This window comes from Saccopteryx leptura, chromosome 2 (assembly GCF_036850995.1).
Source record: "Saccopteryx leptura isolate mSacLep1 chromosome 2, mSacLep1_pri_phased_curated, whole genome shotgun sequence".
NCBI classification, from domain to species: Eukaryota; Metazoa; Chordata; class Mammalia; order Chiroptera; family Emballonuridae; genus Saccopteryx; species Saccopteryx leptura.
Genome location: NC_089504.1, coordinates 288,326,388 through 288,599,122, shown reverse-complemented (window position 1 = coordinate 288,599,122; position 272,735 = coordinate 288,326,388). Strand labels below are relative to the sequence as shown.

At 45.9% G+C, this 272,735-nt stretch overlaps 6 protein-coding genes and 2 pseudogenes across 16 annotated transcripts; 4 read left to right on the top strand and 4 right to left on the bottom strand.

The window, feature by feature from the left end:
• Positions 1–15,311: 15,311 nt before the first annotated feature.
• INTS3 (integrator complex subunit 3) lies at positions 15,312–66,887 on the top strand. Its single transcript, XM_066362442.1, has 30 exons — positions 15,312–16,035; positions 31,543–31,626; positions 32,393–32,476; positions 39,313–39,426; positions 39,593–39,677; positions 41,003–41,069; positions 43,670–43,814; positions 45,140–45,269; positions 46,578–46,675; positions 47,876–48,067; positions 48,980–49,067; positions 49,557–49,636; positions 50,187–50,278; positions 51,971–52,077; positions 52,811–52,930; positions 53,287–53,416; positions 53,830–53,884; positions 54,083–54,186; positions 55,566–55,610; positions 55,811–55,930; positions 59,997–60,150; positions 61,261–61,329; positions 63,488–63,563; positions 63,900–64,013; positions 64,398–64,446; positions 65,495–65,662; positions 65,973–66,073; positions 66,247–66,319; positions 66,500–66,656; positions 66,764–66,887. Exons 1-30 carry the CDS (start codon positions 15,886–15,888, stop codon positions 66,839–66,841), a joined length of 3,129 nt encoding a protein of 1,042 aa, XP_066218539.1. The 5' UTR covers positions 15,312–15,885; the 3' UTR covers positions 66,842–66,887.
• On the top strand, positions 49,999–50,099 carry LOC136396535 (U6 spliceosomal RNA; annotated as a pseudogene).
• Positions 66,888–68,483: 1,596 nt separating the features above from the next.
• SLC27A3 (solute carrier family 27 member 3) lies at positions 68,484–73,351 on the top strand. Of its 2 annotated transcripts, none has more exons than XM_066362440.1 (10): positions 68,484–69,555; positions 69,878–70,087; positions 70,423–70,575; positions 71,075–71,199; positions 71,467–71,661; positions 71,769–71,859; positions 71,986–72,184; positions 72,402–72,499; positions 72,602–72,732; positions 73,039–73,351. In XM_066362440.1, the coding sequence occupies exons 1-10, from the start codon at positions 68,598–68,600 to the stop codon at positions 73,213–73,215; spliced, it is 2,337 nt and encodes a 778-aa protein (XP_066218537.1). In that variant the 5' UTR covers positions 68,484–68,597; the 3' UTR covers positions 73,216–73,351. The 2 variants fall into 2 exon arrangements, with proteins under 2 accessions (XP_066218537.1, XP_066218536.1); XM_066362439.1 differs by having other exon boundaries at positions 68,920–69,555; positions 70,423–70,581.
• Positions 73,352–90,347: 16,996 nt separating this feature from the next.
• LOC136396160 (small nucleolar RNA SNORA40) lies at positions 90,348–90,454 on the top strand (annotated as a pseudogene).
• Positions 90,455–97,032: 6,578 nt separating this feature from the next.
• On the bottom strand, positions 97,033–229,788 carry GATAD2B (GATA zinc finger domain containing 2B). Of its 2 annotated transcripts, none has more exons than XM_066362437.1 (11): positions 229,668–229,788; positions 122,105–122,440; positions 110,844–110,973; positions 109,007–109,138; positions 108,037–108,168; positions 107,393–107,563; positions 105,784–106,099; positions 102,787–102,989; positions 101,760–101,870; positions 101,485–101,602; positions 97,033–100,818 (listed from the first exon to the last, which is right to left on the bottom strand). In XM_066362437.1, the coding sequence occupies exons 2-11, from the start codon at positions 122,437–122,439 to the stop codon at positions 100,685–100,687; spliced, it is 1,782 nt and encodes a 593-aa protein (XP_066218534.1). In that variant the 5' UTR covers position 122,440; positions 229,668–229,788; the 3' UTR covers positions 97,033–100,684. The 2 variants fall into 2 exon arrangements, with proteins under 2 accessions (XP_066218534.1, XP_066218535.1); XM_066362438.1 differs by having other exon boundaries at positions 105,784–106,096.
• Positions 229,789–236,311: 6,523 nt separating this feature from the next.
• Positions 236,312–252,350, bottom strand: DENND4B (DENN domain containing 4B). Of its 4 annotated transcripts, none has more exons than XM_066362435.1 (28): positions 252,311–252,350; positions 249,758–250,097; positions 248,881–249,133; positions 248,559–248,628; positions 248,195–248,364; positions 247,878–248,122; positions 246,742–246,808; positions 246,589–246,647; positions 246,271–246,415; positions 245,813–245,988; positions 245,562–245,662; positions 244,978–245,193; positions 244,312–244,457; positions 243,820–243,959; positions 243,603–243,729; positions 242,992–243,198; positions 242,524–242,652; positions 241,525–241,747; positions 240,704–240,871; positions 240,065–240,453; positions 239,776–239,898; positions 239,395–239,564; positions 239,171–239,312; positions 238,733–238,969; positions 237,744–237,861; positions 237,489–237,654; positions 237,338–237,402; positions 236,312–237,237 (listed from the first exon to the last, which is right to left on the bottom strand). In XM_066362435.1, exons 2-28 carry the CDS (start codon positions 250,072–250,074, stop codon positions 237,092–237,094), a joined length of 4,515 nt encoding a protein of 1,504 aa, XP_066218532.1. In that variant the 5' UTR covers positions 250,075–250,097; positions 252,311–252,350; the 3' UTR covers positions 236,312–237,091. The 4 variants fall into 4 exon arrangements, with proteins under 4 accessions (XP_066218532.1, XP_066218531.1, XP_066218533.1 ...); XM_066362434.1 differs by lacking the exon at positions 252,311–252,350 and adding an exon at positions 251,924–252,300; XM_066362436.1 differs by lacking the exon at positions 252,311–252,350 and adding an exon at positions 251,104–251,904.
• Positions 252,351–253,448: 1,098 nt separating this feature from the next.
• CRTC2 (CREB regulated transcription coactivator 2) lies at positions 253,449–267,683 on the bottom strand. 4 transcript variants are annotated; one of them, XM_066362425.1, is made up of 15 exons: positions 267,063–267,683; positions 262,572–262,673; positions 262,382–262,495; positions 260,396–260,460; positions 259,193–259,261; positions 258,922–259,025; positions 258,792–258,821; positions 258,559–258,623; positions 258,408–258,457; positions 258,037–258,281; positions 257,282–257,685; positions 254,872–255,141; positions 254,592–254,672; positions 254,202–254,388; positions 253,449–254,098 (listed from the first exon to the last, which is right to left on the bottom strand). In XM_066362425.1, exons 1-15 carry the CDS (start codon positions 267,213–267,215, stop codon positions 253,878–253,880), a joined length of 2,160 nt encoding a protein of 719 aa, XP_066218522.1. In that variant the 5' UTR covers positions 267,216–267,683; the 3' UTR covers positions 253,449–253,877. The 4 variants fall into 4 exon arrangements, with proteins under 4 accessions (XP_066218522.1, XP_066218525.1, XP_066218523.1 ...); XM_066362428.1 differs by lacking the exon at positions 267,063–267,683 and adding an exon at positions 266,877–266,993; XM_066362426.1 differs by lacking the exon at positions 254,592–254,672.
• A 909-nt stretch (positions 267,684–268,592) lies between these two features.
• Positions 268,593–271,870, bottom strand: SLC39A1 (solute carrier family 39 member 1). 3 transcript variants are annotated; one of them, XM_066362430.1, is made up of 4 exons: positions 271,739–271,870; positions 270,832–271,050; positions 270,527–270,657; positions 268,593–269,420 (listed from the first exon to the last, which is right to left on the bottom strand). In XM_066362430.1, exons 2-4 carry the CDS (start codon positions 271,016–271,018, stop codon positions 268,764–268,766), a joined length of 975 nt encoding a protein of 324 aa, XP_066218527.1. In that variant the 5' UTR covers positions 271,019–271,050; positions 271,739–271,870; the 3' UTR covers positions 268,593–268,763. The 3 variants fall into 3 exon arrangements, with proteins under 3 accessions (XP_066218527.1, XP_066218528.1, XP_066218529.1); XM_066362431.1 differs by lacking the exon at positions 271,739–271,870 and adding an exon at positions 271,426–271,668; XM_066362432.1 differs by lacking the exon at positions 271,739–271,870 and adding an exon at positions 271,429–271,668.
• Between the last annotated feature and the right edge of the window lie 865 nt (positions 271,871–272,735).

Below are 272,735 nucleotides of genomic sequence, written 5' to 3'. Positions count from 1 at the left end.
CATGCATTGGCTGCTGATATGTCCCATGAACAGGTCAGCCCCCTAGTTTCCCAGTAGGCCAGAACCAGGCTAGGACATCAAATAGATCTTAGTGTTCAGATTTGGAGCAATTTCAAACCCCTATCAAGTGAGAGGCAATGTGATGTTGATTAAGAAGAGACTTAACTCTGGAGGCAGCCTCCTGGATTCAAATAATCCACTTAATCTTAGGCAAATTCCTCGACTCTTCTAAACCTCAGTTTTTCTGCTCTGTAACACGGGAATGATGAGAAGACCTATTTTATAGGGTTGCTTTGAGGATTACATGAGTTAATCCTCTCTGTTACATGCGTAGAATACTGCCTGACCAGGTGGTGGCGCAGTGGATAGAGCGTCGGACTGGGATAGAGGTTGTGGCTTGAGCAAGGGGTTACTCAGTCTGCTGAAGGCCCACAGTCAAGGCACATATGAGAAAGCAATCAATGAACAACTAAGGTGTCGCAATGAAAAACTGATGATTGATACTTCTCATCTCTCTCTGTTCCTGTCTGTCTGTTCCTATCTATCCCTCTCTCTGACTCTCTCTCTGTCTCTGTAAAAGGAAATAAAAAATAAAGTAGAATGCTGACTGGCAAGTAATAAGAAATAGATAAGTGTTTGCTAGTGTTATTAAGAGTCCACATTTTGCAAACCACAGTGCTACATTTAAGGAGTTCCTGCTGTCCAGAGAAGAGCTGAAAGTGAAATGCAGTACATGATTAGAACCCTCAGTGAGAGATACTCATAAGATCTAAAAATTTTATAAGAAAATGTATAGATTGTGCAGTCCAGCTGCCAATCCAGGTTCAACATCTTTTTTATTTTTGTGACAAAGACAGACAGAGAGAGGGACAGACAGACAGGAAGGAGAGAGATGAGAAGCATCAATTCTTCGTTGTAGCTCCTTAGTCTTCTTAGTTGTTCATTGATTGCTTTCTCATATATGCTTTGACCTGGGGGCTGCAGCAGAGCCAGTGACCCATCACTCAAGCCAGCGACCTTGGGGTCATGTCTATGATCCCACGCTCAAGCTGGTGACCCCACACTGAAGCTGGTGAGCCTGCTCCCAAGCCAGATGAGCCTGTGCTCAAACCAGCAACCTCGGAGTTTTGAACCTGGGTCCTCCAAGTCCCAGTCCGATGCTCTATCCACTGCACCATTACCTGGTCAGGTTAAGTTCAACATCTTTTTAAAAGGTATCTCTGTGTGCTAGCCAGATGATCCATTGGTAGAGCATCGTCCAGAAGCACAGTGATTACCAGTTTGATCCCCGGTCAGGAACAAATCCATGTTTCTGTCTTTCTCTCTCCTTTTCATGATAAAATCAATAAATAATAATTATTAAAAATATATCTGTATTTTTCCATGTTTTATTAGAAAACCTTCAGGAAATTGAAACTCAGACTATTCTATTTTTGAACAGCTTTAACTAAAATATTCTGCCTTATGTAAGAAGATGGGAGCCCTGGCCAAATAGCTTGGTTGATTAGAGCGTCATACAGCTATACAAAGGTTGCGGATTCAATCCCTGGTCAGAGCAAATACAGGAACAGATTGATGTTTCTCTCTCAAATCAAGAAACAAACCTTTTCAAAGGTGGGGATAAGCTTGACCAGACAGTGGCGCAGTGAATAGAGCATCAGACTGGGATGCTGAGGACCCAGGTTCAAAACTCAAGGTTGCTGGCTTGAAACCCAAGGTCACTGGCTTGAGCTCAAAGTTGCTGGCTTGAGCAAGGGGTCACTCGCTCTGCTGTAGCCCCCTAGTCAAGGCACATACGAGACATCAATCACACTGGGAAATAATTTTTTTTAATTTTCTGTTGCATTAGAACTGTTTCTATATATTTCTGCATCGCTGATTCCAAATCTGAAATTTGTTTTTTGGTGCCTGCTCTAGTTTTTATGCAATGTTAATTTCTTTTTGTTACAGTTAATGGCACACATTGTTTTGGGTTTTGTTTTTTTGTTTGTTTGTTTGTTTTTGTATTTTTCTGAAGTTGGAAACAGGGAGGCAGTCAGACAGACTCCCGCATGCGCCCAACCGGGATCCACCCAGTACGCCCACCAGGGGGCGATGCTCTGCCCATCTGGGGCGTCGCTCTGTTGCAACCAGAGCCATTCTAGCGCCTGAGGCAGAGGCCACAGAGCCATCCCCAGCGCCGAGCCAACTTTGCTCCAATGGAGCCTTGGCTGCGAGAGGGGAAGAGAGAGACAGAGAGGAAGGAGAGGGGGAGGGGTGGAGAAGCAGATGGGCACTTCTTCTGTGTGCCCTGGCCAGGAATTGAACCTGGGACTCCTGCACACCAGGCCGACACTCTACCACTGAGCCAATCGGCCAGGGCCAGCATGCATTGGTTTTTAAATTGTAGTTAAAGGGCAATAGCTCTTGGATTGAAAATAACTACAAAGCAATTAATGTTTTACAAACATTACTTTTACATAATTGTAGTTGTTTTTAAATGTAAAAAAATTATTATCTGGCCTGACCTGTGGTGGCACGGTGGATGAGGCATTGACTTGGAATGCTGAGGTTGCTGGTTCAAAACCCTGGGCTTGCCCAGTCAAGGCACATACAACAAGCAATCGAAGAACAACTAAAGTGAAGCAACTATGACTTGATACTTCTTGTTCTCTCCCCTCCTCTCTCTGTATAATCAATAAATAAAATTTTAAAAAAATTATTATCTGATAAAAACAACCTCTTATTTTAAGATTGAATCATGGCTTCTTCAAGTAGGCGTAAATGTAATAATAGTCCTGACACCTTCTGTTATATATGTAGCTGTTACACACTTCAATGTCAAAGGCGCAATATTTCATCATTTGTGACACGTGCATATATTGCCTATTTTCAAGTTCCCCTTGGCAATCAAGACAAGAATTGGGCTCCTCATATTGTGTGTCATAATTTGAGGAAATGCTTCGTGACTGGACAAAAGGAAAACACAATGGAATGCCTTTTGATATTCCCATGGTTTGGCATGAACCTAAGGACCACAGCAGTGACTATTATTTCTGTCTGATCCATACAAAGGGCATTGGCAAGAAAAAATGGCATATGATCACATATCCTAATATTCCATCAGCAATATGACCTATCCCATACTCTGACGCACTCCCGGTTCCAGTTTTCAATGGTTTTATTTCTTCTAAGGATGAAGAAAGTGAACATGGTGATCAAGTGTATTTTGATAAGATGCATGAGAAAATGGTTGTAGAATCTGAAGGGTCTTCTTCTGATGCCAAGCAGTCATTAACCCCTCAACAGTTTAGCCAACCCAAATTGAATTACTTAGTAAGAATGACATAAAAATTGTCCTCAACTTTCTGAAGTATGAGGAGCATAACTGGATCATTTGTGTGGATCTTAAAATGGTAAATTTCCTGCTAGGACAACAGAGAGGTTTCATGAAGTATGCTTGCTTTCTGTTTGTGGGACAGCCTAGCTCGGGAGAAACACTGGACACAGAAGGAGTGGCCAAAACGTGAAGCTCTGGAAGTAGAGATGCAAAATATTGTGAATGAACCTGTAGTTAATCAAGACAAGATCATTTTCCCCCCACTTCACATCAAACTTGGCTTAATGAAACAGTTTGTTCAGGTTTTGAATAGAGAAAGTGAATGTTTTCAACATATTATTTCTCCTTTACCTGCCTTGTCTTTCGAGAAGATAAAAGTAGGTGTATTCAATGGACCTCAAATTCGAACCCTCATACATGACAAAGAATTTGCCAGGAAGATGAATAAGTAGGAGAAAGCAGCATGGCAGTCTTTTGTGGCAGTTACAAAGAACTTCCTTGGCAACAAAAAAGCAGAAAACTATGAACTTCTGGTTCAAAGGATGCTGTTGGCTTTCCACGACATTGGATATAACATGAGCGTTAAGATTCACTTCCTGAACAGTCAGTCACCTTGATAAGTTTTCCGAAAATCTTGGAGCTGTTAGTGATGAGCAGACTACTGCTGGAGCATCAAACAAGATTGTCTTCAACAAGTACACCAATGCAAGAGCTACAAACACAAATTTTTGCCTGAATAGAATTTAAATAAGTTTTGAGCAAATTTTATGATTAAAATAAGTGTTTTAATATGTTCTATTTCAAAATTGTAGACAAATTCTGATGCAATCATATCTTTTAGTGTATTAGTGTATTTACTGCATTATAGAAATTATTATATTTTCACAAAGATGATGCCCAAGAAGTTATTCTACTTCATTATGTTAAAGTAAATGTTGAAAAATTTATATAAGATGAAAACCTAAAATCTTGAATTGAAAAAAAACCTGTAGCTTCCAGAGAAAAACTAATGTCAGATTTGAGATCAGCACACTCGAATTAGGTAAGAACAAGTGTTTTTGTGGATGCAACAAAAAGTTTGTTCCCCAGTGTCATTGAACAACTAAGGAGCCACAACAAAGATTTGATGCTTCTCATCTCTCTCCCTTCTCTTCCTTCCTGTCTGTACCTCTCTCTGTCTCTGTCAAAAAAATGTGAAAGGCCTTGGCCAGTTGGCTCAGTGGTAGAGCGTCGGCCTGGCGTGCAGAAGTCCCGGGTCCGATTCCTGGCCAGGGCACATAGGAGAAGCGCTCATCTGCTTCTCCACCCCTCCCCCTCTCCTTCCTCTCTGTCTCTCTCTTCCCCTCCCGCAGCGAGGCTCCATTGGAGCAAAGATGGCCCTGGCGCTGGGGATGGCTCCTTGGCCTCTGCCCCAGGCGCTAGAGTGGCTCTGGTCGCAACGGAGCGACGCCTTGGAGGGGCAGAGCATCGCCCCCTGGTGGGCAGAGCGTCGCCCCCTGGTGGGCGTGCCGGGTGGATCCCGGTCGGGCGCATGCGGGAGTCTGTCTGACTGTCTCTCTCTGTTTCTAGCTTCAGAAAAATAAAAAAAAATTTTAAATGTGGAAATAAAAGAAGAAAGTGCCCTGGCTGGATAGCTTGGTTGGTTAGAGCATCATCCTGAAGCATGTAGATTGCTGGTTTGATCCCTGATCAGTGCACACACAGGAACAGCTCAATATTCCTCTCTCTTTCTCTTTCTCTTTCTCTTTCTCTCTCTCTCTCTCTCTCTCTCTCTCTCTCTCTCTCTCCACTTCCTCTCTCACTGAAATCAATAAATGAAAATTAAAAAAAAAGACAGGGATATTTCAATTATTAAAATTTCTTTGGAGGGAATAATTTTGTTTATGAACAAGGGGGCTTGCCCCTTTACCATCTGAGGAAGGTGCATCTTTGTTTTGCTGAGCTTGTATCTGAGTTATTTTTAAGATTCTATTTATTCATTTTGGAGAGGAAAGAGAGAGAGAGAGAGAGAGAGAGAGAGAGAAGATGAGGAGGAGCAGGAAGCATCAACTTCCATATGTGCCTTGACCAAGCAAGCCCAGGGCTTTGAACTAGTGACCTCAGTGTTCCAGGTCGACACTTTATTCACTGCATTACCACAGGTCAGGCGGAACTGAGTTTTTATAGAAACTGTGAAGCTCAGAATGAACTAAATCCACTTGTGTGATAGTTGGGAGAAGAAGCAAGGGAAGAAGTATTTAAGTAACTGAATTGGGGCTTTGGAGATCAGATATATCTTAATAGAGATTTAAAAACCTATGATGCCAAGGACTCAGTTTCGAAACCACAAGGTTACTGGTTTGAGCACAGGCTCTGTGTGTCTGAGCACACAGATGGCAGGGTCGCTGGCTTGAGTGTGGGATCATAGACATGACCCCATGATCACTGGCTTGAGCCCAATGGTCCCTGGCTTGAAGTCCTAGGTCACTGGCTTGACTCCAAGGTAGCTCGTTTGAGCAAGGGGTCAAAGGCTGGGCTGGAGCCCCCGGTCAAGTTACATATGAGAAAGCAATCAATGAGCAACTAAGGTGCCACAACTATCTGTCTCTCTCCTTCTCTCTCTCCCAAAAAAAAAAAGAAAAAATGACTGTTGTTTTGTAGAAATGACACACACTTATATATAGAAGAACAGAGAAGAAATTAAAGTCACCTAAAATGCTACCACTGAAATAGTTATTTAATTTTTTTATTTATTAATTTTAAGAGAGAGAAAGAAAAAAAGAGGAAGGAGAATCAGAAAGCATCAACTCATAGTAGTTGCTTCCTATATGTGCCTTGACTAGGCAAGCCCAGTTTCAAACTGACAACCTCAGCATTTCAAGTTGATACTTTATCCACAGCGCCACCACAAGTCAGGCTGAAATAGTTATTGTTAAAATTGGATGAACAGCCCTGGCCGGTTGGCTCAGTGGTAGAGTGTCGGCCTGGCGTGTAGGAGTCCCGGGTTCGATTCCCAGCCAGGGCACACAGGAGAAGCACCCATATGCGCAGCTGAGGCTCCACTGGAGCAAAGTTGGCCTGGGCACTGGGGATGGCTCTGTGGCCTCTGCCTCAGGCGCTAGAATGGCTCTGGTTGCAACAGAGCAACGCCCCAGATAGGCAGAGCATCGCCCCCTGGTGGGCATGCCAGGTGGATCCCAGTCGGGCGCATGCAGGAATCTAATTGTCTCCCCGTTTCCAACTTCAGAAAAAAAAAAAATTGGATGAACATCTTTCCAATGTGAATTATAAATTATTTGATGTTGGGTATTTAATATAAACTCCCTTTACATTTATTGAAAAGCCAATCGGGGTCCTGTCCAGTTGGCTCAGTGGTAGAGTGTTGGCCTGGCATGTGGATATCCCAGGTTCAGTTCCCAGTCAGGGCACACAGGAGAAGCACCCATCTACTTCTTTCCACATCCCCCTCTCACTTCTCTCTCTCTCTCTCTCTCTCTCTCTCTCACTATCTCTTCTCTTCCTTTTCTTCCTCCTCCTCCTGCAGCCATAGCTTGATTGGAGCAAGTTGGCCCCAGGTGCTGAGGATGACTCCATGGCCTCTGCTTCAGGTGCTAAGAAGAGTTTGATTGCTGAGCAACAGAGCAGCACCCCAGATGGGCAAAGCATCAACCCCTAGTGGACTTGCCCGGTGGATCCTGGTCAGGGCGCATGTGGGAGTCTGTCTCTGCCTCCCTTCCTCTCACTGAATTAAAAAAAAAAAAAAAAGCCAATCTGCCTTCTCAGTTCTCCCACTGGTCCTAGCACTGCCCTTCCTCTCTCTTTCAACAGCAGTGCCTGCTGCCTCCCCTCACACCCCCCATATTGGAGTCACAGCTAACATAACATCAGTAATTTCTTTAGAGATTCCTCCAAGATCTGACTCCAAACTCTTTACCATTCATTCTAGATGAGCTCCTATAGGTCCACCCTAGTGTGTCAATATCCCTTTGACAACCACCTGCTTCCCTGTCTGGAGCAGAATTTGTCCAGATGCAGTCTAATGAATGCAAAGAAAAGGTTACTGTCACCTCCCAGTGTCTGTCACACAATGGGCTATGATGGAACCCGTGGTCACACATACACAACTCCCCCTTGCACCCTCGCACTGCTTTTCTCACATTGCTGTTGTTAATTCAAGTCTTTCCACCCTGTTCTCTGTTAATTTTCTTTTTTCTTTTTTCTTTTTTTTTTTTTTTTACAGAGACAGAGTCAGAGAGAGGGATAGACAGGGACAGTCAGACAGGAACAGAGAGATGAGAAGCATCAATCATTAGTTTTTTGTTGCACGTTGAGACACCTCAGTTGTTCATTGATTGCTTTCTCATATGTGCCTTGACCGTGGGGCTACAGCAGACCAAGTAACCCCTTGCTCGAGCCAGCGACCTTGGTTCCAAGCTTGTGAGCTTTGCTCAACCCAGATAAGCCCGCGCTCAAGTTGGCGACCTCAGAGTCTTGAACCTGGGTCCTCTGCATCCCAGTCCGATGCTCTATCCACTAGACCACCGCCTGGTCAGGCTCTGTTAAATTTTAAAATAAAAAATACCTATTTTCCTATAGATTTCATACAGAAGATGAGGAAGAGGTTATCTCACACAAAGCACATCATTTCTGTCTAAAAATTCCATGAGACACATTTACTGTCTCCTCAAAATCCGTCTCCATCTCCAGCTGGCTCACAGCCAGGGCAGACCCAGGCTTTGTGAAGCCTGACGCTAATGCAACTTGGTGGGTCTTCTTTAAGAAAAAGAATACAAAATTGGGTGTAAAATAAATATTTAATTAGAATGTGAAAATAAATTACAACAAATTAAAAAAATTTTAAAACCTAACAAGTATCCAAACATATTAAAACCTAGGAAAATAATATTTTCTCACATTTTGTTGATCCAGTCAACCACCAATGAACACTTAGATCGCTTGCATATCTGGCTATTGTAACTAATGCTGCAGTGAGTATGGGGATGCAGATACCTTTTTTTTAGGAAAGTCATTTTGTTTTTTAATATTTCATGATTTTCCTTTTTTATTGATTTGAGAGAGATGGGAAGGTAGAGAGAGAGAGAGAAAAAAAAACATCGATTTGCTGTTCCACTTATTTATGCATTCATTGGTTGATTCTCGTATGTGACCTTCCTGACTGAGAATCAAACCTGCAACCTTGGCGCATTGGGACAACACTAATCGACAGAGCCATGCAAACAGAGCAGATATCTTTTCTTTTTCTCTTTCTTTTATTTCTTTTATATATATATATAGAGAGAGAGAGAGATACTATATGAATTTATATATTATATATTTATATATGTATAATATAAATTTATATATATAAATATATATTTTTCTTTTAGTACATAGGTTTCAGGTGAACATCTCTATAACATTTGATCTGTTGATTGCATTCTGTGCCCATCACAGATCTTTTCGAGTTAGTGTTTTCAGAAGTGGAATTAATGAATCATATGGTAGTCTATCTCTCTTTTAAAATGAACTAATTCGGACCTGGCCGGTTGGCTCAGTGGTAGAGCATCAGCCTGGCTGCGGAAGTCCTGGGTTCAATTCCCCGCCAGGGCACACAGGAGAGGTGCCCATCTGCTTCTCCACCCCTCCCCCTCTCCTTCCTCTCTGTCTCTCTCTTCCCCTCCCGCAGCGGAGGCTCCATTGGAGCAAAAGATGGCCTGGGCGCTGGGGATGGCTCCTTGGCCTCTGCCCCAGGCGCTAGAGTGGCTCTGGTCGCAACAGAGTGACACTCCTGATGGGCAGAGCATCGCCCCCTGGTGGGCGTGCTGGGTGGATCCCAGTCGAGCGCATGCGGGAGTCTGTCTGACTGCCTCCCCGTTTCCAGCTTCAGAAAATAAATAAATAAATAAATAAATAAATAAATAAATAAATAAATAAATAAAATGAACTAATTCACCTGACCAAGCTGTGGTGCAGTGGATAGAGCGTTGGACTGGGACCCAGAGGACCCAGGTTCAAAATCCCAGGGTCATCGGCTTGATCGTGGGCTCATTTGGTTTGAGCAAGGCTCACTGGTTTGAGCCTAAAGTCACTGGCTTGAGCAAGGGGTCACTCGACTTGCTATAGCTCCCCAGTCAAGACACATGAGAAAGCAATCAATGAACAACTAAGGTGCCGATGCTTCTCATCTCTCTCCTTTCCTGTCTGTCTCTCTGTCTCTGTCACACACACACACACACACACACACACTCCAAAATAAATAAATAAATAAATAAAACGAACTAATTCAATTATTTTTTTTCCCAAGTGAGTGGAGGGGAGATAGACAGACTCCCACATGTACCCAGACCTGGATCCACCCGCTACCTCCATCTGGGGCCATGCTAGCAAAAGAGTTATTTTTAGTACCTGAGGTGGAGGCTCCACAGGAGCCATCCTCAGTGCCTGGGCTGATGTGATGTGCTCGAACCAATCGAGCCATGGCTGCAGGAGGAGAAGAAAAAGAGAGAGGAGAGAGATAGAGAGGAAGGGGAAGGGTGGAGAAGCAGATGGTCACTTCTATGTGCCCTGACTGGGAATTGAACGCGGGACATCCACATGCCAGGACGACACTCTACCACTGAGACAACCAGCCAGAGCCTAATTCAATTTAAAATTTTTAAATTACCACTTACACAGTTAAATATATATATATATATATATATATATATGATATACAATGAAAAGTTTCTCTTGCATCTGCCCCATTATAATCTACAGCTCCATATATATAAGTAAGCACTTTTTTTTTTTTTTTTTTTGTATTTTTCTGAAGCTGGAAACGGGGAGAGAGAGTCAGGCAGACTCCCGCATGCGCCCGACCGGGATCCACCCGGCACGCCCACCAGGGGCGAAGCTCTGCCCACCAGGGGGCGATGCTCTGCCCCTCCGGGGCATCGCTCTGCCGCAACCAGAGCCACTCTAGCGCCTGGGGCAGAGGCCAAGGAGCCATCCCCAGCGCCTGGGCCATCTTTGCTCCAATGGAGCCTCGGCTGTGGGAGGGGAAGAGAGAGACAGAGAGGAAGGAGGGGGGGTGGAGAAGCAAATGGGCGCTTCTCCTATGTGCCCTGGCCAGGAATCGAACCCGGGTCCCCCGCACACCAGGCCGACGCTCTACCGCTGAGCCAACCAGCCAGGGCCTAAGTAAGCACTTTTTAAATCTTCTTTTTGGTTCTTCCTGGGTTTCTTTGTGTGACTATGACCCCATACAAATATATATTGTTTTCCCCTTTCTTATACAAAAGGTAGGATTTTGCTTAGCTCACTTAGTATCTTGAACACTTTCTATATAAATTTAGAAAGAGCTTCCTTTTCCTTCTTTTTTTCTTTTCTTTTTTGACAGAGACAGAGAGAAAGAGAGAGGGACAGATAGGGACAGACAGATAGGAAGGGAAAGAGATGAGAAGCATCAATTCTTCGTTGTGGCTCCTTAGTTGTTCATTGACTGCTTTCTCTTATGTGCCTTGTTGGGGGGGGGGGCTGCAGCAGAGCAAGTGACCCCTTGCTCAAGCCAGCGAACTTGGGCTCAAGCCAGCAACCTTGGGCTTCAAGCCAGCGACCATGAGGTCATGTCTATGATTCCATGCTCAAGCCAGGGACCCTGTGCTCAAGCTGGTGAGCCCACACGGAAGCCAGATGAGCCTGTGCTCAAGCTGGAGACCTCCAGGTTTCAAACGTGAGTCCTTCACGTCCCAGTCCCACGCTCTATCTACTGTGCCACCGCCTAATCAGGCAGCTTCCTTATTCTTTTTTGCAGCTGCATACTATTAATTTTGTGTATATAAACCATAATCTATTAACCTAGTTGGTGGACATTTACATGTTTCAATCTTGCTATTGTGCACAGCACTGTCCTGTTTAATCTTACATCTACATACACCTAATGAGTAATCTCATGCCTATTGTGTTCCATGCAGAGTACTGCAAGATAAACTCCTAGGAGTGGGATTGCCCAGTCAAGGGGTGGTATATGTATTTGCAGTTTTGTTTTTTAACATTTTATTTACTGCCTGGCCTGTGGTGGTGTAGTGCAGGCATGGCCAACAGTTTTTGCCCTGGGCCAGATTAGAAAAAAATACTTTTTTCAGTGGCCAGACAAAATATTAAAATTAAAAAATGTTAAATACAAAAATGATTCATTTAAGTAAACAAAATTTTATTATGTAATTTGTTTATGAATAAATGTGAGTGAAAAAATTTTAATACACATTATTTCAGTTTTTTTTAATTTTTGTTTTTATTTTATTAATTTTAGAAAGGAGAGAAAGAGAGAGAGATAGAGGAGAGAGAGAGACAGAGAGAGAGAAGGGGGAGGAACAGGAAGCATCAACTCCATATGTGCCTTGACCAGGCAAGCCCAGGGTTTCTTTTTTTTATTTATTCTTTTTTTTTTAGAGAGGAGAGGGAGAGACAGAGAGAGAGAAGGGGGGGAGGAGCTGGAAGCATCAACTCCCATATGTGCCTTGACCAGGCAAGCCCAGGGTTTTGAACCGGCGACCTCAGCATTTCCAGGTCAACGCTTTATCCACTGCGCCACCACAGGTCAGGCTACACAATATTATTTTAATAAAAATATATTTTAATAAAAATATAATTACATACTGTATAAATATCCAAACTATCACAATCAAAACAATATTTAATTAATAGAATGAGCTTGAAGGGGTTATATCGCAGATAAAACAATTATTTTGTTTTACAAACAGCCTGGACACGTTTTCAGTTATCAACTGCAGCTATTGTCTATGCCAGTGATTTTCAACCTTTTTTGAGCCGCAGCACATTTTTTACATTTACAAAATCCTGGGGCACACCATCTACCAAAATGACACAAAATGACACTCTAACACAGTGCATATTATACATATAGTTAATAATATAGTTTCTAAATGTATTTATACTCACTTAGTGTGAAACCTGGGCCTGTTTCTATGAACACAAATGGGATATCCTGGCAGGAATGGTAGAAAGACACACACGAAGCTCTTCCTCAACAGTTCTCAGTCTCTCTGTTTTCAGTTTTTATCACAGTCAAGCTTGAGAAGCTCAGCTCACATAGATATGTGGTTGAAAACGGGAGCAATGTCAAAACAGCTTTGTTGGCCAGAATGGGGAACTCCTTGGCAACAGATAACCAAAAACTGTCCAAAAGAAGATCAGCAAACTTTAGCTTTAAAGTTAGATAACATTGTGATGCATTGTATATCACCCTCTGCAGGGGCCTCTTTTAAAAAGAAAAAGGTCAAATATCTATATACACCATTAGGATAGACATAACCAGCTGAGGCTGAGGCTTCATCTAGTGGTGGCAACATTTACCTCCGGTCCTGACCAGGATTAGAAATCGGGACCATGGGAAGGAGTAGCAGCTTTAACTACTCGCCACAGCCACACAATGACAAGTGTGTGGCAGCCCGAGCTGGGTGTGAATGAGAGGTGGCCTACTATTGGTTCATCGCTAGTGGTCGGGATGAATCCTAGAAGGTGATTGGTCAGTGAGCATTCCTGTGCCTCCACTCTTCCTGTCGCTGATAGCTGGAGGGATTGTGAGGGGAATGTTTATGTTCGGATGGAGGCGGCTGGCGGCAGGCTGGATAAATAGCCTCCGCGGCCGTATTCGGCTAGCGGGCCATAGTTTGGGGACCCATGTTTAATTTCCCCATGGCATACCTGACCATGTCTCACGGCACACTAGCAGCACACTGGTTGAAAAACACTGGTCTATGCTACAATGCTACTTGATTCAGCACACTTGACCACAAAAATAATTAATTGTTTGACCTTGGGTGCACACTGGCAAACTCTGCCTAAAAGAATATGGATTTCACATCGCCGCTAAACATCAAACAGTTCATATCGAGCAGAGACAAGTACAAAAGTTGTAAATCTTTATAATGGAATATTTTTAAAAAATAAAGAAGTATCGCAAATCCATTTGACCAATTATTGGAAGTTAACCCTAGATTTAGTCACATGCAGAATTCTTTTCTGCATATCACTATCTTCTTAAATATCTTGATTTCCAATAATCAAAGATGCTTCCTCTTCTGAGTAGCTAAGATTTTAAAGTAGTGGAGAATATTAAAAATTTAATCGCGGGCCGCATAAACTCATTACGCAGGCCGGATCTGGCCCACGGGCCGTAATATTGGCCATGCCTGGTGTAGTGGATGAAGCATCGACCTGGAATACTGAGGTTGCCGGTTTGAAACCTGGGCTTGCCTGGTCAAGGCACATATGGGAGTTGATGCTTTCTGCTCCTACTCCTCCACTCTTTCTCTTTCTTTCTCTCTCTCACTCCTCTCTCTATAAAAATGAATAAATAAATAAATCTTTAAAAAAGCTGAGGTAAAACATACATACAGTAAAATGAACAGCTCAACAAATTTTAACACATGTATGCAGTCAGCCAAATAAATCATACAACCGTCACCCAAATAAAGATGTGATTGTTTCCAGAATCTCACAAGTCTCTTTAATCATGTCTCTTCTCAATCAATACCAACCCTCACCCTTAACAGCTAACCATTATTCTTACTTCTATTGAATAGATAACTTTTAGTGTTCTTGAACTTCATATACATGAAACAACACAATAAATTTAGTGTGTCTGGTTTCTTTATTTGTTTGCTTTTAAGACTATTTTTTAAAAAGACTTTATTGATTTTAAAAAGAAGAGAGAAGAAGAAAGAGGGGGAGGAGCAGAAAGCATCAACTCATAGTATTTGCGTTTTCGATATGCCTTGATTGGGCAAGCCCAGGATTTCAAGCCAGGGACCTCAGCATTCCAGGTTGAAGCTTTATATACTGCGCCACCACAGGTCAGGCTTTAAGACTATTTTTTTTAAAGATCATCTTAAAGCTCCCAGCAAAATTGAGTGAAAGCTTCCTTGATATATGCATAGCCTCCCTCATTATCAATATCCCTCATATTTTAAGAGGGAGAAGCATCAAAGCATAGTTCCTTTCACTTTAGTTGTGCACTGAATGCTTTTTGTTGACCAGAAATCAGACATAGGACTCAAGTAGAGCCAGTGACTCCTTGTACAAGCCAGCCACCTTGGGCTTTTCAACCCAGCAACCTTTGGGATCCTGTTGATCTCTCATTCAAGCCAGTGATTTGGCGCTCAAGCTGGTGACCTCTGTGTTTCCAACCAGCGACCTCAGCATTCCAGGTCAACACCCTATCCACTGTGCCACCACTGGTCAGGACAATATCTCTCACATTTGTTACAATTGATGAACCTACATTGACACATAATCTCCTAAACTTCGCATCACGGTTCATTCTTGGTGGTGTACATTCTATGGGTTTATATAACGTATAGTGACATATAGTCATCATTATAAAACCATATATTTTCACTGCCTTAAAAATCCTGTGCTCCATATAGTCATCCCCTCACCCTACTCCCTACCCGTCAACCAATAACTTTTTTTAATTTTAATTTTTATTGATTTTAGAGAGAAACGAAGGGAGAGACAGCGCGCGCCTTTGCTTGTGTGATGCACTCTCAGCTAGGGGAGCTGGCTCCATACGATCTGACAGCATTTACTCCGGGACTGTTTAGAGTTAAAGCCACGCTCCCTCGCCCTATACTGCCAATTCGCAGCTAAGCCTGGGGATTCTCAAAGACAACTATGTTGTTTTTAGTTCTTGTAGCCTCCAAACTGCAGACTGAGAAAGAAGGCGGAGACCGGCGCCGCGCATGCGCGCCAGCGCAGCCTCACTCGGGACCACCTTGACTCCTACCCCACTTCCGGAAGTCGTCCCGACCCGCCCTCCAAGAGCAAAGAAGGGATGCGATTGGGTATTTTATTGTCCATCAGACCGGTAACTCTTCTCAACACCATTGGCAGCCGGGAGAAAGGCCCGCCGGCTGTCGTCAGCCCACTCCTTCGAGACTCACACGGCGCCACCACGGAAGCCGCTATTGGCGGAGGCCGTCGGCACACTTCCGGCGGGGACCTCCACGATTCCTCCCCCCTTTCCCTCCCAGGCTCTCAGCCTTCCAGCCCCCGCCTTCCACCATGGCGGACTCTGTGTGGTGAAGGGAGAAGCTGGCCCTCGGTGCCTTCCTGTAGCGCTTATTGCCTCACCCTCATCCCCGGGGGCCGGACCCAAAGGAACCTCGCTCTCCAACCCTTGGGGCACCAGCCAGGAAGGTTTCCGACCCCCTACTTCGGGGCAGGACTCCTCTTCCGCCCACCTCCTGAGGCAGAAACTTAGGGTTTCCCCTATTTCTCTTAGGGTCAGAAGCCAGAAGGGGCTCACCTTCCACTTCTTCAGGGCCGGAGGCCTCTACCCCCCTACCCATAGGGACGCAGATCCTTATCTCAGCATACTTAGGAGCTATTCCTCAGCACTACCACTCGAGGCAGGACCTAGAGCGCGGTCGGCCTTCGCGGCCTTTCGGAGAGAAAGGAGGCGTGGGAGGACAAGGACCCTTTACCTCCCCAGCCCCACTAGTCCCTGGCAATCCCGAGTTCCTCATTTCTAGGATTTCCCACCCATCCACTCCCTGGCCCTTTCCCGTCTCCTGGCTGCAGCCATGGAGTTACAGAAGGGAAAGGGGGCGGCAGCAGCTGCAGCTTCGGGAGCAGCGGGAGGTGGAGGAGGAGCGGGAGCAGGAGCAGGAGCCCCAGGAGGGGGGAGGCTGCTACTCTCAACCAGTTTGGATGCCAAGGATGAGTTAGAGGAGGTAGGTGTGGGGGGTTGGGAAGGGAGTTAAGAAATTGGGTTGAGGAGGGATACAGTAGTGGATACTGGGTGGGGGTGGGGGAAGAGGCCTTCAGGTTTTTTCTAAGGCAACACAAACCGTGTTCCAGACTTCCTGCTCCCGAAGGAGGAAGTGTGGGCCAACTTCCGGAACAGGTTGTCATAGCAACAGAAGCCACGAGTATGAAAATGGGGGGGGGGGGAGGTTATTGATGAAGAAGAGATGCAGCATCCAGATCTACTGAATTCGTTTTTGACATTTCTTTCCACATACTGGCCACAGCTAGTCTTAATATTTACCGTTAAAGACTTTGGTCATATATTGAGTCGAAACATGTTTGTGTATGTAGGTGTTTTATTTATGAATTCTATAATTTATTTAAGCCAATTGCCAGGGCACAAGTTCTCAAGTGTTCCTTTAACTGGGCATTTAGAATGAGTGAAACTTAAAGAAAAGTGAGTAGTGTTTAGTTTGCCTCAACTACAACAGTGGGGTGAGGGGGTGAATGGAACTTAGGGGACTCCTTCTGAATCAGATGGCACACCCGAAGGAGAGAACACATGGATGCTGAGAAAGAGGGTGAAGTGAGACAGTGCAGTGGGCTTGAGTATTTTAGACTAGGGATAGTTGACCCTCCTCTACCTTCCCCCATTTGTTCCTCTTTCCCTGTCCCTGACAACCCAGAGTTGATCATGTATCTCTTTCCACTGCCATACACCAGGAGACATACTTAGGAATGTGAGACCCAGAACTGGGACACAATTGTTGATTGAACTGTGTAAGACTTGATACATTCAACTTGGTGGTTGGTTATTCAGGGACAGGATGAGTAACTTAGACTTGGGCTTTTCACTGGTCATTTCCCTGCTGTCACTGACCTTTATCAGAGATTAGAGGGAAGGCAGGCAGACATGTGGAATTCATAATTTAAACTTGAAAAATGTTCAGATACAGATGGTGGAACATATATGCAAAAATGGACTTTATGAATCAAGAGATGGATAACAACTTTGTGGATTTTCCCTCAGCAAATGTCCACTCACAGTCTGTCTTTCTGTCATGTTTCTCCCCCATAATTCTTTGCGCTTTTAGATAAATCAGTTTGTTTTCTGTTGTTTTTATCAGCTAAGGTAGATACCATTAGGAACATAAGCAATGCTCTGATAATAATGTGTTCCCAAACAAACGATAACTTTAGGGATGCCTGGCAGTTTGAATTACCCACTTTTTAAAAAATGGCCACTGTCATTGTCAAAGTATTTATTGAGCCCTTTTTTCTAGTACTGGAACTCTAGAATTATAGAAGGAAAATAGTTGACTGTCTTTGAACCCTTCACCAGTTTGAGTGGAGGGGAAAAGACCCCAAAGGTTTGATGAAAATCTATTTCCTACCCTGATCCTATAGTGGTCATCCTGCCTAATCTTGCTCTAATTTGTGCCACAGAGCAGTACAGCATCCTGTTCTGAGCAGTGATGTGTTTGCTAGTAAACAAAGTGGTATGACAGGAGGGGACTATAAAAGAGAGGAAGCATTTATTTTCTTGCTTTTTCAGAATGTTTGAGAATGAACTTTCAACTGTTTCCAAGGAGAAGGGGAAGGGAGAGTTTCTTTTCTGAAGTCCTTCATGATGTGGCTGTTTCCCAGCATGTCTTGGGCTCCCCCCTTTTGTTTTTTTACTCTTTGTCCTTTGTCCTTTGCATTTGAATTTTTCAGCAAGCCTTGCCACTCTGTTTTTAATCCCATTTGTGTGGTTCCCATTAGATCAGAGTATCTCTAAGGGTAAGACTTACTGGCTTCTTCCTCTGGGTCTCCCCACAGACCTGTGCACACAGAAGTTCTCTAAACCTGATGTTGACTGACTGATCTCTGCTTGTTCTGGTTTGGTTATTTTCTAATACAGGCCTACCTCTAACACAGAGTTAGCTTCCTGACTGTATATGTTTACTGTGTGCTGAGTCTTATAGGAAAGTAGGATGAGGGAGATCCAAGGTCTGCTTTCTAGAGCTTATCATTTAAAGACCATGTGAACACACCCATATGAAGGTTAACAAAATGGTTAGGTAGTGAAAAGACAGGTCATTATAGCTGGCATGATGAGAAAAGACCCTTCAGGGGGCCTGAAGTAGGAAGCACTGGTGAGGGCATCCCAGGCAGGGACTGTGACTTCTACTCAAGGGATCATTTGTTGTATCCTTTCTTCTCCTTGGCTCTTTTCCTCTCTTTGAAGAGGGAATTCTTGCCCATCCATCCCCATTCCTATTTGGGGACTAAGATAAAAATAGTGCCAGAGATTGGAGGCATTTAGAACATGTAGCTCCTGGTCTTTCCTCTGCTGAGAAGGACCTTATACACTTGGAAGTTAGGCTGAAAGCAGGAGCTGTGGCCCAAACAAGTCAACTTCCTCTTGCCTGATCAGGTGGTGGCGCAGTGGATAGAGCGTTGGACTGGGACGCAGAGGACTCAGGTTTGAAACCCTGAGATCGCCAGCTTGCACGTGGGCTCATCGGGCTTCAGTGCGGGCTTACCAGCTTGAGCGTGGGATCATAGACATGACCCCATGGTCGCTGCCTTGAACCCAAAGGTCACTGGCTTTAAGCCCAAGGTCACTGGCTTGAGCAAGGGGTCACTTGCTCTGCTGTAGCCCACCCCCCTGCCTCGGTCAAGGCACATAAGAACAACTAAGGAGCCTTAATGAAGAATTGATGCTTCTCATCTCTCTCCCTTGCTGTCTGTCTCTCCCTATATGTCTGTCTCTCTGTCTCTCTGTCTTTCTCATACACACACACACAATCTCAATCTTAAACTATGGACAGATCTCAGGATTGCCTTTGGTTAGAGGTATGTCCCTTCCAGGTTTTCTCTAAGGAATAATTCATGTCTTGACTGTAAGAAATCTAGGGAATGGGTTTTGAGTCATTTCTAATTTTTTCCCCTGAATCCTCATTTTACATACAATTGATTCTTGGTTGTGAAATGCTTGTTCAATAACTATTAATGTGGGTCCTTGGGATTTTACAGGTTGGATGATAACTTTATTTATTTTATTTTTTTAAGACAGTGGAATTTGTCCTTGAAGGAATTTAGTCCTTCAAGGCCGCTCACTGACTTCCACAAAGGGGTAGTATTTAATACACTCTTTTTACCAGACTGTATATTCACCTGGCTGAGGGAGGGGAAACAAAGAGGTTAGGGGAATCACTCTGACTGCAGTCTCCAGCTTCAGGTATATATGTACTAGCAAACTGGAAGGCCACCTTCTTCTGTACCCTCTGCCCCTACTACACCTACTGCTGCTGTCATGGAAACCAAGTTCAGATACTTTTAGTACTAGAAAAATTAATTCAGAAGCTCTTAGAGATGGTAAATATTTACTCAGCTCTCCAGGGTGCTGTTGTGGAGGGCTTGCTCTGAACAGAGCTGTTCTGCCAGCAGTTGTTGGCAACTGCATGTATGATTCCATCTTCACTAAGGGCCTCTGGAGACTGAGGGTACAAGGGGCACTGCTACTTGGTTATAGAGATTTGGCCTGTGGTAGCCTTCTTTGAGGCAGTGTGGTCCTTCTGTCACCCTGAGTGACTTGTTAATTAGTTCTCTCATCCCTGTTGGGAAAGGTAACTTGTGTAGTTTGGAAAGGAGCATTTTTTTATACTTCTGTTGCCTGGAAGGATTTGCCCTCACATTTCTTTCCTCATTGCTGTTATCCACACATCCAAATTCTGTACTGCCCCACTTCGTACATCCTAGTTGGACGTCCCTGTTCCAAGAGGCACCTTTTCTTCTTAACTGAGCAGTGACCCATATAATTGCCTCAGGCCTCTGAGTGGAGTTTAGAATATTGAGCCTAGAAAAACCTGATTCAGTCCAAGATCTCTGTTATATCACAGCCAAGACTCAGCCAGCCCATAGGGCTGTGTTTTCTGGCTTTGTATTAGGAAAGGTCCAGTCAGACTTCTTCCCCTTTCCCCTACCCTTTTCTCTCCTAGAAGGCAAAAGTTTACAGAGGTAACTAAGAGAGGAAGCTTTTCAGCCTGGCCAGGGACTTAACCCATGTCCTGTAGCAGCAGGGTTCAGTTGTCAGGCTTCTTGAAAGATAAGCCATTAGCCGTGGTGGCAGGGAGTAAAAGGCTCGTTCTGGTCCTCATAGATTTGGTTGTCCAGTTGCTGAGCTTCTTCACAAAGGGAATAGATTCTACTTCAGCTGAGGCTAGATGCTCTCACATTACGTTATCTCGTTTAATCTTTAGAGAAGCCTCATGATATAGAGAAAAACTAGAGTTTAGAGAAGCTAAGTAATTCACCCCAAATTAGCCCAAGGCTAGTAAGTCGTGTAGGGTTTCGCTTGTCAGTTTGCTCGAATAGCTTGCTGCTGTTTGATTCGCATCTCTCTTGCTTCAGCAGAGTTCTTCCTTTGAGGAGGAAGCACTATCTTAAATTCTAGGATGTTGTGCTGCTGCTTGTTCCCGGTCTCCCTCCATTCTGATGGTGCTTGTTAACGAGGCTGCATAAGCAGGTCCCCCCAGAGCTGCCAGCAAAAATAGTGTGGCCCTAGCCACTGGAGGCACGTATGCTGCTCTGTTGTTGATAACTACCTTGGGTAGAGAGGGATAAGATTTAAGAAGAGAAAACTTAACCTGAAGTTTTCCTTCCCTCCCCTTATATAGAAGTTAGACTAGGTAATGTTGGATCTCAGAACTTGTGGGTGAGGTGGGTGTGAGTAACAGCTCTCATGTGATCTCACAACTCCTTTTCACAAGTACGCAGGTGCTACTGTTTAAGACTGACCTAATTTGAGGAATAGCCCTGATGTTTGACAGTGAAGTTGTAATATCTTCAAACCCATGTGACTTTAGGTCTGTTTTAGGTTGAAGGTTTGTGTCTATGAGAGCTCCTTGCCTTAACACTTAATTCTACCCTGTGCCCCTGTACACTTAGGGATGATGTACAAAGAGGAAACATGATTGTCTGAGCCCTCTTTCCCATTGTCCTTTATTTGTCGGTTCCTCACAATACTGCAGTGCAACCTCTTCTCCACGAGATGTTTTGCAATGACCTCTAGGATCAAGGGGAGGTAAATTGCCTGCCTTTGTCCCTGTTTTCCTTGCATCATCATCACTGGGAATTGGAAAATGATTCTCCTTAAAAAGTTTTTGGGTTACCTGACCAGGCAGTGGCGCAGTAGATAGAGAGTTGGACTGGGACGCAGAGGACCCAGGTTCAAAAACCCCAAGGTCGCTGACAAGCCCAAGGTCGCTGGCTTGAGCAAGGGGTCACTCACTCTGCTAGAGCCTCCCCCACCCATCAAGGCACATACGAGAAAGCAATCAATGAACAACTAAGGTTTCACTATGAAGAATTGATGCTTCTTATCTCTCTCCCTTCCTGTCTGTCCCTATCTGTCCCTCTCTCTGTTTTTCTCACTTTCTCTTGTCACACATACACAAAAAAGTTTTTGGGTTAATCCTCAAGATAAAACACTCAGGAAGTAGTTTAGGTGGTGATAACGAAGAGGCCTACTGACCTAACACAGACATATTTTGTTAATATTTTCTCAATACTTAGTATTATATGCTTCTTTGGAAAGTGACTAAGCTCTCCTTAGAATGTGGAGACAGTGGCTTCTGAATGATGGTGTTTTTTTATTTTTTTTTAAGATTTTATTTATTAGAGAAAGGAGAGAGAGAAGTGGGGGGAGGAGTAAGAAATATCAACTCATAGTAGTTGCTTTTTTTTTTGTGATAAAGGGAGGTACAGACAGGAAGGGAGAGAGATGAGAAGCATCAATTCTTCATTGTGACACCTTAGTTGTTCATTGATTGCTTTCTCGTATGTGCCTTGACCGGGGTTAGGGGGGTGCTACAGCAGACCGAGTGACCCATTGCTCAAGCCAGAGAGCTTGGGTTCAAGCCAGTGATCTTGGGGTTTTGAACCTGGTTCTTCTGCGTCCCAATCCAACGCTCATCTACTGCGCCACTGCCTAGTCGGCCCAGGTTTATGTTTTATCCACTGTACCACCACCACCACCACCACCACCACCACCACCACAGGTCAGGCTCCTGAATGGGCTTTAATGCTGACATCCCCACCTTTGACTAGAAACACAGGTTTTAGTTTGGCCTTTTATTCTTCATTAGTCCTTCACTTTTTTTTTTTTTTTTTAAAGCAAGAGAGAGAGGAACGGGCAGACAGAAAGGGAGATGAAAAACATCAACTCATGGTTGCATCACTTTAGTTGTTCATTGATTGCTTTCCCATATGTACCTTGACTGGGGGGCTCCAGCTGAACCAGTGACCCCTTGCTCAAGCCAATGACCATGGGGTCATGTCTATGATCCTACACTCAAGCTGGTGAGCCCTTGCTCAAGCCAGATGAGCACGTGCTCAAGCTGGCGACCTCGGGGTTTCAAACCTGGGTCCTCAGTGTCCCAGGTCAATGCTCTATCTACTGTGCCACCACCTGGTCAGGCTTCACAACTCGTTTTTTTGTTTGTTTTTAACTTCTGGTGGGGGGACATTTCAAACATAAAAAAGTAGAGAGAATAGTATAATTTCCATATAGCCATCATTTTGTTTCAGTACGTATTAGCACATGGCAGTCTTCTTTTGTCTCTCCCAGTCTGTCTGGATTATTTTGGAGCAAATCCAAGATACATCATTTGATCTGTAGGTACTTCATATATATGCTGATGAGAGAAAGACTTTTTCTTTTTACATTATTTTTTTAAAATTTATTGATTGATTTTACAGGGCAGGGGGAAAGAAGTATTGCTTCACTTTAGTTGTTTGCTGCTTACCTGTCATTTGTCATATGTGCGTTGTCCCATCAAACCCAGGGTTTCAAACCGACTATCTTAGGGTCCCACATTGACACTCTGTCCTCTGCACCACCACAAGCCAGGCTCAATTCTTTTATTTTTTTAGGTTTTTTAAATTTATTAAAAAAATTTTTATTTCATTAATTTTAAGGGGGTGACATTGATAAATCAGGGTACATATGTTCAGAGAAAACATCTCCAGGTTATTTTGACATTTGATTATGCTGTATTCCTATCACTCAAACTCCAGTTGTCTTCCGTCACCTTCTAACTGGTTTTCTTTGTGCCCCTCCCCTCCCCCAACCACCTCCCTGTGCTCCCCCACACCCCGTAACCCCCACACTCTTGTCCATGTCTCTGAGTCTCATTTGTATGTCCCACCTATGTATGGAATCATACAGTTCTTAGTTTTTTCTGATTTACTTATTTCATTCAGTATGTTATCAAGGTCCATCCATGTTGTTGTAAATGATCCGATGTCGTCATTTCTTATGGCTGAGTAGTATTCCATAGTATATATGTACCAAAGCTTTTTTTTTTCTTTTTTTAAAGATTTTATTTATTAACTTTTTTAGAGAGAGGAGAGAAGGAGAAAGGGGGTGAGGAGTGGGAAGCATCAACTTGTAGTAGTTGCTTGTCATATGTTCCTTGACCGGGCAAACCTGGGGTTTTGAACCAGCAACCTCCGCGTTCCACATCAACGCTTTATCCACTGCACCACCACAGGCCAGGCTGTACCAAAGCTTTTTAATCCACTGGGCCACTGACGGACACTTGGGCTGTTTCCAGATCTTTGCTATTGTGAACAATGCTGCCATAAACATGGGGGTGCATTTCTCCTTTTCAAATAGTGCTATGGTGTTCTTGGGGTATATTCCTAAAAGTAGGATGGCTGGGTCAAAAGGCAGTTTAATTTTTAATTTTTGAGGAATCTCCGTACTGTTTTCCACAGTGGCTGCACCAGTCTGCATTCCCACCAGTAGTGCAGGAGGGTTCCCTTTTCTCCATACCCTCACCAGCACTTATTCTGTGTTTTGTTGATGAGCGCCATTCTGACTGGTGTGAGGTGATATCTCATTGTGGTTTTAATTTGCATTTCTCTAATGATTAGTGATGTTGAGCATTTTTTCATATGCCTATTGGTCATCTGTATGTCCTCTTTGGAGAAGTGTCTATTCATTTCTTTCGCCCATTTTTTGATTGCATTGTTTGTCTTCCTGGTATTGAGTTTTACAAGTTCTTTATAAATTTTGGTTATTAACCCCTTATCAGATGTATTGTCAGATATGTTCTCCCATTGTGTAGTTTGTCTTTTTATTCTGTTCTTATTGTCTTTAGCTGCGCAAAAGCTTTTTAGTTTGATGTAGTCCCATTTGTTTATCCTGTCTTTTATTTCACTTGCCCGTGGAGATAAATTGGCAAATATGTTGCTGCGAGAGATGTCGGAGAGCTTACTGCCTATCTTTTCTTCTAAGATGCTTATGGTTTTACGGCTTACATTTAAGTCTTTTATCCATTTTGAGTTTATTTTTGTGAATGGTGTAAGTTGGTGATCTAGTTTTATTTTTTTGCAGGTAGCTGTTCTATTTTCCCAACACCATTTGTTGAAGAGGCTGTCTTTACTCCATTGTATGCTCTTACCTCCTTTGTCAAATATCAGTTGTCCATAAAGGTGTGGGTTTATTTCTGGGTTCTCTGTTCTGTTCCATTGATCTATATGCCTGTTCTTATGCCAGTACCAGGCTGTTTTGAGTACAATGGCCCTGTAGTATAACTTGATATCCGGAAGTGTGATATACCTCCCACTTTATTCTTCCTTTTCAAGATTGCTGAGGCTATTAGTGTTCTTTTTTGGTTCCATATAAATTTTTGGAATATGTGTACTATCATATATCTTTGAAGTAAGTCATTGGTATTTTAATTGGTATTGCATTGAATTTATAAATTGCTTTGGGTAATATAGACATTTTAATGATGTTTATTCTTCCTAACATAGAGCACGGTACATGCTTCCACTTTTTTGTATCTTCCCTGATTTCTTTTATCAATGTTTTATAATTTTCCGAGTACAAGTCTTTAATCTCCCTGGTTAAATTTATTCCTAGGTACTTTATTTTATTTTATTATTTTTTTTGGTTGCAATGGTGAAGGGGATTGCTTCCTTAATTTCTCTTTCTGACAGTTCATTGTTAGTGTATAAAAATGCCTCCAATTTCTGAGTATTAATTTTATATCCTGCCACCTTGCTGAATTCATTTATCGGGTTCAGTAGTTTTTTGGCTGAGACTTTAGGGTTTTCTATATACAATATCATATCATCTGCAAATTATGATAGTTTTACTTCTTTTCCAATTTGGATGCCTTTTATTTCTTTTTCTTGTCTGATTGCTGTGGCTATAACTTCCAGAACTATGTTGAATAAGAGTGGTGAAAGCGGGCACCCCTGCCTTGTTCCTGATCTTAAGGGGATTGCTTTTAATTTGTGCCCATTGAGTATGATGTTGGCTGTGGGTTTGTCAAAAATGGCCTTTATCATGTTGAGGTATGTTCCCTGTATTCCCACTTTGCTGAGAGTTTTGATCATGAATGGGTGCTGGATTTTATCAAATGCTTTTTCTGCATCTATTGAAATTATCATATGGTTTTTCTCCTTCCTTTTGTTTATGTGATGAATCATATTGATTGATTTGCGAATATTGTACCAGCCTTGCCTCCCAAGAATAAATCCCACTTGATCATGGTCTATGATTTTTTTCATATACTGCTGGATCCGGTTTGCTAATATTTTGTTGAGGATTTTAGCATCTAAATTCATCAGGGATATTGGCCTATAATTTTCTTTCTTTGTGTTGTCTTGCCTGGTTTTGGAATCAGAATCATGCTCACCTCATAAAAGGAGCTTGAAAGTCTTCCTTCCTCTTGAATTTTTGAAATAGCTTGAGAAGGATAGGAGTTCTTCTTTGAATATTTGGTAGAATTCACTTGTGAAGCCATCAGGCTCAGGACTTTTCTTTTTTGATAACTGTTTCGATCTCATTTGTTGTAATCGGTCTGTTTAGGTTTTCAGATTCTTCCAGATTAATTTTTGGAAGATTATATGTTTCAAGGAATTTGTCCATTTCATCTAGGTTGTCTAGTTTTTTGGCATACAGTTCCTCATAGTATTTTCTTACAATATTTTGTATTTCTGTTGTGTCAGTTATTTCTTCACTCTCATTTCTAATTTTATTTATTTGAGTCCTCTCTCTTTTTTTCTTGGTGAGTCTGGTTAAAGGTTCATCAATCCTGTTTACCTTTTCAAAGAACCAGCTCCTGGTTTCATTGATCCTCTGTATTGTTTCTTTAGCCTCTATGTCATTTATTTCCTCTCTGATCTTTATTATTTCCTTCCTTCTACTACCTCTGGGCTTTACTTGCTGATCTTTTTCTAGTTCTTTTAGATGCAGGGTCAAGTTGTTTATTTTAGCTTTTTCTAGTTTCTTAAGGTATGCCTGTAATGCTATGAACTTCCCTCTCAGGACTGCTTTTGCTGTGTCCCATAAATTTTGAGTTGATGTATGCTCATTATCGTTCATTTCTAGGAATTTTTTTATTTCTTCTTTGATCTCATTGTTAATCCATTTGTTATTTAATAACATGCTATTTAGTTTCCAAGTGTTTGAGTATTTTTCAGTTTTTCTATTGTGGTCGATTTCTAGTTTCATGCCATTGTGATCAGAGAAAGTGCTCAATATGATTTCAACCTTCTTAAATTTGTTGAGACCACTTTTGTGCCCTAACATGTGGTCTATCCTAGAGAATGTACCATGAGCACTTGAAAAGAATGTATACTCTGCTGCTTTGGAGTGAAAGGTTCTGAAGATACCTATTAAATCGAGTTGATCTAGTGTGTCCTTTAAGTCTGCTGTTTCTTTGTTAATTTTCTTTCTTGAGGATCTATGTAGTGATGTTAGTGGGGTATTGAAATCCCCTACTATTATAGTATTGCTGTTGATCTGGCCCTTTAAATCCATCAAAGTCTGCTTTATATATTTAGGTGCTCCTATATTAGGTATGGAGATATTTATAATGGTTATATCTTTCTGTTGGAGTGCTCCCTTTATCATTATGTAGTGACCTTTTTTATCTCTTACTATATAGCCTTTGTTTTAAAGTCCATTTTGTCTGATATAAGTATTGCTACCCCAGCTTTTTTTTCATTTCCATTTGCGTGAAATATTTTTTTTTCCATCCTTTTATCTTCAGTCTATGTGCATCTTTTGTTTTAAGGTGTGTCTCTTGTAGACAGCATATGTATGGGTCCTGTTTTCTTATCCACGCAGCTACCCTATGTGTTTTGATCGGATCATTTAATCCATTTACATTTAAGGTTATTATTGATATGTAGTTGTTTATTGCCATTTTATTTTTTAAAGTGGTTTTCCTCTTTTGCTCTATTCTTTTTCCCCTTTGATCTGTTTACAACAGGCCCCTTAGCATTTCTTGCAGCATTGGTTTGGTTGTAGTGAATTCCTTGAGTGTTTTTTTTTTTTTTTTGTCTGAAAAGCTTTTTATTTCTCCTTCAATTTTAAACGATAGCCTTGCTGGATAAAGTAGTCTTGGTTGTAGGCTCTTGTTCTGCATTACTTTGAATACAGTGTGTCCGTAAAGTCATGATGCACTTTTGACAGGTCACAGGAAAGCAACAAAAGACGATAGAAATGTGAAATCTGCAGCAAATAAAAGGAAAACTCTCCCAGTTTCATACCTGTTCAGTGCAGTTCAATGTGGACTCTATCTGTTGCCCTAGACACATCCAAATGATAGTGAAGTTCTTGCCACACACAGGTAAGGACATCTGGTATAACAGAGTCAATAACATCTGTGATTCTCTGTTTTAAGTGATTAATGTTGTGGCGCTTCATTATAAACGCGCCGATATTCACGTTGCACTTTGGTCATGGATTTGAATTTATCGAGCCACAGAACACACTGAACTTTCCTCTGTACTGTTCACATCTCAACTGGCATGTCCGTGGGCTGCTCCGCTGTATAAACGGTGTTATGTCATCATCTGCGCATGCGCACATGCTGCCACATCATCCTATAGAAACTGGGAGGGTTTTCCTTTTATTTGGTGCAGATTTCACATTTCTATCATCTTGTGTTGCTTTTCTGTGACTGGTCAAAAGTGCACCATGACTTTACGGACACACTGTATTTTGTGCCATTCCCTTCTGGCCTCAAGTGTTTCTGTTGAGAAGTCGGAAGTCATCCTTATGGGGGCTCCTTTGTAGGTGATAGTCTTTTTTTCTCTAGCAGCTTTTTTTTTTTTTTTTTTTTGTATTTTTCTGAAGCTGGAAACGGGGAGAGACAGTCAGACAGACTCCCGCATGCGCCCGACCGGGATCCACCCGGCACGCCCACCAAGGGGCGATGCTCTGCCCACCAGGGGGTGATGCTCTGCCCCTCCGGGGCGTCGCTCTGTTGCGACCAGAGCCACTCTAGCGCCTGGGGCAGTGACCAAGGGGCCATCCCCAGCACCCGGGCCATCTTTGCTCCAATGGATCCTCAGCTGCGGGAGAGGAAGAGAGAGACAGAGAGGAAGGAGAGGGGGAGGGGTGGAGAAGCAGATGGGCGCTTCTGTGTGCCCTGGCCGGGAATCGAACCCGGGACTTCTGCATGCCAGGCCGACGCTCTACCACTGAGCCAACCAGCCAGGGCCTCTCTAGCAGCTTTTAATATTTTCTCTTTATCACTTAGCTTTGGTATTTTAATTATGATATATCTTGGTGTAGATTTCTTTGGGTTTCTCTTTAATGGAGTTCTCTGTGCTTCTTGAACTTGTGAGACGTTTTCCTGCCTTAATTTAGGGAAGTTTTCAGCTATGATATGTTTGAACAAAGTCTCTATCCCTTATTCTTTCTCTTCTTCTTCAGGAACCCCTATAATGCAGATGTTATTTCTCTTCATGTTGTCAGAGAGCTCTCTTAGAGTTTCCTCAGACTTTTTGAGTCTCTTTTCTTTTTTCTGCTCTGCTTCCATGCCTTCATTTATCTTGTCCTCTAACTCTCTGATTCAATTCTCAGCTTCATCCATCATGCTTTTAATTCCTTCCATTGTGTTCTTCATTTCTGATGTTGTATTTTTCATTTCTGACTGATTCTTTTTTATTATTTCAATGTCCATTTTTATATTTGCTATCTCATTATTTAGGTGTTTGTAATGACCATCTGTTGTTGTTCTAAGATCTTTGAGCATCCTAACAATCATTATTTTAAATTCTGCATCTGGTAATTTGGTTATATCTGACTCATTCAGGTCCTTTTCTGGGGATTTCTCTTGATTCATTTGTGTTGCATTTCTCTGCCTTTTCATTTTGTCTCTGTAAAAGAAGGTTTTGGCCACTGGAGTCCACTGGGTGTGGCCTCTGTGTTCCCTAGGTGTGGTCTGTCTGCAGGCCCGCCACCCCCTCTGCTGCTGCTGCCTAGGGTGTTTGGGTATGGGGGTTTCTGGTGCCAGCCCACTGGGGCTGTTGCTGTGGTTTCCACCTCTCCTTATGGGAAGGGCTGTAATCACGAGCTTGGGGGTACAAGCCTCAGTGGTCTCGGCCTTTGCCCCACCCCCATGGGTGGGGTTATGGTGCCCAGGCCCCAACCCCCAGCCCTGAGGGCAGGGGTGAATACTTTTGCTCAGCTGTGGGTCTCTGCCTGATTCCAGGCTTTGGCCCCGCCCCTGCGGGAGGAGCCCGCTTGCTGGACAGCTGCAAGCCTTGGCTCTCAAATTCTTTTTATAATTGGTTTGTTCATATCAGTAATAAGGCAAGGACCACACATTGCATTCTCTTGCTATGTCTTTTCAATATTTTAATAACTTTTTATTTTAAAATAATTTTAAGCTTAGAGAAAAATTATAATACATAGAACTCTCATATATTGTTCACCCAGATTCACCAATAATTACCATTTGCCACATTTGTTTTTTCATTATCTCTCTCTCTCTCTATATATATATATATATATATGTATATATATTAACCTTTTGAGAGTAAATTGCAGCCATGATGCCACTTTAGATTTAAATATTTTTGTGTATATTTCCTAAGAACAACTATCTTTTGTTATATAACCACTGTTTTACCAAGATTGGAACATTTAGTATTGATAAGTTACTCCTACCTAATTTATATTTTATATTTAGTTTTTACCAGTTGTCCCAATAATGTCCATTATAGCAGTCCAAGATCATACATAGTATTTTGGTGTACTGTCTTTTTAATTCCTTAGTCTGAAACAGGTAAGTACATATATATATATTTTTTTAATTTATTTATTTATTTATTTTTGTAAGTACCTATATTTCATGACCTTAAATGCTTTGGCCAGTTATTTTGTAGAATATCTTTCAATTTGGGTTATCTGACATTTCTTCATGATTAGACAGATTATTCAGTTTTGGCAGGAAAACCATAGCAGTGATGTCATAAACTTCTTAGTTTATCACATGTAGTGATAAACTAAGTAGTATCAGGTATCAGTTTGTCCTGATACCAAAGTTAATATGTCACTTGGTTAAGGTGGTACCCCTCAGGATTTCCTACAGTTACTATTTTCCCTTTATAATTGATAAGTATTTTCAACCTATATAATGTCCTCTTGTGAAAATTTTACCTTTGCTTTTAGCATCCATTGATAATATTTGCCTGGATTAATTATTACTGTTGTCATTCCTTCTGCATTTATGTATGCATTGGCATTCCACTCTACAGAAGAGTTTGTTGTTGTTTTTTTGAGACTGAGAGAGGCACAGATAGGGACAAACAAGAAGGGAGAGAGATGAGAAGCATCAGTTCTTCATTGTGGCACCTTAGTTCATTGATTGTAGAATAGCTTCTTATGGGTGTATCTATCAGCATGGACTCATGGATTCTTTTATTCAATGTATTATAATTTTAAATCTCTTTTAATATATGTGTTTCCCTCTCCCTGCTTTCTTTTCTTGCAGTTTACATGTTAAAGAAACCAGGTCATGTTCTGGCCTGGTTGCTCAGTTGATTAGAGCATCTTCCTAACATGCCATTATTGTGGTTTGATTTGGGTCAGGGCACATACAAGAGTCAAGCATTGAATCCATAAATAAGTGGAACAACAAATTAATGTCTCTCTCCCTCTGCCTCCTACACTCCTTCCTTCTTTCTCCCCTTCCTTCTCTTTCTCTCCCTCCCTCCTTTCATCCCCCCCCCAACCTTTCCTCTCTCTTCTCCCAAATCAATAAATTTAAAAAAAAATAAGGAAACCGGGTCACCTGTTATACTTTTCACATTCTGGATTTTGCCAACTATATCCCCATGGTGATGTTACTTGTAAACTGGTAGTTAATTAGCTCTAGAGACATGATGAGGTTGGAATTTTCTAAAACTATTTTGGGACCAGAAGTATTTCATAGGTTGTGGTATGAAACACTCTTTTATTTATTTTTTAAGACTTTATTCATTTTAGAAAGGAGAGAGAGAGAGAGAGAGAGAGAGAGAGAGAGAGAAGGGACGAGCAGGAAGGATCAACTCCCATATGTGCCTTGACCAGGCAAGCCCGGGGTTTCGAACCAGCAACCTCAGCATTCTAGGTCGACACTTTATCCACTGCGCCACCACAGGTCAGGCGGTGTGAAACACTCTTAATTTCTTCTCACTATTTACAGAGGTTGGAAAGATGTATGAGCATTGTGACATCGATGACTACTGGTGTCTCGGAGAGAGAGGCCAATGATGCCCTTAATGCCTATGTGAGTATAACGCTTTCCCCATATCCATTTTTGCTTCTTTGAAAGCTCTGAGACATGATCAGAAAGATGGGAAGACTTAAGTGTCTAGGAAGTAGGGAACTGAAGTCAATGCCTTGGCTCCCGGAAGCAGGCTTCTCAACACCTCTCTCTCATTGTGAGAGTTCATCTCTTAGAGCCTTAGGCATCTTTAAATACTAGCTCATAGTTCTATAGTAACTTTTTTCTTTGTAAATCATTCTTATATATGCGATCTTTTACATTTCCTAATCTGAGAGGTTGAAAGGTTTTTAAACAGTATGTATAAAGACTTAGAGTACTGGCACATAGTGAATGTTCCATAAGTATTACCTACTTACTATTATTTTATTGTTCTCACTACGTCTTTACCTTAAAAATGTCAGAGGTTCAGTGATTTGCCCGGTGTCTTGGCTTGGTAGTTGAGCTTGTTACTCCATGACTGACTCTTTGCAACTACTGCTCTGGTGAAGGAGGTGGAGAAGGATATTTATTTTCCATTTTAAACACTTTATTTTTTGCCCCTCATCTGCATCAAGCCTCGGAGAAAACAAATAGGGTCCATCCTTTCCCTCTATCTCTTCCCTAGAACAGATACCCCATCACTTTTAGGGAGAAGGAAATCATCAAATTTAAGGGTTGACGATTCTCATTTGCAGGTTACTTAGGAGTCCCAAGTTTTCTTGGAGAAATGGTGCTCAAGAACTTTCTTCCCGTGAATGACTAGTATTTTTCCTTTCTCATATCCCAGGTATGCAAAGGCCCCCCACAGCATGAGGAAATCTGCCTGGGTCTCTTCACCCTTGTCCTCACTGAACCTGCTCAAGCCCAGAAGGTAAGACACCCTGCTCTGAACCCACACACCCTTCTCAGATATGACCTGGGAGTATGGTGGAATATAATTATGGCTTCATTGACATAGTACTGGGCCCTCTAACCAGAGCTGGGCCACCTTGTTATCTGAATCTAGTTTTATACTTTAAGTAAATTTGTCACTCTGGCTAAAATCCTTTCTCCATCTCGATTCTGAAGCTAAAAGTCAAGATAATGCAGTTGTGAGAGTGAAAAATCACTTAAAGAGTTAGAAATTTTAGGTTTACTAGTCAAGGCTAAAAGAGTTGGGATGTAATCTAGATAATAGAAGAGAACAGCTGTACCCAAGAGAGTTCTTACTCTTGGTAAAAGCATGACCTGTAGTTTTCAGGTTCTGTCACTGGCAAGTGAATAGAAAGTAGGCTTAACATTGCAACAAGTAGGATTTAAATTAGCTTAATGTTAGATAATTGATGCACTAATAATGTAGTGAGTAAGAGAACACTGGAGTAACTGAAATTAGACTTCCGGAGGAATACTATACGAAAACTAATCTGGGGTTCCTTTTTTTTTCTTTTTAAGATTTTTTTAATTTATTGATTTTAGAGGGAGGAGAAAGAGAAGGGAATGGGGGCAGGGGATAAGAGCAGAAAGTATCAATTCACAGTAGATGCTTCTCATATGTGCCTGACCAGGCGAGCTGGGGGTTTTGAACTGTGATCTAAGTGCTCCAGGTGGAGGCTCTATCCACTGCGCCACCACAGGTCAGGCTGGGGTTCTTCACAAAGAGTTTCCTTTATGTGGACTGGTTTAGTGGGGTCCTTCATTGAGTTGAGGGACTGGGCAGGGTGATCTTTTTGGATTCTGTTCTTTCCAAAATAAAGTAGCAAAAATCTGTCTCTTGCGTCTTCACAATTCCCCTTTCCAGCAATTGTGTCCCTTGAGTCTAGACATGTTGGCTTAGAAGTGTGTGTCTGATATCTGGATTAACTGTATGTCACTAACACAGAAGGACTTGGCGTGGGGGAATTGAATATTCTCACTGGCCCTTCCCTGAGCAAGGGGAGTATGGAAAGAAACGAACATGCTCTGTGCCCAGCATTTTGTTAGGCTTTATCCAGGTAGGATCTCATTTAATCCTCCCCAGAAAGCCATGTGAGGTTGGTGGCTTTGTCCCTACTCCCCCAAATACTCGCAGTTTACCTATAAGATAGCTGGAGGCCAGAGACACTGTCGTTTGTTCAAGGAGAACCAAAGAAAAATATTCCTAGGGACAGAGACAGGATGCCCAGGTACCTGCAATAGCTTGCTTGAATGAACCTCAGGGGAATGGTTTATGGGCATGGCAACAGGGTGTATTTGTCCTCTTCTGATGCCAGCTGGAGGAGGGTCTATGGTGTGGGGCAGCAGATATTCACAAGTCCTTGGTTTCATGGACTGTATCTGGGCTGGGACCTTGTTAGTTAATAATTGGTATTTTATTTTATTTTATTTTTTTTATTTATTTATTTATTTATTTATTTATTTATTTATTTATTTATTTTACAGAGACAGAGAGAGAGTCAGAGAGAAGGATAGACAGGGACAGACAGACAGGAATGGAGAGATGAGAAGCATCGATCATTAGTTTTTCGTTGCGCATTACAACACCTTAATTGTTCATTGATTTTTTTTTTAATATTTTATTTATTGATTTTTAGAGAGAGAGGAGAGAGAGAAGGGGGAGGAGCAGGAAGCATCAACTCCCATATGTGCCTTGACCAGGCAAGCCCAGGGTTTCGAACCGGGAACCTCAGTGTTCCAGGTCGACGGCTTTATCCCATTGCGCCACCATAGGTCAGGCCAATTGTTCATTGATTGCTTTCTCATATGTGCTTTGACCGGGAGTATTCAGCATACCGAGTAACCCCTTGCTGAAGCCAGCGACCTTGGCTCAAGCTGGTGAGCTTTTGCTCAAACCAGATGAGCCCGTGCTCAAGCTGGCAACCTCAGGGTCTCAAACCTGGGTCTTCTGCATCCCAGTCTGACGCTCTATCCACTGCGCCACCGCCCGGTCAGGCTGACATTTTATTTTATTTATTTATTTATTTATTATTATTATTATTTTTGTATTTCTCTGAAGTTGGAAACGGGGAGACAGTCAGACAGACTCCCGCATGCGCCGGACCGGGATCCACGCGGCACGCCCACCAGGGGACGATGCTCTGCCCATCTTGGGGCGTAGCTCTGCCGCAATCAGAGCCATTCTAGTGCCTGAGGCAGAGGCCACAGAGCCATCCTCAGCGCCCGGGCAAACACCACTCCAATGGAGCCTTGGCTGCGGGAGGGGAAGAGAGAGACAGAGAGGAAGGAGAGGGGGCGGGGTGGAGAAGCAGATGGGCGCTTCTCCTGTGTGGCTGGGAATCAAACCCGAGACTCCTGCATGCCAGGCCGACGCTCTACCACTAAGCAAACCGGCCAGGGCCTGACATTTTATTTTAATTTTTTTATTATTATTATTCATTTTAGAGAGGAGAGGGAGAGAGAGAAAGAGAGAGAGAGAGAGAGAGAGAGGAGAGAGAGAGAGAAGGGGGGAGGAGCTGGAAGCATCAACTCCCATATGTGCCTTGACCAGGCAAGCCCAGGGTTTTGAACCAGCGACCTCAACATTTCCAGGTCGACACTTTATCCACTGCGCCACCACAGGTCAGGCTGACATTTTATTTTAATACTGAGTTTATCAAGATCCTTAAAGACAAATGAATGTCTCCAACTTGGTGATGTTAGACCAGCCCCTCTATTTTAAAGAAATTGTTGGCAAAGATGGGAGTGAAGGGGTTGGGGTTAAGGTTTAATTTTCTCTTGTGTGGGTTACATAAATACAATTAAAGTCTCATTTAGTCATCTTAATGCAAAGTCATCTTGCTTGCTGGTATTGTATTTGTTTCAGGTGGAATCTAAATCAGCGAGGGTTAATCAGTAAATCTCAGTCAAGGTGGCAGGATGTGTGGGGTATTTTAGTTCTTTGCCTGACCTGACAGTTACTCGGGGCTCTGCATTATGAATGCTTATTATATTGTGAATTTGGCCATCCAGATGCAGCAAAGGACTCGAGTACCTTGTCTTCTTTCTGCACTATGATTTCCCTGTGAGGCTGGCTTAGGCCCTTACCTTGGGTCTCATTGCTGGTTGACAGCTGCATCAGGATTATATTCACACACTAAAGATTTCTAAGTACATCTTCTGCCTGGGAGCCTCCTAGGCAGACAGGCCCCCAGGTCAGGTCTCTTTAGACAAAGAGGTGAAGATGGGGAAATAGGACAGTTTTAGGCAAGTGAGGAAATGTCACTGACTCACTTAGAGACCTTGAACCGGCTTAGATAATGGTGGAAGAAGAATTAGTGACATATCTCCCATTGTGCTTTGATCCTTCTCCCTAAAAGGGTGATTATATTGTGAAATACTTCTGTCCTGGAGAAATTTTAGCTGGGAGTTACTGATGAGGACTGATCCTAATGTTTTGTTTTAGGCTTCAGTTTAAAACAAGGGGAGTGTTTTCTAAGGGTTTATTTGGGGTTAATTCTGTCTCTGGAACAGAAGCCACAGGATGGATTGGAAAATCAGTTTTCCTGCATCCTCACAGGGGATAAAGGGTAGTAGAAACTAAGTCTTGTGCCTGACTGGTGGTGTCACAGTGGAAAAGCATTGACTTGGGACATTGAAGTTTCAAGTTTGAAAGCCTGAGGTCACTGGCTTGAGTGTGGGGTCGCTTGCTTGAGCATGGAATCATCGACATGAACCCGTGGTCACTGGCTTGAGTCCGAAGGTCACTGACTTGAGCCCAAGGTCGTTGGCTTGAGCAAGGGGTTACTGGCTTGGCTGGCCATCAGTCAAGGCATGTATGAGAAGCAATCATCGAACAACTAAATTGCTTCAACTACGAGTTGATGCTTCTAATCTCTCTCCTCCTGTCTGTCTCTCTCTTGTGCACGAAAAAAAAAGAAACCAAGTCTTGAACATAGCAGAAATTTGCTCTGGGAAGGTGAGGTGTTGAGCCTCTATCAGGTACCTAGGCTCAAAGAGTTAGGGCCAGCTCTCTCTAAGACTTCTTAATGGGTGAATTGAACAAGGTAACTCAGTTAAGGAGAAAACAGATCGAGTATTGATCAAGTATTGGTGGAGAGTGGAATATGCATGGGGTAGGTTTTGTTCCAATTGTACCCTCTTGACTTATATCTGCCCTCTTAGCAGCTCTTATGAATATGTGTGTGTGTGTATGTATATATATATATTTTTTAGTTTAGTTATTTCTTAGTTGATGTCTGAACTGAATAGCTGGGGGAAGGCCTGGCTGAAGGACTGTGATGAGAAGAGAGGCTAAGGTGGAGGTCTTAGCTTCTGTGCAGGCTCTAGCGGTCAGCAGATAAAGGGAAGGGTCTAACCGCAATGCCAAGGTATCTTCACCAAGGGGTTAAGGACCCAGGCCCTGGTAGTTCTTGGTCCAGATATAGTTCTTTAAGTAAGTGCCACCAGAAAGTTGGGGGCAATGAGGGCCACGGCTCCAATATCTACTCTCAATAGAGTCAGGATGGATATGCTACCACAGTGCCATCCTGTCACCTTTCCCTTCCATTCCTCTGAGATTCTTTTTTCTGGTCCCCACTGAGGTTTTTCCCCCATGTATATATCTTCCGAGCCAGTCAGCAAACTGGCATAGAAGTTGGTGAGAAAACTGGCAGCATCAGGAATAGGGTACTCCTGGTACCCAGCTGCGATGTGTCACTAGCAGTTGTGGTTGATAAAGTCCCAGATGGAGCATGGAAGTAGGCAGACAATATCTGCTTGCTTCCTCTGACCCTTTGTCTGCTGAGAGACTTGTCATCCATCTCTGTTTTGGGTCTATTCTGCATTTCTGGGATTTCTGCTTTTGTTTGAATAGATAGGACTCGTCTCTGTTTAGTAGCATTTCTCTCTGTCTTTGGTCTGACATAGATTTTTTTCTTTTGCCTCCCTCATCCTATCTGTGCATTCTGTGGCTCACACCTCTGGGGTAGGTTCCAAGTCTAAACTGCTAACATTTACTGACTGCACGTTGGTAGTAGTTCACTGGGTCCCTTATCTCTTTCTTGTTCCTTTCTTTGCCCTGCCCTCCTCCCAAATGGAGTCAGAGGATAATCAAATTCTCCTTTGGTTATGAAAAGTTTGTCACACATGGTGGGATTCCTTAAGTTGGTATTTTCAGCACTTAGGATGAGAAATATAGTAGTCTCAAAGCCACCACGAACCCTTTGCCATCCCCAGCAGCCTCCTCTTTTAGGTATTTCTAACAGCAGGATAGGGGTAATTAAGAGCATGGAATCTACTGCCCTGGCGGGTTGACTCAGTGGCCTGGTGTGTGGACATCCGGGTTCGATCCCTCATCAGGACACCCATGAGAAGTGACCATCTGCTTCTCTTTCCCTCACTCTCCCCCTTCTCTTTCTCTTCTCCTCCCGCTGCCAGAGGCTTGATTGGTTTGAGTGTCGGCTCCAGGCACTGAGGATAGCTTAGGTGATTCGAACATAGGCCTTAGACAGAGGTTGTTGGGTGGGTCCCCATCTGGGGCGTATGCGGAAAGTCTGTCTCTCTGTCTTCCCTCCTCTCACTTAAAAACAAAACAAAATAAAGAACACAGTATGGAATCAAGAAGTAGACAGTCTGTACTTGAATCCTGGTTCTTCCTTTTATTTCTTATGTGACATAGGTCAAGTTATTTTAATCTCACTAAGCCTGTTTTCTCATCGGTAAACACAAATAATAACAAATAGTACATATTTTAAAGGGTTGTTATGTAATTAAAATGCAATAATATATATAATACAAATGCATTATAATTTGTATTATAATTACTATTATGGTTGATGCCACCCTTCTGCTGGCCTTCCGAGGTCGTGAAATACTTTGCTACCTACCTACTTTTCCACTTGTGCTGAGACCCTGACAGCCCAGAACTCAGCAGGCTAAGGAGGTTGCTAATGAGGTCCCCTAAGGTATTCCTTAAGATCAGGTGAGAAAAGCTCTAGGGAGAAGGGAATCAGAGGAAATTGGAATGGCCTCCCTCACCTACCCCAGGGGCGAGTATGTACAAGGACCCCTCCTTTTTCAATACTTGGCAGAAGCAAAGGGCAGCCTAGAGAGAAGAAGAAAGACATTTAGTTAAGGTAGTTCAGTTTGGTTCTGCCTTTTTTTTTCGGGGACCCAGGTCCCTGGATCCTCTTCCTTTCATACTTCTAGCCCTTTGCTTCATCTGGTTGGGTCAATACAGGTTTAAAAACTGCTTTGTGATCCTTTCTGGCTTGTTCAACCAAACCCATTCTGCATTGACCTTTTACTGGCAGATGAAAAGCAGATGGCCTCCACCTGGTTTTGCTCAGCTTGTGGCATCAAACAGTGTGACATTTCCTAAGGAGGAACTTGGGACAGGGGCCTTTTCTTTTTTTAATTTATTCATTTTAGAGAGGGGGAAGAGCAGGAAGCATCAGCTCACATAAGTGCCTTGACCAGGCAAGCCCAGGGTTTTGATCCGATGACCTCAGTGTTCCAGGTTGACGCTTTATCCACTGCGCCACCACAAGTCAGGCCACAGGGGGCCTTTCTTAGCAGGCTTTTCTGCCTTATTAGAGAATAGCTCAGTCTGCCTCCCCACAACACACACACCCTATGTGATGAAGCAAGGGATAGGTTTGGGATGGAGGAGCCCAGTGGAAGAATAGCGTCTAGAGTCGGAAGTCTTTCATTGCCACTCTTTGTTGTTTAAGTTGAAGAGTCCAGGGCGCCACCCATGGGTGGGTCAGGAGCAGATCCTCAGTTTGCTGGCTGCTCACAAACCTCTCTTTTCAGTGTTACCGGGACTTGGCTCTGGTGAGTCGGGACGGCATGAATATTGTCCTGAATAAAATCAACCAGCTACTTATGGAGAAATACTTGAAGTTGCAGGACACCTGTCGTACTCAGGTAAGGCCAGAAGGAAAAGAGAAATCCAGCACAAAGAAAGAACAGAGGAGGAGTCAGGGGTAACATACTCCCGCCTTTGTACATCTAAATTTGAATGTTATTGGATTAGTCCATTTCTCAAATTCCTAGGCCCTTCTCTTCATCTCTTTTTTCCTTTCTCCTTTAGTTGGTGTGGTTGGTACGGGAACTAGTGAAGAGTGGGGTTCTGGGAGCTGATGGTGTTTGCATGACATTCATGAAGCAGATTGCCGGTGAGTTTGATGGCAAGAGCATAAAGAAGAAAGGAGTGGAGCCCAAAGACTAAATCCAGGCAATGAAGAATGATTAAGTGCCTAAGGGACTTGATTCCTAGGTCATTCAGACTTTCTTTCTGACATAAGCATCTTCTAGTCAAATATGCTGAAGAAATTGAAAAATCACAGGAAGCCTTTTGAAGCAATAAGCCTTGCCTCAGTTTCCTTCCTGCCAGACTCGGAGCCTGACACAGACTAGTTGGCCTGTTTTATTTAGTCGTCTCTGGGGTTTCGTGGTGTGTTGGATCTGCAAGGATCTGGAAGGAATGGGGAGAGAAAAGAGGACAAATAATTTGTTCTCATCACATTATGCTTTCAGAAACACAGACATCTTCCTTGGCTCCACCTCCATGTTCTGAGTACTTGCTCCCTAATAATATGATATCTGATTAGAGTCAGTTTGAGGGCTGAACTATGTCACAGACCAGACCCTGACATTTAGGTTTTATTATCTTCTTGGCATCAGTGACATTTGTCTAAGCCACTGAATATCTAAGAGGCCTGCCTGTGCTAACTTCTGCTCTCAAGATCACGTGTGTTTGTTTAAAAATGACCCTGCCTCCCTTCACCATTGCCCATTGGTTCTTTGCCTTTTCTTTTGGATTTTATATAATGCAGATGCTCCTGTTTTGATATGTATAAACCTTAATCTATGTGAACATTGAATTTTTAAAATAGGACCTGGGGTAAGACATAGCATTGTGCTGGCTATTTTTATCCACTCTCCTGGCATTTTCATTTCTGTTTGGCACTCCTGGTCCCTTTGTCTCATCCTTAGATTTTAGTCTGGCATTGCTACATGTTAATTGTGCCCCAAGAAGTTCTATAGCCAGCCCCAAAAACTGTGATACCTGGAAACAAGAAACCCTTGACCTGTCATGAGCCTGACACAGGATTTGGGACATCCAGATACTAGACTAAAGTTGTTACTAGCCACCTGTACCTCTCAAGCCCTATTTGAGATATCATCATTTCTTTCCAACCATGGGCTTTTCATGTCTCCTTTCCAGACATTTCCTTACAAGGGTCAAAGTATTCTCACTCTTAATTCTGAGTCTATGGAAAAATTGCAAGTCTAATTTCTAGAAGAATCCAGAACTTTCCCTTCCCTTCTCTCTGGAGACAAAGGGGGAAACTTTAAGAACAAAAGATAGTTTCCAACACTTAGAGAACATCAGTAATGGGATAACAGTTAGGGGTGCCCCAGCAGGATAGGTAAAGAAATGTGTATCTGAATAGCTGATTGGAACCATTCTGATTCTGTTTTCTCCTTTCTCAATCAGGTGGGGATGTAACTGCAAAAAATATCTGGTTGGCAGAAAGTGTTCTGGATATCCTAACAGAACAGAGGTAGAGTCTACCATGAAGGGTGTGGCGAGAGCCAGATATGGCCCTGGTTGTGAGTGTGGGAAAAGGGGGTGAAAGGATTATATGAAGACTATTGGGTGGCCCCAACCACCTTAGGTTAGAGAGACTAAGGTGGGGGAGGGAGAGGCAATTGTATTGGCGCAAAGGAATTAATGCCATGATATGGCATTAGGGATGTAGGAGTGGGAGAGAAGTTTTTTAGCTGAAATAATCTCAGAGCCCAGGAAAAACTAGTTTCATCTGATAAGGGTTTATTTTTGATCCAGACCTCCTTGGAATGTTTATCTTTGTGGGGAGGGAGGGGAGAATGAGCTCAGCAGAATGGGGCCAGCCAAGGACCCAAGGCTGGCAGGTACCCCCTTTTTCCCTTCCGAGACTTTCCATCCAACCCATTCTCCTTTTGTTGAAGTGTCACAGGAGAGGTGGGGGTGAGGAGGTGCACAACCTGCTAGAGTTTACATAGAGGGCTTGGAGGCTCCGGTGGGAGAGGGGGCGTAAGGGGGTATATTGGGTTTTTAACTGATTCTTTCCCCATCAAAGTAAAGGACCAAAATTTTATGAGGGGTGTTCCATACCAGAACTTGTTTGGAGGTGAGGCCTTCCTCTTAGTCCTGTGGCCTCAGTTTTCCTATTGCTTGATTTCAGAGTCTCTTTCTGAATGAGGACACCATAGTAGTCAAATAATTGAGAGGGCTAATAGAATCCATATTTCCTACATTTAGAATAATGGACCTCCGCCCTTATTCACACTTGAAAAAGAAGGCTGTGTTCTGTGCTCCATTCAGGCTTGAGAGCTATGCCAAGTCTGTTGTGCAGTGCCCCCTAGTGCCCTCGGCACACGTCCAGCTGCAGGCCTTTCCTCCGGTCTCTGTTGGTACTGTGGCACAGCTCATGAGATCCTAGCCACGTTTTTTACCAGGCCTCTGCTCCTCTTAGGTCTCTCTGCAGAGGGTCTGTGTCCTGGTCAGAGGGTCTCCCTTTCTTCTCTCCTTCTCTTCATTACCCCATCCCTTTTCTCATTTTGTTCCTGATGTCAGTTACCTCCTGTTCCCATACCTTAAAGCTAAATTTCCCTCCTTTGGGCAGTTAGAGCAGTGGTCCCTAACCTCTTTTTTGGGCCACGGACTGGTTTAATGTCAGAAAATATTTTCATGGACCGGCCTTTAGGGTGGGACAGATAAATGTATCACATGACCAAGACAAGCGTCAAGAGTGAGTCTTAGATGGATGTAACAGAGGGAATCTGGTCATTTTTAAAAAATAAAACATCGTTCAGACTTAAATATAAATAAAACGGAAATAATGTAAATTATTTATTCTTTCTCTGCGGACCGGTACCAAATGGCCCATGGACCGGTACCGGTCCACAGCCTGGGGGTTGGGGACCACTGAGTTAGAGTGCAGTCTGTACAAGTGTCAGATAACTGTCCTACCTCTTCTCTGTCCTCCAAAATACATCCTTTGGTGCAAGTCCCTAGAAGTCTGAAAGTGTCCTCCTTCACACCCTCGTTTTCCCTCCCTCCCTCCCTCCCTCCCTCCCTCCTTTCCAGTTGTTTCTAGGGCTGTGGAATTAAAAGGTAGCAGGCAGGGAGGGGGACCCTCCCCCGTGTCCTTGGCTGTTGCTTTCACTCTGTGCACGGGAAAAGGCCGGAGCCTCTTAATTAGGTAGCTTGGGAGCTTTTCCGGAATCAGGATGTTCCCTGGTTGGATTAATTAAACTCCCAGTCTTCCTCTGGTTCCCTCCTTCCAGCAGAGGTGCAAGAGCTGTTACAAACTACTTGCTTGGGGAAGACAGTTCCCCAATTTTGGCACTTCGAGACAGCGTTGGAGTTTTTAAAATTTCCCCACTGTGCCTTTCTACCCCTTCTAAAGCAGCAGGACACTCGATTCTTTCATTAGCCTGTTTTCCCCCGAGAAATTCTAAATTCCTGGGAAAATGGGTGTTGCCATCCAAAATCAAGTTCTTTTCAGGTTGTGATTTAGGGTAGGTGACTCATTGTTTGAGAGAGAAAAGGAGCCAGGGAGAGGTTTGTGGCATGGTGGGCCACTAATGGAGCATGATTGGAGGGCTCGAACAATGTGTTCTGAGGCCTCCAAGGTCCTCCAAGTATCTCGGTAATCCCCAGAGGTCCTCCGACTGCATTTGAAGAACTGCTGACTAAGGGATGCTTACAACTGTTTTCCCCCATATCTGAGCCATGCAGAAGCTATGGCCTATCTCCGTCTGTAGTGCCTCACACATCCTTGGCACATGAGAGGCACAAGTAAATGTTTGAATGAGTAAGTCAACAAACAAAATTATTTTATTGGAAGCTGAGTAGTTAATGTGGTAAAGAGAAACTGCCTTCCTCAGCCTTTATCTTTACTGGGCACTTAATAGAGTAGTAGGAATTGTCCCCACTTTTGCTAGCTGATAGTCCTAGATAAAGATAGCATGAGCAAGCAATCAAGGAACCAAAGAATCTATTACCAGTGTTAATCGTCAAACATTTCTAATAAGGTCCTGGAGCCAAGTATGGTGTGAATTGGGAAGGGTGGAGAGGTGTAGACAGTGCAGATGCCAGTGTCTTCCCTCCCTGCAGGGAGTGGGTGTTGAAGAGCAGCATCCTCATTGCCATGGCCGTTTATACATACCTCCGCCTCATTGTGGACCACCATGGGACTTCCCAGCTTCAGACCCTGCGGCAGAAGGAAGTGGACTTCTGCATCTCACTGCTTCGGGAACGGGTGAGGACAACACAACATGGAGGAGTGAAGCCCAGGACAGGACAGCTCTATGATTTTTATACAGTGAACCTGGGCCAGAGGTGTCATGTTGGAATGATGGGGGTGGTTTAAAGTCTGATATTTTTTTCATTTTTCTATGACAGATGACAGTAAAAGGGTAGGGGAATCAGTGTAGAATGACTCTAGTTCCAAGAAATGCTGCCTGTTACCCTCTGGCATCCTCAGGATTTTCCTGGTCAGTTCATGGACACTTGTACACCACCAACACAAGCTGTCCTTGTGTGCTCACCCTGTCGTCCCCCATACCTACCTACCTAGGTAATTGCCTGGTCAGGTGGGATTATGAATTGTCCACTATAAGATCTCCCAACAGTGACTGATTCTAGGGCTATATTCTCTAATGTATGGCAATTTAAATTAAAATTAGACAAAAATTTTAAATTCAGTTCCTCAGTTGAATTAGCCACATCTTTTTTTTTTTTTTTTACAGAGACAGAGAGTCAGAGAGAGGGATAGACAGGGACAGACAGACAGGAATGGAGAGATGAGAAGCATCAATCATTAGTTTTTCATTGCGCATTGCGACACCTTAGTTGCTCATTGATTGCTTTTTCATATGTGCCTTGACCGCGGGCCTTCAGCAGACTGAGTAACCCCTTGCTCGAGCCAGTGACCTTGGGCTCAAGCTGGTGAGCTTTTGCTCAAACCAGATGAGCCTGCGCTCAAGCTGGCAACCTTGGGGTCTCGAACCTGGGTCTTCCGCATCCCAGTCCAACGCTCTATCCACTGTGCCACTGCCTGGTCAGGCTGAATTAGCCACATCTTAAGTGCTCATTAGCTACATGAGGTTAATGGGTACCCTTTTGGACAGCACAGATACAGATTATTTGCAGTACCACAGAATGTTCTCTTGTTTTGGGGTAAGGTATCTGGAGCTGTTTGTCAATCTTGTCCTTTTATACTTGATCCTTAGCCAAAAGGCCATGAAGCAATACCAACCCTATCCTTTTAAAATCTTAGTCTCTCTTGTCCTGGATTGAAACAATTCTGGGAGGAGAGGGTAAGACATTAATGTAAAAGCCAGCAGGGCTTCAGCAGTTTTTGGTAACCACTCATCCCTGATACCAGTTCTCAACCTCTAGCACTCTTCCCTGCAGTAGCTGGGAGCCAATCCCTTGGTTCCAGAAGAAATCATATAATCTCTTCGACCCTCTTTCCTTCCCTCCCTAGAACATGTTACTCCTTTGTCCTCCCTGTAGCAGGTAAACAATCCATGTTTTTATTCTCTTTCCTGTCTATACCCCCACCCCTGCCCCGCCATCAAGTTCATGGAATGTTTGATGATCGGCCGGGACCTCGTAAGACTACTTCAGAATGTTGCCAGGATACCAGAATTTGAACTGCTTTGGAAAGATATTATCCATAACCCTCAGGCCTTGAGTCCTCAGTTCACAGGTAAGGGCTGGGGTATGTTGTCCTTGTGAGGTTGGGAGGTCAGTATATATACACTGCTTGAATCAAGAGGGCAGAGTTTAGTGGGTTGGACAGGTTTTGGCAGTCAGATATAAAGCCTGGGACCAGGAAGGCTCTGCCAAGTACAACTGTATGTTGGAATGGCAGGTCTACCGAACAAGCCGTGTGGTTTCCAGACAGCCCCTATTTGGCGAGCTCCAGCTGCCATTACTCCTAAGAAAAACTGAGACAGAGAACTGGGACACTTCTCCTCCCCCTCTCCTGGCAGATGTTTGGCTCAGGAGGTGAGCTGATGACCAGTTTCCAGCTTAACTGAGTCCAGCAGGGGAGTCAGAGGTCAGCTCGTGGGACTGAGTCAGCAGAGGGACTGGAATTAGTCCTGTAAGAGAAGGCTCCTGGGAGCATTCTTGCCTCTGAATTCCAAGGGCCCAGCTTGGTCAAAATCCTCTTTGGGGGAAGGAAAGAGGCCCTGTGTGCCTCCTCTCTCAAGGTCCTCTCCACGTCCCTTTCTCCTTCTTGGGTTTCTGCTTATGGTCTGAACAATAACGATACAGCTTTACTCCCCACCTCACCTCAGTATGAACGTGTGTGTGTGCCTGTGTGTGTGTACACACAACCACAACATGAAAGCCATAGGCTAGCTCCTGGAAAATCAAGAAAGAAGAGGGAAAGTCCTGGTTCTATGTTATATTTTATAGCTCTTACATTGAACATGTATTGAGTCGTTTTAAATGCCACTGTGTGTCAAGCACATGTATGTTAACTCTTTTAATCTTCAGGACATCCCTGTAAGATGGATATTTACTTTCCATATTTATAGATAAGGAAAATACAGTTCTGGGAAGAAGTAATCTTCCCAAAGGCACATAGCTGGTAAATGTCAGAGGCAGGATTTGGATCCAGGTCTGTCTGACTCCAGAGCTCATGCTTATGCTACAATATCACACTGATCATAGGACACAGTGATGGGACCGTCAGGAGCAGGAAGAGAGGCTAGGGTTTCCCGTAATTCCCCCTAACTTTCCCAACATTGCCAACTGGAATAATTGAGTAGGAAGCTCTGGATGGCCAGTAGAAGAGAATTCATGTATCTTGGTCGTGGGGATGGTAGTTCATTGGAGTAGAACATACAGATGCTGGTTAGAACCCCCACTTGTACCTATGCTTGACCTCTCTTGGTCTTATCTTAGAATTTTTCCATGAGCAAGACCACTGGCCATCAGTACTTGGCCCCAGTTCCCCATTCCTGATCCTCAAGCTTCTCTCTTTTCCCTTTTATGCTTGACTCAGGTATCCTGCAGCTTCTTCAGTCAAGGACATCCCGAAAATTCCTAGCATGTCGTCTAACCCCAGACATGGAGACTAAGCTCCTCTTCATGACCTCCCGGGTAAGCACCCCTATTTAATCAGGAGATGTTGCAGGCACTACAGGCTTCTTCCTTCAGCCTCTAGTCTGTCACCATTGATTACTCACTGGTGGTCAGGTGGGTGTCCTTGATCTACCTGGCATTGGGGGCAGGGTACTAAGAACTTAGATACAATGTTGAATAAGAGATAATTCCAGTTCTTTGAAGCTTCCAGTCTATCTAAAGCGCTTATTAAACTAATAGTTGTAAACAGAGAGTATACTTGACAAGTGTGAAATGTACTATAAAAGGGTAGAGTGAGGATGTTCATTCTGGAAAACCCACTGTTCCTCTGGGTGAACCATGAGCTCTCAGGGAGAGAGCTCTGGGTTTTGGTTTCCAAACATGGACTTACGGCAGAAATGCTTGAGGAACATGTTTCGTAAGCCATCCAGGAGAACTGTCTTGATCTGTGCTGTCCCATGTGGCAGACACTAGCCATGTGTTGCTATTTAAATAGTTAAAACTAAGTAACATTAAAAATTCAGTACCTCCATTGCAGTAGCTACATTTTAAGTGTTCAGTTGCAGCCAACATTGCACATAGTTCTGTTGGACAGTGTTGGTATAGATGTTTTTTGGTGTGTTTAACCCTTCTGCTCTGTGTTGGTTGAATTTTGGGGAATAGAAGAGGAAAACCAAATCTTTCTCCTTAATTAGTGTTGCTGTTTATAACCACATAGAGTCTGTTTGGGGGAAGGACTGAGGTTCCAGGTACCTTGGATAGTGATCCTGTTGGTCATTGTGTCAGAAAACTTTCAGTCAGTGCTAAATGGTGAGCAAGCTCAGCTCTTGTTCTCAAGGAACATTGTCTGCTGTTCATAAGTAGCTCAAACACTTAAAGGATTATGCTTCTGACTGGAGAATCAGTGACCAGCACAGGAATAAGGAGCCAAAAGTGGACTGCAGTTGCAGGTAATGTGACAGCAGGTCAGCGGTAAGAATAAATGCACCACTGGCACATGACTTTGAGCATTTTTTAAATTTTAAATCAAGGAATATTTAAATTAAGAAGTCTTCCCAAAGGAAGGGAGACTTGAGAGACAGTATTAGTTAATGAATAAATTGTGGGAAGAGATTGAGGTCTATTCTAGCTCATGCCTAGAGTTGAATAGTGTTCATTTTCCTCTGCTCAGAAACCCCACTGTCCTTTCCAAGTTTCTGCCAACATCCCCTCCCCCAGGTGCGGTTCGGTCAACAAAAGCGATACCAGGATTGGTTTCAGCGCCAGTACCTGTCAACCCCAGATAGTCAGTCTCTGCGCTGTGACCTCATTCGCTACATCTGTGGGGTTGTCCACCCTTCTAATGAAGTGCTGAGTTCAGATATCTTGCCCCGGTGGGCCATCATTGGTTGGCTGCTGACAACATGCACGGTGAGAGGCTGGACCATGGAGGCTCTGGGGTGGCGGAAGGTCCCTCTTCCCTCACGTCCACATATTCTCATGCTGCTTCTTGACTTTCTGAGCCCCATGACCCCTAGAGGCCTTCTTTTACGCTCTGAATATTTCAGCCTTTGCCCCCCCCCCCCTTCAAGTCTCTAGAAATTTATTTGCATTCGTTATTTCCCATCTGGACTTGAGGTTGAACAGGTTCATCTGTGCCTTTACTGCCAGCCCCCAAGCCTGGGTTTCAAGGCATCCCAGCTTCCAGAAACCACATATGGCTGTTTTTACTCTGATCCAGGGCTTCTGCGCCTCAGACCCTCACTTCCATGCCTTTTGTCATCAAAAGGAGACTTCTCCAAAAGTGGTGAACGCACAGTGGAGCCATCTCCTTCTCAGTGTTTTCCCCCCGTGCTGGGGTGGAAACTGTATGTTCCCTGGCATCTAGTTGCCCTCTGACCTCTTTTGACAAGGCTCCTGCTCCCCATCTGATAAGGTCCTTGGAATGTGCTGATTCAGATATAACAGCAGACTTATTCCTAGGGGGTCATGCCTGCAGGAATGTGCCTGGCAGGGCCAGCGAGGGTTTACATTAGTGCTGTGTCAGCTCAGGTGTGACCAGGGACTCCCAGGCCCAAGTGTCTCCCTTATGGGATCAGGGCATATTCTACTGGAGGTGTGAACCCCCAGGTGAGCCTCAGCCCTGGGTTGGTGAGACTACAGGGGACTCACACTTGTATATAGACTTGGGTGTCCCTCACCACTGTGAGGGCTCCACCCTGTCTCACTAGGAACTGAATTTCGTAGATGGAGCAGTAATTGTGGGCACTGGAATCTCTTGGGCTTCTGAAAGGAGGAGAGCTGGCTGATGAAACTAGCCCTCTTTTTTTCTCTCTCTTCTAGTCAAATGTCGCTGCCTCTAATGCCAAGCTGGCTTTGTTTTACGACTGGCTGTTCTTTAGCCCAGACAAGGATAGCATTATGAACATAGGTATGTGACCGAGACCAAGCAGCACCACTGTACCTCCCCACCCCCTGGTCTCAACAATAGCAGTCATAAATTGCAGGGCAGTGTGGAGTGGAGGCAGCTTATCTGGGAGCAGTTCCATTGTTTTTCCTCAGTGCTCCCTTGACCTAGAATGAAAGTTGTTTTGAGGAGGCCAAGCATACCCACCCTCTTTTTCCCTTAGCCTGATGCTTGGATTTCAGGGGAGTGGGGTGGGGTCTCTGCAGTAAAAAGGCTACACCACATCCTGTTTCTCCTCTCCTACTATTTCCCTCCTCCAAGATGAATACCAGAGACAGGGGAGATGAGGCCTACCAGCTGTTTTGGGGGTTGTCTGCTTTTGGATCTGGTCATGGGAACAGGGGGCAGGGATAGACACAGGTCTCTGGAGCCATTCATATATACTGATCACTCGGTTTATGGAGCTGGGAACAGACTCTGATATGGGGCTCCCTTTAATCCCCCGTTCTCCAGAGCCAGCCATCCTGGTCATGCATCACTCCATGAAGCCCCACCCAGCCATCACCGCCACACTTCTGGACTTCATGTGCCGTGTAAGTGCCATTGCCCTCTTTTCTCCTCAAGCCTGGCTGAGCAGAGTGAAGTATGTGTCCCCTCTAGGTCAGTGAATAGGACTTCCCAGTGCCCCTTAACTATGGGAACAGAAGTGGTCAGAGATCCCATTTCCCAAGTTAGTGAATGCTTCTCTTATTCCTGCCATCTCCAATTGGGTCTCCCCATGTTTCCATGAAGTTTCTCAACCTCAGGGATGATGTCTTAACATCAAATCTGTTCTCCTTGAAGAGCAGCCAGATAGAGTGACTTTCCCATTATAGCAGCCCGGAGCAGTCAGGAACATTTCAGTCCTTTCTGCAACAGTACTCAGTGTCCCCTGATCAAAACCAAAGCAGCTTATGATCTCTTCGGCAGTACGTACACTAACATTGGAACGATACAGAGATTAGCATGGCCCTGTGCAAGTATGACACGCAAATTCAGAAAGTGTTCTATATTTTTAAAAAAAAACAGCTTTCAGATCTAGTTCAGCAGGACACTGGATGGAAAGCCCTGTGCTCATTCTCCCCTCCCCTTCTTTCCTTCCAGATCATTCCCAACTTCTATCCACCACTGGAGGGTCATGTGCGACAGGGTGTCTTTTCCTCCCTCAATCACATTGTGGAGAAACGGGTCTTGGCGTAAGGACTTTGTGTCTGTGGGGAGAGGGAAGGGTTGTTTTCCCATTTTTCACTAGGTGATGCACATCCAGATACTGCCAACCCTCTGCTGACCCTTTACCTTGAGAAGTATAAAAAGTACTGTCTCACCCTGGCCTGATAGCTCAGTTGGTTAGAGTAACATCTCGATACACCAAGGGTTGTGGGTTTGTTCTCCAATCAGGGAGGGCACATACAAGAGTCAACCAATGAATGCAAAATAAGTGGGACAACAAATTGATGTTTCTCTTTTTCTTTCCCTCCCTCTCTCCCTCTCACCCTATCTTCCTCTCCCTTCCTCTCTCGAAAATCACTTAAAAAAAGAAAAGTACTGTTTCTACCTCAGACAGCTAGGCATACGTTCTCTTGACTCTTAGAGAAATGTCTCTCCTACCTTAGTATTTCAAAGGGCTTCAGATGCTTTCTCTGTCCCCCAGTGACCATTTCTAAGAATCTGAGTGTAGCCCAGTTACATTGGTTGAGCAGAGACCTGTCCCTTTACCTCCCCAGTTGAGTGAGAAGTGAGGAACTTTGGCCTGACCTGTGGTGGCAGAGTGGATGGAGTGTTGACCTGGAACACTGAGGTTGCCAGTTTGAAACCCTGGGCTTGCCTGGTTAAGGCACATACCACAAGCAGTCAAGCAATGAACAACTAAAATGAAGCTACTATGAGTTGACTCTTTTCGCTTCCCATCCCTTTCTCTCATCTCTTTGTAAAATCAATCAGTAAAAATCTTTAGCCTGACCAGGTGGTGGCGCAGTGAATAGAGCCTCTACCTGGGATACAGGATACCCACATTCGGAACCTCGAGGTCGCTGGCTTGAGCATGGGCTCACCAGCTTGAGTGCGGAGTCATGGGCTTGAGCGTGGGATCATAGACGTGACCCCATGGTCACTGGCTTGAGCCCAAAGATTGCTGGCTTGAAGTCCAAGGTCTCTGGCTTGAGCAAAGGGTCACTGGCTCAGCTGGAGCCCCCTGGTAAAGTCACGTATGAGAAAGCAATCAATAAAAAACAGCTTCAATGCCACTACCACGAGTTGATACTTCTCATCTTTCTCCCTGCCTGCCTGTCTGTCCCTGTTTGTCCGTCATCATCTACCCCGCTAAAAAGTAAAAAAATTTTATTATTTTTAAGACTATTGATTTTAAGAGTAAGAGAGAGAAAGAGAAAGAGAAGGGGGCGGGGGGGAGCAAGAAGGATCAACTACTACATGTGCCTTGACCGGGCAAGCCCAGGGTTTCAAACTGGCAACCTCAGCATTCCAGGTCAATGAAAAATCCTTTGTGTGTGTGTGTGTGTGGCAGAGACAGAGAGAGTCAGAGAGAGGGACAGATAGGGACAGACACAGGAAGAGAGAGAGATGAGAAGCATCAATTCTTCGTTGCGGCTCCTTAGTTGTTCATTGATTGATTTCTCATATGTGCCTTGACTGGGAGGCTACAGCAGACCGAGTGACCCCTTGCTCAAGCTTTGCTCAAACTAGATGAGCCCGCGCTCAAGCTGGCGACCTCGGGGTCTCGAACCTGGGTCTTCGGCATTCCAGTCCCACGCTCTATCCACTGCGCCACCACCTGGTCAGGCGGAAAATACTTTTTTAATTAAAAAAAATCTTTAAAAAAAAGGAAGAAGTAAGGAGCTCTGATGTTGAATTTCATTCATGTTCCCCAATAGGCATTTGGCTCCCCTGTTTGACAACCCTAAATTGGATAAGGAGCTGCGGGCAATGCTGAGGGAGAAGTTCCCTGAGTTCTGCAGTTCGCCCAGCCCACCTGTGGAAGGTATGGAACCCTCCCATTCCGTCACCTGCTTCAGAAGAGAGAGGGACATTCAGGGCTCCCAGGTTAGAGCCCCTGTTTAGGTGTCATCCGTATGCAGCTTGGACACTGTCCGTTTGTTTTCCCCTCCCCAGTTCTCGTCTTACTCGTTTTCATGTTGTCTTCCTAGGCTCTCCTCTATCTAATCTTACCTGACTTGGCGCTAATCTAATCTCTCTTGCTCTCTTCACTCCTATTTTTTCTCTTATTAACCTGTCTTTAGTAGGTAGAGACATTCAAGGAATGTGTTTACCTTACTTGAGCCTTGTCCATGTTCTTTCTTCCTTCGCTGGGGCCCTGGCCTTAGTGAAAGGTTGTCCTGTTTGGTCTCAAGCCTTGCTCCCAATTCCACACATACACATTTTTTGTTTGGGCGGAGGGGTTAAGCCCAGCAAAACTTCTCAGTTTGGTTTTAAATTAAAGAGTACTTGGGACTGTCCTTGGTCTTATCTACTCACTGATCCTGAGCTGAGTGAGCATAGAGGAGTCATGGCCTGTGCTGGTTTATTCCTGACAGAATCCCCTGCAGTCCTAGAGGGTTGGGAGGATGAAACCTTTATCCTTCCAGGGTTCATATTCCATTTAGGTCATGAACTCCTTATTCTTTCACTTGCCTTTCAGGCTCCTCTAAGCAGGGGGCATGTCCTCTTCTAGAGGACACGGTAGGTCATCAAACACTTTGTCTTTCTTTCCCAAGTCAAAATTGAGGAGCCAGTTTCCATGGAGATGGATAACCATATGTCAGACAAGGATGAGAGTTGCTATGACAATGCAGAGGCAGCCTTCAGTGATGATGAGGAAGATCTCAACAGCAAAGGTAAGGCTAGAAGCAAGGGTAGCTCAGAGTGTGTCAACTCTGAGGGACCTGTTGGCAGGAGTAGCCTCTCCGTGGTTTCTCAGTCATCTCTGCCTCTGTGAGTTAGCTTTGTTAACAGGGATACTGGCTAAGGCTGCAGGCTGCAGAGCCCTGCTCTTGGCACTGAAGCAAGAGGGAAAAAAGAAGTGGTCCCTGGCCTTGTCTGCACCTCAGAGCTAGGGCATGCGCACACTCAGGGAAGTGCTCAGGTGCCCACACAGGGCCGCGCGTGTGTGTGAAGAGGGACATTGTTCAGGGGGTCTGTCTGTTGCTGGTGTCTGGGCAAAGTGACTTCTTCCCCAAATCACTCCCTTCAGGAAAGAAGAGAGAGTTTCGCTTTCACCCTATCAAGGAGACTGTTGTGGAGGAGCCAGTTGATATCACCCCTTACCTTGACCAGTTGGATGAGTCCCTAAGGGACAAAGTGCTCCAGCTGCAGAAGGGCAGGTAGGGGCTTCCCTGTTCTCAGCCCCAGGCTCTCTGCCTCATGGTTGGGGTGGCAGGATGGAGGGGTTGGTGGGGACATGGTAGGTATATGGAGAGGTAGTTAAATCTGCATGAGAGATGCCTTCTACAGTTTATGTTGAGGGGTATGGACTGGCAGTGGGGCAGGCTCACTCCCTAGCCCCCGGGTTCTCACTCCATATGTTCTGGGCCTCTGACTTTCCAAGCAGGATTGTGGGGACTTCCCTTCTGTATAGGCCTCTGCCCAGAGCAGCAGATTCTACCCCCAGCCTCCCCACACGAGCTTGGATTCACATAGAGCTCTGTGTGTGGCGTGTGCTTGCTGCTCTGGGCATGTGTCCTGCCCTCTGCTATTATTTACATTCCTGAGACTTCCTCTCCCTTCTTCACTGCAGTGATACAGAGGCCCAGTGTGAGGTCATGCAGGAAATTGTGGACCAGGTTCTGGAGGTAAGGAGGAAATAGCACAGCCTGCCCCTGCCCCCAGTAGCTGACTTCTTCCTTCCCATCACCCAGTGTGTTCTCTCTGCTGGGGAGAGGGGCTGGTTTGTCTTGGATATGGAAGTTGATGAGCCCAGAGGTTCTGGGTAGTGGGGGCAGTAAGGATTAGGTCTGGTAGTGATACCCCTCCATTGTTTCACAACCCAGGAAGACTTTGACTCGGAGCAGCTGTCTGTCCTTGCATCCTGCCTACAGGAGCTCTTCAAAGCCCATTTCCGAGGGGAAGTGCTGCCCGAGGAGGTCACGGAGGAGTAAGGCTCATTATTCGGACCCACCCCCTAGGCCTTTGGGAGCCAGAAATTTGCTTTTACTTTTTTGTTTTTTTATTTTTTACAGATACAGAGAGAGAATCAGAGAGAGGGATAGATAGGGACAGATAGACAGAAACAGAAAGAGATGATAAGCATCAATCATCAGTTTTTCATTGCAACACCCTAGTTGTCCATTGATTACTTTCTCATATGTGCCTTGACCGCGGACCTTCAGCAGACCGAGTAACCCCTTGCTCGAGCCAGCGACCTTGGGTCCAAGCTGGTAAGCTTTTTGCTCAAACCAGATGAGCCCACGCTCAAACTGGCAACCTTGGGGTCTCGAACCTGGGTCCTTCCGCATCCTAGTCTGATGCTCTATCCACTGCGCCACCGCCTGGTCAGGCAGAAGTGTGCTTTTATTACCTGAGTCCATGAGGCACCTTGCTGAGGACTTGAGTAAAATAATTGTTCAACTGATTTTATTCTCAAATGTACTGGCTGATTCATTTAAATAAGGATTTATTTTGTCCTATTGAAAGTCGAGGGTACTGGGGCAGTGGACTAGTCCCTTAGCCTACGTGTCCTGCCCCTGCTGCACCCTGCAGCCCCAGCCTTTGCTGCTTCAGGTGGGACTGGAACCTTGCCTGGATTCCCTCTGAAGGGCAGAAATCTCACTTTCAATAACAATGACAACCCACGTGTGGTTCCACGTTAGAAACCTGTTGACCTGTGATGGCTCAGTGGAAAAGCGTTGACCTGGAACTCTGAAGTCGCTTGTTCAAAACCCTGGGCTTCCCTGGTCAAAGCACATATGGAAATTGATGCTTCCTGCTCCTCTCCCCTTCTCTCTTCTCTCTAAAATTAATAAAATCCTAAAAAGATGAATAAAATAAATCTTTAAAAAAAGAAAAAGAGATTCCCGGCCAGAGCACACAGGAGAAGCGCCCATCTGCTTCTCCACCCCTCCCCCCCTCCTTCCTCTCTGTCTCTCTCTTGCCCTCCTGCAGCCAAGGCTCCATTGGAGCAAAGTTGGCCTGGGCGCTGAGGATGGCTCCATGGCCTCTGCCTCAGGCGCTAGAATGGCTCTGGTTGCAACAGAGCATCTCCCCCTGGTGGGCATGCCAGGTGGATCCCAGTCGGGCACATGCGGGAGTCTGACTGCCTCCCTGTTTCCAACTTCAGAAAAATACAAAACAAAAAAAAAAAGAAGAAACCTGTTTTCTCTATGACCCAGCCCTGGAGCAGGAGAACATTTACATTCAGTTAGGAAAGGAGCAGGCCAGCCTCTTGCCTCAAGCTGGCCTTCCACAGTATCTGCCTGCAGTTCCCCCCCCCCCCTCCATTTATGTGGGCTCTTGTACATCACTTTCCTCTTACAGGTCTCTGGAGGAATCTGTGGGGAAGCCCCTGTACCTAATATTCAGGTAAGTGTCCAGTTGTAGGAGACACTGCTCTGCCATCCATCCTCCCTATAGCATACGTATGTCTCTGTCCTGGGGTAGTGGGACCACCTTCCCAGGAAGGAAGGGATATACAGTGAGCACAGAGTGCCTCCCCAGAAGCTCCACAGGAGAATCTGCCCCAGGTGAAGCTCAGCCGCCTTCCTCCCATCTCCTACCTCTAGGAACCTGTGCCAGATGCAGGAAGACAATAGCAGCTTCTCTCTGCTTCTGGACCTTCTCTCCGAGCTGTATCAGAAGCAGCCCAAGATTGGCTACCACCTGCTCTACTACCTGAGGGCCAGGTGGGTATGGTCCCCACATTTAAGAAGGGGTCTGAAACCCCTGACTGGTTTGCTCAGTGGTAGAGCATTGGCCTGGCATGTGGATGTCCCAGGTTTGATTACCAACCAGGGCACACGGGAGAAGCACCCACCTGCTTCTCCACTCCCTCCTCCTCCCCTTTTTCTCCTCTCTCTCTCTTCCCCTATCCCACAGCCATGGCTTGGTAGGTTTGAGCGCATTGGCCCAGGTGCTGAGAATGGCTCTGTGGAGCTGCTGCCTCAGGTGCTAAAAATAGCTCAGTTGATAGCATGGCCCCAGATGGGCAGAGCATTGGTCCCAGAGAGGGGTCACCAGAGGGATCTTTACTTGGAAAAAGAAGAAAAAAAGAAGGGGTCAAGAAGCATCCTGGAGAGCCTCTCTCCTACCATACATGGATTCCTCCATCCTTGTCTGTCATCACCAGGACCTTCTCTGCATCCTCTTTTACTTATTTCTTTATTTCTTTATTATTTATTTATTTTTATTTATTTATTTATTTTTATTATTTAGTGAAAGAGAAAGAGACAGAAAGGGATAGATACACAGGAATGAAGAGGGGTGAGAAGCATTAGCTTGTTGTGGCACTTTAGTTGTACATTGATTGCTTTCTCATATGTGCCTTGACTGGGGGGCTACAGCTGAGCCAGTGACCCCTTGCTCCAGCCAGCAACCTTGGGCTTAAGCCAGTGACCTTTGGGTTCAGTGAATCCAGAGACCCCCATGCTCAAGCTGGTGAGCCTGCACTCAAGTCGGATGAGCCTGCATTCAAGCCAGCGACCTCAGGGTTCAAACCTGGGTCCTCAGCGTCCCAGGACAATGATGCCCTAGTCCAGGGGTCCCCAAACTACGGCCTGCAGGCCGCATGCAGCCCCCTGAGGCCATTTATCTGGCCCCCACTGCACTTCTAGAAGGGGCACCTCTTTCATTGGTGGTCAGTGAGAGTACTGTATGTGGCTGCGCTGCAAAGCGCTGCGTTGCTCACATATAGTACTACTTCCGGAAGTACGTCATATCACTTGTTATGGCTATAGCAGTGACAAATATGGAACCAGACATTGACCATCTCAGGCAAAAGCAGGCCCATAGCTCCCATTGAAATACTGGTCAGTTTGTTGATTTAAATTTACTTGTTATTTAAATATTGTATTTGTTCCCATTTTGTTTTTTTACTTTAAAATAAGATATGTGCAGTGTGCATAGGGATTTGTTCATAGTTTTTTATAGTCCGGCCCTCCAACCGTCTGAGGGACAATGAACTGGCCTGCTATAATAAAAAGTTTGGGGACCCCTGCTCTAGTCTATACAACTGCCATGTCAACTCTTTTTTTTTTTTTTAAATATCAGCTTTAAAGTGTATAATTCAGTGGTTTTTAGTGTATTCACAGAGTTGAACAACTATTACTACTGTCTAACTCAGAACATTTCTATCACCCTATATAGAAACCTGTACCCTTTGGCAGTCACTTTCCCATCCTTTCTTTTGCCCAGCCCTGTCAACCACTGGTTTGCTTTCTGTCTATAGATTTGCATATGCTGAATAGTTCCTGGAAATGCAATCATACATTGTGTGATGATTTTGTACCTGGATATTTTTACTTAGCATACTGTTTCTGGGGTTTATCCACATCGCAGCATGTCTTAATATTTTGTTCCTTTTTATGGCTGAATAATACTCCACTGTGTGGATATACCATATTTTGTGTTATCCTTTCATTCATTGACGAACATTTCAGTTGTTTCTATTTCTTCATTGTGAATAGAGCTGTTGTGAACATTCATGTACAAATTTGTGGGTGGACATATGTTTTCAATATGTACCTAGGACTGGGATGGAATGGAATTGCTGAGTCAGATGGTAATTCATTTTTAAATTTGTGAGTAACTGCCAAACTATTTTCCAAAGTGACTGCAACCATTTTACATTTCCACCACCAATAAGTGAGAATTCTAGCTTCTCCACATGCTCCCCAACATTTCTTATTGTTTCACTTTTTGATCATGGCTGTCCTGCCGAGTGTAAAGTGGTATCTCCTTGTGGTTTTGATTTGCATTTCCTTGATGACTAATGATGTTGAGCATCTTTTCATGTGTTTATTGAGACATTTGTGTATTTTCTTTGGAGAAATGTCCAAATTGTTCTTCTTTTCCAGAGAGGCAGAGAGATAGATAAACTTCCACATGCCCCCTGACCAGGATCCACCTGGCAACCCCCTTCTGGGGCTGATGCTCTGCCCATCTAGGGTCACTCACAACCGAGCTATTTTTAACGCCTGAGGCTGAGGCTCCAGGGAGCCATCCTCAGCGTCCCAGGCCAGTGTGCTCGCTGGAATAAGTCAAGCCATGGTTCTGGGAGGGGAAGAGACAAGGAGAAACGGGGTGGGGACGGGTGGAGAAGCAGATAGTTGCCTCTCCTGTGTGCCCTGACCAGGGATCAAACCCAGGATATCCACACACCAGGCGGATGCTTTACCACTGAGCAAACCAACCAGGGCCTGTTTCTATTTTTTAATTGGGTTTTTTGTTCTTTTTATTGTTTTAAGAATTCTTTATATATTCTGGCCTGGCCTGTGGTGGCACAGCAGATAAAGCATTGACCCAGAATACTGAGGTCGCCAGTTCGAAACCCTGGGCTTGCCTGGTCAAGGCACATATGAAAAGCAGCTACTATGAGTTGATGCTTCCTGCTTCTCCTCTCTCTCCTTCTGTCTCTCCCTCTCTTTCCTCTCTCTAAAAATCAATAAATTTTTTAAAAAATAAGAAAAAAAAATCTTTATATATTCTGAATATAAGTTTCTTTTCAGATACATGGTTTGCATATATTTTTTCTCATTCTGTAGGTTATCTTTTCACTTTCTTTATGGAATTTTTTTTAGAGAGGGACAGACAGTAAGGGAGAGAGATAAGAAACATTAACTCATAGTTGTGGCACCATAGTTCATTGATTGCTTTCTCATATGTGCCTTGACCCTGGGGCTCCAACTGAGCCAATGACTGCTTGCTCCAGCCAGGGACCATGGGGTTCTGTTTATGATCCCGCCCTCAACCTAGTGAGTCCAAACTCAAGCTGGCGATCTCAAGGTTATATTTTTTGTTTTCTTATTTTTATTTTTCCAAACTTAGAAATAGGGAGGCAGTCAGACAGACTCCCCGCATGCGCCCGACTGATATCCACCCGGCACGCCCACCAGGGAGTGATGCTCCGGAGCCATTCTAGCGCCTGAGGCAGAGGCCACAGAGCCATCCTCAGCGCCCGGACCAACTTCGCTCCACTGGAGCCTTGGCTGCGGGAGGGGAAGAGAGAGACAGAGAGGAAAGAGAGAGGAAGGGTGGAGAAGCAGATGGGTGCTTCTCCTGTGTGCTCTGACTGGGAATCGAACCTGGAACTTCCACACGCCGGGCTGATGCTCTACCACTGAGCCAACCGGCCAGGGCCGATTTCAAGGTTTTGAACCTAGGTACCCAGTGCCTCAGGCTGATGCTCTATCCACTGCGCCACCGCCTGGTCAGGCTCTTTATGGAATCTTTTGAAACTAAAACTTTAAAATGTTTATGAAATCCAGTATAGTTTTTCTTTTGTCACTTGTGCTTTTGGTTTCATGAACTTATGCTTTACTAGTCTTCTAAGTATATAATTCTAGTTTTTACAATTAGGCCTGTAGTCCATTTTGAGTTAAGTTTTGTATGTGTTGTGAGTTAGGGGTCTCCATGTATTATTGTCCTCATCAGTCAGAGCCCAGAAAGCAGGACAGAAAGCTTTCTGTAGCCTGACGCGAGCCCTCTTTCTCCTGTTCTTGATTCTCACCACTCAGTAACTTACTAATTGTAGTTAAAGCTCTGTATAGACCCCTGGGAAAGGATAGGGAGGAAGAAGAGTGTCTCCTGGTTCCCATAAGTTATCAAGCCCTTAAGGAGGCAGGGGAGAGCCATGAAACACATCAGCCACTAGCATCTGGGGAGCAAAAGGATTCTAGCAGGAACCCACCTGAGGGGTGTGTGAGGCTGGGTGCTGGGGCCAGGCTGCTGGCTTAGGTCCAACTGGTCTTGCAGCAAAGCCGCCGCAGGGAAGATGAACCTGTACGAGTCGTTTGCTCAGGCCACCCAGCTCGGTGATCTGCACACCTGCTTAATGATGGACATGAAGGCCTGCCAGGAGGACGACGTGCGGCTGCTGTGCCACCTCACACCCTCCATCTACACAGAGGTCAGTGCCTGCACCCGTCCCTGGTGGACAGGGCGCTGTGTGTGCCGTTTCCCTGCACACGACTCTGACCCTCCTGCCCACCGCAAAAGTCCTCAGGTTTCTATCCTGTGCTTTGTTGTGTAAGTCGAGCCTATATACTTATCTCCGTGGCTTTGGCCCCATTCTGGACCCAGGACGGGTCCACCAAACAGAGCCCTACTCACAGATCTCAGCCCTCTTACCAGCTGATGGCTTACCCTCAGGTTTTTCCTAATAGTTCCCAAAGACCAGGGCCTCTGGTAGAGACTCAACTTTCATTTCCTCAGCTCACTCAGTCTTCTCTAGGAACTAGGACATAGGAGGGAGTTATCAGCTCTTCTTCCTCCAGTTTCTTCTCAGGAACTGGGAAATTAGGGCATGAGGTGTGGGAATGACAGGAGGAACTGTGAGCCCAGCCAAAACTGGCCAGAGGAGGGTACAGGTGCCTAGCAGATGGCACTTTCCCTCCCTGCTTCCTCCCTGGTACACTGGTTTCTGTGAAGGGGTCTTGCCTACCCTCAACTCCTGAACACACACACACTCTCCACCGGTGGGTGAAATTTCTGCCAGTCCACCAGAACTTTCGTGTTGGTCCATGAAAGAGTTAGTCACCCTGATGTTGTTATGAAGATTATCAGAGAAGTAAACTCTTTTGCAGACCTGCACATAATTTCTGGTGGAGCAGTACCAGCCCGTGGACGGGGCCAGTGGTTGGAAACCACTACTCTACACTTCTCTTCTTTGGCTGGGGGTCAAAATTGATTGGATTTCTCTGCTGTCAGAGATGCAGATACGCACTCTGTCACTACAGAATGAACCAATCCCTTCAGGCTCTAGCTTTGTCTCTACACAGCTCTCATTTCTCTCCTTACACACTCACACTCTGCCGTTGTGTGCTCACACAACACAGCCCAGTTCTCAGTGGTTAGGTTCCCAGCTGGATAGCTGTTGGGTATTTGGGGATTTCTATTAGGACCCTGTGTCTGGCTCACCAGCCACCCCCGAGCAGGTGGTGAGGCAGGGGATGGTTATGAGGCGGAAGCCAAGGGGTCCGCCCTGGACTCCTGCCCGAGTTTCCTTCTTTCTCTCCAGTTTCCAGATGAGACCTTGCGGAGTGGAGAGCTCCTGAACATGATCGTGGCCGTTATTGACTCTGCACAGGTGAACTCCGAGTCGTCATCCTGAGAGGTGTGGGAGGCAGGGCTGGGGAAGTCGGGTTTCTGCCTCCCCCAGGCCTGTGGACAGCCCGTGCCGCCCCTGGCTGCTGCCATGGGCAGTGTGCCGTGTGGGGCTGGGAAGGAAACAGAGCCCCAGAGAGGCAGGTTGGGCTGGCAGTCCCCCTGGGGTTCCCCTTCTCCATATTCTTTGGGTACTTCTGCTCCACAGGGAAAGCGAAGGGTTGGTTTTTGCTCTCAACTGGCTTTTGCCTTGACTCAGGATGAAAACAGACCGTTTCTGTTTGACCTTTCCACCATGCATCGGTCCCCAAGAAGCTTTAGCTTTGCTTATGTCCTTTCTCAGGCCTGAACTGAGGTCCTATTTCTATCCCTTTCTCCACTCAGTTGTCCCATTCATAAAAGAAGCTTAATACTCAGTCTTTCCTTTCCTTTGCTTTTCCCCATACCTGTGACCCAGAGCTCAGCCTCCCCATGGCGCTTCCCTCCTCAGGCACAGGCCGGGATGGCTCAGAGGCCCGACCACAGCAAGCTAGAGAAGTTGTCCGGTCTTTTGCCTAGGGGCGCAAGGGTTGGCTTTCATAACTCTTTTTGCCCCAAATAGTTCTGTGGTAACCACTCAGGCCTATTGCTCCTTCCCCAGACCCTTTATCCTTCCAGACACTAGCATCCATCATGTGCCATTTCCTCCCATCCCTTTAAACCAGGTTTTCACTTCCTCTGATTTTTCCCTGTCTGCGCTGTCCTGCAGAACTTCTATACTATGTAGCTTCCCAGTCTTTCTTTTTTTTTAAGGTTTTTTTTTTTTTGTATTTTTCTGAAGCTAGAAGCGGGGAGAGACAGTCAGACAGACTCCCGCATGCGCCCGACCGGGATCCACCCGGCACGCCCACCAGGGGGCGATGCTCTGCCCCTCCGGGGCGTTGCTCTGCCGCAACCAGAGCCACTCTAGCGCCTGGGGCAGAGGCCAAGGAGCCATCCCCAGCGCCCGGGCCATCTTTGCTCCAATGGAGCCTCGGCTGCGGGAGGGGAAGAGAGAGACAGAGAGGAAGGAGAGGAAGAGGGGTGGAGAAGCAGATGGGTGCTTCTCCTGTGTGCCCGGGCCGGGAATCGAATCCGGGACTTCTACACGCCAGGCCGACGCTCTACCACTGAGCCAACCGGCCAGGGCCATTTTTCTAAGTTTTTAAAGAACTAATTTAGAGAGTAGAGAGATAGAGCACACGCGAGATCAATTTGTTTCACTTATTTATGCATTCATTGTTTGACATATTTTTTTGGTGACAGTGAGGGACAGACAGGAAGGGAGAGAGATAAGCATCAATTCTTCATTGTGGCACCTTAGTTATTCATTGATTTCTTTCTCATATGTGTCTTTTTTTTTTTTTTTTTTTTTGTATTTTTCTGAAGCTGGAAACGGGGAGAGACAGTCAGACAGACTCCCGCATGCGCCCGACCGGGATCCACCCGGCACGCCCACCAGGGGCCACGCTCTGCCCACCAGGGGGCGATGCTCTGCCCTTCCGGGGCGTTGCTCTGCCGCAACCAGAGCCACTCTAGCGCCTGGGGCAGAGGCCAAGGAGCCATCCCCAGCGCCCGGGCCATCTTTGCTCCAATGGAGCCTTGGCTGCGGGAGGGGAAGAGAGAGACAGAGAGGAAGGAGGGGGGGATGGAGAAGCAAATGGGCGCTTCTCCTATGTGCCCTGGCCGGGAATCGAACCCGGGTCCCCCGCACGCCAGGCCAACGCTCTACTGCTGAGCCAACCGGCCAGGGCCTCATATGTGTCTTGATGGGGGGGGGGGGTGTTACAGCAGAACGAGTGACCCCTTGCTCAAGCCAGTGACCTTGGGGTCATGTCTATGATCCCACACTCAAGCCAGCAACCCCATGCTCAAGCTGGATGAGCCCGGGCTCAAGTTGGCAACCTTGAGGTTTTGAATGTGGGTCTTCTGTGTCCCAGTCTGATGCTCTATCCACTGCATCACTGCCTGGTCAGGCCATTGGTTGACTCTTATATGTGCCCTGACTGGGGATTGAACCTGCAACCGTGGCATATGGGGACAACACTCTAAGTGAGCTACCCAGATAGGGCCTGGCCTCTTTTAGAACCAATGGGTTATACCTTCCTCCTCCTTCTCCTCAGCTCCAGGAGCTGGTCTGCCATGTGATGATGGGGAACCTGGTCATGTTTCGAAAAGACTCAGTCCTCAACATACTCAGTAAGTGAGCAGAACCTTTAGGAGCCCCAGGAGGACAGGGGGTGGCAGCCCTGTGTAGAATAGCAGGAAAGCTGGTCCTGGGCTGAGAATGGGATAAAATGACACTCCACCTGCTGTGTGATCTCTGATGGATCTGTTTCTTGCTCTGTAAAATGGAAAGATCCCCTCTAGCCTTGGGGCTGATAGGACTATAGAGCTATCTGAAGGCTATGGAAATAAGCCTTTTTGTGGAAGGGGAGAGTATCTCTAGGTTTTGGAGTGGGCTGCTGGTTGTTTGGAGCAGAAAGGGAGGGAGAAAGGAGGGCGGGGAATAAATGTCTCTTCACTGTCTCGCAGTCCAGAGCCTAGACTGGGAGACCTTTGAGCAGTACTGTGCCTGGCAGCTCTTCCTGGCCCACAACATCCCCCTGGAGACCATCATCCCCATCCTGCAGCACCTCAAATACAAGGGTGAGGAGGGTTCTGAGTAGGGAGCACGGTCATGTGACACTCCCAGTCTGGCTGGGTCAAGGCTGAGGCCTCTAGCCTTCTAGGTAAGCCCAGACCCACTACTCCCCTTCCACCAAAGTGCCTTGTGGAAGGGCAGGCTCCCAGTCAGTCACCCCTGCTCGGAGCTGAGTCTTGCAGGCCCATTCTAAGCCAGGCTTGGGCTGTGGACTAAAGTGGCTTGGGTTTTACAGGAATGGGGTAGGGAGATAGATGGTTCTTCCTGGTTCCTGAAGATTGTTTTTGCCCCTCCCAGTGGCTGTTGTTGGTTTGGGGGGTGGGAGAGATGTCAGGATGTCTTCCTGGAATTGCACATTCTTCTGAATGACTTCTACCCGTCCCCCACAGAGCACCCAGAGGCCCTGTCCTGCCTCCTCCTTCAGCTCCGGAGAGAGAAGTGAGTTCTACCCCGGGAGCTAAAGAGCCGGGTCCAACACACCAAGAAATGCTACTGAATCAAAGGCTTAGTCCTGCCTATTTGGACATGTCTTTTCCTGTTGTTGACATGGGCTTATTCTGCCCTTCCCCCAAAGTGATTTACAAATAAGCAGCTCCCCTGGGATCTGGCTTCCTCTCAACTCGACCCCCCTGCCCACCAGGAGCTGCCCTGGGAGGTGGGGCCGGACATCCCTGTTTCCTGCTGCCCCAGCAGTTCTAACACTGATGGCTCCTGCTCCCCTCCCCCAGGCCCTTGAGGCCTCCACAGGGCTAATCCAAGATGAGGAAGGGTCAGAGCAAAGGGATCACACACCACCCCTTCCTGGGCCTGCTGTGCTCCCTGCTGGGTGGGGCTGGGCAGAGGGAGAGAAGGCAGAGGCCCTCCCTCTGTCACAGGCACTTCTGCAACAGCCCATGTAAGTGGGTCAGCAGTTGTGTGTCTTTTCCTTCCTGCCTTCTTTGCCTGCCTTCCACCTTTTCTCCTCTCTTGCTGAGACTAGAAATGGTACAGAGTGTCCTCAAGGAAGTGGGACGGCTAGAGGGCAGTGTGGGCCTCTGGCTTCCCAGTCCTTTTCCTGTCTCTTGGGGCTGGATGCCGTGGTGGCCACAGCTCTGGCGGCAGGGGTGGGGCAGTGAGCATACACCACGTGCTGTCCTTCTGCCTCCCTGGCCCGTTTCTGAACTGTTTTGGGCAAAGTAGGTGAGATTTGGAGGCTTCCTTACACACACACACACACACACACACACACACACACACACACACACGCATGCACCATCTACTACCACAGAAACTAAAGAATCTCACTTCTTGTCTCCTGGCTTCTGCAGAGAATGAAACCAGGCATTCCTTGGCCTAAAGAGAAGAGGGAGAGGGATGTGAGAGTAGGAAGCTGCCACAGGACTCGGGTGCGGCCAGCTGTGGTTTGGGAAATAAGTGTGTGGGAAAGACCCTGTGGTTCGTGAGCAGCTGTGTGAGCAGGGTGCCTGTTGCCCCTCTCTGGCCTCAGGCCCAGCGAGGAGATGGTAAAGATGGTGCTGAGTCGGCCCTGCCACCCCGACGACCAGTTCACCACCAGCATCCTGCGACACTGGTGCATGAAGCACGACGAGCTACTGGCTGAGCACATCAAGTCCCTGCTCATCAAGAACAACAGCCTCCCACGCAAGAGGCAGAGGTGGGAGTGGGCCCTGCAGTGTCTCCAGGCCAGGCTGCCACTGTGGCTGCCTGGCCTGTGGGTGACACCTAGTGGTTTGAAGCTACACCGCATGCAGGACCCATGTGGCCCCTTCCCCTCTTTCACTAGCACCGGTGGCTACCCTGTTCTGGCTCACCTGCCACCTGCCTGGCCCCACCCACCTTTCCCAGCCTGTCCCCTCCCTGTGTGGGCCTCCTCTGTCCTCCGGAGGGAATCTGGTCCAGGAAGAGTCCTTGCACTCCTGGAACCCTCACTTCAGCTCAGTTTGTTTCTCGCAACTTCCCTGCAGCCTGAGGAGCTCCAGCAGCAAGCTAGCCCAGCTGACGCTGGAGCAGATCCTCGAGCACTTGGACAACCTGCGTCTCAACCTGACCAACACCAAGCAGAACTGTACGCTTTCTGGTCCTCCCTGCGTCTAGCATGCCTGGTGCTGCCCTGGCTCCGACCACCCCTGGAGCCGGTGGGGGCAGGGGCAGGAGAAAGTCACCCCTGGGTGCCACTTACTAAGCTCCCAGACTCCTGACTGTTCTTCCTTCCCTACCGTCCCTTCCTTCTCCCTCTAGTTTTCAGCCAAACCCCCATTCTCCAGGCTCTGCAGCACGTCCAGGCGAGCTGTGATGAAGCCCACAAGATGAAGTGAGCCTGCTTGGGAAGTAGTGGGAGAGGCCTAGGGGAGGGGGCCTCTGGAGACATACACTTGATGACCAGTAAGACCGTGGGGTGGACGGGAAGTAGAGACCCAGGCCTGGGGCAGAGAGGATGGGAGGGAAGGCAGAGGGCCAGAGGCGTCCACTCAGTCATCCTCCTTTCCCTTAGGTTCAGCGACCTCTTCTCCCTGGCTGAGGAGTACGAGGACTCTTCCACCAAGCCACCCAAGAGCCGGCGGAAAGCAGCTCTGTCCAGCCCCCGGAGTCGAAAGAATGCCACACAGCCGCCCAATGCTGAAGAAGAGTCCGGCTCCAGCAGTGCCTCGGTGGGAGCCCTCAGCCAGCGCACAGTGCACAGCACAGGAGGGAGAGTGCAGCGGGGGCGGGGCACCAGTATCAGGCTAATGATTCCCCTCCCTTCAATCTCTTCCAGGAGGAAGAAGACACGAAACCGAAGCCCACCAAGCGGAAACGGAAGGGGTCCTCTGCAGTGGGGTCTGACAGTGACTGAGGCCCATGCTCCCATCCCACCCCTAGCTGGACTGCCCTCCTGCCCTCCTTGGTGATCAAAAGTTTAATAGGAGCTGGGGAGATAGTAAGGGAAACACTTCCCCCATTCCGAACTCACCAGGTAGGAAGCCCGATGCTGCCATGCAGCCCCCAGCCCTCGCCCCTCCCCGGGGCCTCCAGCCCCATCCCACTGCTGCTCCCATCAATATCTGGGTTCCCACTGAAGCAGAGGCTGTGCAGAACCTGGACTGTGGTGGAAGTCGTCAGGCTCTTGCCCTCTCCCCAGCCTCCCAAAGAGCTATTTAAACCAAGAGGAGAATTGGCAAGGGGGCAGCTGGCCAGAGAGACGAGGATCAGAGGAAAGACTCAAGTATGCGGGTGTCCCTTCTGACCTCCTCTTCCGGTCTTGATCCCAGAACAGGCAGGTTACAGTTGTTCTCCAAACACCAGTATGAAATGGGCATTTCATCCGTGACAGTGTCAGGCTGCCTTTTCCATGGGGCAGATGCCACAAGTGTTAAGGAAGGAACCTGAGGGGGAGGCCACAGCCCCACCTGGTGTGCCCTGGAGGCTTGTCTTGGCTTGAGGTAGGCACCTCCAGCTGGGCCAGAGCCCCAGGGAGTCTCAGGCAAGTCACGTTCCACAGAACTGTCAAATGGTCCCATTTCCTTGGTTGTCTTTTTTTTTTTTTTTTTTTGGCAAAGATAATCGTGTTTAAAAGTTGTTTTTAAATGACAATAAAAAAGCCAGAACCTCTTTTGTGCTGGAGCTGCTGTCCCCATTCACACTGTACTTGTGCTGCTAATCCCAGTTTAATGGGCACCCCTCATTGTGACTTCACTTTCCCCCTTCTCCTTTCCTGCCCTCCCTTCTTGTCTGAAGCAGAGGGGCCCTGGCTCCCTGTCCCCTTTCCAGCAATCCCTCTGGCTGCCACTGAAAAGTGCTGACCCGTCCAGGCAGAAATTGATGCACCAACACCCAGTAGGTTGTCCTTAACCATCTCTCAAGAAATTAAAGACTTCACAAAGCTAGTATTTGTCGTACTCCATTTAGTAAGGCTAATGCCAACTACCAGAAGACTGAGTGCCTGGGGGCAAGGAATGCTCCCAGCTAGATCCTGAAGAACACCTGGAGAGAGTTCTGTTATCAGGGAGAAGGCTCCCTTTTTCTTTCACCGTCTGTATACCAGCAGAAAGAGCTCCTTGGCTATGCTTTTGTTCCCCTGCTCTCTGGGAGGTTGGGTGGCCAGCTGGAGAGAGAGGAGTGAAGTTGAGGCTGACTGCAGAGAGCTCCTATTCAGCCTGCAAACTTGTTTAAGAACCCAGGTTCTCCCCTCCCTCAAAGCTGCTACTCCTTCCTTTGAAAGCTAACCGCCAGAGGCCTCGTTTCCTTCCTCTCTCCTTCCCAGTTTCCTCTGTCCCAATTAAAACCAGGATGGAAAGCATTCGCTGGCTGGCCCCAATTATTGTACCCTTGCCCAAAAGGAGGGGCCTTCGCCACGGCCTCTCCAGAAATCTGGCTGGCTGAGCCTCCACCTTTCCCCTACTTAACTCTCAGCCCCCACCCATCCCCTGGGGTTGCTGTTCCTGCTGGAGGGAGGGCATGGGTTTGGCTGCCCTGCCGGGACTTGCAGCACCAAATAGGCAAGGGACGGAGTTCTTCAGTCTCTTGGGAAAGAGCAGTGGCACCCTCCCGTCACCGGTGCAAATGAGAAGAGAGATGGACTTGGATCCAAACGCCCTGGTTCTTAGACCTGGATGTCAAAGTCCAGCCAGATGCTTAAAGTGCCCTTGAGAAGGAACTTAAAATTATATGATCCTGGGATTGAAGGAAGGCATGGGCACCGCCCAGGACCTAGAGGGGTGCGGGCGAGTAGCCGGGAGGGAGCGCGCTCTGAGCGGAGGGGGGAGGCCGGGAGTGCCGCAGCCCCCCCCCCCCCCTCCACCCCCGCTCTCCTCCTGAGGGGAAGGGGCGTGTGCCAGCGCACGCGCGCTCCCGGGAAGGAGCGGTCTCAAAGCCAGATCGAGAGGCCCCAGTTTTTCGGAAGCGAGTATCAGGGCTGGCTGCGAGCGGCTGAGACCAGACGGCGCCGTGTCGTGGAAGAGGGCACCATGGCTGCCCTCCTGCTGCTACCCCTACTGCTGCTGCTGCCGCCGCTGCTGCTGCACCTCTGGCCGCAGTGGCGCTGGCTCGCCGCAGACTTGGCCTTCCTGGTGCGCGCCACACGCTGCAAACGCGCGCTCCAAGCACGCGCCCTGGCCGCGGCCGCAGCCGACCCGCAGGGTCCCGACGCCGGGTGCAGCCTGGCCTGGCGCCTCGTGCAACTGGCTCGCCAGAGGCCGACGCACACCTTCCTCATCCACGGCACAAGGCGCTTCAGCTACGCTGAGGCCGAGCGCCAAAGCAACCGGGCGGCGCGCGTGTTCCTGCGCGCGCGGGGCTGGGAAGGGGGCAGCCGCGGCGGTGCAGGGAGCGCCTGGGAGGGCGAGAGGGCAGCCGGAAGCGGCGAAGCGCGGGAAGGGGATGGCGCGGCCCCTCTAGCACCCGGGGCCACCGTGGCGCTCCTCCTCCCTGCCTGCCCGGAGTTCTTGTGGCTCTGGTTCGGACTGGCCAAGGCCGGCCTCCTCACGGCCTTTGTGCCCACCGGCCTGCGTCGCGGACCCCTACTGCACTGCCTCCGCAGCTGCGGCGCGAGCGCGCTGGTGCTGGCGCCAGGTAAGCCTGGAGCGCCCGTCGGGGCGTGCAGGAAAGGGGCGTGTCGTAGGCTCAAGGGACTGAAGAACTTTCCTTGGGGTTCACAAAGGGTGGGGATATATGTCTGGATTTGCGAAGGGATGAAGCTGGGTCTTTGGTTTCCCAAGAAATCCCGAAGAGTCGGGCCCCAGGTCCCAGACCTGTGATGGGACGTTCATACTCCTCATTCTCACTCAAAAGCAGGGCGGGGTGAGAGAGGCGGTGCAAATAGATTAGGGGGTGGAGAAGGCTTCTGGGTGGCGCTAGGTAGAGCCGCGTAGCTGTGCTTTTGTACCGCATCCAGAATTCCTGGAGTCCCTGGAGCCTGACCTGCCGGCCCTGAGAGCCATGGGGCTCCATCTGTGGGCTGCAGGCCCTGTAAACCATCCTTCTGGAATAAGCGATTTGCTGGCTGAGGTCTCTGCTGAAGTGGATGGGCCTGTGCCTGGGTACCTATCTGCCCCTCAGAGCATAATGGACACGTGCCTGTACATCTTCACCTCTGGCACTACTGGTGAGGGCTGGACATCACTCTTACCTCCCAGAAACTAAGGCAGAGGAAGGCAAAGGTCTGGGGACAGGAACCGGGACCTCCTCAGCTCCCAGGCCATCCCTCCACACCCCTTCAGAGGGGATGCTGATCCCAGCGGCCATACCCTCTCTTGCCAACCCTCCCACCCCTGATCATTCCTCCACCTCCCGGAACTTCCCACATTTCCAAGACAGCTTGGCCTCCTTCTCAGCTTCAGCCTTGCCTCTGCCTCTTTCTGTGGGAAACCCAGCAGGGGCAAAGAGGGAGGCAGGACTTGGAGTTGAGCCCCTTCCCCTGGTCTCCCCCCGTCCTTCCAGGCCTCCCCAAGGCTGCTCGGATCAGTCACCTGAAGGTCTTGCAGAGCCAGGGGTTCTACCAGCTGTGTGGTGCCCACCAGGAGGACGTGATCTACCTGGCCCTCCCACTCTACCACATGGCTGGCTCCCTGTTGGGCATTGTGGGCTGCTTGGGTATTGGTCAGTCTCCCCCACCCAACCCCCATTCAGTCCTCTAGCACACATTTAGTAAGCACCCCACTGCCTGCTGTGATGATTACCTGGCCCGCCCCTGAGTTCTTCAGGTGAAGGAGGAGGCAGGGCCTGCTCTCCAGGAGCTCCTAGTACAACCGAGAAATGTCACCTACACAAACCAGCAGGCTGAGCAATTTGGGAGGCCATATGGTTCACAAAGCTGGATTCCAGGGGCAAGGAGATGGAAGGGCTGGGAGTATCAGCCCAGGAGGAGGCAAATGGAGAAGAGCTTTGGGACTTGGGGCAGAGTACAGACAGAAACGGACTGTTTGGGGATAGGGAGAGGGAAAGGGCATTAACCTCTCTGAGGCACAGGTGGAAAAGGAAGCGGGCCAACTTGGCCTGCCACAGGGAGATTGCCTGGGAAGGGGAAGAGGGGTCAAGGCTTCCCCTGCAGCCCTTAACCTCACCTCCTTCCTTCCTCCCCCACTCCTGGCAGGGGCCACAGTGGTGCTGAAATCCAAGTTCTCGGCTGGTCAGTTCTGGGAGGACTGCCAGAAGCACGGGGTGACGGTGTTCCAGTACATCGGGGAATTATGCCGATATCTTGTCAACCAGCCCCCGGTGCGTGGGCACAGCTGCTGGGCAGAGCCGCCAAGGCAGGGAGATGGGCAGTTGGTGGGAGTCACTGAGGCCGTTGTCTGGGAGCTGGGGGAAGAGGCAACAAGGAGAAAATGGCAGGGTAGGGTGGGAAGGCTGGAATGGTGGGACATCTGATGCTTAGGGCGTCTGAGCATCACAGTGGAAAGGGTTTCTGGGGAATGGAGAACAAGACTTCACTTTGGGGAGCGGGCGTCTTGTTGAAGCTGCTATTCTCTGCACTCCTTTTAGAACCAGGCAGAACGTGAACATAAGGTCCGTCTGGCAGTGGGCAGTGGGCTGCGCCCAGACACTTGGGAGCGTTTTGTGCGGCGCTTTGGGCCCCTGCAGGTGCTGGAGACATATGGACTCACAGAGGGCAACGTGGCCACTTTCAACTACACGGGACAGCAGGGCGCTGTGGGCCGCGCTTCCTGGCTCTACAAGGTGAGGGGTGGGAAGAAAACGGCAGATCCTATGGGCCAGCGAGGGTTGGCTAGGAAGGGAGCTCGTGCAACTGAGATGACCCAGTGCCTGGGTCTCCCTTCCTCCAGCATGTCTTCCCCTTCTCTTTGATTCGCTATGATGTCACCACAGGGGAGCCATTTCGGAACACCCAAGGGCACTGCGTGGCCACATCCCCAGGTTTGTGCTCAGCAGGGGTGAACAGGCTGTGAAGCTAGCAAGGGAGGTTTGGCATTGGAGAGGAGAGGGAGGCGGGAGGCTTGGGGTGAGGTGGGCAGCCAGCCCTGACCCCACTGACTCTGCCAGGTGAGCCAGGGCTGCTGGTGGCCCCAGTGAGCCAGCAGTCCCCATTCCTGGGCTACGCCGGGGAGCCAGAGCTAGCCCAGGCAAAGCTGCTCAAGGATGTCTTCCAGCCTGGGGATGTTTTCTTCAATACTGGGGACCTTTTGGTCTGCGATAACCAAGGCTTTCTTCACTTCCATGACCGTACTGGAGACACCTTCAGGTATCTATCCAGAACTTTTCTAATTCTTTCTCTGTGACCCAAGCCCCTTAAACCTCAGCTCCTAATTGCCCACCCTAACCCAGCTCTTCATCTAACCTCTCATCTCAGACCTAAACACTGCTTCCCTGTGACCACCTGGTATCCTGACCTCCTCTAACTCTCTCCCCACCCAGCTCTTAAGGCCCTGACTCTGCTTTGAATCTCTGCTCTCTGGCAGGTGGAAAGGGGAGAACGTGGCCACGACTGAGGTGGCGGAGGCCTTGGAGGCCCTGGATTTTCTTCAGGAGGTGAACGTCTATGGAGTCACTGTGCCAGGTGCCCAAGCACTAGGGGGGAGGGTAACCCCTCCCACCGTCCTGAATTGGTATGACTTGGGTGCAGGGAACGTATGCTGAGCCTTCCCCCCAAACTCCGCAGGGCACGAAGGCAGGGCTGGAATGGCGGCCCTGGTTCTACGTCCCCCGCACTCGTTAGACCTTGTGCAGCTCTACGCCTACGTTTCTGAGAACTTGCCACCTTATGCCTGGCCCCGGTTCCTAAGGCTCCAGGTAACCATCGACTTCTGCTGTGACCTCTCACCCATATATGTGCAACAGTCTGTGCCTCCAAAACCCCCCAAGGGGCCCCCACATAATATACTCTGAAGAGAGAGAACGGCTGCTTCCCAGATACACTCCTCACCCTTTCATTGTCTGGGTTTGGCTCCTTCTCCTCCTGCCACCTCCTCCCCTAAATCCTGGCCTCATGACCCCCTTTTCCCAGACCCGCGCCTTAATAAAGTTCAGGCAGCCCACCTGAGCCACCTGGGCAGATTACCCCTTCCTTACTTAACGCCCATGATGCCCTCTCCCCAGGAGTCTTTGGCCACCACAGAGACCTTCAAGCAGCAGAAGGTTCGGATGGCAAAGGAGGGCTTTGACCCAAGTGCGCTGTCTGACCCACTCTACATTCTGGACCAAGCCAGGGGCACCTACATGCCCCTCACACCTGCCCGTTATAGAGCCCTCCTGGCTGGGGACCTTCGAATCTGAGAGCTCGCCGTGCCCAGCTGAGGGAGGGGCTTTGTGGGGTGGGAACATTGCAGTTGCACCAGGGGCTACCCGGGGTCTTTTCTATTCTAGATTTGTAATTGTTATTTTGTAATAAATGTGGCCAGAGTCAGTTTGGCTGTCGTTTTCATCTCCATCTCCAGTACGTCTTCCTTGTCTGCTATGGAACTGTTTTTTTCTCTTGGATGTTGGCTCCTGGCAGAAAGCCTGGGCCCTCCTGGCCCGACTTCACGTGGGCCTCGGTGTTTTTCCTCTCAGGTGACCCCAGGTGATCTTTGTCCTTGGAGAACCCTGGTGACTGATGTTTCTGTGTGCGTATCTGGTTCTGTTTTCGCTCCCGCTGCTTTCTTGCATGAGCTGCAGGCACCCAGGGGTTGGCTCACAAGGCGGAGGTAGTCAGGAGCACTGCCCCAAACTGCAGACTTGGAGGTGGTGGGGCCCCGGGGGAACAGGGTGCTTTAGGGCGGGGTGCTCCTCTCCCCTCCCAGCTGTCTCTGATAAGTCAGTCAGCAAGGGGAAGGGTGGGGCCACGCAGTGCCTCCAACTCAGATGTTCCCAGTTTCACCTAATGTTAGTCATATGTTTCAGAAGTAGCAACCTAGGTGAGGAGGCCCACAGGTTCTGGGGGACAGTTTGGCTCAGGCCCCCCTCCTTGGAGCAGGACTCAGAGTACATGTGTGCCCATGGCAGCAAGAGAGATAGAGGAATCAAAGGGGAAAAGGCCTCTCCTTGGCCCTTGAATGAAGCCTCAGAAAGTGAATCATTTAACCCTGGCTGGATAGTTCAATTAGTTAGAGCATCATCCTGATACATCAAGGTTGCAGGTTTGATACCTGGTTAGGGCACATATAAGAAGCAGCAAATAAATGCACAACTAAGTGGAACAACAAATTGATGCTTCTCTCTCTCTCCTTCTCTCTAAAATCAATTTATAAATTTTTTTGAGAGAGCCTGACCTGTAGTCATGCAGCGGGTCAAGTGTCAACCTGGAATGCTGAGGTTGCCAAACCCAGCATTTAAAACCCAGGTTCGAAACCCTGGGCTTGCCTGGTCAAGGTACATAAGGGAAGCAACTACTACAAGTTTATGCTTCCTGCTCCTCCCACCACCCCCCTCCTCTCACCATAAATAAATAAATTATGAGAGAGAGAGAGGAGAGAAGAGAGAGACAGGATGGGAAAGAGATGAGAAGCATCAACTTGTGGCACTTTAGTTATTCATAGATTGCTTCTCATACATGCCTTGATGGGGGGGGGGGCTCCAGCTGAGCAAGTGACCCCTTGCTCAAGCCAGAGACCATGGGGTCATGTCTGTGGTCCCACGCTCAAGCCAGATGAGCCTGTGCTCAAACCAGCAACCTCAGGGTTTTGAACCTGGGACCTCAGTGTTCTAGGCCAATGCTCTATCCACTGTGCCACCACTGGTTAGGCTTAGTAATTTTTTTTAAAGATTTTATTTATTGATTTTAGAGAGGAGAGAGAGAGAGAGAATTGGGGACAGGCGGGAAGCATCAACTCAGTCATTTCTCTCATGTGCCTTGACCAGGCAAGCCTGGGGTTTTGAACCAGCAACCTCAGCATTCTAGGTCAGTGCTTTATCCACTGTGCCACCATAGGTCAGGTCAGGCAATTTTTTTTAATTAAAAATAAAAGCTTGAAATGATGAAACTCACTTCTAGAACTAAAGTCCCCTCTGTTTTAAGTTGTGGGTCTTTGACATTTTCTGCTAATCTCCCTTGTGTTGTCTTTCCCCTTCTACCCGCCCCCCAGCACGGGATCAGAGGAAGCACCCTGCCACCACCCTGGAGTCCCTATGGCTAACCCTCCTGTTCCAAAACGCACACCTTGCCCCCCCTCCACTAATTCATTGTCACCGACAGACTAGTTGCGCACACTGGGGTGTAGGTAACATCCCCCCACATTGACCAATAAATGAGGAATTTAGCTTATTCTGTTCACTTCTCTACCTGGGGTCTGCCTGGGGGTGGGGATGGGGATGGGGATGGGGATGAGGTGGGTGGGCTTGGTCAGCTGCTTCACTTAGCTGGCCGAGGTCACCTCTTGCAACTACCCACTTATAACTTTAACTCAGCTCAGATTTCCCAGGACTCAGCTGAGCAGCCATCTCCTTCCTTCCGGAACCACCCCAAGCTTTCCCCACAATCCCTGTTTCTGTTGGTCTAAATCTGCACCGTAAGATGTAGCTGCTAGCCACGCACGCCTATTGAGTACTCAAAATGTGACTAGTCTGAGCAATATGTGCTCTAAGTGTAAACTACACACTGGGCCTCATTCTTAGTATCAAAAGAGAAAAGATTTCTTTAATAATTCTTTTATATTGCCCTGGCCGGGTAGCTCAGTTGGTTAGAGCATCATCCCAATATGCCAACATTGAAGGTTCAATCCCTGGTCAGGACACACAACCTCTGGGTATCAGGATGATGCTCTACTATCCGACAATAATTTATTATTACTTTATAAACGTGGCTATTTAGAATAACCTGAACCACATTGTATTTATACAATGCTATCCTCAATCTTGTCCCTGCACCTCACTCTGAAGACCCACAAATACCAGCTGTAATGTGTTCGTTGTACCTATATGACACCTGTTCTTGAGCATTTGCACATTAGCAAGGACAGCTGGGAGGAGGGCTTCTGCTCCAGTGGGCGAAGCCAGGTGACTGAGACTGGCATTCTGTCCTCCACAGCTTCAGCTCTTTGAGCCAGCTTTGTCACAAAGGCTATATTAATGGTAGAAATTGAGAGCTGCAAAAAGGCACACTTTTTTTTTAAGTGAGAGGAGGGGAGATAGTGAGACAGACTCCCATGGGCTTCCAACTGGGATCCACTTGGCAACCCCAGAATGAGGCTGAGGCTTGAGCCAATCAAGCCACTGGCTGTGAGGGGAATAGAGACAGATGGGGGAGAGAAGCAGATGGTCTCATGTGTGTCCTGAACAGGGATCGAACCTGTGATGTCTGCACGCAGGCCAATGCTCTATCCACAGAGCTAACAGGCCAAGGCCTAAGAAGGCACACTTTTGATCCAAAAGAATTAGATTTTCCACTTACCACAATTAAAACTAAATCAAATAATTTTTAATTGTTTTTAATTTTATTGATTTTTAGAGAGAGAAAAGGATAGAACAGGAGCCAGGAACACTTGTTCCTGTACATGCCCTGACAGGAGGTCAGGGCCAGCAACCACAGCACTTCGGGATGATGCTCTAACCAAGTGAGTTATCTGGCCAGGGTTTTGTTTTGTTTTGTTTTTAATCAAATTTTAAAAGAACTAAGTTTCCTGCTTTAAAAAACTGAAGTAAAATAAAATGAATTATGAGATAGTTTGCAAAGATGAAATAGGTTGGTGCACAGGTGGTCAGCTCCCTTTCTCAGGAGACTGGGATGCTAGAGTGGGAAGGTGGTGGAACCAGAGAACTTGTCTCCGGTCTTCAAATCATGGCAATGTTCTCTGCTTTGCGTCTGTGGATCCCCGGGGTCCTTTGGCAGATGTCCTGGACAAATAGAGGAGCCAGAAAAAGGGGCATTGGAGTCAGAAAAACACTGCCTGCTTTTTGTTGTTTTGTTTGTTTGTTCATTTCCAGCCAGCAGGCTAAGAATGGTTTTACATTTTCACAGGGTTAAATAAATCAAAAGAAGAATATTTCATGACATAAAAATTATATGGGATTCAGATTTCAGTTTTAAGTAATTTTATTGGGATAGGCCACGTTCATTCCTTTACATATTGCCTGTGGCTGCATCTGTGTTACAAAAAGCAGAGACAAGTAGTGAGTAGTGTCAGAGACCCTACGGCCTGCAAAGCATGAAATATTTCTTCCATGGCCCTTGGCAGAAACACTGCCGACCCATCCTAGGGCGTCGGCCCACCGGGGCTGCTGGCTGCATCTTACCCCCGCGCACCGACGAGTAAGCCCGCGCTGACCCAGGCTTGGTGACCGCTCCCTGTGGGGTTTGGCAGAAAGTTCCCGGCCTCCGGCGCTCGTTGTGACCACTAGGTGGGAAACGCAAATACCCGACAGGAGCCCGGCTGGTTTCCAACCGCCCACCCCTCAGAAGCGGGCCCCGCGCCCCGAGTTAAGGAGGCGGGCAGACCCTGGGGAATGATGGGAGGAGCCACCGGCAAGGGCTTACTCTTTAGGCTTAAAGAGTCCTCCGCGCCTTGAGATCCAGAAAGGCGCCTACGCACTTCGGGACTGCTGCCTCCACGCTCCCGCTAAAACGACAAGAAAACTGAAGGGGCGGGGTCAAAGTATCGGGAGTTCTCCTCTTTGACCTCTAGGGGGCAAATGCAGGGAGCAATTATTTTTTTTTATTTGAAGTATAATTCACATACCATAAAATTCACTCTTTTAAAAGATAAAGTTGAGGCCTGTCAGGTAACTCAGTTGATTAAGAGCATCGTGGGATACACCAGGGTTGCAGTTTTGAGTCCCAGTCAGGGCATATGCAAGAATCAACCAACGAATGCATAAATAAGTGTGAAAGCAAATTGATGTTCTCTCAAAAAAAAAAAAAAAAAGAAATTGATGTTCTCTCCCCCCCAAAGTCAATTAATAATAATTAAAAATTTTTCAAGTGTAAAGTTGAGTTTGAATTCATAAATTTGTGCAACACTGGTCACTACCCATTAGTGGTCACTCTCCATTTCTCCTCACCTCACAAGCCTCTAATCACATCAATCTACATTGTGTCTCTATGGATTTATCTATTCTGGATATTTCAAAAACAAAAATTTTAAGATTTTATTTATTTATTTTAGAGAGGAAGGAGAGAGAGAGAAGGAGAGAAGGGGGGAGGAGCAGGAAGCTTCAACTCCCACAAGCGCCTGACCAGGCAAGCTGCGGGTGTTGAACCCGAGACCTCAGTGTTCCAGGTCGAGACTTTATCCACTGCGCCACCACAGGTCATTGAATATTTCATATGAATGGAATCATACAATATGTGAACATTTGTGTTATGGTGACTCATTTACCACAACATTTTTGAGGTTCATTCCAGTTGCGGTCAGCATCAGTACTTCATTCCTTTTTATGACCAAATAATATTCTATTTGATGTACATACCACATTTATCAGCTGATGGAATTTGGGCTATTTCCCATTTTTGGCTATTTGAATAATACTGCTGTACACCTTGATGTACGAGTTGTTGTTGAACATATATTTTCAATTCTCTTGGGAGTATAGCTAGGAATGGAATTGCTGGGTCTTACAGAAATTTTTTTAACTGCATGAGAAACTGTTTTCCACGGTGGCTGCATCATTTTACATTCCCACCAGCAATGTATGAGAGTTCCCATTTTTCTTCCTCCTCACTAACACTTGTTATTATTTGTCTTTTGACTATAGCAATCCTAGGGGGTGTGATGTGACATCTCATTGTGATTTTGATTTGCATTTCCCTGATGGCTAGTGATGTTGAACATCTTTTCATGTGTTTACTGGCCATTTGTATATTTTCATTGGAGAAGTGTCTATTCAAATTCTTTTCTTGGTCTGACCTGTGGTGGTGCAATGGATAAAGTGTGGACCTGAAATGATGAGATCTCCAGTTCGAAACTCTGGGCTTGCCTGGTCAAGGCATATCTGGGAGTTGATGCTTCCTGCTCCTTCCCCCTTCTCTCTCACTCTTTTTCTCCCTCTCTTTCTCTCCTCTCTAAAATGAATAAATAAAATGTAAAAGAAAATAAAAGAGAGAGAAAGATTAGCCCAGGCAGTTGCACAGTGGACTGGCATGTGGAGGACCCAGGCTCAGAACCCTGAGGTTACAGGCTTAAGTGCAGGCGCACCAGCCTGAGTGAGGCGTCGCTGGCTTGAGCTTGAGATCATAGATATGACCCCATGGTTGCTGGCTTGAGCCAAAAGGTCGCTGGCTTGAAGTCCAAGGTCACTGGCTTGAACCCAAGGTCACTGGCTTGAGCAAGGTGTCACTGGCTCTGCTGTAATCCCCTGGTCCAGGTACATATAAGAAAGCAATCAATGAACAACTAAGGTGCCACAATGAAGAATTAATGCTTCTCATCTCTCTCCCTTTCTGTCTGTCCCTATCTGTTCCTTTCTCTGACTCTCCCTCTGTCTCTGTCAAAAAAACACATTCTTTTCTTGTTTTTTTTTAATTAGGTTATTTGTTTTTTTACTGTTTAGTTGTCAACTTTTTTTTTTTAGATTTTATTTATTCATTTTAGAGAGAGGAGACAGGGAGAGACAGAGAAAGGGGGAGGAACAGCAGAAAGCATCAACTTCCATAAGTGCCTTGCCCAGGCAAGCCCAGGGTTTTGAACCGGTGCCTCAGAGTTCCAGGTCGATGCTTTACCCATTGTGCCACCACAGGTCAGGCTTTACTGTTTAGTTGTGAGAGTGTTGTTTTTTTTTCTTTTTAATGTACTCTGGATTCAAGTTCCCTATCACATATATAGTTTGCAAACATTTTCTCTCATTCTTTGGGTTTTTCACTTCCTTGATAGTGTTCTTTGAAAGATAAAGGTTTTAAATTTCAATGAAGTATCGTTTATCTATTTTTTTATACAGGGAGAATATTACAAGAGTTAGTTTTTCCATAGGGACAAAAAAAGATACATTACATTTCATTGGAGTGTAATTGTTAGTAGTATTGGTATTATTATTCAAAACTATTTTATGGGATATTGTATATTAACACATATATTAGAAGTTACTGTTTCCAGAGCAAAAGAAAAAAGATAAATATAAAATAAAATTTACTAAGTAAAAATTTTCTATTTCACTGAAAAAGCATAAAGCAGTGAATAATCTGACAGCAATGAGATCTGCGGGTGCCCAGCTCCTTGGAGGAAGGGTTGACTCCAGGTCTGGGCAGGAAACACTCAGGATGAGCCTTCAGGCATCTTGGGCCAGAAAGCAAAAATATCAAAGAAGGCAGCAACAGCAAAAGGACACAGAGTTCTCACTGCCTAAAATAGGGTAATAAGAATGTCAAAAAGATTAATTAATGCACTTGAAACATTGAATATACAGCATGTAGCCATTCGGAGTGATACTAAAGGGAGCGTGAGATTAAAGGGAGAGAAACACCTTGAATAGAGCACCAATGTCTTATTCTGAAAACTAACTGTTAAAAAGGAAAGAATTAAGCATTTCACACTGTGTGGTTTGTATTTCAGGGTTACCAAATTGTCCTAGTTGATGAAGGAAGTTTTTTTTATTATTATTGTTTTTCTTAAATGAGAAGATGGGAGGCAGAGAGACAGAACCCCACACATGCCCTGGGATCTACCCAGCAAAGCACCCTATGGGGTGATGTTCTGCCCATCTAGGGCCTTGCTCCGTTGCTTGGCAACTGAGCTGTTTTAGGGCCTGAAGCAAGGCCATAGAGCCATCCTCAGCACCCAGGGCCAACTTACTCCAACCAAACCATAGCTGTGGGGGGTCGGGGGTGGGAAGAGAGAGATAAAGAGAAGGGAGAGGGGGAAGGGTGGAAAAGCAGATGGTCACCTCTCTTGTGTGCCCTGACTGGGAATTGAACACTGAGCAAACCTGCTAGGGCCAGAAGTTCTTTACAAAAGACTTTTAGTTAATAAATGAGAGGAAATATAGAAATGAAAAATCACCATTTTTGAGGTCGCCAGTTCGAAACCCTGGGCTTGCCTGGTCAAGGCACATATTATAGGGGCTGATGCTTCCTACTCCTCTCCCTTTTCTCTTTCTCCTCTCCCTCGCTCTCTGTATCTCCTCTCTAAAATGAATAAATAAATTAAAAATAGGAAAGAAAAATCACCATTGTTGCAACTCATAATGAAATAATTGAGTCAGGCAATTATCATCAATGAATAAAATGATTGATGGGGAATTTTACAATGGAGGGATCAGGTTGTCACTGGCCTTAATCCCCTATTCTATCTTAAAGTCACTAATGTGGGACCACCAGACTTTGTATATCTCCTGGAGAGATGCAGTGTGTAGCACACCACACCTATAAAACTGTCTTCCCTGAAAGAGGAGCCAGAATACCATCAAGCCTACAAGGCCAATATCCATTTATAGAGGAACATATTCAAGAACACCAGAGAAATCAAACAGATTCAGAATATGGGGAAATTTCTCCATTCTCTTTTTTTATTTTACAATTTTTATTTATTCATTTTAGAAAGAGAGGGAAAGAGAAAGAGAAAGAAGTGGGGGAGGAGCAGGAAGTATCAACATCAACTCCCATATGTGCCTTGGCCAGGCAAGCCCAGGCTCTCGAACTGGCAACCTCAGTGTTCCAGATCGACGCTTTATCCACTGCACCACCACAGGTCAGGCCTCCATTCTCTTCAATAACTGAATGACAGGCCCTGGCTTGTATAGCTCAGTTGGTGAGAGCATCATCCTGATACACCAAAGATGCAGGTTTGATCCCTGGTCAGGATACATACAAGAATCAACCAATGAATGTATAAATAAGTGGAACAACAAACCATTATTTCTCTCTCTCACTCTAATATCAATAAAAAAATAAAATAAAATCTGCTTCTTGTCCTGGGTCAGATCCATTTCTATTAAAATAATTTCTGTAGTGATAGAAGACAATTTGACTTTGGGTGATTGGTATACAACATAATCAAATGTCAAAATGACTTGGAGATATTTTATTTGAATCTATGTACCCTAATTAATCGATGTCACCCTGTTAAAATTGTCTAGATAAAAAATAAATAAAAATAAAGATAGATATACAATCTGAAAAAATTAATAATAATTTCTGTAGACCCTGGCCATTTGGTTCAGTGGTAGAGCATCAGCCCAGAATGTGGAATTTCCAGGTTCGAATCTCGGCCAGGGCACACAGGAGAAGCGCCCATCTGCTTTTCCACCCTTCCCCCTCTCCTTTCTCTCTGTCTCTCTCTTCCCCTCCCACAGCCAAGGCTCCATTGGAGCAAAGTTGGCCCGGGCGCTGAGGATGGCTCCATGGCCTCTGCCTCAGGTGCTAGAATGACTCCAGTTGCAACAGAGCAATGCCCCAGATGGGCAAAGCATCTCCCCCTAGTGGGTTTGCCAGGTGGATCCCACTTGGGCGCATGCAGGAGTCTGTCTCTCTACCTCTCTGCTTCTCACTTCAGAAAAACTAATAATAATAATAATAATTTCTATTAAAAAAAAAAAAAAAGCTCAATGCACCAGACCAGTCAGTGGTACAGTGGATAGAGCATTGGCCTGGGACTCTGAGGGCCCAGGTTTAAAACCCCAAGGTGACCAGCTTGAGCATGGGTTCATTCAGCTTGAGTGCAGGGTCACCAGATTGAGCGTGGGTTGCTGTCTTGAGCGTGGGATCATAGACATGACCCCATGGTTGCTGGCTTGAAGCCCAAGGTTGCTGGCTTGAAGCCCAAGGTATCTGGCTTGAGCAAGGGGTCACTGGCTTAGCTGCAGCCCCCTGGTCAAGGCATATATGAGAAGGCAATGAACAACTAAGGTGCTGCAACCATGAGTTGATGCTTCTCATCTCTCTCTCTCTAAAATAAAATAAAATAAAATTTAAAAAGTTCAATAATACATAAGGGGATGCTCTCAATTAGATCCTCAAGAGATATAACAGCCAAATGTGGTGTATGAACCTTGTTCCTGATTAAAAAAAAAAAACCAGAAAAACAATAAAATGACATTTCAGAGACAATCAGGGAAATTCAATTTCAGATTAAGTATTAGATGATATTAAGAAGTTATTGAAACTGACTGGGTGGTAGCACAATGGATAGAGCATCGGACTGGGACATGGAGGACCCAGTTCAAGACCCCAAGGTCGCCAGCTTGAGCGCAGGCTCATCTGATTTGAACAAGGCTCACCAGGTTGAGCCCAGGGTAGCTGGCTCAAGCAAGGGGTCACTCAGTCTGCTGTAGCCCCCCCAGTCAAGGTACATATGAGAAAGCAATCAATGAACAACTAAGGTGCCTCAATGAAGAATTGATGCTTCTCATCTCTCTCCCTTCCTGTCTCTCTGTCCCTCTCTCTGTCTCTGTCATAATAGGAGAGGTGCCCATCTGCTTCTCCATCCTTCCCCCCTCTTCTTTCTCTCTCTCTTCCCTTCCTGCAGCCAAGGTTCCATTGGAGCAAAGTTGGCCCGGGTGCTAAGGAAGGCTCTGTAGACTCTGCCTCAAGCGCTAGAATGGCTCCAGGTGGGCATGCCGGGTGGATCCTGGCTGGGTGCATATGGGAGTCTGTCTCTCTGCCTCCCTGCTTCTCACTTCAGAAAAATACAAAAAAAAAAAAAAAAAAGAATAGAGTGGGCCGCATCCAGGGTAACAAAGTCAATGGAGGTGGACCAGACCTGCCGTGGAAAGGAGTTGGGACTTGATCCAGAGGGCAGTGGGAACCACAATCACAGATGTGTTTAGAGTGGGAGGCTCAGAGTCAGCCTGTGTCTCGGCTGGGAGTGGATGAGTTTTGTATGTGTGTATATACATGTAGGGGCGTACCTGTGTTTGTACCGGGGTGTGCTTGTATGTTCCTCCTTGTCATGAGGATAAAAATAGCTTTGGACTCTTGCCAGGTAGCTTAGTTGGTTTGAGCATCGACCCCATACTCCAAGCTTGCAGGTTTGATTCCCGGTCGGGGAACATGCAAGAATCAACCAAAGAATGCAGAACCAAAGATAAGTGGAACAACAAATCAATGTCTCTCTCTCTCTCAAATCAAGTTAAAAAAAAGCTTTGTACCTGAGATGAAATGCCCAGGATGACCTCAAATGCAGGCCTAGTGGGGTGGGAGAGTTTCGTGCCCCAAATGAGGGTCGCATCAGAGACTCCAAGGAGTTGGTGCTTAGCAGGAAACTGGGATGAGATGGACCCCCTCAGCCTGAAGGCAGGAAGGCTCTGAGGGGGAAGCGCACCTGAACCATCCACTAGGGGGCTTCAGAGTAGAAATAATAAGTGAACCTTAGAAAAGTGTCAAGGTGCCTAAGCATAGACTTTCAAAACATTTCTGATAAAATTTCACCAAAGAATATATATAACTTAAAATTTTAAATTAATTAATTAAAAATTTTTAGTGAGAGAAGGGGAGGCAGAGACAGACCCACATGCGCCCCGACGGGGATCCATCCAGCAAGCCTACTAGCAGGTGATGCTCTGTCCATCTGGGATGTTGCTCCTTGCAACCAGAGCAATTTTTTAGCACCTGAGGCGGAGACCATGGAGCCATCCTCAGTGCCCAGAGTCAACTCGTTCCAGTTGAGCCATGACTGCAGGAGGGGAGGAGAAGGAAAAAAGAGAGAGAGAAGCGAGAGGTAAAGGGGTGGAGAAGCAGATGGGTGCTTCTCCTGTGTGCCCTGAATTAAACCCAGGACATCCACATGCAAGGCCCATGCTCTACCACTGAGCCAACTGGCTAGGGCCTATTAATTGATTTGAGAGAGAGAGAGAGAGAGAGAGAGAGAGAGAGAGAGGAACACTGATCTGTTCCTTTATGTGCCCTGTCCAGAAATTGTACTGGCAACTTCTGCATTTTGGGACAATGCCCCAACCAGTTGAGCTATCTGGCCAGGGCAGGACATATATAACTTTTAAATTGAAGTCTGAAAGAGGAAGAAGGGAGCTTTTGTGTTTCTGATCTGGAACCAACATAGAAATGGAAAGCAGAGAGTGGGTCTCAGGAGCTCTTCCCAAAGAGCAGAGGGGAGTCTGGGTGGAGTTCCTCTGGCCTCCCACTTCTGTTCCCATCAACCGCCTGGGGCAGAAGGGCAGAGCAGGATGCCATGCTTCCATGGTACTCGGTGCTCCTGGTCAAATGGTCCTTCACCCTGCTGCCCACGGAGGCAGGGAAATGAATGGCCAGAGTCTCAGGCAGGTCAGGAGGAGAAGCAGGCTCTGCTGGGAGCAGAGGATCAACAAGTAGCAGAGAGAGGGTTCGCAGGTTTCCTAAATGTCAAGAAAGGAGCGAGGGGTCAGTGCAGACTCTTTCCCAAGAACGAGCTGGCACCAAGGCCCTGACTATGCACTCCTGAAGCACTCCCCTGGGTGGGCCTCACTGGAGAGAGGCACCAGAGAGACAGGGTTTCCCAAACTCTTGAAGTGGTCACAGTGGCAGGAGTGGTATGCTATCAGCTGACCAGGGCTTCCGGGACCTATTTCTGCCAGTCCCATTGACACTGGACATGTGGTTTTCTCACCTATAAACTGGAAAAATGAGCCTGACCAGGTGGTGGCGCAGTGGATGGAGCGTCGGACTGGGATGCTGAGGACCCAGATTCGAGACCCCGAGGTCACCAGCTTGAGCACGGGCTCATCTGGTTAGAGCAAAAAGCCCACCAGCTTGAACCCAAGGTCGCTGGCTCGAGCAAGGAGTTACTCGGTCTGCTGAAGGCCCGCCGCGGTCAAGGCACATATGAGAAAGCAATCAATGAACAACTAAGGTGTCACAATGTGCAATGAAAAACTAATGATTGATGCTTCTCATCTCTCTCCATTCCTGTCTGTCTGTCCCTGTCTATCCCTCTGTCTCTGTAAAAAAATAAACAAATAAAAAAAATTTAAAAAAAAAACTGGAAAAATGAAAGCACTTGCCTCACAGGCTGTCGTGAGGATGAAGTGAGATTAGGTATGAGGGGTCATAGCACACAATCACAGGGACTGAGGAGGTTTAGCCAGTGGTAGACAAAGGGTCATATGATCCAGGTTTTACCCCACTGAATGGTGTAACCAGACAGAACACAGCCTCCTTGGTCAAGGCCAGACATTCAGGACAGCCCATGGCTGAACTAGAGCTTAAAAGAGGCAAACTGAGAGGGCTTGTCCTCAAGTAGGCTGTTAATATTTACTAGAAGAATGAATAGATGTGTGAATGAATGAATGGACAGATGAATGAATAAAATCATATGCTAGGTCACAAGGAATATTTAAAGATTTGTAAGACTTGGCCCTGGCTGGTTGGCTCAGTGGTAGAGCATTGGCCCAGCGTGTGGGTGTCCCAGGTTCAATTTCCAGCCAGGGCACACAGGAGAAGCACCCATCTGTTTCTCCACCTTACCCTCCTCTCGCTTCTCTCTCTCTCTCCTTCTCTCTTTCCCTCCTACATCCATGGCTTGATTGGAGCAAGTTGGCTCTGGGCACTAGGATGGCTCCATGGCCTCTGCCTTAGGCACTAAGAAGAGTTCGGTTCAGAACGTTGCCCCCTAGTGGGCTTGTTGGGTGGATCCTGGTTGGGGCACCTGTGGGAGTTTGTCTCTGCCTCCCCTCTTCTCACTGAAAAAAAAAATTATAAGACTTTATACAAGTCCTTAAGAAACTTTCATTTATTTTTTAATGTATTGATTTTTTAGAAAGAGAGAAAGGAGAAACACTGACTTGTTGTTCCACTTATTTATGCATTCATTGGTTGATTCTTGTATGTGTCCTGACCAGGGATTGAACCCACAACCTTGGCATATCAATATGATGCTCTAACCAACTGAGCTACCAGGACAGGGCCAGAGAAAAAACTTTCCTATTAGAGGCACAAAATTTTGTACAAGGAGTTTGTCTCTGTGTATGTGTGTGTGTGTGACAAAGACAGAGTCAGAGTCAGAGAGAGGGACAGACAGACAGGAAGGGAGAGAGATGAGAAACATCAATTCTTTGTTGGGGCACCTTAGTTGTTCATTGATTGCTTTCTCATATGTGCCTTGACCGTGGGCCTTCAGCAGACCAAGTGACCATTTGCTTAAGCCAGCGACCTTGGGTCCAAGCTGGTGAGCTTTTGCTCAAACCATATGAGCCTGCGCTCAAGCTGGCAACCTCGAGGTCTCTAACCTGGGTCCTCCACATTCCAGTCCAACACTCTATCCACTGCACCACTGCCTGGTCAGGTCAAGGAGTTCTTAATAAAGGACATATATGGGAGAGTTAAAGATTTGTTACAAAGTCTCGTAAAATACTAAGTGGAAAAACAAAAATGTAGGTGACATGATAAAGGAAAACAAAGGCCTGTTTATCCCTCTGCTGTCACAGCTATACTCCCAGTGTGAGAACAGCATCTGGCCACGGTACCCCAGTGATGATTTGTTAAATAACCTAATAAAATGGGAGAGGGTGGCTTAAAACAAACATGCAGTTTAGACCTAAATAATGGATTTTATAAACATCCCTTTTGAGCAGTTGAGACAAGCTGAGTTCTTGGAAGGCCTGACTTTCTGAAGGAGGGACTTCCTGCCAGCTTTGTGCATGACTTAGGGAAGGGGACTAGGTCTGCCCCTATACCCTGCCACTGAGGCTCCTGGGAGGAGGTAGTTCATGTTCTGTCATTGCTGCAGACCATCCCAGGCTACACAAGGGGGGCGAACTTCCACTCTTTCTTCTCCCTTCCCACTGGTTTAACTTGAAGCCTGCTTAGCACACCAGGGCTTCTTCCCTGCTGCCTGCTGCCATGGGATCTTGGGCAAGTCATTGTCTTTATTTGTAAACTGGGAATAAAATAGCAGGTGCTCAGCTGCTCTGAGGTCTGGTGACTTGAGGACTAGAAGGTGCTCTGGGAGCAGAAGTATGAACTGGGTGTGGAGGGGGTTCTGTTTCTTGATTTCAGAACTCGTTGTTTCCACAACGGCTGCTACAGGAGCCTGATCCTGTTGGGGCCTCAGAACCTGACGCTCCCAGTGCGTCAAACAGCAGTGCTGGAGTGCATTGCCACTGGCCACCCGAGGCCACTTGTCTCCTGGAGCCACCTGGGTACACAGCTGCTCTGACCTGCTTCCCAGAGCCCCCAGTCCCTTGTCCTTTACCAGCCCTGACCCCTCACCTCCCTGCTGATGGCTGCTCCATTGGCGTGGAGGGCATCCAAGTCCTGGGCACTGGGAACCTCATGATCTCTGACATGTCAGTCCAGCACTCAGGCGTCTACGTCTGCGCTGCCAACCAGCCAGGCACTTGTGTTTGGCGCACAGCACAGGGCATTTTGCTTGTACAGGGTGAATGCCAAGGGTTGGGAGTGGAGGGTCCTGGGGCACCTCATAACCCCCATGGGAATCTGGATGGGGAGAGGGGTAGGGCAGGACGGAACGAGAGGCTGGGCCTCATGGGGCCTATCCTCCTCGTGTTGCCTGCCCAGCTCCCCTGGAGTTTGTCCAGTGGCCACAGCCCTTGCCGAAGCCTCCAGGCAGCAATGCCATCTTCACTTGCGTGGCCCAGGGTGTCCCTGAGCCCTATCTGGCCTGGTTGAATGCCATGGACCAGCATGGCTATTAATTGTCCAGGTCCTGAGTGAGAACGGTGCAGAATGAAGAAATAAACTCAGAGAGAAAAAAGATGGAACCCAGAGGTCTCTGCACAGCAATAGCTTGCAAGAGCAAAGCAAAGCAAAACCCCACCCCCACCCCCGCCATCTGCTTTATTATATAGTGCAGAGCCGTATGCAAATAAGGAAGTCTTGGATAGAAAGTCACACATCTGAGGCATAAATAGGAATTCTCTTAAGGCTAGGAATCCATTTAAGGCCGTGATGGCAAACCTATGACACGCATATCAGCACTGACACGTGTAGCCATTTTCGATGACACGCAGCCGCATGCGGCCGCATATCAGAGAAGTATGGGGCCGCATGCTGAGAAGGACATTTCATCCTCAGCTCCTGCACAGCCAGGTGCAGGAGTCGAGGATAAAACATTTGCTGTAGTGTAGACACTCTGTGCCGGAGTGTCTACGGCCAAAACAACAGAACTCCGGCACAGAGAGTCTAGTTCTGGGACTTCAGTTAGGACGTTAGGGGATATTTTACCTCACTTCCGGCTGGTGGAGCAGGGAACAGCGGAATGCCACGGGGGACGCATCTCTGGGGGCCCTGTGATCACCATTACCAGCAACCACATAACCACAGCAACCATCATCCAATCTACTGTTCTGGGGTGTTGTGGATTTCTAATTGACCATCATTACTGAGATAAGCGAGGGGGAGGCTGGGAGAGGCGAGGGCCTGTGCTATGGGTGCTGTTTCCTGCTATTAGAAATAGCAGCAGTCATCTTAATTTACATAAGATGCAACTTGCAGAATTTCAAGACAGCATCTGGGCTCAGGTGTTTGTCGACTTGAGGTCAAAGCTTGAGAATCTGGAAAGGTGCCGCTTGGAGAATCAAGAGGAGTGCCACTACGAACAGGAAATTTGGAGTGCCTGGAACCGATTACCAGACACTTTTAGCACCCTGAAAAATATAGCAATGGCTTTACTCACAATTTTTCCCTCTACGTCAAGGAGTCGGGAACCTTTTTGGCTGAGAGAGCCATGAACGCCACATATTTTAAAATGTAATTCCGTGAGAGCCATACAACTACCCATGTACCTTATGCATTATCCAATAAAAATTTGGTGTTGTCCCGGAGGACAGCTGTGATTGGCTCCAGCCACCCGCAACCATTAACATGAGTGGTAGGAAATGAATGGATTGTAATACATGAGAATGTTTTATATTTTTAATGTTATTATTGTTTTTATTAAAGATTTGTCTGCGAGCCAGATGCAGCCATCAAAAGAGCCACATCTGGCTCGTGAGCCATAGGTTCCCGACCCCGACTCTATGTACTTTTGTGAGACCTTATTCTCAGCGTTAAATAATATCAAAACCAACAAAAGAAACAGATTGACAGATGAAGTTAGTAGCGCTTGCTTGGGCTTGAACTGTACAAAATACCAACCTTCAATTGAAGATTTAGCCAATGAAATTCAGCAACAAAAGAGTCACTAATAGGCAGGTTAAAGAATTCTCCCTCCCCCTCACTTATCTTAGTTCACGGCACCCTACACAAGTTAAATAATATCAGACCAACAAAAGAAACCGACAGATGAACAAAGAAGTCACTAAGCAGGTAAGTTAAATAATTAGTTTTTGGTTTATTAAATAGTTATATATTACAATTATACATTTTTGTTATTTAAACTATAAATATCGCGAAATTATGGTTTTTTTCTCGAAGTGACACACCACCCGAGTTATGCTCATTTTTTTGGCGAATTTCGACACACCAAGCTCAAAAGATTGCCCATCACTGATTTAAGGGGTAAACAGGAATCCCCCCACCATACATAACTGAAATTAACATCAGAACAAACCAAAGGTGAGAGGAAGGGCATGTAAATTATTACCTTTAGCAACTTAAGCAAGTGAGGCAGGGGGATGGGACCAGTACAAATATTCAGCTTCACACACAGGTGCAAAAAATAAATCCTCTTTTGCTAGAACTCATGGTGCAGTATGAGTTTTGATAAATAAAAAAAGGAAAAAAATATTACTCAGCTTCATAGCCAATATGGAGTTGTGGGGGAAAGTTATCCTTTAGCTTAAGCCTTAAACTGCAAGGGCTTTGCCAGCTTGCAGCCTCCCACAGTTGAAGAAGGGGAAGGTGCTGAGCCCTGGGGATAATATTCAGCTGACCCACAACAACAGGTATTGGTGTCTCCCCATTGCCCTGGCCTAACCTGTCAAAGTAGGCAACCTTGCCCATTTCCTTCCACACCTATACATAACCCTATCTAAATCTACTCTAAAGTCCACATAGACCCCCAGCAAGTGCCCCACCCCAATCCACTATAGGGAATGCACACACACAGGTGATGTCCTTCTGTCCTTGGGCAGGTGTGTGGGTCTCTGAAATGGCAGCCACTTCACCATGCAGAGGGGCGTGGTAGGAAGGAGCCCTCAGCAGGTGTCTTGCCTTTCCCTAGCACGTTGATGCTGGCAGGGGTCTCGGCTGAGGACTCGGCTATCTACCACTGTGTGGCAGAGAACACTGTGGGCTCCAACCAGGCCAGTGCCTGCCTGGCTGTGACAGGAGACCCAGAGCCTCTTCCTGCTCCCAGGGGCCTGAGGGCAATGACTCTCTCCACCTCTGCCATTTGAGTGTCCTGGGAACCACCCCCCTCTGATGGGGACATCATCAGCTATGTGCTGCACCTCCAGCCTGTGGGAGGTGGGTATGGATGGGTAACAGGAGTCCCTGGTTCTAGCCCACCTCTACCAGTGCCTGTGTGTCCCTGGGCAAGTCCTTATCACTCTTCCTGACTGGACTCTTGTCAGGCATTTTGATCTGTGGTCCCCTGGTGCTTCCTTGTGCTCCTTAGCCCTTTCTCAACCTCAGCCATTCTTTTTTTTTTTTTTAATTTATTTATTCATTTTTAGAGAGGAGAGAGAGAAGGAGAGAGAGAGACAGAAAGAGAGAAGGGGGGAGGAGCTGGAAGCATCAACTCCCATATGTGCCTTGACCAGGCAAGCCCAGGGTTTCGAACCGGCGACCTCAGCATTTCCAGGTCGACGCTTTATCCACTGCGCCACCACAGGTCAGGCAACCTCAGCCATTCTTATCCTAACTCCAACTTCTGCTGCCTCTTCCCTGTTCTCCAGCCAGGCACCAGAGGGGCTTCATGTCCACTGTGTGGGGTGGGGGATATCTGTAGTGAAGGAGTAGGATGTTGAGTGCCAAGCTGCCCTGCTTTTCAGAGCCAGCTGGCTCAGGGCTCCAAGAAGCGTAGGCAAAGGCATCTTTGAGCACACCTTCTCCAACCTGGAGCCTGCCAGCCAGGACTCTGCCTCCATCCATGCCGCTACCATGGGCAGCAGTGAGTGGCAGCCCCTGCAGCCCTGTACACCCCCTGGCCTCAGGCAGAAAGGAGCTGGCAAGCAGTTCGTCCTATTTCTTCTGCAGCCCTGCCACACTGGGCTTCTCCACCAAAGTGCCCGATGCTACCTCTGTGCAGGCCTCCTGGGAGCTGCTACCCCAGTGGGGGCCCATCTAGGGCTTCAAACTCTTTCACCGCAAGCTGCCAGCAGCCTATTTTGAAGGCCCCTTGCTCTTGGTTAGCAGTGGCAGCTCCTTCCTCCTCACAGAACTGGGTGAGGTCCTGAACCTTCTTGTGCCGCCACTAAACCCCTTCTCAGTGTGGTCTTACCCCAGGCATTCAGTTTCCTGGCCTAGAAAGACCTATTCCCTTCATAACCTCCTGCTCCCCACAGAGCCAGGCACCCTCTATGACAGGGGTCGGGAACCTTTTTGGCTGAGAGAGCCATGAACGCCACATATTTTAAAATATAATTCCGTGAGAGCCATACAGTGACCTGTGTATGTTACACATTATCCAATAAAAATTTGGTGTTGTCCTGGAGGACAGCTGTGATTGGCTCCAGCCACCCGCAACCATGAACATGAGCGGTAGGAAATGAATGGATTGTAATACATGAGAATGTTTTATATTTTTAACATTTTTTAATTAAAGATTTGTCTGTGAGCCAGATGCAGCCATCAAAAGAGCCACATCTGGCTCGCAAGCCATAGGTTCCCGACCCCTGCTCTATGAGATCAAGCTCCAGGCATTCAATGGCAATGGGGACGGTGATAGCAGTGCTTGCTTTGTCTCGGCATGACATGACTCTGGCCATGACTGATGAGTGGGATCTAGTAGGAGAGCTGTAGGCCTGGGGTCAGAGGAGGCCACTTCCATAAGACCATGGCTATCAGTCTTCAGGGAGGAGAAGGGGCTGGGCTTTCCTCTATCCACGTCCTCTGACAGATGGCACTGTGCCCACAGCGTCCCAAGCTGGGTGCTTCTGCAGCCAGAATGAGAGCAGCTCACTGCCTGGGGCTGTGGTAGGTATCCACATGGGCCTGGCTGCCTTCATTGTTTGCCTCTTCTGCCTCCTCCTGGGTTGGAGACATAGGTAAGACCAAGATGGCTAATTTGGAAAACTGCTAGGAAGACAGTCTGCATGACTGGCTTAGGACCAAAGAGCAGGAAAGAGCCCTTATCCATCACTAGTTCACTTTATAAATAAGAAATCTGAGGCTGAGAGGGAAAAGCAATTCTCAGAGTTCTGTGGTATCAGGATTGGGGGGAGGCCTGGTGGGCTACATGAAGCAGGGCAGAGAGCACTGGGGCTCCCAAGGCAGAGGGCAGGCAGAAGTGGGCCAGGGCTAGATCCCTGCCATCTGTGCAGGGGCCCAGCCTCTTCATCCCCGAGGGTGTGGGGGTTGTATAGAATAGGATGAAGGATGGGGCCTGATGGATGCTAAGCCAGAGAGAAGCCCCAGACAGGTTATGGTGCTGACCCCTCCTGTCTGGGCAGCCTCTTCTGCAGACGGGGTTCCCGAGAATGCTGGGCATGCCTCAAACTGCCTCAAATAGAGCTGGGGGCCATGGTGGCCAGGCTTCAAGTGGACAGAAGCCAGAGAAAAAGACTGAAATCATCCAGGAGGAGTAGGGGAAAGTGGTGTGCTTGAGGCCTTGGGGCCAAGACCTGACTACCTTCCTCTCTAGGTGACTGTGGATCAGCCCCCTTGGCCTAGGGCCCTCCAAGTTTGCCTCCTCTCAGATATCACTAACTCTGGCCCCACCAAACAATCTACCACATCTGTTCCTGCCACCTGGGAGTCAGGAAAGAACCAAAGGTCCTTCAGCCCCTCTCTAGGGAGGGGCAAGCCTAACCACAGGGAGAGAGAAGAGGTGTGGTTTGTTTCTATCTCCTCCAGAAGAAATGGGAGAATCTGTGTCCTCCCTAGTACACCAAATAACCTCAAACTCAACCAACTCACTTGGGAATTATCCCCAACCCCATCACTCCTGCCTCATAACCTGATCAAGTGTATCCTCTTAATCCAAATATATAAACCTACTGAAAGATACATAGCTTTAAGGGTTCCCCCCAAAGGGGGGAGGCAGGGGCTCTCTCATCACCTCCATTTTACAACTAGAATCCCGAGTCAAATGGTTTTGTCTACTCACAACCAAGCTGAGGTATGACCCAGGACAGGCAACTTGTGATTTGAATGGACAGATGGGCAGAGGGTGTGGAGTTCCTTACCTCTTGTCCCAACACTGTCAGAGCCCTGAACATCTGAGTTCACATAAACTGCTTCTCTGAGCAAACAAATACGCATGTCTCCCTTTCCAGATCCAAAGCATTGTCCCTTCCTCAGGGGGCATCCCACCCCACTTGATTTTTATTTTTGAAAGGAGGTATTAGTTGGAATTGGGTTTTTGGTGGTCTTAAATCTCTTCTAGAATGAGCACAGAGGCTGTGAAGGATCCCACCATTCATTCCCCTCAATTCTAGATGTCCAAAGAATGCGTCTTTCCCACTCTGCCCTCTGCAAGCCTCCTCATCCAGCTCTACCACCCCCTAAAGCCAAAGCCCCAGGCTTTACCTCAATCAGCCACTTCCTCCTGGGCTGTCCAGGATTGTGCCAAAAAGGAAGAAGGGTTTTGGAGGAATAAAAACCTAAGGCTTCGGGAACTCCAAACATTGTCTCCCCATGCTCTTAGAAAGAGATGCTAATAGTACCAATGACGAGACTCCAGCAAGGCCGGACTCTGTCCCCCACAACTGCTCCTCTGTGTGAGAGGAAGAAGCATGTAGCAGGGGACCAAGGGGTTAATTAAGAACAGCTTCAAACTTCAAGTCGTTGGGGAAATTACATCCTCTCCTTTATGTGGGCCTGGTCTAAGTGCTTTGTTGGAAATAAAAAACAAAGAACCAAAAATCAAAATGGAAAGTAAGTTAGGATCTGGTTAATCTTCTGGATTGAAAGGAAAACTGGAGTGGGCTGAAGGGGTAAGACAGCATTCCAGGTCTTTCAGGGGATGGTGCATATAGATTAAGGACCTGTTCTGCAGTTTGCTAAGAGCAGTATGAGCTGTTGTTATAAGGTCTTCACCTGGAGAAACTAGCATGTAATGAAGGATTCGGTCAATATAGACTAGAGCAGTATAACAGGAAGGGCTGAGAACGGTTAGGGAACACTTTTCCCTAGGACAGATGGAGACCCAGACTCAGGGTTAAATGCTACCTCTTTCCAGATACCTTTAGATCTTAAATCATCAGGTAACTGAAGTGGGGTCAGTGGCTTCCAGAATACTGGCTCCATATAAAGGTGCAAGGGAACGTTGAATACAGAAGTACATAAGGGTTTTAAATAATCACAGCTCAAGGAGGAGATACAACCCAAATGTAATCTATGACTGTAGGGGGTATAACTCATAGCTCATCTCCAAATTACCCCTAAAATTCTCCCACCAAACTGCCACCTCCACCCCACCATGACTAAAGCACAAGCCACAGGAAAGTTTAGAAACCATTCCTTTCTTTATTAAACATAGCTTGCAAGTGATAAATATTACAAAGTTTTTTTCTTTTAATCCTTTCTCCAAAAATTAGCTTATTATTTGAATCTGTCACTGCTGAAATGCTCAGCAGTATCTGAAACAGATGGGAGTGTATTTGCCTTTTTGAAAACCAGTTTCTATTGGTCTTAGTTTTTTTCATTTTAATTTCCAAACACAATGCAGAAAATTAGAATGAGTTAAAAAAAAAAAAAAAGGAAACTTAAAAGAGAGTTGTGCAAAAGGGTCTTGTTCCCCTCCCACCCACCCCATTCAGAGAAGGCTGTTCCCCATCCCACCTCCCTGCTCCCCACCCCCCACCCCAGTCTATCCTTCCACCTTCACCAGGGCCTCACCATCATCCTGTATCCTCTCTACGCTTTACCAGCCAAGAACCTAAAGTGTATGGGAGTACTCAGCCCAGGCTGTGGGGAAAATGGGCCCCTGAAGGAGACAGACTATGTGTGGGACAGCTGCCTTTAGGGGGTTCAGATGGTATATGAAGGAAGGAGACAAGATGAACTCTCCTACTGTGTCACCAAGATGATAGGGGAGGTTTCACATCCTGTAAAGGGTGTTAAGTCATTAGACCACTACATGGGCATTCACTGATCAACCACCCTTAAGGGTCCTGTGGCTGCTTGTGAGGTAGGGCTTGAGGCCTGGTCCTGCCCTCAAGTGACTAGAGGCATAAGGGCAATGATGTCACAGGTCCCATACATCACTCTGCTGCTTTTCCCAAACCAAAAGTAAGAGCAGAGGCCTCGCAGCTCTCCAGGGGCATTGTCACACAAACCACTTCAGCACAAGTCACTCTGGTTTCCTCCCTGGGTTTTCAGCCCAACATTTTCCTCATCTCAAGCTGTTTTGTAGGTTGGGGAAGGAAGTATAGAATTAACTTGGTGGCAGGATGATTTCCACCATCATTTCACAAATAAGGAAACTGAGACCCAAAAAATTAACTCTACCATAACAAGTTAGTAGGAAAGTTTGGGACTAGACTGGTCTCCAGACTGTGCCACCACCCCACTCCTCTGTGTTGTGTCTCTTTACTCTCAAGTCTGGACTAGGACACTTAGCTTTCAGAGTAGCCCAGCCTCACTCCAATTTACAAGGCCTAAACCTGTGTGCAGATAGATGTGGCTCTCCCCAGGTGAGACTTTTCTAGTTTGACTTGTTGGAAGTCCTTTCTTTCTACCATTCCCTGATAATCCCCCCTTAAAGGCCCATGAAACAAGTTTTTTTTGTGTGTGGGGGGGTGAGGAAAGGGAAATCCCTTGCATAAGAAAGCTTGACACTAAATTTTGTTATATAGGTATATTGTATATATGCTGATGCAATAAGAGGGAAAAAAAAACAGTGCAAATACAATTACAATTCATAATACTTGGTTTCAATGCCCCCGGGAACTTCCCCATTCCTCGGCTACCTCCCAACCCCCAGCACTTCCCCACAGTATCAACCTAATGCTGGGGGGTAGGGAGGGTGGGCAGGTTAGGGTAGGAAGTGGGCTCTGCCAAGGCAGTGCTGGTGACCTGGAGGAATACTCCAGGGTGGGGAGGCAAGGCACAAATGAGGGGTGGGTGGTGGGGGAGGTGGCATCTCTAAGGAGGGATGGGGTTGGAGCAGCTGCCAGTCTCAGTGTGCTGGGCCCGGCCCACTCCCCTATCCCCCCTCCACAGCCCTGCCTCCCTACCCCCTCCCCTTCCCCAGAAACCCTTTTGCACGGATCATACACAAACGGGCACATTACAAAATGACATAACACAGTTTCACAATATCCATGGCTAGGGCTTTTTTTTCTCTTTTTCAGTTTTTTTTTTTCTACACAATGTACAATTCCTTTTAAATGGATCAAGAAATAGCTTATATACACGAATGAGTCCTTGTTATAACATCTCGGCAGCAAATATCATAAGCTAATGAAGGTCTTGTTGGAGGGAAAGGGAGCCTAGGACTGAGGTGAGGGTGGGGTGGAGAAGGGTTATGCCTTCTGGAGGAATGGGGAGAAAAGGGGGTGTTGGGGAAAAGGAACAAAAGTAAAATATCAAGAAGCATCTTTACAAAGCAGTTCTATAGCTAATTCTTTTTAAGGGGGAAAGGAAAGGCAACCAAAGCAGGAACACACTTATCTCTGTATCTTAAAAAAAAAAAGTCTACCATACATACATCCAAAAACGCAGAAAAAAAATACTTATTCCAGGGATGGAGGAAGTCCAGATGCTGTGGTCAAGTGACAAGGCAAAAAAAAAAAAGAAAAGAAGAAAAAAAGAGACAGACAAATAAGGGCCTCTGTCCCTCAGCTTTACCCAAGCCTTAACACTCATCCACCCTTTTCAGGCTTCTAGGGAGTAAGTTACTACTGTCCATAAACTTTTAGAGTCTCTGAGGATGGATAACTAGTGGGATCCTCACTATATACTACCCTGAGCTTCAGAGCTCTAGGGGTAAAGAATAACTCTGAACGAGGGTCTTTCCTTCTATCTTTAGAGCCTGAGGTTTAGTGTCTATGGGGCCCAAGGCCTGGGGATGGACAGCAACAACAGACTTGGAGGGACACAAGGCAGTCAGTAATGAAAAAGAGGAGAAATGAGGAAGATAGGGGAGAAGTAGGGAAGGAAGGAGGTGGAAGGCTAATACTTTACCATGATTAGGGAAACCTCACCCCCATCACTAATCCCTGGGAAGGGTATAAAAATGGGAAGAGAGGGTAAGAAATCAAACTCAGTGATTGCGCAAAGGGTCATGGAGCTATAATAGTCAATATAAGCAGCCTCTATGTAACTGACCCTGAGGGGATAAAACAGGGAAGACTCTACCCTCTCCCCCATCGCCTCAGCACCTTGACAGGCACTCAACAATAGGCTTTCCTTCCCCATCATCCTCCCTTCTCTACACGTCTTACTTCCAAACCCCATTCAAAGGTGGCCTGGCTCCCAGGGAAGGGCTCAGCTCAGGGCAGGAACAGCCCCCAGCCAAACGGTATTGCACATTCTCTGTTCCTTACTTTTAATCTCAACTGACAAACTTGGGCACCTCATACCTCTGAGCACCTCTGAGCAGGGGGAGGGAAGAGATAACAGAAATGGCACTTCATCATGGGGGTGAGGGAGGAAGAGGCTAGACAGACATGTCACAAGGCAAGATGACTTGTAGGGAAAATATTTTTTTTTAAAAAAACTTCCAATTTCATGGAAGAGAAAAAAGCAAAACCAAACAATTTATCCAGTGCTTTCAAAGCACAGAGGGCAAAGAAAAGATGTAAGAATATATCTTTATATATATATATAATTTTAAAATAACCCCACACCCAGTTCCATTAATCCCCCCTCCCTCTCCCACCATTTAGTCAGGAATACCACATTCCCCAGAAAAATACTCAAAATGACCCCATCTCTACCTGTTACTAGTGTCTAGCTTCCAGATCATTATACCACTGGGAGAACCCAGACACAGGCTGTATCTCTGCTCCTTTATTAAGTGCTCAATGAATTTGGGGGAATGAAGGAAAGAAAATAGCCAGGAAGGCCTGTAGGGCCAGTATAATCACCCACAGTGGCTCTGGGTTATGGGGGGTAGAGGTCAGAATGGAGAGAACTGAGCCTGATTCTAGGTCCTTCTCCCATCCTATCCCCAAACTTTATGGGGAAGATAAACAGTCTGTATGTGTTAATTTTAAAAGTGCCTTACTTTAAAAAAATTATTTAATATTAAAAAATAAAAGTGGGTGGGGGAACTTCCCCAGGTGGCTTTCAAGGGCAAAATGTTAAAACTCCTCCTTATACCTCTCTGCTGCAAGTATCCCTTCCTCGCACTGTGGTAGCTTCTAGAGCTGGAGAGGCAGGTGGGTGTCCACTATGAAAGCAGAAAACCCACCTTTATGGGACTTCCCTTACCTCAAAAACAGCCTGGCCCCCTCCCCCCATGGTATGGGCAAATGGGGTGCTAATCTCCTCAATCCCCAGAACAGCAACATTGCACAATTCATTCTCTACATTAGTAGCGCTTAAGATTAAAAAAAAAAAAAGCAAAATTAATAGAATTCGAGGGAGGGGAGAAGGATGGGTGGTAACATCTACTTTTCTAGTAAAGGCCCAAAGCTGGTTTGGACATGAGGGGTCTGGTTCTGAGTAGCTGGCTCTGCAGTCAGTGCAGTAGGTCAAGGCAGGACTCCAACCTGATAGGTGCCCTCACTCTCACCTCCTGGCACTGAGAGGGTGAAGACAAGAGACAAATGTGAGCCTCAACTGTTAAGAGAGAAAGCCCTTCTTTCTTCCCCTAAGTCTGTTTTCTCCCTTTGTCATTTCACTCACTCATGCCCATTCCAACTCTAGGATACCCAGCAAACCCAGGCTGGGAACAGCCAGTCCTCTAGTCCAAATGGCCTCTGTAGTACAGGGGCAGATTAGGATTAAAAAAATGGAGGTGGGGGAAATTTAATGAAGAAAATAAAAAATAATTATTTGGGGCTAGTTGGCCTGGAATAGACTTCCATGTCTGCATTGGGGTCAGGAAACCAATCTTACTCCCCCAGTATCCAGAAGGCCAGGACCTGGTCTCAGTTCTCCTTGGCTCAACATTATGCTCATGATGTTCTTTTCTCCCCTTTTTCTATGAGTCAATTCCAGGATGGTTAAGTTTTAAAGCTTCTCCCTCCAGGCTCTTTCCCCTCATTTTTAGAGCCCAACTTCAATACTAAACACTGACTTCTGAACTGTCTAGCCCGAGACTCCAGAGGGGTATGCTGTTCCTCCTTGTTTGATGTCACCACCTCTCCCTGACCCCCCACCCTGGTTAAGTGCATAAGAACTTCTGCTCTAACACTCCTAGCCATGTCCTACCTGGCAGCTGGGACCCTACTGCAATGCTCCTATCATTTAACTGAATATCATTTGTGTTTATTAAAAAAAAAAGGATAAAATTAAAAAGAAAATTATTGGAGGAAAATAAAAAGGTTTAACCATCCACTTAATAAAGGGAGGACACACAACATCATTAAAAATAATAATAATCATTATAGCATAAAAGCAAATTTTAGAAACACACGTTAGAGGACTTAGATTTCTCCCCAGGACCTAATTCTGATCTCTATCAGAGGCGAAGATCCACCTCACTGTTAAAGAAAACTGAAGAGAGAAGACAGAGCAGCAGAAGGACAGATCGCAGCAGTGTGAAATAAAGGGGATATAGTGGGGGCAGAGCGTGTGTTTTCTTGTTGATTTCTATTTTTTGTCTTCTGTTTTTCTGTTTTGTTTTCCGTGTATGGTAGGCACCAGTACAGGCACTGCATGCGACGGAAGTTGGGGCCAACAGGAGAGGAGAGGGGTAAAAGATTCAAGGTTGGGGCAGTACAAGTGGAACAGGCGTTATTTCTGTCCACTGATGGACTGCGATATAGACCGGGGAGGAATCATGTCTAAAAGGTATTCCCGCTGTCGGTCTGCCAAACTGGGTGCTTTGTGTCCTCCGATGCCAGTGTTCAAGTATGCAATGTTGACACCTAGACCCAGGAGACAAAAGTGGAGGGCAGGTATTAAAAGAGGAATGATGCCTTCTTCTGCTACACTTGGGGCTGCAGAGTTGGAGATGGGGAGAAAACATTAAAAGTTCCCTACTTCTATCCAGACTCAGTTGAGCTTTATATCAATAGCAACTATCCCTATCCTCTCAAGCTTTAGGGAGAGATCTTCCTGAAACTTCAGTTCCTATCAGGAATAATAAACATGGTATCTTGATGATATAGGAGAGTTGAAGAAAACAGTGGTGAGAAGAAAGTAACAAAGACAAAGAGATCATTGAATCTGCTTTGGATTTGGGGCTGCAGACTGTGGAGAGGCAACCCTGGATCATCCAAATAGGATTAGGACAGTTGATCTTGCTGCTCTGGCCAAAAGAGGTCAATAACCACATGCCCACCAACGAGGCATATGAGACATTAAATCTCTAATGGCAGGGACTGTGTCATTTTCACCACCAAAACCCTACTGTACTGTGCCTGGCATGTAATATGTAATATACATTAACTGACTAACAAAAGAGTGAAGGGAGTAGAACCAAAGAAAGAACAGAGAACTAAAGGAGGAACAATTTACTTAAAGAGGCTGCTAAAGAATTGTGTATTAACTAATCAATCCCTGAGGAAATTTTGCAGAGTAACCCTTCTTACCTGGCATACCAAGGAGACCACCTGGCACAGACAGCTGAGGTGCCTGTGCAAAATTAGAAAGCATGGAACGGGCAGATGTGGGTATGCCACGCTGGAGGCTGCTTTGGGGCTGTGGAGCCTGCAATGATGAGGAGACAGTTCATCACAACTCTGCTTTGAGGGAAGGTTTAAGGGGGAGGTAAGGATATGGGAGTGCAGGATTGTAGTATGATTTCCCGCAGAAGGAAAAACAAGTTGATATAAATGGCTGACAAACCCTCGAGAGAAATCCTCACCTGCCGAAGTGTATGATGTCTCATTATGGTCTCTTGTTTACTGACACTGGACACAGCTGGAGCCGTAGTGGGGGAGAGGGCTGCCTGCTGCTGTAATCGCTGTTCTATTTCCTGTTGGGAGTCATCAGGTCAAGTTGGGCAGGACAGCACCCAATTTCCTAACCAGAAAACCTAGAGGTCTTCTTATCTCTAATGTTGCCAGCTAGTTGGAGGGATATGGAAAAGGCAAAAGAGTTTGGTGGGGTAGGTGCACTAAGATCTCTGGGTACAAGTAGCCAATATGCTTCACTGATTAAGGGGACCCTCTCTCCAGGAAAGCTGATTCTCAGAAGTTTGCTGGAGAGACCTGGGTAGTGGTGATGAGCTGACTAATGTAATTAAGGCTGATGAGGTACTGATATTTTATTTTTGACTCCTGTCTACCCATTTTCCAGAAGGTCCATGATGCTACCCAAAGGGGTCTGACGGGGTGGAAAATGGGATAGAGGAAAAGGACCTGGCATCCCAATACATCCTCCCTCTTCAAGACAGACTCAATGATTAATACAGGTCTCCACATACCCTAGGGCTGCTACTCTTCACCAGGCTACTTTAAAATCCACCCTTTCCTTTGTCAAATATAGGTTGTGGATAATTACTTCTCTCAAAGAGATTTCTAATACAAATACAAATCCTTCCATCAAAATCCATTTTCTTGAAGAAATGAAGTCGAGGATAAAGGGATTTCTTTAGTGCTCTTAGGGAAAGCCAAGAGTTTCAAGATTTCTGTTCCTCTCCCTTAACCTCAGTCATATATCAGTCACTGTGCTCTTACCCAATCAAATAATCAAATGAAAATGGGAAAGACAGAATGGTAGTACGTAGGAAAGAAGGGAACCCAGGCCTCCAGGTTCTAGGAACCTAGATTCAGAAACCTAGATCACCAGGACTGTGGGGATCACATAGTTGGCTCTTCTAAACTAGAAGTAACTATCATTTGGGAAAACCCAACCTGGACAGGTAGTTGACAAGAAGTCAGAATTCTTACCTGTTCCTGCTGTAGGGCTTTAACAAAAGCGTTTTTCAGTCGGTTGGTGTGTTCAGCTTTTAGAGCCTTCTTCTGGTTGGAGGTCATACATTGCTCACATAGAATCTTACCATTCTTCTCTTGCTTCCAGTGAGGTGTGAAATCTGTGCGGCACTGGGCACAAACAAAGGGTTCGACCCGCAGAAGTGAGGCACAGCTTTTGCCTAGATGCCAACAAGAAGAATAATCAGTGGCTTCATATTTCCTCCCTTTCTCTTGTTTCTCTTCATCAAATGAATCTTTTTCCAGGAGTTTATTATGCTGAATTAAGAAAGAGATTCTACAAAAAGATTATAGTTTAGAAAACACTTTTATTTCCTTTGATTATAACATTATTTTAGTGAATTCAGACAGTACCATCCCTGTTTACAAAGGAGGAAATAAATCTAGGAAACACAGCTCATAAATGATAAAGCTGGCACAAAACCTAAATCTTTTTTTTTTTCCTTGTGGGAGAGACAGAGAGAGTCAGAGAGAGGGACAGATAGGGATAGACAGACAGGAAGGGAGAGAGATGAGAAACATCAATTCTTCGTTGCAGTTCCTTAGTTGTTCATTGATTGATTTCTCATATGTACCTTGACCGGGGCGCTACAGCAGACCGAGTGACCCCTTGCTCGAGCCAGCGACCTTGGGTCCAAGCTGGTGAGCCTTGCTCAAACCAGATGAGCTCGCGCTCAAGCTGGCGACCTCGGGGTCTCGAACCTGGGTCCTCCACATCCCAGTCCAACGCTCTATCCACTGTGCCACTGCCTGGTCAGGCCTGATTTCTTATTATCTTATAATGATAAAAAAAAAAAAAGTGACAACTCAGACTCCAGTTAATTCAGCCAATAATTTTGTTTCTTAGCATCTCTTTACCTCAGACTGCATTTATCTTTGTCACATATAACTTTTAGTTATCAGAATCTAAATTATTCACTTTGTGATCTGTTTTTAGCCAATCTTGAGCCTTTTAGGCATTTTACTGTTAGGTACTCCCCTAAGTCCATATGTTTGGAATTTAGGTTTAACAACTTCTGTTTGTATAGACTGTATAGTATTAATACTTTATAGTCTGGCTTAGTATTTGTTTACAAGCTTTTTATTTTTTAGCACGAGAGAGAAAAAGAGGCAGACAGGAAGGAAGAGAGATGAGAAGCATCAACTAGTAGTTGGGGCACCTTAGTTGTTCACTGATTGCTTCTCACATGTGCCTTGACTACGGGCTCCAGCCAAGCTGGTGACTCCTGGCTCCAGCCAGCAACCTTGGGCTTCAAGACAGCGACCTTTGAGTTCAAGCCAGAGACCATGGGTCATGTCTATGAGCCCACGCTCAATCTGGAGACCCTGCACTCAAGATGGTGAGCCTGCCCTCAAGCTGGCAACCTCAGGGTTTCAAACCTGGGCCCACAACATCCCAAGTTGATGCTCTACCCACTGCACTACCACCTAGTCAGGTATAAGCTCTTATTTTATTTATTTATTTAGATTTTATTTATTCATTTTAGAGAGAGAGAGAGAAGGTGGGAGGAGCAGGAAGTACCAATACCCACAGGTGCCTTAACCAGGCATGGCCCAGGGTTTTTAACTGGAGACTTCAGTTTTCCAGGTCGATGCTTTATCCACTGCAGGTCAGGCTGTATTTTATTTTATTATTATTATTTTTTTTACAGGGACAGAGAGAGAGTCAGAGAGAGGGATAGATAGAGACAGACAGAATAGGAGAGAGATGAGAAGCATCAATCATCGGTTTTTCGTTGCAACACCTTAGTTGTTCATTGATTGCTTTCTCATATGTGCCTTGACCACAGGCCTTCAGCAGACCTTGCTCGAGCCAGTGACCTTGGGTCCAAGCTGGTGAGCCGCCCTCCCCCCCACCGCTCAAGCCAGATGAGCCCGCGCTCAAGCTGGCGACCTCGGGGTCTTGAACCGGGGTCCTCCACATCCCAGTCTGATGCTCTTTCCACTGCACCACTGCTTGGTCAGGCTTATTTTATTTTTTAAAGAGATTTTATTTATTAATTTTAGAGAGAGGAGAGAGAAGCGGGGAGAGTAGGAAGCATCGACTCATAGTATTTGTTTCTCGTATGTGCCTTGACTAGGAAGCCCTGGGTTTCAATCCAGCAACCTCAGCGTTCTAGGTCAATGCTTTATCCACTGTGCCACCACAGTTCAAGCAGGTTTACAAGCTTTTATGTGATCATAGTCATCTACAGCCGTACGTCTATATTCTCAATTATAAGCACTCAAATGGCAGGGTCTGAATATAATAATGTAGCACAATGCCCCATAAACAATGACATTAAAAATAAGTGTTCTAGCCCTGGCCAGGTAGCTCTGTTAGAGCATTGTCCCAATATGCCAAGGTTGTGGGTTCGATCATTGGTCAGAGCACATACAAGAATCAACAAATAAATGCATAAATAAGTAGAACAAATCAATGTTTCTCTCTTTTTCTTTCTTTTCCTTTCCTCTCTCTCTAAAATCAATAAATAAAATGTACGTATTAAAAAAAATCCTGGCCTGTGGTGGCACAGTGGACAGAGCATTGACCTAGAATACTGAGGTTGCTAGTTTGAAACCCTGGGCTTGCCCAGTCAAAGCACCTTTAAGAAGGAATCAATGACCAACTAGGGTGAAGCAACTACGAGCTAATGCATCCATCTCCCCCCTCCCAAAATCAGTAATTAAAATCTTTTTAAAAATAAAAAAATAAGTGTTCTAGTCATCAAATTATACATGAATCATGCTAGGCACCATTTAAAAGAACTAAACTGTAAAGAATATACAGTACAAGTAACACAAAATATATAATATATAATAAAAGGTTATATATTAATATATTATAATAAAAGGTTATAATAGATAATAAAACATTACACAATTACATAAGTGATACTCTGCTTATGTCAATCAGGTTTGGCAACCTCTTGCTTAGATTAAAAAGACTGACCAGAAAAAAAAAAGCAATCTTACCTTGGCTGTCGATAACACTCTGTACGACTTCTTCCAAGCCTACCATGTAGATGAACTCACTATTGGCTGCACTGGGCAGAAAGTGAAGCAATGGAGCAGGAGGTTTAGGGGGTGGAATCTCCAGGAGTGTCTTTTCCAGCTGTTTGCGAAGAGCCAGTTTGGCTGCAGCCTGTGAATTGGCAGCATCAGTCATGGTGCTGGGGCTAGGAAGTGGTGAGGATACTCTGTTCACGGTCCCTGGCTGGATATGGGAGGCAAGGTTCATATAGATGGCAGAGGATGTTGTGCGCTGACAGGGAATAGAGGAACTTGACTGCTGAAATAGATTGAGTACAGGGGTCACTGGTGATATGTGGGAGAAACGACCAATTCTTGCTTTTGTGGCAGAGAACACTATTTTTTTTTTTTTTTTTTTGTATTTTTCTGAAGCTGGAAACGGGGAGAGACAGTCAGACAGACTCCCGCATGCGCCTGACCGGGATCCACCCGGCATGCCCACCAGGGGCAACGCTCTGCCCACCAGGGGGCAATGCTCTGCCCCTCCGGGGGGTCGCTCTGCCGCGACCAGAGCCACTCTAGCGCCTGGGGCAGAGGCCAAGGAGCCATCCCCAGCGCCCGGGCCATCCCTGCTCCAATGGAGCCTTGGCTGCGGGAGGGGAAGAGAGAGACAGAGAGGAAGGAGGGGGGTGGGGGTGGAGAAGCAAATGGGCGCTTCTCCTTATGTGCCCTGGCCGGGAATCGAACCCGGGTCCCCCGCACGCCAGGCCGACGCTCTACTGCTGAGCCAACCGGCCAGGGCCAGAGAACACTATTTGATCTTAGTCTGGACCATTTAGCTTCCCCAAAACTCAGAACAAGATAGGACTTGTATAATTTCTTCACTGAAAAAGAACTATAAAACATAGGAAAGAAGAACAATAGAAGATAATGGCTTAAACTGCTAAGAGAAATACTGAAGTTGGGGATGCTTTCTATCACACATCCTATGCTTCTTAGTCCCTATATTTCCCTACGTTTCCTCTACATAAATTTTAGTTTGTTTTTTTTTTTTTTTGCAGAGACAGAGAGAGTCAGAGAGAGGGATAGATAGGGACAGACAAACAGGAACAAAGAGAGATAAGAAGCATCACTCATCAGTTTTTTGTTGTGACACCTTAGTTGTTCATTGATTGCTTTCTCATATGTGCCTTGACCGCGGGCCTTCAGCAGACCAAGTAACCCCTTGCTCAAGCCAGCGACCTTGGATCCAAGCTGGTGAGCTTTTTGCTCAAGCCAGATGAGCCCGTGCTCAAGCTGGTGACCTCAGGGGTCTCGAACCTGGGTCCTCCGCATCCCAGTCCAACGCTTTATCCACTGCGCCACCGCCTGGTCAGGCAGATTTTAGCATATTGATGTTCCACTGTATAACAGTATATACAGTTATATATACTGTATACATATATATATATGTATAACCTTTCTTTTCTGCCTCTACTTTCATGTAATTCCTCAATGTTTCCACTTTTGACACAGCTGTCCAAATTCCACCAAAATTATCCTTGTTGTCCTAGATCTTTCAACAGGGAGAGCAAACAAAGATTTCCATGTTTCCACATTAGGGCTCTCTTACCGGTTGGTAATTGATGGCAGGATTTATATTGGGTGTTGTGGTGCGTACGAGGCCAGGTTTAGGTGGGCCCCGCTGACCCTGTAGCTGGGCTGGATTTGGTGCAATAACACGCTGAGACATCAACATGTGTGGGAGGGTGGTATTGTTTGCTGAACGAATAACACTATGACCCTGAAAGAGAAGAGGAAAAGAACTAGTAATAGGTGGTGAAATACTGCACAAAATGCTAAATAGGAAACACTGCCTACAATACATAGCTGAGTAGAAATATAGAAACACAGTCAACTTGGTAATATTGTCTAATAACCTATGAGATAAGTCTACCATCACTGTAAACCTTAATTAGTGGCTAGGATTTCCCAGAGGGTTTTTTTTTTATTTGGGGGGGGGGGGTATAAAATATCTAACCCTATATGGAAAAGGGCTAAAATGAAAATCTCTAGAGAAGAAAAACTACAGTGGAAAGATGAAGGTTATGGCATCTTCTATTGCAGACTAAATCACGCCATAAAAGACCAATAGGACTGTCTGTAGTAATAACACCTCTGTCATGGCCAAGCTCCTCTATAATCTTCACAAAAGCCCTAAAACAGAGAGAGGACAAACAGCCCTCTGACAGCAAGAGTCCACTATGGGTCACATACCTGCAATGTTCTCAAATTCTGAGGTTCAACCCCTTGGGCTCCAGACCGGGATGGAAGCTTGGACATGCCCTGCTGTCCCACATGGGCAGGGGATGGCTGAACAATAGATGCTGCATTTTGTACCACTGGAGTCTGGAAAAAAGAATGGAAAATGAGACAGCTGGAAAAGGCAGGCAGAAATTTGGTATACTTCTTTTAAAATTCTTCACTGCCTGACCAGGTAGTGGCACAGGGTCCCAGGACATCGAGGACCCAGATTTGAAACCCCAAGGTAGCTGGCTTGACAGTGAGATCATAGACATGACCTTATGGTCTCTGCTGGAAGCCTGAGGCTGCTGGCTTGAGCAAGGGGTCACTGGCTAGGCTGGAGCACTGCCCATCCGTCAAGGTACATATGAAAAGCAATCAGTGGTAGAGCATCAGCCCTGTGTGTGGATATTGCGGGTTCAGTTCCTGGTCAGGACACACAGGACAGGAACCATCTGCTTCTCCATCTCTCCTTCACCCCCCTCTCTCTTCCTCTCCTGTAGCCATGTCTTGATTGGTTAGAGTACACTGGCCCCGGGTGCTGAGAATGGCTTCATGGAGCCTCCATTTCCACCTCAGATTCTAAAATTAGCTCAGCTGCGAGCATGGCCCCAGATGGTCAGAGCATTGGCTCCAGATGGGGGTTGCTGAGTGGACCCTATGGTCAGGACACATCTGTCTATCCCCCCTCCTCTCACTTGGAAAAGAAGAAAAAAAAATTCTTCGTCAGTGTGTAACTTCTATTGACCAGGAGGAAAAAAAATAGAATCAAGGTTTTCTTGATTAAGGCCTAACATGAAAAGAAGAAATTACTAGTTCTAGAGACTAAAAACCATGGAAAACAGAATAATAAGCTACTGACAGCTGAACCTACCTGGCGTAGGCCATTCTCAAACCAGTTTTTCTTTCCTTTCCCCAGTCCCTTATTTCTAGGGCACGTTACCTTCTGCACCACATTCTCTTTCTGCAGTTGACTCTGTCTCAGTTTCTTTAACAGCACCAGTCGAGCTTCTTCCAATCGTAGCTCATCCCTCAGTTGCTTGATGAGCTGCTGCCGTTCCTCAATGCCTTTCCCCTGTAGTGGTCGGCAAACTCATTAGTCAACAGAGCCAAATATCAACAGTACAATGATTGAAATTTCTTTTGAGAGCCAGATTTTTTAAACTTAAACTATACAGGTAGGTACATTCCTTATCGAGGTAGCGCCCGCATGTGGTATTTTGTGGAAGAACCACACTCAAGGGGCCAAAGAGCCGCATGTGGCTCGCGAGCCGCGGTTTGCTGACCACTGCCCTAAGGAAACACAGAGATCATCAGCTATGAGTCCCTTCTTGCAAGATCATCTCCTTTTTTAAATTTGTACCTTTATCTTCCACAAAAAAAACAGAAGTGGTGATGGGATTGTTATTTTTGTCTGTGGGGTCCGACATAGTGTCTGGTATTCAGTAGGTACAGTAAGTCCAACTTAACATTGTCAGTAAGATCTTAGAAACTGACTCCCACCAAATTGATGGATGATAAAACCAATTTTGCCATAGACTAACTGATATAAACAAGAATTAAGTTCTTATGGTATATTTTTGGTCACAAAAACATCAAGCTTCTAAATAAAGACCAAAACACTTCTAACATTAAACACTAAAATAAATGTAAGTTATACATATATTTAAGAAAAATTAATAAGAACAAGTAAGGTAATTAGTTTCCAACTTGCTTATTCTAGTTCAGGGTCGTAAGTGGCCAGAGCTTATCCTGATGGCTCAGGACACAAGGAGGGAACCAACATTGCACAGGACGTCCTACCACTGGAGGGCACACTCAAACCCACACCTAAAACCCACTCAGACTGACAAATCACACCATTTAACCTAACGTGCACATCTTCAGGGTGGTGGAGGAAACCAGAGTACCCAGAGAAAACCCACACAGACATGGGGAAGAGGAGGACAAGCAAACTCCACATAGACCATAGCCCAAGCTCAGAATTCATTTTTGTTTTCTCATCAACACTGTAAGAAAATGACACTGCATGAAACAGCATTGTTCAAGGACTTGCTGTACTAAAAAAATACTTACAGAATAAAAGGAGTGACCACATATAAATGCTAATCAGCCAGATCCCTGGCAAAATATAAGAATGGCCAAAGGGAGACACTGCTTTCCTTTAAAATAATATTTCTAGATCTTTTTAAGTCATGTTTCCTCTAGATGTACCTAAAAATTTAGGAATCACTAGCCTTGGCCAGATAGCTCTGCTGGTTAAAGCATTGACCTGAAGCACAGAGGTTGCCAGTTCGATCCACAGTCAGGACACGTACAGAAACATCGATGTTCCTGTCTCTCTCATGTCCTCCCTTCCTCTCTCTCTAAAAAACTCTAAGAAAGGAAGAAAGGTAAAAAGGAAGGAAAGAAAAGAAAAAAAGAAGGCAAACTCATACAGCAAAATAAATAAATAAATTAATTAATTTAGGGAGTAGAAAAGGTATCTTTTCAGCCAAGAGTTTACTTTATATGACTTGAATTATGAAGTTTTATTTTCATTTTCAAAACATAATTTATATTGAATATGCTTTTTCAAACTATCTTCTCCACTTGATTCTAGTAATTCCCTCTAAAAGTTCCCTTAAAGTTGAGAATCATGTATAAAGTGTCATCAATGGGCAGTTATTTAGATCTAAAAAGTAAACAAACCCCCTCACCCCAGAACTGGGACGCCTACAGAATTAAAGAGAACAGGAGAAGTAAGAAAAACATTTCTCTTTTCCTTTTTTTTTTTTTACCTTAAACATCTCCAGGTTGGCTGCTTTGAGTCTTTCTTCCATTCGGGAGCTGGAACGGGGACTGGAAGCCTCATTATCAGATAAAACAATGATGTCTGGGGAAGGCGTTAGCCTTCCTCTGTCTGGCTCACTAAACAAGAAAAGAAATTAATTAAGGTATGTCCAACACTGAAGGTTCATAGAGTTCTACACTGAACAAAAAATCCAAGGGAACTTAGGTTTGCCCTAATTCACCCAACGGAAGACATAGGAACTCAAATCCTAGGATAAAGAAGACACTAAAATGTTAAGTGATGATAAAACCTCAGCATAAGTACTTTTCCTGCCTATATTCTTCACAGAGATGCAGAGTGTTTTTTATCATACTGATTAAATCTAAATTATAAATGTTTTTCCTATATCTCACTCTCCTTTGAGTTGTCTCAGTAGTTACGTGGGGGCAAGAAGAAAATGCTAGCTTGACAGGGGAAGAAGGGCAAAGCCAGTAAAACCTAAGTACTTGCCCCACATACAGCTGATAAGCTCATTATACCAATAACAACATGGTACATAATAATCTATCCATCAAGAGTTAAGGCAAAAGGAGGTACTGTTCTCATTGGCTTGAGAAAATGGACAATGCCAAGTATCAAGTCTATATCCTTTTGGAGGACTGAAATTTCAGATGTAAACATATAGGAAACTTGCATCTACTACTTGACAGAGTTCTACCTAGCATCTTTTCTCAGAGAGAAACTGTCTAAAAATTACTTTGAAATCTCAATCCTCCACATTGGTTCCTCTGGAGCCTATTTATTAAACTCTGGTTTTGGTCTTTCTGGGACTAGTCTTAAAAGAATCATACTTGTTTCTCTAAGATGATGCAAAATGGTACTCACCATTTAGACCTGGATAACAAGAATCCTGGAAATTCTAATTGACTTAAATTCCCAAAGCAATACACACCTTCTTCCTCTCCTCTACTTTAATTCAAAGATATCTTCTCAAACCCTTCTACTTTGAGTTCTCACTGTAGTTTGGAATAGATAAGTCTAAAGCAATGTGTTCTCAGGTCTTCTTTAAACATGCAATTCAAACTCTTTAATATCCTAAGATCTTTAGTCCTGAGAGCCTCTCTACCAGTTCCCAGGGTTTTTTGTCTCAGTAGCTGTTAGCACATATGCCTTTTAAACTAAACACCCTGGATGGCTGGGACAAGCATTCAATTTCTCTACAGGGTAAAACTTATGTTACAAAAATCAACCAAACTCAGCTGAGGACATAGAACAAGTGGACAAAGTAGTTAAGAATGACTATCTTGGGAACTATTCAATTCATTTGACTGGTGGTGGCATAGAGGATAGAGCGTCGACCTGGAATGCTGAGGTTGCTGGTTCAAAACCCTGGGTTTGCCTGGTCAAGGCACATAGAAGAAGCAACTATAAAAAGTTGATGCTTCCCAACTCTTTCCTTCCCCTCCCTTTCTATCTATCCTCTCTCTAAAATCAATACCTTTTTTTTAAGGTAAGAGGAGGGGAGATAGTGAGGCAGACTGGGATATGCCCCAACTGGGATCCACCCAGCAAACCCGTCTGGGGCTGATGCTCAAGTATCCAGCTATTTTGAGTGCCTGAGGCTGATGCGCTCCAAGGAAGCTATCATCAGTGCAGGGGGCCATGCATGAACTGATAGAGCCACTGGCTGCAGGAGAAGAAAAGGAAGGGGGGCGGGGAGAAGCAGATGGTTACCTCTCCTGTATGGCCTGACCTCCTGGGACGTCCACATGTCAGGCTGACAACTCTATCGTTGAGCTACCAGGGACAATAAATAAAATCTTTTTTTTCTTTTTTACAAAGACAGAGAGAGAGAGTCAGAGAGAGGGATAGATAGGGATAGACAGCAGGAATGGAAAGAGATGAGAAGCATCAATCATTAGTTTTTCGTTGTGACATCCTAGTTGTTCATTGATTGCTTTCTCATATGTGCCTTGACCGTGGGGCTACAGCAGACCGAGTAACCCCTTGCTTGAGCCAGCAACCTTAGGTCCAAGCTGGTAAGCTTTGCTCAAACCAGATGAACCCAAGCTTAAGCTGGTGACCTCAGGATCTCGAACCTGGGTCCTCTGCATCCCAGTTCGACACTCTATCCACTACGCTACCACCTGGTCAGGCCAATAAATAAAATCTTAAAAAATAAATTCTCTTGGATTACTCTATAACAGGGGTCGACAACCTTTTTGGCTGAGAGAGCCATGAATGCCACGTATTTTAAAATGTAATTCCATGAGAGCCATACAACAACCCGTGTATGTTACGCATTATACAATAAAAATTTAGTGTTGTCCCGGAGGATGCTGTGATTGGCTCCAGCCACCTGCAACCATGAACATGAGCGGTAGAAAATGAATGGATTATAATACATGAGAATGTTTTATATTTTTAACATTTTTTTATTAAAGATCATCTGTGCCTGACTAGGCGGTGGCACAGTGGATAGAGCGTCGGACTGGGATGTGGAAGAGCCAGGTTCGAGACCCCGAGGTCGCCAGCTTGAGCGCGGGCTCATCTGGCTTGAGCAAAAAGCTCACCACCTTGAGCCCAAAGTCGCTGGCTCAAGCAAGGGGTTACCCGCTCTGCTGAAGGCCCGTGGTCAAGGCACATATGAGAAAACAATCAATGAACAACTAAGGTGTCGCAATGAAAAACTGATGATTGATGCTTCTCATCTCTCTCTGTTCCTGTATGTCCCTATCTATCCCTCTCTCTGACTCTGTCTCTGTAAAAAAAAAGAAAAAAGAAAAAAAAAGATCGTCTGTGAGCCAGATGCAGCCATCAAAAGAGCCACATCTGGCTCACGAGCCATAGGTTCCTTGACCTCTGCTCTATAACCACTGGTCACAGATGCAGCAAGCTGAGAATGTGGGGTTATAGAAAAAAAAGTTACTAGAGGGAAAAAAACCTTTCATTCTCTAACCCTAAGTTTCTGGAGTAATAATGGTCAGGCCTAAATAAAATGTTCAAATTAATTTTTTTGATGACTTTTTCATTTCTATATTCCTTAATCTCCCTACCATCCCTGACACAGACATGGGTAAACAATTTTCAGCTCTGGTAGATTTCTACTTCTTCTACTTCATTACCCAACATTCACATCAACAGTCAGAAGCTCTTTCCATTTTGGTCCTTGCTGGATACATAAATCACAGATTACTTTTAAATTACGGAATTCTACCTTGCTCATCATATAAGTGCCTTAGGGACTGCCCTGCAACAAGACAGGAAGGGACATTCTTGGATAGAGATTTTGCAAATGAGTGGCATCTTTCAGAAAGTTTTATCTGAGGACAATTCTAAATAATCTTTTATTACCAGATATAATTTGACCCACATTAGTTAAATAGAACAGGTAAGATAAAACTCAAGTCAAACTTCATTCCTCAAATTTTTAATTAACTTTTGACCTGGGATTCCAGCCTCATTTATTAAACTTTCCAAGGACAGAAATTATATTGCTACTTCACGCAACATATACATGACTTACAATATTTTGTGTACTTAAGTATGAATGCTACCTGTTAGATTTATTAATTTTTTTAGAGAAAGATTATTAAAAACCAGACTTGCTGCTGACATCACCTGTGACTCAGACTGACAGATTCCCAGAACCTATAAAATGACTAATCCTTGACCCCATAGTAAAAACTACTTCCATAATATTCTGTTGACAGTACCTATCAGAAAGAAAAGTGTCATGTCTCTCTAGCATTACAAAATATAAGCAGTACTGGTTTAATATGTACCTTATTTCGTAATAGATATAACTTGCCAAAATGATTTTTAAAAAGTACTTAGGCAAGTATGATATGGCTATGATGCCAGGAGCACTTCCTTCTTTCTGTTTTTTTTTTGTTTTTTTTTTTTAAATATTCTTGAAAGTCTAGAAATTCACGTTTGCTTTTTTTTTTAAATTTTTTAAAATTCATTTTAGAGAAGGGAGGGAGGGGGAGAGAGAGAGACAGAGAGAGAGAGAAGAGGGAGGAGCAGGAAGCATCAACTCCCATATGTGCCTTGACCAGGCAAGCCAGGGTTTTGAACTGGCAACCTCAGTGTTTCCAGGTTGACACTTTATCCACTGCGCCACCACAGGTCAGACCCTTCTTTCTGTTTTAAAAATACTTATTTTATTGGTTTTAGAGAGAGAGGAGGGGGGGGGGGAGAGAGAGAGACAGACAGACAGACAGACAGACAAGAACATCAATCTGTTCCTGTATGTGCCCTGACTGGGGATTGAATCAGCAACCTCTGCAGTTCAGGACGATGCTCTAATCCAGTGGTCCCCAACCTTTTTTGGGCCACAGACTGGTTTAATGTTAGAAAATATTTTCACGGAATGGCCTTTAGGGTGGGACGGATAAATGTATCATGTGACCGAGACAAGCGTCAAGAGTGAGTCTTAGATGGATGTAACAGAGGGAATCTGGTCATTTTTTAAAAATAAAACATCGTTCAGACTTGAATATAAATAAAACAGAAATAATGTAAGTTATTTATTCTTTCTCTGCGGACCGGTACCAAATGGCCCACAGACCGGTACCAGTCCGCGGCTCAGGGGTTGGGGACCACTGCTCTAACCAACTGAGCCATCTGGCTAGGGCTACTTTCTTTCTTTTTTTTTAATAAGATTTTATTTACTGATTTTAGAGAGTAGAGACAGAGAGAAGTGGAGGGAGGAGCAGGAAGCATCAACTCATAGTTGCTTCTTCTATGTGTCTTGATTGGGCAAGCCTGGGATTTTTTTTTTTTTTTTTTTTTTGGTATTTTTCTTAAGTTGGAAACGGGGAGGCAGTCAGACAGACTCCCGCATGCACCCGACTGGGATCTACCCAGCATGCCCACCAGGGGGCGATGCTCTGCCCATCTGGGGCATCGCTCTGCCGCAATCAGAGCCATTCTAGCGCCTGAGGCAGAGGCCACAGAGCCATCCTCAGTGCCCAGGCCAACTTTGCTCCAATGGAGCCTTGGCTGTGGGAGGGGAAGAGAGAGCAGAGAGGAGGGAGAGGAGGAGGGGTAGAGAAGCAGATGGGCGCTTCTCCTGTGTGCCCTGGCCGGGAATTGACCCAGGACTCCCATATGCCAGGCTGACGCTCGAAGTATATACCTTGATGGGGTGGGGTGGGGGTAAAGCAGAGTCAGTGACCCCTTGCTCAATCCAGCAACCCTATGCTCAAGCCGGTGACCTTGGGGTTTCCAACCAGGGACCTCAGTGTCCCAGGTCGATGCTGTATCCACTGTGCCACCACCAGTCAGGCTTTTCAGCTTTTAAGTTCTCTCTTCCTTTTATCCCTATTAACTAAACCACTTCTTACTGAGCGATCTATTCATCTTATTCATTCTTTTAAATACGTTGGGGCTAAGTGGAAACAGCTGTCATATCTGGTAAATAGGAAGAAGAGAGACATGGACCAATAGAACCTATTTTTCTGTGTAGAATGGGGATCTAGGTGGTTTACCTCAATCCTTTTTCCCTGAAGACCATGAAAAAAAATTATCAGTTTCTAGAGGATCAAGTTTCAAAAGGTCATCACTCTAAAGCAGGGGTCCCCAAACTTTTTACACAGGGGGCCAGTTCACTGTCCCTCAGACCATTGGAGGGCCGGACTATAAAAAAAAACTATGAACAAATTCCTATGCACACTGCACATATCTTATTTTAAAGTAAAAAAAAACAAACAAAATGGAAACAAATACAGTATTTAAAATAAAGAACAAGTAAATTTAAATCAACAAACTGACCAGTATTTTAATGGGAACTATGCTCCTCTCACTGACCACCAATGAAAGAGGTGCCCCTTCCGGAAGTGCCGTAGGGGCCAGGTAATTGGCCTCAGGGGGCCTCATGCGGCCCGCAGTTTGGGGACCCCTGCTCTAAAGCAATGGGCCCTGCCTGACCTGTGGTAGCACAGTGGATAAAACATAAACCTGGAGGCCCTGGCCAGTTGGCTCAGTGGTAGAGCGACGGCCTGGCGTGCAGGTGTCCTAGGTTCAATTCCCGGCCAGAGCACATAGGAGAAGCGCCCATCTGCTTCTCTACCCCTCCCCCTCTCCTTCCTCTCTGTTTCTCTCTTCCCCTCCCGCAGCCAAGGCTCCATTGGAGCAAAGTTGGCCTGGGCACTGAGGATGGCTCTGTGGCCTCTGCCTCAGGCACTAGAATGGCTCTGGTTGCAGCAGAACAACGCCCCAGATGGGCGGAGCATCGCCCCCTGGTGGCAAGCCAGGCACACGTGGGAGTCTGCCTCCCCGTTTCCAACTTCAGGAAAAAAACACCAAAAAACCACATAAACCTGGAATGTTAAAGTTGCTGATTTGAAACCCCAAGCTTGCCTGGTCGAAGAATATATGAGAAATGACTACCATGAGTTGATCCTTTCTGCTCCATTTCTCTTCCCTCTCTCTAAAACTAAGAAATAAAATACTTAAAAATAAATAATAATAAAATTAAAGCATTAGCTCAAATGGTTAGAGCATGCCTGTTCAATCTCCAGTCAGGCATATACAGAACTGATGTTCCTATCTTTCTCTCCCTTCTTCTCTTTAAAATCAATAAATATAAGGCCCTGGCTGGTTGACTCAGTGGATAGTGTCGGCCCTGCATGTGGATCCTGGGTTTGAACTCCCAGTCAGAGCATACATGCGAAGCGACCATCTGCTTCTCTTCCCCACCCCTCTCTCTCTCTCTTCCCCTCCAGCAGTCAGTGTCTCTATTGGTTTGAGCATTGGCCCTGGGCACTGAGGATAGCTTGTTTGATCTGAGCATCAGCCCCAGATGGGGTTGCCGCGTGGATCCCAGTCGAGGCACATGCAGAAGTCTTTTTCTCAATGTCCCCTCCTCACTTAAAAAATAAAGTAAAATAAAATAAATCAATAAATTAAAAAACAATGGCAGGGTTTTTAGGGTACTCTTGACTTTTTTTTTCCCCCCTATATTTTTCTGAAGTCGGAAACGGGGAGAGATAGTCAGACAGACTCCCGCATGCGCCCAACCGGGATCCACCCAGCACGCCCACCAGGGGGCGATGCTCTGCCCCTCCAGGGCGTCGCTCTATTGCGACCAGAGCCACTCCAGCGCCTGGGGCAGAGGCCAAGGAGCCATCCCCAGTGCCCGGGCCATCTTTGCTCCAATGGAGCCTCGGCTGCGGGAGGGGAAGAGAGAGACACAGAGGAAGGAGAGGGGGAGGGGTGGAGAAGCAGATGGGCGCTTCTCCTGTGTGCCCTGGCCGGGAATCAAACCCGGGACTTCTGCACGCCAGGCCAACGCTCTACCACTGAGCCAACCGGCCAGGGTTCTTGACTTTTTAACACAGAATTTACCTGTGATCCTGTATAATTCCAATAGCACTAATGAGATCTTGACAAAATGTGTAACAGCCCTGGCCAGCTGGCTCAGTGGTAGAGCATCAGCCCAGCATGAGGATGTCATGGGTTTAACTCCCGGTCAGGGCACACAGGAGAAGTGCCCATGTGCTTCTCTGCCCCACCCTCCTCTTGCTTCTCTCTCTCTCTCTCTCTCTCTCTTCCCCTCTTGCAGCCATTGCTTAATTGAAGCGAATTGGCCCTGGGTGCTGAGGATGGTTCCGTGGCCTCTGCCTCAGGTGCTAAGAAGAGCTTGGTTGCTGAGCAATGGAGCATTGCCCCCTAGTGGGCTTCCTGGGTGGATCCCAGTTGGAGCACATGCAGGAGTCTGTCTCTGCCTCCCCTCCTCTCACTGAAAAAACAACACAAACCCAAAAACAAAATGTGTAACAATGTTTCTATGAAAAATACAGTTTTAGCATGATCAGGCGCTGGTGCAGTGGATGGAGCGTCAGACTGGGACACGAAAGACCCAAGTTTGGAACCCCAAGGTCACCAGCTTGAGCGCAGGCTCATCTGGTTTGAGCAAGGTTCACCAGTTTGAGCCCAAGGTCGCTGGCTTGAGCAAGGGGTCACTCGGTCTGCTATAGACCCCAGTCAGGGCACATATGAGAAAACAATCAATGAACAACTAAGGTGCCGCAACAAAGAATTGATGCTTCTCATCTCTCTCTCTTCCTTCTGTCTGTCCCTATCTATCCCTCTGTCTCTGTCTCCCATACACACAAACACACACACACAAAGGGAAAACTACAGTTTTAGTTCTAATTTGGGATGTGAGAAAATATACCTAATATACCTAACATTTTTCCTTTTCTTCCTCCACAAAATATAATTAGTCACTAGCTCCAGAAGGGTAAGAGTGATTATGGTGCAAGTGGGTTACTCAGGTACATGATCTTATTCATCCACATTTCTTTTCCCAAATGATTAAGGATTAACTTATTTTCATAATAGTCTGCTCCCAAGGACATTTTTCCTCTTACAGGACCACTAGGGAATTGACCTGAAATTTCCTAGGGGTTTTTAATGCTATACCAAGAATAATGTTCCATGCCTGACCAGCTGTGGCATAGTGGAGAGTGTCGACCTGGGACGCTGATGTCCCAGGTTCAAAACCCCAAGGTTGCCGGCTTGAGCATGGGCTCATCTGGCTTGAGCTAGGTAGGGCACACCAGTTTGATCACGGGGTCACTGGCTTGAGCATGGGATCATCAACATGATCCCATGGTTGTTGGCTTGAACCCAAAGGTCACTGGCTTGGCTGAAGACCCTGGTCATGGCTGGTATGAAGCAATCAATGAAAAACTAAAATGCGGCCCTGGCCGGTTGGCTCAGCGGTAGAGCGTCAGCCTGGCGTGCGGGGGACCCGGGTTCGATTCCTGGCCAGGGCACATAAGAGAAGCGCCCATTTGCTTCTCCACCCCCCCCTTCCTCTCTGTCTCTCTCTTCCCCTCCCGCAGCGGAGGCTCCATTGGAGCAAAGATGGCCCGGGCGCTGGGGATGGCTCCTTGGCCTCTGCCCCAGGCGCTAGAGTGGCTCTGGTCGTGGCAGAGCGAGGCCCCGGAGGGGCAGAGCATCGCCCCCTGGTGGGCAGAGCATCGCACCTGGTGGGCGTGCCGGGTGGATCCCGGTCGGGCGCATGTGGGAGTCTGTCTGTCTCTCCCCATTTCCAGCTTCAAGAAAAATACAAACAAACAAACAAAAAAAAACCCCTAAAATGCCACAACTACAAGTTGATGCTTCTCCTCTCTCTTGCTTCCTGTCTCTGTCTGTCTCTCTCTCTCTAAAAAAAGAAAAGAATAATATTCCCTCATTGAGTGTTTTTAAAAAAGATAATCCTGGGCCCTGGCCGGTTGGCTCAGCGGTAGAGCGTCGGCCTAGCGTGCGGAGGACCCGGGTTCGATTCCCGGCCAGGGCACACAGGAGAAGCGCCCATTTGCTTCTCCACCCCTCCGCCGCGCTTTCCTCTCTGTCTCTCTCGTCCCCTCCCGCAGCCAAGGCTCCATTGGAGCAAAGATGGCCCGGGCGCTGGGGATGGCTCTGTGGCCTCTGCCCCAGGCGCTAGAGTGGCTCTGGTCGCAACATGGCGACGCCCAGGATGGGCAGAGCATCGCCCCCTGGTGGGCAGAGCGTCGCCCCATGGTGGGCGTGCCGGGTGGATCCCGGTCGGGCGCATGCGGGAGTCTGTCTGACTGTCTCTCCCTGTTTCCAGCTTCAGAAAAATGAAAAAAAAAAAAAAAAAAAAAAAAGATAATCCTGGAACAATACTAGTAAGAAAACATTAAAAAAAACCAGAAAGGCCTGACCAGGTGGTGGCGCAGTGGATAGAGCATTGGACTGGGATGTGGAGGACCCAGTTTCGAGACCCCAAGGTCGCCAGCTTGAGTGCGGGAGAATCTGGTTTGAGCAAAGCTCACCAGCTTGGACCCAAGGTTGCTGGCTTGAGCAAGGGGTTACTTGGTCTGCTGTAGCCCCATAGTCAAGGCACGTATGAGAAAGCAATCAATGAACAACTAAGGTGGCCCAACGAAAAACTGATGATTGATGCTTCTCCTCTCTCTCTGTTCCTGTGTTTGTCCCTATCTATCCCTCTCTCTGTAAAAAAAAAAAAACAAAACACAGAAAGATCCAGGTGTAGTTATAAGCATTCCTCCTCCTTCTTTCTCCATTAGTCCAGCTTAAAGATCCTGCTTTGGATAAATTCTAGGACAACGTTAGAAGATCAGCTGGAAGGCAATTGAACACTGACAAGTAATTCTCATGCCTATCAGTTGTTTCTGAATCATAATAAACTGAATGTTCTTAAAGCTAGGGTTTGTCTATACTGTGATTCACTGTCAAGGTATGCTCTACTCTCACTCAGCCCATTCCTTTCTAGTGTGTGTTCCAAAGTTTCAAGTACTCAATCTTGCCTTCGCTGGTAGCTCAGCAGATAGAGTGTCAGTCCAGTGTATGGACATCCTGGGTTCAACTCCCTGTCAGGGCACATAGAAGAAGTGACCATCTGTTTCTCCCCACCTCCCTCTCTCCCTCTTCCCCTCCTGCAGCCAGTGGCTTGATTGGTTCGAGTGTGGCCTGAGATGCTGCTAGCTCCGTTGGAGCACATCAGCCTGAGGCTCTATAAATAGCTTGGTGCTTGAGCATCAGCTCCAGATGGGGTTGCTGGCTGGATCCCGGTCAGGGCACATGTGGGAGTCTGCCTTACTATCTCTCTTCCTCTCACCTAAAAAAAAAAGGCACTCAACCTTGACCTTGACAGAAACCAAAAAAAAAGAAAAAAAAAGGGCCCGTGAAAATGTGTGTTTCTGTGTATGTAATTGAGAGAAAGAGAGCACAAGTGTGAGGGTACATGTACAAGCGAATGTGTATGTATATGCTGGGAAAAGTGACACAAATGAAGCAAGAATGTGGAGAATTACCAAACGAAGATAATTTCCTTGTTGACATAGAAAAAACTAGACCCATGTTTTTTGACCTAGTAAAAGCTGGGACTCCGTAATAAACAGATCCTAAAACTCCTAGGATGATCTAAAGAAAAGACTTGTTTTCCCTCTTAAAACAACCGTAAGATTAGAAAGGCATATATTAACTCACTTTTATTTGGGGTATCAGCACTATAGTGCCTCCTTTATCCACAAATGACTACTTTATCTTAAGGATAAGAACTATTATTCTCCATATGCTAAGCAAATTTTTGAGGCGCCTAGTTTCATTTGAAAATGAGAGGAATTCAGGATCAAGTCATATGGCATAGATCTTTCAAGAAACTTTAGGATGAAAAAACCTTCCTCTCAATGGAGTTCATTCCATTTTCATAGGCTTAGTTTATGAGAAGATCCTATCCCCAGAGGCAGCTGAACCAAGCCATACCTCCGTCTAGCACTCATATCCACAGGTTCATCATTGATGTTTTCTTTGCCTGGCCTTCCAGCAGTCCTGTTGTCTCCATGAGGCCTGAGATTCCCATTGAGTTTCTCTTCATAGCCCTTGACACCACTGCCATCCTGTTTGGTGGGTAACTCATGTGGCACCTCAAGATTTGCTAAATCCTTCCGTTTGAGCAGTGCCAACATTTTCAGACGTTCCATGGCCTCATGCCCCTCCATTTTGAGTCGCTTGGCCAGGACATCATCTCGCTCATCTGCTGGGTCTAAGCTCCGCTTCAACAGATTCAGGCGAAGAGCATCTTCTGTCATTCTATCCATTCTATGGAAAGAAAAATACAAGTGAGATGAGAATAAAGTCCCTTAAATAGTCCATAAGGAAAGAGGGTGGGGTGGTAAAGGTATTAAGAATAATTACAGCCTGATAAGGTAGTGGTGCAATGGATAGTGTTGGACTGGGACACAGAGGACCCAGGTTCACAACCTCGAGGTCACCGGCTTGAGTGCAGGCTCCTCTGGCTTGAGCGTGGGATCACAGACAAGACCCCATGGTCGCTGGCTTGAAAACCAAGGTCGCTGGCATGAGCAAGGGGTCACTCACTCTGCTGTGGTCCCCAACTCAAGGCACATATGAGAAAACAATCAATGAACAACTAAGGAGCTGCAATGAAGAACTGATGCTTCTCCTCTCCCTTCCCGTCTGTCTGTCCCTATCTGTCCCTCTCTCTGTTTCTGTCTCTGTCACACACACACACATAAAAATTTACAGCTATATATACATGGAGGCTCAAAGTTAACTCAACTAACCTACACTGCATCTTCCTAGAAACTAAAGAAACTACAAATACTTTTCCAATTAGGTCCTTACTGTGTTAGATGCTGAAAACCAAATAGTCAACTCACTTGGAGGGTCCAGTAAGAGCTTACATCTATCAAAAAGAAACATTCTTTAGTGACTAGCTTTTTGCACATGTATGCTTAAAGCCAGATGGTTTTGTACCTGGCCAGGGTAGCTCAGTTGGTTAGAGCATCATCCCAATATGCCAAGGTTGCAGGTTTAATCCTCAGTCAGGGCACATACAAGAAGCAACCAATGAACGCATAAATAAGTAGAACAACAAATCGACGTTTCTCTCTTTCTCTTTTTCTCCTTCCTCTCTCCTTCTAAAATCAATAAATAAAAATTATTTAAAAAATTTCCAAAAGGAAACATCTTTTAGAGACCAGATAAAAGACCAAGAGCTCTAAATTTTTGAGTATGTTTCTTTTCTTTTTTAATTTTTATTTATTGATTTCAGCAAGAGAAGGGGGGGAGAGAAAGAGAGATACATCAAGCTGTTCCTGTATGTGCCCTTATCGGGGATCGAACTGGCAATCTCTGCTTCAGAACAATGCTCTAGCTAACCAAGCTATCTGGCCAGGGTTGAGTAATGTTTCTTAATTCTCTCTTTTAAAAAAGAACACCTGTATTGAAATATAATTAATATACCATACAACCCATCAATTTGAAGTGTATAATTCAATGGTTTTTAATAAATTACGAGTTGTGCAACCATCACCAAAATCAATATTTAGAACATTTCATCATCACTCCCCTAAATAACCCATACCATTAGCAGTCATTCTCCTTCCCCTCACCCCCATCTGTTTCCCACTAATTTACTTTCTGTCTCTAAATTAGCCTATTCTGGACTTCTTATATAAATGAAATCATATGTGGTCTTTTGTGACTAGTTTTTTTCACTTAGCATTATGTTTATTTTTTAATTATTTTCTTATTTTCCAAGTGAGAGAAAGGGAGATAAAGACCCAAGACTCCCACATCCGCCCTCTGCATTCACCCTGACAGGAATCTGACTGAGATCCACCAAGCATCCCCCGTCTGGGGCCAATGCTCTGCCCATCTAGGGCCATGCTCCCAGCTGAGCTATTTTTAGCACCTGAGGCAGAGGCTCCATGGAGCCATCCTCAGCACCTGGGGCTGATGTGCTCAAACCAATCAAGCCATGACTGTGGGAGAGGAAGAGAGAGAAAGAAGGGGGAAGGGTGGAGAAGCAGACGGTCACTCTCCTGTGTGCCCTGACTGGGAATCAAACCAGGGACATCCACAGGCTGGGGCCAATGCTCTACCACTGAGCCAACCAGCCAGGGCCAGCACTGTTTTTTAAAAGTTTGTTCATGTTATAGCATATATCATGACTTCACATCTTTTTAAGAATAAATGATATTCTATCATATGGATATATCATATTTTGTTTATTCATTTATCAACTGATAGACATTTATTTTTCCCCCTCTTTTGCTACTATGAATAATGTTGCTATGAACTATTCGGTACAAGTTTTTGTGTGGACAAATGTTTTCAGTTTTTCTGGGTCTATACCTAGAAGGAGAACTTCAGGGCCCTATGGTAACTCTGTTTAACATTTTGAAGGACTATTTCCCAAAATAGCCACACCGCTGTAATTACCACCAGCAGTGTATGAGAGTTCCAATTTCTCCATATTCTCTTAGTCCTCTGTTAACAGTTTCAGATATGAGATATAGCACATAAAAAGATTATTTAGCTAGAGGTCCCCCAAATGTTATTTTGACATGTACTTCTGAAGTGGTTTACCTCTAAAAATAACCCCTAATGGAGTAACTGGGAAATTGAATGCTATACAGAATCCCAAAAATTAAGTCACTAAGGAAAAAAGAGAAATGAATCATATTAACAAAATCCAAAATGAAAGAGGAGAAATTACTGCAGACATCATAAATATACAAAAAATCATATTAGAATACTATGAAAGATTATATGCCACCAAATTCAACAATCTAGAAGAAATGGACACATTCTTAAAACTATACAATCTCCCTAGATTGAGTCACAAAGAAGTAGAAAACCTAAACAGATCTATAAGCAGGGAGAAAATAGAAACAACTATCAAAAACCTCCCCAAAAATACAAGTCCAGGACCAAACAGCTACATTAGTGAATTCTACCAGACATTCAAAGAAGATTTGGAACCTATCCTTCTCAAAGTCTTCCTAAAAATAGAAGAAGAAAAAAAAAGTAGAAGAAGCAATACTCCCTAACACATTTTATGAGGCCAAAATAACCCTGATACCAAAACGTGGCAAGGACAACACAAAATAAGAAAACTACAGACCAGTATCTTTACTGAATACAGATGCAAAAATCCTCAACAAAATACTAGCAAACTGAATACAACAACACATTAAAAAACATAATACATTATGATCAAGTGGGATTCATTTCAAGAGCACAAGTATGGTTCAACATATGCAAATCGATCAATGTAACACACCTCATCAACAAAACAAAGGACAACAATCATATGATCTTACCAACAGATGCAGAAAAGGCATTCGGTAAGATACAACATCCATTTAATGTTCAAACATTCAATAAAATGAGTATAGAGGGAAAGTACCTCAACATAATAAAGGCCATATATAACAAACCATCAGCCAATATCATACTAAATGGTGAAAAACTGAAAGCTTCTCCCCTAAAATCAGGAACAAGACAAGGAAGCTCACTCTCTCCACAGTTATTCACTAGGCCTAGCCAGAGCAATCACGCAAGAGAAAGAAAGTAAGAAAAGGCATCCATATTGGGAAAGAGAAAATAATCACTTTTTGCAGATGACATGATCCTGTAATACAGAAAACCCCAAAGACTCCATCGAGAAACTTTTAGAAACAATAAACAAATACAGTAAAGTCACAGGATACAAACTCAATATAAAAATGTCTACTGCTTTTGTATATGACAACAATGAAACTTCAGAAAATGAATTGGAAAAGCAAAAACAAAAGCAAAAAACAATTCCTTTTACAACTTGAACAAAAGAAAAATAAAATACTGGCTCTGGTCAGTTGACTCAGCGCATAGAGCATCAGCCCAGAGTGCGAATGTCTTGGGTTTGATTCCCGGTCAGGGCACACATGAGAAGCGACCATCTGCTTCTCTTGGCCTCCGTTTCCCCCTTCCCTCTCTCGACCCCTCTTGCAGCCAGTGGCTCAACTGGTTCGAGCATTGGCCCCAGGAATGAGGATAGCTCGGTAGGTCCGAGTGTCAGTTTCAGGTGCTGAGGATAGTTTGGTTGATTCAAGCATTGGCCTCATGGGGATTGCCAGGTGAAACACAGTCAAGGCGCATGCCAGGGCCTGTCTCAACTATCTCCCCTACTCTCACTTTAAAAATATAAATGAATAAAAATAAGATACCTAGGAATAAACAAAGAATGTGAAGTATCTATATACTGAAAACTACAAAGCACTATTAAAATAAATTGAAAAAGATAAAATGAAGTGGAAAATATTCCATGTTTATGGACGGGAAGAATCAGTACAGTTAATATAGCCATATTACCTGAAGCAATATACAAATTTAATTACAATCCCAATCAAAATCCAGTCGGCCCTGGCCACCGGCTCAACGGTAGAGCGTTGGCCTGGCGTGCAGGGGACCCGGGTTCGATTCCCGGCCAGGGCACATAGGAGAAGTGCCCATTTGCTTCTCTACCCCCCCCTCCTTCTCTGTCTCTCTCTTCCCCTCCGGCAGCCAAGGCTCCATTGGAGCAAAGATGGCCCGGGCGCTGGGGATGGCTCCTTGGCCTCTGCCCCAGGCGCTAGAGTGTCTCTGGTCGCGGGAGAGCGGCCCCCCGGAGGGGCAGAGCATCGCCCCCTGGTGGGCAGAGCGTTGCCCCTGGTGGGCGTGCCGGGTGGATCCCGGTCGGGCGCATGCGGGAGTCTGTCTGACTGTCTCTCCCCGTTTCCAGCTTCAGAAAAATACAAAAAAATAAAAAAATAAAAAAAAAATCCAGTCATTTTTTAAAGAAATAGAACAAAAAAATCACCAAAGTTGTATGGAACCATAAAAGACTCCAAACAGTCAAAGCAATCCTGAGAAAAAATAATAAAGTTGGACTTCAAATTATACTATAGAGCAGTGGTCCCCAACCTTTTTTTGGGCCACAGACTGGTTTAATGTCAAAAAATATTTTCACGGACCAGCCTTTAGGGTAGGACAGTTAAATGTATCATGTGACCGAGACAAGCGTCAAGAGTGAGTCTTAGATGATGTAACAGAGGGAATCTGGTCATTTTTTAAAAATAAAACATCGTTCAGACTTGAATATAAATAAAACGGAAATAATGTAAGTTATTTATTCTTTCTCTGCGGACCTGTACGAAATGGCCCACAGACTGGTACCGGTCCGCGGTCTGGGGGTTGGGGACTACTGCTATAGAGCCATGATAATCAAAACAGCATGGTACTGGCAGAAAAACAGACATACAGACCAATGGAATAGAATTGAGAACGAAAACCACATGTATAAAAAGCAAATAATCTTTGACAAAGGAGCTAAAAACACACAACGGAGGAAATAAAGCCTCTTCAATAAATGGTGCTGGGCCTGACCAGGCGGTGGCGCAGTGGGTAGAGCGTCGGACTGGGATGCGGAAGACCCAAGTTCGAGACCCCGAGGTCGCCAGCTTGAGCGCGGGCTCATCTGGTTTGAGCAAAAGCTCCCCAGCTTGGACCCAAGGTTGCTGGCTCGAGCAAGGGGTTACTTGGTCTGCTGAAGACCCGCGGTCAAGGCACATATGAGAAAGCAATCAATGAACAACTAAGGTTCGCAATGCGCAACCAAAAACTAATGATTGATGCTTCTCGTCTCTCTGTTCCTGTCTGTCTGTCCCTGTCTATCCCTCTCTCTGACTCTGTCTCTGTAAAATAAATAAATAAATAAATAAATAAATAAATAAATAAATAAATAAATAAATGGTGCTGGGAAAACTGTAAAACCATGCAAAAGAATAAAATTTGACTGCAATTTGTCCCTATGCACAAAAATTAATTTAAAATAGACCAAAGACCTAAATATAACATCTAAAACAATAAATTACATAGAAGAAAACATAGGTACTAAACTTATGGACCTTGGCTCTGGAGAACATTTTATGAATTTGACACCAAACACAAGGGAAGTAAAGGTAACAATAAATGAATATGCTTATATCAAACGAAAAAGCTTCTGCTCAGCAAAAGAAACTGATAACAAAACAAAAAGGCAGTCAACCAAATTGGATATGATATTCACAAACAACAGCTACGGTAAGGGGTTATTATCCAAAATATATAAAGAACTCACAAAGCTCAGCAACAAACAAGCAAACAATCCAGTTAAAAAATAGGGAGAGGGGCCTGACCTGTGGTGGCGCAGTGGATAAAGCGTCGACCTGGAAATGCTGAGGTCGCCGGTTCGAAACCCTGGGCTTGCCTGGTCAAGGCACATATGGGAGTTGATGCTTCCAGCTCCTCCCCCCTTCTCTCTCTCTGTCTCTCTCTCCTCTCTCTCCCTCTCTGTCTCTCTCTCCTCTCTAATAATGAATAAATAAAAAAAATTAAAAAAAAAAATAGGGAGAGGGCCCTGGCCGGTTGGCTCAGTGGTAGAGCATTGGCCGAGCATTGGCCTGGCGTGCAGAAGTCCCGGGTTCGATTTCCAGCCAGGGCACACAGGAGAAGCGCCTATCTGCTTCTCCACCCCTCCCCCTCTCCGTCCTCTGTCTCTCTCTTCCCCTCCCACAGCCGAGGCTCCATTGGAGCAAAGATGGCCCGGGCGCTGGGGATGGCTCCTTGGCCTCTGCCCCAAGCGCTAAAGTGGCTCTGGTCGCAGCAGAGCATCGCCCCCTGGTGGGCAGAGCGTCGCCCCCTGGTGGGCGTGCCGGGTGGATCCCGGTCAGGCGCATGCGGGAGTCTGTCTGACTGTCTCTCCCCGTTTCTAGCTTCAGAAAAATACAAAAAAAAAAAAAAATTGGGAGAGGACCTGACAGACACATCCCCTAAGAAGACATACAAATGGCCTGACCTGTGGCGGTGCAGTGGATAAAGCATCGACCTGGAAACGTCGAGGTCGCTGGTTCAAAACCCTAGGCTTGCCTGGTTAAGGCACATATGGGAGTTGATGCTTCATGTTCCTCCCCCTTCTCTCTCCTCTCTCTCTCTCTCTCTCTCTCTCTCTCTCTCTCCTCTCTAAAATGAATAAATAAAATCTTTAAAAAAAAAAAAAAGAAGACATACAAATGACCAACAGATATATGAAAAGATGCTCATCTTTGCTAGCTGAAAGAAATGGAAATCAAAAGTGCAATGAGATACCACCTCACACCTGTTAGATTAACTGTTATCAACAAGACAGGTAATAAGTGTTGGAGAGGCTGTGGAGAGAAAGGAATCCTCACTCACTGCTGGTGGGGATATAAATTGGTACAGCCATTATGGGAGACATTATGGTGGTACCTCAAAAAATTAAGAATAGAATTACCATATGATTTAGCAATCCCTCTACTGGGTATCTACCAAAAAACTCAAAAACACTGGTACGCAAAAACACATGCACCCCCATATCCATCACAGCATTGTTCATGGTGGCCAAGACATGGAAACAACCAGTGTCCCTTGATAGAGGACTGGATAAAGAAGAGTCGGTATATACAATGGAATACTACTCAGCCATAAGAAATGATGATATATTGCCATTTACGACAACATGGATGGATCTTGAGAACATTATACTAAGTGAAACAAGTAAATCAGAAAAAGCTAAGAACTATATGATTTCACATGTAGGTGGGATATAAAACTAAGACTCATGGACAAAGATAAAAGTGAAGTAGTTACCAGAAGGAGGGAGAGAGGGGAAGGGGAGTAAGAGGTGACATATACATGGTGATGGAAAATGAGTTGACTTTGGGTGATGGGAACACAACACAATCAACTGCTCAAATGCCAGAGATGTTCACCTGAAACCTATGTACTCTTATTGATCAATGTCACCCCATTAAATTTAATTAAGCTAAAAAGAATTAAGCCCTGACTTTGCCTGCACCCACCTGGAGCTGGTGGTTCTCCATGCACCCAGCATCTAGTGAGACACATGGTGCGGCAGTGTAGTGGACATGGGCAGAGCCATGATAGCCAGGCTTGAACTGGGGAAGCAGCTTTTGGAGCTGCTCCTACCCATGCAGATTTAATCAAATCAAACAACTGCTGTTAACACCTGCTCGTAACCCCTCCCACAATACCTCGACAGCCCCAAGTTCAGTGAATGCTACCACTAGGTCAAGTCTTGGTTGGTGCTCTGCAGTCAACTGCCAGTCTCTTCTACATCTACTTGTTAAAAGACTTGGGCCAAGAAATGTATATACTTCATCTTCTAAGCCCAATCCAAATGGTGTCTATACATCCAGTGTGACAAGGAAAATACAGGTTCATTGAATCTGCTAACTCCATATATAATTTTGTTGACACAGAAAATGTTGAAGATTTCAAATTTGACTGGTTTGAAGACTGCGCAGGGTTTGAATGGGTGATGAATGCAAATATTAAATCTGCTGGACGTTCATATACAAGATGAAGGGACATATCCAAAATTAGTTCAGAAATTATTTCCTTAAAAGTGGCTTAAAAAGCATGGATATATAAAATTCTACATTGAAAATGAATAGTTTATCTTATCTAGAGATAAAGGATGGGATTTGGAACAGACAGTTTTCATTTGGTTCATTAAAGTTCTAAGGTCATAAAACAGGTACTGCAAATAGCTCTGGTTCTACTTATACGTACATTAGAAGGAATTTCCAGGTGTTCCTGTAAATACTCAATGTATTGTTTCACAGTACTAATTTTTTATTTTTTCGACAGAGACAGAGAGTCAGAGAGAGGGATAGACAGAGACAGACAGGAAGGGAGAGAGATGAGAAGCATCAATTCTTTGTTGTGGCATCTTAGTTGTTCCTTGATTTCTTGTTCACTGATTGCTTTCTCATATGTGCCTTGACAGGGGAGGGGGTATTACAGTAGAGCGAGTTACCCCTTGCTCAAGCCAGCGACCTTGGGCTCAAGCTAGCAAACATGGGGTCATGTCTATGATCCCACACTCAAGCTGGCGACCTCAGGGTTTCAAACTTGGGTCCTCTGTGCCCCAGTTCGACGTTCTATCCACTGCACCACCGCCTAGTCAGGCTCACAGTACTAATTTAATGCTGATTTAACTCTATCTAGATAAAGTTTTACATTGTTAAGCTACCACTGCTCTCTTGAAAACTTAAAACTCTTTCCTCTGAGGCTTCTTTGGCTTTGATATAGCATTTGACTTTTTGTGTAGTAACTGATATGTGCCAGGGCAATTGAATTGGAATCTACACCAAATCCAAGCATAATGAGTAAAATTTGCTTATCCGCTTATCACCTATTTCTATTCAAAAAGAACACCAGATTCATCTAGCTAAACTACTGTAATTCCAAAGAGTAAAAGTACACTGACCTCAACTAATTTCAAAATGCTTTTTTTTTCCCCAGTGAGAGGAGGGGAGATAGACAAAATCCCATATGCACCCTGACCAGTAAGTATCCACCTGGCTACCCACTCTGGGGGCTCGTGCTCACTTGCAGCAACTGATCTATCCTCAGTGCCCAAGCCCTACAATTGGACCAACTGAGCCACTGGCTGTGAGAAGGGAAGAGAAAGAGAAAGGGGAGAGGGAGGGGAAGAGAAGCAGATAGTTATTTCTCCTGTGTGCTGACTGGGAATTGAACCTGGGACATCGGCACACCAGGCCAATCCTCTATCCACTGAGCAAACTAGCCAGGGCCCTCAAAACGCCTTTTATTTATGCATATGTTGAACACTTTATACAGTTTAAAAAATTATCGGTTTTGAAAGTAAAATGGACAAATCTGAAAATTGAAAAGGCAAATATATAAAGGAGCCAAAAACTGTACATTAGGTATTTTGAAAATTGGAAGCTTACATTAAATTCAGAAAAAACTATTATACTTGTTCTGTATATACATTTTTTTTAAAAACTATGACTCAGAATAGCTACATTTAGAACACTTTCTATTATTGGTCAATATTTTTAGATAGTTAGTTCCTGATCCAAAGCCTAATGTCAGCTCGATTCTGGAAAGTAAATCTTTTCACAACTGCCTTGATGCACAGAACCTTTTTAAAAAATAGACACTCACTGAAGTCTTTTGTTTGTATGGTCACACACTGATGTTTACATGTTCCAGTATCTAACATGGCCACAGTAGTCTTAATAACCAAGATCATATTTCCAACTTTAGAAACCTTCCTAGCAGATCTCAAGCTACTGTGTATGTAAACAAACATTTTCTTTTGTTTCATACCTGAATGCTGCACATCTATTTTGGACTGTATACTGTGTTTGTGTATTTATGGTTTGATTACATAGTAACTTCTCATATTATGAAACTGATTTGTATTGAATAAAAACTGTTCAAATATATGGCTGAAAGGACCATAACTCCATAGGAACAATGTCTTGGTGAACTTGATCAACACCTCGTGTTGAGAATAAAATTGAAAAATACCATGAGAAGTTGTAAAGGGTGAAAAAAGTCTGTCACTCAACTGATTACACACCTAGATGAAAAAAAAAAACTTCAGAAAAGTATACAGCAAGATACACAAACATAAATTAATACAGTACAGTGTTCTAAGTTTCTTTTTTTTATATAGGGACAGAGAGTCAGAGGGAGGGATAGACAGGGACAGACAGACAGGAATGGAGAGAGATGAGAAGCATCAATCATCAGTTTTTCGTTGCGAGACCTTAGTTGTTCACTGATTGTTTTTTATTTTTATTTTCTTTTTTTTTTCTTTTTTACAGAGACAGAGAAAGAGAGAGAGGAATAGACAGGGACAGACAGACAGGAACAGAGAGACGAGAAGCATCAATCATTAGTTTTTGGTTGCGCATTGCGACACCTTAGTTGTTCATTGATTGCTTTCTCATATGTGCCTTGACCGCGGGCCTTCAGCAGACCGAGTAACCCCTTGCTCGAGCCAGCAACCTTGGGTCCAAGCTGGTGAGCTTTTGCTCAAACCAGATGAGCCCGCGCTCAAGCTGGAGACCTCGGGGTCTCAAACCTAGGTCCTGTGCATCCCAGTCCAACACTCTATCCACTGCGCCACCGCCTGGTCAGGCCCAGTGTTCCAAGTTTTGAGATAAATTATATTCATGAGCACTGAATACATATGACAAGACTCAGACACCTAGAGCTGAATGGAGTTTGGGATGCCATCATTACCCTGGGCTTCTTCAACTGACTGTTGTACCAACAGGTGAAAGTAGTTCAAATAATTCCCCCTTATTACACTCAGGACAAAAACAGATATATTGAAAGTTGAGAGAAATCAGAACCATGAATTTGAACACCTAAGGTATCTATCTAATCTTTCTCAACAGAATGACATGAGAACTCTCATCAAATTTTCCTTGCTCACTCTCCCTTTTTTAAAATGAGGTAACACTGGTTTATAACATTATATGTTTCAGGGTACAACATTATATAATAATTTGACATCTGTTATAGATTTGAGCATGCTCACCACAAAATAACCAGTTTCACTTGTCCCTATGCAAGTGACCTCCTCACCCCCTTAATCCTTTGACCCTCCCCTAACCCTTTCCCCTCTGGTAACCACCAACTTGTCTGCATCTGAGTTTGATTTTCTAATATGTCACACGAGTGAGATTATACGGTATTTGTCTTTCTCTATTTCACTTAGCATAATACCCACAAGGTCCATCCATGCTGTTGCAAATTCCTTGCCCACCCTTGACTTTACTGATCTATAAGCCCAGAGTCTATGTACTAACAGCCATATCTGCCTCAAAATCCAAGGAAACATGAATCTTGAAAACATTATGCTACCTGACCTGTGGTGGCACAGTAGATAAAACACCAACCTGGAATGTTGAGGTTGCCAGTTCGAAGCCACAGGTTTGCTCAATCAAGTCACATACAAGAAGCATCTGCAAGTTTTTTTTTTTTGTTTGTTTGTTTTCTGAAGCTGGAAATGGGGAGAGACAGACTCCCGCATGCGCCCGACCGGGATCCACCCGGCACGCCCACCAGGGGCGACGCTCTGCCCACCAGGGGGCGATGCTCTGCCCCTTCGGGGCTTCACTCTACCGCGACCAGAGCCACTCCAGCGCCTGGGGCAGAGGCCAAGGAGCCATCCCCAGCGCCCGGGCCATGTTTGCTCCAATGGAGCCTCGGCTGCGGGAGGGGAAGAGAGAGACAGAGAGGAAGGAGGGGGGGGGGTGGAGAAGCAAATGGGCGCCTCTCCCATATGCCCTGGCCGGGAATCGAACCCGGGTCCCCCGCACGCCAGGCCGACGCTCCACCGCTGAGCCAACCGGCAAGGGCTATGAAGCAACTACAAGTTGATGCTTCCTGTTCATCACCCACCCTTTCTCACTGCTCTCTCCTTTCTCTAAAAATCGATAAATAAAATCTTAAAAAGAAAACATTATGCTAAGCGACGGACACAGAAGGACATATATTTTATGATTCCACTTACATGACACCTAGAATAAGCAATTCAGAGGACCTGGCTGGGTAGCTCAGTTGATTGGAGCAGCATCCCAATGTGCCAGGGTTGTGGATTCAATCTCCAGTCAGGACATGTGCAGGAGTCAACCAATGAATGTGTGAGTGGGTCAAACAGCAAGTTGATGTTTCTCTCTCTCTCTTCTCCCCCCACCTTCCTCTTTCATGAAATCAATAAGTTTTTTAAAAAGTTTTTGAAAAATTTCAGAGACAGGAAATAGAACAAAAGTTACTAGTGGCTGGAGTTGGAGGAGTTATTATTTAATGGTAACAGAGTCTCTGGGATAAAGAGAAAGTTCTTAAAATAGTGTTTATGGTTGCACAACACTGTGAATGTATACTTAAAAAGTGATTAAAATGGGCCTGACCAGGCGGTGGCACAGTGGATAGAGCATCAGACTAGGTGCCACGGACCCAGATTCAATACTCCAAGGTCGCCGGCTTGAGCACAGGCTCATCTGGATTGAGCAAGAGGTCACTCACTCTGCTGTAGCCCCCCAGTCAAGCCACATATGAGAAAGCAATCACTGAATAACTAAGGTGCTGCAATGAAGAATTGATGCTTCTCATCTCTCTCCCTTCCTGCCTGTCTGTCCCTATCTGTCCCTCTCTCTGTCAAAAAAAAAAAAAAAAGTGGATAAAATGGTAAATTTTGTTACACACATTTTGCCATAATAATTTTTTGTGTGAGTGTGAGCCAGAGAGAGACACGGACAAGAAGAGAGAGAGATGAGAAGCATCAACTTACAGTTGTGGCACTTTAGTTGCTCACTGACTGCTTTCTCATATGTGCCTTGACCGGGAGGGGGGGATGGCGGGGGGGGGGGGGCCCTTGCTCAAGCCAGCAACCATGGAGTCACGTCTATAATCCCACGCTCAAGCTGGCAACCTCAGGGTTTCAAACCTGGGTCCTTAGCATACCAGGCCGATGTTCTATCCACTGTGCCACTGCGTGGTCAGGCAGCCACAATAAAAAATTTTTTAAAATTCAATGTACTTGAATCCATGTTAACACAATAAATTAAAATTAATAAAAATTTTTTAAAAAAATGTAGTGTAACAGACTGATTTAAATGGCACAAATAATCATTTTGAGTGATGGAAATGAAATATTCTAAAACTGGATTATGGTGATAGCTGCACAGTTCTGTAAATTTACTTTAAAAATCACTATATTTGTACACTTATACTGAAATAAAGCTGTAAAGTAATATTCAACATAAACTAGCCAAATAAAAATTCCTCCCCAAAAAGCAAAACAAAAATTAGGTAGGATGAATCTTATCTTGCTTTTAAAAGCCTAACCAACCTTTTTAAATTTTTTCTGGGCTGCTAATAAAAACAGCTAATATTTATTCTGTAGCTACTTAAGAGCCAAATATCCTACTGGGCATTTATCAAGTGTTCTTTTAATTTTTTTGGGGGGGGGTATTTTTCTGAAGCTGGAAACGGGGAGAGACAGCTTCATGCACCCGACCGGGACCGCATGCACCCGACCGGGATGGTACGCCCACCAGGGGCGAAGCTCTGCCCACCAGGGGGCGATGCCCTGCCCCTCTGGGGCATTGCTCTGCCAAGAACAGAGCCACTCTAGCGCCTGGGGCAGAGGCCAAGGAGCCATCCCCAGCGCCCGGGCCATCTTTGCTCCAATGGAGCCTTGGCTGCGGGAGGGGAAGAGAGAGACAGAGAGGAAGGAGGGGGGGGGGTGGAGAAGCAAATGGGCGCTTCTCCTATGTGCCCTGCCGGGAATCGAACCCGGGTCCCCCGCACGCCAGGCCGACGCTCTACCGCTGAGCCAACCGGCCAGGGCCAAGTGTTCTTTTAAAATTTATTTATTCATTTTAGAGAGAGGAGTAGGGGAGGAAAGAAGGGAAAGAGGGAAGGAGGGGGTGGGGGGGGGAGAGAGAGAGAGAGAGAGAGAGAGAGAGAGAGAGAGAGAGAGAGAGAGAGAAACATCTGTTCCTGTATGTGCTCTGTTTGGGGATCAAACCCACACCCTCAAGTTTTGAGACAACGCTCTAACCAACTGAGCTATCTGGCCAGGAGTCATATGTTCTTATTTTGTAAGTAAGACATATTATCTTTACTTTACAGGTGGGAAAAGTGTCAAAGCAAGTATTCCAAAACTGTAGTGGATCTGAAATTCCAATGCTGATTGAGCTCAATTCAAAACGCTACTATACAGTAAATCTACCTGCACACAGCTATATGAGGCAGGAGAAATTTATGGCTAGCTGCTATCTATGCCTTCTCCACTTACCTTTTACACAGTACACCTGTAGTTAGAGTATACAATGTAAACTATGCTGGAACTAATTATTCAAACACCATGATTATTCCACAAAAAAAGCACCCTAAATGCCAAGTGACTTACATAATTCAATAGCTCTTTTTGTCAAGACATTCGGTTTTGTAAAATATGAACATATATATTAGAAATGTTGAGTTTGGAATCTAAAAGTCTATACAGCTAGTGCTCGATTTACGACCATGATTGGTTCCAACAGACTGGTCGTAACACGATTTGGTCATAAGTCGAGTAGGCTATATGTACAGTACTGTGAAATGATGTTATAAAAATCTTTAAGTCGGCCCTGGCCGGTTGGCTCAGTGGTAGAGCGTCGGCCTAGCATGCAGGAGTCCCAGGTTCAATTCCTGGCCAGGGCACACAGGAGAAGCACCCATCTGCTTCTCTACCCCTCCCCCTCTCCTTCCTCTCTGTCTCTCTCTTCCCCTCCCGCAGCCAAGGCTCCATTAGAGCAAAGTTGGCCCAGGCACTGAGGATGGCTCTATGGCCTCTGCTTCAGGCGCTAGAATGGCTCTGGTTGCAGCAGAGCAACGCCCCAGATGGGCAGAGCATCGCCACCTGGTGGGCATGCCGGGTGGATCCCGGTTGGGAGCATACGGGAGTCTGTCTGACTGCCTCCCTGTTTCCAACTTCAGAAAAATACAAAAAAAAAAAATCTTTAAGTCATATTTTGTCATAATTTTCTTTCATTATTGTTATATATCATCATTTTCTTTGTTCATTTTATGCCATTTGTATTATTTCTACACCATTTTGTTTCTTATTTTTACATTCGTCAGGTTTAAGTAAAACACTGCATTACCAGTACAACTGGTTTAATATTTGCAAAACATACAAAATTACAAAATACAGGTGCATACAAAAATACAGGTATAAAAAATACCATAGGAAACATTTTCCCAATTGCAAAACATATAAAAATATATAAACATGTACGAAACATTTTATTGGCCAGCACTGTCGTATGCCCAGCTGGGCAACGCTTGCACTGCCAGATGCGGAGCAGTCGTGGCTAGTGATTGTGGTTGTAAAGTTGAATGGTCTTAAGTTGCATAGTTTGTAAGTCGATCAAAACCTGTACTTACCAAGAGCTCTCAATACATGGCCACTGAAAAACTCAGATAAGCCCTGTCTTCTTGGAGTTCGGAATAAATATTGCCTTACTGCCATTATAATTGTTATTGGTGATAGCATACACCTAATTTCTTAATTAGAAACTCATTTATTTTATTTTATTTTATTTACTCTTTTTTGAGAAAGAGAGAGAGAAGGGAAGAGCAGGAAGCATCAACTCCCATATATGCCTTGACCAGGCAAGCCTGGGGTTTCGAACCAGCGACTTCAATGTTCCAGGCTGATGCTTTATCCACTGCGCCATCACAGGTCAGGCAATTAGGAACTCTTGTAAGTTCAGTGTTTTGGGGTCTGCTCAAAGCAGAGCTAGATAATCTTAAGAAGCAGTGTTGTTTTTAATTTAAAAAAAAAAATTTTTTTTTTTTGAGAGAGAAACACTGATTTTTTTTTTTTTTTAACAGAGAGAGTCAGAGTGAGGGATAGACAGGGACAGATAGACAGGAACGGAGAGAGATGAGAAGCATCAATCATTAGTTTTTCGTTGTGCATTGCGACATCTTAGTTGTTCATTGATTGCTTTCTCATATATGCCTTGACCGTGGGCCTTCAGCAGACTGAAGAACCCCTTGCTCGAGCCAGCGACCTTGGGTCCAAGCTGGCGAGCTTTTTGCTCAAGCCAGATGAGCCCATGCTCAAACTGGCAACCTTGGGGTCTTGAACCTGGGTCTTCCGCATCCCAGTCTGACGCTCTATCCACTGCGCCACCATGTGGTCAGGCAAGAAGCAGTGTTGTTTATTCATGTATTCACACATAAATCCATTCCCCTTCACCCCAAATATTAAGTATATACATACTATGTGTCAAGCTCACGGTTAGGTGCTAGGAATAAAGGTGAAAGAAGATTAGGTCACTGACTTTAACAATTTCATTCTGATAAGAGATAGATGTGCATATAACTAAAATAAGTATTTGGATGTTTGCATGAACTGATTTTTTTTTGCCTTCCTATAACCTGCTTTTCTTTCCCATATTTCAGTGAATTCATTTTATCCAGAGGCAAAAGCTAGAACCATGGGAATCATCCTTGACTTTCCCTGACTCTTAAATCTAAGTAACCAAGTCCAATCAATTCTATTCCCTTCCTTTGAATATAAATGAGAAAATATGGAGCTCTGGTGTGTTGCTGCTGGCAGCCACCTTGTGACCATGAAGGAAGTGAGCTTGCAAATAAAGCAGATGCTGCAGAGTACAGCACTGAGATGGGAGTAATTAAATACCTATGCCACCAGATCAAACTACCCTAAAGCTAGTCTCTGGATTCCTGCTACATAGGCCAATAAATTCCTTTAAGCTACTTAAAACAAAAATATTCTAACAGAAAATTCTGTCAGAACTGTCAATATAAAATCAAGATGAAGATATCCAATAAACAGGTGGATACATGGCATATAAACAAAAGAGCCTGAGCTCAAACCAGAACTGGAGATACATATATGAATGGGTAAGGGGAGTCACTGAAGTAATGTATGGGGATGAGTGAAACTGTCCAGAAAAAAATGACTATACAGTCAGAAGGAAAAGGGACAAGGATAAAACTACAGACAAGGCAATACCTACATTTTTTTTTAAGTGAGAGGAGGGGAGATAGAGACAGACTTCCACATGCACCCCAATCAGGATCCACCCAGCAACCCCATCTGGGGCCAACACTCAGACCAATCCACCAATTGAGCCACTGGCTGAAAGAGGGGAAAAGAGATGAAAGGGAGAGAGGGGGAGGAAGAGAAGCAGATGTTTATTTTTCACATGTGCTCTGACTGGAAATCAAACCTAGGATATCTGCACATAGGCCGATGATGCTCTATCCACTGGGCCAACTGGCCAGGGTTAATAATACCTCCATTTAAGGGCTGGTTGGTCAAAGAACTAAGGGGAAAACTAGGAATGTATGAAATGTCAACAAACTCAAGCAGGGTTTCTAGGATAAATTGTGTCCAATATTTATAACAGAAAAATGCCCAACTTTAACTATACGTACTATTGACTGTTGTAAAAAAAAACAAGAATGGCCAGATGGCAACACAGCTCTCAAACTGTCAGGTTTCTAAGTCACTGTTACCCCCAAACCAAATTCCAAGTCTGTAGAAAAGACTTAAGAGGATCCCAAAAGGGAAGAGAATGGAGACAGATGGTGAACAAGATGAATTAGCATCTACTAAGCGCTTACTATTTACTAGGCAATGTACAAGGTCCTTTGTATTTGTTCTCTCATTTACATCACAGGATTAATAGAAAAAATTTGGCCCAGGCTCTGGCTGGTAGGCTCAGCTGTAGAGCATTGGCTGGGCGCGTGGAAGTCCCAGGTTCGATTCCTGGTCAGGAGAAGCACCATCTGCTTCTCTACCCCCCCCCCTTCTCTGTGTCTCTTCCCTCCCTCTCCCACAGCCATGGTTCATTTGAGCAAGTTGGCCCCAGGTGCTGAGGATGGCACCATGGCCTTGCCTTAGGTGCTAAAATAGCTCAGTTGGTGAGCAATGGAGCAACAGCCCCAAATGGTCAGAGCATTGCCCCATAGGGGGCTTGTCAGGTGGATCCTGGTTGGGGCACATGTGGGAATGTTTCTCTGCCTCCCTGCCTATCACTTAATAAAAAAATAATTTGTTGTTAGCTAAGTTAAAAAACCTCCAATTCTCAAAAATAATAAAATTTAAGCATATAATACCATATGACTTTAAAAGTTTAAAGCAGCAAGTCTAAAAGACCATGGTATTTCATGAAGAGTTCTCAGTATTTATACTGCATAAGACATAGTCCTTATAAAGCAAAACAGTATTTTCTTTTAAACTTTCAGATTTTATTTAGTTATTGATTTTAAAGAGGGAGGGAGGGGAAAATGGGGGAGAAAAACATCAATTTGTTGTTCCACTGATCTATACATTCATTGGTTGATTACTGCGTGTGCCCTGACCAGGGACTGAACCCACAACCTTGGTGTTATCAGGACAATGCTTTAACCAACGAAGCTACTGGACCAGGGCCAAACAATATTTTTGTTTTATTTATTTATTTATTTATTTTTTGAAGCTGGAAACAGGGAGAGACAGTCAGACAGACTCCCGCATGCGCCCGACCAGGATCCACCCGGCACGCCCACCAGGGGCACTCTGCCCACCAGGGGGCGTCGCTCTGCCGAGAACAGAGCCACTCTAGCGCCTGGGGCAGAGGCCAAGGAGCCATCCCCAGCGCCCGGGCCATGTTTGCTCCAATGGAGCCTCGGCTGCGGGAGGGGAAGAGAGAGACAGAGAGGAAGGAGGGGGGGGTGGAGAAGCAAATGGGCGCTTCTCCTATGTGCCCTAGCCGGGAATCAAACCCGGGTCCTCCGCAAGCCAGGCCAACGCTCTACCGCTGAGCCAACCAGCCAGGGCCCAAACAATATTTTTTTAAAAAATTTATTTATTGCCTGACCAGGCGGTGGAGCAGTGGATAGAGCGTCGAACTGGGATGCGGAGGACCCAGGTTCAAGACCCCGAGGTCGCCAGCTTGAGTGTGGGCTCATCTGGTTTGAGCAAAGCTCACCAGCTTGGACCCAAGGTCGCTGGCTCGAGCAAGGGGTTACTCGGTCTGCTGAAGGCACGGTCAAGGCACATATGAGAAAGCAATCAATGAACAACTAAGGTGTCACAACGAAAAACTGATGATTGATGCTTCTCATCTCTCTCCATTCCTGTCTGTCTGTCCCTATCTATCCCTCTCTCTGACTCTCTGTCTCTTTAAAAAAAAACAAAACCATTTATTGATTTTAGTAAGACAGGAAGGGGGAGAGGAGACAGAGTAAGAGAACAGAACAGGAACATTGATTTGTTCCCATATGAGCCCTACCTGGGAATGAAATGACAACCTCTGTGCTTTGGGATGATGCTCTAACCAACTGAGCTATCTGACCAGGGCTAAAACAGTATTTCTTTACCAATAAAAGTTGGGTTTTTTTTTAAAGAGATTTTATTTATTGATTTTACAGAGCAGGGAGAGAGCAAGAAGTATCAACTCACAGTTGCTTCTCCTTAGCTGTTCATTGCTTGTCGTATGTGCCTTGACCGGGCAAAGCCCAGGGTTTCAAACTGGCGACCTCAACATTCCAGGTTGACACTCTATCCACTGCGCCACCACAGGCAAGGCCAATAAAAAATAAGTTTTAAAGAAGTATTTGGGTTTCAAAATTCTAAGTAGGAATGAAAGTACTTGCTTTAAAAAAAACAAAACAAAAAAACAAAAAAAACACATCTGGCCCTGGATGGTTGTCTCAGTGGATAGAGCGTCAGCCCAGCATGCAGATGTCCTGGGTTTGATCCCCAGTCAGGGCACACATGAGAAGCAATCTGCTTCTCTGCCCCCTTCTCCCTTTCTTCCCCTCTCACAGCTAGTAGCTCAATTAGTTTGAGCACCGGACGGGCACTGGGAATAGCTTGGTTGATTAGGCCCCAAATGGGGGTTGCCAGGTGGATCCCAGTCTCGGAGCATGTGGGAGTCTGTCTCACTATCTTCTCTCCTCTACTTCAAAAAAACATACACACACAAAACACCTTTCTCAGAAAATTAATAAGGAAATTCTTATGCTTTTGCTATTTTTTCTTACTGATTTCTCTCCCTCTGATGCAGCTTCCAAATGGCTGCAATATACAATTGGGGAGAATTTTATTGCTGTATACACTGAAAGAACTGCATGTTCTCTTTATTATGAAATGTTTCTAGCATCTTCCTAGAGATAATAAACGAAGGTCAAATCAATATTTTGTCTGTTATTTTTTAATTCAGTTTTTTACTTTGAGATAATTATACATTCACATAAAGTTTTAAGAAATAATATAGAAAGATTCCATGTACATTTTACCTAGTTTTCCCAATGGTACTCAAAACTAATACATGATACAGAACAGTTCTATCACCTCAAGGATCCCTCATGTTGCTCTTCTACAATCATATCCATCCTTTCCCCCCAGCCACTAAACTCTGGAGATAACTAATCTATTTTCCATACCTAATTATTTTTTCATTTAAAAAATGTTAATTGGATTTGTATAAAGTATGTGATTTTGGAATTTTTAAAAATTTTTATTTATTGATTTTAGAGAGAGAGCGAGGAAGGGAGAAAGACAGAAACATTGGTCTATTCCTGGATGTACCCTGACTGGAGATCGAACCGGCAACCTCTGTGCTTTGGAGTAAAGCTCTAATCCAGTGGTAGTCAACCTGGTCCCTACTGCCCACTAGTGGGCATTCCAGCTTTCATGGTGGGCGGGCAGTAGCAGAGCAATCAAAGTATAAATAAAAAGATAGATTTAACTATAGTAAGTTGTTTTATAAAGATTTATTCTGCCAAACTTAGCAAAAATCTGACATCAAGTACTTGGTAAGTAATTATTATTATATGCTTTAACTTGCTGAAACTCTGCTTTATAAATTTTATAAAGTAAAGTTACTTCCCTACTTTATAAATCGCCATTACTGTGGAACTGGTGGGCGGTTAGAAAATTTTACTACTAACAGATACACAAAAGTGGGCAGTAGGTATAAAAAGGTTGACTTCCTCTGCTCTAACCAGCCAGGGCTGGAATTTTTTTTCTTTTGCGAGACAGAGACAGGGAGAAAGGGAAAAAGAGAAGCATCAACTCATAGAGTTGTGGCACTTTAGTTATTCACTGATTGCCTCTCATACGTGCCTTGACTGGGGGGCTCCAGCTGAGCCAGTGACCTACGGGCTCAAGCCAGTGACCATCGGATCATGTCAATGATTTCATGTTCAAGCTACTGACCCTGCGCTCAAGCTCAATGAGCCTGCAATCAAGCTGGTGACCCTGGATGGTTTTTTTTTTGTTTTTGTTTTTTTCTTTTTCTTTTTTTGTTTTTTTTTTTCATTTTTCTGAAGCTGGAAACAGGGAGGGACAGTCAGACAGACTCCCGCATGCGCCCGACCGGGATCCACCCGGCACACCCACCAGGGGCGGTGCTCTGCCCCCCAGGGGGCGATGCTCTGCCCATCCTGGGCGTCGCCATATTGCGACCAGAGCCACTCTAGCGCCTGAGGCAGAGGCCACAGAGCCATGCCCAGCGCCCGGGCCATCTTTGCTCCAATGGAGCCTTGGCTGCGGGAGGGGAAGAGAGAGACAGAGAGGAAAGCGCGGCGGAGGGGTGGAGAAGCAAATGGGCGCTTCTCCTATGTGCCCTGGCTGGGAATCGAACCTGGGTCCTCCGCACGCTAGGCCGACGCTCTACCGCTGAGCCAACCGGCCAGGGCGACCCTGGATGTTTTGAACCTGAGATCTCTATTGACACTCGACTCATCCACTACACCACCACCGGTCTGGCTGAGATTGTTTTTAATTTCCTTTTTTTTTTTTTTTTTTAAGACTTTATTTATTCCATTTTTAGAGAGGAGAGAGATAGATAGAGAGGAGCAGAAAGCATCAACTCCCATATGTGCCTTGACCAGGCGAGCCCAGGGTTTCGAACCGGCAACCTCAGCATTCCAGGTTGATGCTCTATCCCCTTGCGCCACCACAGGTCAGGCTGTTTTTCATTTTCATTCAGCATAATTTCCTTGAGATTCATCCAAGTCGTTGCATGTACCAACAGTTGGTTCCTTTTTATTGACAAATAGTCCATGGTATGGATGTACCACATTTACTCACCTGCTTAAGGACAACTAAGTTGTTTCTAGTTTTTGCTATAACAAAACTGCTACAGGCCTTGGCCAGTTGGCTCAGTGGTAGAGCGTTGGCCTGGTATGTGGATGTCCCGGGTTCGATTCACGATCAGGGCACACAGAAGAAGCAATCATCTGCTTCTCCTCCCCTCCCACTCCTGCTTGTGTGCCCTACTCCCACAGCCATTGCTCAATTGGTTTGAGCTCATCAGCCCCAGGCACTGAGGATGGCTCTGTGGAGTCTCTGCCTCAGGAGCTAAAAATAGCTCAGTTGGGAACATGGCCCCAGATAGAGCATTGGCCCTAGACAGGGTTTGCCAGGTGGATCCCGGTCAGTTGGGGCATATGTGGGAGGGAGTCTGTCTTATCTCCCCTCCTCTCACTTGTTAAAGAAGAAAAAGAAACAAACAACAACAACAAAAAATAAAACTGCTCCATTCACATTCAAGTTTTTATAGGAACTTGAACTTATCATATATCTGAGATAAATGCTCAAAAGTACGACTGCTGAGTCATATGGCAAATGAATGTTTAGTTTTGAAAGAAACCACCAAACTCTGGCTGGGTGGCTCAGTGGATAAAGTGTCATTCCTGCACACTGAGCTCATGGGTTTGATCCCTGGTCAGGGCATGTATGAGAAACATTATCAATGAACGCACAACTAAGTGAAACAGCAAATTGATGCTTCTCTCTCTCTCTCTCTCCCCCCCTTCCCTTCTCTCTCTTTCTCAAATCAGTAGAGAAATTTAAAAAAATTTTTTTTTTATTCAGTGATAGGAAGGGAGCAGAGACAGACTCCTGCATGCATCCTGACCAGGATCCACCTGACAAGCACACTAGGGGGCGATACTCTGCCCATCTGGGGTGTTGCTCTCTTGCTCAGCAACTGAGCTCTTTTTAGTACTGGAGGCAGAGGCCATGGATCCATCCTCAGTGCCTAGGACCAACTCAATCCAATTGAGCCATGGCTGCAGGAAGGGAAGACAGAGAGAGAGAAAAAGAGAAAGAGAGGGGTGAAGGGGTGAAGAAGCAGAAGGGCTCTTCTCCTGTGTACCCTGACCAGAAATTGAACCTGACTTCCATACGCCGGGCCAATGCTCTACCACTGAACCAACCAGCCAGAGCCTCAATGGAGAAATTTTTAAAACGATTAAAATGTTTTATCTCTCTATTCATTACTCTTCATTAAAATAAAAAGAAAAAAACCACCAATCTATTTCCCAGAGTAGGTGTACCATCATATATTGTGCAAATATTTGAGAAGTCCAGTTTCTTGATACTCTCACTAGTATTTGGTGGTGTCATTATTTTTTATTTAAGCCATTCTGATAGGTGTTGTGATATTTCACTGTGGTTTTAATTTGCATTGCCTTAATGGCTAATGATGTTGAATAACTTTTTAGGTGTTTACTGCCATCAGTAAATCCTCTTTTGTGAAACTTCAGCTCTTATCTTTTGCTTATTTTAAAATGGAATTGTCTGGTTTTTAAAACACCCTGTGCAACTTTACCCACAACTATTCTTTATCCTCCCTCCTTCTTCCCTTCCCATAAGAAGGCATTATGATTAATTTACTATCACTCATATTTTTATAAGATTTCATATATATATGTATATCCATAAGTAATATTTAATAGTTTATTTTTACAAATTGTATTTTAAAGAGTAGCTCATATGCATATCCTTTTTCATTTAGCTTTTCAATGTTTTTTTTAATATTTAAAATTTACCTAAATAAATGCACAAAGCTCTAGTTTATTTGCTTTACCTGCTGTGTAAGACTCCACAGCAAAAATGTACAATTTAATAATCCATTCTCCAGTTCAACATTTAGGCATCAATTTGTAGATGTTAAAATCAATGCAGTGATTTCCTCTTTTGGCCAAGATGGTATAACACAGGCTGGATTTAGCCTCTCGTGTGAAATAACAACAAAATACCCAGAAAAATACATGAAACAAGGGTCTCAAGACACTGCACACCAGGCACCAAGGACAATGATGTCAGAGGGACAAGAAACAAATGGGGTGAGCTTTACAACTGCCTTCATTTATTGCCTTGGAAGAGTTTCTGGGACATGGTGGGGGGAAGCGGAACTGAGAGGGAGCCAGGCAGACTCCTGAGTTGAAGAGACAAAGATGTGGGTATAATGAGTAAAAAAAAGCTAGATTTCAAAAAGAAGAGAGTACCACAGAGGTGAGAATGTGGAAAGATGGATATAATACAAAAGACAGATAATAAGTGTTAAAGGAGCATGAAGAGAAATTGGAATCTTCATACACTGCTAATGGGAATGGAAAATGGAGAAGAGCCTGGCAGTTTCTTACAAAGTTAAACACAGAGTTACCACACAACCCAGCAATTACACTGCTAGGTATATACCCAAGAGAACTGAAAATATTATTTCCACACAAAAATTTGTACACGAATGTTAAGAGCAGCACTATTCATAATAGCCAAAAAATGGAAACAACCCAAATGTCCACTAACTGATGAATAAACAAATGTACATCCATAAAAAGAAATGTACTGATACACGTTACAGCATAGATGAACCTTGAAAACATGGTAAGTCAAGCAAACCAGTCATAAAAGGCAATATACTGTAGATTCCACTTACATGAAAAGTCTAAAATAGGCTTGGAATAGAATGGAAACAGAAAAGTAGATGAGGGGCATCCTAGGGCTGAGGAGAGGAGAAAAATAAGAAATAACTGCTAATAAGAAGGGAACTTTCTTTTTAGGTTGATGAAAATGTTCTAATCTTAGATTTTGGTGATAGCTGCACAACTCTCTCAACATACTAAAATCACTAAATTGTACACTTTAAATGGGTCAAGTTTATAGTATGTGAACTATATCTCAATAGAGATAATGTTAAACAATACAAGGATGTCTGACCAGTGGTGGTGCAGTGGATAAAGTATCAACCTGGAACACTGAAGTCACCAGCTTGAAACCCTGAAGTCGCTGGCTCAGCCTAGACTTGTCAGCATGGGGTTGTTGGCTTGAGCAGGGAATTATCCACATGATCCCAAAACTCACCTGCTTAACCCAAAGGTTGCTGGCTTGAGCAAGGGGGACACTGGCCCAACCCAGGCAAGGCACAAACGAGAAGGAATCAACATACAACTAAAGTGAAGGAACTATGAGTTGATGCTTCCTACTCTCTCATCCCCTTCCTTCTCGTTCTCTTATTTTTTTTATTTTTTTTTAGTGAGAGAGAGACAGGGACAGACGGAGAGATGAGAAGCATCAATTCTTCGTTGTGGCACCTTAGTTGTTCACTGATTGCTTTCTCATATGTGCCTTGACCAGGGGGCTCCAGCAGAGTGAGTGACCCCTTGCTCGAGCCAGCAACCTTGGGTCCAAGCTGGTAAGCTTTGCTCAAACCAGATGAGCCCGCGCTCAAGCTGGTGACCTCGAGGTCTCGAACCTGGGTCCTCCACATCCCAGTCTGACGCTTTATCCACTGAGCCACCGTCTGGTCAGGCTAGTATTCCAAGTCTTGACCATAGTCTATAAAGCCTGACATAGAGCCCAGGATGAGACAGAAGTTTCCTTGAACTAGGAGAGAGAAATTTTTATGGTCATCTCTCCCAGAGCCTGAGCTTTTAAGGCTCCAGCCTTTATATGGGGATTTTCATCTCTAAATCTGCTCCATACAGGCCTAATAATTTGTATCTGAACCTCTCATGACCATGAAAATTAAGTCTTTTGGTTACTGAAAAAAACCCAAAAAACCCCCAGAACTACCACAGCATTAAATCACATGCATACTGCTCATTTTCAGTTCCTCTTTCATTCATGGTCCTTGTGAATTTTCCTTAACTTAGGTTCAGATACATGTTTAAAAGAAACTTGTTTTTTTAAAGAAAGAGTTTGAGGCCCTGGTCGGTTGGCTCAGCGGTAGAGTGTCGGCCTGGCGTGCAGGGGACCCGGGTTCGATTCCTGGCCAGGGCACATAGGAGAAGCGCCCATTTGCTTCTCCACCCCCACCTTCCTCTCTGTCTCTCTCTTCCCCTCCCGCAGCCAAGGCTCCATTGGAGCAAAGATGGCCCGGGCGCTGGGGATGGCTCCTTGGCCTCTGCCCCAGGCGCTAGAGTGGCTCTGGTTGAGGCAGAGCGACGCCCCGGAGGGGCAGAGCATCGCCCCTGGTGGGCGTGCCGGGTGGATCCTGGTCGGGCGCATGCGGGAGTCTGTCTGACTGTCTCTCCCCGTTTCCAGCTTCAGAAAAAAAAAAAAAGAAAAGAAAAAGTTTGATATAGTTTATTGAGATACTAGGTGTTTTGTAATGGAATTGCAAATGTTTTTAAGGTTATATGGTCTGTCATATTCCAGAGTCAAAAATGATGGCCTGGAAGTTTTAAATTTATTTTCATAATAACTAGTTCAGTATCCCTTCATAGCAGATAGGCCTTCTAGCTTCAAATAAACAAAGTAACCCCACAGACCACTAACTGCAAGGGAACAACATACCATAACAATGGAGGAGAGATCTTGCTGTCCTAAGCCAGGGATTAATTTTGGCAGTGCAAACAGTGAGACAATCAGATATTATGAGCCTCCAGATATGATGCAGTATGAAGTACACAGAATCTTCCATGAAGTGTTTTGGTCAAAAAAGTAACTTTTACACTAAAGTCCAGTTTACAGAAAATACAGAGAATCAGAGAACAAGCTAAATATCATACAGAAACAATCTCACAAATCTACAATATAAGAAAAAAAGGAGATGGGGAGTATATTCTAGATTGAGACACATATCAAATGCAGAGTATATGAATACATCTTGGTTTAAAAAGAAAAACTATAAAAAACACTATGGGAAAACAACTGGGGAAATTTCAAATGGACTGAGTGTATTAGATACTTTTAGGGAATTACTGTAAATTTTGTTAGGTGTGGTAATAGTACTGTGTTCAAATAGAAAATTGTCATTTTTTTGAGAAGCAACTATGTTAGTTTTCTATGGCTGATTTAACAAATTATCACAAACTTGGTGGCTTAAACAATACAAATTTATTATTTTAAAGTCTGGAAGTCAGAAGTCTGAAAAGGGGTAAATTCAGGGCATCAGGACGGCTTCTACATTCCTGCTAGAGTGTTTAGAGGAGAATCAATTTTCTTGCCTTTTCCAGATAGAGATAGCTTTCCTTGGCTCTTGGCCATTTCTCCATCTTCAAAGCAAAGAAAGCCATCAATGCTAGGCCCATTCCTCCTCCTCATGCTGCCATCTTTCTCTCTTCTGACTTTTTCCATTTTAAGGATCCTTTGTGATTAAATTTAGCTCTCCTGGATAATACAGAATAATATCCATATTTTAAGGTCAGTTGATTGGCTACCTTAATTCCATCTGTTGCCTTGGCCAGTTTACTCAGTGGTAGAGCGTCGGCCTGGAGTGTTCATGTCCCAGGTTTATTCCTGGTCAGGGCACACAAAAGAAGTGACCACGTACTTTTCCACTCCTCCCTCTCTTCTCTCTATCTCTCTCTTCCTGTCCTGCACATACAGCTCAATTGGTTGGAGCGCATCAGCCCTGGGCACTGAGAAGCCTCCTACTCAGGTGCTAAAAATAACTCGGTTGCGAGCACAGCCTCAGATGGGCAGAGCACTGGCCCCAGACAGGGGTTGCCAGGTGGATCCCAGTCAGGGTGCATGAGGGAGTCTGTCTCTTTATCATCCCTCCTCTCACTTGGAAAAGAAGAAAAAAATAATTACATCTCCTATCTTAATTCCCCTTTGACATGAAACTAATTTATTCAAAGATTCTGGGGATTACTATGTGGACATCTTGGGGGAAAGACATTACTCTGCCTAATACAGGAATATTAAATGTTTAGAGGTAAAATATAAAACTTACTTTAAAATGGTTAAAAAGTAATTATGTACATGCTACATATCAATGAAGCAAATATGGAAAAACAGCCATTGTTCACTCAAGATGATCATTACATAACTGTTCACTGTACTATTATTTTTTAAGATTTTATTTATTGGCCTGGCCAGTGGTGGTACAGTGGTCAGAGTGTCGACCTGGAAAGCTGTGGTTGCCAGTTTGAAAACCTGAGCTTGCCCAGTCAAGCCACATACAACAAGCAAGCAATGAACAACTAAAGTGAAGCAACTATGAGTTGATACTTCCTGTTGCCCTTGCCCTCGTAAAAATCAATAAGGAGAGGAGGGAAGACAATGAGACAGACTCCTCGTATGCGTGCAAACTGGGATTCATCCAGCAACCAGTCTTGGGCTGATGGTTGAATCAACTGAGCTATTTTTAACACCCGAGGCTGACATGCTCAGACCAACCAAGATATGCTCAGCATCCAGGCCAACACTCAAACCAATTGAGCTACTGGCTGCAGGAGAATGAGAGAGAGAGAAGGGGGAGAGGGAGGGGGGGGGGCAAATCAGATGGTTGCTTCTCATGCATGCCCTGACTGGGGATGAAACCCAGGACATCCATCACACCAGGCCAATGCTCTAGCCACTGAATGAACTGTCCAGGGCCAATAAATAAAATCATAAAAAATGTTTTTTATTTATTGATTTGAGAGAGGGAGAAAGAGAGAAAGAGAGAGAGCAAGATCATAGTTGCTTCACTTTAGTTGCTCAGATTGCTTCTCATATGTGCCTTGCTCAGGCAAGCCTGGTATTTCAAATCAGCAACCTCAGCGTTCCAGGTCAACACTCTATCCATTGTGCCACCACAGGGCAGGCTCATTGTACTATATTTTGTATTTTCTATATATTTAAACACTTTCAATTTTTAAAACAGAAAAAGCATTTTTTAAAAATATTTTATTTACTGATTCTACAGAGAGAAGAAAGGGGAACAAGAATATAAACTCATAGCTGCTTCACTTTCTTTTTTTTTCTTTTTTTTATTTATTAAGTGAGAGGTGGGGAGGCAGAGAAAGACTCCCACATGTGCCCCAACCAGGATCTACCCAGCAAGCTCCCTAAAGAGCGATGCTCTGCCCATCTAGGCCTCTGCTCCACTGCTCGGCAACCAAGCCATTTTAGCCCCTGAGGAAAGGCCATGGAGCCATCCTCAGCACCTGGGGCCAATTTTGCTCAAATCATTCGAACCATAGCTGTGGGAGGGGAAGAAAGAGAGAGATTGGGGGGTGGGGGGTGGAGAAGCAGATGGTCACTTCTCCTGTATGCCCTGACAAGGAATTGAACCTGAGACTTCCACATGCTGGGCTGACACTCTATCACTGAGCAAATTGGCCAGGGCCACTGCTTCACTTTAGTTGTTCATTGGTTGCTTGTCATATGTGCCTTGACCAGGCAAGCCCAGGGTTTCAAATTGGCAACCTCCAGTGTTCCAGGCTGGTGTTCTATCCACTGAGCCACAATAGGCCAGGCCGAAAAGTTTATACACATACACACGCACACACTGTTATTTCCCCATGTATAAGATGCACATTTCCCCGAAAAAATATGGGGCCTAAAAACGAGGTGTGTCTTATACAGTGGTTGTATAAGTGTGGCATTTCAAAAGCCATAGATGGAACTGAGGACAAGGCAATATATGAAGACAGTGATTCATCATCAGACACAGATGAGGGCAAGCTAATGAATAGGAGTTTTGACAGTGATGAGGAGCTGTACGAATTTTATGATGAATAAAACTTGAATTCAATAACTTTATGTAATTTTTTTTTTTTCCAAATTTTGGGCCCCAAAATTAAGGTGCGTTTTATACATGGAAGTATCTTATACATGGGGAAATACAATATATATATATTTCTTTTTTTTTTTTTCTTTCCTTTTCTTAAGAGAGGCAGGGGGAGAGAGACAGGAACACTGAGCTGCTCTGTATGTGCTCTGACAGGTCAATCAAACCAGCTCTCGGATAATGCTCCAACCAACCAAACTATCTGGCCAGGGCTTAGTCTTTTATTTTCTTTTTTATTGATTGATTTTTTAGAGAGACAGAGAGAGGGAAGAAGAGAAAGGAAAGGGGGAAGGAAAGCGTTCATTTGTTGTTTCACTCTGTCGTGCATTAACTGGTTGCTTCCTTAGTGTGCCCTGACCAAGGCTCGAACCCCCAACCTTGTCATTTTGGGACGACACAATCGACTGAGCCAACCAGCCAGGTCCTATAACAGGGGTCAGGAACCTATGGCTTGTGAGCCAGATATGGCTCTTTGGATGGCTGCATCTGGCTCACAGACAAATCTTTAATAAAAAAAAATAATAACGTTAAAAATGTAAAACATTGGCCTGACCTCTGGTGGCGCAGTGGATAAAGCGTCGACCTGGGAACACTGAGGTTGCCGGTTCAAAACCCTGTATTTGTCTGGTCAAGGCACATATGGGAGTTGATGCTTCCTGCTCCTCCCTCCTCTCTCTCTCTCTCTCTCTCTCTCCCTCCCTCTTCTCTAAAATGAATAAATAAAAAAAAGATAAAAAATAAATAAAACATTCTCATGTATTAAAATCCATTCATTTCCTACCGCTCATGTTCATGGTTGCGGGTGGCTGGAGCCAATCACAGCTGTCCTCCGGGACAACACCAAATTTTTATTGGATAATGCGTAACATACATGGGTCATTGTATGGCTCTCACGGAATTACATTTTAAAATATGTGGCGTTCATAGCTCTCTCAGCCAAAAAGTTTCCCGACTCCTGCCCTATATTGTTTTAATTTAAAAAAGTAAGCAGAACAGCCTGACCAGGTGGTGGTGTACTAGATAGAGCATCAACCTGGCACACTGAGGACCCAGGTTTGAAACCCCAAGGTCGCTGGCTTGAGCGTGGGCTCATCCGGCTAGAGTGCAGGCTCACCAGCTTGAGCGTGGGATCATAGACATGATTACATGGTTGCTGGGTTGAGCAAAAGGTCACTGGCTCAGCTGGAGCCCCCCTGCCCACGTCAATGGACATATGAGAAAGCAATCAATGAACTATGAAAGTGCTGCAACAACGAGTTTATGCTTCTCATCTCTCTCCCTTACTGTCTTTCCCCCTCCCCTGTCGCTTAAAGAAAACAAACAAATAAATAAAACCAAAGCAGGATAAAAAAAAAAAAACACCATGCTACTAGAAAGAAAGACTACAACAGTCTAGGAAAATTTCTATGAAGCTGGAATTTAATCACCTCTGCCTATTGCCAACCTTATGTGGCAAATATGTAACTGAATAGTAAACTCCTTGTCATATCTTGGTATATCCCTAGTTTCTAACAAAGTCTAAGTTTAATAATAATATGTTCAATAAATGTTTGTGATGATTAATATAACTTACATTAGTTTTTTTAGTTTGCAATGTACTTTTACATAATTATATTTTATATGATCTTCACACCATCACTATAAGATAGGCAAACTAGTAGAACTGTCTCAATTTTATTGATGAAGAAATTAGGTTTCCTGGGATTTGTTAGAAGAGACTAGGTTTCCAGCTTGCCAGTTTCAACACAAAAGAATATGCATTTCTACATTTTCTGAAGAGCAAAAAGCAACATTACTCAAAATGTGGTCCACGGACTGGGGCTGGTCTGTAAACTGTTGGCACTCTGCAATAAGATAAGCAGAGAAGTTAAGAATAAGCATTTAGCCTGACCAGGTGGAAGCACAGTGCATAGAGCGTTGGCCTGGGATGCAGAGAACCCAGGTTTGAAAGCCTGAGGTTGCCAGCTTGAGCGTGGGATCATAGATATGATCCCATGGTTGCTGGCTTGAGCAAGGGGTCATTGGCTCAGTGGGAGCCCTCGGTCAAGGCACATATGAGAAAGCCATCAATGAACAACTAAGAACCACAACAAAGAAGTGATGCTTTTAATCTCTCTCCTTTCCTGTTTGTCTGTCCCTCTCTAATAAAAAAACAAGAATAAGCATTTAGAAACTTTTAACAACAGCATAATTTTATTCCTGTTGACTCTAACAATAAAAAACATGGGGCTTGTATTTTGTGTACCCCTTTTCAAAGCAATTCATTTCACTGTATTTACATAAGTATTGGTCCATGCTATATTAGAAAACAAAACAAAAAATTGGTTCTTTACCACAGATTTGGAAAAGTATCACTATAGGAGAAGATGTCAACCAGTGTGTAACCCATGACAGAACCCAATAAATTTAGTTTAGTATATTTTTTTAGTTTATTATTATTTTTTTATTTATTGCTGACCCTGGCCAGTTTGCTCAGTGGATAGAGCATCAGCCCGGCACACAGACATCCCAGGTTTGATCCCCAGTCAGGGCACACATGAGAAGTGACTATCTGAGAAGGAGTCTCTCTTCTCCTCCCTCTTCCTCTTCTTTCTCTCCTCCCCTCTTGCAGCCAGTGGCTTGACTGGTTGAGTGTAGGCTTCAGGCACTGAGGATAGCTCAGTTGATTTGAGCATCTGCCCCAGACAGGGGTTGCTGGGTGGATCCCAGTCAGAGCTCATGCAAAAGTCTATCTCCCCTCCTCTCACTTTAAAAACAAAATTATTTATTGCTTTTAGAGAGAGAGGAAGGGAGAAAGAAACAGAGAGAGAGAGAGAGAGACAGACAGACAGACAGACAGACCGAAAGAATCATCAATCTGTTTCTGTATGTGCCCTGACTGGGATCAAACTGGCAACTTGTGTGTGTGTGTGTTTTTGTGTGTGTGTGTCAGAGAGAGAGAGACACACACACACGCGTGCGCGCGCACGCACACACACACACACACACACACACAGGAAGGGAGAGATGAAAAGCATCAATTCTTCATTGCGGCTCCTTAGTTGTTCATTGATTGCTTTCTCATATGTGCCTTGACTGGGGGGGTTACAGCAGAGTGAGTGACCTCTTGCTCATGCCAGCAACCTTGGGCTTCAAGCCAGCAACCATGGGGTCATGTCTATGATCCCATGCTCAAGCCAGATGAGCCCGCGCTCAAGCCCGTGACCTCAGGGTTTCAAACCTGGGTCCTCTGCATCCCAGTGCGACGCTCTATCTATCTACTGCGTCACTGCCTGGTCAGGCACCAGCAACTTTTGTGAATCAGGATGATGCTCTACACAAATGAGCTATCTGGCCAGGGTATTTATTTTTTTAACTTTAAATCACTTTTTCTCTAAGTATCATTTTAGATCACCTCCACCAGAATTACTTCAGCTATATATTTAAAATAATGTATTTCAAAGTAATAAACTGGAATTTCTTCAGGTGGGGCAGAGAAGAGTTTTAAATGGTTGTGATCCTTCATATTGATCTGAAAAACATGATCTCCTAGGTATATTTCATACACACATACCCCAGGAGAGCCTCTGCTCAGATAAACAAAAAAAACATTTTTCAAGGGATACATTCATCACACAAATCTGAAAAACATTGGGAGGAGAGTACATTTCAACAGGAAGAAAAGTGACAACTTGTGGGCCCTGGCCAGTTGGCTCAGCGGTAGAGTGTTAGCCCGGCATGTGGATGTCCCGGGTTTGATTCCTGGCCAGGGCACACAGGAGAAGTGCCCATCTGCTTCTCCACCCTTCCCCCTCTCCTCTCTCTCTCTCTCTGTCTCTCTTCCCCTCTCGCAGCCAAGGCTCCATTGGCGCAAAGTTGGCCGAGCCTCTGAGGATGGCTCCGTGGCCTCCGCCTCAGGCGCTGGAATGGCTCTGGTTGCAGTGGAGCAATGTCCCAGATGGGCTGAGCATCACCCCCTGATGGGCATGCTGGGTAGATCCCAGTTGGGCGCATGCAGGAGTCTGTCTGCCACCTCCCACTTCTCACTTCGGAAAAGTACCAAAAAAAAAAGTAACAAGTTGTGTTTTGGGGGCAAAGGGGCAGGGGAAATAAGAGGAGAGGAAAACAGTATCTGAGTGATGGTTAAATACCAAAACTATGTGCTAAAAACCACAAAAATATTTCATTTAACTCTCAGAACATTTCTGTTAAGTTCTTATTATCTTCATCCTATCAGAAAGAAGTAACTGAGACTCAGAAAAACTAAATAAACCTGCCCAAGCTCACAAAGTAGAAGGAGAGTCATGCCCTGGCCAGGTTGCTCAATTAGTTGGAACGTTGTCCCGATATGCCAGGGTTGTGGGTTTAATCCCCAGTCAGGGCACATATGGGAAGCAACCAGTGAATACATGAGTAAGTGGAACAACAAATCAATGTTCTCTCTCCCTCTCTTTTCCTCTCTCTAAAATCAACCAATAAACTTTTTTTTTAAAACAGGAGAGGCATGATTGAAACCTAGGACTAAATCTGATGCCCAGGACACTCCCCCCCTTCCACCACACCAAGGGTAGTTAATAAGTTTCAACTCTCATGCTGATTTCATTTTATTGATTTTATAACAATCTGTTCCATCAGTGAAGACTTTTATTCAATTATTGTCTGCTATAGGTACCACATATTAAAATAGCACACACATATAAATCAAATATTTACCATATCCATACTATCAGAAACAGACTAATAAAGCCCCGGACATCTGAATTTAGTTATCTGTGAGAGTAATCACATTTTTCTACTTGGAGGAAACAAGAGCTGGAAGGTGGACATGATAGGGAAACAACAATAGTCTATAAGCCTCAGGAAAATCTCACAGAAGTTTTAGCCTCACAAAAATTTCTCCAAAATATCTGGGTCCTGCTTCAATAGTGGAAAGGAAGGTCATTGAGCTAAAGCCTGCCAGGCTTACATGCCTCTACTGTGAGGAAACAGGGACACTGGAAGGTAGGCTTCCCCCTCACTCCTCTAAGGGAGGGTTCAGTCTCTTCCAGCCCTGCTCCAGCCACCTATGACCTAACCTTGCCCAGAAAGCTGGGGTTTGCCACTGAAGGCTGAAGGTGCCCAGGGCCATCGGCCCCATCTACGACACTGTGGACGAGCCCAGGGTATTTTTCCAAGAAGCAGGTAAACTGATCTCATTTGCACAAGGGCCACTTAACTATGTTTTGCCTGAATAGTCAGGTTTTTTATTCTTTCCTCAAAGATCTCTTTTGTGGGTGTTGATAGTCCTATGTTCTGCTGCTTTGCTTAATATATAGTGTTTCCTTTATCCCTCCTACCTCAATGTCCCACTCATATTTCAGGCTGAGACCTACTCCTAATTTAGAGCTCTCTTTCCCCCTTTTGCCAACTTCTATTATGAATTTACCTTTGCCACCCAGCTTAGTGTATCCCAAGGGTCTCTTTACCGTGCCACAGTCGCAGAGCTCCAAGGAAAAGCAACCTGGTCTCAACTCTCCAGGCAAGGAGAACAGAAGCTCCATATCCACGCATGCTGCAAATGGCTTCTCCAGTCTACCTGAATCATTACCAGCTAGAAGCAGCGGTCACTGGGACTTGGTCATGAGCTGCAAAGTATAGAATGGTGAAAACAATTCCAGTGCCATGCGGACTTTTCCTGGATGTGGACTTTTCCTGGACTCCTGCTCCCTGTGATAGCTCCTAACAGACTGAACTGTGGTTGGGTTGCATTTTTCAGGGATCTGACATGGTGATGGGGCCAACTTGGACTTGGTGAACATGTTAAGGACACTACTCTTTTATGGATTCTTGCTGTATGGGCCAAGAGTTTGCTTAAAGGCTTTTAATCACTGTAAAAAAAAAAAAATAGAAGGCTGGATAAAGAAGATGGGGCACATATACACCATGGTATACTAGTCAGCTAGAAGAAATGATGACATCAGATCACTTACAGCAGATTGGTGGAATCTTGATAACATTATGCAGAATGAAATAAGCGAATCAGAAAAATCAAGAACTGCAGGATTCCATACACTGGTGGGACATAAAAGTGAGACTAAGAGACATGGACAGGAGTGTGGTGGTTACGGGGGGTGGGGGGAGGGACGGAGGGAGGAGGGAGGGGGGAGGGGGAGGGGTACAAAGAAAACTGGATACAGGGTGACGGAGGACGATCTCTCTTTGGGTGATGGGTATGCAACAGAACTAAATGACAAAATAACCTGGAAATGTTTTCTTTGAATATATGTACCCTGATTTATTGATGTCACCCCATTTAAATAAAAATTTATTAAAAAAATTTTTTTCTCCAAAATATCCCTTGAGAATATTCACAGCTCTGTGTTGTACTAAATTAGTCATAACAAAGAAGGGAGAATGTTATAAATAACAGCCTAGCTAGATATTTATTCCACAAAGAGTAGGTCTAATAAGGTTTCTCTAATATTAATTCACGTACTTAAAGGGACAAACATAATCACACAAATAACTTTCATCTCCGTAGTGCTTCAGAGATGAGTGGACTCATGCTCTCTACTATGGCTGAATGGGACCAGGTAGTGGCGAGTGGATGGGGCGTGGATCTGGAACACTGAAGACCAAGGCTCGAAATCCCGAGGTTGCCAGCTCAAGCACAGGTTCATCAGCTTCAGTGCATGGTCTTTGGCTTAAGTGTGGGATCATAGACATGACCCCATGGTCACTGGCTTAAGCCGAAAGGCTTGAGCAAGGGGTCACTGGCTCAACTGGAGCCCCCTAGTCAAAGCATGTACGAGAAAGCAATCAATGAACTACTAAAGTGCCGCAACTACAAGTTGATGCTTCTCATCTCTCTCCCTTCCTGTCTGTCTCTGTCTCTCACTAAAACAAAAACAAACAAACAAACTGTATGGCTAAATGAATGGCCATTTGCCTCCCACCAAATTGGAAGCAAACTGCACTTGCAGGTCCTGGCAAAGATCATAGAGTAACGGTACTGGTCTGCACAGATAGCTGAGCAAACCAGATAGCTGAACTCTTTCCAAGCTACCTAATGCATCCTTACTGCCAATCATTTCCAGCAATTAACTATGCACTTTCCCAAGGATATAACATCTCCATTTCGGTTCTCTAAAGAAACACACACACAAAAAGCAAACTGCCAAAAATATTCCTCAAATGGGGATAAAAGCCCCTAAGGGAAAACAAAATGGTTATAGAACATGTTTTATCTTCGATGCTACAAGTGATATCTCCAAATGCACCATTTTATTGGATCACCTTGGAGGTTGGCATCTATACAATCCGAGAGGTAGCAATCTCTGGAATTCAGCAACTGGTGGAATAGATAAGGGTTTGAGAAGAACATGCATTGATGTGGATATCTAAGCTCTACTAACTATTGCTCATTAAGAGGTCTGGATAACATGGAACCAAAAGAGGCCACCCTGATCTCTGCATAGGACAGAAACACACAGAGACATATCAGAACCTAAAGTAAGTGCTTATTATATTACAGTATCTAGCAAGATTATAAACCAGAGGTTAGAAATACATCTGGCAAATAACAGAAAATAACCTGACACAATTGTGCTGCTCACAAAAATTAGGGGATATTACAAAATGTATATGAAGTGATAAAAAAGAAGCATTTGATATGTCACTTGCTAATCAATCACAAAAATTGAGTTTGCATCTAATTTGTATAATTAAACAACTTTCTCTGACTTGTTTGCTTTTCTGATGTTGTTTAATAAAAAAAACAAATGCTTTATCACTTCATATTCATTTTGAAATATCCCCTAATTTTTGTGAGCAGTATATATAGAAAACACTGGCAGATTACTATGAATATCACTAAAGCTGCTACGAAGCACCAAGCCTGTAAACAAAGAAGAGGTCTCCAAAAAAAGTGTAATTCATGTTTATCAACTCCCTGCTGAGCCAAGACTTACTTCTTCAAATTAAAGCTATAAAAATTACATATGATACTGAATTAGAATGTCTTAAGCCCCTCTTGGGTAGGATATCATGGGTACTACTTAAATTGATCTCCAACTCTAAAAACAAAGGCATGTTAACCCTTGGACCTAAATCCTACTCTATTTTTCTGACATAGTGTACATTTGCTTATTGTCGGTCTCATTCCTCCGCTGAATTTTAAACTCTGTGAAGTAAGGGATTTGCCTACTTTGCTCACTGACATATCCACAGTTCCCAGATAGTTCCTGGCACTTAAAAAAAAATCACTAAATAGATCTGTGGTGGTGCAGTGGATCAAGCGTCAATCTGGAATGCTGAGGTCACCAGTTCAAAGCTTCAGGCTTGCCTGGTCAAGGAACAAATGAGAAGCAACTACTACTAGTTGATGCTTCCCACTCTTCCTCCCCACCCCTTCTCTTTCCTTTTCCTCTCTCTAACATCAATAAATAAAATTTAAAAAAAATATCACTAAGTAATTATTTGTTAAATGAACAAATGGACCCTTCATCTGCATGCTATTTTAGTAGAAGACAAGGGAGTGGCATAAAACTGAGCAAATGTTACAGAATTCTAATTTCAAGGGCAAACAGAATGGATTTATTTGGTACTTCAGGATTACTCAGCCTTCTTACTAGATGAAGATTTCTAATGGTTATTTGGTATATAAACATCTTCCCATTTCTAAAGTCTCAACCCCTGTACAATATTACTACACTACTCTCAGCTAAGTTTGGGCTTCCCGTTTTTCATCTGTGTTTGTGGGCCAAGGAAGTAAGGGGATATACATGCCACTGCCACCCCCTAACGTCACATTATTGAAAGTTAAGAATCAGATATACACATATAGTATTTGGGAAATTAACACAATGGCACCAAGATCCCCTAAAGCACTTTTTGTGACTATGACTTAAGAGTCATAGGGAAACACAGAATATCACCAGCTAAAAAGAACCTCAATACCCTTACTTATAGCTGGAGAGAATAGCTTAGCAGTTGGCTTCTTGCTGCTTCAGTCTGTCATATAAATCTGATAAGAATTCTTGCAGTATGTTATAATACCTTCCATTATTATTTACTGCCTGATCTCTGCTCTGCCCTCTTAACCAAACTTTGCCTCTACCTTCAGAAAGACAATCTCACTTCTAAATTTGCACAAACCACAGTCCTAGACTCTCCCCTTGCCACTTTTTATTAAAATTTATTGATTGATTTGAGGGGGGGGGGGAAACAGAGACAGAGATATGAAAGCATTCGTTATTCCACTTTGTTGCACATTCATTGGTCTCTTCCTGTACGTGCCCTGACCAGGGATCAAACCTACAACCTTGGAGTTTCAGGACAATACTCCAATACACGGAGTAACTGGCCAGGGACCCCTTGCCAGACTTCTAAGTAAATTCCTGTTCTTAATCTGATAATACAGATTCTCTAGTTAATCAATCTTATCCAAGTATTTATTCTTCCAATGTCTTGATGATACTGTTGCTCACTGCCCATCAAAATTAATTCTCCCCTTCCTCCATAGTAATAGAAGTACTGGCCACATAGATTTTCAGCTACATTTCCTAGCTTCCCTTGCTAATTGTTAAGCTAAATTCTTCCCTATGGAATAAAGAACAAATGATGTATACCTACTTCTAGGCCAAGAACTATAAAAGGTAGGCAAACTTTACCACACTTTTCCTCCTTTGCATTGGCTGCAACCCAGTTACCACACTGCAGAGAGGAACAATACCCAAAACTTGGTCCCCTGCTAGTGGTATCAACATCTCTTGGGAATATGTTAGATATACAGGAGTGGGCAAAAATCAAGTTTACAGTTGTAAATATGTGAAACAGAATTTATCCTTATATTATTTATTAATTACTATATTTTCCATATGAACAAGTGTAAACCTACCTTGTACAAACTCTTTTTGCCCACCCTATACAAACTCTTGAGCCCCATCCCCAGACCTATGAACCAGAAATTTTGGGGATGGGGACTAGGAACTGTATTTTAGCAAGCACTGCAGGTGACTCTGATGCACACTAATGTGTGAGAATCACTGCACTAGGGATCAGTAGAAAAATTAGGGTAAAAAATCTGAGTCCCTATATCACCACATGAATAATAGAATGACAGGAACCACTCACCTTGGGAAATTACATAAAAGAAACACTTTCTATCTTGTTTGAGCCATTGCATTTTTGGATTTTTGTTGCAGCTGTTAGGCACACTCTCCTGGGTTCTCAAAACTTTTTGGTCTCAGGATCTGTTTAAGAGAACACTCCTAAAAATCAAGGACTCCAAAACGATTTTGCTTGTGGGCCATAGTCATCAATAGGCACATATTAGAAACTAAAGCAGGATTTTTAAAATATTAAATCATTTAAAAATCCAATAAGCCCACATTCCACATTAATATAAATAACGTTTTTATAAAACTGTTTTCCAAAAAAGAACAATTTAGTGAAAAGAATGGTATTATTTTACATTTTTGTAAATCTCATTAATGTCTGGCTTAATAAAAGACATCTGGACTCTCACAGCTGTTCTACATTCAATCTGCTACAATACATTGTTTTAGCTGAAGTATAAGTGAAAAAGATCTGTTCTTACACTATATATGTACTCTAGTTTAAAAAAGGAAGAGAATTTTTTAACTTAGATTTTTATTTTTACAGATTTTATATATTGATTTTAAAGAAAGAGAAAGGTGGGGAGGAACAGGAAACATCAACTCGTAGTAACTGCTTCTTGTATGTGCCTTGATTGGGCAAATGCAGGGTTTCGAACCAGTGACCTCAGCATTCCAGGTCGACATTTTATCTACTGTGCCACCAACAGGTCAGGCTTTTTAACTTAAAGTCTCTAATAAACTCATATTTTAATTTTTTAAATTCATTTTAGAGAGGAGAGAGAGAGAGAGAGAGAGAGAGAGAGAGAGAGAAAGGGGGGAGGAGCAGGAAGCTTCAACTCCCATATGTGCCTTAGACCAGGCAAGTGCAGGGTATTGAACCGGCGACCTCAGTATTCCAGGTCGATGCTTTATCCACTGTGCCACCACAGGTCAGGCCCAATAAACCCATATTTTAAAAAACCTTTTCAGCTTTGAAATAATTTTAAACTTATAGAAAAGGTGCAAAAATAGTTCAGAAAAGTCTCACATATGCTTCATCCTGTTCCCCCAATGTTAGCATCTTACATATTACTAAAACCAGAAAATGAATAGCAATGATACATTACTATTAACTATTCTACAGGCCTTATTCAAATTTCACCATTTTCCTACTAATATCTTTTTTAGATCCAGAATATAATCCACAATCCTACATTGTATTTAGCTGTCATGTCTACTTGCTCTCCTCTAATGTCTGACAGCTTCTTAGTCTCTTTCCTTTTTGTGTGTGTGAAAGAGACAGAGAGAGAGAGAGAGACAAAGAGAGGGACAGACAGACAGGAAGAGAGAGAAATGAGAAGCATCAATTCTTTGTTGCAGATACTCAGTTGTTCATTGATTGCTTTCTCACATGTGCCTTGACGGGGGAGAGGGGTGGGGGGAGCTACAGCAGAGCAAGTGACCCCTGGCTTGAGCCAGTGACTCGGTGCTCAAGCTAGTGAGCTCGAGCTAAAGCCAGTGAGCTCCCGCTAAAGCCAGTGAACTCATGCTCAAGCTGGATGAGCCCAAGCTCAAGCCTGTGAACTCAGGGTTTTGAACCTGGGTCCTCTGCATCCCAGTACAACGCTGTCACCTGTGTCACCACCTGGTCAGGCCTTAGTCTTTCTTCACTTTCACTTTTTGAGGACTACTGGCTAGTTCTTTTATAAAATGCCTCAATTTAGGTTGGTATGATGTTCTTTCATGATTAGAAGGAAGTTGTGTTTTTGGCAAGAATATGAAAAAAGTTGCCTGACTGGTTGTAGCACAATAAACAGAGTATCAACCTGGGATGCTGAGGTCCCAGGTTTGAAACCCTGAGGTCACTGGCTTCAGTGTGAACTCACCACCTTGAGCGTGGGATCATCAACATGACCCCATGGTCTCTAGCATGAGCCCTAAAGGTCGCTGGCTTGAGCAAAGGGTCAGTGGCTCAGCTAGAGCCCCCACCCCTGGTCAAAGCACATATAAGAAAGCAATCAGTGAACAACTAAAGTGCCACAAGCTGATACTTCTCATCTCTCTCCCTTTCTGTCTCTCTAAATATATATATATACATACATACAAAAAAACAAGGCCCTGGCTGTAGGCTTAGCAGATAAGAGCGTTGGCCCAGCATATGGACGTCTTGGGTTCAATTCCTAGACAGGGCACACAAGAGAGGCGACCATCTGCTTCTCTCCTCCTCCCTCTACCTGTTCTCTCCCTCTTCCCCTCTTGCAATCAGTGACTCAACTGGTTCAAGCATTGACTCAGGCACTGAGGATAGCTTGGCTGGTCAGAGCAGGTCAGCCGCAACAGTCCCTGATGGGGGTTGCCAGGTGGATCCCAGTTGCGGTACAGGCATGAGTCTATGTACATGCATGAGTCTATCTCCCCTCCCCTCCTCTCACTTAATAAAAAAGATTAAATAAATAAAAAATAAAACAGACTGTTGTTTTTACTTGCCCTTACAAGTGTCTTTTCTGTATCATTTAAGTTCACTACACAAACCTTGGCTCATATACCAAATGGAAGAGCCTCGATTATCTTGCTTTAGGTGATATACTGTTTAATAATACCGTATACACCAAGAATCATAAGCTTAAATGTGACGAGATGTGCTGCCTAAAAAGACTAATGAATTAGGAGATAAGCAGCCCTTTCCTACTGCCACCTCCTTATAAATCAGCACAAAAATTCTGACATATACCAAAAGAAATCTGCCAGACATAATTTCAAATGAGTGAGCCTGACCTGTGGTGGCACAGTGGATAAAGTGTCAACCTCGAATGCTGAGGTTGCCAGTTTGAAGCACTGGGCTTGCCTAGTCAAGGCACACATGAGCTGCAACTACAAGCTGATGCTTCCTGCTCCTTCTCGCCCTTTCTCTCTCTGTCCTCTCTAAAAATCAATAAAAAGAAAGAAGAAAAAATAAATAAATGGCATCTTTCTTTAAAAAAAGAGCTAAAATCAGCCCTGGCTGGATAGCTCAATTGGTTGGAGCATCGCCCTGAAATGCAGAGGTTGCAGGTTCAATCCCCCAGTCAGGGCACATACAGGAACAGCTCATTGTTCCTGTCTCTCTCTCTCTCTCTCCCCTTCCTGTGTATCTTGCTAAAATCAATAATTAAAATTTTTTTTAAAAGGGAGCAAAAGTCAAAACAGGTGATATTAGAATAAAGGGGACAGAGGTGATCAAAGGGTAGATTTCACTCATCCTTCAAAACTACTCTTCAGAAATTCCTAAATAGTATCAAGGGCCTATGGGAATTAAGAAAAAAGAGGAAAGAAAGGAAAGAAAGAAAAAATAATCTGTCTACTAATAGAATATGTTAACTTATGCCACACTGATATTAACTACCATAAGATTATTCCTTCTAATCTGCTGCCAGGCACCATGAGAAAAGATAAAAGTAGGCCCTAGCCGGTGGCTCAGCAGACAAGAAGATAAGAGTGTTGGTCCAGCATATGGACATCCCAGGTTCGATTTCCAGTCAGAGCACACAGGAGCGGCAACTATCTGTTTCTCCCAGACTCCTTCTTTCCCTTCTCTCCCTCCTCCCCTCCCGCAGCCAGTGGTCCAATTGATTCAAGTGTGGCCCGGGCAATGAGGATGGTTCCATTGGAGCACATAAGCCTCAGGTGCTAAAAATAGCTCAGTGCTTGAGCACTGGCCCCAGACGGGGATGCCAGGTGGATCCTAGTTGGGGCGCATGCCTAGTCTGCGCCTCACTATCTCCTCTCCTCTCATCTAAAAAAAAAAAAAAGGTAAATAGTCTGCAAAAAATCCTCTATGAAACCTAGCAGTCCAATAAGCAAGCATCACAGAGACAGAATCTTAAGTTAGAGGATGACAAAGAATGAAATAAACCTTGTATCTTCCCTTCCTTTTAAAATTAATGTAAACCAGTAAAACATGACAATACCACACATACACACATGTAAAATGGCTGTAAAAACCAACATAATAGTTACCATGGCATTACCAAATATAGTACAAGATAGCAACTCAAAAAGGTAATTATTCTAATAACTAGAGAATCTCACAACTCAATGTTAACTTCTATCCTCTAGGTTTGAGCTGGTCTGCATTGTTGCTGTTTGACCTTCTAGATCCAACTGACTACCAAATGATCTCCTTTAATTTACTTATAAAGGATACTTGAAAGAATGGGCTCCAACTACTTGGGGTGGGGAAGTATCTGGGAGCAGTCTAGGGAATGAACAGTCCAGTGACTCTGGTAAATCCTATCCAGCAACCCTGAACAAAACCATAACCTCATACATACTTCCTAATATTTGCACTAAAACTCACACACCAAAGGGAAAAATATACATATATTCAAAGATTGTTGCTTGTGAAAATGCAGTTCGAACACAAATTCACAAGCTATAACAAAAGATTAAATTAAGAAAAAAAAGGATTAAATTAAGGAGTTACCTCTAGACTACAACCTGACAGACCTTATTATAGGATACACTAGTTCAAAGGTTCCCTCCCACTCCAAACTCTCCATACCCAATTATTGTATATCAGCACCATTATTCTGAATGGTGATACAGGGGCAAAAATAAATTCTCATAAAACAACTGTTACAATATGACCCTCTTTTATTCATTAATATACTTTATTTCACATTTCTACTTAACACAAGAGCTACTTCATATATAGTATATACCTCACATAGGAAGCACACAAAGAAAAATTTTAAAAAGACACATGGTAAATTGATGAATTGAAATATAATTTATGAATGAATGTTAAATTCCTAACGACCAATGAAAGATAAAATTACTCCAACTGAATCCCTAAATTCTGACACCTGCAATGTCTGGAAGCTTAGATCTCTAATTAATTTTCCCTTCTTTCCTTTTGTACAACTGTATCTCCACAGCAGATGGTGGTGAGTGGGTGGGGGAGATTATTGCATTTTTATAATATATTAAATAGAACAACAAATAAGAGAAAAAAGGGGGAAACGCAAAAGAGTAACTAGTAGATATTTTCTGTTCTATCATCTGGCTTTTATTTCTCCTTAAGAGCACCCCCTTGTCCACCCACCCCTGTACCCTTGGCAACACTGAATGATTAGAAACAGTTTGGAAAAAAAAAAAGTATCTTAACAAATTCTAGTTGTTAAATTCAAGAGGCAGCTCTCTTCTAGTCACCCCTCTTCTTCAAGTAAACATACCTCTGAATGGGGGCAGGAAGAAGAGACCCAAAACAAACTGCTTCATCTCCCAAGAGTTACTACTTCCACTAGGAACATGGTCACTACCACTCCAACAGAGAAGTTCGCTCTCATACTACCACAACGCAAATACCAGTTTTTGTTTTTTTTAAAGTTAGCAAGAAAATAGTGTATGCGCACATCTGTGTGTGTGTGTGTGTGTGTGTCAAAAGGATATTTTTCTTGCCCCTAAGCCTTCCCCTTTTCCTTATCCATCAGCCCAAGTAAGCAGAGATGACGCAGACTTCCTTATATAATAGCTTGTGATTTCCTAGACTGCAGGCTTTTCCCTTTGTGTTCAGTATACACTTACACACGCAAGCGCACACACATTCTCACTCCTTTGCAGCCCCTGGCATGATGCCAGCACTCAGTCAGCTGGTTGACTCCATTCACAGAGCAGGGCTGAAGCTGACATGGTAAAGGGAGGGGGTGGGTAGTGAGGGTAAAGGGAAACTAGAACCATCATTGCTACAGACAAAAGAAAATTTTTTAAAAAGAAGAAAACCTTAGCATAACAACATTCCTCTTACAGCTTCAGCTCAAAGAAAACTAAAAGTCAGAGACCATTACAACAAAAGTAAGAAGCAGAAGGGTTGAGGATCCAAACTGAAAGGAGCTTTGTATGAGAAACAATTATTCCCCAACAAATTTTAAAAAGCAACAGTATTTATTACTTCAATCTCATCGGAAACCTTAGCATATCACCTCTAGACATAAGAAAAGGCTGTAAGGAACTCAGCAAATCTGAGTTTCTGCTTCTAGAAAAAGAAAAGGGGAGGGGAGACCAAGACAGTTAAAAGTACTTACAGGTATACATTTTTCTGCTCCCTCCTCTAGCTGCCAGGAAAGCTGGAGACAAGAAAAGGGGGGAAACAGAAAAAGGAGCAAAAGAAGGAATAAGAGATGGGTTTAGGTTTTTAGGGGGTTTTTTTTTGGGGGGGGGTAGGAGAGGAAAGGTACTCTTTTTTCTGTTCTATTATGAGAAGCTCTTTTTATGGCACGGGGCGGCCCCAAACGTGCCAGCCCCCTTAAGAGACCTGTACAAACCCAGTCTCTCTAAGCGGGCACTGCCCTGCCAATCACATGGCGTACTGTTATATTAAACAAAAGAAACAGAGGATGCTTACTTTTACCCATGATGCCTAGCAGGGGCAGGGGAGGGGGAAGAAAAACCAGTTGTAGCCGGTTTATAACCTCAGGACATGGAATTATCTCTTAATTTTTTAAAGTCATTTGTGGTACAAAAGTCAGTCAGTCTCCCCACCCTAACTACTGCCCCCCACCAATTATTCTGGCCTAGTGCCAAACTTTGCCTTCATTCATGAGAGCTAGTTTCCTCTCAAATCATGATGCTTTAACTGTTTAGTTTCCAAAGCCAACATCCAAGACAGGAAATCAATGCATCAATACCATAACATACCTCAAATTTCAAAGGAAAAAAAAGACATATTGCAATCCAAGCTCCTTTTCTTTATCCCTTATTGCTAGTGCTACAGAACAGACACCAATATGACCGTAGATTAAAGATTTTTTTCCTGAAGTTGTCCCACAGGTAGAGACCTGATTTAGCCCTATCAATTCACATACTGCTCAGGACAGTTGAGTCAACATCTAATACAAATTCTAGCAAGTTTTCACAACAAAGTAGTCACGATGGTATATGCACACTATAAAAATGGCTTAGGCCCCTGTTATGTATGTATTTACCACAACTTAAAAAATAATTAAAAATTTTAAATGGCTTAGGCCCAGCCACAGTATGGTTTTAACATTCTATTTTCCTGTGTCTCAGCTAGAATCTCTTTCCTCTTCTTATTCCAGCAAACTCCTTACCCACCACTGTATCATTTACCACATACATCCTGTGTCATTCTATAGATAGATCAAGACTCTACACATATCTGAGCCTAGTCCTCTGATTAACTTTCCTTTTCCTGTTTCATAGCAACTGTTTCAAATCACTTTATAAAAAGTTTTCCTGCCTGACCAGGCGGTGGCGCAGTGGATAGAGCGTTGGACTGGGATGCAGGGGACCCGGGTTCGAGACCCCGAGGTTGCCAGCTTGGGAATGGGCTCATCTGGTTTGAGCAAAAATCCCACCAGTTTGAACCCAAGATCGCTGGCTCGAGCAAGGGGTTACTGAGTCTGCTGAAGGCCCGTAGTCAAGGCACATATGAGAAAGCAATCAATGAACAACTAAGATGTTGCAACGCGCAATGAAAAACTAATGATTAATGCTTCTCATCTCCTCCATTCCTGTCTATCCCGCTCTCTCTGACTCACTCTCTGTCTCTGTAAAAAAAAAAAAAAAAGAAGAAAAATAAATAAATTTTTAAAAAAATTAAAAGTTCTCCTTTCCCAAAATTACCAATAGGAGTCTGAAACTGGAGGGGAGGAAATTCAAGTAAACCAAAGAGGTAAGGCAGAGGTAAGGCTGGGGACCATAACTCTAGGATCTTTGAGGAAATAAGTTCTTTATGAACAATAACAAGGAATAATGAGGAGGTGGTTTTCTTACTTTTCAATTGTTATCTCCTTTCAACATACTACCCAAATATGCCTGCCTCATTTGGGTCTCTGAAACTGAAATCGCAACTGTACCGATTCCATCAGAATATCTCAGAAACACTTTTTTGAAATATTAAAGTTCTAGAGTCTACAGAATATAGAGAAAAATAATCAACACCTTACCCAAAGATTATTTGCTTGTAAGTAAAAGTTTTCCTGAGAAATCTAATATCAACTTCAAATTTCAGAAAATGAATACTGAGCTAAATCTGAAATAGGCAGTATTGGCCACTGGCATAAGGCATTCAATAATTTACAAACTACAAAAGAAAACCCTTCATACTTCAAGCTGTTAAAGTTGTACCATCTCAGTCTCAGTATGTTGTAGTTAATAGGAGCTCATTAGAGATCTTTAGATCTAGGTATTTTTACCATTTCAGGACATAAAGGGAAAAGTGATGTCTGTGATATATAAGCAAAGAAAATAATCCATGTTCCTCTTACTCAAAACATTTCCACAAGAGACTAACTATAAGTTTCAAACTGAAGGTTGGTTAGTTCTGTTTAATCAGGGTAGGGAAGACTATCTTTAAACAATCATTTACAGATCATGCCCATTTAATTCCACTGAATATATGTGACTGCATTTAAACACTGGTCAATTTTTATCAGTATTTAAGATAATATAAAAGGCTTAGGTACAATCATGCTGTCTGTACTGATAACCATTATACATGAGTTAATTCTCCCACAACAATAGGCTAAAGCAGTACACTATGTTTACTATATCTGCTTTACTACATTAAATTGATTACCAGTCCAGAAGTTCCAGAGATACCCTCAAACCAACCAGTATTTTTCTTCAAGATCCTGGAAAATTAAGAACTACATGCCTGACCTGTGGTGGCACAGTGAATAAAGCACTGATTGGCCTGGAATTATGAGGTTGTTGGTTCAAAACTCTGGGCTTTCCCATTCAAGGTATATACAAGAAGCAACTACTAAGAGTTGATGATTCCAGCTCCACCCTCCCCCCACCTCTCTCTCTCTCTATCCTCTCCCTAAAATCAATAAATAAAGTATTTTTAAAAAATTGAGGCCCTGGCCAGTTGGCTCAGTGGTAGAGTGTCGGCCTGGCGTGCAGAGGTCCCGGGTTCGATTCCCGGCCAGGGCACACAGGAGAGGCGCTCATCTGCTTCTCCACCCCTCCCCCTCTCCTTCCTCTCTGTCTCTCTCTTCCCCTCTGGCAGCGAAACAGGGAGCAAGGATGGCCCGGGCGCTGGGATGGCTCCTTGGCCTCTGCCCCAGGCGCTGGAGTGGCTCTGGTCGCAAAAAAGCGACACCCCGGAAGGGCAGAGCATTGCCCCCTGGTGGGCAGAGTGTCGCCCCCTGGTGGGCGTGCTGGGTGGATCCCGGTCAGGCGCATGAGGGAGTCTGTCTGACTGTCTCTCCCCGTTTCCAGCTTCAGAAAAATACAAAAAAAATATATATTTTTTTGAAAAAGGCCTGACCAGGTAGTGGTGCAGTGGATAGAGTGTCAGACTGGGATGCGGAGGACTCAAGTTCGAGACCCCGAAGTTGCCAGCTTGAGCACGGGCTCATCTAGTTTGAGCAAGGGGTTACTCGGTCTGCTGAAGGCCCACGGTCAAAGCACGTATGAGAAAGCAATCAATGAACAACTAAAGTGCCGCAATGAAGAACTGGTGCTTCTCATCTCTCTCTTCCTTCTGGTCTGTCTCTAGCTGTCCTTCTCTCTGTCTCTGTCACCAAAAAAATAAAAATAAATAAAAAGAAAGACATGGTAGCCAGCACCTTGCTCTTTTCAGCTAAACTGTAATCATCCCAAACCAAAGGTGCTTAATTGTGTGAACTAAACACTGTTAACTTAAAAAATACTTCTTGGGCCTGACCAGGCAGTGGCGCAGTGGATAGAGCATCGGACTGGGATGTGGAGGACCCAGGTTCGAGACCCCAAGGTCCCCAGCTTGAGTGTAGACTCATCTGGTTTGAGCAAAGCTCACCAGCTTGGACCCAGGGTCGCTGGCTCGAGCAAGGGGTTACTTGGTCTACTGTAGCCCCACGGTCAAGGCACAGATGAGAAAGCAATCAATGAACAACTAAGGTGTTGCAATGCGCAACAAAAAACTAATGATTGATGCTTCTCATCTCTCTCTGTTCCTGTCTGTCTGTCCCTATCTATCCCTCTCTCTGACTCTGTAAAAAAAAATTAAAAAATACTTCTTGGTAAGTGTTATCTAAGTTGTGAAGCTCTAAAGACTATAAAACTCTTTTTCAAGCCAGAAACCTTGGGCTTCAAAGCCAGGAACCTTTGGGCTCAAGCTAGTGACCATGGGGTAATGTCTATTATCCCACGCTCTAGCCAGCAACCCCGCACTCAAGCTAGTGAGCCCGTGCTCAAGCCCAATGAGCCTGCACTCAAGCCAGTGACCACGGGGTTTTAGCAAGAGAGGAAGGGAGCTGGGTCCTCCACGCGCCAGTCCAATGCTCTATCCACTGTGCCACTTCCCGGTCAGGCAAGAATATAAAATTCTTTAAAGAAAATAAAATACCTAGCATTCATTGAGCATTTAATGCACTAAATATTTATTTAATCTACACAACAACCCAGGAAGGCAGGGTCCCTCTTACTGTTTTATCAATATGGATATTAAACTGATGAAATTAAGTCTAAAAGGGCCCTGGCTGGTTGGCTCAATGGTAGAATGTCAACAGTGTGTGGATGTCCCAGGTTTGATTCCTGGTCAATGCACACAGAAGCGACCATCTGCTTCTCCACCCCTCCCAGTCTTCTCTATTCCCTATCCTCTCCTGCAGCCAATGGCTCAACTGGCTTGAGAGAGTTGGCCCTGGGTGCTGAAGAGGGCACTGAGGATGGCTCCTAGGGACAGTTCACGACGTCTGCCTCAGGTGCTAAAAAGAGCTCAGTTGCCAAGTAATGGAGCAACGCCCCAGATGGGCAGAGCATCACCCCACAGGGGGCTTGCTGGGTGGATCCTGGTCTGGGTGCATGTGAGAGTCTGTCTCTCTGCCTCCTTTGTTCTCACTTAATTTTTTTTTTAAAGATTGAGGGAACTAGCTTTATTTTTATTTATTCATTTTAGAGAAGAGAGAGAAAGAGGGGGAGAGAGAGAGAGAGAGAGAGAGAGAGAGAGAAGGGGGAGGAGCAGGAAGCATCAACTCCCATATGTGCCTTGACTGGGCAAGCCCAGGGTTTTGAACCAGAGACCTCTGCATTCCAGGTCGACGCTTGATCCACTGCACCACCACAGGTCAGGCCTGTTCTCACTTAATTTTTAAAAAATAAAATAAAAAAAAAAGAAATTTGAATGAAGTCACTCATTCAGTGAACAATAGTAGTTGCTGGCTGAAAAAGCCATACGTGGACCACTACACCATGATGACTTGAACACTTCTTGGCCAAAACTCAAGAGCCCATTTCACTATGCTTGCCTTGCCAATCACCACTTCAAACCACTGGATTAAAGAAAACAGCCAAATACAATTCAAGTAAAAAACATAAACTCTTTGAAAGGAATGCATGATTTCTTTTAAATTTTTAAAAAAATATTTATTGATTTTAGCAAGAGAGGAAGAGGGAGAGAGAGAGAGACAGAGAGAGGAACATCGATCTGTTCCTGTATGTGCACTGACCAGGGATCAAACCAGCAACCTCTGGGCTTTGGAAAGATGTTCCAACTACTGAGCTATCCGGCTAGGGCAGGGATGCATGATTTTTACTCATAGAAGATTTAATCCAGGACTTCTTTTGAAAGGCTAATAAGTACACACAACCTAGATATGTATACAAGAGAGTTGATAGATGAATGATGTGATTATCTATCTGTACTCAGGAAAGAGTTCAATTTTTTTTTTTTTTAACAAAGACAGAGAGAGTCCGAGATAGGGAAAGATAGGGACAGACAGGAATGGAGAGAGATGAGACGCATCAATTACCAGTTTTACGTTGCGATTCCTTAGTTGTTCATTGATTGCTTTCTCATATGTGCCTTGACGGGGGGGGGGGGGGGGGGGCACAACAGACCGAGTAACCCCTTGCTCAAGCCAGCGACCTTGGGGTCCAAGCTGGTGAGCTTTGCTCAAACCAGATGAGCAAGCACTTAAGCTGGTGACCTCAGGGTCTCGAACCTGGGTCCTCCGCATCCCAGTCCAATGCTCAATCCACTGTGCCACCCCCTGGTCAGGCTGGAAAGAGTTCAATTTAATTACTATTAAAGCTTGAAGGTATTCTTACAAAAGAAATATAAACTTTATAGAATTGAACATTTAGCCCTGGCTGGATAGCTCATTTGGTTAGAGCATTGTTCTGAAGTGCAGAGGTTGCTGGTTCAATCCCTGGTCAGTGCACATACAGGAAGAGATTAATGTTCCTGTCTCTCTCTACCCCCCCCCCCTTCCTCTCTTGCTAAAATCAATAAATATTTTTAAAAATTTAGAATTGAACACTTAAAAATATTCATCAATATCAGAAATAAATTTGCCAAAACTATTAACTCTAAACTACATATCTTCGTTCCTTACGAATTTTTTAAGTAACTTGATAAATTTTTGCCAGTTTTAACATACAGTAAGTGCCTGAGTTACAAACATCTAACTTATGTACAACTTGTGCTTATGAACTGAGCACCATAAGGGCTATTGGTAATCAACTGCAGTTGGGCATTAGTGAAAATGATATCATAGAGTAACTTGACTCCTTTGGCAAAGAACTAACCAATGAACTATAGCAATGAACTAACAATGGAACTATAGCAGCAGATGATAGCATTTAGGGAAGAAAAGAGGGACCTAGAAACTCCATAACTGAAAAAGTTTTCTACAAAAGAGTCAGCTGAGCCTGACCTGTGGTGGTGCAGTGGATAAACCTGGAATGCTGTGGTCACTGGTTCGAAACCCTGGCTTCCCTGGTCAGGGCACGTATGGATATTAATGTTTCCTACTCCTCCGCCCTTCTCTCTCTCTCATTTTTTTCTCTCTCCTCTCTAAAATGAATAAATAAAATCTTCTAAAAAATGTATTTAAAAAGTAAATTACAAAAAAATAAGTAAAAATAAAAGAGCTAATGTTTTTGTCTCATTGAAGCAGAAATGGCAAACTGACTTCCTGGCTCTCTCTGGCTGGTTGGATGAGTGGTAGAGCGTAGGCTTGGCATGTGGAAGTCCTGGGTTCGATTTCTGATCAGGGCACACAGGAGAAGTGACCATCTGCTTCTCCACCCCTCCCACTTCTCTCTCACTGTCTCTCTCTTCTCCTCCTGCAGGAATGGCTTGAATAGTTCGCTGCTTGAATAGTGAGAGCAAGTTGGCCCCGGGCACTGAGGATGGCTCCATGGCCTTGCCTCAGGCGCTATAATAGCTCAGTTGCTGAACAAAAGAGCAGCGGTCCTAGATGGGCAGAGTATCGCCTGGTAGGAGGTTTGCCAGGTGGATCCCAATCAGGGTGCATGTGGGAGTCTGTCTCTCTGCCTCTCACTTAATTAAAGAAAGAAAAACAAACTGACACCCTGACTCCAGCAGCAGAATCAAACTCTGATATTCTAATACCAGTCTCATCCTCTCCAACAAGACTACCATCTTCTGCATTATCCAAGATTGTTTAAGGGTTTATTTAAAAATGTTTAAGTATTTATATGTACAGAAAGGTAAAAATAAATACTATGTTAAAACAAACATCAATCTAAGTTGCATTTAATACAGTGTGTCCGTAAAGTCATGGTGCACTTTTGACTGGTCACAGGAAAGCAACAAAAGACAATAGAAATGTGAAATCTGCACCAAATAAAAGGAAAACCCTCCCAGTTTCTGTAGGATGATGTGGCAGCATGTGCGCATGCGCAGATGATGACGTAACACCATGTATACAGCGGAGCAGCCAACAGCCATGCCAGTCAAGATGTGGACGGTACAGAGGAAAGTTCAGTGTGTTCTGTGGCTCACTAAATTCGAATCTGGGACCAAAGTGCAACATGAATATCGGTGTGTTTATAACAAAGTGCCACCACATAGGAATAACATTACTTGGTGAGATAAGCAGTTGAAGGAAACTGGCAGTTTGGTGGAGAAACCCCGTTCTGGTAGGCCATCAGTCAGTGACGAGTCTGTAGAGGCTATACAGGATAGCTACCTAAGGAGCCCTAAAAAATCTGTGCATGAGCCCTGGCAGGTTGGCTCAGTGGTAGAGCGTCGGCCTGGCATGCCGGAGTCCCAGGTTCGATTCCCGGCCAGGGCACACAGGAGAAGAACCCATCTGCTTCTCCACCCCTCCCCTTCTCCTTCCTCTCTGTCTCTCTCTTCCCCTCCTGCAGCCGAGGTTCCATTAGAGCAGAGTTGGCCCGGGCACTGAGGATGGCTTCATGGCCTCTGCCTCAGGCGCTGGAATGGCCCTGGTTGCAACGGAGCAATGCCCCAGATGGGCAGAGCATCGCCCCCTGGTGGGCATGCCGGGTGGATCCCGGTAGGGTGCATGCGGGAGTCTGTCTGACTGCCTCCATTTCCAGCTTCAGAAAAATACAAAAAAAAAAAAAAAAAAATCTGTGCGTGAGCCCACATCTAACTGCACTGAATAGGTATGAAACTGGGAGAGTTTTCCTTTTATTTGGTGCAGATTTCACATTACTATCGTCTCTTGTTGCTTTCCTGTGACCAAAGTGCACCATGACTTTACGGACACATTGTAGGTAAATGTACCTGTTCCAACTTACATACAAATTCAACTTAAGAACAAACCTACAAGGCTCTGGCCAGTTGGCTCAGTGGTAGAACATCAGCACAGCATGTGGAAGTTCCAGGTTCAATTCCCAGTCACAACAAACAGGAAAAGTGACCATCTGCTTCTCTCCCCCTCCCTCTTCCCCACTTTTCCTCCCGCAGCCATGGCTTAAATGGTTCGAGCAAGTTGACCCCAGGCACTGAGGAATGGTTCCATGGCCATGCCTCAGGCTCTAAAATAGCTCAGCTGCTGAGCAATGTAGCAGTGGCCCCAGATGGGCAGAGTGCTGCCCTGTAGAGGGCTTGCCATGTGGATCCTGGTCAGGGTGCATGCGGGAGTCTGTCTCTCTGCCTCCCCGCCTCTCTTAAAAAAATATTTTTAGCCTGACCAGGTGGTGACGCAGTGGATAAAGTGTCGGACTGGGATGCAGAAGGACCCAGGTTCGAGACTCCGAGGTCGCCAGCTTGAGTGCGGGCTCAATCTGGTTTGAGCAAAGCTCACCAGCTTGGATCCAAGGTCGCTGGCTCAAGCAAGGGGTTACTTGGTCTGCTGAAGGCCCGCGGTCAAGGCACATAAGAGAAAGCAATCAATGAACAACTAAGGTGTTGCAACGCGCAATGAAAAACTAAGGATTGATGCTTCTCATCTCTCTCCGTTCCTGTCTGTCTATCCCTCTCTCTGACCTCTGACTCTCTCTCTCCCTGTAAAAAAAAAAATAAAAAAATTTTAATCTATACTTGAATTGTATACTTCATATACAATTCATAAGCTATTTATTGGTATCCCCCCAAAAACAAGGTAAAGTTGATCTGTTAGTCCTCTCCTAAAAACTCCCTATAGTTGTTCTCAGTGGATCTAGTTTATTTGGAGAAACCAGCTCATAATGTCTCAGAATTGCTACTATTACAACAAGTCAGGGTCATAGAACAGCAAAACCCCATTCAAATGATCAATAAGCTTTAATTTTTCCATTAAGTGTAGAAAAGCTCAACTAGTTGAAAGAAGTTAATTTTTAGGATATAGGAGTTCCTCTCCACAAATTTACAAATGGTACACCATGCAATCAAGCAGTATTACAAAGAAAACCATTTTGTTCTGCCAATGCATGATACAAAATTGAAAATTACTTACAAAACAATGCACTGGTTTAGTCTCTAGAACAGGGGTCCCCAATCTATGGCCCCCGCCGTACTTCCAGAAGGGGCACCTCTTTCATTGGTGGTCAGTGAGAGGAGCATAGTTCCCATTGAAATACTGGTCAGTTTTGTTGATTTAAATTTACTTGTTCTTTATTTTAAATATTGTATGTTCCTGTTTTGTTTTGTTTTACTTTAAAATAAGATATGTGCATTTTTTTTATAGTCCGGCCCTCCAACAGTCTGAGGGACAGTGAACTGGCCCCCTGTGTAAAAAGTCTGGGGACCCCTGCTCTAGAAGTAGGTGATTTGTGCTCATTAACTTCCCTAAAATAGACTAATTTCTATTTTAATGGGAAAAATCAATCTTCAATTACTTGAGAGTTATACCGATTGACTGATTGATAATAAAGTATCTACCACTAATGGGAAGAATGTATTTTTAAAATTTTGGTTAGCCTAGCTGGTTGATGCAGTGGATAAAGCATCAACCCAGGACGCTGAGGTCCCTAGATCGAAACCCTGAGGTCACTGGCTTGAGAGCAGGCTGGCCAGCTTAAGCATGGGGTCGCTGGATTGAATACAGGATCATCAGCATGGTCCCAAGGTTGCTGGCTTGAGCAAGGGGTCACTGGCTTGGCTTGAACTCCTCCCCCAACCCCCACTGGTCAAGGCATGTATGAGAAGCAATCAATAAACAACTAAAGCAACTATGAACTGACACTTCTTATCTCTCCTCCCCACCCCTCCCTTCCTGTCTCTCTATCACTCTAATCAACAAAAAAGTAAAATAAAATTTTAGTTAAAGTAAAATAAAAACTAAGTACACTGCTTTATAAAGCAAAATTGGATTGGGTTTTAAACAGGTATAAGAGGAAATGCAAACAAGACACCCTGACCTGATACAACATTTAAATTTAAAAGTATGTGCCAGACCAGGTGGTGGCACAGAGCACTGACCTGGGACACTGAGGACCCAGGTTCAAAACCCCAAGGTTGCCAGTTTGAGCATGGGATCATAGACATGATCCCATGGTTGCTGACTTGAGCCCTGAGGCCACTGGTTTGAGCAAGGGATTACTGGCTCGGCTGTAGTCCCCCAGTCAAGACACGTATGAGAAGCAATGAACAACTAAAGTGACACAACTACAAGCTGATGTTTCTCATCTCTCTACCTTCCTCTCTCTCTCAAAAATAAAAATAAATAAATTAAGGACTATGTACTATTTCTCAAAGTAGTATTACTTAATGTGTTCACTACCTCTGGGTTTTAGGAAATAAGATTGTTGTAGAGGCCACAGAAATCTGTACTGACTCAAGTATTGCAAACAAGCATAAAAAATTACTCTCGCCTGACCTGTGGTGGCGCAGTGAATAAAGCACAACCTGGAACACTGAGGTCGCTGGTTCAAAACCTTGCGTTTGCCTGGTCATGGCACATATAGGAGTTGATGCTTCCTGCTCCCCCCCCCTTCTCTCTCTCTCTCTCTCTCTCACTCTAGCCCTCCTCTCTAAAAAGTAAATAAATTAAAAAAAATTACTCTCATGCCCTACTCTCAATGATATAATCATCATAGAGAAACAGAGAAAGTAAATTACATCAACTATTTCATTTCTCATGTGATACAAGATGCTTCAAGACCAGTTTTTTCTATGAGGGTGATTTATTTTCTCAAGGGCACTGGGGAATTCCACTGCCTACCCTAGAAAAAAGAAACATGAAAATCATCTAAAGCATTCATTAAATTAGTATTTAACACGGTATCTAACTGGGACAGTCTTGAATCCTTGTATTGGCAGCATGCTGTTGATTCCCAGTGACCAGGTCTGCAAACATCTTTCTTTCTTTCTGTTTTTCTTTTTAAAGATCTTATTTGCCCTAGCCGGTTGGGTCAGTGGTAGAGCATCGGCCTGTGTATGGATGTCCTAGGTTCGATTCCCGGTCAGGGCACACAGAAGCACCCATCTGCTTCTCCCACCCCCTCGCTTCTCTCTCTTCCCCCCTCCTCCCCATCCTGTAGCCATGGCTCAATTGGAGCAAGTTGGCCCTGGGCGCTGAGGATGGCTCCATGGCCTCTGCCTTAGGCACTAAAAATGGCTCTGGTTGCAATGAAGCAACAGGCCCAGATGGGCAAAGCATTGCCCCCTAGTGGGCTTGCTGGATGGGTCCCAGTTGGGGCACATGTGGGAGTCTCTCCCCCCTCTCACTTAAAAAAAAGAAAAAGAAAGGTTTTATTGATTCTACAAAGAGAGGAGGTGGGCAGAGCAAGAAGTATGTATATATAGTTGCTTCATTTCAGTTGTTCATTTGCTTGTTTGTTGTGTGTTGTGTGTGCTTCGATCAGGCAAGCCAGGGTTTCAAAGCAGCAACCTCAGCATCCCAGGTCAACACTCTATCTACTGTGCCACCACAGGCCAGGGTGGAGGACATCTTATTTCTTTTTTTATTTTTTATTTTTTATTCATTCATTCATTTTAGAGGAGAGAGAGAGGGAGATTGAGAGAGAGAGAGAGAGAGAGAGAGGAGGGGGGAGGAGCAGGAAACTTCAACTCCCATATGTGCCTTGACCGGGCAAGCCCAGGGTTTTGAACCGGCAACCTCAGCATTCCAGGTCAACGCTTTATCCACTGCGCCACCACAGGTCAGGCGACATCTTATTTCTTAATACTTGATTACTTACTATTTTTTTTTCTTTCCTGTTTGTACCTTCCCTGTATCTTTGTAGGGGCAACAAGTTCTTTTCAGGCAAATTACAAATGTTCATAATTTCCTGAAATAAAAATTCAACTCAAACATCTCAATGTGCTAACATCCGGCATGAACTATGTGCACAGATGAAATAGAGAAAAGTTGTATTTTAGTAGTCATATTAATGTTTTGTCACAGCTTTTCTAAGCACTTGGTTATTACTTTTCTTTTTTCAAAAAAAATTTTTTTTTACAGAGACAAAGAGAGAGTCAAGAGAGAGATAGATAGGGACAGACAGGAATGAAGAGAGATGAGAAGCATCAATCATTAGTTTTTCGTTGTGACACCTTAGTTGTTCATTGATTGATTTCTCATATGTGCCTTGACAGGGGGGGGGGGGGGGCGCTACAGCAGACTGAGTGACCCCTTGTTCAAGCCAGCAACCTTGGGTCCAAGCTGGTGAGCTCTGCTCAAACCAGATGAGCCTGCGCTCAAGCTGGCAACCTCACAGTCTCAAACCTGGGTCCTCCACATTCCAGTCCAATGTTCTATCCAATGTACCACCACCTGGTCAGGCGGTTTTTACTTTTTGACATGGTTTTTTTTTTTCTGTTACTCAGTATCAACCAGTATCTCTCACTCTCTAGTTTCCCAGTGGTAGAGCTCTCAGTCTATGAACAGTCTCATTAGAGATTCAGAGATTTACATTAAGCTTCTCATATTTGGTTCTGTTGTGAAGATTGATCTTATTTTCATAGTTTTCTGAAGTCAAAACAAAAAACCTCCAATGGGGAGGGGTGAGAGAGAGATGGAAAAATCTAAGATAAGAAAATTATCACAACTACATAGTCAATGACATCCGTGAGCTTTTTCATCTATCCTCCACTTTAATAATTATTACACTAGATTTCTATGCTCAACATACCATATTAGAACTAGATATATTTACAGTCATCCCTTGCCAAATTGCAGCTCATTTTTCACGGACTCACTGTATCGTGGATTTTTAAATTGTATACATCTAATTTTGTATCACGGATTTTTTGCTATATCGCAAGATTTTGCGGTATATAGGTATTTTTATATATTATTTTAATTATTTTTGCAGTAAAATAAGCATTTTCTAGCCTAAAAATTTGAAAATATAAAAAATATAAATTAAAACATGTTAAAAGAATATTAAATTGAAATAAAATACGTAGCATACAGCAAATGAGTAGACAAAGACTCCCATATATGCAAAGCGCAGTTACCGCCCATTCCGCTTAAGCTACTTTGCCCACGTGAGATTGTACATGGCACATTATTGGCTGATGAATGGTGACCAACCAGAGCACTGTGTTCTATATCCTGGGCGCTGATTAGCTCAGCGACCACAGCATCAGTCACTTCCCATCTCCTGCAGATAGCATGCAATCAGCATCTCGCCTTGTCCATTTCACATCAAGGTCTGATCCCTGTGCACATAGTGTTGCTCTGTGGTGCTGTGTTTTTTGTGAAATTTTCATAAAAAAACTCAATTTATTTCAAGCCTTACGATGTCACCCAAACATTCTGTGCCTTATAAGGCATCTGGCTCCAAACCCAAGTGCCAGAGGAAGATGCTTACCATCGCAAAAAAGGTGGAACTCGCCTGACCAGGCAGTGGCGCAGTGGATAGAGCGTTGGACTGGGATGCGGAAGGACCCAGGTTCAAGACCTCGATGTCGCCAGCTTGAGCGCAGGCTCATCTGGTTTAAACAAAAAGCTCACTAGCTTGGACCCAAGGTTGCTGGCTCGAGCAAGGGGTTACTAGGTCTGCTGAAGGCCTGTGGTCAAGGCACATATGAGAAAGCCATCAATGAACAACTAAGGTGTTGCAATGTACAACGAAAAACTAATGATACGTCCCTGCCGGCGGGCCGCTGTGTGTGCCTCGCCGCACATCGGAACCGGGTCCAGTGTGCAGAGCCCCCTCGTCCTGGGAAACGGGCATGGCTGGAAAGGGGGCTGCCCCCTCGCCCGTCACACAACGCACATTCGTGGGGAACCTGGTGCTAAACCATTCGTAGACAACCTGCTTCTGGGTCGGGGTTTCATACATAGCAGAGCAGCTCCCTCGCTGCGATCTATTGAAAGTCAGCCCTTGACACAAGGGTTTGAATAAAGATATTTTTTTTTAAATTAAAAAAAAACAAAAAACTAATGATTGATGCTTCTCATCTCTCCATTCCTGTCTGTCTGTGCCTGTCTATCCCTCTCTCTGACTCTATCTCTGTCTCTGTTAAAAAAAAAAAAAAAAAGGGAAGAAGAAGAAGAAGAAAAGGTGTAACTCCTGGACATGCTAAAGAAAGAGAGAAGCTACGCAGCTGTGGGCCGCTATTACTAGATCAATGAATCTTCAGTTCGCTACATAAAGAAGGACAAAAAGAATATAAGGACAACAGCAGCAGTCTTTTAACAAGACTGCAAAGAGGGTGGTAACTTCCCATAATAAGTCCATTGTGAGGATGGAGTCTGCATTGGCCCTGTGGAATAGTGACTGCAGAAAGAGTATCTCACTGGATACAAACACCATCCACAGGAAGGCCAGGAAGCTTTATGAAACTTTTGCTAAAAACAGTGACGTTCGCAACGGTGACAGGGATAAGGACAAGGATGATGACACAGAAGCAGGACCATCAAGTGCTTCTCCCACTAGACCAGTCCCATTCAATGCCGGCAAGGGCTGGTTTGACAAGTTTCAGAAACACTTTGGACTTAAGGGCGTTTCTCTGCATGGAGAAGCTGCCTCTGCGGATAAAGCCTGAGCTGAGGAGTACATGAACAACACATTCATAACCATCAATGGGAAGTGGGCTATAAGCCTGAACAAGTTTTTAATATGGATGAGACGGGCTTATTCTGGAAGCGAATGTCTTCTTGCACTTTTATTATGAAGGACAAAGCCAAAGCCCCTGGATTTAAGGTCCAAAAAGATCAAGTAACTCTGATTATGTGTGGGAATGCTGCGGGTTTTATGATAAAGCCAGGGCTTACTTTAAGTAAAAAAACCCAAGGGCCCTAAAAAACAAGAAAAGAATGTATTGCCTGTGTACTGGCTGCACAACCCCAAAGCCTGGATCACGAAACTCCTCATATTGGATTGGTTCCACCAGTGCTTTATCCTGGAGGTCAAACTTTATCTGGCAGAGAAAGACCTCAAACTCGAAGTGCTTCTGATCATGGACAATGCTGGAGGCCACGATGTCGATCTGTCGTATGATGGCATGCAGATAAAGTTCTTGCCAGCAAACACCAGATTGCTGATTCAGCCCATGGATCAAGGTGTTCTTCGCACTTTTAAGGCTCTCTATACGAAAAACGCTCTGCAAAAACCTCGTTGAAGCTGTGGACTTGGACAAAGACTTTTCACTGAAGGTGTACTGGCATGACTACACCATTGCATCATTTCTCCTAAATATTTAGAAGGCCATAAAGGCGATGAAGAGAAACTTTAAATGTGAGCTGTAAAAATTTGTGGCCAGAAGTGATCTACGATTATAAGGGATTCTCTCCTGATGAAGTCCACCACTCTGTAGTAGACAAGGCCATGAAGCTGGCAAAACTACTGGGAGGAGTTGGCTTTAATGATATGACTCCTGATTATGTTAATGACCCAACTGATGCCCACTCACAACCATTTGACGGACAAAGACCTGACGGAGATGACGAAGTCAGCAAGCGAAGAGGAGAAAGAGGAACAAGAGGAACTAGGGGTTGAAGAAGTAGAGGAGGTTGACCTAACACTCGATTGCCTCGCAACCAGGTCAGAATGGCCAAAGAATTTCAGCGTGTGGCTCAAGAATGGGACCCCCAGATGCTTCATTCGTTGCAGTTTTCAAATACAATCGAGGATGGTATGTTGGTTTATAAAAACTTTCTCGCCCAGAAGAAAAAGCACCAGCAACTCCCCATAACTATGTTCCTCACTCAGAAGAAGACACCAGTTACGCCTAAACATTTAGCGAAAACAGAAGTTATGGACGAGGGTGAAGATACTGCACCACCTGATTAAGCACCTGATGAAGTGGTGCCTTCAGAAGAGCTGTAATGCTCTTCTTGGCTATGCAGTACATTCATCTCATCATCACCTTCATCGTATCAGTACTGCACAGCTAATTCATCACCATCTTCATCATTCAAGTTGTAGTGTATTTACTGGTGAGTACCCATATAGTATTTCATGTTGTTAAAATTACATAGGTTTAAGAGTGTACAAAGTGTTTTTAAGAGTGTAAGAATTGTTTATAAGAGCATGGGAAAGCTTTATAAGAGTGTAGGGAGGGTTTATAAAGCCTTAAAATATATGTAAATAATAAAATAAATATAAAGTCACTACTTTGCAGATTTTTGCCTATCACAGTGGGTTCTGGAACCTAACCCCTGCAACAGACGAGGGACCATTGCATTAATGATTACAGATGGGGAAATCACTCTGGAATCTAGCTTACTATTCTGACTGGGCAAGTTCAGAATTCACTTCACTCAGATTTCTGTGACAATGTTGGTAGACTTATGAGGCATCCAGTTACCAGAATTCCAAGACAACCACACAACAGTCTCCTTATACTACACTGAGAAAAATGAAGGCCAATATATAAGAAAAGTTCTGGAAAGAAAAAAGTTGTACATGCTGTCAGATTTAAAATAAACTTTCACATTACTAAATTCGACCCGTCTTTAAATATGGTCTTCCTCTGTATTTTCAACATTAACTGTAAAAAAATGGCAATATGTTGATGGTTTTTTGTTTTTTTTTTTATTTTTATTTACTTATTTCTGACAGAGAGAGAGTCAGAGAGAGGGATAGATAGGGACAGACAGACAGGAACGGAGAGAGATGAGAAGCATCAATCATCGGTTTTTCGTTGGGACTCCTTAGTTGTTCATCAATTGCTTTCTCATATGTGCCTTGATCACAGGCCTTCAGCAGACCAAGTAACCCCTTGCTCAAGCCAACGACCTTGGGTCCAAGCTGGTGAGCTTTTTTTGGCTCAAACCAGATGAGCCCGCGCTCAAGCTGGCAACCTCGGGGTCTCAAACCTGGGTCCTTCCGCATCCCAGTCCAACGCTCTATTCACTGCGCCACCACCTGGTCAGGCTGTTGATGTTTTTGAAGTTTGCAGTACATGAAAGTTCATTACTCCATACTTTCTTTTTGGGTGTGCATTTTAAATTCTTCAGAATAAAAAAGGGTTTTTTTTGCATTTTTCTGAAGCTGGAAATGGGGAGAGACAGTCAGACAGACTCCCGCATGCGCCCGACCAGGATCCACCCGGCACGCCCACCAGGGGTCCACGCTCTAGCGCCTGAGGCAGAGGCCACAGAGCCATCCCCAGCACCTGGGCGATCTTTGCTCCAATGGAGCCTTGGCTGCGGGAAGGGAAGAGAGAGACAGAGAGGAAGGAGAGGGGGAGGGGTGGAGAAGCAGATGGGCGCTTCTCCTGTGTGCCCTGGCCGGGAATCGAACCCGGGACTTCTGCACGCCAGGCCAACGCTCTACCACTGAGTAAAAAAGGTTTTAAAAAGTCATTTTAAGTTTATAATGCCTTGATTATCTGTAGAAAGATACCAAGAAACAGTTAAATTCTGCCTCCAGATTTACTGTTTTACTGAAATCCTTTTAAAAATTGTGAATACTGTACCACATGCATATATTATCTACCCAGAAATTTAGAAAACTTAAAAAAAATACCAGTTGAACTTAACATAATTTTAAAAGACATAGACACATAATAAAAGGGAGGACAGAGTTCCTAGGCTTAGGCAGACGGGGCATATGCTACCAGCAAAATTCAATAGAAAGATTGACAACAAAACTATTACAGCCTGACCAGGCAGTGGCGCAGTGGATAGAGCATGGGACTATGATGCTGAGGACCCAGGTTTGAAACCCTGAGGTCACCGGACTGAGTGCGGGCTCATCCGGCTTGAGCATGGGCTCACCAGCTTGAGTGTGTGGTCACCAGCTTGAGCGTGGGATCATGGACATGACCCCATGGTCACTGGCTTGAGCCCAAAGGTCGTTGGCTTTAAGCCCAAGGTCGCTGGCTTGAGCAAGAGGTCTCTCACTTTGCTGGAGCCCCCGGTCAAGGCACATACATACGAGAAAGCTAACAGTGAACAACTAAGATGCCACAATAAAAAAATTGATGCTTGTCATCTCTCTCCCTTCTAGCTGTCTTTCCCTCTCTCTGTCCCTTTCTCTCTTGCATGTGCGTGCACTAAAAAAACACACACACACCAAAAAAGACTAGTACAGTAATATACAGAACACTAGTGTATATAGATACCTTCAACCTTTCAGTTAAAGACCAGAGATCTAGGAAAAATAGATCTAACTGAACAAATACTAAATATACTGATAAAGGGGTTTTTCAGAGTCAAAACAGCATTAACACCTAGATTTGTTAATATTATACAGGGTCACACTAATATAAATCTGCTCAGGCAATTAACTTTTAACTAACTGGTCAAGAAGTTTAATATCAGAATTGATGAGCCTGGCCAGAGGCTCAGTTGGTTAGAGCATCATCCCCATATGCAAAGGTTGCCAGTTCGATCCCCAGTCAGGATACTACAGAAACAGACAGATGTTTCTCTTTCCTTTCCTCTCTCTCTAAAATCAATAAATAAACTTCAAATAATAATATCAGAACCCTGGCCAGAGAGCTTAGTTCAATTGGTTGGAAAATCGTCCAGAAGCACAGAGGTTGCTGGTTTGATCCCCAGTCAGGGCACTACAGGAACAGATCAATGTTCCTGTCTCTTTCTCTAAAATCAATAAATGTTTAAAAAAATAATAAAATCAGAATTGATGGATGAAATATTACAAAGGGACATTACAAACATTCAACATTCTTGTATAGTTAGGCATCAAAATGGGCCCCAGACAAGATGCAGATTTCATCCAATAACTTGCAAAGAACCTTCTTTATTGAAATGACGGAGAACATATTCACGCAAAAGTGGATCAAGTGCTCTGAAATTATACCTAAACACAGTCCAAAAGGGGAAAACTTGCCTGGTCTGGATTGCCTATCAACACTGAAAAGCACATGAAGGCCACGGACGATTGAATCAGTGGGAGAGCATCAGCCTGGAATATGGACGTCCTGGGTTCAATTCCCAGTCAGAGCACACAGAAGAAGCAACCATCTGCATCTCTTCCCCTCCCTCTCCCCCTTCTTCCCCTCCAGCCCTCCTGTAACCAGTGGCTCAATTGGTTCGAATGGCATTCCAGGCGCTTGGTTGGTCTGAGCATGTCAGCCTCAGATTGTAAAAACAGCTTGGTTGATTTGAGCATCGGCCCAAGACAGGAGTTGCCAGGTGGATCCTGGTCATTGCACATGTGGGAGTCTGTCTAGCTCCCCTCCTCTCATTTAAAAATAATAAGAATAATAAAATAAAATAATTTAAAATTTAAAAATAAAATTTAAAAGCACATGGAGCCCAAGGACAAAAGGTGTCACTTTCTTCAACTCAGGGACAAAGATCTGGGACTGTTGGTAGGATGGTAGGATCTGACTAGACGTAAGTTTATCATTTTACCAGGCAATAAATATTCACCTTAAAAAGTTTACCCTGCCTGACCTGTGGTCGTGCAGTGGATAAAGCATTGACTTGAAATGCTGAGGTTGCTTGCCTGGTCAAGGCACATATGGGAGTTGATGCTTCCTGCTCTTCCCCCCTTCTCTCTTTTTCCGCTCTCCTCTCTCTCTAAGAAAATTTATTTTAAATAAAAAGAATATTAAAAAGTAACAAGTTTACTTTTATTAGTTCCTTTCAGGGGGATAAATGGTAATGGAAGGAGACTTGGGATGGTGAACACACAATACAATATACAGGTGGTGTATACCTGAGGCCCTGACCGGTTTGCTCAGTGGATAGTACCAGACTGGTCAGGGCACATATGAGAAGCAACCATCTGCTTCTCTTCTCCTCCCACAGCCAGTGGCTCCAGGCACTGAGGACAGCTCAGTTGATTTGAGCATCAGTCCCAGAAAGGGGTTGCCGGGTAGATCCCAGTTGGGGTACATGTGAGTCTGTCTCTTTACCTTCCCTACTCTCACTTAAAAAAAAAAGAGAAAGAAAGAAAAATGAAATGAACACCAGAAAACTATATAATTTTATTAACCAATGTCATCTAATAAATTCAATAAAAAAGAAAAAAAAGTTTTTGGCACAGCGGTTTCTGATTATTTCTCAAAAATGTTTTAAAGGCACAAAAGGTTTTCAAAATTTACATTTACCACTTATTGCCATAATCACTTCAATAGGCCCCAGTTGTTAGTACAGGGTTTCTCAACTTCAGTTCTATCAACTAACACTTTGGGTCAGATAATTCGTTGTTGAGTGAAGCTGTTCTGTGCATAGGATGCTTATTAGCACCTCTGGCAACTACACACTAGATGCCAGTAGCACCCCATCCTCCTAGTTCTGAATACCAAAAATGTACTCTTACACAGCCAAATATCCTCTGGGGGGCAAAATTCTCCCAGTTGACAACCACTATATTAAATAACAATAAATAATTTTACCAATAAGAAGGTCTGTGGCTATTATCACCAACCGTTTCAACCCCTGAACATAAATACTACAGAACAGTGATTACCCTTGAAGGTAAGAAAAAATAATGACTAGGAGGGAGCAGTAATCTTTGATATCACTATCTAGATCCCTTAAAATACTTTTTCTGGCCCTGGCCGGTTGGCTCAGTGGTAGAGCGTTGGCCTGGCGTGCAGGAGTCCCAGGTTCAATTCCCGGCCAGGGCACACAGGAGAAGTGCACATCTGCTTCTCCACCCCTCCCTCTCTCCTTCCTCTCTGTCTCTCTCTTCCCCTCCCGCAGCCAAGGCTCCATTGGAGCAGAGATGGCCCGGGCGCTGAGGATGGCTCTGTGGCCTCTGCCTCAGGCTCTGGGATAGCTCTGGATGCAGCGGAGCGACGCCCCAGAGGGGAAGAGCATCGCCCCCTGGTGGGCATGCTGGGTGGATCCCGGTTGGGTGCGTGCGGGAGTCTGTCTGACTGCCTCCCCGTTTCCAGCTTTGGAAAAATGAAAAAAAAACCCAAAAAACTTTTTCTGCATGTATATTATACCTCAGTAAAGTTTACCAAAAAATACAACAAAACAAAAGACAGTATTCCTTACCTCAACGCTGCTAGAATTAAAGAACCAAGACATCTGAGGGGCAAGGAGACAAGTCCCTAAATATCTTTCTTTCTTTTTTTAAGATTTATTGATTTTAGCCTGACCAGGTGGTGGCACAGTGGATAGAGCATCAGACTGGGACGCAGAGGACCCAGGTTTGAAACCCCAAGGTCATGGCTTGAGACCAAGGTTTCTGGCCTGAGCAAGGGGTCACTTGCTCTGCTGCAGCCCCCTCTCCCCCGGTCAAGGCACATATGAGAAAGCAATCAATAAACAACTAAGAAGACTAATGGGCCCTGGCCGGTTGGCTCAGTGGTAGAGCGTCAGCCTGGCGTGAAGGAGTCCCAGGTTCAATTCCCGGCCAGGGCACACTGGAGAGGCGCCCATCTGCTTCTCCACCCCTCCCCCTCTCCTTCCTCTCTCTCTCTTCCCCTCCTGCAGCTGAGGCTCCATTGGAGCAAAAGATGGCCTGGGCGCTGGGGATGGCTCCTTGGCCTCTGCCCCAGGCGCTAGAGTGGCTCTGGTCGCGACAGAGTGACACCCCGGATGGGCAGAGCATCACCCCCTGGTGGGCGTGCCAGGTGGATCCCGGTCAGGCGCATGCGGGAGTCTGTCTGACTGCCTCCCTGTTTCCAGCTTCAGAAAAATACAAAAATAAATAAATAATAAAAAATAAATAAAAATAAAAAAAGAAGACTAATGAGCCGAAACAAAGAAATGATGCTTCTCATCTCTCTCCCTTCCAGTCTGTCTGTCCCTATCTCTGTCACAAGAAAAAAAAAGGTGTATTAATTTTAGAGACAGAAGACAGAGAAAGAAGGGGCAGAGTGGGAGCATTAACTCGTTTTCTTCCTGTATGTGTCTTAACTGAGCAAACCCAGGGTTTTGAACCAGCAACCTCAGCATTACAGGTCGACGCTTTATCCACTGTGCCAGCACAGGTCAGGCCCTAAATATTTCTTTTCCTTTTTTTCCTTTTTAAAAAGTGTTTATTTTTTTAAGCAAAAGACAGAGAGGCCCTGGCCGGTTGGCTCAGTGGTAGAGCATCGGCCTGGCGTGCAGGGGACCCGGGTTCAATTCCCGGCCAGGGCACATAGGAGAAGCGCCCATTTGCTTCTCCACCCCTCCCCTCTCATTCCTCTCTGTCTCTCTCTTCCCCTCCCGCAGCCGAGGCTCCATTGGAGCAAAGATGGCCCGGGCGCTGGGGATGGCTCCTTGGCCTCTGCCCCAGGCGCTAGAATGGCTCTGGTCATGACAGAGCGACGCCCCGTAGAGGCAGAGCATCACCCCCTGGTGGGCAAAGCGTCGCCCCCTGTGGGCGTGCCGGGTGGATCCCGGTCAGGCGCATGCGGGAGTCTGTCTGACTGTCTCTCCCCGTTTCCAGCTTCAGAAAATTAAAAGAGATAAAAAAAAAATAAAAAAAAAGAGAAAGGTAGAGAAGGAGAAGGGAGAGACAGAGAGGAAGAAAAAGGGACAGACAGGAAGGGAGAGAGATGAGAAGCATCAACTTGTTGCGGCACTTTAGTTGTTCATTGATTACTTTCTCATATGTGCCCTGACCAGGGGAAGGGAGCTCCAACTGAGACAGTGACCCCTTGCTCAAGCCAGTGAGTGACCTTTGGGCTCAAGCCAGCGACCATGGATCATGTCTATGATCCCACGTTCAAGCCAGCAATGCAGTTACTCAAGCTGGTGAGCTTGTGCTAAGGCCGACAATATCAGGGTTTCAAATCTGGGTCCTCAGCATCAACGTTCTATTCACTGCGCCACCGCCTAGTCAGACTTTTTAAAAACGATTTATTGATTTGAGAGGAGAGAGAAAGAAAGGAGAGAAAGAGAGAGAAAGGGAGGGTGGAGTGGGAAGCATCAACTCATAGTAGTTGCTTCTTGTATGTGCCTTGATCAGGCAACCCTAAGGTTGCAAACCAGTGACCTCAAGAGTCAAGTCAGCACATTATCCACTGTGTGACCACAAGTCAGGCTTTTTATTTATTTTTCCTTAATGTTTATTTTATTGCCTGAGCAGGTGATGGCTAGTGGATAGAGCATTAGCCTGAGACATAGAGGTCACTGGCTTTAGCACGGGCTTACCAGCTTGAGCGCGTGATCTTTGGCTTGATTGTGAGATCATAGACATAACCCCATGGTCACTAGCTTAAACACAAAGGTTGCTGGCTTGAAGTCCATGGTCTCTGGCTTGAGCCCAGGGTCACTGGTGCAGCTGGAGCCCCTCCCCACAGGTCAAGGCACATATGAGAAAGCAATTAATGAGCAACTAAGGCGCCACAAGTATGAGTTGATGCTGCTCATCTCTCTCCCTGTCTGTCCCTGTCTGTGTCACCCACCCCTTACCCTGGCTAAAAAAAAAAAAAATTATTTTATTGATTTCAGAGAGAGGAAGAGAGAGAACAAGAGAGAGACAGGAACATCTATCTGTTCCTGTAATGTGCCCTAACTGGTGATCAAACCACAACCTCTGAGCTTTGGGATAATGCTCTAACCAACCGAGCTATCTGGCCAGGGCCCTAAATATTTCTTTTTATTTTAGGTCAGAGAAGGGGAGATAGTGAGGCAGACTCCTGCATGCATCCCACCTGGAATCCACATGGAAACCTCATCTGGGGCTGATGCTCAAGTACCAAGCTATTTTTAGTACCTGAGGCTGAGGCACTCAGACCAACTGAGCTATCCTCAATGCTCGAGGCCACCCTGAATCAATCAAGCCATTGACTGTGGGAGGGAAAGAAGAGGAAGGGAAGGAGGAGAGAAGTAGATGGTCGCTTCTCCTGTGTGCCCTGACCAGGGATTGAACCCAGGACATCCATATGATGGGCCGAAGCTCTATCCATTGAGCCACTGGCCAGGGCCCATAATATTTCTTGATCATTCAATGACTTACTGTTGAATTCAAGACACTTGACAGTTTTCCAGTGCTTCCTTTAGCCATGTAGCTCCAGTTACCCATTCCTTTTTATCTATAAAGCTTTCTAAGATTAATAATCGTATCAGAGAGGTCAAGGTCAATATATCCTGTTCACTAAGACTTTCAACCTTTGACTTTAAAAGGTAAAAAGAAAAGCCTCTAATAAAAAATTCTCTATGCCTGACCGATGGTGGTGCGATGGATAGCGTGTCAACCCAGGACGCTGAGGTTTCAGGTTCACAACTCAGAAGTTGCCAATTTGAGCACAAGCTCATTAGCTGAGTGCAGGCTTGCCAGCTTGAGCACAGGGTCCCTAGTTTGAGCACAGGATCATCAACATGCTTTCAAGGTCAGTGGCTTGAGCAAGGGGTCACTGGCTCAGCTTGAGTCCCATCCCCCCATCCCACACTGTCAAGGCATATATGAGATGCAATCAATAAACAACGAAAGTAAAGCAACTACAAGTTAGTGTTTCTCATCCCTCTCCCTCTCTTCTTTCTCTCTCTCTAATCAATAAAAATAAATTTAAAATCTCTAAATAACAAATAACATTAAAGAGGTCTGCATGAGATCAGGTATGGAACATACTGGCTCCCAGTAAATAGGAAAACACTTGCCTATCCCCAAGCAAAAACACGACTCAAACAAGAACTGAATTCTTTACTGCAATAGGCAGATAAAGGGGATAATCTGGGGGGTGGGGAGTAGGAGGAATCCTAAAACAGAATGTCTGTGGGCTTTAAGAGTAAACAGAAAGCCTGACCTGTGGTAGTGCAGTGGATAAGAGTGAGGACCTGGAATGCTGAGGTCACTTGTTCAAAACCTTGGGCTTCTCGGGTCATGGCACATACAACAAGCAATCAGAGAACAACTAATGTGAAGCAAATGAGTTGATACTTCTCACTCCCCACACTCTCTCCTCTCTCTGTATAATCAGTAAATAAAATCTTGTCCCTGGTTGGCTGGCTCAGTTGATAGTGTGTCAGTCCTATGCAGGATATCCTGGGTTTAATTCCCAGTCAGGGCACACATGAGAAACAACCATCTGCTTCTCCTCCCCTGCCTCTCTCTCCTTCTCTTTCTTCCCCTCTCACAGCCAGTGACTTGACTAGTTCAAGCACTGGCCCCAGACACTGAGGATAACTTGGTTGATTCAAACATCAGCCCCAAACGGGGGTTGCTGGGTGGAAACTGATCAGGCCACATGTGGGAGTCTGTCTCTGTCTCCCCTCCTGTCACTTTAAAGAGAAAAAAAGGTCCTGGCTGACTGGCTCAGTGGCGGAGCGTCAGCCCAGCATGTGTATCTCCCAGCTTTGATTACCAGTTAGGACACACAGGAGAAGCAACCATCTGCTTCTCCACCTCTCCCACTTCCCTCTTTCTATTCTCCCACAGCCATGGCTAGATTGGTTTGAGTGCATTGGCCTAGGAGCTTAGGATGGCTCTGTGACACCTCTGCATCAGGCACGAAGAATAGCTTAGGTTGTGAGTAAGGCCAAAGATGGGCAGAGCATCGGTCACAGAGTTATGGGTAGATCCTGCCAATGAACATATAGAAGTCTGTCTCTCTATCTCCCCTCCTCTCACTTGGAAAAAAAGAAAGAAAAAGAGAGGACAGAAAACTTTTCAGACCAAAAAAGAAATTCCCAATATTGATTGAAATATTAACTATAGAGAAGTTTAGAAGACTGTCCTATATTCTACATCCATAAATCCTATATTACACATCCATAAATTTCTTAAGAGAAAAAAATGTCATCAGACTAGATATTTTATATTTCATTGCGTTTTATATCCAGGACAACATTATTAAGATACTTTTTAAAAGAGTCTTGTATTTTTTTTTTCCTTAAGTGAGAAGTGGGGAAGCAGAGTGACAGACTCCCGCATGCACTGGGACTGGGATCCACCAAGCAAGCCCCCTACCAGGTGATGCTCTGCCCATCTGGGACCATTGCTCTGTTGCTCGGCAACCAAGCTATTTCAGCACCTGAGGCAAAGCCATGGAGCCATCTTCAGCACCTGGGGCCAACTTGCTCCAAACAAGCTATGGCTGAGGGAGGAGAAGAGAGAAAGAGAGAAAAAGAGAAGAAAGAGGGGGAAGGTTGGAGAAGCAGATGGTCACTTCTCCCATGTGCCCTGACCGGAGATCGAACCTGGGACATCCATACGCCAGGCCAATGCTCTACTGCTGAGCCAACTGGCCAGGGCGAGTCTTGTATTTTTTTTTTTTTTTTTCATTTTTCTGAAGCTGGAAACAGGGAGAGACAGTCAGACAGACTCCCGCATGCGCCCGACTGGGATCCACCCGGCACGCCCACCAGGGGCGACGCTCTGCCCATCCTGGGCGTCGCCATGTTGCGACCAGAGCCACTCTAGCGCCTGAGGCAGAGACCACAGAACCATCCCCAGCGCCCGGGCCATCTTTGCTTCAATGGAGCCTCGGCTGCGGGAGGGGAAGAGAGAGACAGGAAGGCGCGGCAGAGGGGTGGAGAAGCAAATGGGTGCTTCTCCTGTGTGCCCTGGCCGGGAATCGAACCCGGGTCCTCCGCAAGCTAGGCCGACGCTCTACCGCTGAGCCAACCGGCCAGGGCCAGAGTCTTGTATTTTTTATAAGTTTTTATTTATTGATTGATTTTAGAGACACAGGAAAGGGAAGAGAAACATCAATATGTTGTTCTACTTATTTATGCATTCATTGGTTGATTCTTGTATGTACCCTGACCAGGGATGGAACCTGCAATGTTGGTATACTGGGATGATGCTTTAACCAACTGAGCTGCCCAGCCAGAGCTAAGTTCTTAAAAAGAAAGCCTGGAGCCCTGGCCTGTTAGCTCATTAGATGGAGCATTGTCCTGATATATCAAGGCTGCAGGTTTGATCCCTGGTCAGGGCACATATAAGAATCAACCAATGAGCACATAAATAAGTGGAACAAATGTTTCTAAAATCAATAAGGCAATTAAAAATACACACACACACACACACACACACACGCAGAGAAACTGGTTAAGTAAACACTTCCAGGTAATTAAAAAATACTGCAGATGTGGCTTTGAAAACTAAATCAGTATCTCTTAAAACACTTTATAAGATAAAGGGCACTCAAATCATCTGATTTTGCCTTTTATGTTTCTTCTATTATGATGAGAGAATGATCTTATGCAACCTAGGAAGAAAGTGATAAGAGACTATCTCAAATAGCATTAATTGACATTTGGTGCTAAGAGTTTCAGACTACCCAATGGAATGCAAGGAAAAGATTAGTGTTTCTCAAGGAACTACTAATACTAAGTAAGTTAGTACTTTTCTACAGATAATTAAAATCACATCATTTTAAAATTTTAAGTAAAAGTACCTACTTACAAAAAATTTCTTCTATAGGTTCTTCTATAGGAACCTAATACTGTGTCTTTAGAAAATGCCAATTAATGCACTGGCCAGGTAGATCAGTTGGTTTACAGCACTGTCCCAATATGTCAAGGTTGTGGATTCAATTACCAATCAGGGCACATACAAGAATCAACCAATGAATGCATAAATAAGTGGAACAACAAATCAATGTTTTTCTCTACTTTCTTCTCTCTCTAAAATCAATCAATAAAAAAATAAAATAAAAAATGCCAACTATATTGTATTGGATTCTAATCACCACTCTTACTATGTATCTCAAGTTCCCAAATCTGAACACTTGGCCAAAGTTTAATGATATCTTAAAACTGAAAGCATTGCTGAAAAAAGTGTCCTTACTTCAGTGACTTTACTGTTTGCACATTCAGATATTACATTCCTCTAAAACGCTATTTGCTGAAAATCCTTGGAAATAAGAAATAATAAGCTATTAAAGCACCAATCCCAAATCACACAGTTGATAGGTATTTAAAACTGCCAAATACCCAAGGTTAAATTAGAACAAGGAACTTTAATAACAAGCAAGTTAAAGATTTATTTGAAATGTCCATGAAAAGTCAGTATCTGGGTGACTGATGTTCTTTCAAAAAACACAATCTCAGGGTAACTAAATCCAACATACTATAAGTATTCACCAAATACTAGCTCATTGCCCAGTTATACACCTATTAATAATCTAGGGCCAGAATTAATCTACACCACGGGTTGGCCTTTTTCTATAAAAGACAACATAGTAAATATATATTTTAGGCTTTGTTTGTGTGTGTGTATGGGGGGGGGGTGTCTTACCTTTGTGATTACCAACTCTGACACTGGCACTGGAAAGCAGACATAGACAATACATAAAAAAAATAAGCCTAGCCCTGGCCGGTTGGCTCAGTGGTAGAGCGTCGGCCTAGCGTGCGGAGGACCCGGGTTCGATTCCCGGCCAGGGCACACAGGAGAAGCGCCCATTTGCTTCTCCACCCCTCCGCCGCGCTTTCCTCTCTGTCTCTCTCTTCCCCTCCCGCAGCCAAGGCTCCATTGGAGCAAGGATGGCCTGGGCGCTGGGGATGGCTCTGTGGCCTCTGCCTCAGGCGCTAGAGTGGCTCTGGTCGCAACATGGCGACGCCCAGGATGGGCAGAGCATCGCCCCCTGGTGGGCAGAGCGTCGCCCCTGGTGGGCGTGCCGGGTGGATCCCGGTCGGGCGCATGCGGGAGTCTGTCTGACTGTCTCTCCCTGTTTCCAGCTTCAGAAAAATGAAAGAAAAAAAAAAAAAAAATAAGCCTAACTGGTGGTGGCGCAGTGGACAGAGCATGGACCTGGGAGGCTGAGATCCCAGGTTCGAAACCCTGAGGTCACCAGCTTGAGCACAGGCTCACCAGCTTGAGTGCAGAATTATAGACATGATCCCATGGACGCTGGCTTGAAGCCCAAGCTCTCTGGCTTAAGCAAGGGGTCACTGACTCAGCTAGAGCACCCCAGTCAAGGCATGTTATGATAAGCAATCAAAGAACAACTAAAGTGCCACAACTATGAGCTGATGCTTCTCTTCTCTCTTCCTTCCTGTCTCTCTCTCTCTCACTAAAAAAAAAAGTGTGGTTACCTAGAATGCTGAAGTCACAAGTTCGAAACCCCAGGCTTGCCTGGTCAAGGCACATATGGGAATTGATGCTTTCTGCCCCTTCACCATCTCTCTCTCTCTCTCCTCTCTCTCTAAAATGAATAAAATGTAAAATAAATTTAAAAAATTAAATTTAAAAAAAATACACTGAAGTTCTCTGAATAACTATTCCAATCCCATTTGCCTCCCTCTCTTCCTCAAAGGTAACTACTATACCAGGGTTCCCCAAACTTTTTACATAGGGGGCCAGTTCACTGTCCCTCAGACGATTGGAGGGCTGAACTATAAAAAAAAACTATGAACAAATCCCTATGCACACTGCACATATCTTATTTTAAAGTAACAAAACAAAATGGGAACAAATACAATATTTAAAATAAAGAACAAGTAAATTTAAATCAACAAACTGACCAGTATTTCAATGGAAACTATGGGCCTGCTTTTGGCTAATGAGATGGTCAATGTGCTCCTCTCACTGACCACCAATGAAAGAGGTGCCCCTTCCAGAAGTGTGGTGGAGGCCGGATAAATGGCCTCAAGGGGCCGCAGTTTGGGGACCCCTGTACTATACTGTCTCAAACTGAGTGTTTATCACTGCCATGGTTTTTTTCTAGTTGTGTGCAGGTTTCTCTATATAAAAAGCAGTGGGCCCTAGCTGAATGGCTTAGTGGATAAAAGTGTCAACCCGGCTTGCCAGAGGTCACGGGTTTGACTCCCAGTCAGGGCACATACAAGAAGCAATCAATGAGTACACAACTAAATGGAACTAAGAGAAACAAGTTGATGCTTTGCTCCCTTTCTCAAATCAATGGGAAAAAAATTTTTAATTAAAAGAACCATTGTATTGTTTAGCAAGTTAAATAGTTTTAGGGCATTGCCCAGCTCAGTTGGTTACTAACAGTGGTCGGCAAACTCATTAGTCAACAGAGCCAAATATCAACAGTACAACAATTGAAATTTCTTTTGAGAGCCAAATTTTTTAAACTTAAACTATATAGGTAGGTAAATTCCTTACTGAGGTAGTGCCCGCACGTGGTATTTTGTGGAAGAGCCACACTCAAGGGGCCAAAGAGCCGCATGTGGCTCGTGAGCCACAGTTTGCCAACCAGGAGGTTAGAGCAGGGGTAGTCAACCCTTTTATGCCTACCACCCACTTTTGTATCTCTGTCAGTAGTAAAATTTTCTAACCACCCACAGTAATGGTGATTTATAAAGTAGGAAAGTAACTTTATAAAATTTATAAAGCAGAGTTACAGCAAGTTAAAGCATATAATAATAATTACTTATCAAGTACTTTATGTCGGATTTTCGCTGTTTGGCAGAATAAATCTTTATGAAACAACTTACTATAGTTAAATCTATCATTTTATTTATACTTTGGTTGCTCTGCTACCGCCCACCATGAAAGCTGGAACACCCACAAGTGGGCAGTAGGGATCAGGTTGACTACCACTGGGTTAGAGCATTGTCCCAAAGCACAGAAGTTGCCAGTTTGATCCCCAGTCAGGGCACATAAAGAAACAGATGCTCGGCCCTGGCCGGTTGGCTCAGCGGTAGAGCGTCGGCCTGGCGTGCAGGAGTCCCGGGTTCGATTCCCGGCCAGGGCACACAGGAGAGGCACCCATTTGCTTCTCCACCCCTCACCCTCTCCTTCCTCTCTGTCTCTCTCTTCCCCTCCCGCAGCGACGCTCCATTGGAGCAAAGATGGCCCGGGAGCTGGGGATGGCTCTGTGGCCTCTGCCTCAGGTGCTAGAATGGCTCTGGACGCAACAGAGCGACGCCACAGAGGGGCAAAGCATCGCCCCCTGGTGGGCATGCCGGGTGGATCCCGGTCGGGCACATGCGGCAGTCTGTCTGACTGCCTCTCCGTTTCCAGCTTTGGAAAAATGAAAAAAAACAAAAACAAAACAGATGCTCCTGTCTCTTTTCTGCTTTCTTCCTTTCCCTCTCTAAAATCAATAAAATAAACATTTTTAAAAATTATGATAATAGCCTGACCTGTGGTGGCGCAGTGGATAAAGCGTCGACCTGGAAATGCTGAGGTCGCCGGTTCGAAACCCTGGGCTTGCCTGGTCAAGGCACATATGGGAGTTGATGCTTCCAGCTCCTCCCCCCTTCTCTTTCTCTGTCTCTCCTCTCTCTCTCTCTCTCTCTCTCTCTCTCTCTCTGTCTCTCCCTCTCCTCTCTAAAATGAAAAAAAAAAAAAATTTTAAATAAATAAATAAAAAAAATTATGGTAATATAAATATCCCTTTGCAACTTCTTTCTTTAACATTACCTTGATTTTTTTTAGCGAGACAGAGAGATAGGGACAGACAGACAGACAGGAAGGGAATAATGAGAAGCAACAACTCATAGTTGTGACATCTTAGTTGTTCATTGATTGCTTTCTCATATGTGCTCTGATCAGGGGACGGCAGCCAAGCTAGTGATCCTTTGCTCAAGCAAGTGATCTTTGGGCTCAAGCCAGTGACCATGGAGTCATGACCCCATGCTCAAGAAACTTTGGGATTTCGAATCTGGGTCCTCTGCATCCTAAGCCGATGCTCTATCTTTCCATTGCACCACTGCCTGTTCAGGCAACATTACCTTGATTTTTATCCAACTTGATAAATGTACCTTCCATGTTGTACAGAGTGCCACATGCCACATATAAGTACAGCACAATTAAGTTTTCTATTTCCTGTTCCCTCAACAAATTAATCACATAAATGACATATCCCTGGCTGGATAGCTCAGTTGGTTAGACTAGAGCATCGTCCTGAAGCACAAAGGGTGCTGGTTGGATCCAGTCAGGTAACACACAGGAACAAATTAATGTTCCCGTGTCTTTCTCACTTCCTTCCTCTTACTAAAATCAATCAATAAATTTTTTTTAAAGTCTAAAAAAAAATGGCAGGACTGTCCCAGGTACAAAGACTACCACAACAAAAAGCAAAAATTCTTCCCTCCATAGTTTACTCGGATAGACACACTAGCACTTGCTCTTTATTAATATTATCTCTTTACCTAATGAGGTCTCAAAAGTGGTCCTAACTTAATTTTATCTGAAAAATGAAGACAGGGAAAAAAGCCATCAACTTAAGTAAACTGAAGAGAACACCTTTCCCCTTCATTAAGACTTACATATTTAAAAATACTTAAGCTAAGAGACAAAAATTACAGGAATAACTGTTATCCCAAATATCAGAATCATTAAGCTTTTAACATTTAAAAATTAGAATCTCCGCCCTGGCTGGTTGGCTCAGTGGTAGAGTATCAGCCCGGCATATGAATGTCCCAGGTTCGATTCCCAGCCAGGGCACACAGGAGAGGCACTCATCTACTTCTCCACCCTCCCTGTCTCCTTTCTCTCTATCTCTCTCTTCCCTTCCCACAGCCAAGGCTCCACTGGAGCAGGTTGGCCCAGGTGCTGAGGATGGCTTCATGGCCTCTGCTTCAGGCGCTAGAATGGCTCTGGTTGTAACGGAGCAATGCCCCAGAGGGGCAGAGCATCACCCCCTAGTAGGCTTGCTGGGTGAATCCCATTCGGGCGCATGTGGGAGTCTGTCTCCCTGCCTCCCCGCTTCTCACTTCAATCAATCAATCAATAAATAAATAAAAATTATAATCTCCTTCTTGACAGTTGCCTTTACTCTGGCTTAAACTCAAGTTTCTTTTCCTCTTTATTTCCAGAAACCAATGTCAAAGAGTAAGGAAGATAAAGATCAGCAGTGGATCTAAATCTTTTGATTAATCAACAGAATGAAACAGCTTACTAATCCAAAACTCAATATTAATAGCACTGATATTAAAAGGCCCAGAAAATAAGCTTTGCCCCTTGGAAGTAAAATGACAGACTTTCTAAATAAGAATTAAGCAAGACAGCCCTGGCTGAGAATTAAGCAAAACAGCCCTGACTGGATAGCTCTGTTGGTTAGAGTATCAGCCCAAAGAGCAGAGGTTGCCAGTTCAATTCCTAGTCAAGGCACATACAGGAACGGATTGATGTTCTTGTCTCTTTCTCTCTCTTTCTCCCTCTTGTTCTCTGGCTAAAATCAATAAATAAAAAATAAAAAGACTATGTTTTTTAAAAAAAGAATTACGCAAGACAACAATAAATTAATCAGAATTAAATAATAAGAATTAATCAACAATAAATTAGTGAGACAGTCTCCAATACTCTTCTAATCTCAAAGAAGATGGTAACTTTGAACACATCTCATGCCCTTGAATTAAAAAGTGGTCCCTTTGCCTGACCAGGTGGTGGTGCAGTAGATACAGCATCGGACTGGGATGCCCAGAGCCCAGGTTCGAGACCCCGAGGTCGCCAGCTTGAGCACGGGCTCATCTGATTTGAGCAAAAGCTCACCAGCTTGGACCCAAGGTCGCTGGCTTGAGCAAGGATTACTCAGTCTGCTGAAGGCCCGTGGTCAAGGCACACATGAGAAAGCAATCAATGAACAACTAAGGTGTCGCAATGTGCAACGAAAAACTAATGATTGATACTTCCCATCTCTCTGTTCCTGTCTGTCCCTGTCTATCCCTCTCTCTGACTCTCTCTCTGTAAAAAAAAAAAGTGGTCCCTGTAGCCTGACCTGTGGTGGCACAGTGGATCAAGCATCGACCTGGAACACTGAGGTCACTGGTTCAAAACCCTAGGCTTGCCCAGTCAAGACACATATGAGAGTTGATGCTTCCTGCTCCTCCCCCCCTTCTCTCTCTCTCTCTTCTCTAAAATGAATAAAATAAAAATATTAAAAAAAAAAAAATGGTTCCTTGTCTATTGCGGGGGTTAGGTTACAGAACCCCCCATGATAGGTGAAAATGTGAAGTAGCGACTTTATATTTATTGTTTATATATAGTCTAAGGTTTTATAAACCCTCCCCACACTATTATAAACCTTTCCCACACTCTTACAAACACTTCTTATGCTCTTAAACACTTTCTACTTATTTTATTTTGATTTAATATTCTTTTAATGTTTTAATTACTATTTTTTATGTTTTCATATTGTTTTCAATTTTTTAGGCTAGAAAATGCTTATTTTACTGAAAAAATAATTAAAATAATAAATATATAAAAATACCTATATACCGCAAAATCCTGCCATATAGCAAAAAATCCGTGATACAAAATTAGATCTATACAATTTAAAAACCTGCGATACAGTGAGACTGCAAAAAGTGAACCATTATATGGCGAGGGATGATGACTGTAGTCAAATTTCCTGTCACTCCATTAGAATATTTATGAAGCCCTAGGCAGATAGAACTTTGTCCTAATGAACAGAGGTTGCTGGTTCTCTTTCTAAAATCAATTTAAAAAAAAAAAAAGAAAAAGAAGAATGTTTATGAAAACAAAGTCTGTTTCATTTTACCCTACTCCTACAGCAGTTCCTGCGGTGGCGCAGTGGATAGAGCCTCGAACTGGGATGTGGAGGACCCAGGTTCGAGACCCCGAGGTCGCCAGCTTGAGCGCGGGCTCATCTGGTTTGAGCAATAAAAAATCTCACCAGCTTGGACCCAAGGTCGCTGGCTCCAGCAAGGGGTTACTCGGTCGGCTGAAGGCCCACGGTCAAGGCATATATGAGAAAGCAATCAATGAACAACTAACGTGTCGCAACAAAAAACTGATGATTGATGCTTCTCATCTCTCTCCGTTCCTGTCTGTCTGTCCCTATCTATCCCTCTCTCTGACTCTCTCTCTGTCTTTGTGAAGAAAAAAAAAAAAAGATAAAATAATATATATGGGTACCCTCCTACACTCTGACCATACTTTGGGCAGGTGAAAGCCTGTAAGTTCAAAAGTTCACTAAACAAAATTTAAATCCACTGAATAAAACAAATCACCTACATCCTTAAAGCAGAGAAATGATATAATGAGGAAGACAAGTGACCCATTGAGAAGGAAAACTAGTCAGAAAGGAAATCTAACTCATAGAAGGCATTTATCCATCTTAACATCTCCATTCCTTGAAAACGGTACGACCCTGCAGATGTAGCTGTGTTGGTTCTCTGTCTCTGCCTATTGGAAGTTCAAGAACTCTAGGAAGAAGTTTCTATGTAAGCAGTCACCTGGGAACTGTACATGCTCCTTACTCCTGAAGCTGTCCTGATTTAAAAAGATTACCATGACGCTTAACCTGTGGCAGTGTGGTGGATAAAACGTCAACCTGGACTGCTGAGGTTGCCAGTTCGAAAACCTGGGTTTGCCTGGTCAAGGCACATATGGGATTTGATGTTTCCTGCTCCTCTCCCCTTCTTTCTCTCTCTTCTCTCTCTAAAAATGAATAAATAAAATCTAAAAAAATAAATTTAAATAAATTTAAAAATCTAAAGAAAAAAAAGACTATGGTGACAAGAAATCAATTATCAAAAATTTTACATTTAGATTGATAGGTTAGCCTTATCTGTGGTGGCACACTGGATAAAGCATCATCCTGGAACGCTGAGGTTGCTGGTTTGAAACCCGAGGCCTGCCTGGTCAAGGCACATATGAAAGTTGATGTTTTCTGCTCCTCCCTTCCTTCTCCCTATCTTCTCTCTCTCTCTCTTTCTCTCTCTCTCTCTCTCTCTCTCACTCCCCTCTCTAAAATGAATAAAATCTTACAAAAAAAAAATAGATTGACAATTGAGAGGTTTGAGGGACATTTCAAAGAAGAAAATTTTCCTTTTAAAATACCAACTTCTCCCCTGACCACTTGGTGGCACAGTGGATAGACAGCAAGGGGTCACTGGCTTAGCTTGCACCCCTACCACCCCGTCAAGGCAGGATGAGAAGCAATAAATGAACTAAAGTGACACAATTATGAGTTGATGCTTCACACCTCTCTCCCTACCTAAGTAAATAAATAAGTAAATAAAATCAAACAAGTGTTGATGAGGGTGTCGAAAAAAGGGAACCCTCATGCACTGCTGGTGGGAATACAGATTGGTACTGCCACTGTGAAAAGCAGTATGGAGATATTCCAAAAATTAAAAGTAAGACTGACCAAGTGGTGGTGCAGTCGATATATCACCAGCCTGAGACCCTGAAGTACCAGGTTTGAAACCCCAAGGTGTCCGGGCTCACCAGCTTCATTTAGCACATGGTCACCGGCTTGAGCATGGAATCATAGACATGACCCTATGGTCCCTGGCTTGAACCCAAAGGTCCTTGGCTTGAGCAAGGGGTCACTGGCTCAGCTGGAGAACCCTGGTCAAGGCATATATGAGGAAGCAATCAATGAACAACTAAGATGCTTCTCATCTCTCTCTCTTCCTGTCTGTCCCTTTGTCTGTCTCTCTCTCTCTAAAAAAAAAAAAAATGGAACTGCCTTTTGACCCAGCAATCCCACATTTGCAAATATATCCTAAGAATCTCAAAACACTAATTCCAAAGAATACATGCACCTCCATGTTCACTGAAGTTTTATTTACAATAGCCATTATCTGGCAGCAGCTCTAGTGCCCATCAGCAGATGAGCAGATAAAAAAAGCTATGGTAGCCCTGGCTGGATAGCTTGGTTGGTTGGTGCATCGTCCTGGAGCACAGAGGTTTCCAGTTCAATTCACGGTCAGGGCACATATAGGAATAGATTAATGTTCCTGTCTCTCTCTCTAAAATCAATAAAATAAACATTTAAAAAAGGACAAGTTGCAGTCTGACCAGGCGATGGTGCAGTGGATAGAGCATCGAACTGGGATGCAGAGGACTCAGGTTCAAAACCCCAAAGTCGCTGGCTTGAACATGGTCTCATCCAACTTGAGCACGAGCTCACCAGCTTGAGTGTGGGGACACTGGCTTGAGTGTGGTGTCATAGACATGACCCCATGGTCTCTGGCTTGAATCCATGATCTCTGGCTTGAGCAAGGAGTCACTCGCTCTGCTGTAGCCTCCCCCCACCCCGTCAACGCACATATGAGAACCCAATCAATGAACAACTAAGGTGCTGCAACAAAGAATTGATGCTTCTCGCCCTGGCCAGTTGGTTCAGTGGTAGAGCATTGGCCTGGTGTGTGGAAGTCCTGGATTATATTCCTGACCAGGGCATACAGGAGAAGTGCCCATCTGCTTCTCCACCCTTCCCCCTCTCCTTCCTCTCTTTTCCCCTCCTGCAGCCAAGGCTCCATTGGAGCAAAGTTGGCTTGGGCGCTGAGAATGGCTCCATGGCCTCTGCCTCAGGCACTTAAATGGCTCCAGTTGCAACAGACCAAAGGCCCAGATGAGCAGAGCATCACCCCCTGGTGGGCATGCCGGGTGGATCCTAGTCAGGCACATGAAGGAGTCTGTCTCTCTGCCTCCCCACTTCTCACTTCAGAAAATATACAAAAAATAAAAAAATTTAAAAATTTTTGATGCTTCTCATTTCTCTCCCTGCCTGCCTGCCTGTCCCTTGATGTCTGTCTCCGTCTCTCTCTTCGTCTACAACAGGAAAAAAAAAAGTCACCTGATTAGGCGATGGTACAGTGGACAGAGCATCAGTCTGAGACACAGAGGACCCAGGTTCAAAACCCTGAGGTCACCAGTTAGAGCGCAGGGTCTCTGGCTTAAATATGGGATCATAGACATGACCCCATGGTCTCTGGCTTGAGCCCAAAGGTCGCTGACTTGAAGCCCAATGTTGCTGGCTTGAGCAACGTGTCACTGGCTCTGCTGGAGCCCCTCCCCCTCCCTGGTCAAAGGCACATATGAAAAAGCAATCAATGAACAACTAAGGTGCTGCAACTACAAGTTGATACTTCTCATCTTTCTTCCTTTCCATCTGTCTGTCTCTGTCTCTCATTTAAAAAAAATAGAGTCTCATACATACAGAGCAGGCTGACAGCTGTGGAGTAGGGGGGCTGGAGGAAGGGTGTAGAGGGAATGAGCAAAAAAGGACACATACACACACAAAAAAACTCATGGACACTGACAACAGTGTGGTAACTGGGAGTAAAGGGGGAAGGAATGTATAGTGGGTATAAATGGTGATAAACGAAGACTTCACTTGGCAGAGTGAACATAGAATATGGTAAACAAAGATGTGCTGTAGAATTGGGCCCTGAAACCTGTATAATTATGTTAACCATTTTCACAATAAATTCTATTTAAAATTATTGCAAGGACTTGAGTACACATTTCTCCAAAGATTATATACAAATGAACAATAAGAACTTGAGAAGATGCTCAACATCACTAATCATTAAGGAAATGCAAATAAAAACCATAATGAGATACTTTACACTAATTAGGTTGGCTTTTATATTGCACATTGTTGATGGGAATGTAAATGGTACAACCACTATAATTCCTCAAAAACTAAACAGAATCACCACATGATCCAGCAATTCCAATTCTGGATATAAACCCAAATGAACTGAAAGCAGGACTCAAGACAGATATGTCTATCTGTATATTCATGTTCACAGCAGCACTGTTCACAATATCCAAAAGGTAGAAACAACACAGGTGTCCACTGACAGATAAACAAAATGTGGTATATACATAAAATGGAATATTATTCAGTCTTAAAAAGGAATGAGCCCTCGCTGGATAGCTCAGTTGGATAGAATACTGTCCTGAAGCACAGAAGTTGAAGTTTCGAACCCCGGTCAGGGCATATACAGGAACAGATTGATGTTCCTCTTTCTCTCCATCTAAAATCAATAAGGTAAACATTTAAAAAAAAAAAAAAAAGAAAGAGGGGCCTGGCCTGTGGTGGCACAGTGGATAAACCTTCGGCCTGGAATGCCAAAATTGCCGGTTTGAAACCCTGGGCTTGTTGTATGGTCAAGGCACATACAACAAGCAAGCAATGAACAACTAACATGAAGCAACTATAAGTTGATACTTCCCATTCCATGCTCCCCTTTCTCTCCTGTCTCTGTAAAATCAAATAAAGTATTTTTTTTTTTTAAAAAAAGAGGGAATGAAAGTCATGCTACAACATGAATGAGCCCTGAAGACATTATGCTAAGTGAAATGAGCCAGACACAAAAGGACAACTATTGTATAATTCAACTTATATGAGGTGCCTAGAGTAGTCAAAGACATAGGAACAGAAAACAGAATGGGGTTCCCAGGGGCTGGAGGAGGGATAATGGGGAATTATTTTTTAATGGGTACAGAATTTCAGACTGGAGAAGATGAAAAAGTTCTGGAGATGGATAGTGGTGATGATTCCACAAAATATGCATGTATTTAATGCCAATGAATTGTATATTTTAAAATGGTTAATGACCTCCCCTGGCCAGTTGGCTCAGTGGTAGAGTGTCAACCCAGCATGTGAAAATAACAGGTTCAATTCCTGATCAGGGCACACAGGAGAAGCAACCCTCTGCTTCTCTCCCCTCTCCCCCTTTCCCCTTTCTCTCTCTCTCTTCCCCTCCCACAACCTGGCTAGATTGATTTAAGCATGTTGGCCCTGGGTGTGCTGAGGATGGCTCTGTGAAGCTTCTCCACAGGTGCTAAAAATAGCTTGGTTGTCAGAGGCCCCAGACAGGGGATTGCCCAGTGGATCCCAGTCACTGTACATTAAGTAATCTATCTGCCCTCCTTTCACTTAAAAAAAATTACAAAAAAAAAACAACAGTTAATGCCCTGCCAGACAGCTCTGTTGGTTAGAGCCTCATCCTGAAATGCAGAAGTTGCCAGTCAATCCCTGGCCAGGGCACATACAGGAATAGATTGATGTTCTCCTCTCTCTCCCTTTCACTTTTTCTCTCTTCCTCTCACTCCCTTCCTCTCTCTCTAAAATAAGTAAAAAATATTTTTTTTTAATTTTTTAATTATAAACATATGTACATTTTACCATACACACATACTATATGCTAGACTTACCACTGTCTTTTAAAAGAATCTCTAACATTTATTCACTGAATAGTTACTGCCAGAGAAATATACTGCTCACAAAAATTAGGGGATATTTCAAGAAGAATATGAAGCAATAAAAAAAAGCATTTATTTTTTATTAAACAAGATCATCAGAAAAGCAAACAAGTCAAAGAAAGTTGTTCAATTATACAAATGAGATACAAAACCAACATTTATTTCATTGGTGAGAATACACTATACAAAAGGCTAAAAGTACTAACTAGAGTATCTGCATGTTCCCTGATGTCCTAATTTTTGTGAGCAATGTAAAAGGTCTTGCAAGTTAGTGGTGAAGAAATCTGAAACCAGGACTTTCTGACTGACGAGTTACTTTTAATTATTACAGTGGCCAAAGTTATTCTAGTTTAATCAAAGAAGGAAAGCTTTCAAGTAATTGAGTGAAAAATATCCAGTAAGAATAGGACCAGCCTGGCCTGTGGTGGCACAGTGGATAAAGCGTCGACCTGGAAATGCTGAGGTCGCCGGTTCGAAACCCTGGGCTTGCCTGGTCAAGGCACATATGGGAGTTGATGCTTCCTGCTCCTCCCCCCCTTCTCAATCTCAATCTCTCTCTCTCTCTCTCTCTCTCTCCCCTCTCTATAATGAATAAATAAAATCTTTAAAAAATTAATTAAAAAAGAAAAAAAAAAGAATAGGGCCAGACTGACTAGGTGGTGGCACAGTGGATAGAACGTCAGACTGGGATGCGGAAGACCCAGGTTTTTTTGTTTGTTTTAACTTTTTTTCTTTTTTTGAAACGGAGAGGCAGTCAGACAGACTCCCGCATGCGCCCGACCGGGATCCACCCGGCATGCCCACCAGGGGGCGACGCTCTGCCCCTCCGGGGCGTCGCTCCACTACATCCAGACCTACTCTAGCGCCTGAGGCAGAGGCCACAGAGCCATCCCCAGCACCCGGGCCACCTCTGCTCCAATGGAGCCTCGGCTGCGGGAGGGGAAGAGAGAGACAGAGAGGAAGGAGAGGGGGAGGGGTGGAGAAGCAGATGGGCGCCTCTCCTGTGTGCCCTGGTCAGGAATCGAACCCGGGACTCCTGCACGCCAGGCCGACACTCTACCGCTGAGCCAACCGGCCAGGGCCGGAAGACCCAGGTTTAAGATCCCGAGCTCGCCAGCTTGAGCGCGGGCTCATCTGGTTTGAGCAAAAACTCACCAACTTGGACCCAAGGTCACTGGCTCCAGCAAGGGGTTACTTGGACTGCTGAAGGCCCGTGGTCAAGGCACATATGAGAAAGCAATCAATGAACAACTAAGGTGTCACAACAAAAAACTAATAATTGATACTTCTCATCTCTCTCCATTCCTGTCTGTCCCTATCTATCCCTCTCTCTGATTCTCTCTCTGTCAAAAAAAAAACAACAATAGGACCAATACTAGACTATTTTCTCATATCCAGACACCAAAATTCAATTTATGCACAACATTGAAAATGGTTGGTTCTAAGAGAGACAGACAAAAAGAAAGACCAACCCACCAAAGCTTTTCACAATGACCATCAAAAGCTAATGTGGCAGTCTAGGCAGCACATGGAAGATGTGCTAACCAGCCCCATTAACAACAAAATTAAAATGCCAATTTTCAAAGGTTTCTTCAATTAATTCATAAAGCTATGAAATAGTGAGTAAAAATCTCACGGCCACTAATAACTCTCTGCACTTTAACAGTACCCCTCACAGTCCTTTTCAAACTCTCAAGCCAACTGAATCCACAATACAGCATAAAAGTCACACAAAACTTTACAGACACCTTAAATTTTATTATTTTGGTAGAAGTTTATCATATTGTATTTTATTTCTCTGTGATTATTAGGTATTAAGCCAGCCAGAATAGAAGGTTTAAATTTGGAAGACTGCCTACTCTGTATTTGACAAAACTGAGAAGCTACAATTTATTTATTTTTTTTTAAAGATTTTATTTATTCATTTTACAGAGAGAGGAGGTAGGGGAGCGAGAAGTATCAACTCACAGTTGCTTCACATTAGTTGTATGTGCCTTGACTGGGGAAGCACAGGGTTTTGAACCGGTGACCTCAGTATTCCAGGCCAGCACTTTATCTACTGTGCCACCACAGGCTCAGTTAATATTTATTTAATTTTTTATATTTTTAAATTGATTTTACACAGAGGATGGGAAAGAGAGACAGAAACAGAAACCTCGATCTGTTTCTGTATGTACCCTGACTGAGGATTGAACCTTTGCATGTCAGAATAATGCTCTAACCAACTAAGCCAATGATAGGCAATCTTTTGAGCTTGGTATGTCAAAATTCGCCAAAAAAACGAGCATAATTGGTGTGTCACTTCGAGAAAAAAAAACATAATTTCACGATATTTATAGTTTAAATAACAAAAAATGTATAATTATAATAGATAACTATTTAATAAACCAAAAACTAATTATTTAACTTACCTGCTTAGTGACTTCTTTGTTCATCTGTCAGTCGGCTTCTTTTGTTGGTCTGATATTATTTAACTTGTGTGGGGTGCCGTGAACTAAGATAAGTGAGGGGGAGGGGGAATTCTTTAACCTGCCTATTAGTGACTTTTTTGTTGCCGAATTTCATTGGCTAAATCTTCAATTGAAGGTTGGTATTTTGTACACTTTAAGCCCAAGCAAGGGCTACTAACTTCATCTGTCAATCTGTTTCTTTTGTTGGTTTTGATATTATTTAACGCTGAGAATAAAGTCTCACAAAAGTACGTAGAGGAAAAAATTGTTAGTAAAGCCATTGCTATATTTTTCAGGGTGCTAAAAGTGTCTGGTAATCAGTTCTAGGCACTCCAAATTTCCTGTTCATAGTGGCACTCCTCTTGCTTCTCCAAGCGGTACCTTTCCAGATTCTCAAGCTTTGACCTCAAGTCAACAAACACCTGAGCCCAGATGCCGTCTTGAAATTCTGCAAGTTGCATCTTATGTAAATTAAGATGGCTGTCGCTATTTCTAATGGCAGATAACGGCACCCATAGTACAGGTCCTCGCCTCTCCCAGCCTCCCCCTCACTTATCTCAGTAATGATGGTCAATTAGAAATCCACGACACCCCAGAACAGTAGATTATTAGACGATGGTTGCTGTGGTTATGTGGTTGCTGGTAATGGCAATCACAGGGCCCCCAGAGAAGCATCCCCCACCGCATTCTGCTGCTTCCTGCTCTGCCAGCCAGAAGTGAGGTCAAATATCCCCTAACGTCCTAACTGAAGTCCCAGAACTAGACGTTCTATGCCGGAGTTCTGTTGTTTTGGCCTACAGACCTCCAGCACAGAGTGTCTACACTACAGCAAATGTTTTATCCTCGGCTACTGCACCTGGCCATGCAGGAGCCATGGATGAAACATCCTTCTTGGCAGCCCCATAGTTCCCTGGTATGCAGCAGCATGTCATCAAAAAAGGCTACACGTGTCAGTGCTGACACGCGTGTCATAGGTTCGCCATCACAAAACTAAGCTGTCCAGCCAGGATGGGAAGCTGCAATTTAATACTAGATATATATCAAGGTTTTGGCAGTACAAAGTCATGTAACAATCAAAACAATTCATAGTAGATGTACCTATGTATACATGATAATCCATTAAATGTCAAAGAAATTTTTCACCATTATTTAGGGTAAAAACATATTACTCCTTTAAATTCTCAAGGTTTCTTAAAGATGCACTAGCTATTTTTATAATGCTTCTGTCCACTGCAAAATACAGCTATAAATTTTGCAGTGGACAGAGCATTTTCCAGTCACCCATATTCCTTGAAAGCCTTCAGTTTAGTATTAATGCATTATACAGAATTTAACTGGGACAGAGCTCTCCAAACAAAAGGTGAAGAATTTAAAATGCAGGTTAATGGCCTGACCAGGCAGTGGTGCAGTGAATAGAGCACAGGACTGGGATGCGGAGGATCCAGGTTCAAGACCCTGAGGTCGCCAGCTTGAGTGCAGGCTCATCTGGTTTGAACAAAGGTCACCAGCTTGGACCCAAGGTCGTTGGCTCGAGCAAGGGGTTACTCGGTCTGCTGTAGCCCCACGGTCAAGGCACATATGAGAAAGCAATCAATGAACAACTAAGCTGTTGCAACGAAAAACTAATGATTGATGCTTCTCATCTCTCTCCATTCCTGTCTGTCCCTATCTATGCCTCTCTCTGACTCTCTGGTATCTGTAAAAAAAAAAAAAAAAAAAAAAAAATGCGGGCTAATGAAAATTTAGAATTGGGTCTTATTGCGGTAAGAGATCCATGTTCTAGTTTCCATTTATTTGGCAGAAAATATCTGGATTTAAAATATTCTAGCCCTGGCCAGATAGCTTGGTTAGTTAGAGCATCATCCTAAAGTACAAAGGTTGCTCGTTTGACCCCCTGGTCAAGAAACATACAGGACGAATCTATGTTCCTGTCCTCTCATTCTCTCTCTCTCCCCTTCCTCTCTCTCTAAACTCAATAAAGGAAAAAGATTTTTTAAATAAAATATCCTAAAAAAAAAAAAAGCAAAACTTTCAAATTCACAATGCACTCACCTAAGGAACTGAGCATTCTTTTATTTTTATTTTTTATTTTTTTGTATTTTTCTGAAGCTGGAAATGGGGAGAGACAGTCAGACAGACTCCCGCATGCGACCGACCGGGATCCACCTGGCACACCCACAGGGGGCGACGCTCTGCCCACCAGGGGGCGATGCTTTGCCCCTCCGGGGTGTCGCTCTGTCGCCTGGGGCAGAGGCCAAGGAGCCATCCCCAGCACCCGGGCCATCTTTGCTCCAATGGAACCTCGGCTGCGGGAGGGGAAGAGAGAGAGAGAGAGAGAGAGAGAGGAATGAGAGGGGGAGGGGTGGAGAAGCAGATGGGCGCCTCTCCTGTGTGCCCTGGCCGGGAATCAAACCTGGGACTTCTGCACGCCAGGCCGACGCTCTACCACTGAGCCAACCGGCCAGGGTCCGGAACTGAGCATTCTTAACTACCTGAATTACAAAACCAGAAAAAGATGGCATCAGAGTAACATTAATTTATTCATGGACACTTACTATAGGCCAAACTCTAGGTATATTGTAACAGTGTGATGCTATCCACATCAAATTTCCATAGAAGTTAAGGTAGTCTCTTCTAGCCAACCTATTCTGGGCAGTAGCAACAATACACATGACCAACAGCTTCAATCAACAACCTCTTTACAGCAACACATCAATCTAGCCATATAAATGTTAAAGAGTGATTAGAAAACTGCCTTTTCCTCCAAAAAATGTTATCCTTTTAGAAAAATATTTTCAATATTTTTCACTGGTAGCTCAAACTATAAGATAAAAGTTAAGAATTCAGTGGTAAATGCCATTCAGGTAACCTTCATGCCTTTAAATCAGCGGTCTCAACCTGTGGGTCGCGGCCTGGCGATCCCTGTGTTTTGGTCGTTCGAACCCCGCTGGGGCCGCGATCCAAAGGTTGAGAACCGCTGCTTTAAATGATACAGGACAGGGCCCTGGCCGGTTGGCTCAGCAGTAGAGCGTCGGCCTAGCGTGCAGAGGACCCGGGTTCGATTCCCGGCCAGGGCACACAGGAGAAGCGCCCATTTGCTTCTCCACCCCTCTGCCGCGCCTTCCTCTCTGTCTCTCTCTTCCCCTCCCGCAGCCAAGGCTCCATTGGAGCAAAGATGGCCCGGGCGCTGGGGATGGCTCTGTGGCCTCTGCCCCAGGCGCTAGAGTGGCTCTGGTCACAACATGGCGATGCCCAGGATGGGCAGAGCATCGCCCCCTGGTGGGCAGAGCGTCGCCCCACGGTGGGCGTGCCGGGTAGATCCCGGTCGGGCGCATGCGCATGCGGGAGTCTGTCTGACTGTCTCTCCCTGTTTCCAGCTTCAGAAAAATGCAAAAAAAAAAAAAAAAATGATACAGGACAGCCTGACCAGACGGTGGCGCAGTAGACAGAGTGTTGGACTGGGATGCAGAGAACCCAGGTTTGAGACCCCGAGGTCGTCAGCTTGAGCACGGGCTCATCTGGTTTAAGCAAAGCTCACCAGCTTGGACCCAAGGTCGCTGGCTTGAGCAAGGGGTTACTCGGTCTGCTGGAGCCCCACGGTTAAGGCACATATGAGAAAACAATCAATGAACAAAACTAAGGTGTCGCAAGGAAAAACTAATGATTGATGCTTCTCATCTCTCTCCGTTCCTGTCTGTCCCTATCTATCCCTCTGACTCGCTCTCTGTCACTGTAAAATAAATAAATAAATAAATAAATTATACAGGACAAATTTCTCAAAATTTTGTTTTAATTTCAAGACTAACATACCACCTTTAGAAAACTGAAAAATTAAAGGTATTGTCTTTCTCTCCTCTGATCCCCAGATCTGTCTGCATGTTTCACCAAAAAAGAATGATAGACTATACAGATTTCTTACTGTGACATGACCAACTTTACTGAGTTTCTTGCTCTTGGCTCAAAGGGTTTCTGCTCACTCAGAAAGCTGAAGCCTTACTCTTCTACTTCTAGCATTAGGAGAAAAAATGGTGGGGACAGCAGCTCAGTTACAGCTATCCAACGAGGAAATCAATGAAGGTGGGGCCAAGTTAGATGAGCAGTGTACTTGCCTTAGAGGATTCATGCAGGATGGGACAATTGAAACCATGTCCACACAATATATTAAAACTAAAAATTACACCCTGGCTGGCTGGTTCAGTGGTAGAGCATTGGACTGGCGTGTGTAAGTCCTGGGTTCGATTCCGGGCCAGGGCACACAGGAGAAGCATCCATCTGCTTCTCCACCCTTCCCCCTCTCCTTCCTCACTGTCTCTCTCTTCCCCTCCCTCAGCCAAGGCTCCATTGGAACAAAATTGGCCCGGGTGCTGAGGATGGCTTCATGGCCTCCACCTCAGGTGCTAGAATAGCTCCGATTGCAGTGGAGCAGCACTCCAGATGGGCAGAGCATTGCCCACTGGTGGGCATGCCGGGTGGATCGCGGTTGGGCACATGCGAGAGTCTGCCTCCCTGCTTTTCACTTCGGAAAAATAGAAATAAATAAATAAATATTATGGCCCTGGCTGGTTTGCTCAGTGGATAGAGCACTGGCCTGACGTGTGGATGTCCCAGGTTTGATCCCCGATCAAGGACCACACCAGAAGTAAAAAATCGGCTTCTCTTCCCCTCCCTCTCTCTTCCCCTATCACAGCTCAACTGGTTCGAGCGTAGGCTCCAGGAACTGAGGATAGCTCAGCTGATTCGAACATCAGCCACTCAACAGGAGTTACCTAAGGGATCCTGGTCAGGGCACATGCGAGGGTGTATCTCCCCTCCTCCACTTAGAAAAAATAATAAATAAGTAAAAAAAAAGTTAAAAATAAAAAAAGAAAGAAAGATGATTTATTGGGGGCGAGGATGCAGCTTTATACCTGTGAAGTTTTTAAAAAATATCTGCCCTAGCCTGACCAGGCAGTGGTGCAGTGGATAGAGCGTCGACCTGGGACGCTGAGGACCCAGGTTCGAAACACCAAGTTCGCTGGCTTGAGCACAGGCTCTTTCCACCTTAAGTGTGGGCCCACCAACCATAGTGCAGGGTCACTGGCTTGAATCTCAAAGTTGCAGGCTTGAGCAAGGAGTCACTGGCTCCGCTGGAGCAGCCCCTTACTCCCATTCAAGGCTACATATAAGAAAGCTATCAATGAACAACTAAAGTGCTACAACAAGAAGTTGATGCTTCTGATCTCTCTCCTGTCCTGTCTGTCCCCTTGCCAGCCCTGCCTCTAAATAAATAAATAAAATCTGGCCTAATGCAACCATACTAGTTCTCTGGAAAACCAGCTCACAAAAGCAGTTAATTCCCTCATTCCGGAGTTGCAACCCTTTTAAAAACTTAACCCATAGAGGAACTACAGGGAAGAAGAAGTGCAATGTGCAGTCCTCTCAAAGTATTCAGTGAGATGACGAGTACTCTTAAAGAGTCTTTCATGGTCAAATAATTTTGAGAAGGTCTGCATCATTTAGCTATTCTTTTACCACTCCCAATGTATAACATATACAAGGCTATGGGAAGTCATGCAGTCAAGAAATCTGCCTTAACTTAATTTAACCCAATATTTCTCAAAACCCTATTTGATCACATACCTTTATTTTTTACATAAAATTTATTAATACTGAGAACTATCATGGATTTATTGGTTTTTTTTTGTTTTGTTTTGTTTTTACAGAGGTAGAGATAGACAGGGACAGACAGACAGGAACGAAGAGAGATGAGAAGCATCAATCATCAGTTTCTCGTTGCGCCTTGCAACTTCTTAGTTGTTCATTGATTGCTTTCTCACATGTGCCTTGACCGTGGGCCTTCAGCAGACCCAGTAACCCCCTGCTGGAGCCAGCGACCTTGGGTCCAAGCTGGTGAGCTCTTTGCTCAAGCCAGATGAGTCCGCGCTCAAGCTGGCGACCTCGGGGTCTCGAACCTGGGTCCTTCCGCATCCCAGTCCGATGCTCTATCCACTGCGCCACCACCTGGTCAGGCTTGTTTATTTTTTTGACAGAGACAAAGAGAGATAGGGATAGACAGAAAGGGAGAGAGATGAGGCATCAATTCTTCGTTGCGGCACCTTAGCTGTTCATTGATTGCTTTCTCATATGTGCCTTGACCAGAGGCTCCAGCAGAGCAAGTGACCTCTGGGCTCAAGCCAATGATCTCTAGGCTCCAGCCAGCGAACACCGGGTCATGTCTATGATCCCACGCTCAAGCCAGCAACTCCACACTCAAGTTGGTGAGCCCGCGCTCAAGCTGGTGACCTCGGGGTTTGAACCTGGGCCCTCTGCATCCCAGTCCAACACTCTTTCCACTGTGCCAACACCTGATCAGGCAGGTTTTGTTGTTTTTAAAAAGACAAAACAGCCCCCTGGTGGGCAGAGCGTAGCCCCTGGTGGGTGTGCCGGGTGGATCCCGGTCGGGCGCATGCGGGAGTCTGACTTTCTCTCCCGTTTCCAGCTTCAGAAAAATACAAAAATACAAAAAAAAAAAAGACAAAACAAAATTCTGTAAGAAAAGTTAGGAGTATAATAAGATCACAACTTTTGGGAGTCAGAGTCGTTCAAATAATAATAAGTTCATCACTTTTACTAGTCTATGAGATTCCAGCAAAATGACAACCTTCCTGGATTGGTTTTCTCATCTATAAAAAGATCTCCCTCACAGAGTTACTGTAAGAACTAAAATAGTGCCTGACCAGGTGGTGGTGCAGTGGACAGAGCGTCGGACTGGGATGCGGAAGACCCAGGTCCGAGACCCCGAGGTCGCCAGCTTGAGCATAAGCTCATCTGGTTTGAGCAAGGCTCACCAACTTGGACCCAAGGTCGCTGGCTTGAGCAAGGGGTTACTCGGTCTGCTGAAGGCCCATGGTCAAGGCACATATGAGAAAGCATTCAATGAACAACTAAGGTGTCACAACGAAAAACTGGTGATTGATGCTTCTCATCTCTCTCCGTTCCTGTCTGTCTGTCCCTATCTATCCTCTCTCTGATAAAAAAAAAAAAAAGACAAAAATAAAAAGAACTAAAATAGTAAAAAATCCTTACACAAAGAAAGAACTCAACAAATAAGTTTACATTCTAAAAATTCCTTTTAGCCTGACCAGGTGGTGGCAGAGTTAATAAGAGCATTGACCTGGAATGCTGAGGACCCAGGCTTGAAACCCTGAGGTCAACAGGTTGAGAGTGGGCTCATCTGGCTTGAGCGCAAGGTCACTGGCTTGAGCATGGAATCATTGACATGACCCCATAGTCTCTGGCTTGAGCCCAAAGGTCACTAGCTTGAAGCCCAGGGTCCCTGGCTTGAGTCCAAGGTTCCTGGCTTGAGCAAGGGGTCACTGGCTCAGTTGAACCTATACCCCATCAATCAATGCATGTATGAGAAAGCAATCAATGAACAACTTAAGTGCTACAACTATGAGTTGATGCTTCTCATCTCTCTCCCTTCCTGTCTGTCTTTCTCTCTTTCTCTCGCACACATACGCTAAAAAAAATAAAAATAAAATTCCTTTGGTTCTAAAAGTTGCAAAAATGCAAATTTCTTTTATTTTAAGATTTTATTTATTTATTCATTTTTAGAGGGGAAGAGTGAGAGAGAGAGAGAGAGAGAGAGAGAGAGAAAGAGAGAGAAAGAGAGAAACCGGGAGGAGCAGGAAGCATCAACTCCCATATGTGCCTTGACCAGGCAAGCCCAGAGTTTTGAGCCAGCGACCTTAGCATTCCAGGTCAACACTTTATCCACTGCCCCACCACAGATCAGGCTGAAAATTTCTTTTTAATCTGAGAAAAAAAATAAAGAGTTCAAAATTGAGAGACTTCATGAGAAGTATAACTTCTCAGGATTTTGCAACTTTTTTATCCACTGTGGATGTTGGAAAAGCCTTTAAACTTGCCACATTTAAGATGATATTCAGACTGATCTCTGGTGGCCCAGTGGATAAAGCGTCGACCTGGGAACACTAAGGTCGCCGGTTCAAAACCCTGCACTTGTCTGGTCAAGGCATATATGGGAGTTGATGCTTCCTGCTCCTCCCCCCTTTCTCTCTCTCCTCTCTAAAATGAATAAAAAAAAATTGAATTAGCCTGACCTGTGGTGGCACAGTGGATCAAGCGTCGACCTAGAAATGCTGAGGTCGCCGGTTCAAAACCCTGGGCTTGCCTGGTCAAGGCACATATGGGAGTTGATGCTTCCAGCTCCTCCCCCCTGTCTCTCTCTCCTCTCTCTCTCTCTCTCTCTCTCTCCCTCTCTCTCTCCTCTCTAAAATGAATAAATAAAATAAAAATAAATTTTAAAAAATTATAAAAAAAAATTGAATTAAAAAAAAGATGATATTCAGAAGCACACTACACCTACTGATGAAAATGAGTATGAAGAGACATGTTGTAGAAGAGTATGGCTTCCATAATAGAAAGGGCTTCATATCAATATGAGGAAAAATGAGTTGTGAGAAAAGCTCAGCTTGTATTGGCTTATAATAATAAAAAGTCGGCCTGACCTGTGGTGGCGCAGTGGATAAAGCATCGACCCGGAAATGCTGAGGTTGCCAGTTCGAAACCCTGGGCTTGCCTGGTCAAGGCACATATGGGAGTTGATGCTTCCTGCTCCTCCCCACCTTCTCTCTCTCCCTCTCTCTCTCTCTCCCCCTTTCTCTCTCCTCTCTAAAATGAATTTAAAAAAAAAAAGTCATACAGTGCTTTACCAGTTCGTTCGTAAAAAACAAAACAGCTTAGAATGTATAATCTCCTTTGACTGACAGAGACGCTATGAAATAGATAAAGTAGCTAGTTGATCTTCATTTCTAATCTGAGAAAAACAAGGCTTGGAGACTTTCAGTGACTCAACCAATGTCACACAGATGATAAATGACAGAATTAAAACTCCAACCTTGCTCTTCTGTCTCCAGAACATAACAGGGGTGTTTTCTAAATGTACACATTTTTTTTTAACTCACAAAATTATTTATATTTTAAAATGTCTTTTAGGTGATAGGAACCATGCTAGGCTCTGGAAACACAATAATAAAAAGACATGGTATCTTCTTTCAGGATGTTTACAGACCACTGGAGGGAGACAAACAATGTTTATAATTAAGTGAGATCAAAGAAGAAAGCATTTCTAAGTCTCTTTGGGCAAGTCAAGGAAAACTTCCCAGAGAAAGTAGCACTTGAAATTAAAGTTGGAAGCTGATCTGGGAATTACAAGAACTGTTACTTGTTCGTGTATAAACTGTAAGAAAGAGAAGGCTGAATAGAAAGGAAAAGGCCAAAATTATGAAGGGTCTTGACTACTAGGTAAGGTTTAAATTTCACCTTTAAATGATTGGACATGAACACTTTTGAGAAGGGGAAATAAAATAATCAGATCTCTGTCTTAGACCATTTTGAAGACAATATGATTGAGAGTTTAAAAGGGAACAAGACTAAAACAGAGAGAACAAGAGATCATGGCAATTATTCCAAATACATGTTGTTCTGGGCCTTTAGAAGACAGCAATGGAAATACAGGAAAGGGTATAGATTCAGAAATAGTTAGAAAGTATTGGGTATGAGAGACAAAATTGACAATGATGCCCACATTTTTTTCTTAGGTGACTCAATGAACCACAGAAGGAAAACAGAAGATAAAAATGTTGAATTTGAGGTACCAATGGAATAGAGGTGGGTATGTTTAGCACACAATAGACAACTGGAAATAAAAGACTGGAATTTAGGGAAAATGTGATAATATTTATATATATGAATAATTTTTCAATAATCAAGTTACCATTTCAATGCGAACGCAATTGTTTTATAATCATTATTTGTATAAGCTTCAAAATTTACAAAACATTTTAAGATCTCTTATGCACCTGACCAGGCAGTAGCACAGTGGATAGAGCATTGGACTGGGATGCCCAGGACCCAGGTTTGAGACCCTGAGGTCACCAGCTTGAGCGCGGGGCTCACCTGGTTTGAGCAAAAGCTCACCAGCTTGGACCCAAGGTCGCTGGCTCGAGCAAGGGGTTACTCAGTCTGCTGAAGGCCGCGGTCAAGGCACATATGAGAAAACAATCAATGAACAACTAAGGTTTGCAATGCGCAACAAAAAACTAATGATTGATGCTTCTCATCTCTCTCCGTTCCTGTCTGTCTGTCCCTCTCTCTGACTCTCTCTCTCTGTCTCTGTAAAAAAAAAAAAAAGATCTCTTATGCTTATCACATTTCACACTTTAATTATAAACATGAGGTTACAAAAAGTTATTATTGTTATTTGATCAAAAAATAATTGTGTATTGGTCCTGGCTGGTTGGCTCAGTGGTAGAGCGTCAGCCTGGCGTGCAGGAGTCCTGGGTTCAATTCCCAGCCAGGGCACACAGGAGAAGCACCCATCTGCTTCTCCACCCCTCCCCCTCTCCTTCCTCTCTGTCTCTCTCTTTCCCTCCCACAGCCGAGGCTCCATTGGAGCAAAGTTGGCCCAGGCGCTGAGGATGGCTCCATGGCCTCTGCCTCAGGCGCTAGAGTGGCTCTGGTCGCAACAGAGCAACGCCCCAGATGGGCAGAGCATCACCCCCTGGTAGGCATGCCGGGTGGATCCCGGTCGGGCGCATGCAGGAGTCTGTCTGACTGTCTCCCCATTTCCAACTTCAGAAAAATAAATAAATAAATAAAATTTAAAAATTGCGTATTAACTATATGTCAGGTACTATACTAGGCATTTAAAAGGCAAAAGATTTATGCGATCTGAAGAGAAACCAGAGTATTATATACTAGGCATTTAAGAAAATACAAAATAAATCCACTGACCTATGGTGGCACAGTGGATAAAGCAGGCATCCCCAAACTACGGTCCGCGGGCTGCATGTAGCCACCTGAAACCATTTATACAGCTCCCGCCACACTTCCGGAAAGGGGCACCTCTTTCACTGGTGGTCAGTGAGAGGAGCACTGTATGTGGCGGCCCCCCAACGGTCTGAGGGACAGTGAACTGGCCCCCTGTGTAAAAAGTTTGGGGACCCCTGGATAAAGCATCGACCTGGAACGCTGAGGTCACTGGTTCAAAACACTGGGTTTGCCTGGTCAAGGCACATATGGGAGTTGATGTTTCCTGCTACTCCCTCCTTCTCTCTCTCTCCCCCCTTCTCTCCTCCTCTCTCTCCTCTCTAAAATGAATTTTAAAAAATGAATGGACTTTATTTTTTTTTAATGAATAAATCCATGCCTTCATAGACTTTATATAATAGGAAGGAAACCAAAACACAATAAATGAAACAAATAAGTATATTATAAAGTTGTAAGTGCTATGAAAAAAACAGCAGGGAAAAATTTGTAGTGAGGGGTGGCAGTTTAAATAGGAGCAGAATAAGGTCTCATTGAAAAGACAACATTTAAGTAAAGATTTATTTACTTATTTATTTTAGCAAGAGAGAGACACAGAGAGAGGGACAGAAAGGCAGGAAGGGAGAGAGATGAGAAGCATCAATTCTTCGTTGTGGCACCTTAGTTGTTCATTGATTGCTTTTTCATAAGTGCCTTGATTGGGGGGAGGCTCCAGCAGAGCGAGTGACCCCTTGCTCAAACCAGTGACTCTGGACTAAAGCCAGCGACCTTGGGCTTCAAGCCAGCCAACTTTGGGCTCAAGCCAGCAATCATGCGCCAGTGACCCCACGCTCAAGCGGGTGAGCCCATGATCAAGCCGGTGACCTCAGGTTTTCGAACCTGGGTCCTCCAGGTACCCAGGCCAACACTCTATCCACCGCACCACTGTCTGATCAGGCATAAGCAAAGATTTGAAGGAAGTAGAAAATTATTCATTTGTATTAGCTCTATGGGAAAAACTCGCTATTTCCCACTAGAAGGAACAGTTTATGCTAAGATCCTAAGATAGAGAGTGTGGTTGAGCCCTGGCTAGTTAGCTCATTTAGATGGTAGTCCCGTTATACCAAGGTTGCATGTTCAATTCCCATCAGTACACATACAGGAATCAAACACTGAATGCATGGGTGGGTAGAGCAGCAGATCGGTGTTTCTCTCCCTCTCTCTCTAAAATCAATTTTTAAAAAAAGTGTGGGTTGAGCAAAAGTAGCTTTACAGTTTTAATATAAATAATACAATAATTAATAAATAATCCAAAAATAAACTGTTTCATGTACTCACAACTGTAAACTTACTTTTGTCCACCCCTCTATTTAAGGAACAAAGAGCCCTGGCCGGTTGGCTCAGTGGTAGAGCGTCGGCCTGGCGTGCAGAAGTCCCGGGTTCGATTCCTGGCCAGGGCACACAGGAGAGGCGCCCATCTGCTTCTCCACCCCTCCCCCTCTCCTTCCTCTCTGTCTCTCTCTTTCCCGTAGCCGAGGCTCCATTGGAGCAAAGATGGCCCGGGCGCTGGAGTGGCTCTGGTCGAGACAGAGCGACGCCCCGGAGGGGCAGTGCATCGCCCCCTGGTGGGCAGAGCGTTGCCCCCTGGTGGGCGTGCTGGGTGGATCCCGGTCGGGCGCATGCGGGAGTCTGTCTGACTGTCTCTCCCTGTTTCCAGCTTCAGAAAAATACAAAAAAATATATATATATATGCTCCTTATTATAAAAAAAAAAAAAAAAAAAGAGAGAGAATTCAAAAATTATGAGCCTTGCCTGACCAGGTGGTGGCACAGTGGATAGAGCAATGACCTGGGATTCTGAAGACCCAAATTCAAAACCCCAAGGTCACCTGACCTGTGGCGGTGCAGTGGATAAAGTGTCGACCTGGAATGCTGAGGTTGCTGGTTCAAAACCCTGCACTTGTCTGGTCTAAGGCTCATATAGGAGGTGAAGCGTCCTGCTCCTCCCCCCTTTCTCTCTTTCTCTCTCTCTCTCTCTCCTATCTAAAATGAATAAAAATAAAAATAATTTTAAAAAAACCCTTAGGTCGCCAGCTTGAATGTGGGCTCATCCGGCTTGAGCGTGTGGCTAGCTTGAGCATGGGATCACAGACATAACGCCATGGTCACTGGCTTAAGCAAGGGGTCACTGGATCACCTGAAGTCCTCCAGTCAAGGTATGTATGAAAAGCAATCAATGAACTAAAGTGCAACAATAAGTTGATGCTTCTCATCCCTCTCCCTCTTCCTGTCTGTCTGCCTCTCTCTCTCCCCACCCACTCTCTCACACAAAAAAAGTATAAGCCTTACCCAGGGCCATATAGCTAGTAAGTAGCAAAGCAGCTAGTATTTGAACCAGCATTTCTAGACTCTCCACACCTGTGTTTTACTATTCTAATTTGCCACAACCTCCCTCCCAGAAAGTCTAAATATGTATACTATCAGAAAGCTAACTTAGGCCCTGGCCGGTTGGCTCAGTGGTAGAGCGTCAGCCTGGCGTGCAGGAGACCCGGGTTCGATTCCCAGCCAGGGCACACAGGAGAAGCGCCCATCTGCTTCTCCACCCCTCCCCCTCTCCTTCCTCTCTCTCTCTTCCCCTCCTGCAGCCAAGGCTCCATTGGAGCAAAGTTGGCCCAGGCACTGAGGATGGCTCTGTGGCCTCTGCCTCAGGCGCTAGAATGGCTCTGGTTGCAACAGAGCAAAGCCCTAGATGGGCAGAGCATCGCCCCCTGGTGAGCATGCCAGGTGGATCCCGGTCGGGCGCATGCGAGAGTCTGTCTGACTGCCTCCCCATTTCCAACCTCAGAAAAATACAAAAAAAAAAAAAAAAAGAAAGCTAACTTATAAATACCTTCTAGGTAAGAGATGCACAAATATTTCTAATCCCTCACAACTATAATTGGAATTTATTTATTTTTAAGATTTTATTTATTCATTTTAAAGAGGGGAGAGAGAGAGGTGGAGAAGAGAAGGAAGAAGCATCAACTTCCTTAGGTCCCTTGACCAAGCAAGTCCAGGATCTCTAACTGGCAATCCCAGAATTCTAGGTCGATGATTTATCTACTATGCCACCACAGGCACGTAATGAGAATTTATTAATCCTAATGTTTAATCTAAACCCTACTGCCTGACCAGGAGGTGGCGCAGTGGATAGAGCCTCAGACTGGGATGTTGAAGATCCAGGTTCAAGACCCCGAGGTCGCCAGCTTGAGCGCGGGCTCATCTGGTTTGAGCAAGGCTCACCAGCTTGAGCCCAAGTCGCTGGCTTGAGCAAGGGGTCACTCGATCTGTTGTAGCCCCCCTGCTCCCGTCAAGGCACATAGAGAAATCAATCAATGAACTAAGGAGCCGCAATGAAGAATTGACGTTTCTCATCTCTCTCCCCTCCTGTCTGTCCCAATCTGTCCCTCTCTCTGACTCTGTCTCTGCAATAAGAAAAAATAAATTAATAAATAAATCCTACTAACACTGCAGCCTACATTTTAGATTACAAATTCAATCTTCCCCCTCAAACAAGACAAGAATAAGAAATAGCTTTGATCAGAAGGCTTAAAGCATGACTTTCAGGTTCAAGTAACAGTAACCTAAATTATTTCTAAAATGTATACTAGCCAGATGTGAAAAGCAACAAGGGAATAGGCTCAGGAAGTATTGTCATTTCCCTTAATAGTTCACTGGTTAATACCAATAACAATTACCTTGTCAGAGAGGTTTTTGCAATTACAGTGACTCTTTGAGATCTGGAATTTGACCACTTCATACCTCAAAGTAACAAAATATACATTCTTTTTTTTTTTTTTTTTTTTTTTTTTTGTATTTTTCTGAAGCTGGAAACAGGGAGAGACAGTCAGACAGACTCCCGCATGCGCCCGACCGGGATCCACCCGGCACGCCCACCAGGGGCGACGCTCTGCCCACCAGGGGCGTCGCTCTGCCGCGACCAGAGCCACTCCAGCGCCTGGGGCAGAGGCCAAGGAGCCATCCCCAGCGCCCAGGCCATCTTTGCTCCAATGGTGCCTCGGGAGGGGAAGAAAGAGACAGAGAGGAAGGAGGGGGGGGGGCGGGTTGGAGAAGCAAACGGGCGCTTCTCCTATGTGCCCTGGCCGGGAACCAAACTCGGGTCCCCCGCACGCCAGGCCGACGCTCCACCGCTGAGCCAACCGGCCAGGGCCACAAAATATACATTCTTATTCATCTGTTGCTTTTGGTACTATAACCCAAAACTCTTTAGTTTTTGGTTTTGTTTTGCCAATTGATGGCAACTTAAGGCAACAGCAAAGATTAGAGGATTCTGAAGGAGACACTATCTATAAAGTATATCAGATAGGTTAAATCCTTAATGGCCCAGAGTCAGTCCTTTCCTACTGGATGAACTCAACTGTAAAGGAATATTTCACATATCCATAAGAGAGAAGATAAAAGACAGAATATGAGGAGAGAGTATTTCAAATCAGATCAACTCTTGAGAGGCTTTCATCATTACTATACAAATATAGATGGCTCTCTACTCCATGGACCCCAACCACCAAAATCCCCAACCAGTATGCTATAAAAAAAGTATCACAAGGATTACTAAGGATAAACCAAATAATATAGCTAACAAAAGCTTTCCCCCCCAAAACCAGTCCTTTTCAACAGAAACTGAACTTCCTTATGTTATCTTTTCCCAAGCTTAGCCAATGCAGAGGAACTGCAACTTTGTGTGGCATTGTCTGATAGGTTGCATTTTTTTCTGAGCAAGAGGTGGACAGCTTTATGCCAGGACTAGATTTATAGTCAAACTGGGTGTGTGTCTTTTTTTTCCTTCCCCTCCAAACTGTCTCAGAAAATGCCTGGCTATTGTGCCTTGGTATGTAATGATGCAGGGCTTTAAGTACTGCAAAGGATTTGGAGAAGAAAGTCCCTCAGTTCCAGTTATGGTTCAAATCTTACAATTTCTATAGCAGCTGTTTTAATCAACCAAAGCTAGTTTGGCTTTTCTCAATGAGCCAAAAAACATGAGCATTCTGAGCTGAGTGCAGAGGCACTGCTTGTCAGCGTGGCTCCCAAAGGGATGGCTAACATGGAATATGCTCCAGAGTCCAGAAACCAGGACAGCACAGATGCTGTTCCTCTACACATGAACCTCCAGCTTGGTATGTGTGGGATGCAAGGAAGGAAAAAACCAGTAAACTGAAACAAGAAGCCCAGTTTACAGACAAGATCCTGCTTAAAGCTAGTATGAACCTCAAGATCCCAGCATATGATTAGGATACTATTATTGACACTCTGACCCTTCTTCCACAACCCAACCTGATGGCCAAGCCCAGCCAGGAAAAAAAAAAAAGGTGGAAGAGGTGGGGGTAACAAGGACATCCCCCCCCCAAAGGGAAGGGGCAGTACATAGGCTTTTGAATATACTTAAAGACTTACGAGGTTCTGAACAAATTTCTCCTATCTCCCTTCTCCACCTCCCCTGTGGTCTTATGCGAAACACATCACTAAAAGTTACTGCAAGAACTTAGATGTGAAGGGTTAATCAGGGAACCTGGTTACCATTGTTCCTAGATAAGTATATGAATGTAGCCTCTATTCAGGCCCTACTCAGACTGCTTTTAAACAGGAAGTTAACAGACATCACACAGTCAGGGGAAGCAAACCACAATGTCATAAAATAAAGATGGATGCTACTGTCAGCTAAAAATCACTCTCACCTCACAGAAAGTGTTCTCAAGGAAGGAATAGGCACGACAAAAGTCCATAGCTTCACCTGGTCTCAAACTGGGTCACTGACCCACAGGTCCAGCTTTCTGATTCCTGCTGATTAATCTTCTTCATTCTTTGCCGTAATGACTATCACTGCCACTAGACTAAAAACTATATTCCTCTAAAAACGAAAGACAGCACTACCCGAGCAGTACTCCCATTAACTCATTATTCATACAACCAACCTGCTCAAGAAACCCAAGGAAAGACTATATTTGACCTAGCCTATTCCAATACAGTCTGAGATTGGGTATCAGTCACAATCATATACACACACACACACACACACACACACAGTGGCAGCATTTCCAACAGGTGTGAGCCTTCCCTCAAAATATGAGTCCCTCCTCAGTACCACTTTCAGCAGCTCCAAAAGTAGCTTCCTTCCCAGTTAAGTACCAACAGAAATGCTACTCTAGGACAATACTCTTATCAGGGCTGCTCCAGCACCAAAAATATGAATCCAAGTGATTATCAGACTTCCAGGAAGAGTCAGTGTGTCAAAGAAAAAGCAATAAAGTTACCACTAAGCTCCCAAACAGATTAATCTGCAACAGACAGATACATGTTGCTTCCAGAAAACAATCAGAAGTCATCATTGCTGAAAGGGAGACTGACGGCTGGAGGACAGAGTGAGAGGGAATATTTCACTTTGTATCACATGTATGCATTGTCCATTCAAAAAATGTAATTTTAGAGAGAAAAATGTTCCAAAAACTCAAAAGCACCAGCTCTTCTCCAACACAGATCTGTCAAACCTACCTTTACTTCAGCAGCTGCCAGTCCAAATCTCTCTGTTGCAGTCTGCTCTTTTGCCTTGCTGAAACTTATTATCTACCAGCTCTCTGAGGCACTCAAGACCTTCAAATAATCATTGAGCAGAAATGAGAAAACTGGTTCCTGAGAAGCTACCCGCGTCTCCAGATGACAGTAGAAGAAGAGGTTGATGGTCAGCCACCCAACCATCACACCGTCTCCATCCCCAGCTCAGTGCCAGCCCTCCGGGCTAACACCTTGTGTTTAGCGGGAATTGATGCTGGGAGAGAGTCCACACCTTTATGCGAGGGGAGAGGTCCCGGCCCGGGAACGGCACCCGAACCTCTGCACTCGCAGGAGTGGCTAGCTTCCCACTGTAACTGAGAGCGAGAAAGCCGAAAGTCCTCCAAGTCCCGTACTGGTCAGGGAAAGGGACGTCCCAGCTCCACGGAGCCGTAGGAGCTGAACTGGGCTACGGAGCCGGCGTGTCCCACAAGCCCAGAGGAGGAAAGGGATGGTTCAGTCGCGACAGAAAATAAGTACCCACACAGACGGAGACAATCCCCTTCTAGGGCGTGCGCCGGAACCGTGGACAAAATAAAGGGGTCGGGTTCTGCGCTCCTGATCCCTTTCCCTAAATAAAGATAATGATCTCGTGCTGCCTCTACCCTCCAGGATCCCATTTGTCCCAAACGCCGTGAAACACAAGGACTGAAAGCAGGGAGCGGCCCCCGCACCCTGAGGGCACCAAGAGGGTGGAGAGTTGGGGGGCGCGTGGAGAGGAAAGGAGGGGAGCATGGCGGGCATGAGGCAGTAAGTGAAAGCGGGGATGGCGGGGGAAACGGGGCGCGAGGAAGGGGAGAAAGAGTAAAAGGAAAAGGAATGGAGGGACACGAGCTGGGGGCGCGCGAGGCCTAAGTGAAAGACCGGGGCGCGCACACGGAGCGGGGGGGGGAGGGGATGAGGTGAAGGGGGAGCGCGAGGCGGGGGCGCGCGGTGCCGAGGTGGGGGAAGGGGGACGCAAGGCGGGGGCGCGCGGGCGGGCGTCGGCTCGCGGGCGCTTCCCCTCCCCCGCCCCTCCACCTTTCCCTTCCCCCACCTCCGCCACCACCTCCTCCTCCCAGCCTCCCTCCCGTCCTCGCTCCTCACCGCCCCCGGGCGGGCGGGTGGCCAGGCTGGCCTAGGCCAGAGCTCCTCACCTGGCGGTGGCGATGTAACTCCCGGCTAGCTCGCCTCCTCAGGCGGTGGCAGAAGCGTCGAAAAAGGAAAAGGCGACGGCACAGTGGGTTCCGGACCCCGCTGACAGAACCAGGGGCGGGGGTGGGAGAGGGGGGCGGGCCGGACCGGGGCGGGCGGGCGGAGCAGACACTGCGGTACAGACGGGGGCAGCGGCGGCGGCGGCGGCTGCACCGGCGGCGGCGGCACCACACAAACAAGGACGCTGATTGGGCAGCTGCCAAGCGCCTCGGCTCCGCCTTCCCCACACGCCACGACGCCCATTGGGAGACCTAAGCCGGCCTCCCCGCCCTCTTCTTCTAGGCCATACCAATAGAAGAGGGGATACCGTGACTACACCCCACCCTTGAAGAGTGAGTGGCTGGCGGAGTGATGATTGGCGTTTTTGAGACCTAATCCTAAACGAAGGAGGGGGATGGTCTAGCGGGGGCGCGTTAATGGGTACCTCGGCCAGTCCCAGACACATCCGGGTCTTCAGCAGCCCATTAAGTGTCGGGGGTCAAAAAATCGCATCAGGCTGCAATTTTCCTTGGAGACGTTTTGGTCCCCAGGCAGCCGCCGTACCCCAGTATCCCAAAACCGGGATTCCCCTTGGCCTCTTCGCATTCTTCCAACTCTAAAAATGGAGATTGGTGAACGGCGCTGGGCTCTACGTTAGGTAGTGGATGTTTCATCCCGACAAAACCCAGGAGTTTCATGATAGAAGTAGCTTTAGGCGCTTGGGCCTTGCTGTGTGTTTGGGGCGTGGCCTGTCTTCGTCTGCCAAAGGCCTTGAGCTTCCTGGTCTTCATTTTACCCTGGCATGGTCCTGTTGTGACTAAACCGCGATAGCAGAATAAAGGCAACTAGCCAAATTGCTGCGAAATTACGGTGTGCAGAACCAACCTAGGTCTTCCTCTCCGAATTTGGTTATGGTTAGGTTCACACTGAAGGAAATAGCATCCCAACCCACTCCACCTAATCAACTCAAGGCCAAATTGCTCTTGCTAGCCTTTCTGCTATCCGGAAGCTGTCAAGCCCACCCAAACTTTCTTAGCATTTCTGGAGCACCTACCACAAGTATTGTTCTTGAGCACCTTGTGGATAGAAAACAAGTATCAGCGTGTTGAGGGAATTGTAATAGCTAACCTTTGGGGAAAGATACTGTTCAAAGCACTGTTATATATGCATTATCTTACTCTTTTAAGAGCTTTATATGGATTATTTTATTCCTAAAAATGTGTAGTAATTACTGTTACCCTAATTTTACAGATGAGGAAAATGAAGTACAGATCAAATGACTTGCCCTAACTTACATATGCTAAGTGGCAAAGCTGAAATTTGAATTCAGGTAAGTCAAGAAACAGGCTCAGAGAGGTTAAGTAACTTGCAAAGGTCAGACAGCTAATTAGTGACTAAGCAGTAGTTTGAATCCAGAAACAACTGGTTCCAGAAGCACTAGAACATGTTTTTCAAATAACTTAAAAGTCATGCTCTGCAATGGAAATTAAACTAATGAAGGACATGGCCACACACTAATAAGGACCCTGAAAGGACACACACGCATGTGTGCTGAGGCATGGCCCAATTCTTAGTGGGTAAAACCCTTGGTTCATTTAAGTATAGTGTCCAGGTAAAGAACATGGTCTCTGGAGTCAGACTACCTGGGTTTAGTTGTGTGAGTTGGGTGAGGTTACTTAATCTCTATTCTCTATGTCTTCATTTCCCTGTCTGTAAAATAGAAATGAATGATAAGAGTACCTAGTTCATAAGGTAATTGTGAGGATTATAAAATATTCCCTTTTTTATTATTAATTGAGAGATGGGGAGGCAGAAACAGACTCTTCCATGTGCCATGACCAGTATGCACCGTCAAGCCCCCTACCAGACAATGCTCTGCCTGTCTGGACTGCTGCTCTGTTGCAACCAAGCTATTTTAGTGCCTGAGGCGAGGCCATGGAGCCATCTTCAGCGCCCGGGGCCAACTTTGCTTGAACCATTCAAGTCATGGTTGCAGGAGGGAAATAGAAAGATGGTGTTGGGGTGGAAAAACAGATGGTTGCTTCTGTGTGCCCTGACCGGTAATCAAACCTGGGACTTCCACACACCAGGCTGACGCTCTACTGCTGAGCTAACTGGTCAGTTCCTGAAAATGGTTCTTTTTCATTGACTGATTTGAAAGAGAAAAGCGTTTATTGTTCAGTCACTCAGCAGTCATTGGTCGCTTCCCATATGTGCCATGACCAGGATCTAATCTGCAGCCTTTAGGGTTTCAGGCTGATGCTCTAAGCCAGTGAAGTAACCCACCAGGGTCTAAAATAGTCCATTTAAAATGCTCGGGTCACGTTGGCCTCACCAGCTTAAGCACGGGGACACTGGCTTGAGCATAGGATCATAGACTTGACCCCAAGGTCGCTGGCTTGAGCCCAAGGTTGCTGGCTTGAGCAAGGGGTCACTGGCTCAGCTAGAGCCCCCAGTCAAGGCACATATGTGAAAACAATCAATGAACAACTAAGGTGCCACAATGAAGAGTTGATGTTTCTCATCTCTCACTCCCTTCCTGTCTTTCTCTCTGTCTCTGTCTCTGTCTGTGTGTCTCTCTCTCACACACAGTCTCACTAAAAAAAAAAAAAAAAAAAATGCTCAGGCCCACTCTGGGCAGATAGCTCAGTTGGTTAGAGCATCTTCCTGATATGCATAGGTTGCCGGTTCAATCCCCGTCAGGGTACATACAGAAACAGATCGATGTTTCTGTCTCTCTCTTTCTCTCTCTCTCTCTCCCCCCCTCCTCTCTCTCTAAAACCAATAAATTATTTTTATTTATTTTTCTTTTTTGCAAGAGAGATAGAGAGAGAGAGAGAAAGGCACGGCGAGGAGGAGCGGGAAGCATCAACTTATATTTCTTTCTGGTATGTGCCTTGACCAGGCAAGCCCAGGGCTTTGAACCAGTGACCTCAGCATTCCAGGTTGATGCTTTATCCACTTCACCACCACAGATTATCACCTTCTTAGTTTTAAATTCAGCTTCTGTTGGTATTCTACTGGTAGTAGTTGTACTGAACTGAAAATTATTTCTCTACAAACCCCCTAATTTTAATGCTTTCACTGTTATTTAATACACAAGAGAGGACTATTATGTCATCAGGGCACTCTTCTATATGCTGGAGCTGTAACAGTAAATGAGATAGTCATTGCCTTCATGAAAGGTACAGTTCTCTTTCCCTAACCTGCTGCTTTACCTATGATCAGTCCAATGCATTCTCTGTTGTCTGAGGGGCCATTCTTCAAGAGCTGTGAGGAGACATAAGAAATATGCTGGTGGCCTAACCAGGCAGTGGCACAGTAGATAGAGCATTGACCTGGGAAACTGAGGACCCAGGCTCGAAACCCCCAGGTCACCGGCTTGAGTGTGGGGTCACTGGCTTGAGCATGGGATCACAGACATGACCCCATGGTCACTGGCTTGAGCTCAAAGGTCACTGGCCTGAAGCCCAAGGTTGCTGGCTTGAGCAAGGGATCACTGGTTCTGCTGGAGCTCCTGGTCCAGGCAGAAAGCAATCAGTGAACAACTAAGATGCTGCAACAAAGAATTGATTCTTCTCATCTCTCGCTCTTCCTGTCTGCCTGTCCCTGTCTCTCTCTTGCTAAAAAAACAAACAAACAAAACAAAACAAAAACCAAAGAAGGAATATACTGGTAGAAGATACCAGCCCAAAGAAGGTACTAGTGAGGCCTGAGAAAATGCCTTCTAACAAAATCAAAATCAGGCCATGGAGGGGGACTGTCAATCTGTTCCAAGAAAGACAAGTCAGTGAGGCTACTGCTGTATGGACATAACCTTTCCCATATGCAGTCTCTGTTTTCTTTATGAAGCTAAAATTTATTAAGAATGCTTAGCATTTTGGCCTGACCAGGTGGTGGCGCAGTGGATAGAGCGTCAGACTGGGATGTGGAAGACCCAGGTTTGAGACCCCGAGGTCGCCAGCTTGAGTGCGGGCTCATCTGGTTTGAGGAAAAGCTCACCAGTTTGGACCCAAGGTCCCTGGCTCGAGCAAGGGGTTACTCGGTCTGCTGAAGGCCCATGGTCAAGGCACATATGAGAAAGCAATTGATGAACAACTAAGGTGTCGCAACGAAAAACTGATGATTGATGCTTCTCATCTCTCTCCATTCCCATCTGTCTGTCCCTATCTATCCCTCTCTCTGTCTCTGTAAAAAAATAAAAAATAAAAAAAATTTTAAAAAAAGAATGCTTAGCATTTTATGTGATTATGTATTTAATCTTTAAACAACTCCAATTTGCAGATGAGGAAAAACTGAGGCACAGCAGTTAAGTAACTTGTCAGACATAATAAAATTAATAAGTGGCAGAGATGAGATTTTTGGGCCAGGTAATATGTGCATATCCTTCCCCTCATACAACTCCTTAAGACACAGGAGAGATATCAGTACCATGATGAGTACTTTATTACTAGAATTCTCAGGGCCTGACCTGTGGTGGCGCAGTGGATAAAGCGTCGACCTGGAAATGCTGAGGTTGCCGGTTCAAAACCCTGGGCTTGCCTGGTCAAGGCACATATGGGAGTTGATGCTTCTAGCTCCTCCCCCCTTCTCTCTCTCTCTCTCTCTCTCTCTCTCTCTCTCTCTGTCTCTCCCTCTCCTCTCTAAAATGAATAAATAAAAAATTTAAAAAAAAAAAAGAATTCTCAGATATGCTTGTGGTTAAAGAATTCTTTAGTCCCGCACATATGACTGTAGACCTCTAGAAGGAAGCCCCAAAATAAGAAACATAAGCTGGAGGCAGGGTTATCATTATTGTTGGTAATCCAAAGGCACTCTAGACCAGTAAGATTGTATAATCTATTAAGGTAGAAACTAAGCCCTTAAAATTCTCTCCAATGCCAGATGGTTTAGCATATTGCTGGGTACAGTACATTACACTTAACAGAAACTTATGATTTCAGAAAGGCAGTGGCTCTCTTGCAGAAAGTCCTTGAGGATGATACAGGGAGAGGTTGACTCTGGTGAATGAGGTATGATCAGAACCTGGGGTGACATGAGTTTTCCCTCTGAAGAGGGCATCTCATAGACCCTGGCAAAACAGATGCTAATCCCGAGTCTCTGCCTCTCTCCTGTGCACCTCCTTTTCAGACACTGGAAAAGTGTCCTATCATGCTCAAGACAGGATGGTGAAGGATCCTCAGGCTTGAAGGTCCCAGAATTCAGAAGTAATACTTTTCTCTTCATCCCATGATCTCACTCCCAGGAATGTGCAGTAACGCTCATGCAAATTATTTCCTCCATTGACATTCCCACCCTCCTTCTTCAAGGCATTTCTGTTTTTTTGGCTAATTCCCTTTGGTAATTGGTTTTGCAGCTCTTTGAGGAGCTGTTTCTGTGTCTATTTCATTATACAGTAAAGAAATGGAGACCTCCAAGTTGGCCAAAGGGATTAGAAAAATAATGCCTGTCTCCCTGATGCCCATATGCATTGAGCCCCTTAATCTTTCTCCCTATCTTTCTGGAGCTGTCCCCAGGCTGAGACCCTGGTTGGAAAAGTACTTCCTCCAGCTAGAGCAGGGGTAGTCAACCTTTTTATGCCTACCACCCACTTTTGTATCTCTGTCAGTAGTAAAATTTTCTAACTGCCCACCGGTTCCACAGTAATGGTGATTTATAAAGTAGGGAAATAACTTTACTTTATAAAATTTATAAAGCAGAGTTACAGCAAGTTAAAGCATATAATAATAATTACTGCCTAACCTGTGGTGGCGCAGTGGATAAAGCTTCGACCTGGAACGCTGAGGTCGCTGGTTCAAAACCCTGGGCTTGCCTGGTCAAGGCACATATGGGAGTTGATGCTTTCTGCTCCTCCCTTCTCTCTCTCTCTCTCTCTTTCTCTCTCTCTCTCTCTCTCTCTCTCTCTTTAAAATGAATAAATAAATAAAGTTTAAAAAAATTAAAAATAATAATAATAATAATAATTACTTACCAAGTACTTTATGTAGGATTTTCGCTAAGTTTGGCAGAATAAATCTTTATAAAACAACTTACTATAGTTAAATCTATCTTTTTATTTATACTTTGGTTGCTCCGCTACCACCCGCCCACCATGAAAGCTGGAATGCCCACTAGTGGGCGGTAGGGACCAGGTTGACTACCAGTGAGCTAGCAACCAAGGAGGCCTAAGACAACTGCCAGGGCTCCTAGGATGCATGAGAGCCATCAAGACCAACTACTGGGGCGAGAGTTGTCATCCCTGTAGAGGTACTGGAGAAGTTGGGAGGGGGAGTCTGGGGGAGAGGAAAGAAGGCAGAGATGAGCTCAGGGCCCCCAGAGAATGGAGCCTTTGTGTGGGATACAGATGAGGGACAAGGGGGTGATTGTGTGGGAGGGCCGGAAGTGCCACACAGACTGGCACCACCACCGCCAGCACCAGATTTACCCCTCTTCTGCTCTGAGAACTCCCTGTGCCTCAAGAGACCAATAGCAGACCTCGTCAGGGAAAGCAAGGTGTGTCTAAAAGCTGCAAGGGATGGAAATGTGGCAGGGAAGATGACGTGGAGCCAGGGGAAAAAGAGAGGTATCCCCCACCATTATCCCAGACCCAGGAAACAGGAGGCAGAAGGAAAAAGACAGAAGCAGCTTTTACTATATTTACATCCAACAGAACTTCATGAGGAACAATCCTTATTGCACGGTCAGGGCCCTAGGTAGATGAGGCACTCCCCAGGTGGAGTGGACAAAAAGGACTAGGACTAGAGGGGGCACCAATTCTTCCTAAGGGGAGCTTGGGACTCCTCTAGTTCACACCTCCTGTCTTTTAGGAGCTACAACCACTGAACCATGGTACCCATTTCCCTTCTCTTTTTCACCATCCATAATAACCTCATAAGCCAGGGTGCTGTGGCTCCAAAATAAATAACTTAAAATAAAATACAAACTGTAAGGTAGAAAGGCATGGAGAGCCTTGTACTCCTTCAGCAATTTCAGCAAAGAGGGACCATCCTTGATGGAGAATGATATCCCTCCTTCCCATTCAAGGCAAAGGCTCAGTAGCTCTGTATCTTTCTAGTTGTTTCTTAAAACAAAAACTTCTAAAATGACCAGGGCAGTGCAGATCTGTGGATACCCTGGAGGGGGGTTCCTAGTATAGGATGGGGAGGAACAGAGCTGTGCTAACTGCCCCCAGCCAGAATGAGCATATTGGACAGGTTGGAAACAGGAAATTGTGACTTTTGGTAATAGTGTGTCCCTCTTCCTGCTGCTCCCAGTTGGAGCCTATGGCTGGACAATTCTCCCAGCCTGTTTTCAACTCCTCTATGAAAGGAACAAGGAAGCAGTTTAATTCTAGAATCCTTTTCCCCTTACCTCCCACCCCAGGCTGGAGGGGTAAGTTTAAGGGTCCCTAGCATTCCAGAGGTGCTCCAAAGCATTTTCGGCAATCAATGGCCTTTGGGGAGGGCATCTGTGCCCGCCGCTGCCTCAGCTCCTCCTTGCCCATGCTGCCGGCCAGCTTGTTAAAGGCAGACTTGTACCTCTTGTCGAAGGTCACTAGGGAAGAAGGTGGAGGGAGGTCAATATATAAGGATTCCAACCTCCCACGCCTGACCCCAGATCCCTAAACTCTTCAGCCCCATACCTGTACCCTCACCTATGTCCACGTGGTCCTTGCCCATAGCAGCCATTGTCAGGAATAAGATCTCACGGTAGATGCCCCTGGAGTAGGCAGAAAAGCATGAGTGAGAGAAAGGGGATGCAGAGCCTGGCACAGGCCAGCAAACTCCCAGATGGGATCCCCATACCTCTGTAGGTGCAGGCCTGTGGGAGGGGGCCCTAGAGTTTCTAGCAGGAGCCCTACAGCCTTGTGCACCTCATTGAGACCGACATGACGCAGCAGTGACTCCAGCAAATCCAGGCTAAGGGGTGCAGGTACTGGGCCTGGCCATGCCACACGCTGGGGGATCTGACCTGGGTGAAAGAAAGGAATGTAACTAGGATTGCTGAGCCCTCTGGGTGTGGGCCTACCCCTCCCACTCTAGGCCAAATGCCAGACTCACTGTGGACCCTCCAGAGCACATAGAGAGGTGGGCAGCTGTTGGGATCTGGAGTCAGGACATCCCACAGCAGCCGCACCTGTACAGAAGCTGGATCAGGGATTAGCCAAGAAGATGGGGCCTGTGGGAAGCCAAGAAAAAGAAGACAGTAAGGCTCAAGGAGGAAAGGACATGGACAAGTAATGTTCTAAGAGACACAAGGACATTACAGGACATAGCCAAAGAGTAGAGGGAAAGGAACTCTCACCTCTCACAAGAACACAAGCTTTTTGAGAGCAAGGACTTTGTTCTGTAATCTGCTACACTCCTAATGCCTAAAAACTGTGCCTGGAACCTAATAGATGCTCAATAAATATTGGTGAAATGAGTAAAAAAACTAACAAATCACTGTCTAAATTCTAGGCATTACACAGATGTCTAACAATAGCCCTCAGAAGAGAACACTCATGTCATTTTTTTTTTTTTTTTTTTTTGAGAGGAGGGGAGATAGTGAGACAGACTCCTGCGTGCACCCTGACCAGGATCGACCAGGCAACCCTGGTCTGGGGACAATGCTCGAATCAACCAAGCTATCCTTAATGCCAGAGGCCGACACTTGGACCAACTGAGCTATCCTCAGTGACGGGGCCCATGCTCGAACTAATCAAGCCACTGGCTGCAAGAGAGAGGAAGAGAGAGGGAAGGGGAAGAGATAAGGGAAGAGAAGCAGAAGGTCGCTTCCATGTGTGCCCTGACGAGGGATCAAACCTGGGATGTCTGCACACCAGGCTGACACTCTGTCCACTGAGCCAACCGGCGAGGAACCCATGTCATTTTATAGATGATAAAATCAAGGCTCAGTAGTGAAGTGAAAGAACAAGGAGTAAGACCAAGTACGCCCGACTCCAAAGCGTAGGTGCTTTCTACAGTACCAACAACACAGGGGACTGAGAGAGAGCTGGAGGAGGAGGAGGGGAGCACTCAGGAAGCAGGGACTACTTGAGGGCACTGACCTGGGGGCTTGGGGGCCCATTGCAGGAGGCCAGCACCAGGCATGGCAGAATACTGGGCAGGCGCAGCCGCTGGAAATACCACAGAAGGTTCCAAAAGATGATGGGGTGGGCGGCAGGCAGCTCAGGCAAGGCCAGCACTTCACTGCCTTCATTCTCTACCAGGGACTCCAGCTCCTTACGCAGCACCAGAGGGCTCAGGTATGCCCATGCCCCACCCTCAACCCTCCGGGAGGCACCCTGTTGGACACAAATGGAGAGGGCAGTGAAGAGCATGTGCCATGGTGCCATCCGTAAAGCCATGCTTCCTACTAAGCTACATGCCCAACAGCTTATGGGATGCCCGTTGCCCTCAATGCCCATCTCTACCCAGCACCACTGGGGACCCCTGCACAGGGCAACACACTCCCAGTCCTCATGCCCCTTTGGCCCAGCCCTTACCCCCACGTGCCCATTGCAGAGCTGGGGCTCATCCAGGGCAAGGCACAGCCTGCGGTCACTGAGCACAGGGCCTGGGCCCCCAGGGACAGGAGCATCTCTGCTGGCACTGGCACCAGCAGGGGCCGGCTTGTGGCTGGGGGCGCTGCAAGGGGAGGGCAAGACGGCTCAGGTTTTGGACCTCCACCTTCCTGTCCCACCCGAAGCACTCGCCCTGCTTTGGGCACCTGGGTCGGGAATCAAAAGTCTGGACACTGAGCAGGGGCACAAAGGGGCAGGCGCAGAAGGGGCAGGTTGTATTGAGGTTGGAGTCATCAGGTGCCCAGCCAGCCATGATCTCCTCATCATATACCAGTGAGTCACAGGCACGGCACAAGGAGCAGCTAGACAGCAGAATCTGCAGGTAAAAAAACCCCAAGAGGCAAGCCCTGCTTGGCCTCCAGGCTCCATCCCCAACCCCTCCCACCTCCAAATCCCAGCCCAGCCTCCTCCACCTTCTTCCAGCCACTGCCTTTGACAGAGCTGAATGGATGTGGTGTGTGCTGTGTGTATGTGTGTGTGTGTGTGTGTGTGTGTTCAAGCACATCTGTGTGGGAGGTTATCCTCACTTCCAGGGAAGGTGGCTGGAAGGATCCAGGGGTTTCACTGAGGCGCTCTGAGGAACGGTGAAGGTTCATACTGCTGACAGAAGATTCTGAGAGGTCCCACTCACTGCCCAGAGAGGCTGAGCTCTGCCATTACATGAGAAAGCATGGTCAGCCAAACACATGCTCCTCTTCACTCGAGATGCTGACTTCAACCACCCCTCAAGGCAGTCTCGGGCACTCTCCCATTAACAGCCCCTCCCACCCAGGCCTCCTAGTGCTTCAGTGTGTAGACCCTTCCCTCGATGGCTACCTCAGAGGCAGTGGATCCAGGGCGCTCCCGCGGATGCAGAAGGCTGTCCATGGGGCTGCGGTGGGCTGGGGGAGGCAGGTCAGGGGGCAACTCCGGTGGGGGAATGCGAGAGGCAGAGGAACGGCGGGAAGGAGTGAGCAGCTGTTGGAGGCGGGCACCAAGCCCCCGTCGGGAGGTGCTGGCCTCATCCTGACGCCCACTACCCTTTGGCACTCGCCCACTTAGCCCTTCCAGGGCTTCAGAGGACTGGGTGCTCAAGGCTGAGCCTGAGTCCCCTGGGCTGCCTCCAGCGGCTGGCTCCTCCCCAGTCAGGCTCAGGTCTGAGAGGCTTCCATCATGCCAGGGTACAGGTGATCCCCGGGGCTCCAGTACCCCTAAGGCCTGTATCACTGCAGGGCAGAACAGAATCAGGGAAGATGAAGCCCAGTCCCTCCTCCAGAAATTGAGTAAACACAGTTCCTGGCTGCACAAACTCTGGCACCACAACCCCTATCATGACGGTATTCTGGGCAAGATTCCCTCAGAGTCTGCAGTCCCCACCCACCACAGAAGGTCACTCTCCATCCTGGCTCCATCTTCCTCTCTCACTGGCAAGTGGTTAGAAGATGACTGGTCTATTGGTCAGTCAAGGGCACTCACTGTGGGCCACACCCGCCTCCACAGTGGGCTGTGCCCCTCGGGCACTGCCCAGGCTGCCACTCTTCACCAGGCGTCCTGTGGGTGAAGCTGGGTCCCGCAGGCTTCGCCCGGCCCATGTAGTCTGGCGCTGAAGGGGGCGGGTAGGGGAGGGACGCTCCAGGTAGGGCTCTGTAAAAGATGGGGAGGGGTTGAGCCTTGGCGGTTGGCTCAGTGGTAGAGCGTCAGCCTGGCGTGCAGGAGTCCCGGGTTAGATTCCCGGCCAGGGCACACAGGAGAGGCGCCCATCTGCTTCTCCACCCCTCCCCCTCTCCTTCCTCTCTGTCTCTCTCTTCCCTTCCCACAGCCAAGGCTCCATTGAAGCAAAAGTTGGCCCGGGCGCTGAGGAGGGATCCATGGCCTCTGCCTCAGGCACTAGAATGGCTCTGTTTGCAACAGAGCGACGCCCCAGATGGGCAGAGCATCGCCCCCTGGTGGGCAGAGCATCGCCCCCTGGTGGGCATGCCGGGTGGATCCCGGTCAGGCGCATGCGGGAGTCTGTCTGACTGCCTTCCCATTTCCAACTTCAGAAAATACAAAAAAAAAAAAAAAAAAAAAATATGGGGAGGGGTTGAGAGGCAGCCAGCTGGAAACCCAGCCCTCTATTCTAAAGCAGAACTCCTTGCATGGACCTGGGTTTATAAGGTTCCTTGCAGAACTTCACCTTTTGTTACTGGCCAAGTGTAGCTTAGCCATCCCAGGAACACCCAGTGCCAAACATTAGGCCAGCTCTCCATTCCTCTCCCTGCCTGAGCCCCAAGCCCATGTCACCAATCCCTGCCCACCTGTCTGGGAGCTGCCTGCCTGTGGTGCTGCTGCCTGCTGTGCTGCTGCCTCCTGCTGCTGCTGCTGCTGCTGCTGCTGCTGCTGCTGCTGCTGCTGTTTCTGTTGCTGCCGTTCTCTCAAGGGCTGGCGGAACTGAGCAGCCCCCAGGACGACATTCCGAAGCTTGGCCCAGCGCAGGCGCCCACCCGGTGTACCAGACGGCCACTTGCTTTCCAGCACAGCCTGCCAAGAAGAGTGCCCATTAAGATAGCCTACTTTCACACCCTGACCCCTGCCTGACACGTACTGCCTGTCCTGGAGCCCAGAGACCACCTTCCACTCCAGACCTGCTGCCCAAGACTGTCCTACCCATGGCTCAGTGAGGAACACAAGCCCAGAGGAAGTTGGCAGCAGCCACCTCTGAGAAGGGAGGAAGCCAGAAGCAGGGAGACTATTTGTTTCCAGACTCTGCTACTTATAAACTATATTGCTTTGAAGAAATCATTTCAGTTTTTTGGTCATTAGTTTCCTCATCTAAAAAAAAGGAGGCAGTTTAGTGTCATGGGTCTGAATTTGGGAGACATCAATATGCCTGTGTTCATTCCTACCTTCCTAACTTATTCACTGCGGGACCCTGGACAAGTTACTAACTCTGCAACTTCATCGCCTCATCTGTAAAACAGGAATAAAAATCCTTCCACCTCTTGAAGCTGTGGTGAAGATAAAATGATGTAACATGTATCCTGGCTAACACTGTTAGATGTATTTGGGAGGTAGCAGTAGTTGCCCAACCCTGTCAGGGCTGTTGTGAGAATCACAGCAACCAAGCATGAGAAAACCCAAGGTAAGTGCTAAGACAGTACAGGAGCACATGGATGACAATACTTATAGGACCTAATTGGATTGTATGAGCCCAACCTCCAAGGAGAGGGGAGAATAGCTAGTGTCAAGGAATAGCATCCTCCCCATACACGTACCTGGCACACGCCACTGTCCCACCCTAGCCCCAAATTTAATACCTTGTTGTAGTAGCCGTAGGTGATGGTATTGGGCACAATGCCTGCCTGCCGCATCTCCAGCATGACCCGCACAGACAGCACAGGCTGCCCATAGTGCGAGCAGAGCTGCATCAGCACCCGGTAACACACCTGGGCCAGAGAGGTACAGGATGAGGAAACCCACTCCCAAACCCTCAAGTCTCAGCAAGCACCTCTTCCAGCCTCTCCGGTTCTCACAGACTTCACTGGCCCCTGGCAGCTCCTGGAACGGCCTGAGAGCCACCCACTATTCCTGATGACCCCGCCACCCTCCAATCCCTGCTGCTGTCCCCTTATCATGCTCCCTCATTCAGAGAATGTTATGGAGCACTAACCAGATCCAGGGCTTGTGCCTATGCTCACCATCTGCCATCCCTGGTCTCCAGTGAATCTCCCTCTCACAGCCCCCATGACTGCACAAGGTCCCCGGGACTGGGCATGGACACCCACCTCGTCGGGCAGCACCACCTTGTGGTTCTCCATCTGGCGCAGCACATGGTAGGCTGTGTGCAGTGCCTGCACCCGGGAGGGTGCTGACCGCACGTAGGCAGGCAGACACAGGAACCACAGCCCATAGCAGTGCCCTAGCAGGCACCGGGCCCACAGCTCAGGCACCGCTGCCGACTTCTGCGCCATACGCTGTGCAACCTTCATCTCCTACGTGGGGCAGGGGACACACCTGGGTGAATACAATGCCAGGGCAGGGCAGGTCTTAAAATGGAGTGGGAGAATCAGCCCCTCCCTGAGGAAGGGGCTGTGCTTGGAGGAGGCAGGAAGGTTCCTGCACACATAGGCTTCAGCCCCAGAGCCCTGAGCAGGGAGGCCTAGCTATGAGCATGGGCAGATGCCCTGGGAAAGGCAACATACCCCTGGATTCCCAGAGTGCTCAGAAGATGAAGATGATGATGATAACAATGGTAACAACTGAGGTTTTTCTGGGCCAGGCATACATAAATCTCCTAACCTTATAGGGTAGGTACTATTATATGCATCTTACAGATGAAACTTAAGCATCAGTCCTCTGCTGAGCCAGGTGCCTCTGAAGGGCACCTGCTGGTTACCTGTTTGGTACGGCGAGGGGCAGGACTGCTAGGGGCACTACGGGATGGGCCTGGCACAGGCAGAGCCCCGGGTTGCTCTTGCAGAGACTCAAACAGCTCAGCCCGTAGCTCTGGAAATCCGTCATAGCTGAAGGAGCAGAGAGGCAGCATCAGGAGCAGTCACCCCTAAGCTAGCTTGTGTGGCCTTGGAACAAGTGAAGGGACAAGAGGCTCTCACCAGTACTGGGGAGTGGGTTCACTGCCCTCTGACACTGGGGGCTCCTCAGGAGGTGTGATAAAGACAGTGAGCTCACTTCCTGACAGCTCCTCCAGCTCCACCAAGGGTGCTGGCTCAGGCTTCTCCTGCTCCGGGTGGACCTGGGCAGGATGGTAGAACAGTGAGCATCATGACAGTGGGGGTGGAGCAGGGACAAGGTGTCCCGAAGGTGGCATCTCCACAGAAAGCATATCCATGGGGAAGGAACAAGTAGGCTGAGACCCCAGCAAAGTCCCAGAGATACAGCTGGGGGATGCAGTCAGAAATGAAAAATGGAGTGTATATAAGCCAACCACATGTGACTACACAGCCCCTGCACTGAATAACTCTAGAGTGCCATCCCTGTCACAGACAAGATACAGAGTTGTGTTTATAGAGGTCCTGGGGTAATAGAGACAGCCAGAAGGAAAGCAGAGGACAATGGGCAAGAAGAGAAGGGACAATGCTCAAAACCTTGTCAACGCAAGAGTCAAAGAATTCAAGGGCAGCATGCCGAGCAGAGCCAAACGAGCATTCCTCAATGAACTGCGAGAACATCTGCGTGTGCAGCAGCTGAGAGTACAATTTGTGGCTGGAGCGCTCCCGGGACTTGAGGAAGCCTAAGGAAGATGAGAATGGGGCAGGGAAGGAAGGTGAACAGTCTTCCCTACCACAGCCAAACCCTTCTTGAACGCCCTCCTGGCTCCCTGCCCACTTGGCATCCCAGGCCATCAAAGCCATCGTCTCTCTGGCCCCTCTGGCACATCTACCCCACACTCCAAGCTGACTGGTTCAGCTTCCCCGGCACCAAGGTCCCATAGGATCCCTTTTGTCTGTTTGGACCCACTCCCTCAGACGGGTTTCTCAAAGGTCAGTGTCCCTGAAGAGAGCTCTGCCTGTGGGGGCAGCTCACCACAGGCTTCCCTGTACCCACCCCAAGCCCAAGGCCCTAAAGGGCAGAGCCACAGCTGGTTCCTCTTTGTACCTTTATTCCCTCCAAGCCAAGAAGAATGTATGGCTCAAAGTTAGTGCCCATAAAAATGTCTGCTGAGTGAAGGAACAAGCAACTGAGTAATCCCCAGTGTCCCTGGCCCACCCTCTCCGTGATACCCTCCCCAAACAGAGACAGGGCCTCTTTACCCTGCAGGAAGAAGAGGTTGTCAACATCGCGAGCCCCCTCAGAGGGGGCCTCGGTGAGTGGACGCAGGAAGTCCCGGTAGCCCTTGAGCAGACAGGCCATGAAGCGGAGGAAGGCCCCCTGGACTTCACGCTCTAACCGGGCCCTGCGGCCGCACACAGCCTCGTAGTCTGTCAGCAGGAACTCCAGGGATGCCTCCTCCTCAGGCCCAGTGTATGCTGGGGACCAGAGCAGCCTGAGACTCAGAGCCAGCCCCGAAAGGGCTAGCTCTAACTCTGCTCGGCACAGAAGTCTCCGCAGATGCCTGACCACCTCCAGCTGCTAACTTTGCACCAATATTGAATGAAAAGTTATTCTGAGGTAAGTTTCAAGCCTCCCCAATGATAAGCTAATCCTTCTAAACATATTCAGGAATATTAATATTGTATGTCTCTCCCTCTTGCTTAAAGTAGAATTTGAATTTCCCTCTCTTCCACCAAATGAAATCCTAACTCCTCTAACCTCAAGTAAAGTCTAGCTCTCCACAGCCTCCCAAACTGCAGGTTTAAGGTCAATACAGTTTTCCAGCCCCCACCAGGCTTCTCACTCTGATCCAGCTGCTGGTACAGGTTTGTCAGTGTAGCTAGCAGAACCTTGTAGGGTCTGCGGGGCAGGGTCCGAGGGGAGAGAGGCTTCTTTTCCTCAGTCCTGTGAGAGAAGCAGAAGGAAGAAAGGGCCATGGGGCCCCTCGCCAGATCGCCCCACTTTTTGCCCGAGGCTTCTTTTCAACAGGTAGCACTCCATACACCCTCCCTCGTGCCTCCTCTCTGCAGCCCCTGAATAAGGACAGCTTCTTACTGGAAGAGCGTGTTGGTGTCAAGATCAACACAGATGACATCAGAAGGCGGGTCGTGCAGATCAAAGTAGCTGGAGTGGATACCCACAATGAAGGGCACGGGGGCACTCAGCACATCGGCCAGCACCAGCGGGCACAGAGGAATGTAGGGGCATTGCCAGTGCAGCGGGAAGATCATCTGAAGCACCAGGGAGTGCGGAGCAGTGAGCAAGGGCTTAGGGCAGCCGTGGGGGTAAGAGGGCAGGAGAGAGGGGAGTCATTGCCTTTGGGTGGGTGGTCCTGTTGAAAGAAACTGTTGGAGGTGGGCTCCAAAGAAGAGCTCCTGACAGAAGTTGTATGTCCCTGTAGGCTGTGCCCAAGGAGAAGGCTGAGAAACCCTCCCCAAGGAAGAGTCCAGGAAGGGATGCGGTCACCTGAAAGAATATTCTGGGGAAGGTGGACTGGGCAGGGGGGCACTCACAGACACGAGGGCCTCACAGACACTGGTGAGCAGGTCTGGCCGCAGTGAATGCACTAGCAGTTTGTGTTCTGTGAGCACAGCCAGCAGCAACGTGATGGCCAGCTCAGGGCCCAAGCTCTGCAGCAGCTGTAGGAAGCTGGCACCACTGTGAACAACACCAAAGTGGCGGACAATTCATCAGGAGACCCGTTCCTAGTCACTGGGCACAGATACCACCTGGGCCCAGCCTGCACAAACCTCCAACAGCTATACCAACCTGCCTGGCACCTACCACGGTCTTGGTCATCAATGTCCACCCCCGCCAACTTGGGTACATACCTGAGGGGGAGAGGTGAGGATACAGGTTGGCAGAGGAGCAGATTGTCATAGGGAGACATCTGGAAGGCAGAAGGGTATGGGTCAAGATAATGGAGGCTAGCCCCTGCAAACTGTCCTCCTCCCATACAGCCCCAGCCTGGCCTCAGCCCTCACCTGTACCAGGATGCGGGGTCTCTGTGGGGAAGGGAAGGGGACGTTGTGAATGAAGTGGGAGATGTGCCTGGGGGAGAGAGGGATACTGGTCAAAGGTAGATTCTCCAGTCTATCCCTATCCTACCACCATATTTACTCTGCTCGGACACCTGTCTCCAAGAAGTTTATTCCTCCCTGACCTCTGCCTTGAGATCTGTCAACCATCAAACCACCATTATATATAGAATTCACACAAATCACCCTGACCAGGCAGTGGCATAGTAGATAGAGCATTGGACTGGGATGCTGAGGACCGAGGTTCAAAACCCTGAGGTCACCTGGCCTGTGATGGTGCAGTGGATGAGGCCTTGACCTGGAATGCTGAGGTTGCCGGTTCAAAACCCTGAGCTTGCCTGGTCAAGGCATATATGGGAGTTGATGCATCCTGCTCGCCCCCCCCCGCTTTCCTCTCTAAAAATGAATAAATTAATTAAAAAAAACAACCCTGAGGTCATCAGCTTGAGTGCAGGGTCACTGGCTTGAGCGTGGGATCATAGACCTGACCCCATGGTTGCTGGCTTGAAGCCCAAGGTCGCTGGCTTGAGCCCAAGGTCGCTGCCTTGAGCAAGGGGTCACTCGCTCTGTTGTAGCCTGGTCAAGGCACATATGAGAAAGCAATCAATGAATAACTAAGAAGTCACAATGAAGAATTGATGCTTCTCATCTCGTTCCCTTCTTGTCTCTCTGTCCTTATGTGTCCCTCTCTCTGTCTCTGTCACAAAAAGAAAATAAAGAAAAAGAGATCCCAGCCCTGACCCAATAGCTCAGTTGGTTAGAGCATCATCCAAAGTGGAGAGGTTGCTGGTTCGATCCCTGGTCAGGGCACATACAGAAACAGATCGATGTTCCTGTCTCTTTCTATTCCCTCCCCCTCTCTCTAAAATCAATAAATTTCAAAACTTTAAAAAAAAATAGCCCCTTGTCAGGATTTAGCTGTCAAGTGCAGACTGGATTTCGTGCCCCTCACCCCCTTAGCCAGTGGTACTTTTGCAATGCAGTACAACCAGACACTACAGCCCTGTCCCCAGCTCCTCTGCCCACCTCCCCAAATACCCCCCATCCCGCTCCATTCTAATTTCTTCCATCTCAATGCTCACGCTTCCAAGGGCAGGCGATGGGGGCCTGAGACGGAGTAGCGGTAGAGGAAGGTGAGGAAGGCGCGGAAGGCAGGGAAGGCAGGCCAGCGGGACAGCACAGCGATGGCGCGCCGGCTGCGCACCGCTCGGCCCCCCAGCGCCCGGCCTCGTTCCACAGCGCTCAGCAGGCCTAGGGCCCGTGACTGCCGTTCAGACAGCCTGGCCCTCGGGAATGCCTCATAGAATTGTAGGGCGGCACCGTACACCTGGCAGGGACAGAGGGGCAGTCAGGGGGGCCCTGCACAGCTCGGACTCCTTCCCACACTCCACACACCCACCTTATCACCAGCTGCACCCGTCAGCACAAAGGTGGAGAAGACAGGCACCGGGTACTTGGTCTGGGCAGGCCAGCACTCGATAGTCGCCCCCATGGGCAGGCAGAAGACGGGCACTGACTCGGGCAGTGGAAACGCCTCATTGTCCTCCTCTGGGTAGCGGCCCAGCAGCTCTGCACCCCCAGGAGAGTGGGGAGCACCCAGAAGGAGGAGGGTTCATCAGGCCCCAGGGCAAGGAACCAGGGAATCCCAGAGAAGGGCCAAGTGGCAAAAGGAAGTTCTGAGGACAATAAAGGTGCCAGCCAAGAAACACCAGGGTAGAGATATGGAGGGCCCAAGGGGTTAGAGGGACAAAAGGGCAACTTACCTGCCTCATACACAAGTGTGTTGGCCTTGGCCAGACCCACCTTATAGCACAGGTACACTGCTGGGCCCCACTGCCCCAGAAATGGCAAGAAACAAGCAGATACACAGCTAACAAAGATTTCTGGGGCCCCTTTCCCCCACCACCCCTAAGTGGTCTTTTGTCTTTGGAATTCCCACAAATCCCAATCCCCCAACACCAGTCACCCCTCTGGGTCCACACTTGCCATTAGAGGCCTTGGGCCTAGGATGCCCTTCGTGCCCAGTGTCTACACCCTCACGCCGAGATGGAGCAGTTCTCAGCCCTTGGCCCCAACCCCACTCACCATGCCAGGGTTGAGGTTGCGAGGCAGTCGGCAGTAAGTATGAGGTGTACCCTCGCCCTTGCTGGGCAGCACCAGGCAGAGGTCAGTGATGCCCAAGGCATGCAGCCCTGCCCCCTCTGCTGCCCGCCGATAAGTGAGGTAGGTGCGGGGGTGCCCAGGGCCTGGAGGGGCCAGGTTGGCTGAGTGGCTGTAGGGTGTCGTGTCTAATACTTGGAAGCCAGGCTTGGGACGTTCCTTCCCCTCATACAACACCCTTGGCACAGAGAGCAGAGAGAGATGTCGAGTTTGGGGCAGAGGAGAAAGACCCCAATCTTGCCAGATCTGTCTCCTCAGTCCTACCCACCTGCCTTGCACCCTCAGCCTCATCAAACTCTGAACCTAGGGCTCATTACTGCTGAACTCTGCCCTCTAGAATCCTGTGCCCCCTCTTCTGCCCATGGCTCTACTTCTTCTTGATCTGCAACAACCCCTCAAGACTTCCATAGCTGTCATAGTCAGTCATCAATAAATGCTAAGAAAAAAGTTACAGTTGTTTACTGACTCTGTGCCAAGACCATTCTATGGATGATCTCATTTAATCTTCTCAACCACCCTATGTAGGTATAACTTTCCCCATTTTACAGATGAGGAAACAGGCCCAGAGGGCCTCAAACTTTGCCCAAGATCACATAGCTAGCAAGTAGTAACACTAGCACAGGAAATCAAATCGGTGTGAGGATAAAGGAAACACAACTTCAATCCCTTCTCCCTGGCTTCTAGCCAGCCCACTCTCTTCCTATTCCCATTGGCCACCCCTCATTCCACACCCCTACCTCTCCCTGCCTCATCCCACAGTCCCTCCCAGTCGCCCCTGATTCCAACATGGTGGGGCACACACCCTAGCTCCACGAGGGGAGGTTTATCACGACCCCTGCGGTAGCAGATGACCGGTTGAGTTCCACCCAGGAGCCCAGCACTGAATTCCAAAGGGTGGCCACCGACAGAGGCCTGGATGCATGTGTAGCCCTGGGGCACCTCCTCGCCCAGCGCTCTAGCGATGACTGCCACATCTGTGATGGGCTCAGCGGGCCGGGGTGGGCGCAGGGGCCCACTGGGTTCAGGAACCCATGTTTCCTCAGGGATTGGTGCTCCGTTCCCTGCAAGCCCAGCTATCACGAAGTAATCCACCAGCCGGGGGGGCCGCTCCTCCGCCATGGCCCCCCCCTCACTCACTGCATCTAAAATGGTCAAGTGGGAGAGAGATGAAGCAAGGAAAGTTGGTGTTGCCATGGCAACCAAGATGCCGCCCCCCCCCCTTCCTAGTCCTTTCAAGGAAAGGCAGGATCACTGGTCAGCCAATCCTGAACTTTCCCACCTGTGACATCACCAGGCCCTCAGAGCCCACCACAGCTACTTAAAGAGATCAGGATCCTCTCTTAGTGGTACTAGCCCTCTCTCTCAAGAACCCAAACTCCACTCCACTGCACACAGCTAACCTAGGCTCTGACATCATTTTGTTCCCGTATCCCTTTTAAAGACCCCTCCTCACCTACCCAGTTATAACAGTTCATAGTCTTTTATGTAGTCTTCTGCAATGATATTAATTTTGGTCATGACATCATGCCAACCTGACAGTCTTTCTAAGGGTTTCTCACCTTTTACTCTAGTTATGACAACATAAGAACTGTGAGCCAGCTAATGTTCTTAAAGAGCCAACCTCTGTTTTAGTAAAGACCCCACAAGTGTCCAGAAAGCCTACAAAACTCGTGTCTTTTTCCTCATCTAATCCCAACCCCTAAAAAAAAAAAAAAAAAAAGATCAGTGCCTGCCCACCTCCAGGATCCTGAGGTATATCCCCAGTGAGGACGAAAGCCTCTGTGGGAAACAGTCCCAGACATCCCCAGGCCCTCCACAGAGCCCAGAAATGGAAACAAGCCCACAACAGGTCTTCAGTAACTGAGTTCTCACCTGCCTCCATGGCCCAACCCCAGAGAGTAGGAGCCCAAGGGTCCCAGGGAGCCCCAAGGTGCGGAAGCGAGGAAAGCGTGGTGGGTGGCTTGCAGCAGAGGACGGGAGGAGTGGGGGTGCTTCAGAGGGGAAGGGAGGTGACTTCCTGGAACAGTGGAGGGGAAGCTGCAGCTCAGCGGAAGTCGGTCTATGGGTGTGGGGTGTGGGTGTGTGTGTGGGGGTACAGTCGAAGGTGCCAACACAGCATCATTCCAAATGAATCTCAGACTAAAGTACCTGAGCAAAGCAGAGGAGGCTCAGAAGGGCTCCAGTATGTACAGTCCTACTTTACCTCCCACCTTTCCCCAGAAAACGGGCTGCAAAGGAATCTCAGTGGAGCCAGGTTGGCTCTCCTCAACCTGGCCTGTGGACACACAAGCACAGACACACACCCAACTCTAGATAAATTTAGCCTCCAAGTCTGGAAGGTAAAGCCAGGAGTCAGCGTCAGCCTCCTAATTTAGCTCTGGGACACCAGTGCATCCCTCAGCCACTGTAGGCGAATAGGCGCCTTATGCCCCAGGCAGCAGGGAGGAGGCCTTAGGTGGGCCAAGCTGAGGGGCAAGTGGGTGGCCCTGATCCGCAGGACCTGCGCACCAGAACCTCCCTCACCCAGTCAGGTACAACACTGCACAAAGCAGCCCTTGCTCAATGGGGTAAAAAAGGGGCACGGGCGCCACTTGGGGTCCCAATGCCCTCAAGCCAGGCGACGGGAAGTTCGGGTTGGGGCACAGGGCGCGCGGAGCAGGAGACTGCTGAGGAAGGGGCAGGAGCGCAGGGGACAGGCGTGCCGGCCGCAGGGGACGTGACGGCAGCAGCGCCGGCAGCCGCGTGACCCGAGCCGGAGGGAGGGGTGCTCTGGCTCCGGACCCGCAGGAACAAGGGGGTGCAGGGCGCCGGGCGCAGCTAACGAACTCCCCTCCACTTTCACTTCCCCAGAAGAGAGGAACCGGAACCAGATGTGCCACGCCAGAGAACAGCTGGGGGACCTCCCCTGCCCTCCAGGCACCCCCTCCTTTCCTTCCCCGCCCGCCGCCCCGCCCGGTCCGGCCCCTACCTGCCTGCCCAGCGACTGCCTGGCCAGCTGGCCAGCTGCGGGCGGCTCGGAGGGTGGGCTGGCGGGCTGGCGGGCAGCGGACTACCCAGCCCCGGACATGGCGCACCCGACTTGGGCGCCACTCCCTCCCAGGCGATCAGAGAAGTAAAAAGAGGCAGACGAGGTCGCCGGGGCACGGGGTGCCGTGGAGAAAGATCCGGGAGATCCCTGCGTCCCCGCTGCGCTGCGCCACGCAGGGGACTGGGCTGCCGTGCAGCTCACTTGGGCCGCACGCTCCTCCCGGCTCCCGCTGCGCTGGGGCCCGGTGCTCCTCTGCGCGCCCCGCTTTCTCCACTCCCCCCCCCCCTGCCCCAACTCAGTGACTGCAGGCGCAGCAGCTCCCCTCACCCCTTCCCGGGCCGGTGGCCGTGACCCTGGCGACGCCTGCCCGGCGCTCAGCAGCCTGCAGCGCGACCCCTGGCGGCTGGGAGGGCCCCTTGCACCCATGCCGCTTCTCACCATTCAGATGCTGCAGGACACTGACCCAGGGCGGCCCCTTAAGTCCAAGGCGCACTCAAAGGCAGATATGCAGACCTGGGGTAAGGCCCTGAAGACCTAAGCAGTTGGCGCCCAGGTGGCTCCCTCTACTTCCAGGTTTAGAGTGCAGTGTATTCCCTTCGGTCCTAAGCTAGAAGCTCTCAGTTCTCTTTTCTTAAAACAAGAGCTTGGAAAGGGGAAGAGGAAAGGCCAGGACTGCAGGGTGTGAAATAGTAGAGGTGTGGATAACAGGAGGGGAATGACTCTTCTGACTGTACTGGAATGGAAGAGAAGGGAGAGGCTAGGATGAACAGAGAGGAAATCTCTTTAGAACTGGTTAGCACTCCAGCAACTGTAGAGCGAATGTAGAATGAATGAGTGAAGAGTGTGTGTGTGGGGGGGTGAATTCATGCCTGGGGGGTGGGATAGGAATGAGAACTTGAAGCTTCCCTGAGACCTAGCAGCTTGGGGTCAGAGGCCGGCCAGATACCACTTGTTTAATTTCTAGGTTCTTTAGGCTTCAAGGGCCATGAAGGAGAAGCCAACCCAAGACTTGCCTCCTGTAAGTATTTGTTAAATCCTCTCCAAAGTAACCTTAGTTTAGCACTTAGGCTTAGCACTACCCTAGTTGAAAGCTAGGTTTTGGGTCATTCTACCAAAAACATCAGACCTGTAAGTTCAGCCAGCAGTACTACCTCACTTTGACTCTGCCAGGCCACAGGTTTGAGGAAGAGCAGTACTTCATCTGGCCAGTCAGAGCCCCGTCCCCTGATGCTGCAGCAGAGCCCTAGACAGGTGGCAGGGCATTTGTGCTGCCATGGGAGCCTAAATCTAGCCTGGACCCCATGTCTAATGCTGGGTACAAATTCTGAGGCTGGGGGAGGGGTTTTCCCTACAAACCACAATGGTGCCTGAAGACACCGAAAGCATAATAGATGAAAGGGCCTGTGTCTCAAGGACTCCTTAGTTCCATAGCCATATCCCAAACAGCAGTCAACAACACCAAGGGTTCACATGATTTTTTTTATTAACATATAATATATTTAATAAAAAATAATATCCACTCTGGCTCTCTCCTCCATTGCAAGGGGAAGAGTAGTGAGGAGGGGCTGGCACTGCCCACCCCTGGGCATCCGGAACTAGCCCTGCCTCCAAGGCTCCCCTCTACCCCCTGCTTTCCAACAGGCTCTGACCTCCAGAAAGATGGTTCAAAGTTACAAGTGCTTTAGACCCTCCCTTGAGCTCCCCCAGACCGACCCCTTGTGCAGAATTCAGGGGCCATCTGGATAGTCCCCTTGCTTTTTCTCATTCTTGGGATCCATCATTCACATTAGAAAGAGGACCTGGGGGCAGAAAGTAGAGTCTCTACTGGCCAGGGGGAAGGGAGGAAAGGGACAGTGATGGGGAACAGGGCCAATCAGAGGGATGACGAGTCTCCTCACTGTAGCCTGTCACTGCGGAATGAATCCTCCACAGCAGGATCAGGCAGCAGGGCACAGGGATCACTCAGCATGTTGAGCCCTTCCAGGCCCAGTGGCTCCATGTGCAGCTCCTCCTCCAGCCCCAGCCCTAGCTCCAACCCAGCTGTTGACACCTCGAAGCCAGGCACCCCAGCAAGGGCTGCTGCAATCTCCTTAGAGAAACCTGGGGAGGAGTCTCCTGTATGGGCAGAAAAAATAGGTGAGGACCCATCAATATCTTCCTATGTCAGCATATGTATCACTCCCTCCCTCTATCCCCCATGACCACCCACACCTCTCACCTGTGAGGATGATGTTAGGCCCTGAGCCATGGCGGGAACAGTGGGTCAAGTTCTGGTGGTTGAGGACATGGGGGTCCTGGAGGCTACTCACTGATCCCTCACCCCCTAAAAATCCAGACCCTTCAGAAAAGCCAGTGGGATCCAGCACCAGGCTGGTTGATGGACTCTCCATGCTGAACTGCTCCAGCTATGGACACAGACAGACATTTAGGAAGTGGGCCTCAAAACAGGGGTACCTGCCTGCCACTGCCTAGCCCTGCTAACACATCTATCACATCCCCTTTCCCAACAATCCCACCCCCACCCCAAACAAAAGCAGAGACAGGGAAACAGCAGTAAGCAGAGCAACAGAGGTGAGCACGGGCCCCAGAGTAGGTGTGGGCACCGTACCTGCTGGGACAGAGCTTGTGCGTGCCAGGAAGAGAACGGGTCAAAGCAGTAGTCATCAAAAAGCAAGCTGTGCAGAGATAGCTAAGGGGAGAGGGACAGGAACAGGGGTCAAACACAGGATGAGAGAAGCCCAGAGTTGGCAGTGTCATGTTCCCTGTGGAGAAGCAGGATCTCCCCCACCTGAATCTCCCAAATCAGACTGCACCAGTGATACCACTCAGGAACCTCTGGCCCACTCCCAGCCCTCCCGTGCTTCAGAGCTAAGGGCCTAGGTACTCACATTCCCCAGGCTGCAGTCACTCACTGGCCGGTGGTAAGACTGCTGTCCGTGCCCACTGGAGCTGGGTGGGTACAGTGTCCCATAGTGTGGCTGCCTGCCTCGGGGCTGCCCACCTGAGGGCTGCACTGAGCAGGCCTGAGAGGGCAGCCCTGGCTGCTGTAGAGGCTTTGGGGTGGGTGGCTGGGTGGGCAGAACCAGACTCGGGGGGCTGTATGGGTATGAAGGCAGCCGCTGGTCAGTGGACAGTTTACTGGTGTCCAGGGGGACGCCCTAAAGACAAGGAAAAAGGGGAAAGCTTACCTTTCAGTGTGCCCCTAAGAGAAGCTCTTAGGGCTTCCCACCCTTGGAAATTGCAACCATTCTCAACACAAACTGGACAAGCTTCCCATGGATATCCCTGAGGTTGGGAGCAATTACTCAAAATTGCTTATCAGAATGAAAGCAACTGAGTGAAGCTAACATAAGGATAATTCTGAATCCAGTTCAGAACTACACCTAAACCTTGGTTCTTTAACAATTATTAATAATCAAGTACTTGTAACAAACCTAACAAGTGCTTGACAGCACAACAGTGAACTTGAGAACTGCCATTCTAAAGCCTTGAAATGGCCTTTTCAAGGCCAGAGGGAATGAGAGAGGAGGGAAAGAAAGAGGAAAGGAGGGAAGGATGTTAGGTTCACTCCAGGCTCTAAGAGAGCACAGCCCTTGCTGGCCTGGAAGTCTTTCCTGCAGAAAAGGGGACCTGCGTCAGATGGAACACAGAACACACATTCCAGGGAAGGGTGATGGAGGAGGAGGAGGAGGAGGAGAAAGTACAGAAGAAGAGAGGGAAAGAAGAACATCAGGGTGGCCTGACCTGTGGTGGCACAGTGAATAAAGCATCGACCTGGAAATGCTGAGGTCACCGGTTCAAAACCCTGGGCTTGCCTAGTCAACACACATAGGGGAGTTGATGCTTCCAGCTCCTCCCCCCTTCTCTCTCTCTCTGTCTCTCTCTCTCCTCTCTCTCCCTCTCTCTCTCCTCTCTAAAAATGAATTAAAAAAAAAAAAAAAAAAAAAGAACATCAGGGTGAAAGAAGGAATACAGAGAGGGCAAAAAAAAAAAAAAAGGAGAAGGATGGGGAGGGAGGGGAGAATTTAGAATTTTAGCATTGAGGAAAAGCCCTAAACTAATTCTTTCTTTTTTTTTTTTTTTTTTAAGATTTTTTTTTTTTATTTTAAGGTGTTTTTTTTTAAGATTTTATTTATTTAATTTTTAGAGAGGAGAGAGAGAGAGAGAGAGAGAGAGAGAGAGAGAGAGAGAGAAAGGGGAGGAGCAGGAAGCATCAACTCCCATATGTGCCTTGACTAGGGAAGCCCAGGGTATCGAACAGGCGACCTCAGTGTTCTAGGTCGACGCTTTATCCCACTACGCCACCACAGGTCAGGCCAAACTAATTCTTTCTAACGTGCTGTGTATACTTGGGAACATCACTTTCCCTCGGGGCCCCACTTTCCACATCTGTAAAATAAAGGGTTTGGGCTCCATGATCTGAGCATCTCTGGGTCTATGAAATCTGGAAAGGAGGGAGAAGATAAAAGGGAGAAGGGAGAAGGGAGAAGGGAGATGGGAGAAGGGAGAAGGGAGAAGGGGAAAGGGAGATGGGAGAAGGGAGATGGGAGATGGGAGAAGGGAGAAGGGAGAAGGGGAAAGGGAGATGGGAGAAGGGAGATGGGAGAAGGGAGAAGGGAGAAGGGAGAAGGGGAAAGGGAGATGGGAGAAGGGAGATGGGAGATGGGAGAAGGGAGAAGGGAGATGGGAGAAGGGAGATGGGAGAAGGGAGATGGGAGAAGGGAGAAGGGAGAAGGGAGAAGGGAGATGGGAGAAGGGAGATGGGAGAAGGGAGAAGGGAGAAGGGAGATGGGAGAAGGGAGAAGGGAGAAGGAATGGGACAGGATGGAGGCATGAGAAAACAGACAAGAAAAGAACAACAAAAACAAAAAAAGGGAGAAAAAGGAAAGAATAAGCTACCATATGTCAAGCCTGCCCCTGGGCTAGGCACGGTGCTCTGCACACTTCATGTACATGATTTCTTTTGATTCTTACAATCCCATCCTTGTTTTAAAGAAGAGGGTGCTGAGGCTCACAAAAGTTAAACAACTCTCCAAGAGGAATACTAGTAAGTAGTAGGGCTAGGATTTGAATCAGAAAACTTAACCCCAGGGCTTGCACTCTTAAGCCAAGAGGAGACTAGTTGGATAAAAGATGGGGCAGCTAGGGGACAGAGAAACTGAAGGGGAAGTATGAGACAAGGAGTATGGGAAGTAAGGAGAAGAGGTATTTGAGGAAAGGAGTGTAGGAGGAAGAGAACTTAGCAGAAAAAGAGAAGGGGAAGAGAGACAGACATGTAGGGAAGGTGGCCACGCATACCTGAGTGATGGAAGACAAGGTGGGTGACATTGTTGGCGAAAACTGTTTGGGCAGCTGCTGTTGGGACCGTCTGGCGTCGGCTGGTCCCACGGGCAAACTCAGGGGGCTAAGGGGTACACGGCGGTGGCGGGGGGAGGCCCCAGGGGTAGAAGCTGGGTAAGGGGGAGCACCCAGCACAGGAGATGAAGCAGAGGAGGAGGAAGAAGAGGAGGAAAGGGCTGGGGCACTAAGTGAGGGATGACCCAGGGAGGTGGTGGGCAGTGCATGGCGGGCCAAGGAGGAGGCGGGCAGGGAGGGGTGACTGTGGGAGCCCTGGAGCTGGGGCTGAGGACTGCTCAGGGAAGCCTGGAGGTTGGGATTGCTTAGGGAAGACTGCAAGGATGGATGGCTGAGAGGTGAATGTCCTGCAAGCGAACAGACAAAAAACCAGAGATGCCAACATTATTGATGGGAGCTGGGCCCCTTTCTGCCCAGAATGAGTAGCAGTGGCCAGACTAAAGAAGTGGCAACACAATGTCCTCCCTACACTGTCCCTTGAAGTGAGGTTGGTCTTGCCCACTTGGGAGCTGCTCTCTATCTTCTTTCTAGAAAAATCCACACTTACCAGTTCTCACTGGCAGAAAAGTACGGGGAGGGAAACCTGGAGTGGATAGGTGGCAGGTTGATGTGGACAGTCATTGGTGATCAAGCCTCCCACTCCTTGGCCCCCTCCTGCCAGGCAGCACCCCATGGACATAGTCAGGACAGCCACTCACCTGGCATATCATAGCCTGGGCCTAGGCCGAGGCCTCCACTGATGCCCAGGTGGGTCATGGTGTGGGTCAAATTGGAGGTACTATTGCCCCCACTCAGGCTGGGGTAGGCTGTCTCCTCTGGGTCCAGGGGCGTGGGCAGTGGTGGGGGAAAGTGCAGGTTGGTGAGGTCAGGTAGGGAGCCTCCCGTGTTCATGGCAGGTGGGAGGACAGGCACATTGGCAGGCTGGTCAGGAGATGGAAAGATGCTGGGAGAAGGAGGATAAGAGAGATGTAATCGGGGGGCAGCTGTTAGGGAAGAGCAGAGACCGGCCTCCCACATTTCCCTTTACTTCTGTCCCCCATCCCCTCAGCCAACATTAGAGATAACTTACTTAATTCCAGGGACTTCACAGGACCGAGGTCGGGAGGAGGAGGAGGACAGCTGAGAAGAGAATGAAGAATATGAAAACTGAGGACAGTGCTCAATGGAGGCCCCTGGAAGACCTGCCCATGGGAAGAAGAGGGATAGTGGACCACACCTACCTTCTTAGCATCCCAAGGCTTCAGCAAATGCTTGTCATCTAGTAAGTTTTCTTCAATCGCAGGAACTTGAAAAAGAAAGACTTATGAGAGGGCTGCAGAAGAAGCCAGGTAGGCAGGACAGGAAGCAGAGGCAGGTGGGAGGGAGTCCAGCTCCCTCGCCCTGCGCAAAGACACCAACACCAGCCCAGACATTCTTTGGCATTCAGTACCCACAAGTGGTGAGAAACATATACCTTTGGATTCCATTTCGCCATCCAGATAACCTGCAAAAAATGCAGTGGAGTTGGCTTCAGTGCCCACTTGTCTACCTGCTTCAAAGCCAAGCTGCATGGCTACTACCTTCCCTGGAACACACCCACTTACCTCCACGGCGGCTGGGCAGGACACTGGGAGGTGCAGCACCTGGGTAAGTGTCCTGAGGGCTGGGGTTCATCACACTTGTGTGAAGAGCAGAGTCAGAGCTTGTCCTATGAGGGGAAGAGAGGTCAGCTGGCACTAGTAATGGTGTTCCTGGCCGCCATGCCCTCCTCAGCAGGGGAAAACACTGGCTGGGCTGAGATAGGGAAGGGGTGAAGGAGTTGAGCTCAGAAACTATGGATAAGAGATGTGGACTACAGAAGGCCAGGGTCATCACCTGTTAAGTGCAGATGGTAGTCGAAACAACTGCCCTTTCTCTGCAGGGAAATTGCTCCAGGGCATTGTCCTGGGATGAAAAACAAGGTCACAAGGAGGAAGGCCAGCAATGGACAAGAAGGCAGGCATGGGAGCTGGAAAATGTGGGGCAGTCATGGTAGAGGCAGAGAGGGCTACACACCCGGGACATGCCTCTTTTCTTCCATGTTCTTCTAATATCTGCAACCCATGAACCCTCTACCCCAATCAATCTAGGGCCACAGCACACTTGTGCACTCCAAGAATTTTAAAAACATGCAATACCTGAATATTTAGTCAGGGGCACTGACCATTCTCCTTTAAATTATTGAATAAAAAAATGACAAACAGCCAACACAACACTAGCTGCCTGGTGTGAATGCCCTGTCTTGAACCATAGATATATAGGTCACATAAAAGAGTTGCATCTTACAAAAAAAAAAAAGAGTTGCATCTTATTGGTCACATGACATAACATGGTTATACCTGACTGGTTAATTCTTGGTATATACAAGTATAGGCACCTAATTTGGGAGGCAGGGGGGGTAGGCACCTCATTTTTTTAAAAGTCCCTTTGTAGCACAAGGGATAGATAATTACTATTTTTTTTTAATCAATCAAAATTATACCTATTTTTTTTGGTCAGATTGACAAAAAATTTAATGCATTTTTTGGTGTGCTACAGAAATTTAGTAACTAGCTTATATGTGCTGTAAGATGAAAAAGGCTGAAAATCGCTGATCTAGGAGATATAAAAAATCTCAACTCTATCTGCCAGGACAAGCTGAACTGGAACCTAGTAGCCCAGCAACTCTGCTAGGTATCAGTATTAGCACTGAGATGACAGGGGAAGGGTTTAGGAATCTGAGTGCCAGAACACTGTATCTGGCACCCAATCTTGACAGGAGATAGCCATACTCCCTTCCCCCTTACGTACACACCCCAGCTAGCCACAGTTACCATTGGTCCTGACCTGCTTGGACTGGGAGGCTTGGCCACCCATGTCAATATGGCCAACACTGGACTCTGACCCACCTACTCTACCTGCCCCCACCCCTCCCAGCCCTGCCCTCAGAATAGGAGGTACTGCTGAAAGCCTAGCCCAGCAAGCCCAACCCCAAACCAAGTTCTTTCCAGAGACATGTCAGAGAGTGGGCAGGAGATCCTGCCTGGTCTGGACACTGACCTCCGCCAGCTGGATTCCGGAGGAGGAGATAAGTAGGCAGGACTATAGGGAGAGCTGTCAATGTGAACAGCACCAGTTAAGGTAAAAAGTGAGGAGAGGTTGGATAGGCTAGAGACCAAATGAGAGAATAACGAAGGCAGCAGGTGAGTTGTTTCAAGAAACAAATACCTTTCTCCAACTCGACAAGGGGCAGCAATTGGGTCACAGAATGGAAGAGAAGAGGGTCGGGCCCAGCAGAGCTGGGAAAATGTAGGAGAGTATCTAGGCAGGCTTGAAGAGACAGATCTGTGGAGGTCTCTGAGAGTGAAAGCAAAGGATGCCTGGCCTGTGGTGGTGCAGTGTATAAAGCATCAACCTGGAATGCTGAGGTTGCCAGTTCGAAACCCTGAGCTTGCTGGACCACATATGAGAAGCAACTACTATGAGTTGATGCTTCCCACTCCTCCCTTCCCCTTTCTCTTTCTCTCTCTCTCCCGTTTCTAAAATCAATAAATAAAAAAATTTTTTTGCTGTTTTTCTTTGTGTGTGTGTGTGACAGAGAGAGACAGAGAGAGACAGAGAGGGACAGATAGGGACAGACAGACAGGAAGGAGAGAGATGAGAAGCATCAATTCTTTCGTTGTGACACCTTAGTTGTTCATTGATTGCTTTCTCATATGTGCCTTGACCAGGGGGCTACAGCAGATCGAGTAACCCCTTGCTCAAGCCAGTGACCTTGGGCTCAAGCTGGTGAGCCTTGCTCAAACCAAATGAGCCCGTGCTCAAGCTGGCGACCTCAGGGTCTCGAACCTGGGTTCTCTGCGTCCCAGTCCGACACTCTATCCACTGTGCCACCACCTGGTCAAGCTAATATATTAATTTCAGTGAGAGGGAGGGTGGGAGGGAGAGACAGGAACATTGATCTGTATGTGCCCTGATCCAGGATCTAACCGGCAACCTCTGTGCTTCGGGATGACGCTCTTACCATCCGAGCTATCCAGCCAGGGCACAATAAATAAAAATCTTAAAAAAAAAAAAAAAAAAAAAAAAGCCTGACCTGTGGTGGCACAGTGGATAAAGTGTCGACCTGGAAATGCTGAGGTCGCCAGTTCGAAACCCTGGGCTTGCCTGGTCAAGGCACATATGGGAGTTGATGCTTCCAGCTCCTCCCTACCTCCTCTCTCTGTCTCTCTCTCCTCTCTCTCTCTCTGTCTCTCTCTCTCTCCCTTTCTCTCTCCTCTCTAAAATGAATAAATAAAAAAAAATTTTTAAAAATAGATAAAAGGCCCTGGCCGGTTGGCTCAGCGGTAGAGCGTCGGCCAGGCGTGTGGGGGACCCGGGTTCGATTCCCGGCCAGGGCACATAGGAGAAGCGCCCATTTGCTTCTCCACCCCCCCCTCCTTCCTCTCTGTCTCTCTCTTCCCCTCCCGCAGCCGAGGCTCCATTGGAGCAAAGACGGCCTGGACGCTGGGGATGGCTCCTTGGCCTCTGCCCCAGGCGCTAGAGTGGCTCTGGTTGCCCCGGAGGGGCAGAGCATCGCCCCCTGGTGGGCAGAGCATCGCCCCTGATGAGCGTGCCGGTGGATCCCGGTTGGGCGCATGCGGGAGTCTGTCTGTCTCTCCCCGTTTCCAGCTTCAGAAAAATACAAAAAAAAAAAAGATAAAAAGATAAAAAATAAAGCTAAGGACAGAAATGTGAGGGAACCAAATCTCCCTTAGCAAGAGACATGTCCAAGAGCCCTGCCTCTAGCATCAAAGAACAAGTTGAGTAAGGACGGTCAGAGGCAGCTAGAGATGGAGGGCAGAACCTCAGGGGCTCCCCTCCCTTGCACAGGAGCCAGCGCTGACACATGAGCCAATGGTCACTTTTTTGGGAAGCTGAGTAAAGGAGAGCCCCTGAAGAAGGATGGGAATGGATGACACTTAAGTCTCTTCCCACCATGACTTCCTAAGGGACCCCAATGCACCATCCCCCCAAGCTCCCCAAACCCTCTATGAAGGATATGTGGCGGGGGTAGCGACGGAGTGGGGACACCATTCTTCGGGGATCTCGTTGCACCCGTTCCACCAGCCCGTGGTGCCGAGTGCTCCGGGATGAATCCAAAGGTGAGTGGAGGGGGCTCTGCCAAAACACACAGGTGAGTCAACGGAGGAGCTGCCTGAGAACCTGCACTCTCCCAAAGCTGATGTCCACTCACCTGGAACTCAGCCAGGCCACAGCCAATCTGGTTCACGTTTGGCAGAGAACCACCATAATGGGAGTTCCTTGTGTATGCCAGTCGTAGTTTCTGGGCCTGTAACTGAGAAATGAAGGGCAAATGGGAATGTCAGGGAAGGGCCTGAGCACTGTTCTTGTTCTTTAGCCACCCTTGCGATCCCATCTTCAGGATATGCTACTATTGGTGCTGCTTTTAAGAGATCTTCCAGCCTGACCTGTGATTTTTTTAAAAGCTCTTTTTCTTCCTTTTATTTTTATTATGATAGAGACAGAGAGAGTCAGAGAGAGAGACAGATAGGGACAGACAGACAGGAAGGGAGAAAGATGAGAAGCATCAATTCTTCCTTGTGGCACCTTAGTTGTTCATTGATTGCTTTCTCATATGTGCCTTGACCAGGGGGCTACAGTAGACCTAGTGACGCCTTGCTCAATCCAGATGAGCCTGTGCTCAAGCTGGCGACCTCGGGGTCTCGAACCTAGGTCCTCCGCATCCCACTCCAACGCTCTATCCACTGTGCCACCGCCTGGTCAGGCTGACCTGTGATTTTGCATTGGATCAAACGTCGACCTGGAAATGCTGAGGTCGCCGGTTCAAAACCCTGGGCTTGCCTGGTCAAGGCACATATGGGAGCTGATGCTTCCTGCTCCAACCCCCTTCTCTCTCTCTCTCTTCTCTAAAATGAATAAATAAAAATAATTTTTTTAAAAAAAGAGATCTTCCAGAAAATAAAAAAGAAAAACAGCCTGACCGGGAGGTGGCGCAGTGGATAGTGTGTTGGACTGGGATGCGGAAGACCCAGGTTCGAGACTCCGAGGTCGCCAGCTTGAGCATGGGCTCATATGGTTTGAGCAAAGCTCACCAGCTTGGACCCAAGGTCACTGGCTCGAACAAGGGGCTACTCGGTCTGCTGAAGGCCCACGGTCAAGGCACTTATGAGAAAGCAATCAATGAACAATTAAGGTGTTGCAATGCGCAACGAAAAACTAATGATTGATGCTTCTCATCTCTCTGTTCCTGTCTGTCTGTCCCTGTCTATCCCTCTCTCTGACTCTCTCTCTGTCTCTGTAAAAAAAGAGAGAAAAAAAAAAAACAGTACTGGGGAAAAGCCACTGAAATGTGGTGCAAATAATCTGCCCTAGCTCTTCTGCATACTACCCTCATCACTGTTATCACTAATGCCTGGCATCACCCAACCAAGCACAGAGCTTGACACTCTGCTCAGAGTCTCTCCCAGTTGTCATCAGTCTAAAGCAGTGGTAGTCAACCTGGTCCCTACCGCCCACTAGTGGCCGTTCCAGCTTTCATGGTGGGCGGTAGCGGAGCAACCAAAGTATAAATAAAAAGATAGATTTAACTATAGTAAGTTGTTTTATAAAGATTTATTCTGCCAAACTTAGCGAAAATCTGACATAAAGTACTTGGTAAGTAATTATCATTATATGCTTTAACTTGCTGTAACTCTGCTTTATAAATTTTATAAAGTAAAGTTACTTCCCTACTTTATAAATCACCATTACTGTGGAACCGGAGGGCAGTTAGAAAATTTTACTATTAACAGAAATACAAAAGTGGGCAGTAGGAGGGGAGAGGGGGAGGGGCACAAAGAAAACTAGATAGAAGGTGACAGAGGACAATCTGACTTTGGGTGATGGGTATGCAACATAACTGAATGACAAGACAAGATAACCTGGACATGTTTTCTTTGAATATATGTACCCTGATTTATTGATGTTACCCCATTAAAATTAATTAAAAAAAAAAAGTGGGCAGTAGGTATAAAAAGGTTGACTACCCCTGGAACCAAGGTCACTGAGGTAGTGCCAGGAGCCCCCAGGCTAGTTACATAGTTTAAATCCTGGGAAGTTTAACTTCTGGGGGGTGCTTTCCCCTCCAGTTGTGTCCTGGAAAATGAGGGAAAACCCACAGGTGGATGCCACAAAGCCACTAATACCAGCCTCTTTCCTTCCCAATCACCTTCCCTGTGGGAAGGAAAGAGGCACAAGCTTCTAAGCTCTGCCACTTGCTCAGCCTCAAAAAGACTATACAGAGCCTACACCTCTCAAACTAGAATATCTAAGGAGTGATGGCTCTCATAGCTGGAAAAACAAGGCCAAAACCAATGCACATTCTTCTACCTAATTGTAAGGCCCCTGAATGGGCAGGAAAGCCTAGAGAATGGGAGTGGGAGCGGGACAGTAGCCCACTCCAATCCAGGCCAGAGCCATCTCCCTAACCTCATCCCCACTCTGGGGAGACAAGTCTGCACTGGAGTAATACCACATCCCTCAGCCTGGCACAGTTTTAGTCTGTCTACAGACCTCATGTCCCTCTGTGAGAGGTGAGCACCTACTTCTGACACTCAGCCACTGTTACCAGCAAAATAAATAGACCTGTGCAGCTGATGAGAGTAAATACTAAGAGCTTCCAGGACATACTATTGTATATAGGCTAACCTCACAATTAACTTTCTGCTCCAGGAGGTCAGCCCAGTGAGTTTAGTGGGCACTGTGCTGACCTTTGGGCCCCTTCACGACTGCTAATAATATATATGACAACCCCAGCCTTGAGCAGTATAGGCCCCCATGGCTACTACATTTGCCTCAAATGAGCACTCCCAGCTAGCCAAATAACAGGCAAAAACCAAGAGCCTGAATTCCCAGGCTCTGGCCAAAAATGCCCATACGATTTTTACGTGCAACAGAGAAGTGATCCAGAAGGGGTTAGGTTGGTGGAGGGGACCTTTTGACAGATTAAGACACTACAAAGATAGACCGCTCAGCTTTGAGTTTCTCACAGCCTTTCTTTGTTTGCACATACAAACTCTAAGATCCCACCATGCCTTTGCTGGAGTCACAGTCCAGAGGGCAGGGCCTCAAGCTGTCAGCTGGAGATCAGCCTCTCACCTACCTTCTTGCCTCTGCCCCACCATGATCAAAAGCTCCTAAAGGGGAGCAGTCAAGAGTTAGATCATGATCCTGATAGCAGTTAGCAGGCGTTAGGCACATACACATGCAAGATTTGATTCCCCACCTACCTCTCTCTATTCTGTCTCCCACAAACTAGGGCACAAGGTCTCTAGAGACTCAAAGGGGAAACAAACACAAAAAAGACTAAGAGTCAAGGGAGACACACACAAAAATACAACCAGAGTCAGTCATAGACAGATGCAATCACAGTCAAACCAAGAGAAAGAGCCTGACCTGTGGTGGCGCAGTGGATAAAGCGTCGACCTGGAATGCTGAGGTCGCCAGTTCGAAACCCTGGCTTGCCTGGTCAAGGCACATATGGGAGTTGATGCTTCCAGCTCCTCCCCCCTTCTCTCTTTCTGTCTCTCTCTCCTCTCTCTCCCTCTCTGTCTCTCTCTCTTCTCTAAAAATGAATAAATAAAATAAAATAATTAAAAAAAAAAAAAAAGAGAAAGAGCTTCGAAATGCGGTATTTATGTCCCACCATTTCCCTTTCAATTCCTTCTAGCTCCCTGCTACAAGGGATCCCTGCAACATCCTCCTCACATGCTGTTTTGAGAACAATGCCTCCCTAAATTAGGTCTGTATACCAGCTGGGCAAACGCCCACCCCTCACTGCCTCAGACATCCAGCGCTGGTAGTAAGAAATCAAGGCCAGCGGGGTTTTAAAGGCAACTCTGCCAGGACGCCTTCTTTCTTCTGGAGCTTTCAAAGAATTAGTATTTCCTACACATGGAAGACCCTCCGAGCCAACTGACCCACGAAGCAGCCATCTCTCCAGAAAGTCCAGCAAATCATTAGGTTCCACATAACCTACAGCCACTGGTTCCCGCTTTCGAGATTCAAAGCCCAACTCTCCTCCAAGGCGGCCACCACGGTAAAACACCAAGCACCAGTCTGTGAGCAATGGACCTCACCTTCGTTCACGTCAGGAAACCACAAGAAGTATTTGAAAAAGGAAGCAAAGGGACGGGACGCAGGAGGGGACTTCCTGCCCCACTATACCCGGCGCTGCTGTTCAAACCACTTAAGGTGCCCTTTCCCAGAGGAACTGAAGTGCCGAGAGTGGCCAACAGGGCAGAGGGACCAGACTGGAGAAGATTACCAACTCAGAGGAGCCAGAGTAGGGCAAGCAGACCATCCCACCAAATCAGAACCCAATTTTGGGGATGCTTCAGTAGAATCCTCGAAGAGAACTCAATCAAGGATGCACAGGACCACCCACCTCCGACCTCCTCCGGGTTCCGGGGAACTGTCTCCTCTCTCCGCCCACTCCCTCCTCACTTGCTCAGCACCCAGTCGTTCCCAAACTCCCAACCTCTCTCGTGTTTCGTCCTCCCCCTCACAAAATCCGTCTTCCTGCCCCTCGGCCTCAACCCGCGCCTCCCAGACGGTGGTGTCCGCTGCCCCGTTCCGTCTCTTTCGCAGCGGCTCCCGCCCCCGCCCCGCCTCTCGGCTACGGCTCCGTAATTGCTCGGCTGAGCTCCCCGGCGCGGCCCCTCACCCGGGTGGAGCCGATGTCCATCATCACCTCCTCGAAGGCCGCCGTCTCTTCGGCCTGACGCTGTTTCTGCAGCGCAATCTTCTCACTAAACTTGCGGGGATTGGAAGCCGAGGCCGTGGCCGAGGCGGGCCCGTTCGCCCCCGACGTCGCCATCTTCTTCCTCGGTTCCTCCCCGCCACCCTCCCAGCACAAGCCACGGCCTCTGCCGCGGGCTCCCGCCCGGGTCTTCCAGCAGTAGCCGCCGCCGCCGTCTCAGCAAGCACCGCGAACCCGACCCCAGCCTAGTCCTGACCCGTGGGGCGCGAGGGCTTCAAGGGAATTGTAGTTTGTTTACGTGACCCTCTCACAGCCCCATCCACGCAGTACGGAGAGGAAACGGACACCAACTCCCAGCAGCCCTCTTGACTCGGGGAACTGAGGACTGCTCCTCCCACTCGGCTCCTCCCCGCACGCAGCAAGCTGGGAAAAGTAGTTCTAAATTGGTCCCGAGCCTAGGAACTGGAAGGGGAGAGGGATTAAGGAGAGAAGAAAATGAGAGGAAAGAGAAGGGGTGGTGGGTTCAGGGAGGGAAGAAGGAAGAGACAAAAGAGATAAAATGTCATCTTCAGTGAAGAGGATGAGAAAGGCCCGACTGAAAACAGAACAGGGATACTACTAAAACAACTGTAAACATCTGGGACTCGCCCTCTCAGGCTGGCCACATGCCTACCACTTTACCAATACAAATGAATCAGATTCTGTACAGATGTAGAGAAACATTTTTTATTTGGGTAACATGTCCCAAAACAGATCAGTAAGTAAAATAGATTCTAGAGAATATGGCCCTGTGCATAGCTCTAACACCCACCCCCCGGCCCAATCACCCTGTGGGTGAACCTCCCCATTCCCCCTTGCGCTTTTGTAATATAAAAAATTTGGCACCTCAGTGTTTATCATCTGGGTATGTGGCATCATGTCCGTGTTCAGTTTTCCTAGGGTACAGCAGTGAGAGACCATTCTGCCAACCCTCCCCCAGCCCAACTCAGCAAACATTTCTGCCCCACCCCAAAATCTGGAACTAAAATATGGAGCAAGAGGGCCCCCTTCACTGAGGTGCTGGGCAGGCCTCAGTGCAACACTGTGCTTTGAGAAAGAGGAAGGGCATTTTATCTGGCACTTTAAAAACAGAGGAGTGAGCAGGACTGGAGAAGCCCAAGAAGGTACCAAAACTGGCAGGAAGAGGCCACTTGACACTAGTGTCTTGGGAGAAGGAAAGAGGGAAATAGATGTGAGAGTAGGACCTAAGAAAAACAGGAAGGGTCCACTCCAAATGAGAGACGGCTGAAACGGGCTAGAAACAGCAGGACTGCTGATTCTGGGCCTGTGCCCTCTCTTCTATCTCACAGCATCTTGGTACCCACCTCCAAACTCACCAGTGTCAGCTTCTCCCTGTGTAGTGTCTGCCCGGTTCTAGCAGTGTCTTCCCTAATACTAATGACTCTTGATCACGTTTTTAATAACTTGACTATGCCTTGTCCCTTAAGCCTGGGGCCCAGGCTCTTGTCTGCTCACTTCCCTCTCATTAATCAGAGAGTCCCAAAGGCTCCCCCTTCTCACATCTCAGAGAGCTCTTTGGTCCTTAAGACTTCCCTTTCCCACTCCTGAGAGAAGGTAGGTTAACAGCACCTGGTACCCAATCTACCCTGTCCCTTTTGGAGCCCCCTAGACTTGGATGAAGAGCAGACCAGTAAGAAGGGCAAAGCCTGATAAGAGCAGAATGACCTTGAGAATCCTCTGCTCGGAAGTGGCCAGCTCCTGGGGCAGGATTTCCAGGAAGGTGATATAGAGAAAAGTGCCAGCTGCCATGCCCTCCAGCACAGACTGGGCCAGCTGGTGTAATGGCCCAGCTGACTCTGCCAAAGCTGCACCCAGCCCTATTCCCAGAGGTGTCATGCATGAGAAGAGAATCCCACAGCCAACCACCACCCTTGCTCGCAGGCGGCTCTGCAGCAGTCGCAAGGACAAGCTGACTGCCAGAATACCCTTATGGAGCAGCAAAGCCAGGCACAGCTCCATGGCCCGAACCCGGTCTCGCTGCAGCCCCACTGCCAGCCCCTCAAACACCGAGTGCAGGGCCAGGGAAAAGACCAGCACACAGGCACGCAGGGCTGAGGGGGCTGCCAGAGCTCCGCTTGTCTGCAGGATGCCTGGCCCATCATGCCAGTGCTGTGGCCCACCATTCACTGTTCCCAGCAGCGCCCTCGTCTCCTCTCGAGGTGGTGGAGCTGACTGCTCCTTGTAAGCCAGCGTGATCTGCTCCATCACCAGGACCAAGAAGAAGCCCATGGCCAGGATGAACTCTTGTAGAGGGAACTGGAGCTGTAGGCAGAGGAAGCAGCAAGGAGTTCAGGAAACAGACCGAGAATGGGGAAGAGGAGTCAGATGCAGCTGCACAAACATGGGGTCCCACGTAGACACAGGATCACTCTTGATCACATAGATACAGAGTCACTTGGTGACACAGAACAGAATTATATATAATCACACAGATTCTGGTGTCACAGTGTTTCATGTAGGCTAAGATTTCTCAACTTTGGCACTATTAACATTTGGGGCTAGATAATTCTTTATTGTGGAGGGCACAGCCCCCCTAGCCTCTACCCAGTAGATGCCAGTAGCAGTGCAATACTCTCCTTCCTTAAGCTGTGACAACTAAAATGTCTCCAGACATTACCAAACTTTGAGGGAGGTAGCAAAACCACCCCAGTTCAGAATCACTGATGTGTATGTACACAAAGCATCACATGAAGGCATATAAACAAAGAGTCACACATTGGCCCTCCTTCCCAAATGCTCACACACAACCACACACTGTCACAGGGACATTCAGACTTATACACAGTCACACGGAGACACAGACCGCTCAGTCACAGATACACAGTTTAAATCCAGTGTTGCTTACTCAGTGTTAGGGAAATAGAGAAAGAACCCAGGGTTCTGTCCTTCCGTCACCACCCAATTGTCTCAGTTTTTCCTCTGAGACTTTTGGACTTAATCTTCCCCAACCCCAACCTCCTGGGATTGCCTCCTCCCCTTCCCAGGCCGGTAGGGACCACTTTCTCCAATTCTTCAGAAAGTGGTGAGAGGGTGAAGATGATTCTTGGAGTGCCTATAACTTTCTGGAGGCTGGAACTCAGAAATCCAGAGTAGGTCACATACCTGGTAATAAGGTTACTCACACTATCTCAAAAGATACACAGGAGTCACAGAGGGACTGGAGGGTAGGGGGGGAGCCACGAAAAGAGTTATGCCCTATAACTAAAAATCACAATTCTCATGGTCACAACCAAGAGCCTTTCACACAGTCACGGATTGACACAGGAACAGAACAACACAAACCACAACCACACAAACTACCTCTCCTAGAGGTATGCAATTGAATACACTCACATACACAGGGTCGCATGCAGCCAGCCAGTGCTCACCGTCACGTGCAGGGCTGCCAGGGCCTCATCTATGGCAGACAAGTAGTCAGGTAGCAGGTCCAGGAGACAGGTGGCCAGAAAGACACCCCCAGCAAAGCAGCTTACTAGGCTCAGGGCTTTTTGGCGGGAGGCTGGGCAGGAGTAAAACACAGAGGGGAATGACCAAATGAATTCCATACAGGGCCCCACAACCCCAACCCAAGCAATGGTCACTCTTGCCTTCCCCTCCTTAGGTCATCCTCCTCAGCCCGAGAGCCTTCTCTAACCCAAGCATCCCTGGAATCAGGGAAAAAGGAGAGCCTTACCTGATGCTTCTGGGTTAGCTCCAGGCCGGCGAAGCAAACAGACGGGCACCAGACTGCAGATGAGAGTGAGCACCAGCAATAACACCAGGGCCCCCAACTTCACCTCCAGTCCCAGGGGTACTTGGGACTCCGAGGCTACTGCTTCTGGGCGCCACACCAGGAGCTCTGACTCTCCCCAGGGTCCCATGGTGGCTGTGGTTGCTTTAGTGACTCTCGGACCTAGGAAGATAGAGTGAGTGGAGGAATAATCAAGTAAAAGAAGATGGGGCCAAGGAAAAGGAAAGACTGGTCAGTAGAGTGCAGTTCCCTCACCCCAGCCGCTTTCTGACCTTCCCCAAGCCAGTGTGACTCATCGACCTTACGGGAACATTCCTCTTTGCCCTCAGACTTTATTCCTTCAGGGGCCAAGCAAGGGGAAACAGAGGCATGAGGGCTCTGTGGATATCTCATTAGCCTTTCACCTGGAACTCCTAGAGAACTAGGGAGCTGGGGTTCCATAAGAAAAGTGGAGGCCAGACCCCTTCTTGGAAAGAAGGGATGAGGCGAAGGGGGTTTGGGGCTCTGCAGAGATGTCGCGCGGGTAGCTTCACGGACCACCTGAACAGGGCGCGTTTGGGTGCTGGACCACTCTCCCGTTCCGGTTTCCCCACCAAAGCAGAAAGCGACCACTTCAGGCCACAGGCTGCGACCGATGACCAAAGAAGGGCCCTAGGGGTCTGGGGTCCCGGGACCGGCTGACAAAACAACTGAGGGCGGCGTCTGGAAGTCCAGTCGTCAGTAGGCGGGGTTCTAGGTCACTAGCGTCCCAGGAAGCAGAAAAATGTGAGAGCTGGAACTCCAGCTCGTAGGCCCCCGGGGAGGCCTGGGCTGCCGACGTGAATCCCTATTCCAGGAAGCCCCGACTCACCTCGCGAGGGTCTCACTCGCTACATGGCACCATCTGAGTTCCGGCCTCCAGTCGGGAATTCCCGCCCCCTCCCCACGGCTCCTCCTTCCTATCTTCCCCCCACCAAGAGCCGCCGAGTGCCCGCCCTCATTGCTAATGACAGTAACAGGAGGGCAGGGCCATATTAGGAATGACGTGATCTTGGGCCAATTAGAGATGGGCAGCTGGAGCAGTGTGGAGGCGGAGACGAAGGGAGAAAGCCCCAGAGCAAGGCTTGGGGCTAGAGAGGGGATCTAGGGGCTGAGGTCCTCCTGGGCTGCTGCGGAGGAGTTCTGGTCGTAGGGGCTGGCTGTTCAACAGAGGCTTGGATCTTTTGGAGATTTTTTTTTTTTTTTTAATTCACTATAGAGAGGGAAGAGTGAGAGAGAAGTGGGGAGGAGCAGGAAGCATCAACTCCCATATGTGCCTTGACCAGGCAAGCCCAGGGTTTTGAACCGGCAACCTCAGAGTTTCCAGGTTGACGCTTTATCCACTGTGCCACCACAGGTCAGGCTCTTTTGGAGATTTTTTTTTTTTTTTTAAAGATTTTATTTATTCATTATAGAGAGGGGAGGACGGGAGGAGCAGGAAACATCAACTCCCATATGTGCCTTGACCAGGCAAGCCCAGGGTTTTGAACCGGCAACCTCAGCGTTTCCAGGTGGACGCTTTATCCACTGCACCACCACAGGTCAGGCTCTTTTGGAGATTTTAAAAGAACAAGCTAGAGCCTGACCTGTGGTGGTGCAGTGGATAAAGCGTCCACCTGGAATTGCTGAGGTCGCCAGTTCAAAATCCTGAGATTACCGGGTCAAGGCACATATGGGAGTTGATGCTTCCTGCTCCTACCCTCTTCTCTCTCTCTCTCTCTCTCCTCTTTCTCTCCTCTCTAAAATGAATAAAGTCTTTAAAAAAATAATTCTCTAAAAAAAAAAAAAAAAGAACAAGCTAGAAACCCCGTGGACAGGGATGGTGTCGC

Excerpts from the sequence above, each read along its gene's own strand:
- INTS3 (XM_066362442.1), top strand. The coding sequence starts at position 15,886 with ATGGAGTTACAGAAGGGAAAGGGGGCGGCAGCAGCTGCAGCTTCGGGA. Across the intron at positions 31,627-32,392 it reads ATGATGCCCTTAATGCCTAT|GTATGCAAAGGCCCCCCACA; the intron begins GTGAGTATAACG and ends CTCATATCCCAG. Across the intron at positions 65,663-65,972 it reads CTCCCACGCAAGAGGCAGAG|CCTGAGGAGCTCCAGCAGCA; the intron begins GTGGGAGTGGGC and ends ACTTCCCTGCAG.
- SLC27A3 (XM_066362440.1), top strand. The coding sequence starts at position 68,598 with ATGTCAAAGTCCAGCCAGATGCTTAAAGTGCCCTTGAGAAGGAACTTA. Across the intron at positions 69,556-69,877 it reads CGCGCTGGTGCTGGCGCCAG|AATTCCTGGAGTCCCTGGAG; the intron begins GTAAGCCTGGAG and ends TACCGCATCCAG. Across the intron at positions 71,662-71,768 it reads GCGCTTCCTGGCTCTACAAG|CATGTCTTCCCCTTCTCTTT; the intron begins GTGAGGGGTGGG and ends CCCTTCCTCCAG.
- GATAD2B (XM_066362437.1), bottom strand. The coding sequence starts at position 122,439 with ATGGATAGAATGACAGAAGATGCTCTTCGCCTGAATCTGTTGAAGCGG. Across the intron at positions 110,974-122,104 it reads GATATGAGTGCTAGACGGAG|TGAGCCAGACAGAGGAAGGC; the intron begins GTATGGCTTGGT and ends TTTCTTGTTTAG. Across the intron at positions 107,564-108,036 it reads AGAATTTGAGAACATTGCAG|GGTCATAGTGTTATTCGTTC; the intron begins GTATGTGACCCA and ends CTTCTCTTTCAG.
- DENND4B (XM_066362433.1), bottom strand. Across the intron at positions 245,989-246,270 it reads TCTGTGAGGCCCTCGTGTCT|ATGATCTTCCCGCTGCACTG; the intron begins GTGAGTGCCCCC and ends CTGGTGCTTCAG. Across the intron at positions 238,970-239,170 it reads TCTGCAATGGGCACGTGGGG|GGTGCCTCCCGGAGGGTTGA; the intron begins GTAAGGGCTGGG and ends TGTGTCCAACAG.
- CRTC2 (XM_066362425.1), bottom strand. The coding sequence starts at position 267,215 with ATGGCGACGTCGGGGGCGAACGGGCCCGCCTCGGCCACGGCCTCGGCT. Across the intron at positions 258,624-258,791 it reads TGGCGAAATGGAATCCAAAG|TTCCTGCGATTGAAGAAAAC; the intron begins GTATATGTTTCT and ends TTCTTTTTCAAG. Across the intron at positions 254,673-254,871 it reads GTGACTGCAGCCTGGGGAAT|CTATCTCTGCACAGCTTGCT; the intron begins GTGAGTACCTAG and ends CTCTCCCCTTAG.
- SLC39A1 (XM_066362430.1), bottom strand. The coding sequence starts at position 271,018 with ATGGGACCCTGGGGAGAGTCAGAGCTCCTGGTGTGGCGCCCAGAAGCA. Across the intron at positions 270,658-270,831 it reads AGCTAACCCAGAAGCATCAG|CCTCCCGCCAAAAAGCCCTG; the intron begins GTAAGGCTCTCC and ends ACTCCTGCCCAG. Across the intron at positions 269,421-270,526 it reads TGGCAGCCCTGCACGTGACG|CTCCAGTTCCCTCTACAAGA; the intron begins GTGAGCACTGGC and ends CTCTGCCTACAG.